Source organism: Rhinopithecus roxellana, chromosome 4 (assembly GCF_007565055.1).
Source record: "Rhinopithecus roxellana isolate Shanxi Qingling chromosome 4, ASM756505v1, whole genome shotgun sequence".
Lineage (NCBI taxonomy): Eukaryota > Metazoa > Chordata > Mammalia > Primates > Cercopithecidae > Rhinopithecus > Rhinopithecus roxellana.
This window is the reverse complement of record NC_044552.1, coordinates 8768856-9011349: the sequence shown is the minus strand read 5'-3', so window position 1 is coordinate 9011349 and position 242494 is coordinate 8768856. Positions and strand designations below refer to the sequence as shown.

The 242494-nt window shown below is 41.0% G+C and overlaps 3 protein-coding genes and 1 non-coding gene across 4 annotated transcripts; 2 read left to right on the top strand and 2 right to left on the bottom strand.

The window, feature by feature from the left end:
• Positions 1-37208: 37208 nt before the first annotated feature.
• On the bottom strand, positions 37209-45602 carry GCM2 (glial cells missing transcription factor 2). The gene is made up of 5 exons (XM_010357153.2): positions 45447-45602; positions 40965-41217; positions 40404-40516; positions 39841-39966; positions 37209-38885 (listed from the first exon to the last, which is right to left on the bottom strand). The coding sequence occupies exons 1-5, from the start codon at positions 45534-45536 to the stop codon at positions 37947-37949; spliced, it is 1521 nt and encodes a 506-aa protein (XP_010355455.2). The 5' UTR covers positions 45537-45602; the 3' UTR covers positions 37209-37946.
• Positions 45603-51024: 5422 nt separating this feature from the next.
• On the top strand, positions 51025-132720 carry SYCP2L (synaptonemal complex protein 2 like). Its single transcript, XM_010357163.2, has 29 exons — positions 51025-51033; positions 55434-55502; positions 57757-57894; positions 57975-58098; positions 62900-63000; positions 63709-63733; positions 67546-67631; positions 67744-67832; positions 70840-70874; positions 72384-72526; positions 75061-75113; positions 75733-75778; positions 77728-77820; positions 77922-77982; positions 87566-87711; positions 89427-89520; positions 90641-90738; positions 92681-92822; positions 93732-93781; positions 97381-97510; positions 103492-103565; positions 103721-103790; positions 116304-116405; positions 117322-117428; positions 120003-120094; positions 122496-122595; positions 122691-122749; positions 124992-125053; positions 132603-132720. Exons 1-28 carry the CDS (start codon positions 51025-51027, stop codon positions 125014-125016), a joined length of 2361 nt encoding a protein of 786 aa, XP_010355465.1. The 3' UTR covers positions 125017-125053; positions 132603-132720.
• A 7249-nt stretch (positions 132721-139969) lies between these two features.
• On the bottom strand, positions 139970-201104 carry ELOVL2 (ELOVL fatty acid elongase 2). The gene is made up of 8 exons (XM_030929547.1): positions 200917-201104; positions 167300-167363; positions 161691-161878; positions 156014-156091; positions 150944-151115; positions 146270-146394; positions 145651-145785; positions 139970-143048 (listed from the first exon to the last, which is right to left on the bottom strand). Exons 1-8 carry the CDS (start codon positions 200917-200919, stop codon positions 142923-142925), a joined length of 891 nt encoding a protein of 296 aa, XP_030785407.1. The 5' UTR covers positions 200920-201104; the 3' UTR covers positions 139970-142922.
• A 35470-nt stretch (positions 201105-236574) lies between these two features.
• Positions 236575-236678, top strand: LOC115897197. Its single transcript, XR_004057126.1, has one exon. It is a non-coding gene; the product is annotated as a small nucleolar RNA U13 (small nucleolar RNA).
• The last annotated feature ends 5816 nt before the right edge of the window (positions 236679-242494 follow it).

The following is a 242494-nucleotide window of genomic DNA, read 5'->3' as shown; positions in this document are numbered from 1 at the left end:
TGGTTTTGTTACGATTCATTCTACAAAGTCTTAATTAATTAAAATGTTTCCCAGACCGGGCAGAGCAAGAGAAGGACGTCTGTCTGCCTCTTACTTGCACTTGTTTATGCCTGGGGAAAAACTGTTCTCGTATGCAGTTCCTTATATTGGTCAATTCCTCGGGTATGTATTATCGCTTGGGCTGCACTTCTAAGTTTGTTTCCATTCATTCATTCAGAGAACCTGCCTAGTATCAGCCACAGGGTTAGATAGTGGTAATTCGAAGAAAAATGAATAAATGTGTGAATAAATGGATAAATTTATTTATAGAATTTAGAGAGGAGGAGACACTTGCGTTACTGCAAATAGTTCAGATTGGCTGGCAAAAAGGGTCTATGAAACAGAAACATAAGCGATGAAGCAGTGGTGCAGCCAGTTAGTAATTATTAGGTGTCAGGCTGTGGGCTTGGGACCAAGAATAGTGCCAAGGTAGACACGATAGACATGCTTGTGGCCCTCACAGCTTAAAGTGAAGTAGGCTTTCTCGAGTATGTTTATGGCAGCACAATTCACAATTGCAATGATGTGGAACCAACCTAAGTGCCCATTGACTAATGAGTGGATAAAGAAAATGTGGTGTATATACACCATGGGATGCTACTCAGCCACAAAAAAAGAATGAAATAATGTCTTCTACAACAACTTGGAAGAGTGGGAGGTCATTATTCTATGCGAAGTTATACAGGAGTGGAAAACCAAAAACTATATGTTCTCACTTGTAAGCAAAAGCTAAGCTATGAGTATGCAAAGACGTACAGAGTGAAATAACAGACTTTGGAGACTCAGAAAGGGGAGGATGGGAGAGGAGATAGGGATAAAAAAAACTATGCACTAGGTACAATATACACTACTCGGATGATGGGTGCATGAAAATCTCAGAATTCACCACTATATAATTCATCTATGTAACAAAAAACTACTTGTACCCCAAGAGCTATTGAAATAAAAATTTAAAAACAGGCTGGGCTCAGTGGCTCATGTCTGTAATTCCAGCATTTTGGGAGGCTGAGGTGGGTGGATTACCTGAGGTCAGGAGTTCAAGAACAGCCTGGCCAACATGGTGAAACCCCATCTCTACTAAAAGTACAAAAAACATCTGGGTGTGGTGGCACGTGCCTGTAATCCCAGCTACTCAGGAGGCTGAGGCAGGAGAATCACTTGAACCCAGGAGACAGAGATTGCAGTGAGCTGAGATCATACCACTGCACTCCAGCCTGGGTGACTGAGCAAGACTCTATCTCAAAATAATAATGATAATAATAAATGGCCGGCGCGGTGGCTCATGCCAGCACTTTGGGAGGCTGAGGCAGGCGGATCACCTGAGGTCGGGAGTTTGAGACCAGTCTGACCAACGTGGAGAAACCCCATCTCTACTGAAAATACAAAAAATTAGCCAGGTGTGGTGGCGCATGCCTGTAATCCCAGCTACTCAGGAGGTTGAGGTAGGAGAATAACTTGAACCCAGGAGGCAGAGGTTGCAGTGAGCTGAGATCACACCATTGCACTCCAGCCTGGGCAGCAAGAGTGAAACTCCATCTCAAAAATAATAATAATAAATAAAAGATTCATTGCTCTCCAATAAATGAGTGAAGTAGGCAGGCAAAGTAAAAAGCATAAGTTTGATAGGTCCTAGCGGCTTTATACACCCAGTTATGAAGCCTAAGCTTTAACATGTGTCAATGAGGAAAACCGGTGAAGAATCTCTCACAGAAGAGTGACATGCTCACATTTGCATTTTAGGAAGATCCCAAGAGCAGCAGTGGGTAGGGTGGATTTGAGCTGCGAGTCTGGAGGCAAGAGAAAGATTGGGAGTCTACTGCAACTGATTGGGAAGAAATGATGAGGTTCCAACTCTAGTAGTGATGATGGAAATAGGACAGAGAAAGAATTCAAGGGATGTTTAGGAGTTAAAATTGGCAGGACCATCAGCCTTGGATGAATGGTGGATAGTGGCATCCATGACCAAGGTGTAGAATAATGGAGGAGGAGCTGATTTAGGGATGGAGGATGTGAAAGATAACAAGCCTGGTTTTGAAATTTTCAAATTGAGGAAAATCCTAATGCAGATTACAAGAAGGGAGTTTGAAATATAGATTTGTGACTTAGGGTTCTTTTAGAGCTAGAAATGCAGATATGTTGGGATACTGTGGATGAAATCACGGATATAGATGAAATAAACTGTAAGAAGAGAAAAGGGATGGGATTCTGGAAAACTCCATCCTCTAAAGAGTGGAGGAAGAAAGAGTAGAGGTGAGGAAGAGACAGACTGAAAAAAGAAAAGTCAGGGAAGTAGTAGGAGATCGCTCAGAAAAATGGTATTTCAGAATGAGGAAAGGTAGGTTTCCCAAAAGAAAGATAAAGAGAAAGGAAAGAAGGAAAGAGGGAGAAAAACAAGAACAGAACAAATGGCATTTATTCCGTCTGAAGAGCTCTTCTGTTTCAAAACAAGTAGAGCATGCACAAAACATATTTTTTCATCACGTTTCACAACAGGAAGAATGGAAATTCTCTAAGCACTCCTAACCCCTTCTAAAAGGTACCTAATATCTGAGCAGAGCAGTGAACGTATCTGAAAGGCAAAGGTGGCCCAAAGGCAAATCCCATTTCAGCATTTCAAGCAGCTGATGAAGCCTTGGACCCGTCGCAATAGGGCTGAGCTGGACCCGGCACTAGAAAATCAACCAGGGGAGCTTAGAAGGGGTCGAAGTGGTCCCAGATCAGGAGCACCATCTGGATCCCAAAGGAAACAAACACAGTCATCTCTGAAGAAGGCATCCTCAGCTTAGGCCTCTAGGTTTTTCAAAAAATATGAGCTCATGAATACAGAGGAATGAACACCGTCAAATGAGAATCTAGAAAAAGCAACAGTTATTCAGACTTTCCAGGATTTCTGAAATTGGAAAAATCAGCTTGAATGCAAAATAGCTATATATGAAATATATAGAGAAATGGAAGAAGGAATAGCAAAAATGAACAGAAATCAGTCAGGAATATTAGAAAAGGAATTAAATAAACTGTTAGAAAGAAACATAACTATTGAAACTTTAAAAATGAGTTACATGTTGTATTAGAAGAAAAGAAAGAATTAGGGGATTGACATAAAATCTGCAGAAAGTACCTAGAATATAGCATATAAAAGATAAGAAGATGAGAAATACTAATGAGAAATTAAGAGATATGATGGATAAAATAAGAAAGTCTAACATGACATGGGTCTAAATAAATTCTAAGAAGTAGATTTGTTGTTGATAATGCATTGCTACAGCAGTTGTTGTTGTTGTTTGTTTGTTTGTTTGTTTGTTTGTTTGTTTTGAGACGGAGCATTGCTCTGTCGCCCAGGCTGGAGTGCAGTGGAGCGATTTCGGCTCACTGCAACCTTCACCTCCTGGGTTCAACTGATTATCCTGCCTCAACCTTCCCGAGTAGCTGGGACTACAGGCGCACGCCATCATGCCCCACTAATTTTGTATTTTTAGTAGAGACGGGGTTTCACCATATCAGTCAGGTTGGTCTTGAACTCCTGACCTCAGGTGATCCACCCGCCTCAGCCTCCCAAAGTGCTGGCATTAAAGGGGTGAGTCACTGTGCCAGACCAGCTGCAGTAGTTCTAATAAAATTTATCTATATGGTAGAATCAAGCAAATATTGATACTGTTGAAAATCAGAGTTCTTATTTGGGAAAAGAGAGATAAAGATATACAATGGAGAAAGAAGAGGAAGAATCTGTGGTGTCAGTTTTGACTTGGAGGTAGCAAGATGAACACATGACTTACTGAAAAATACTTCCTAGCTCTGTTCACTGAAAGGATCTAGAAACAATGACAGTACAGTGACATGAACAGATTAACACCCAAGTCCTGGTTTTATAATACTATTATTTACTTAAAGGAAACAGGACTCCTTGGAGAAGTGGCTGATTCCATGCCTGGGCAAGGAAAGTCCAAGGTAGTCTTAAAATGTATCATGCCCACCTAACAAAGGTTAAAGATTCTATTTTACCAAGCCACCGAACACTACAAGGACTTTATAGTTCTTTAATTCAGATTACCCATTCAATGTATGTGTTAATGTCATCTAATATTTTAGTTTATATTTATAACCCTATGGATTGGTCTGTTATTTTACATTCAAATTATTTTTACATTGATACATATGATGATTTCTTTGCTCATCTTATCTTTTTGTTCCTCAGACCTTCCTTCTGAGAGATTACCTTCCTTCATCCTAAAGTATAGCTTTTAGAAGTTCCTTTACAGTAGGTCTGTTGGTGGTAAAATGCTGCAGTTGCTTTTTGTTTTTATTTTTTATTTTTTTGATGGAGTCTCAGACTGTCATCCAATCTGGAGTGCAGTGGCGTGATCTTGGCTCACTGCAAGCTCTGCCTCCCGGGTTCACGCCATTCTCCTGCCTCAGCCTGCCGAGTAGCTGGGACTACAGGCACCTGCCACCACGCCTGGCTAATTTTTTGTATTTTTAGTAGAGACGAGGTTTCACCATGTTGGCCAGGATGGTCTCAATCTCCTGACCTCGTGATCCGCCCACCTCGGCCTCCCAAAGTGCTGGGATTACAGGCATGAGCCACTGCGCCCGGCTTTGTTTTTATTTTTTAAAAATCTCTCTTTGTCCTTGCTCTTGCAGCATGGTTTTCTTAGGTACAATTCTAGTAGTTTGAGACTTATTACTTCTCAGTACCATGAGGGGAAATTTTCGTGTGAACAGAAATGTTCATTTCATCTTCCAGTATCCATTTTTACTGTTAAGAAGTCTGCTGTCAGTTTAATTGCCACTCCTTTGTATGTCATCTCTCTTTTCTCTCTGGTACTTTTAAGTCTGCTTTGTTCCAGCACTCTACAGTTTTACTACTTTGTGTCTAGATGTGAATATCTTTTTACTTGCCCTGCTTGGTATTATCTGTGCTTCTTATATCTGTGGATTTATGTCTTTAACCTGTTGTAGAAAATAGCCATGATTTTGCAAAAATTGTCTCCCCTTTATTCTTTCTACAGCTTAGAATTTCTTTAGACCTATGTTAGGCTTTCTCATTTTATCCTAAATTCAAGATTTCTTTTCAGTTTAATTTGTCCTTAGATTATATGCCACTGAGGGTGTACTGTCAGAATATTGTTTTCAGGCTGGGTGCGGTGGCTCATGCCTGTAATCCCAGCACTTTGGGAGGCCGAGACTGGTGGATCACCTGAGGTCAGGAGTTTGAGACCAGCCTGGCCAACATGGTGAAATCCTGTCTCTACTAAAAATCCAAAAATTAGCCAGGTGCGGTGGCAGGTGCCTGTAATCCCAGCTACTTGGGAGGCTGAGGCAGGAGAATCTCTTGAACCTCGGAGGTAGAGATTGCAGTGAGCCAAGAACATGCCATTGTACTCCAGCTTAGGGGACAAGAGCAAAACTCCATCTCCAGGAAGAAAATAAAAAAAGAAAAATATTGTTTTCTAACACTACTTCAAATTTTGCACTGGGAAAAATACTGACTATTTGACAAATGGCATAATGAGTAACCATATGAAAAAATTAAAATTTGACCTTTTTTTCCTTCTAAGTTTAAAGATGTATCTACTAGCTCAATTTGGAATAAATTGAACATCAAAAAGAATAATGATGGTAATAAATTATACTACATTTAGATTTCTAAAAATTTTTTTCAAAAAAGTAAAAAACAAATAAATATAAAAAAGAAGTAAAAAACAAAGAAAATAATTTTTAAAATTGATAAGTAAAAATTGTATATGTTTGTGTTATACCATATAATATTTTGATACATGTATACATTGTATAACGGTTAAATCAAGTTACTTAACATAAGCATTACTTCACATACTTACCATTTTTGTGTGTGTGCTGAGAACAAAAAAATCTACTGTTTCAGTACTTTTCAGGTATATAGTATACTGTTATCAATTATAGTCACCATGATGAACAATAAATCTCTTCAATTTATTCTCCTATCTAACTGAAATTTTGTGTCCTTTGACCAACATTTCCCCAGTCTTCCATTGCATCCCCCAGCCTCTGGTAACCACTATTTTACTATCTATTTCTATGAGTTTAACTTTTTCACACTCCACATATAAATGAGATGATGTGGTGATTGTCTTTTTTTTTTTTTTTTTGAGATGGAGCCTCGCTTTGTTGCTCAGGCTGGAGTGCAGTGGCACGATCTTGGTTCACTGCAAGCCCCACCTCCCAGGTTCAAGTGATTCTCAAACCTCAGCCTCCTGAGTAGCTGGGATTACAGGCTCTCATCACCACGCCCTGATGATTTTTGTATTTTTAGTAGAGATGGGGTTTCACCATGTTGGCCAAGTTGGTCTTGAACTCCTGACCTCAAGTGATCCGCCCCCCCGGGCCTCGCAAAGTGCTGGGATTACAGGTCTGAGCCACTGCGCCTGGCCTGATATTTGTCTTTCTATATCTGGTTTATTATCGCTTAACATAATGCCCTCCAGGTTCATACATTTTGCAAATGACAAGATATACATAATACATAATGGAACACAATTCAGCCTTAAATGATACCACATTGAACAAAAAATTGTTGCACTCAACATGTAGCTCAATTCTTCACTTCCTTTTGGTCTTTATTCAAAACATCACTTTCTCAGTGAAGCCTTTTCTAACCACCTTCTACTACTCCACTGTTGACACTTCACGCATGCCCCTTGGCTTAATTTTCTTCTTAATATATACTACATTTTACCAATTTCTGTTTATTTTCTGCTTCCCCCACTGGAATGTAAGCTCCCTGAAGGCAGAGATTTATGTCTGTCTTGGTCGCTGATATATCTATCCCTGAAACAGTGCCCAGCATATACCAGGTGCTCAATAAATATTTATTGAATGAATAAATGTCTGTTTCCTCCATCTGCTCTCTGGAGAATGAATTGTAGAGAGGCAAGTGGGAGGCAGGCAGTGAGACAAGTTAGGGGGCATGTCCAGTTGCACAGTTAAGCTGTGATGGTGAATTGGAGAAGTGGACAGCAGTGGAGACAGAGAAAAGCATTGTGGTGTCCAATCACAAACCAATCCTTAGACTCCATCGGCAGTTTCAATTCTTAGAAACTTTAGAAGTGCGAGTGTTTGCCTGGAACCTCCTATGACAGAACTTACTACCTCCTCCAATCCCAGCTTGAGATGGGTCTGATTGTTTAAATTGCCCTCCTTCTATTGAATGGTAATATGTCACTTTGCAGTTCCTGAATTTTACCGACTGTGATCTGTAGTGGACCTCTTATTTTTGCCTGACCAGCGTCTACCTGCCCTATCAGGTATTTCCCCAGTTTTCCGTTTGTTTGTTTGTTTTTGAGAGGGAGTCTCTGTCACTCAGGCTGGAGTGCAGTGGCACGATATCGGCCCACTGCAGCCACCGTCTCCCTGGTTCAAATGATTCTTCTGCCTCAGCCTCCCAAGCAGCTGGGATCACAGGTGTGCACCACTATGCCCGGCAAATTTTTGTGTTTTTAGTAGAGATGAGGTCTCACCATATTGGCCAGACTGGTTTCAAACTCCTGATCTCAAATGATCTGCCTGCCTCTTGGCCTCCCATAGTGCTGGGATTACAACGTGAGCCACCATGCCTGGCCCTTGCCCCCAGTTTTCTTTGGGCAGACACCCCTGACCCACTTGGCCATGTGGTTCAGTTTCAGACATGGGCATGTGAGCCACTCAGAGTCTCAGTGTGGCTTACTTACACAGATGGCGACATGATTCCAAGCTACTGGGAAAGACAAACTACCCTTCTGCTGGGGACACTTAGCAGTACTATGAAGGCCCAGAGTGGCTGGGGGCCAGCTTTGCTGCACAAGGACAGCCTTCCTGAGAAGGAACAAGGAAGAACACAGAGCTGGGAGGGACTGACATCGCTTCCAGATGTCAGCATTGGAACATCTGGACAGAGCCACGCAGATATCTATTCGCAGTCTCTTCAATGACAAGGGTTAGAAAATTCCTCTTTTTTCTTAGTCCTTTGATTTTCATTTCAACTTGCAATTGAAAGTGTTTCTGGCCAGGTGCAGAGGCTCACACCTATAATCCCAGCACTTTGGGAGGCTGAGGCAGGCGGATCATCTGAGGTCAGGAGTTCGAGACCAGCCTGGCCAACATGGTGAAACCCCCGTCTCTACTAAAACTACAATAATTAGCTGGGCATGGTGGCAACACACCTATAATCCCAGCTGCTCAGGAGGCTGAGTCAGGAGGATTGCTTGAGCCCAGGAGATGGAGGTTGCAGTGAACCGAGATTGTGCCACTGCACTCCATTCTGGCTGACAGAGCAAGACTCTGTCTCAAAACAAACAAGCAAACAAACAAACCAACAAACAAAAAAGGCCTTTCTGACTTCTATAGGGCCGTAGAGAAGATTCACTTTTTCCTCCCACATGTTAACCCTTCCAGTATTTGAAGTCAGCTGTCCCATCTCGCCACTTAAGGACTGATTTGTGATTGGATACCATCCCAGAACTGCAGGGTGAAGGGTCATTCCTTAGCCAGTCCAGCCTTCCATCTCATGCTTGAATTCCTCCCCGAGCCTCAATGTCAAGTGTGTGGACCTGACACTCAGTCAGTGACTGAAGGACCAGAACATTCATGGTTCAATCCATTTTCTAGTATGCTATATTCTCTTGCTTTTTCCTCAGCTCCCAACTCCGATCCAACTACCATCAAATGATGTGTTGGTGGGTTAAATTAGTTTCTAAAGAAACGTATCAACTATTATATAAGCTCATGTTCAAATTTTCCTCCTAAATTCAAAACACATTTATTCTAAGAATAAACCTCCGCATACTCATATAATAGTTTACCTGGGTGAGAACTCTCATCTCCTTTGCAGTGAATTCTGTAGAGTAGCCAGTCATTGGTGTTTTTTGTTTTTTTAAACTAATGTTGGTTCAGGCTAAATACATTTGTCACAATTATTACTTAGAAGATATAGTAATAATCTTTTTTCTTATATCAGTATAAGAAAAATCCTTTTGAAAAAGTAAAAAAAAAAAAAAAAAGAATCTGAGCATGATTTATCTGCTATACCATGAATCATCACAAGGTAGCAGTGTTCTATGATAATGCCATTCTGAAAACAATTTACAATAGCCTGTCTTCTTAAGAAAGTCAGTGTTTGGACAATTTATGGTTTCCTTGATTAGGAAATTAGGAATTTGAATTCCACTTGACCGTTTGTTTTGTTTTGTTTTGTTTTGTTTTGTTTTGTTTTGTTTTGTTTTTTGAACCGGAGTCTCACTTTTTTGCCCAAGCTGGAGTGCAGTGGCACTCTCTCGGCTCACTGCAACCTCCACCTCCCAGGTTCAAGCAATTCTCCTGCCTCAGCCTCTTGAGTAGCTGGGATCACAGGAACCCACCACCATGACCGACTGATTTTTGTATTTTTAGTAGAGACGAAGTTTCACCATGTTGACCAGGCTGTTCTTGAACTCCTGACCTCAGGTGATCAGCCTGCCTCGGCCTCCCAAAGTGCTGGGATTACAGGTGTGAGCCACTGAGCCTGGTCTTTTTTTATTTTTCTTGAGGTGGAGTCTCGCTCTGTTGCCCAGGTTGGAGTGCAGTGGCACCGTCTCGGCTCACTGCAACCTCCACCTCCCAGGTTCAAGCGATTCTCCTGCCTCAGCCTCCTGAATAGCTGGGATTACAAGCACCTGCCACCACGCCTGGCTAATTTTTAGTTGTATTTTTAGTTGTGACGAGATTTCACCATGTTGGCCAGGCTGGTCTCGAGCTCCTGACCTCAAGTTATCCACCCACCTAGGCCTCCCAAAGTGCTGGGATTACAGGCGTCAGCGACTGCACCCAGCCATTGAGCTCTTATTAATACCTAATCACTTGTGAGCAATGTTAACAATGAACAGCTAAGTAAATACTAAAGAAAATATTAAAGCATATCAGGTAATGTTTTCTTTACTGATCCACTTTATCATTTCATTTTATAAGTAATACATAACAACATAATATTAGAAGTCATAATAAAAATCACATATTTCACCACTGCTAACATTTTAGTGTATGCCATTTAAAAATTTGAAATAAACTTGTTAATTTTAGAATAGTTTTAGATTTACAGAAAAATTGCAAAGATAGTACAGAGAATTGCCCTGTATCCTGCAGCCAGTTTCCCCATTGTCAAGCATTTTACATTCCTATGCTACACTGGTCCCAACAAATGAAGCAATATCAATACATTATCATTAACTAAAATCCATACTTTATTCAGATTTCCTTAGTATTTGCCTTATGTCCAATTTCTTTTCCAGTATCTCACTTAGAATATTACATCATGTTTAGTTGTCTGTATGGAGGTTTCTTAAAAAAATTACACTGGGCACGGTGGCTCACACCTGTAATCCCAGCACTTTGGGAGGCTGAGGTGGGTGGATCACCTGAGGTCAGGAGTTCAAGAACAGCCTGGTCAACATGGTGAAACCTCATCACAACTAAAAATACAACTAAAAAGTAGCCAGACGTGGTGGCAGGTGCCTGTAATCCCAGCTACTCAGGAGGCTGAAGCAGGAGAATCGCTTGAACCCAGGAGGCGGAGGTTGCAGTGAGCCGAGATCGTGCCATTGCACTCCAGCCTGGGCCACAGAGTGAGACACCATCTCAAAGGAAAAAAAATTAAAAACAGAACTACTATATGATCTGGCAATCCCACTTCTGGGCACATATCCAAAAGAATTGAAATCAGGATGTTGAAGCGATACCTGTGCTCCCATGCTCACTGCATCATTATTCACAATATCCAAGATATGGAAACAACCTAAATGTCCATTAACGGATACATGGATAAATAAAATGTGGTATATACGTAAATGGAATCAGCCATAAAAAGAAGGAAATCCTGCCATATGCCACATAGGAATGAACCTGGAGAACATTATGCTAACTGAAATGAGCCAGTCACAGAAGGACAAATACTGCATAATTCCATTTACATGAGGTAACTACAATACGGGGTGGCTGAGGGTGGCTCACATATGTTATCCCAGCACTTTGAGAGGCTGAAGGGGGAGGATCACTTGAGCCCAGGAGTTCAAGACCAGTCTAAGCAACATAGTGAGACCCCCGTCTCTACAAAAAATTTTTAAAAATTAGCCTGGTATGGTTGTGCATGTGTACAGTCCCAGCTACTTGGGAGGCTGAGACTGGAGGATCACTTGAGCCCAGGAGGTTGAGACTGCAGTGAACCTCGATTGTGCCAATGCACTCCAGCCTAGGTGACAGAGTGAGACCTTGTCTCTAAAAATAAAAAAATAGTTGAACTCATAGAAGCAGAGAGTAGAATGGTGGTTGTCAGGGATTTCAGGGTAGGATAAGTGGGGAGTTTGTTATTCAGTGGGCATAAAGTTTCAAAAAAATATGCAGAGCTTTTCTAAACAGCCCACTCTAAGCAAAAGAAATTGCTTCTTATCACTCTGCCAATAGCTTTTCAACTAAAGCAAGAATATGTGTGGATGTGTTGGTTTTTACCTGTGTTCATAGTGTGTTGCTTTTTTTTTTTTTTTTTGGAGATGGAGTCTGGCTCTTGTTGCCCAGGCTGCAGTGCAGTGGTGTGATCTCGCCTCACTGCAATCTCCAGCTCCCGGGTTCAAGTGATTCTCCTGCCTCAGCCTCCCAAGTAACTGGGATTACAGGCACGCTCCTCCACATCCAGATAATTTTGTATTTTTAGTAGAGACGGGGTTTCTCCATGTTGGTCAGGCTAGTCTTGAACTCCCAGCCTCAGGTGATCTGCCCGCCTTGGCCTCCCAAAGTGCTGGGATTATAGGCGTGAGCCACCGCGCCTGACCAGTTTGTTGCTTTTTACAAGAATGAGAATGTTGATGCTATACAATGATATGACAACATCTTGGCTAGGTGGCATCGCAGTACTGGGACCGTCTGCATCTAACCCATGGAGGTCCCAGAGGTGTAGGCAGAAGTTAGGGAGGCCCATATCTAAGGCATCAAGACAGTGAACCCAAAACACTGCATTGGAACTTCAGGCACAAACATCCTTATGGATGACCGTAACAGTCTGGGAGGGCCATAGGGCAGGCCTGGACACCTGAGACCCGGGTTGTCTGTCAGTAAGCAGCTTCTTCACCATATTATGCTTAAACAGCCTGCCTAGTTCACTTCATTCCTTTCACCAGCATGTCTTGAAGTTGTCCTGCTTAGGAGGAAGTAATAAATTATATCACCTCAAGTATGTTTGCTTCTGTCAAAATGACTTTGTGGAACTGATCTTTATCAATATGTTTCTACTAGCTCCAGCAACTTTGTTTATGTGTTTTATTCACTGACTTAGAAGATTTTATGGTAATATGATATATTATCAAGTTCCTGCCCAAAATAAAGTTCAAGAACTCTGAAACAACATTTTAAAAATATTAGAGGGTCAAAATAAAGACCAATGAAATTCCGATTTTTATTCCAATTAAAAAATACATTATAATGCATAATTTTTCATTTTGGTCACAGTGGGACATCTGGGGAAGGCTGTCTTAAAAAAACTCAGGAAATACATGCATTTCTTTTCAGCACAGAAAGTAAATATAAGCTTCACATTTTTAAAATGCTACATAAGCCTTTGGTAAGTGTGGATTTTAAACAGTTTCATACTGAGATTTGGAGGTATTTATTATTATATCTATTTTTATTTAAATGTCAAGATTTATAACTTTTCTAATAGAGGAAAATTTTCTCTTTACCAGAAAATTCAGATTACCAGTTATACATATTAAAAATTAGACTCAGTTCAATCCAGTATGTTATTTTGTTTTGTTTTTTTTTAGACGGAGTCTTGCTCTGTCGCCAGGCTGGACAGGCTGGAATGCAGTGGTGCGATCTCGGGTCACTACAACCTCCGCCACCTGGGTTCTGGTGATTTTCCTGCCTCAGCCTCCCGAGTAGCTGGGATTACAGGTGCTTGTCACCACACCCAGATAATTTTTTTTATTTTTAGTAGACACGGAGTTTCACCATGTTGGCGAGGATGATCTCCATCTCTTGACCTCGTGATCCACCCGCCTTGGCCTTCCGGAGTGCTGGGATTATAGGCGTGAGCCACGGCACCTGGCCCAGATTGGATAATTTCTGAAAACACTGTTTGCGAGTGCATGGACACTTTCTTCTACCATTTCCAATCTGCTGGTAAGCCTATTCCATTGTGTTTTATTTTATTTTAAATACTTCAATTTTCAGTTCTAGACTTTTAAACTTGAATCATTTAAATAGTTTCCATATTCTGTTGAAATTCTCTATATCTTTATTTATGATGACAATATTTTCCTCAAGTCTTTGAATATTTATAATAGCTGTTTTAAAGTTCTTGTCAGCTATTTCCAACATCTGAGCCATCTCACATGTTTTTCTATTGACTGCTTCTCCTCTTAATCTCATGGTACTAGTTTTACTTACTTAAATAGCTACTATTTTGTCTTTATATTGTACATTATGAATAATATATTGAAGAGCTTTTGGATTTTATCTTTCTTAATTGAGTGTTGCTTTCTGTTTTAAGTAATCAATTGCTTTTTAGACAAATCACCTTAAATTTGTGGATGCTTAGTATTACACTTTCTAAAGATGCATTTATTTTAGCTTTGCCACTAGTTTTCGGGCGAATTTCTTAGATGTAGAACATACTCTTTACTCTTAGAGCATGACCTTATGATATGCAAACTCCAAATTCCATCTCCCTTGCAGTGCGCAGATGATAAGGTAGTTGCTCTGTTTTTGGCACTTTCCAGCTGTTGCTTTACGTTGACATCTTTAGAGTCTCATCTCCTTAAGCCCTGTTCAGGGATCAGCCAAGAATTTAAAGTGAGTTTAAACACAGATTTTGGGGCTTCCTCTTTCTGATTCCCTCTTTTCTAAGTTTCCTCCCCTCGATTTCCAGGTCTTTTGGCAGCCCCAGACTCCATCCTCTGACAAGTCAAAAGCACTGTGATTTCTGCTCAGTCCTAGCCACTCCATGCAGTGTGCACTGGGGAGTGCCCTCAGGGAGCAGCTGTATAAACGTGAATCTCATTCAGTGTGGGTGGTTTTCTTATTTCAAGTGTCAAATGCCCTCCTTCTCTTCTTTTTTTTTGAAATGAAGTCTCGCTGTGTTGCCTAGGCTGGAGTGCAGTGGCGTGGAGTGCAGTGGCCTCCGGGTTCATGCAGTTCTCCTTCCTCAGCCTCCCTAGTAACTGGGATTATAGACATGTGCCAGTACACCCAACTAATTTTTTGTATTTTTAGTAAAGACAAGGTTTCGCCATGTTGGCCAGGCTTGTCTCTAACTCCTGACCTCAGATGATCCACCCGCCTCAGCCTCCCAAAGTGTTGGGATTACAGGTATAAGCCACCGCGCCCAGCCTTCCCTCCACTTTCTACCTAACTTTGGTGATTTTTTTTTCCAGGGCCTTCAAATAATTAAATTTTATATTTGTCTAGAGTTTTATAATAACTACCTGAAGAAGAGTTAGTCCAACACAAGCCACTCCACCATTTCTAGAACTAGAAATTTAAGAATTTATTTTTAAGTACTGATACCCCAAATATTTCCAAAGATTCCATTTTATGACCCCAAATATTTCTATTTGTGTATTTATGACTTGACATGTAGAAATGTAACAGCAAAACAGATACTCTGATCTTTGCCATAACTTCAAGATTTTCAGTAGCTTCATATTAATTGTTGCAGGAAGTCAGGGATGCCAAATAGAGGGACTGGCTGGAGTCGTGGCAGAGGAACATGAATTGTGAAGATTTCATGGACATTTCCCAAATAATACTTTTATAATTTCTTATGTCTGTCTTTAATCTCTTAATCTTGTTATCTTTGTAAGCTGAGGATGTATGTCACCTCAGGACCACTGTGATAATTGTGTTAACTGTATAAATTGATTGTAAAACATGTGTGTTTGAACAATATGAAATGAGTGCACCTTGAAAAAGAACAGAATAACAGCGATTTTTAGGGAACAAGGGAAGACAACCATAAGGTCTGACTGCCTGCGGGGTCGGGCAAAAAGAGTCATATTTTTCTTCTTGCAGAGAGCCTATAAATGGATGTGCAAGTAGGGAAGTTCTTTTCCTAGCAAGGAATATTAATATTAATACCCTGGGGAAGGAATTCATTCCTGGGGGGAGGTCTATAAATGGCTTCTCTGGGAGTGTCTGTCTTATGCAGTTGAGATAAGGACTGAGATACGCCCTGGTATCCTGCAGTACCCTCAGGCTTACTGGGGTGGGGAAAAACTCTGCCCTGGTAAATTTGTGGTCAGACCAGTTCTCTGCTCTTGAACCCTGTTTTCTGTTGTTTAAGATATTTATCAAGACAATCAAGACAATACATGCACCGCTGAACATAGACCCTTATCAGTAGTTCTGCTTTTGCCCTTTGCCTTGTGATCTTTGTTGGACCCTTATCAGTAGTTCTGCTTTTGCCTTTTGTCCCATTCTCTCAGAAGCATGTGATTTTTGTTCTGCTTTTTGCCCTTTGAAACATGTGATCTTTGTACCTACTCTCTGTTCTTACACCACTGCCCCTTTTGAAACCCTTAATAAAAAACTTGCTGGTTTGAGGCTCAGGTCGGCATCACAGTCCTGCCAATATGTGATGTCACAACAGCTGTAAAATTCCTCTGCTTGTACTCTTTCTCTTTATTTATCAGCCAGCTGACACTTACGGAAAATAGAAAGAACCCACGTTGATATATCGGGGGCAGGTTCCCCCAATAATTAATCTTGGGATTTCCCCCATGCCTTCATCTTTTGTTTTTCATTGTTTCATCCTCAGATAATCAGTTTTTCAGTAGTTCAATCTTACTGGTGATTTCTTCCAATTCTCCTTCCAAGGTGGAGTGTTTGTGTGTATATTTTAAGACTACCAGCATGTTTCTTGTCAAAGACTGGCAGAATATCCTTTGGTAAACGATTATTATCAGGACAGGGCTGACCTAGCAGCTGCATGCTTCTTTAAGACTGTGCATTTCACATTTGAGCTTTTCAGTTTCTGGGAAGATAAGCATTCTCAAAGAAGATATAATTACATGGCCTTCTTAGAATTTCCAATTGATAGTATTTCATAAGCCTATAATAAATTAAGAATTTCAGAACTTTGTTATATTTAAAGTCAGCAATAAAATAAGAAGTACAACAGGAAAAACGTAAAAGACCTGCATATCCCATGCTTTTCTGAAAAACAAAAAAGTGTTCTGCTAAAAGTATCTTTCAAAAAGGATCTTTAGTGTACTAATCAGAGAATTTAAGTGGGCCAATGTTTGCTATTGTGTTATATTCATGAGCAATTGCTAGGTGATGAAGCTTTGTATTTGAATAGCATTTGACAATCTAAAAATGCCAGGTATTATTATGTGTTAATGAATCTTGACTTTTCATCTCCAAGTCTGTGCCTCTGTCCTGAACTGTAAACTTACATATCCAACTGCCTACTCAACACTTCACATAGAAATCTTACAGTTTGAACTTATCCTGTTCAAAACTGAGCTCCCAATATTTTTTCTTCTTCCTTCAGTTTCCCCAAGCTGCTCCTTCCTTAACTTTCACCATTTTAGTTAATAGCAACTCCTGGGTGGGGCTACAGCCTCCCAAACTGCAGCTGTGGATCAGAACCTCCCTATGCTCTTGGAGGAGGGCAGGGAGCAGGCAGTATCCACCTTCCCTGTGCAGCTAAAGCCGCCCTCCTAGGTGCAGGACCCAGGAGTATCTGCAGCCTGCACCCTCAGGGGCCCCAAGAAAGACTCCCCCTGCCCCCCAGCACCACCCTCAACCTCCCTCCCAACCCCCCACCTCCCCACCCCCACTCTCAACCTCCCTCCCTCCTCTCCAAACCTTCCTCCCACCCCCCACCCCTACCCTCACCCTCAACCTCCCTCCCACACCCCCATCCTCAACCTCCCTCCCACGCCCCCACCCTCACCCTCAACCTCCCTCCCGCAACCCCCCCCAACCTCCCTTCCACACCCCCACCTCCACTACCTAGGAAAGACTCCCTCACCCACTCCCCCACCCCACTGTAGAGCAGTGGGACACCATGGAAATATCTCCAAATACAGAATCATAAATCTTGCACTTGATTGTTGTCTTTGAAATTGACTATGTGTGGCCGGGCATGGTGGCTCACACCTGTAATCCCAGCACTGTGAGAGGTTGAGGTGAGTGGATCACATGAGGTCATGAGTTTGAGACCAGCCTGGTCAATACAGCGAAACCCTGTCTCATCCAAAAATACAAAAACTGGCTAGGCACAGTGGCTCACGCCTGTAACCCCAGCACTTTGGGAGGCCGAGGTGGGTGGATCACAAGGTCAGGAGTTCAAGACCAACCTGGCCAAGATGGTGAAACCCCGTCTCTACTAAAAATACAAAAATTAGCCGGGCATGGTGGCGGGTGCCTGTAATCCCAGCTACTAGGGAGGCTGAGGCAGAGAATTGCTTGAACCCGGGAGGCGGAGCTTGTAGTGAGCTGAGATCACATTACAGCACTCCGGTCTGGGCGACAGAGCAAGACTCAGTCTCAAAAAAAAAAAAAAAAAAATTAGCTGGGCATGGTGGTGGGGGCCTGTAATCCCAGCTATTTGGGAGGCTGAGGCAGAAGGATTGCTTGAACCTGGGAGGCGGAGGTTGCAGTGAGCCAAGATTGCGCCATTGCACTCCAGCCTGATTAGTGAGACCCTGTCTCAACAAACAAACAAAAATAAAAAACTAATAGAATTTTGCTGTTCAGGACTTGGAAGTGGTAGGCTGGCTTCTTGCACTGGTGACAACACACCCCAAATTTTGTGTTTCCCTCTGGCAGGCTCATTTTGAGAGAGAGTTTTCAACTGGGTACAAACAAGGTAGAGTAGATCTTGGAAACCATAATATAGAGGAATTGAAGGCACTTGGCCATGAGAAGAAAGGAGTCATTGCAGGCAAGAGCACTGTGTTCCAATGCTTAGGGATATAGAATGAAGAACAGAATTATTTCATGTGGTCCAGAAGACAAATCAAGGACAAATAGTTGACTTTTCATATAGGGATGATTTCAGCTTAGAATAAGGAAAAACAATGTCTTCAATTTCTCATCATTTGAGCTAGTTAGCAATAGAATGAGGCACCTGCCTCATTGGGCTTATTAATTAATTCTGCAAATATGTATTGAATGCCTACTATATGCCAAGCCCTGTTCTGGACATGAGCAAGTGATCAGTGAGATAGTCATGGATTTGCCGTAATAGAATTTACATTCTAGTGGGGCAGATAATCAATAAGCAAAAAAAAAAAAAATTAATTTCCATGAAGAAAATGAGATTATCATGAAGAAAACAAAGCAGGGTGCATGATAGAGAGAACGGGGTGGGTGGGAAGGGAGCTGAGTAAGAGATAGGGTGGTCAGGGAAAGCCCTGTGAAGACAGCATTTGAGTTCAGACATAAATATTTAACCGAAATAATCAGCTCTGCAAATATCTGAGGGAAAGGTATTCCAGGAAGGAGGTACATGAGTAGGGGGCTCTCAGCCGATGACCCTGTGATGGCTAAAATTATATGTCCACTTGGCTAGGCTATGGCACCCGCTTGTTTGGTCAAACACGAATCTATATGCTGCTATGAAGGAGTTTTATGGATATGATGAACATTTACAATCAGTTCACTTAAGTATGTTACCCTCCATAACGCAGGTGGGCCACATCCAATTCAGTGGACGGTCTTAAGAGCAAAAACTGAGGTTCCTCAGACAAGAAGGAAATGTTTTAAGACTTTAGTATCAGATCCTGCCTGAGTTTCTAGCCTGCTGGCCTGCTCTATGAATTTCACACTTGCCAGCCCTCACAATCACATGAATAAATTCCTTAAAATAAATCTTGTGTGTGTGTATACATATATATCCTATTGGTTCTATTTCTCTGAAGAATCCTGACTATTTTGGACCCCTTCCTGAGGGGCTCTCACACTCCTTGGCATGAAATGTCTGTGATACTACAGCCAATTAAGTGGGTATGGAGAATAGATTTTAACGGGTTAGGATGCTAGAATTATTTAGATAAAAATGCTGACAATGAGGTTTTCAGAAGGCATTTCTACTTCACAAATATTTCTGCTGATTACTGAATCCTAGAGTGTAGTGGGGTTTCCTACCACTCTGAATGTCCAATCCAAAGTGGAAAATTCAGCGGGGGAAGGTGGCTAACGCCTGTAATCCCTCAAGATGGGCGGATCACGAGGTCAGGAGATCGAGACTATCCTGGCCAACACAGTGAAACCCCACCTCCACTAAAAATACAAAAATTAGCTGGGTGTGGCAGCACGTGCCTGTAATCCGAGCTACTCAGGAGGCTGAGGCAGGAGAATCGCTTGAACCCAGGAGGTGGAGGTTGCAGTGAGCCGAGATCGTGCCATTGCATGCCAGCCTGGTGATAGAGCTAGACTCCATCTCAAAAAGAAAAGAAAAGAAAAGAAAGAAAAATGGAAAATTCGATTGGGCACGGTGGCTCACACCTGTAATCCCAGCACTTTGGGAGGCCGAGGAGGGTGGATCATCTGAGGTCAGGAATTCCAGACCAGCCCGACCAACATGGAGAAACCCCATCGCTACTAAAAATACAAAATTAGCCGAGTATGGTGGCGCATGCTTGTAATCCCAGCTATTCGGGAGGCTGAGCCAGGAGAATCGCTTGAACCTAGGAGGTGGAGGTTGTGGTGAGCCGAGATCGTGCCATTGTGTTCCAGCCTGGGCAACAATAACGAAACTCCTTCTCAAAAAAAAAAAAAAAAAAAAAAAAAAAAACAAGGAAAATTCATCCTTGACTCCATTTCTACATTTTAGAATGGATTTCTTACGAAATTTAGACTTTCTCTTGGATAACATTTAAAAAGTAAGAAGTAACTGTGGGAATTCAAATTTTTTGTCCGGTCTTTGCTGGATTATTTAAAATAGACATATTTATATTTTTGAGAAAAACTTTTAACTTATATTTATAATCCAAGGAATACTCTAGATAGTCAAGTTGGAGTGAAAGGTGTTATCAGTGAGCAACCATTTTTGATTTATGATCTATTACAAATACCTGAGAAATCACCTTGAAATGATTTTCCTGGCAATTGCACAACTGATACAGCTCAGTGATAATATTTATTACTCTGTCACTGCTTACTGCTCCCTTCAAGTTCAGCAAATGCCTGGTATAACATTTCACAGACTCAGGGCAAGCTGACCTCATCAGGGAATTGAATCTCCAGGGTCTTATGGCCACAGCTGGCAATTATGGGTGTTTTCCATCAGCAGTACAGAGTGTAGAAAAATGTTGTCAGCCACTGAATAACTGGTGATAGATTAAGAGTTACAGATTACTATGGTTAATTTATCATATTGAGGAGTAGATATAACGTCTTACGTATATTGTCCTTGGATACGATTAGTCTTCTTCTCCATGTAGAATGTGTTTGGCTTTTTATATACATAACCTTGTCTAATCTTAAATTATGCTATTTAAATTTTGTTGATTCTCAGTAAAGCAAATTATCCTCCATAACTTGGATGGGGCTTGCCCACCCACTCAGTTGAAGACCTTAAGTGTCAAGACTGAGGCTTCCCAGAGAAGGAGGAATTCTCAGTCAGTAACATAGAAACCTTGCCCGTGTTTCCAGCCTACTGCCCTCCAAAATTTGGATTCTCAGTCAGTAACATAGAAACCTTGCCCGTGTTTCCAGCCTACTGCCCTCCAAAATTTGGACTCAAGACTGAAACCATGACTGGCTGCCCTGCATATTTCTGACTTGCCAGTTCCAACGACTGTGTAAGCCAATTCCTTAAACTAAATGTCTCTCTATATCTGCATCTACGTCTATGTCTATCTCTATCTCACCTGTATATCCCCTATATATCTGTTTCTCTGGAGAACTCTAATACATCAAGCAACACTATTTTTTTTTTCATTTTCTCATCCTCCTCCTTATTGTTTTTTGAGTATGTTCCAGTTTACTAACATCTAATATACTCAAGGCATGGTGAGTGCAGGGTAGAGCCATACTGTTACCATCTTATCCTCACCCCAGTATAACTTAGCTCTTAAGGACAAGGGTCTGGGATACAGAGAGAAGATTTAAGCCCCCATCCCACAATTTTATGACTTGAGCAAGTTACTTAACTTCTTTCCACTTTGGTTTCTCTAAGTCTGGTTGGAGATGATAGTAACCACATGACAGTATTCTGTGATGTGAGAGTAAAAGGTACTCTACTCAAAGGAAAAAAAAAAAAATCACTTATTCTTTGGCTTTGGCAACAAGCAATTACCAGATCTAGGTTTAAACCCATGTGTTTTTGTTGTTGTTGTTGTTGTCATTGTTGTTGTTGTTGTCATTGTTGTTGTTGTTGTTGCCATTGTTGTTGTTGTTGCCATTGTTGTTGTTGTTGTTGTCATTGTTGTTGTTGTTGTCATTGTTGTTGTTGTTGTTGTCATTGTTGTTGTTGTTGTTGTCATTGTTGTTGTCATTGTTGTCATTGTTGTTGTTGTCATTGTTGTTGTTGTTGTTGCCATTGTTGTTGTTGTTGTTGTCATTGTTGTTGTTGTTGTTGCCATTGTTGTTGTTGTTGTTGCCATTGTTGTTGTTGTTTTGTTTGTTTTTTTTTAGACAGAGTCTCGCTCTGTCACCCAGGCTGAAGTGCAGTGGTATGATCTCAGCTCACCGCAAGCTCCACCTCCTGGGTTCAAGCACTTCTCCTGTCTCAGCCTCCAGAGTAGCTGGGATTACAGGCACGTGCTGCCAAGCTCAGCTAATTTTTGTATTTTTATTCAAGACAGGGTCTCACCACGTTGGCCAAGCTTGTCTTGAACTCCTGACCACAAATGATCTACCCGCCTCTGCCTCCCAGAGTGCTGGGATTACAGGCGTGAGCTACCGCACCCAGTCGGGTTTAAACCCACACTAATGGAGCAGTGACAACTTACTACTGTAACTAGGAAGACAGTTAGTGACAGCCCACATTTCCTAAAAATAGGCCACTAACAATAGTCTCATGGAATGACAATATTTCTTAAGGTCAGCCAACAAACAACTGCTTCACTTAAATAACTACACTCCCAGAGCTAAATATCAACTCACCCCAACACGTCAATTTCTGAAAATGTACCAGTCCCTGAACTCAAGGCTTATATAAATGCAGCTGTCTGCTTTGCTCAGAGACCCTGTGACTCATAAGTACTGCTCTTATTTAGCAATAATTTCAGCTTTTGATTTCAGGCATTGAAACATCATTTGACAGAGGATAAAATTAGATCATATATGGAAGTATTTAGCATAGTGCCTGGCATAGAATAAGAACTCAGTAATGTTAGCTATTCTCTTGAATATAAAATTATATCAGCGTCCTTTAGTTTGACAGCAAAGGCTGTCAGTCTGGGAAGACTGTTGAGGTGAGCACCCATACACAAAATGGGCATTATTGGGGCATAAAGTAGAGTAGCAGCAAACCAGGGAGGATGATCAAGACCAGAGTGGTGGCTCAGCATGCTGGCTCATGCCTGTAATTCCACCACTTTGGGAGGCCTGAGGTGGAAGGATCATTTGAGGCCGGGAGTTCAAGGCTGCAGTGCGCTATGATCACTGCACTCCAGGCTAGGTGATAGAGTGAGATGAGATCCTGACTCAAAACAACAACCACCACCCCCCCACAGAAAAACCCAGAGTGGCTCACTGGGAGTGCCTGTGACCAGGGCCACATCTTGTCTGGCCGTGCTTCTGTCTGCTCCATGAGCTGCTACCCGAGAGTGACCTCCTTACACTGTTGCATCTCAATGTCAGGTAAACCCCAGAGTTTTTTCCACAAGGGCTGTGGATTACTCATCTAGCTCCAGTTGTAGTTGCTGGACTCTAAAATATCAGTGTAGGATCTTTGAACCATCAAATTTCTTGTGGCTAGATTTGGATCAATGTACCAGTTTGGTCAATATCCTTTATAAGAAAATGCCTATAAACATATGTTGAAGCAGGACATAGCAGGCTTTAGATGTGGAGAGGAGGACATTTTTGCCTTTCTAATGAAAGCCTCTGCTCTATAATTTCTTTGTTCATGAGATTCTGCAGACAAAGATAAGACCTAGGAATGTGAAATATGTTTTTCACTTTAAACTTAATTAAAATTTTATTATTATGGGTACAGAATAGGTGCATAGGTTTACATGTGATTTTTTGATACAGGCATACACTGTGTAATGATTCAATCAGGGAAATTGGGGTATCTGTCACCTCCAGCATTTATCATTTCTTTGTGTTAGGAACATTCCAATTCCTAACTCCAATTCTAACAGTAAATTATTATTGATATGGTAGTCACCTTCTTGTGCTATCAAATACTAGATCTATTCATTCTAACTATATTTTTGTACCCATTATCCATCCCCACTTCACCCCTGCCTATTTGCTTTGCTTTCCAACCTCTGGTAACCATCATTCTATCCTATATCTCCATGAGTCCGATTGTTTTAATTTTTAGCTCCCACAAATGAGTGACAGCACAAGAAATGTGTCTTTCTGTGTCTGGCTTATTTCGCTTCACGTAATGTCCTCCTCTTCCACCTATGTTGTCGCAAATAACAGAATTTCCTTCTTTTTTAATCACTAAATAGTGTTGTTTAAATGTTTTATTTATTTATTTACGAGCTGGAGTTTCGCTCTTATTGCCCAGACTGGAGTTCAGTGGCACGGTCTCGGTTCACTGCAACCTCCGCCTTCCGGGTTCAAGCGATTCTCCTGTCTCAGCCTCCCAAGTAGCTGGGATTACAGGTGCCCACCACCACGCCCAGCTAATTTTTTGTATTTTTAGTAGAGACGGGGTTTCACCATATTGGCCAAGATGGTCGCGAACTCCTGACCTCAGGAAATCCATCCACCTCAGCCTCCCACAGTGCTGGGATTACAAGTGTGAGCCACTGTGCCCGACCTAAATGTTATTTTTTGGAACAGTTTTAGATTTACAAAAAATTAGGATGACAATACAGAGTTCACAAAAGCCTAGCACCCGGTTTCTTTTATTATTATTATTTATTATTTATTTATTTTTTTGAGGTGGAGTCTCGCTCTGTCCCCCAGGCTGGAGTGCAGTAGCGCGATCTTGGCTCACTGCGAGCTCTGCCTCCTGGGTTCACACCATTCTCCTGCCTCAGCCTCCCGAGTAGCTGGGACTACAGGCGCTGGCCACCACGCCCGGCTAATTTTTTTGTATTTTTATTAGAGATGGGGTTTCACCATATTAGCCAGGATGGTCTCGATCTCCCTCATGATCCGCCCACCTTGGCCTCCCAAAGTGCTGGGATTACTTAGACTGGGATTCTGTGTTTTTTGGGGAGGAAGATCACAGAGGTAAAGTGTGCGCCACCACACCCAGCGTTTTCCTTTATTATTAACTGTGTTAGGCCTTTCTTGCATTGTTATTTACACCTGGGGCTGGGTAATTTATAAAGAAAACAGGTTTAATTGGCTCACAGTTCTGCAGGCTTTACAAAGAAGCTTAGTGCTGGCATCTGCTCAGCTTCTGGGAAGGCCTCAGAAAGGTTACAATCACGGTGGAAGGTGAAGTGGAAGCAGGAGTCTCATATGGCCAGAGCGGGAGAGAGAGTTGCGGGAGGTGCCAAACACTTTTAAACAACCAGATCTCATGAGAACTCACTCACGAACATGAGGACAGCATCAAGGCATGAGGGATCTGTCCCCATGACCAAATCACCTCTCAGCTGGCCCCATCTCCAACACTGGATTACATTTCACCATGAGATGTGGTGGGCACACAGATCCAAACCATGTCATTAACATCTTACCTTAGCATGATACATTTGTTACAACTAATGCACCAATATTGATGCCTCATTATTAACCAAAGTCCCTGCTTTATTCAGATGTCCTTAGTTTTTACCTAATTTCCTTTTCTTTTCCAGTATCCTATCCAGGATATATGACATTTAGTCATCGTGTCTCTTTAGGTTCCTCTAGACTGTGAGTTTCTCAGACTTTCCTTGTTTTGACAGCTCTGACAATTTTGAGGTATACTGCTCAGGCATTTTGTACAATGCCCCTCAATTAGGATTCATCTGATGTTTTTCTCATGATTAGACTGGGATTCTGTGTTTTTTGGGGAGGAAGATCCCAGAGGTAAAGTGCCATTTTCATCACATCATATCAAGGGCACGTGCTAGCAGCATGACATCACTGTTGATGTTGACCTTGGTCACCTGGTCATCTGGTAGTGTTTGTCTAGTTTCCCCACTGGGAAGTTCCTCCCTCCACTCCCCACTTTCCACACTATGCTCTTTAGAAGGAAGTCACCATACATAGGCCATACTTAAGAAGTGAGGACTTAGCTTCTTGAGGGTAGAGTGGCTACATAGATTAGTTATAATTATTCTGCACAGGAGATTTTTCTATATTCCCCCATGATTGATATTTATTCAATTATGTACTTATATTGTGATGGACTCCTTCGTTTTTTAAATACTTTGGGTTGTACTCGAATACTAGGTTATCATTGTTTTTAAATAGTTCCCACTTTGGCCATAGGAGCTCTTTCCATTGGCTCTCATATCCTTTTGCTGTGACTCTGCAGTAGGAGGCGGAACTCAGTTCCAGAGGCAGGGCTTGGATACTGGACCAAACTGAGGACTAGCTAAAACAGAGATGGGGCAGAAGCACCTTTCTATAAGACATACCCACCAGTGTGCCATGGCAACATACAGAAGTTATCACCCCTTTCTATGGCTACAACTTGACAACCTGGAAGTTACCACCCCTTTTAAAGAATTGTCTGCATAATCTGCCCCTTAATTTGCATATAATTTAAAGTAGGCATAGATATAACTGCAGAACTGCCTCTGAGCTGTTACTCTGAGCACATTCGCTATGGGGTAGCCCTGCTCCACAAAGAGCAGTACCTCTGCTGCTGCTTATACATGCTGCTTCAACAAAAGTTACTGTCTAGGCCAGGTGCGGTGGCTCACACCTGTAATCCCAGCACATTGGGAGACCGAGGTGGGCGGATCATTTGAGGTCAGGGGTTCGAGACCAGCTTGACCAACACAGTGAACCGCCCCCCATCTCTACTAAATACAAAAATTAGCCGGGCATGGTAGCAGGCGCCTATAATCCCAGCTACTTGGGAGGCTGAGGCAGGAGAATCGCTTGAACCCAGGAGGTGGAGGTTGCAGTGAGCCGAGATCACACCATTGCACTATAGCCTGGGCGACAGAGCAACACTCACTGTCAAAAAAAAAAAAAAAAAAAAAAAAAAGTTGCTGTCTAACACCACTGGTTTGCCCTTGAATTCTTTTCTGAGCAGAGCCAAGAACTCTCCCAGGCTAAGCCTCAATTTTGAGACACACCTGCCCCGCATCAGCTCCGCTGTTTTTTTGTTGTTGTTGCTTGAAGCCCTTACTTTTTTGCACTACAAGGGGCTCCAGTCTCTCCTTGTTCACCTGGAAAGGATAGTAGAGGACAGCCACTTACTAAGACACTGGCGCACAAGCGGCCCTGCTGAGATTCCTCCTAGGTGAGTGTAGCACAAGCTGGTGGAGGGCCCTCCTCTGCTTCCACATTCTTTAGTGTTCTCTCACTCTTTACTCCCCTTCTCTTTTTTGCACCGTAAAGTCTCAAGTATCTCAGCTGACATGTGGTGCCCACTGGATGTCAGTGCCTGAGAGCAGAATGGTGGAGAACAATTTTTTTATGAAGGATATTCACTGGAAGCCATTTCCCAATACAGGTCTCTAAATTTTTTAATAAAAACAATTTATAAAGTTTACAGCAATTGCTATTAGCTAGGATGGGATGATGGGTACAAGTTTGTTTTCTCTTGTTTTAAGTTTTGAGGATTTCTGCAAAACTTTGATAGGCCGCTTTTCATTTTATGTTCATAATAGCATCTCAAGAATATTTGATTAACCTCTGCCTTGAATTTCTGCTACTGTGATACAGTCAATTGGGTAGAAATAAGACTTTTTGCTGGGGGAAAGATGGGGAACATTGAGTGGCAGAGACAGAAGGCACGTGAGTACATTCTTCACTAATACTCTTAGTTATAGGAATATACACAACACTTTTCCCTTGATTGAAAACATATCCTGGGCCAGGTGCCATGGCTCATGCCTGTAATCCCAGCACTTTGGGAGGCTGAGGTAGGCGGATCATCTGAGGTCAGGAGTTCGAGACCAGCCTGGCCAACACGGCAAAACCCTGTCTCTACTAAAAATACACAAATTAGCCGGGTGTGGTGGTGGGTGCCTGTAATCTTAGCTACTCAGGAGGCTGAGGCATGAGAAGAATCGTTTGAACCCAGGAGGTGGAGGTTGCAGTGAGCTGAGATTGTGCCACTGCACTCCAGCCTGGGGACAGAGTGAGACTCTGTCTCAAAAAAAAAAAAAAAAAAAAAAAAAAATTCCTCACAAAGAAGGTAAGCCCTATGAGGTCAAGAACTATGCCTACATTGTCCATCCCTTTATTGTCAGGTTTTAGAACATTGTAGGTGTTCAGAAAATTTGTTTGAATGTGGGCTCGATATGTTTATTATGTGCATGAACATATTCAACATCTATTGCTTCAAAAATAGATTCTTTACAAATAGAAACAGTGCTCTATTCATTCAAGTATATTATTCTTACAAATGTATTAAAGTATTCATAATCAAGAAGAATATATTCATAAAGATAGTTGTTGAATATTCATAAGGATGTTTCGTAAATAATATTTTACGAACAAATTTCATGAAGATTTTATGAACAAATTAAGAAGTAATTTGAGGAATGTGTACACGAAAAGTTTTTGAAGAACATCTGGAGAAGAAAGTACTAATAAGGAAAATATTTTAGTAAGAAAAGCTTCAAGATGAAGAAAATATTCATGATGAGTGTTCCTCACCTTCCCCTCTGCCTCTGCAGCTGGGCTGTTTTGCCTTCCCCGTTTCATTCTTTCCCTGAAGAAGTTTCCTCTGCCCAGTTCTTCTAGCTGCAGGGACAAGTTCAGCTGTCACAGTTTTAATGTTTCCAACAACCATAAAATTAGCAAGTAAAAATTCTTGAAATATCATTATATTTTCCTATGTATAAAATATAATGCATGCAATAATGTACTGCCTTGCCCTGCTATTTAACCTGTTATTTGGCATGTCTTATTTCTCTTGTTTACTACAAATTTCTTTTGAAATATTTTTTAGAGGCTGGGTATTGCTATGTCTCCAAGGCTGGAGGGCAGTGACTATTTACAGGTGCACACTCATGACCACACTGCAGCCTCGAATCATCCTTCTGCCTCAGCCTCCTGAGTAGCTAGGACTACAGATGTGCATCACTATGCCCGGCCTATTTGTTTTCATACCACACATTTCTTAAAAGCAGAGGCCTCATTTTATGCTTCTCTGTAATTCTCATAGTGAGCATTTAGCATCTAACAGGTGAATGCATACATACTGTTGATTACGTCATGAGTTTGTGTTTTTTTTTTTTTCAAATCATCTTTGCAGATATATTCTCTGAGGTAAACTTAAATTTTTTTTTGAATCACAAAACCAGATCATAAAGTTGTACCTTTATTCTAAAAGCTCTTTTTTAGCATTCCATGAGGACAGCGGCATTCTTGCAGAGGACAGTAGCACTCAAAGCAGAAATGGATGGGCATCTGTTTGGAAGCCCACAGGGCACTCAGTCCTGATAACAGAAGAGTGGCATAGATGACATCCATTCTGGTGTCACAATTCTGGGCATGTTTGAATTAAGGGGTTTTATTGCTGCATCTTGGCAATAGCCGGAAAGGATCTTTAAACGCGTAGTGCTTAAAGTGGTTAAGAGAAGGAATTCAGGTGGTTTATGGAAACCCGGAGCAGTACTGCCGTCCAATATATAGGCCCTCTTGAAGCAGAACACTTTTTCAACTGGGGTTTTTCAAACCTTGCCCTTAAGAAGCATTGGAAGAGAGAACGTTTATTTTCTGCAGGCGGAGGCCTCCAAAGGCAGGTGGTTGGCATTTTTACTCAGTAGTGTCCTTCTGCTGCAGCTGTCTGAGGAGCCACAGGTGGCTGCAGTTGGAGAGGGCTTCTCCTTCTTCCTCTTCTCCCCCATGCCCACAACCCTGACATGCCTCATGCTTGTCATTCAAATTTATCATTCAGACCATAACACAGTGCTATGTGGGTAGCTCAGCTGTCTGAGAAAGGATCAGAAAACCCAACTCTAATGGGCTGATGAATGGAAAATACATTACTGATGTAGCAGTCAAAGGACGCTCTTGCTTTATTTCACCCGAGTGGAATGGAAATGTGAGTAAATAGGATGATGAGCAGCTGATAGTGTCGTTTGTAAATGAAAATGTCAAAGGGTGATTTTTTTGCTTTTTAAAATCTTGTACTGTTTATCTTTGACGTGTATACTTTTAAAGGATAATAAAATATTTTTCTCCCACTAGAGTACACAGTTAAAATAAATATTATTTTTTTTGGCCGGGCGCGGTGGCTCAAGGCCTGTAATCCCAGCACTTTGGGAGGCCGAGACGGGCGGATCACGAGGTCAGGAGATTGAGACCATCCTGGCTAACACGGTGAAACCCCGTCTCTACTAAAAAAATACAAAAAAACTAGCCGGGCGATGTGGTGGGTGCCTGTAGTCCCAGTTACTCGGGAGGCTGAGGCAGGAGAATGGCGTGAACCCGGGAGGCGGAGCTTGCAGTGAGCCGAGATCGTGCCACTGCACTCCAGCCTGGGCGACAGAGTGAGACTCAGTCTCAAAAAATAAATAAATAAATAAAATAAATAAATATTATTTTTTCATAAGTGTTCAGTACCTGAATTGTTTTTATATAAATGTACTTTTAGTTTTTTAGTTTATTCAAATGTCATTTAGTACATTTTGGACAAGAATGAAATTAAATTATAATGTTCACATTAAGTAGAGTACCAGACAAAATGCAGGACACCTGACTTTGAATTTAAGAAAAATGATGAATAATTTTTGTTATGTCCATGCACTATTTGGGATATAAACTCAGGCACTACATAATGACATTTCAGTCAACTATCAACCGCATATATGATGGCGGTCCCGTAAGATTACAAGAGAGCTGAAAAATTCCTATTGCCTAGTGACATCATAGCCATCATAGTGTCATAGCGAAATGCATTCCTTATGTGTTTACGGTGATACTGGTGTAAATCAACCTACTGCATTGCAGTCATATAAAAGTCTAGCATATATAGTTATGTACAATATATAATACTTGATAATGATAATAAGCAACTATGTTACTGGTTTATGTATTTACTATACTTTACCTTTTATCCTTATTTTACAGTGTGCTCCTTCTATTTATAAATAAAAGTTAGCTGTAAAATAGCCTCAGGTGGGTCCTTCAGGAGGGATTCCAGAAGAATGCACTTGGTACCATAGGAGATGACAGCTCTGTGTATGTTATTGCTCCTGCAGACCTTCCAAAGAGACAAGTTGTGGAGGTGGAAGGCAGTGATATTGAGGATGCTGACCTCATGTACGCCTAGGCTAACGTGCGTGTTTGTGTCTTAGTTCTTAACAACAAAAAAGTTTAAAAAGCAAAAAATAAAATAAAAAATTAACAATAGAAAAAACGTATAGAAGGAAAGAAATATAAATAAGAAAATATTTTTGTGCAACTGTACAATGTGTTTGTGTTTTAAGCTGTTATTACAAGAGTCAAAAAGTTTTTAAAAATTCATTCTACTATAAAGATACATGCACACATATGTTTATTGCAGCACTATGCACAATAACAAAGACTTGGAACCAACCCCAATGTCCATCAATGATAGGTTGGATAAAGAAAATGTGGTACATATACACCGTGGAATACTATGCAGCCATAAAAGAGAATGAGATCATGTCCTTTGCAGGGACACTGGATGAAGCTGGAAGCCATCATCCTCAGCAAACTAACACAGGAACAGAAAACCAAACACTGCATGTTCTCACTCATAAGTGGGAGTTGAACAATGAGAACACATGGACACAGGGAGGAGGGAGGGGAACAACACACACTGGGGGCTGTCCGGAGGTGGGGGGCAAGGGGAGGGAGAGTATTAGGACAAATACCTAATGCATGTGGGGCTTAAAACCTAGATGAAGGGTTGATAGGTACAGCAAACCACCATGGCACGTGTATACCTATGTAACAAAGCCTGCACATTCTGCACATGTATCCCAGAACTTAAAGTAAAATTAATCTATCTATATATAAAATATTTTTAAATTAAAAAGTTTTATAAAGTAAAAATGTTATAGTAAGCTAAGGTTAATTTATTATTAAAGAAAGAATATTAAAAAATTTTAAAATAAATTTAATAAATCCTAAGTATGCATTGTTTATAGAGTCTATACTAGTATACAGTAAGGTCCTAGGCCTTCACATTCACTCATGACCCACTCACTGACTCAACCAGAGCAACTTCCAGTCCTGCAAGCTCTGTTCATGGTCAGTGTCCCACACAGATGGTACCATTTTTTATCTCTTTTTTTTTTTTTTTCTTTTTTAGCCAGAGTTTCACTCTTGTTGCCCAGGCTGGAGTGCAACAGCATGATCTCGGCTCACTGCATCCTCTGCCTCCCAGGTTCAAGCGATTCTCCTGTCTTAGCCTCCTGAGTAGCTGGGATTACAGGAGCATGCCACCACGCCTGGCCAATTTTTGTATTTTTAGAAGAGACAGGGTTTCATCATATTGGTCAGGCTGGTCTCGAACTACTGACCTCAGGTGATCCACCTGCCTCGACCTCCCAAAGTGCTGGGATTACAGGCATGAGCCACTGCACCCGGCCCATTTTTTATATTTTATACTATACGCTCACTGTACCTTTTCTATGTTTAGATACACAAATACTTATTATGTTATAATTGCATACAATATTCAGTACACTACTATGATGTCCAGGTTTGTGGCCTAGGAGCCATAGGTTCTACCATATTAGCGTAAGTGTATAGTGGGCTCTACCATCTAGGTTTGTGTAAATACAACCTGATTTCTCCACAAGGATGAAGTCACCTAAGGACACATTTCTTAGAACATATTCCCATTGCTAAGTGATGAATGGCTGTGCTTATACTCAAAAATTACTCATTGTTTATCCAAAATTCATAACTGGGTGGCCTGTATTTTTGTTTGCTAACTGTGGCAACCCTATCACCAAGGCAAATTTCACTGGAAGAAATTTGAAGCTGTCAATACAGTTTTTAATCAAGCACATAGACTTTTATTCACACTTGAAAATCAACCTTACATCATCCAGAGAGTACATATGCGGTCTCCAGCTCCTTGTTTCCCATTGGCCCTCAGCCCATTCCAATCGGCCTCACAGAGCCCCATCACCCCATGGAAACAGGTGTCTTCATGGTCACCAGCACGTTCTTTGTTGCCACACCCAATGGACACTTTTCTGTACTCATGTTAACATCTCAGCCGCATTCTGCAGTGTTGACCTTCTCTCTTTTGAAAGAATTAGGCTCTGGCTTCTGTGACCCCTTCTCTGTCCTGGTTTTCTACTTATCTAGCCACTAATTCTCATCTCCTCTATCAGATCCTTCTCCTCTAACTCCAAATTGGGAACTCCTCATGGCTTCATACAAGGTTTCCTCCATCCTCCTCTGTATCAACACTGTCCAATAGAACTCTCTGTGACGATGGACATGTCCTCTTTCTTTTTTTTTTTTTTTTTTTTTTTTTTGAGACAGAGTCTCGCTCTGTCACCCAGGCTGGAGTGCAGTGGCCGGACCTCAGCTCACTGCAAGCTCCGCCTCCTGGGTTTACGCCATTCTCCTGCCTCAGCCTCCGAAGTAGCTGGGACTACAGGCGCCCGCCACCTCGCCCGGCTAGTTTTTTGTATTTTTAGTAGAGACGGGGTTTCACCATGTTAGCCAGGATGGTCTCGATCTCCTGACCTCGTGATCCACCCGTCTCGGCCTCCCAAAGTGCTGGGATTACAGGCTTGAGCCACCGCGCCTGGCCGACATGTCCTCTTTCTGCACCATCCAATGCAGTAGCCACTAGCTACATATGGCGACTAGGCACTTGAAATGTGACTAGTGTGACTGAGGGATGGAATTTTAAATTTTATTTAATTTTTTAATTTTTTTATTGAGAGTTCCACTCTGTCACCCAGGCTGGAGTACAGTGGCACAATCTTGGCTCACTACAACCTCCACCTCCTGGGTTCAAGCGATCCTCTTGCCTCAGCCTCTGGAGTAGCTGGGATTACAGGCGTGTGCTATCACGCCTGGCTAATTTTTGTATTTTTTGTAGAGACTCGGTTTCACCATGTTGGCCAGGCAGGTCTTGAACTCCTGACCTCAAGTGAACCGCCCACCTTGGCTTCCCAAAGTGCTGGGATTACAGACATGAGCCACTGTGCCCAGCTAACTTTTATTTAATTTTGATTAATTTATATTACCACATATGGTGAGTGGCTACCATGTTAGACAGTACAGCTCTAGATTATCTTAGTAGGTAAGGTACTATTGGCTTTAAAAAGCAGCTTTATTCTTATGATCTCCTGATATTTATCCACATCTGTAACCCTCCACAGAGCTCCAGGATTGTGTCCATCTGATAGCTTCAACAACTCACAAGCATTAAGGGACCATAACTGTTCTTTTCTTAGCTGTCAATACTTCAGGAATGGTACCACCAGTTACTCAGTTTGTTGAAGCCAGAAAATGAGAGTAGTTCTTTATTTTTCCTTATTCCTTACTATCCACACCTAAATCATAAGTAAGTTCCACGGATGTTACCTCCAACTTACTTTTTTTTTTTTATAGGCACCCTATTTACTTTTATTACCTGGCAGGATTTGCAGGATAATTGCCCAGAACTGGCATATTGATCCAGATTTTTACATTACCCATGACTTTTTGTCTCTTCCAAGCTGCAGGAGATCACTACTTGATTCAGGGAAATAAGCAGGGTTAGTCACAGGTTAGGAAATCTGCATGGGGACTGTGTAGACAAAGTAGGAGGCCAGTCATCCCCAAGGGGCTTTTATTGGCTCTGCAAGTCAAGCTTGATTCCTTAAAGGGAAGCACACTTCTAGTCAAAGCTTGGGTAAGACAATCAAGTTTCTCCAATTGTGTCTTCAGACTTCTATTGGTGTAGTGCATGCAGTTAACTCCTGTTTGACATTCATGAACATTTCAGCTTTTCATGAGTCCTGCACGTTTTTTCTCTATTCCAATGTTGCACCCCTCAAAGCTATTAGAAACGATCCCAGATGGGGCCCTAAAATGAAGCAGCGTCATTATCTGGGGTAAATATCCGAGTTTCGTCGTCTCACACCTGAGGAAATTGAAGACGCGTACACACAAGAAGTGAGTTTAAGAGCTCAGGTTTAATAGGCGAAAGAGAGAAAGGAGAATAGTTCTCTCTCCTGCAGAGACAGAGGCGCTCCCGAGTGGGTCTTCCCCAATTACATTTTGAGTCTGTCTACTTCCTTCCATCTCCACCGCTACTACCATCTAGTCCAAGCCACCATTTCTTGCCTGGACTACTTGCAGTCATCTTCCTGCTTCCTAAACCCAGCTTTAATCCAGTATCCATACAGCGTCGGGATGATTCCTCTCAAAACATAAATTGGATCATGCCACTTTTCTGCTAAAAATTCTTCAGTGGTAGGCGGGCTCGGTGGCTCATGCCTGTAATCCCAGCACCTTGGGAGGCCAAGACAGGTGGATCACGAGGTCAGGAGTTCGAGACCAGCCTGGCCAAGATGGTGAAACCTCATCTACTAAAAATACAAAACTTAGCCGGGTGTGGTGGCATGCGCCTGTAATCCTAGCTACTCGGGAGGCTGAGGTAGGAGAACCGCTTGAACCTGGGAGGCGGAGGTTGCAGTGAGCCGAGATCGCGCCACTGCACTCCAGCCTGGACAACAAGAGTGAAACTCCGTCTTAAAAAAAAAATTCTTCAGTGGTTTGCCATGGTTCTTGGAATAAAATCTAGATGCCCTGTATTGGACTTCAAGGCTCTGAGGCCTGCTTTCCATTTCAACCCAATTCATGCCATACTTCTCCTATCAGTGATAAGTTGATCGCTTGTTAACTTGACACCCATATGCATCTCCTTAAACCATACTAAATTTCCAAATAAAGACATGGTAGCTCAGCCTAACATGATGCAAATAACACAATGTAACTATCTGCATGCAACTGAAAATGCATTAATCTCTTTTCCAGAATTCAGATTCCAGGATTTCAACATTTGGAATTTTAATCTTTTGGGATTGTAGTTTTTGAGATTTTAGACATTACGGATTTTGATCTTTCTGGATTTCAACATTTGGGATTATGGCATTCAGTATTGTGTCTTTTGGGATTATGATGGGCACCACCTAAAATCATGGGTTTGATGTGTTATTTATATCTTTCTCTATTATACATTAAAATAAGTCAGTAACTATTAAATATTTGTGGACTGTCTAGACTCGCTCTGTACCCCATGGGACCCTTTTACCACACATTGGGAAACGATTGTGTCAGGGCCTCCAGTATGTCTGCTTACTCCCATCCCCGGCCCTTCCTCCCCATCCTGCCGGGATTCCTCAAGTCCCACATTGGAACACTTAGAAGCAACAAAGCTTGCTCTGTGCCAAGAGCAATGCTTAAGTATAAATGCAATTTTATTGATAAAAGAGTAAAATCAAAGCCGATATAGTGTATTGGCTAAGAACAGGGAGATGACCTGGATTCAAATCTTGGTCTCCCACTCGCTCTATAACTAATTTCACCTCCTCGGGTAGCTCAGGGGACAGCTGTGAGGATTAAATCAATTACATCAATTAATGTATGTCCAGGGCTTACAATGTCTGACACGTGGTAAATGCTGATCTATATATTAGCATTTCTTAAATGTTCTTTATGTTTTGAGACAGGGTCTAGCTCTGTTGCTCAGGCTGGAGTGCAGTGGTGCTATTTCAGCTCACTGCAACCTCTACCTCCCGGGCTCAAGCCATCCTCCCACCTTAATCTTCTGAGTAGCTGGGACTACAAGCGTGCGCCATCACACCCGGCTAATCTTTGTATTTTTTTTGGTAGAGATACAGTTTTGCCATGTTGCCCACCCTGGGCTCAAGTGATCCACCTGCCTCAGCCCCGCAAAGTGCTAGGATTACAGGTGTGAGCCACCATGTTTGGCCAGTAAGTACTATATAAATGTTAGATATTATAACTTGTGAGTTTTGGCAATGGAAGTTCAAAGAAAAAAGTAACCAATGAGTGTACTAAGCATCTTTCCCTTTGAAAAAAATTGGTTGGTTAGAAACTCACAGGAGTGTACTCATACCTACTTAATCTTTTGGTAATACTGCATGCATTTGTGATGTTTGAGTATTAAGCTTTTATGAATTAGTTGGATAATATAGAATGCTCAATGATTTAAAATGGCATCTGACTTACTGCAATTTAGCTATACAAATTGATTATTCTATGCAAATTTGAGGATGATACTTCTAGGCACCCCCCCCTCAAAAATATATTGCTCATGTAGTTTATCTTTATTTGAAAACAGAATATTTTCACTAAACATTAGTGAATATTGGGAGCAGTGCAAAAGTGTCTGTATGTGCACACGCCAAATGTTTTAAAAAGCCTTTCTGTTATGACAGAATACAACAACAGGTATTTCGCAAATAAACTACAAAACAGTCAAACTAATACTTTTTTTTTTTTTTTTTTGAGACAGGGTCTTGCTCTGTTGCCCAAGCTGGAGTGCAGTAGCACAAAGATGGCTGACTGCAGCCTTGCAGCCTTGACCTCCTGGGTTCAAATTATACTCCCACCTTAGCTTCCCAAGTAGCTAGGACTACAGGCATAGTGCCATGCCCCGGGGTCTCTCTCTGTTGCCCAGAGATGAGGCCTCTCTCTACTGCCCAGGCTGGTCTCAAACTCCTGGGCTCAAGCAATCCTCCTGCCTTGGTCTCCCAAAGTGTTGGGATTACAGACATGAGTCACCTCTCTCGGCCTATTTAATATGTTTTCATGTTTCATAACAACTGTTTCCCAGATCATAATATGAACAATTTTTTTCCTATTTCTGTTTTGAAGTAAGTCAAGAGTTGGCTTCATTACTTTAAAATGTCCTTGTTACATTTAATTGAACATTATCAATTACCTTTATGAAGAATAACAGAGGAACCATAAAGCTATATTTTAGCAAAACATTTTAATTCTGATTCTGAAATCTAATCAGAAAAAAATGTATTTAGTACAATGATAATCCATTAAATACAAATCACTGTTAGGCTGTCTCTGTTATGGAAACTATCATGTTATGAAAAGGTATTCAGCTAATATGAATCTTTTAAAAACAACTGAACTTTACCATTGCTAGAGATTTTTTGAAAAGCTGCAGATATGTATGTTGGAGATAAACAATCAAAATTACTTCCTGAAGCTAGTTTAACAGGTTCTAAATGCTAAACAAAAATTTCATGAAATGACTCAGGAGATAAGACTCTAAAAATTTCTTCCTGAAGCTATTTTGGCAGCCTCTGGGGATGTGAAATTCCCTAAGGTGCTCTAATGGGAAAAACCCTAGAATAAGAACCAGAATCCTTGACTTCTACTCCCACTAGTAAGCTAAGTGAATTTAGGTCAGTATTTAACCTCCTCCAGTTTGGTTATTTGTTCGTTTGACAGACTCACACTTTCCTGAGTTACTTCTATGTTTTGTAGCCAGTTTCAAAATGCTGTGTGAAATTTCCCATATTATCTAAACATTTCCAACTGATTATTCTCTCAGCCACTCAGCCTTTTTACTACGATCTGTGTTTCTTTGCACATAAGGTGAATCTCCCCACTCAATAAGAGATCATTGCCATTTCACATTTCCCTGCCTCCTGCCTGCATGCACACTGCTATTATGTTGTCCCCTGGATTGTCTTTCAAAAATCCTCATTGTTATAGGTAAAGAAGGGACCCACTCTATCTGAGTAACTGATTGCACAGCCCAGCCCAGACAGACAAACATCCCAAGTCTCTGCTTCATCTGTCCTAGAGGAAACTGGCTCATGGGGAATAGCCACAGTGGGTCTGATGGCCCGGCAATCTCCTGCACTTTTCATAGGAAGTGGCCCTGAAGGAGAGGTAGCCCTGGTGACTGTCACTGAAGGACCCCAGGCTTCTGGATAGACAGACATCCCAGTATCTTCAGGAGCATAGTTACAGCTCGAAAGGCTCTTCAATTCTCGCACACTGTCACTGTATTTCATAGCAGGGGGCTGGTAGGCCTGGTAGGACACTTTAGTGGTGGTGGTAATCACAGTTTGTAGGGCAGGGGCACCTGGTTGCGGAGTCGTGAGGTACCTGCAGGGAAGCTCTGGGTTATAATAAGGGCGAGTGGCCATGGCCTGAAACTGCCCATGGTCAGTCCTCTCCACAAGGCTGGGTTTTCCAAGGGCTGGTTTCCAGCCATGCTGTTTGTTGGTGAAATCAAAGCTTCTCTCACAGCTGCTGTATGAATTGACATTATATTGTAGTGTGTTCAGATGAACCCAGTCTGTGTCATTAGGGATACTGGTGGAATCCTTACAAAGGGTGGGATATGGGCTCGAATTTGTATAACCAGGGTTTGCCAATTCATAGCTGCAAGGTGGCCTAGGCAAATAGATTCTTGGGCTTGAGTGTTTCTGAAAGGGTGGCATTTTGTCTCCTTGAAAGATGGCTAGGTCACAGGTAGCTTTGTAAGAAACAGAGTTTGGGAAGGAAGGGCAAGGCTGCCCTGGAATAGGGAAGCTGGTTTCAGTAGCTATATCAAAGTCTTCTGGATTTTCCAAGGGAGGTATGTTGCTGAAATGACCACTGCTGTCTTGATTTTCTTCCGCCTAGAAAAATGATACAAACACAGACACATGCTATGCAAATCGTGTGGACACCTTCACCTGTAACAATAGCCAACAAGTAAGTAAAAACAGACATCCATGTGCTGGGCTCTGTGTTGTGAACATGGCACTGCCCAGGTACGTGATTTAAGCACATGGTCCAAGGGTTGCTAAGCTCGAGCTCTCTCAGACATAAATACCAACAACTGAATGAGGAAGGTCCGTGGTAGCCAGGTAGGATGCTTCTGAGTGGCAGATGGTCCAGTTCTCACCCATACTGTGTTCCTAATAATGGAGACTTAGGAGCAACACAGGCCTGGGTTCAATTCCTGACTCTGTCCCTCACGAATTGTACAAGCCACTTAACCTCTCTGAGCCTCAGATTCTTCATGTTAAAAATGGAACTTAATAATAGTAACCTCTTTATAGGGTTTCTGCAACCATTAAATGTGTGAAACTCTTAGACCAGTGCCTGGCACATAGGAAGTGCTGGAAAATGTCAGTTTCTGTTATCCTTACACTAACACTCTGCCTGCTTGGCAAGCTTTGGTTGAAAAGGAAAACTGAATTAAATTGCACAGACAAATTTTATCCATTCTTATGGATGAAATAATGGAAAGGAGCCTCTCAAGGGTGCACTGATAACTTCCTGTTGGTAGGCACATATTTCTGTCTTTATTACTGTTGCATAATCGCCCTTATATTAGGATGTCAGCACACTGACATATAAGGACTGTATCATTGCTTGTAGAGATTGTTGCTTTTTCTTTTAAGGAGAAGAAGGGATTAGAAACCCTATCCAAATGTTGACTTAATGATATTTTGTTACAGACTTATAATTTTCATATGAAATCAAACCCTTGTAATTAATGTATGACCTTCATATTTTGCATAATGATCAGCGTATCTTGGGATGAAAATGAGCTGAGACCGCTGTGCACTGTCAGCTCCCTGTTACCTTGGATTCTCGAATTCTCTTTTTCTGGGGTTGGTAGAAAGAGGCCATTTGTCTCTTGATGGCGCTTCTTCTAGCTTCCGTCTCCGATTTGCTTTCTGGTCTTGGGTGATCATGAACTCCCTTGGCCTGCAATAAGGAGAAAATGAATCATACATTTGTGCCTCGAAAGGAAGCTGACAATGTTACCCAAAAATTGATCATGCCTTTCCCAAGATCTCAGGTGTTTACTTTTGTTTCTTTCAAAATGACAGAAAAAAAAAATTCTTGAACAAATAAAACAGCCTCAAGAATTGACATCTTAAAAGATCACCTGCAATCCCTTTACTCTGTTGAAAGAATTATAACTATAACTTGGTTTACCATCTGTGGACCTTAAAGAGCACAAAGTAGTGAGCAAATTTCTAGGCTCCCGCTAGGTCCCTGGGGAGCTCTAGCACCTATTTCTGGCCACTGGGGCTGTATTTTGTTTGGCCCAGGGTTCCCAAGGCACATGACAGGGTAGTTTGGCCTTTTTTGGTCTGATGAAAAGTATCCATCACAACTTGTGTTCTCACCTGACCTACCTGAAAAAAGATCGCATTGCCATCAAGCCGCCAAAAGTTGGTTACGGGGTATCCGCTGTGCCCTCGACAAGGAATCAACTCCAAAGCAGAATGACAGTTAGGGCATGCCTTCTCTGCAAAGTCCGGAAGGGAGAAATATTAACCCTGACCCCAGACCCTTCTGAAGAAAGAAAGGGCAAATGAGTTGGGAACAAAGAACTCATGCTTGGGCACAGTGGCTCACGCCTGTAATCCCAGCACTTTGGGAGGCCGAGGTGGGCAGATCACCTGAGGTCAGGAGTTCAAGACCAGCCTGACCAACATGGAGAAACCCTGTCTCCACCAAAAATGCAAAATTAGCTGGGCATGGTGGCGCATGCCTGTAATCCCAGCTACTTGGGAGGCTCAGGCAGGAGGATTGCTTGAACCCAGGAGGTGGCGGTTGCAGTGAGCTGAGATCACGCCATTGCACTCCAGCCTGAGCATCAGAGGGAGACTCCATCTCAAACAAACAAACAAAAACAACAACAACAGAAAGCTCATGGCTCCAAGGTCACCCTCTCCCTGGCCCCGCATCCTCACTCTGCTGTTTCAGCCGTGCCTTGTCGCAGATGGCTGGCCGCAGCTGCAGGCGGGAACCGTCGGGCAGGGCACAGGCCTGTGCACACACCACCACACCCAGGCACGACTTCTTGAGGATGCGGCCATTGTGGTTGTTGGTGTTGCGCATGGCCCAGCCGCTCAGGTGACGCTGAGCCTTCTTCTCATCACTGCTGTAGACGAAGCGCACGTAGCCATCAGGCCACTCTCGGAACTGGTCGAAGAGGGCCAGCTCCTAGAAGAGTGCAGAAGTAAGGGTGGTCAGTTCATCCAGTCCAAACTGCACACATTATGCTCTAAAATTTCTCCAAGCACATTAGGATAAAAACGTGTTCCTTTTAAATCCGGTAATGTCAAATCCCAAAATGCCACTCTTTCTATATAAGACTTCCTGACAACCAGGTAATAAGTAATGTTTATATAGTGCTTATCTGTTAAATGCTATACATGTATTAATTCATCTAGACTTCAAGTTACAGGCAAACAATTATTTCCAATTTACCAACGAGGACATGGAGGTCCGAGAGGTTAATCAACTTGCCCAAGGTCACGTCACACAGCTAGCAAGATCTGGCTCTAGGATTTACACCCTGGCAGTCCCATTCCAGAGCCTGTACTTCTTACCACTATATTATATCACTTCTTGATGTGTTTAAATGTTGAAAACATTTTTAAGTTAAGTATCAAAGTACCAGGGGAAAAAGTGATTGGAATGTTCTATCCCTGAAATGTAATTTAACTGGTAAATATCTTTAAGTCAGTGCATTTTCTTCAAAAGCTCTTGGCTCTCTATGCCAAACCTGTCAGTCACATTAGCACCCAGAGTAATGTCAGAGAGGAAAGAACAGCTTCTCTCCCTACTCTCAACTTGGCTCTCCAAGTTTAAAAGGGTACTGCAATGAAGGACTTAAGCCATGAGCTTTGGGGTGTGGGTGAGCTTGCCTGGCACTGGACTGCTCCCCAGAACAATATGGGATTGTCATTCTCCTCAAAAGAGCCACATGACTGAAATAATAAGTTATATCTAAAATACTGAGCATTGCTTTAGTAGTCACATTTGGTAGTCTTTGTCAATTTAATGCATTATTTATACTGCAATAAATGTCTCTTTTGCATGTAAGTTTCATTACATAATCACCCTTTACTGAGCACTTCCTTTTTTCTTTTTTGTGAGATGGAATCTCACTCTGTCACCCAGGCTGGAGTATAGTAGCATGATCTCAGCTCACTGCAACCTCCGCCTCTCAGGTTCAAGTGATTCTCCTGCCTCAGCCTCCCGAGTAGCTGGGACTACAGGCGCATGACACCACGCCTGGCTATTTTTGTATTTTTAGTAGAGATGGGGTTTCACCATATTGGCCAGGATGGTCTCGATCTCCTGACCTCATGATCCACCCACCTTGGCCTCCCAAAGTGCTGGGATTACAGGCATAAGCCACCGTGCCCGGCCACTGAGCACTTTCTTTTATGTAATGTTTAGGGCTGCTTTCACACTACAATGCAGAATTGTATTGCAAAGCCATATTATGCAATATATATAATTCTCACAACATCTTTGCGAGATGGACATCTTTACTCTTGTTTACTAAATAAGGAAATGAAGGTTCAATAGATAACCTTTCACAGTGGCATAGCTGGAGTATAAACAGAAGATGGGTAGCAGCCAGACCCAGCAGCCTTGCTGGTGTGATAAAAGCTCAGAAGAGTGTGTCACAGTAGTAAGCCATTTGCATCTCCTCCCCACTCCTGCCACTCAGGAAAATTAGATCAAACATTTGCAAAGCCAAAGTATTCACAGTTGGAAAATTCAGACTTGTATACATCACGAATACTGCACATTCTAACAGTAATAAGGTAAATGAGTGATTTTATTTCCAAAATTACAAAGATATTGTTGAAATCATTATTACTACCATTAGGTATTATTTATCTTTTCTCTGAAATATTACAATTGACATAAATTAGTACATCAATGTAAGGTAAGACACAAGTGAAATATATAATGATGTACTATCAACTCCAAGCTTACGCTAAATGCCAATATCTTTGTTTTAAAAGTGAATATTTTAACTTAAGGATCTTAGTAATGAATTGACAATTTTCCAGAAAATAGCCTTTCTTTGGTTCTCCCTTAAGGATGTAGACTAGGCCCCCATTGCCTCACACGAGCTACTGAGGTAGTGACCCCGGCAGTGAAGCCGCAGAGACTGTATTTTAAAAATCAGAATAGAGGATGTCCAGGATTGGGTTTCATTTGTTCTAAAGTGTTGGCATGTTGTGTGTGTACACTCCACCTGAACCTGATCATAGACCTGGAGGAGAGTTTGAGATGGTTATCTCACTCTACCACTTGATGACAAGTCGGTAAGTAGCCTGAGACTAAGGCAAATTCAAGGACTCTCTCAAGGTCATACAGGTAGTTTAACTCGCTCACTCGGTTAGCCAGAGCAGGGCGATGCTAAGCTTCTTCACTTCACTATGTCCCAGTGTGCCTGGCCCTTACACATACTTCCGCTTAACAACCAGTCTCCTAAAACAAAGTTCGTATTTACATAGGAAGTCTACCAAATGCTTGAGAGATGAACCATAATTACATTATTTGGATGTGATTTTCTAAAATGCAAGATATGATTGTTTCCTGTGAAGATGTACATGGACAGAAACAGAATGAGATGCACTTGCTGTACTGTGGTCCACTTTCATGAAAGTGGTACCATGTGACTCTAAAGTAGGCAGACTTTAAAACAAAGGAGTGGGCTGGGCACGGTGGCTCACGCCTGTAATCCCAGCACTTTGAGAGGCTGAGGCAGGTGGATCAGCTGAGGTCAGGAGTTTGAAACCAGCTTGACCAACATGGAGAAACCCGATCTCTACTAAAAATACAAAATTAGCCAGGTGTGGTGGCACATGCCTGTAGTCCCAGCTACTTGGGAAGCTGAGGCAAGAGAATCCCTTGAACCTGGGGGATGGAGGTTGCAGTGAGCGGAGATCACGCGATTGCACCCAGCCTAGGCAACAAGAGCTAAACTCCGTCTCAAAAAACAAACAACAAAAAAACCCCAAACAAACAAACAAACAAACAAAAACAAAGGAGTAAAACACACCTAATCTACAAATGTGTGGATCCAAAAAAGTGCTGACCTCTTTGAGAGGCGACACAATGTTGCAATGAATTACTATTCATCTGAACACCTATCAGGCACATTTTAGTTGCTGAAAAAATGACACATCTCTTTTATTCCTGTGCCACAATATTGCTGGAAGCCCACATTTGTAGATGGTTGGGAAGCAACTCTCATTCTACACCCTCCATCCCCCACTGCCCGGACTTCAGAGTCACTCAGTTTTGGCCCAAACCAATATGACCAAGCATAATTGGTCATTCTCTGGAACTGGCTTCAAACCACTTCATTCACCACTTCATCCATCCCAGTTCATACTTTGGACTTGGCTCCAAACCATTTTTGCTTTATTGAAATAAAGCAAAATACAACGAATTCACTCTAAAAGAACGATGATTTGCTTGTCATTAAAGAAGAAGTAAGTTTTGGGGACAGATGGCCTTGTTGGTATGACTATGGTGCCTCCTTCCTCTGGGCAGTCAGGAAGGTCTGAACAAATTGCTGAAGTCGGGCTATTTGTTTTAAATTTAGGGCATTAGATTCACTTTACAGTTGTACCTCATAGTTTTGCTGTATGAGAAGCAGTGGTATTTACACCTGTTTAGATTTTCTCGTTAGCTTTCTCATGGATTTAAAGTAAATGAATAAGGAGAGGCACCTGATTTCTACCTTGGTTAATGGGAAGTGAAAGGACAGGCGTCTCGCTCTCCCCAAGACTGGGAATGTGGAGCCTGATCAACATTTCCTGCTGCTTTCCGTGTAATTTCAGGCAAGCACAAGGAAATTGCTGGGAGAAGACACATTTCTTCTTCTTTCTTTCTTTCTTTTTTTTTTTTTTTGAGACGGAGTTTTGCTCTTGTTGCCTAGGCTGGAGTGCAATGGGTCGATCTTGGCTCACAGCAACCTCCGTCTCCTGGGTTCAAGCGATTCTCCCGCCTCAGCCTCCCGAGTAGCTGGGACTATAGGCATGCTCCACCACGCCCAGATAATTTTGCATTTTTAGTAGAGACGGGGTTTCTCCATGTTGGTCAGGCTGGTCTTGAACTCCTGATCTCAGGTGATCCGACCGCCTCGACCTCCCAAAGTGCTGGGATTACAGGCGTGAGCCACCGCGCCCCGCCGAGAAGATACATTTCTAAACCCAATTCAGCCTTTTGTGGAGTCCAGTTCTCTTTCTACATTTGAGGGGGTCTCAGAAACCCAGAAATTGTGTGTGTGTGTGTGTGTGTGTGTGTGTGTGTGTGTGTGTGTGTATATGGTCCGTCCGCAGACTCTTCAAGAACTGGAATGCCATTCTCCCTCCCTCCTTCGGATGGACAGCGCCCCGCGTGCCCGCACACACCTGAGGCATCTGCGGATCGTTGATGTCCCAGCTGAGCTGCATCCCGTAGGAGCACACGCCGACCATATCCTGCACCGCGGCTGCCGGCATCTGCCCAACTCGCTCGCGCTTTCCGCCCAAGGTTCTGAAAAATAGAAGACAAAAAGAGAGGTGCGCCAGGTGATTTTTTTTTTCTCCTCTTTAAAGAAGAAAGTGGGGTATGTGTGTGAAGGGGAGGGGCAGAGAGAGAGAGAGAGAGAGCGAGAGAGAGAGAGAGAGAGAGAGGTTGTTTAGAAATCTGGAAGTTGGGGACAATGGTTATCGACCCGGGCGGGGCCCTGTCCTCGGCCACGGTGCTGAACGGTCTCCACCCGAACGGTAGCATCGACGTCTGGCAGCTGACCCCTCCTTTATAAAGATGCATCTCCGGGGGGCTCCGCCCTGTTTCGCCTACCTGGCTAGCGCCCACGCTCCAGGGGCCGGTCACCCCCTCCACCACAGACCCAGGAACGGAGGGGGAGGTTAAACTCAGCCCTGGAAGCAAAGGGAAACTGCAGCCAGGGGGTGGGGGTGGAGAGGGTAAGTTGGAATGTATCCTTTAAGTTTAAAACCTTTTTCTTTTCTTTTCTTTTCTTTTCTTTTCTTTTCTTTTCTTTTCTTTTCTTTTCTTCTTTTTTGTCTCACTCCGTTGCCCAGGCTGGAGTGCAGTGGCGCCATCTCGCCTCACTGCAACCTCCGCCTCCCAGGTTCGAGCGATTCTCCTGTCTCAGCCTCCCCAGTAGATTACAGGTCCGTGCCACCACGCCTGGATAATTTTTGTATTTTTAGTAGAGACAGGTTTTCGCCATGCGAAACCCTTACCAAGCTGGTCTTGAACTCCTGACCTCGGGTGATCCGCCCGCCTGGGCCTCCCAAAGTGCTGGGATAACAGGCATGAGCAACCGCACCCGGCCTTTTTTTTTTTTTTCTAAACGCATCCAGCTTCCCTGATTTCGGAAAGGGGCTTAGATGGAGGCTTTGGAAGCAGAGGCTTTCCAGCAAAGTCCCCTGAGAGTCAACACTCAATTCCAGTAGAGCATGGGAACCGTGCGTGGGCCCCTCTGCCGTCCGCGCCTTCCCTACCCTGAATAACCGTGCCCACGCCTCCTAGTTACGTGTCAGCCCATTTTGGGCCTCCACTGCCGGCTCTTCCCCTAACTATTGTGCGTGTCTCGGAGTCTTCGCTCGGCTGTTTGGGATGTGTGAACGGGCGCCACGCCTCCGCGTATGCTCGCTAGCCCAGGAGCCTTCACGCTCCCGGGAACTTCGGAGGGACCTGGCCCTGCAGGAACGGAGTCCTACAAAGTGAACCCGGAGGAGGTGGGGGGAAATGAGCCCGGGGTAGGTGGGAGCCTGGGGAAGGAGGGAAAGGGGAGAGAGGAAAAGTCCCGAAGAACTCCTAGCTTTCTCCACTGCTTTGGCTCCCTCTGGGTCTCAGCTTCCTTATCTGTTAAATAAGGGGTTGTGGTTCGGCGAGCTCTCAGTTGCCACCCACCTGAACACAACTCTTTTTGAGACGGAGTCTCACTCTGTCGCCCAGTCTGGAGTGCAGTGGTGCAATCTCAGCTCACTGCAACCTCCGCCTCCCAGGTTCAAACGATTCTCCTGCCTCAACCTCCCGAGTAGCTGGGACTACAGGCACGCGCCACCGCGACCAGCTAATTTTGTATATTTAGCAGAGACGGGTTTTCACCAAGTTGGCCAGTATTGTCTCGATCTATTGACCTCGTGATCCGCCCGCCTCGGCCTGTCAGAGTGCTGGGATTATAGGCACCGCGCCCGGCTCACAACTCTTTTAAAACTCTTAAAAAACAAACAAACAAACAAACAAAAAAACTTGACTGATATAGTCGTGGAAACATCACGATGAAATTGCATTTACTCCATTACAGTCTTGGGAGGCTTTGGGGGATTAGAGAATCGTGGTGGCGCGGGGGTGCGCAGGACAATGTGGGTTTTCAGGGGCTGGGACGAAACCTTCCTCATCTGAGCAGCCGTCTCGCCCAGGGCTACTACGGCACTTGGAGACCCTCAGTTAAAAAAAAAAATTGATTGAAGTGACTAAAGTCACTCTGACTACGCCAGGGCCGGATTCTGGGCGGCCAGGGAAAAGGGCTTCTGGAATTTATTCCCCGAGCCCTTGTTTTGCAGCTGCACGCTTCCATTCCCAGCCCTAGCCAGAGAAGAGGAGCCAACTCCTCACGGCGGATTCCCTTGATAGAGGAGGATGAACCGAACCCATGACCCTCCAGACCTGGGGAGCGACGCGCCCTAGACCTAGGCACCGCAAAGCCCGCGCTCGGCACACGGACGGGTGCTGCGCGGGACTCGGCCGGGAGGGCGCCCATGCCTACGCCTCTTGCAGGATTAGTACCTTCGGTTGGCAAAAGGTGGATAAAGGAAGAGCGAAACAACCTCAGGAAGCTCAGGGTGGTCCACACTCCCTGTCCTTTTACTTCCCCAGCCAAAGGCACAGTGAAGCTTGCTTAGAAAAGTCGATCCCGCGGCTGGGCGCTGTGGCTCATGCCTGTAATCCCAGCACTTTGGGAGGCCGAGAAGGGAGTATAGCTTGAGCCCAGGAGTGCAAGACCAGCCTGGGCAACATGGAGAAACCCTGTCTCTTCCAAAATAATAATAATAATAATAATAATAATAATAATAAAGCCGGGCATGGTGGCGTGTGCCTGTAGTCCCACATACTAGGGAGGTTGAGGCGGGAGGATCGCTTGAATCCAGGAGGCAGAGGTTGCAGTGACCTGAGATACCGCCGATGCACTCCCGCCTGGGCGACAGAACGAAGTCCTGTCTCAAAAAAAAGAAAAGTGAAAGAAAGAAAGAAAGAGAGAGAGAGAGCGAGAGAGGAGGGAGAGAGGGAGGCGGGGGGAGGGAGGGAGGCAGGGAGGGAAGGAAGGAAGGAAGGAGGGAAGGAAGAAAGGAAGGAAGGGAGGGAGGAAGGAAGGAAGGAAAAATAAAAGAAAAAAGAAAAAAAAAAAAAAGAAAAGAAAAGGAAAGAAAAAAGAAAAAGTATCCCGGTCTGTTACAGAAGCTGGCCAATGGCAGCGGACCAGGGAACTCTGTTGGGGAGAAAGGACAACTTTGAGCAGTTCCTCGCGATTTTTTCCTCCCTTATCTTCAAGCTTGGGTCCTCCTCCCAAGCAAAGCTGAAGCGTCCTAGCAGAAGAAAGCGATGTGTTCATTCCCAGCCTCCTTTCTCCCGAAGTTCTCCCCTCCTGAAAGGTCCTGTCAGTAGTCAGGGTTTCTGATTAAAATCACTCTCAAATGGTCGCCACCAAGGTCTAGTTGGGAACGAAGAGATGTGTCTACTCTTCACCCACTAGTTTCATTTACAGATTTTCATCTTATTAACTGACTGCCAAAGGTCCCCGAAACTCCTGTTGATTCAGTTGCTTTTCGTGTTGCTTTGTCTTCCAAAATTGAATGAACATTTATTGATCATCCATTTTAAAATATATTATTTCATTAAATGTTGTAGTTTAAGGTAACTTATCCTTTCAAATGTTCTAAAAATAACTTTAAAATGGTGATTGAAAGTTACCTCTGAGAATGCATAGAAATTAATTTTTGGTCTTATTGCAGTGCTAGAATAGTTCCTGTCTCTGTGCTTTTGGAATGTTCCTAGAGAGACCTGATCCGTCAAAATGTAAATAAATAAAACTTTTTTTATGTTAAAAGCAAATCAATTAATTTCTAAAGGGATTCTGGTATCCAAAGAAATGTCATAGAGCCTCTACCATATTTACTTTGAGAAGAATTAAAATATGCATTTCAAGTTCCCACAAATTATATTTGGGCAAAACATGTTAGTAAAAGAAGCTAATCAAAGTAAAAAAAAAAAAATAAACAGGTAAAAGGTATTTTGCCTATTTTGTTATTTTTAATTTCTCTTAAAGATTTGAATGCATTGCACCATAGACTTTGGAAGGATATGTTTTTCCCCAAAAGCCTGAAAATAACAGATGATGAAGTTTGCTATCTAATATTATGAAAACTCTGATTTTTTAAATATTCTATTAAATAAAATTCATTTAAACTGTAGCATTTTGTTTATTGCTTCTTATTATTCTTTCTTTCTTTCTTGCCCTGGTGTTATATTTGTATTGACTCACAATAGTTTATACTCACAGCTGTTCCTGTCTTGATTGCTCGTTTAATATTACAAAACTCCATTAATTGAAAAGGAAGAAAACCTGCGTTTGAATTTCCTTGGTTTAGATTAAAATAGGTAAACTAATGTAAGAATATTTACATTATACTTGCCAGAAAATGGATACGACAGGCTTTGATACAAACATTGTTTTGAACAGACTAGAAGTGTGTGCAAGTCCTGGGCTAACAGGGGTTCTGGTTATGTTATGTTTTGCTTTGGTGTAGACAAATATCTTCTGTACATATTATGACATGAAATACTCACAGGTCTAGTTATAATACAAGTTGATTTTTACACAAAGAATGTTTGGATTGGAGGGGTCTTTTTTTGTTTTTGTGGAAAACTCCAATCCAATTTAGTTTTGCCACTGTGTTCATACAACTGGCCACCTACCCACATCAGCCCAGCCATTGGTACGCATACTTGTCAGGTTAAAGGAAATAGGCAAAAAACCAAACCAAAACCAAAACAAAAAACAACAACAAAAAAGAACTATTTGCTTTGATAAAAAAAAAAAATTCCCTTCCTCCGCACCACGGTACTTAAAAAACAAGCAAACACACTTTTTATGTGTGTGAAATCAGGAATGTATTAATAATATCGGGTACAAGTCTGGTTACCATTGCAAACGGTTCGGCTTCTGTCTACATACATCAATGGACCAAAAACTGCTCCTCTGGTTTATTTATTTATTTATTTACTTACTTAGACAGGGTCTTATTCTGTCTCAGAGGTTGGAGTGCAGTGGTGTGATCTCGGCTCACTGCAACCTCCGCCTTCCGGGTTCAAGTGATTCTCCTACCTCAGCCTCCCCATCAGCTAGGATTACAGGCACATGCTACCGCGCCCGGCTAATTTTATTTTTAGTAGAGACAAGGTTTCACCATGTTGACCAGACTGGTCTCGAACTCCTGACCTCAAGTGATCCACCCGCCTCGGCCACCCAAAGTGCTGGAATTAAGGCGTGAGCCACCGCGCCCCGCCGCTCCTCTGGGTTTTTAAAGCGGGGCGAAAACTTGGAACAGCTACCGCAAAGCGAACGACTATCTCTCTGGAATTTCGCAAATAAGGGACGTTTAAACGACATAGTTCACATCCTTTGAGTGCTGGCTTTCTCTTAAAGGGTGTGTGCGTGCGCCCAGGTGGTTTGGCCTGTGTGCGCTAGTTCCTTGCATGCTTTTCTTGAGTCTCAAACACGGAGCTCTAGTCAACTGCAGGGGCGGATTCATCAATTACAGTTGCGGAAGAAGACTCGACTCAAAAAGCGGTCCGCCACCAGGGCTCTCGCAGTAGCGCCCCCAGCGGGCGGGTGTCTTGGGCAGGCAAACCGCAGAGGGCTGACCTAGCGCAGCAAAGCTGAGCGGCGCGCCGCTTCAGGACCGAAGCCTCGGTATGCAAGCGGTGAGTGACCCCCGGAAGGCCCGGACCTTTTGTCCACAGTCCGAGGGCGCGCGAGAGCGCGCGAGGGATCAGGGTCCCTAGGGCTCAGGCTTTGCCGCCCTGAGGTGTTCTCTCAGAGATCGGGCGCTGAGCACAGTCCCCCGCCACCTCCTTGGATTTGCTCGGAGTGTATTGGCAGCTTGCGGTGAGACTAGGCAGAATAGAAACCTCGGATCCCTGGCTAAATAGCGCTCAGGGAAAGGGGAACCGAATAATTCGTGTTCGGAAAGCAATGAGATAGTTCTTTTCTAGTTGCTTTGCGTAGTGTCCTAGCCGGTTTTCCAGCCCTCTTTCCACCTTGCTGCGTAGAAAGTGCAGTAGCGTTAAGCAGCCCGAAGTGTTGGGATTTCGTTTAACGGAGTGACAAAGAGCAGCCCCTAAGATAAAGCTACAATTATTACTTATCAATAAAAAATAAAAAATAAAAACACGTGGAGTGTGAGCCCACCCAGGGACGCCAAAAACAACAAACAAAAACCACTTGGGGCGTGTTTCTAACATTCTTCTGCCTGGGTTCCTGGTGTTAGAAATTCTGATTTAATTGGTCTACGGTGGGCCGGTAGTTTGTTAGTTTGTTAGTGAGGACCCCAGGTGATTCTGATAGCCAGGGATAACTGCTTGCCTAGATTCAGGAACTCACTCTTGTTCTCCATAAAGTCCATCTGTCATCTGGCGCCATCTTCCCAGCCATGGGGAAACAGATTTGGGACACAAACCTTTCTAACATCAAGCTACGCTTAAATTCAGAGCACTTAAGCATAACCTCCTCACCATCCCTCTTACATTGAAAGCTGCCATTCACTGAACCATTTTTGTGTGCCAGGCGCTATGCTAAGAACATTACATTCTGTCAGTCCTCACTCCAATCCTTCCGTATAGGTGTTGTCATCTTTTTTTTTTTTTTTTTTTTTTTTGAGACGGAATGTCATTCTGTCACTCAGGCTGGAGTGCAGTGGCGTGATCTCGGCTCACTGCAACCTCCGCCTCCGGGGTTCCAGCGATTCTCCTACCTCAGCCTCCCGAGTAGCTGAGACCACAGGCGCCTGCCATCACGCCCGGCTAATTTTTGTATTTTTAGTAGACACGGGGTTTCACCATGTTGGCCAGGATGGTCTTGATCTCTTAACCTCATGATCTGCCCACCTCGGCCTCCCAAAGTGCTGGGATTACAGGTGTGAGCCACCGCGCCCGGCTATCATCATGTTTTTTAAATGAGGAGACAAGCTCAGAGAATCTAATGACCTTTTCTGCCTAAACCATCCCACTTTCTGATTTTCCTGTCAAGTTCCTACCCACAAAAGTTGCCATATGATCTTCACAGAAGTGGGATACCTTTCTGTGCACTAGAGTGGCTCCAGAAATTTCAGAAACAGTAAGCATTTCTTTGAAATTTGCAGAGTACTGACCACCAAGGCCAGAGATGGTTGAAAGGAGGTAGAAATAAAAATACACAGAGCATCTCTGCATATGAGTTGAACTGAAGGAGAGATAGGGCAGTGTCTATAGAGAAAAGAGGTAAAGGAGTGCAACATAAAGACTCCTGGGAATATTTTCTTTGGGATGGGAAGTATTTCCCATTAATTCAGAATTTGTTGACAAAACTTAGAAATTCTTTATAGATCCATAGCATAGTGTTTATTTGATGTCAGTTTGTGTTATGAATTAACACCCCCCCCCCTTTTTTTTTCTGATATGGAGTCTCACTTTGTCACCCAGGCTGGAGCACGGTGGCTTGATCTCGGCTCACTGCAACCTCCACCTCCCGGGTTCAAGTGGTTGGTTCTCCTGCCTCAGCCTCCTGAGTAGCTGGGACTACAGGGGCCCACCACCACACCCGGCTAATTTTTGTGTGTTTAGTAGAGACGGGGTTTCACCATATTGGACAGGCTGGTCTCGAACTCCTGACCTCGTGATCCACCTGCCTCGGCCTCCCAAAGTGCTGGGCTTACAGGCATGAGTCACTGTGCCTGGCCTAATACCCAATTTTAATTGTAGCTTTAGCTGTTCCTTCTATCTCACTTTTGCCTCTACTCAGTTATCTACTAACACAATGGTTCTTTTTCTTTGCCTTTATCATTTATTCATTTATTTTTAATTGACACATCTATTAATTGACACATAATAATTGTACATGTTAATAGGTGTAGTGTGATATTTCCATATGTGTATACAATGTGTAATGATCAAATCAGAGTAATTATGCATATCCATCACCTCAAACATTTATTTCTTTGTGTTGGGAATGTTCAAAGTCTACTTGTCTAGCTATTTGAAAATATACAGTGAGTTGTTCATTATAATCACCCTACAGTGCTATCATACTCTAGAACTTACTCCTTCTTCCAGGTAGCTGCAATTTTGTGTCCATTAACTAACCTCTGCCGATCTCACCCTTCCCCTTTTCTAGTGACCACTATTCTATTCTCTACTTCTATGAGATCAGCTTTTTTTTTTCTTTTTTTTTTTTTGAGATGGAGTTTTGCTCTTGCTTCCTCAACTGGAGCGCAATCGTGCGACCTCAGCTCATTGCAACCTCTGCCTCCTGGGTTCAAACGATTCTCTTGCCTCAGCCTCCCCAGTAGCTGGGATTACAGGCATGTGCCACCACGCCCGGATAATTTTGTATTTTTAGTATAGACGGGGTTTCGTCATGTTGGTCAGGCTGGTCTCAAACTCCTGATCTCAGGTGATCCACCTACCTCGACCACCCAAAGTGCTGGGATTACAGGCATGAGCCACCACACCTGGCCGAGATCAGTTTTTTAGCCTCTACATGTGATCAAGAACATGCAGTGTGTCTGTCTGTGCCCTGCTTATTTCACTTAGCATAATGTCCTCCAGGCTCATGCATGTTACCATGAATGACAGGATTTTGTTCTTTTTTTCTGGCTGAAAAGTATTCCACTGCGTGAATATATCACATTTTCTGTATCCATTCATCCGCTGATGGACACTTAGGTTGATTCCATATCTTGGCTATTATGAATAGTGCTGCAATAAACATGGGAGTGCAGATATGCCTTTGACATACTGATTTCTTTTCTTTTGGATATATCTCCAGGAGTGGGATTGCTGGATTTATGATAGTTCTGGCTTTAGTTTTTTGAGGAACCTCCATGCCGTTTTCCATATTGTCTATACTAATTTATATTCCTACCAACAGTGTACAAGAGTTCCTCTTTTTCCATATCCTTGCCAGCATTTGTTGTTTTTTCTCTTGATAATGGCCATTCTAACTGGGGTAAAATAATATCTCATTTTGGTTTTGATTTGCATTTTCCAATGATTAGTGATGTTGAGTATTTTTTCATATACCTGTTGGTCATTTGTATGTCTTCTTTGGAGAGATGTCTATTTAGCTTATTTACCCATTTTTAATTGGATTGGTTATTTTGCTGTTGAGGTGTTTGAGTTCCCTGTATATTCTGGATATTAATGGCTTGTTGGATGCATAGTTTGCAAATACGTTCTCCCATTCTGCTGGTTGTCTCTTCACTCTATTATTTCCCTTTCTGTAAGAAGCTTTTTGGTCTGTATAATTTCATTTGTCTATTTTTGCTTTCATTGCCTGTGATTTTGAGGTCTTCTCCATAAAATCTTTGCCCAGACCAATGTCCTAAAGTGTTTCCCCTATATTTTCTTCTGGTAGTTTCATAGTTTGGGATTTTAAGTGTAAGTTTTTAGTTTATTTTGAGTTGATTTTTGTATATGGTGAGACATGGCATCTGGTTTCATTCTTCCACATATAAATATCCAGTTTTCCCAGCACCAGTTATTGAAGAGACTATCTTTTCCCCATGAATGTTCTTGACACCTTTGTCAAAAATCAGTTGGCTATAAAGAAGTAGATTTATTTTGGGTTTATCTATTCTGTTCCGTTGGTCTATGTATGTGTCTGTTTTTATGCCAGTACCATGCTGTTTTGTTCCTATAACTTTGTAGTATATTTTGAAGTCAGGTACTATGATGCCTCCAAGACAGTTTTATTTAACTTTATTTTACAAGCTCTCATTCTGAAAATGGTTTATTAGTTCAAAGCCTTTACTTCTACTTTATAATCATCATTATAGAGTTTGTTTTATATGATTATTTATTCAAATGATGTTTGCTTTGCTTCTTCTGATAGTTTGTATTGTATTTGTCATAGACCATGCTAAAGAAGGTTGGATAAAGTTTTTTTTTTTTTTCTAAGTACTATTTTACTTAGACCGATAATATGAGCAAACAAAAATTTCTGTTCGGGAAAACAATACAAACCTTATTTATTTATTTATTTATTTATTTTTGCTTTATGTTTAAAACTTGAAATGCATTTCTTTGAAATAAAAATTGTTTTAAAAACATATTTTTATTCCACACAGAAAAACAAAGATCCTTTGCAGCCTATTAAGGAAGATAGGACTGGGAAGGCTGAGGATGATGCTTTCTGGGTAAAGATCAAGTTTCTTTTATAATGTGTGTGTGTGTGTGTGTGTCTGTGTCTGTGTGTGTATGTGTGTATGTGTGTATGAGTGTATGTATTCTTTCTAGTTCTGTGTTCCCTGGGTCATTAGCAAGACTGTTCCTCCAGTTGCTCAAATCACAAGCAGAGAAATCTTTATTTTTCTCCTTCCCTAATCTCTCACATCCTATTTATTACTACATCTAGTCAATTTACCGTTAGCTATCCTACCAATATCCTAGTCTAAACTATCTTGTATCCTGTGCTATTCTAGATGTAGATAGATAGTACTGAACAAACTAGATACAACTTCTGCCTTTATGGAGCTTATTGACTGGCAGAGAGCCAAAGAAAGCAGGAAGAAAAACAACAGGGTATTGAGATGGGGAATAATTGGGAGTGTTGAGGAGACACCTGGTCTATTTAAGGTGATCCTGGAAGATCTACCTGAAAAACTTATGCTTAAGCTGTGGTCTGAGTGGAGCCAGCCATGTGGAAAGTGGTGGTGTGAAGTAGCTCAGGCCTCGAACAGCCAGTTCAAAGGCCCCAAGGCAAGAGCTTGACTTATCCTAGGACTCATTAGCAGGGTAGTGTCAGACTGTCAGAGATCAGATCATGCCACGTTCTGTGGACTAAAGCAAAGGACTTGGATTTGTTCTGAATGTAGAGGAAGCCATGGCAAAGTTTTGTTTTGTTTTAACAGGATCTCACTCTGTCACCCCGGGTGGAGTGCAGTGGTACAATCATGGCTCACTGCAGCCTTGACCTCCTGGGCTCAAGTGATCCTCCTGCCTCGCCTTCTGAGTAGCTGTGACTACAGGCATGAACCTCCACACCTGACTAGTTTTTCATTTTTTGTAGAGATTGAGTCTCAATATATTGCCCAGACTGATGTCAAACTTCTGGGCTTAAGCGATCCTCTTGCCTTGGTCTCCTAAAGTGCTGAGATTGTAGGCGTGAGCCCCGCGCCTGGCAATGGCAGAGTTTTAAGCAGGTAAAAGGGAGTAAATTTCAGCTGAGTGATCTCACATAAGCTTTAACCTTTCTTATCCTTGCTACTTCTATCCTGAGATAAAGAACCTAACCTTTCAGGACCGAGGCGAGGATTAAATAATAACATCTGCAGAACACTTAACACACTTGGCACAAAAAAACTCACTATGTGTTGACTGAAAAAAGAAAACATTCCATTTACATGGAATAATTTTAAATGCTGTTTTCCCTTTTAATTCAGTACTAAGAATAAGTGGAATTTTGGGCTGTAGATAGTAAATTGCTTCCTTTTTAAAATAGTATTGTATAGTTTAACCTGTAGGTTTTTTTAAAGATCAAAAATCTTTTATAGTTTAAATGTTTAAGGAAACGTCTGTTATTCAAGTATATGCACTTTTTTATTTTTTGAGATGGAGTTTCCCTCTTGTTGCACAGGCTGGAGTGCAATGGCGCGATCTCGACTCACTGCAACCTCCATCCCAGGTTCAAGCATTCTCCTGCCTCAGCCTCCCAAGTAGCTGGGATTACAGGCATGCGCCGCCACATCTGGCTAATTTTGTATTTTTAGTAGAGACGGAGTTGCTCCTTGTTGGTCAGGCTGGTCTCGAACTCCTGACCTCAGGTGATCCGCCTGCCTTGGCCTCCCAAAGTGCTGGGATTACAGGTGTATGCCACTGCACCCAGCCCTTCAAGTATATGTACTTAGAAGCATGTCTTAGCTAATGTGCAGGTGGAAAAGATGAATTTCATTCATTATGGTCAATTTGCATACTTATCTATAATTATTAGTATTATTTTTCTTCCTTCTATTATGATCATTTATGTCACTTAGTGAGTGATCATAGGCTTGAATTTTTAGTGTTTTAGAATTCCCAAGATTGCAGAGGATCTTCATCCCATGATACCTGAAACTCAAATGTTGTTTTCCTTGGGTCAGTGGTTCCCAGACTTCAGCATGCATGAGAATCATGAAGGGCTCTGCCCTGTGTCTGAGTGCTAAGAATTCCCCAGGTGATGCCAACGCTGCTGGTGGTCTAGGAACCATATTTTGGTAACTCTTGTCTTAAGCCAACAGAAACATCAATCATTTGTGAAGTGATTGTTTACTATTCAAGATAGAGATCTCCATTCTATATTTACCCTATATTATTTCATACTGAATTCTTATTGATAATGATATCAGTTAGAAATATTACTATAAAATAAATGTTCTTAGGGAAAAAGTAATTTGCAAACTATCATCTTTCCAGCTTCAATCACTTATTATGGATGCATTCCATGATAAAGGATTTCAGAAAATAAAAGAATACTTTCAACAGAAAGAGAGCCACTCTCCTCAAAAATATAATCATCTTCTATTACACCGTCTTAACAGATTAATAAATAAGGCAAGTTGGTTTGCTTTGTGACCAAAATATGAACGTATAATTATTTATAAGTGTTTTAATTGAGTGTGGTTTATACCTAGGAACTAGATAAAAATGAATTTCAGTCTGTGTCACTGTTGCTGAAATGTATTCAGCGATTCTTCATAGATGGCCCGAAAGAAGATGAACCTTTGCTAATTCAGCAGGGACTGATCCCAAAGATAAGTGTCCTATTTTAATTTTATATGGCTTTGGGTAACTTAAAGAACTTATATGGATTTAGTTGTCTAGTTAAGTTTGGTATTTTCTGTTCCTTTGAAATCCAATTTGAAAAGAAATTGATATCCATTCTAATTGCTTATATCTAATCAAAAATTAAATTCAACATGCATTTCCTGATGTACCTGCTATGCAAGGCACTTTGGGAGTGCACCGGATCGAGTCAGACACAACCACTCCTCTTGATGAGCCTATGCAGTGATTATTATTTTAAATTATTTTAGTGAATTAGGGGAAAAATGAGTAGGAGTAGGCTCTAGAACTATTTTTTTTTTTTTTTTTTTTTTGAGACGGAGTCTGGCTCTGCACCGAGGCTAGAGTGCAGTGGCCGGATCTCAGCTCACTACAAGCTCCTCCTCTCGGGTTTACGCCATTCTCCTGCCTCAGCCTCCGGAGTAGCTGGGACTACAGGCGCCCACCACCTCGCCCGGCTAGTTTTTAATAGACTTTATTAACAAAATTAGACCTAGAAAAATGATCATCAAAAACTTTTCTTTGCTCTTGTAACACGTCACTTTTCCTGTTTTCTAAACCTTGGATGAATCTGAAAAAACAAATAGCAAAAACATTTTTGCTTATTCAAAGTTACCCAGATTATCAAATTTTATTCTTTTAAAACTATTAACCAGGAGATAACACAGTGAGTGCCTTTATAATGGCATCTGGAAGCAAAGCAGAATCTGCAACATCTCTTGCTGTAGCTCCTCTCTTTTAATGGTGAGGTTTTTGCAACCCAGAGACAAGTTTGTTTACTGGTGAGGAGATGTGGGGAAGAAGTAAGGTAGAAGGATGATCTGACTGCTAATAATGTCTTTGATTTACCCCTTGAGCTCTAGTACCTGAAGTTTATTAAGGGCCAGATTGGGCCAAGATCTGTCTTTGCCCTTTGTTACTCTAAAATGCATCTGATTCTGAAGCTACCCCTTCAGGAGAGAAAGCAAACTCCAGGCTTTCCCAAACTCCTCTCAGGGACTTTAAAAGTGTTTGCAGGGGGAATTAAAGACTGCTTATGCAGACCCTATATATTTCATTTTGCATGTAACCCCACTTGACCTGCTCATACACTAACTTATGCAGATAACAGGAAGCAGGGGAAAGGAGATAAAAATCTCAAAGGAAATGAAGCAGAGATGTTCTAAGTGTACCTTGGAACCCTAAGCTGACCTTTTGGGATATGAATAGGAATATGCCCCAGTCTAACTTTTCTATTTAGGTTTAAGAATTCCCGCCCAAGGTTTAAAAAAGTGTCAGATCAAATCCCCACTAGAGTTCTGAAATCAGGTAGGAATTTCTTTATTCCATTGGCATCCTAGTTGGTGGTGGAAATTTCATAACCATAATTTAGATACGTTATTTCATATAGGTTTTGGCAAGAATAGATCAACATTAGCAAAGAGAATGGGATACTAGACTCTATACCTCTTTTTTTTTTCTTTCTTTCTGTTTTCTTTTTCTTTTTCTTTTTTTAAATTTTGTCACCCAGGCTGGAGTGTAGTGGTACGATCTCAGCTCACTTCAACCTCTGCCTCCTGGGCTCAAGTGATTCTCCTGTCTCAGCCTCCTGAGTAGCTGGGATTACAGGCACACACCACCATGCCCAGCTAATTTTTGTATTTTTAGTAGAGACAGGGTTTTACCATGTTGGCCAGGCTGGTCTCGAACTCTTGACCTCAAGTGATCTACCCACCTTGGCCTCCCAAAGTGCTAGGATTACCGGCATGAGCTCCCACGCCCAGCTTAGACTCTATACTTGTTTCTTTCTTTTCTTTCTTTCTTTTTTTTTTTTTTTTTTTTGAGATGGAGTCTTGCTCTGTCATCCAGGCTGGAGTGCAGGGGCGATATTGACTCACTGCAACCTCCGTCTCCCAGGTTCAAGCAATTCTTCTGCCTCAGCCTCCCAAGTAGCTGCGATTACAGGTGTGTGCCACCACACCCGGCTAATTTTTTTGTATTTTTAGTAGAGATGGAGTTTCACCACATTGGTCAGACTTGTCTCTGTTGGGAGTGACGCTCAAAATCCTAAGGAAATTGAACACTCGAACAAAGGATTCTTAGCAAAGCCATTTGACTTCTGCGCAGTGGGGTGCCTCCTTGGCCAGTTGCTATGAGAGCACACCTGAACACAGGGGCATGAGAGCCTTTATTGCTGACGCAAGTCCTGCCCGTGTACCTTTTCCCCATTGGCCGGGGTCGGGTCGTACAATCTAAACTAATCCCGGTTGGCTAAACATTTGATTTTTTTTTTTTTTTTTTTTTTGGATAGGGTGGGCATGTAAAAGAAAGTGGAGAGGAAGGGGAAGGGGTGTCTGTAATGAGCTAGAAAGTTAGTCCTCTTTTCAAATAAGGAAAGGAATGTGAGCTGGTACTGATAACGCCTGGTACTGTGGTGTGCCTGGGCATCTAACAAAGGCAAAAAGGAGAAAGAAGGAGAAAAAAAGGGGGGTGGGTGCTATGAATTAAATAATAAAAGATTGATCAGATTATTTGAAGAGAAACCTCATCATATTCCACATCTCGAACTCCTGACCTCAGATGATTCGCCTGCCTCGGCCTCCCAAAGTGCTGGGATTATAGGTGTGAGCCACCACGCCCGGCCAACTCTATACTTCTAAAGACAATTGTGTTTGCAAACTCAACACAAAGTGTGCTTGGAAGTTCTTCTACTCCATAGAATAAGAATTCATGGCACGGTGACTCCCGCCTGTAATCCCAACACTTTGGGAGGTTGAGGCAGGCGGATCACCTGAGGTCAGGGGTTCGAGACCAGCCTTGCCAACATGGTGACACCCTGTCTCTATTGAAAATACAGAAATTAGCTGGGCAGTGGTGGCTCATGCCTGTAATCCCAGCTACTTAGGAAGCTGAGGCAGGGGAATTGCTTAAGCTGGAAGTTGTGGTGAGCCAAGATGGTGCTACTGCACTCCAGTCTGGGTGACAGAGTGAGACCCTGTCTCAAAAAAAAAAAAAAAAAAAAGCCCTACAGAAAGGAACATCTTTAGTCCTGCACCGTAAAATCCAGGAAGATTAAGCAACTTGTCTGATACCATATTCCTAAGAAGTCATGGCTATTGTGTCTGGCTTCTGGTAGTGATACAACTGTGGGGAGAGCTGGCATGTCTGTTAGGCAATGTGTGACCAGGGTGCATAAATGGATTCAGTGAGAACTTCCTGTTTCCAGGTATTGATCAGAGAGTGCAGCCTTTCTGCCACTTCTGTATCTACTCAACCAGTATATTTGGGAGGATGCTGGGAGTGCGATAGGCTTTGGAGGGATGGAATGGTGGCAAAAATGTATTTGAAAAGCATAGAATTCTAAGTATGAACATAGGGAGGGAGAAAATATAGCCTTACCAGTGAGTTCTGCTGCGTAGAGAGACATTTCTTCTCTTGTGCTATTGGAGAAAAGCTTTCTTCAGCAGGTGGATGATTCAATCTAGTGCAAGTATTTGTCTGATTTGAGACAAAAGAAACTTTACTTGGAACATAGTAATGGCTTTCAAACCTTGCTGGACATGACAGTCATCTGGAGAGCTCTCACAAACATTCTTAAACCTAAAATAGAAAACTCAGGTGGGGGTGTATCACCAGTGATTCTGATTACTGGGTCTGGGGGATGTTTCCTGACTCCCCAGGTTTTCCTAATGTACAGCCAAGGTTGAAAACTGGTTTATTTATCTTCAGCTGGAATGTCTCAGGTTCTTGGCCCAAAGTGTACAGAGTTTTGAAGGCCTGACTTCTGCAAGTTCATCAGAAACTCATGTGACTGATGTCATGTTCAGCTGATGATTTCTAACTATGCAGGCGGGGTTTTTCTTATTTATTTATTTTTTTTTCTAAGAGTGATGAGTCTCAGCAAAACTCATGGGAAAAATAAGATGGCTTTTGCTTTATGGAGGAAATACCGTATATTCTGGGGTGGGGGAGGAAAGCTTACAGAAGTTTATTTTAAATCATACCAATTCCAGCAGTTTAATATGAAATTGGATATATATTCCTATAGGAAAAATTCTCTAATTAGCTGGAAGCTTTTTAACAAAAGAAAGATGCCTAGGCCTGAGGCATATTTACTATAACCAAAATACTTCTGAGAACTTTCCAAATTCTATATATTCTTTGATAGTTTGTTTTCAGCAGATTCTCAGATCACAAGATTTTTTTTTTTGGAGGTGGGGTCTCGCTCTGTTGCCCAGGCTGGAGTGTAGTGGTGTGATCACAGTGCTTGCTACAGTGTTGACCTTCTGGACTCAAGTGATCCTCACACCTCAGTCTCCCAAGTAGCTGGGACTAGAGGTGTGCACCACCACACCCAGCTAATTTTTATATTTTTTGTAGAGATAAAGTTTAACCATCTTTCCCAGGCTGGTCTTGAACTCCTGGCCTCAAGTGATCCACCTGCCTCGGCCTCCCAAAGTGTTGGGATTACAGGCATTAGCCACTGCGCCTGGCCTCATTTATATCTTAAATGCTCCTCACTAGTCCCTTTATATGGCTTTCTGACACAGATCCTGGCTGGGACTCTATTTTGTGCGATCTCAGAGGCTTACTTATGACAGCTCTGTAGTAGTATGGCACCATCCTGAAGTGTTCCGGTGGGAGGTCTCAGAGCCAGGCCTCACTGAAATGGAATGGAATGGGAAAAGATCTTTAAGATTATTTTGTTGTAATGAGAAAATTGTCCTGTGAACTTTTATTGAATAGGCAGCATTTAGTCATATGTAGTTACATTAGTGTCCTCCTGTGTACCTAGTTTCCTGGTTTGAAAGAACGACAGGAATTCTGACCTTGGAAGGCCTCGCCTCAGACACATCGCTGATTAGTGTTACAGAAGACTTCTTTGACACTGCATTGGTAAGGATGGGATGGATGCGTCACTGAGCAGATGCCATTGGTAATTGGCAGGAATCTTGAAGTTATTTATAAAACATGGTTTTCTAAATATGTAAGTTTTGTTAAAAGACTGACGTGGCTGGGCGCGATGGCTCACGCCTGTAATCCCAACACTTTGGGAGGCCGAGGTGAGTGGATCACCTGAAGTCAGGAGGTCGAGACCAGCCTGGCCAACATGGTGAAACCTGTCTCTACTAAAATACAGAAATGTGCCGGGTGTGGTGGTAGGCGCCTGTAATTTCAGCTATTTGGGAGGCTGAGGCAGGAGAATCACTTGAACCTGGGAGGCAGAGGTTATAGTGAGCCGAGACCATGGGATTGTACTTCAGCCTGGGAAACAAGAGTGAAACTCTGTCTTAAAACAAAAGACTCTCATGTTTTATTATTAGAATATTATCAGTATGTGACATAGTAAGAAACTATATAACCAATGTTAAAAATGAGAGGTGATTTATTATCATATATACAAATATATTAGTCACCTGATTGAGAGTGATATGCACATTTTAAGGATATGATTAAGGCTCAAATAGGCTTTCTCTAAAATTCTTTCCTTCTGTAAAGTCAATGCCTGCCTGTTAGAGACAATTAACACTAATACATTTGTGTTATAGTTTATCATGCTGTTTTAAAATAATATGAGCTTTACTTTTTCTTTCTTTTTGTTAGATTATTTCCAGGAGTAGTAGTGAAGGTAAGTATGTTATTGGCTACTAATTGGCTGTTAATTTTTCATTAATAGAATATTCTGGCACAGAGAAAGGAATATTTAAATGATATGTAAAAGTAAAGTAAGTTTAAACATTTTATTTGGATTTATTGACCACCTTATGGTCATCATGGTGTCATTTGGAAATGCATTTCATCGTAGAAAAAAGTCTTGTATTTGTCTGAGAAACATTTTTGTTTAGCTGCTCCTAACGTATGGCTAGCTCTGTTCAGGTAATAGAAAGCTACTTTTGTCATTCAAATATGCAAAAATTTAGCTACTACTGATTTAGCCTGAAGCTGATTCAGATGCCTTTCTCTGTCTTTCAAGAGCGTAAAAGGTAAAATTTTAGAAACTTTGGAGGATAGCTTGATTTTGTTCCATTTAACTCAAGTTAAAGGTAGTTATGCTGGGTGTGGTGGCTCATGCCTGTAATCCCAGCACTTTCAGAGGCTGAGGAGGCAGACCTGATTGCATCCAGAAGTTCGACACCAGCCTGGGCAACATAGTGAGACTCCCATCTCTACAAGAAATAAAAAATTATCAGGGTGTGGTGGCGTGCACCAGTAGTCCCAGCTACTTGGGAGGGTGAGGTGGGAGGATCTCTGGAGCCCCAGAGTTTGAGGCTGCAGTGAGTCATGATTGTGCCACTCCACTCCAGCCTGGGTGACAGTGAGATCCTGTCTCAAAAAAAAAGTAATTTGACATTTGAATTATGATACCATGGATTCAAAGATGCACTTAAATATTTAAACATTTTGGAAACTGGAGCCATCTTGATATGTCATTTTCCTGTGTTACATGTTTTTAGTTTTCTTCGGAAAGGCTATCAATTGACACTATATTCTGCAATGGATGGTATCTGGTAGCTGAGGAAATGCAGTACCAGAAGCTGAAGCATGCACTGGACTTGGCTGACTTTAAAACTTGGTTGACTTGGTTGGTCCCCATAATTCAAGTCAGTGGTTCCAAACATTTTCAAGTCAAAGTTTTATGATCATCACAATGATAGTTACTATCTTTAAAACTGGTTGATAAAATGCACAGTGGTAAAAAACTACTTTGATTTTTGTAACATTTTAAAATAAACTTGCTTTGTATTAATCCCAACAGTATGTATATACTGCATATTTGGAAAACAATGCATATGTGAGCTATATGTTCACTCTATGGTCATCGCTTGGGGCATTTATGGATTCACATAATGCTATAATGACTTTCATTGCCCCTGGTAGAGGAAACATTGTTCTAGATGACTGTGTTAGTCCAATTAGGCCGCCATAACAAAATGCCATCAATTGGGAGGCTAAACCGACAGACATTTATCTCTGGAGGCTGGGAGTAACAGATTAGGGTACCAGCATGGTTGAGTTCTGGTGATGGCCTCTTTCTGGCTTCTTGCTGTGTGCCTACATGGTGGGCAGAGACCTGGCTTCTGGCTGTGTGCTTACAAGGTGGACAGAGAGCCAGAGCTCTTTCTTTTTGTTTTCTTTTTCTTTTTTTTTTTTTTTTGAGACAGAGTCACGCACCATTGCTCAGACTGGAGTGCAGTAGCACGTTCTCAGCTCACTGCAACCTCTGCCTCCCGGTTTCAAGCAATTCTCCTGCCTCAGCCTCCTGAGTAGCTGGCATTACAAGCATGTGCCACCACACCTGGCTAATTTTGTATTTTTAGTAGAGATGGGGTTTCACTATTTTGGCCAGGCTGGTCTTGAACTCCTGATCCCATGTGATCCACCCACCTCGGCCTCCCAAAGGGCTAGGATTACAGGCATGAGCCACCGCAGCTGGACCGAGCTCTTATAAGGGCACTCATCCCATCATGAGGATCCCACACTCGGGACCTCATCTGAACTTCCCTTACCAAAGGCTGCATCTCAAATACCATCACATTGAGGGTTAAGGCTCCAACATATGAATTTTGCAGGGGACACAGTCCCATCTATAGCAATGGCAATTCGTGCTTGGAGCCCACTCTGGTCACCTTAGCAGGACTGGCCTCTCTGCAAGTGACAGGTTTTCATGTGTGGCCTTTGACAGTTGTCTTGTGTGAGTTTTATGCCCAGGCTCTGCAGAACTAATGTCTAATCCTTCTCTCCAAAGCAGAAAGATGTTTTCACTGAATTTCTTCCCACCTCCTTCTGCAGTTGACAAAATTAATCACTCCTTCCTTTTTGTTCTGAAACTTATGTCTTCTTATTTATTTTTATGATTCTTTTGTTTGTGTTCCGCTATATGGATTATGACTTTCTTTCACAGTTTATCCTTCTCTACCGATTTGAATGACTTATGTCCTACTTTTATTTTACTGGTAGTTATCCTTAATTTAATTACTAACATCAAAATGGTGGTACCTTATTTCTTCTTCTTTGTATGTGACAATAAATTTAATGTGTTAAAGAAATGTAAGACTATTAGGCTGTGGGAGGGACGTGGTCAGAGCTTTTCATCGTTTGAAGATGTCTTTCTGGCTTTTCTACAATCTTACTCTCACTTTGCATGCTGTGCCTCTTACAATCCTGTTGAATTATCTTCTGATATTAAGGGTTGAAAGCATGTTTATTTTACATGGTTCTTGGTGACTTATTTTGAATCCAAATGTTACTTTAGCTCAGGAAAATTTGTTCTTTGATAATTTTATTACAGCAGAGTTTCTCAATTTTGGCAATATAGATATTTTGAACTGGGTAATCCTTTGTCCTGGGTGCTATCCTGCACATCAAAGGGTGTTTGGTGGCATCCCTGTCCTCTACCCTCTAGATGTCAACAGCATCCATCCCCAAGTCATGACAACCAAAAACATCTCCACACATCCCCTGTGGGGCAAAATCATCTGTAGTCAACAACTACTGAGGTAGAGTGCTCTGGGTGTATTTAACAGAATATCTAGCTCGAATAGGCTTAAATGATAAAGACAACTTACTGGCTGAAGGGACTGAAGAGTCCAGAGGTGGGCAGTTTGGAAATAGAGTGGCTCCGCTCCATTTCTCTATAGCCCTGTCGGTTCTGCCTTTCTCAGAGTCTAGTCTTCGCTCTCAAGGTGGTTTCCCTTGTTGGTTGCAACCAGAACTTTGTGCTTCCTGGTTCACATCTGGGGGAGAAAGTTTCGCTTTCCTTAACCAGCAAACAAAAGCCCTAGCTTTGCTCTGATTGGGTGCCCTGCCCTCCAGATGAACCAGTCACTATGAAAAGATAAATGGGCCACCTCTGCCTAGTTTAAGCCAGTCCGGATTTACCCCTGGAACTGATCGGTCTCACCCAAATAGCACAACTGCTCCATAACAGAGGAGTGGGGAAGGATGGTGGAGAGGCCACCAAAAAGTCCGTTACATTTACTTTCTGTTCCCTCTTTGTAAGATTATCTGTCACATCTTTGTTTTTATCTTCATGTGCATCTTTTCCTCACTCATTTTCCCCCCTGCATTTTGACAGCAGTTCTCAAGTTCTTCTTAGAAGAAGAATTACCTGGCTTGAAATATCAATATTGCCAAAGTTGAGAAAGTCTACTGTAATAAAAGTATCAAAGAATTAATTTTCCTGAGCTAAAGTAAGATTTGGTTTCAAAATAAGTCACCAAGAACCATGTAAAATAAACGCATATATGAACGTGTGCACATGCTCACAACCCTTAATACCAGAAGACAGTGCAACAGGATTGTGAGGGGCACAGGCTGCAAAGTGAGTTATATCGTAGAAAAGCCAGAAAGACACCCTCAGTGAAAGGCTCTGACCGTGTGTAGGAGTCGTTTTCTTACTCTTTCAAACATAAAATTGAGTCTTTGAAATTATACTTTCAGGGAAAATTCAGATGTTGGATTCCTTCCTACTTAGCTTAGGATCCCTGGTGACAGAAAAGACTGTAGATCATTTGATTCAACAGGAGGTAAGTTGCAAATAACAAAATAGATACCAGCGGCTCCAGAAACCTTAGAGAAGATCGTACATAGGTCTCTGTTTTGTTTCTTCTCCATGAATGTCTTCTCAATTCCCAAAAGGGCTTGAAGACTTTTAACTGCATTTTGGATGCTGTCCCTCGGGAAGAAAGAAAAAAATTCCCTTTGTCAGAACGCATGTGTCATCTTATGTAAGTGACTTTGTATAAGTTACGTGCTGTAGTAAGGGTAAAACCTCTCACGATTGTACGACTTCAGTCTGTGTTCTGCTTAGACCTGATTATGTCGTTTCTCTCTTCGGTAAATGCTTTGTGCACCTATTATGAGTCAGGCACTATGCTAGGTGATAAAGAGAGGCTGAGGTAAAAAGAAGACATTGCAGCCGGGCGCGGTAGCTCATGCCTGTAATCCCAGCACTTTGGGAGACCAAGGCAGGCAGATCACAAGGTCAAGAGATCCAGACCATCCTGGCTAACATGGTGAAACCCCATCTCGGCCAGGCACGGTGGCTCAGGCCTGTAATCCCAGCACTTTGGGAGACTGAGGCAGGTGGATCACGAGGTCAGAAGATCGAGACCATCCTGGCTAACATGGTGAAATCCTGTCTCCACTAAAGATAGAAAAAATTAGTCGGGTGTGGTGGCAGGCGCCTGTAGTTCCAGCTACTTGGCAGGCTGAGGCAGGAGAATGGCGTGAACCTGGGAGGTGGAGCTTGCCATGAGCCGAGATCATGCCACTGCGCTCCAGCCTGAGGGCGACAGAGCGAGACTCCGTCTCAAAATAATAATTAAAAAAAAAAGAAACCCCATTTCCACCAAAAATACAAAAAATTAGCTGGGCGTGGTGGCACGCACCTATAGTCCCAGCTATTCAGGAGGCTGAGGTAGGAGAATCACTTGAACCCGGGAGGCGGAGGTTGCAGTGAGCCGAAATTGCAGCACTGCACTCCAGCCTGGGCCACAGAGCGAGACTCTGTCTCAAAAAAAAAAAAAAAAAAAAAAAAAAAAATTGCTAGATTTTTCCTTTTTAATAATTACGAAGTATTTTATTTTTTCTTTTTGCATCAACATTGAGGCAAAATGCTTTCTCAGGCTCGATTTTTTTCATTGTAAATGTGAACTAAATTCGTGATTCAGGGGAGAATGTTAAGAGTATAGACCGTAGAGCCTGCTTGGCTTCAAATCCGAGTTTTGCCACTTTTGCCCGTTGTCTTTGAGCACAGCCCTGACTTCATCATACCTCAGTTTGTTTCCCTGTAAAATGGAGTCAAAGTAATACCTACTTGATAGAATTATTGTAAAGGTTAAATCAAGCAATCCATGTAAAGTGATTAGCACATTATCTGCTAAAGAGGAAGTGCCCCAAGGTAGCTACACTAATGTGAGATGGAATTTTGATTGCTTTTCATGTGATGGATTTTTTGTTTTTTGGTGACCCAAAGCCACTGTTGCATAGTTCTTGGGATGTGAGATTTAGAGGTAAGGTTGTAATGTGTGACCATAGAAACAACAAAACCAGCACCCTGTTTTGAAGTTGGAACCGGAACCTGTGACTGTGCTAACCACCAGCCAGCATGGAGGACATCATTGTGGCACATTATTTACTTGGTGTGTGGCCACAGTGTAGGGCTTGAAATAGGTGATTTGTGAGCATGAAACTCACTGTCATAGTGTTTGTCCATTTAGTCTTTGCAGGATATAGTTTTTACACTGAATTTTTCCTAAACACATTTTTATTTAATACATTAGTGAAATCACTACTCTTAGTGGTGTATTTAGATTTGGAGAGCAGCTGATCTCATATTTTCTCCTAAGTTTTCAAACTAATCTTTGAACACACTACCTTATTGTCTGTGTGTTCTAGAAAGTCTGGAATGTTCTGGACTTCAAAGGTAAAAACTGCAATATAAAATTAAGCGGAATTAATTTTGCTCAGTGGTACTGTTTCCTGGTTTCTATTTAATAGTAACAAGTCAATCTACTTCTTACAAAGTTTCTCAACAAATCTATTCTTTAAAATGGGAGTTATTTCAGGCGTTAAAAGATAGACTTGGCCGGGCATGGTGGCTCACACCTGTAATTCCAGCACTTTGGGAGGCTGAGGTGGGTGGATCACTTGAGGTCAGGAGTTCAAGACCAGCCTGACCAACATGGTGAAGCCCCGTCTCTATTAAAAATAGAAAACATTAGCTGGGTGTGGCGGGCACCTGTAATGCCAACTACTTGGAAGGCTGAGGCAGAATTACTTGACCCTGGGAGGCAGAGGTTGCAGTGAGTCAAGATCGTGCTGCTGGGTGACAGCCTGGGTGACAAAGCCAGACTCAGTCTCAAAAAAAAAAAGATCGACTCACACTTGTTAGCATTTATTTGAAATTCTGAGTGAATAATGTACAATTCGAGAGTCTGCATTAGTTACAATAATGTAATAGCTTAATCCTATTACATCTCTAAATTAATTTGTTTTTTATTTTGTTTTGTTTTGTTTTTTGAGATGGAATTTCACTCTTATTGCCCAGGCTGGAGTGCAATGGCACGCTCTCAGCTCATACAACCGCCGCCTCCGGGGTTCAAGCGATTCTCCTGCCTCAGCCTCCCGAGTAACTGGGAATACAGGCATGTGCCACCATACCCGGCTAGTTTTGTGTTTTTAGTACAGATGGAGTTTCTCCATGTTGGTCAGGTTGGTCTTGAACTCCCAACCTCAGGTGATCTGTGCGTCTAGGCCTCCCAAAGTTCTGGGATTACAGGCATGAGCCACCGTACTCAGCCTAAATTAGTTTTTAAAATCAGATCAAGCAGCTCATAGGAAAGAATCACTGTCTGTATCATTTCCTGCAGGTATCAAACTGTGTAAAAGGACATATGCCCTCACAGGTTGATGCGGTGATTATAAAACTCCGCAATTAATTTGATGAACCCTTAGAGATCATCAAATGGAATTCACTTTACAAGAGGGAAAATAGAACCTCAGAGTGTATATAGTAGTTCTAGCTTCTTAAAAAATAACATCTAGGTCCTTAATATATAAACTTGAGAAGGTTTTTCCATAAATATGTATTATTGACATTAAGGAAATTCTGATGCTGAATTTGAAATAGTTTCAGAAACATATTTTGGTTTTAAAGTTTAATGCCAGTATAGTAAAGTTTTACCTCTTGATGTTCGCTTCAGTTAAATGTGATTTATCTAAATGTTTCAGGAAAGACCTTGCAAGGACACTCTTGACTGTGGGTGGTAAGAAATTTTAGAATTTTCAGTATTAGAATATTAAATATTGGACACTGGGGGTTTTATGAGCATCTTGGGACCATGGGGAATAAATTATGGTTAAATTGAAGGTAGGAATTAGGGTTTTATTTTAAATTTATTTTGAGAGATTTTAGCATGCTGAAAATGGTAAAGAATAATTCGTGAATACTCGTTTACTGCCAGCCAGCTTTGTCAAAATTTAGCATTTTACCACATTAGCTTCAAGTCTGTTTTTAAAGAAAACAAAAAGGTGTCATGGATAAAGTCCCCTGTGTCCATGTTCCTCATCCCATTTCCTTCTCCTTGACTCAGATTTGTTTTTCGTTCCCAAGCATATTTTTCTGTTTTTACTCTGTAGATCCCTAAATAACATGCATTATCATTTTGTAGATTTTAAAAGCATCCTATAAATGCCATTCCTTGGGCTACAACTCCCTTTTTGCCCTTAGAATTGTTTGTAATTTAAACATGTTACTACATGTAGTTTTAGTTTATTTGCTGTGAAATACTACAAGTTATTTTGGGATTTTATTTTGTAGTAGAAACTTTTTTTTTTTTTAAATGGAGTTTTGCTCTTATTGCCCAGGCTGGAGTACAATGGCATGATCTCGGCTCACTGCAACCTCAGCCTCCTGGGTTCAAGCGATTCTCCTGCCTCAGCCTCCTGAGTAGCTGGGATTACAGGCATGTACCACCATGCCCGGTTAGTTTTTGTATTTTTAGTAGAGATGGGGTTTCACCATGTTGGCCAGGCTAGTCTCAAACTCCTGACCTCAGGTGATCTGCCTGCCTTGGCCTCCCAAAGTGCTGGGATTCCAGGCATGAGACACCACGCCTGGCCAGTAGAAACATTTTTAAGGCTGTTTGATGATTTGGTTTGGATGAGTATTTTAATATATCTAAAATATAATACCCATAAATATTATTTATTTAAAAATTGTTATATACCAACCTCTTATTTAGATTTTTATTTTATTTCTTAAATACTGAATTTATATGATTTTGGCAAGGCGTGGTGGCTCATGCCTACAATCCTGGCACTTTGGGAGGCCGAGGTGGGCAGATCGCTTGAACCCAGAAGTTCAAGACCAGCCTGGCCAACATGGCAAAACCTTATCTCTACTAAAAATATAAAGATTAGCAAGGCATGGTGACACATGGCTGTAATCCCAGCTTCTTGGGAGACTGAGGCAGGAGAATCACTTGAACCCAGGAGGCGAAGATTGCAGTGAGTCGAGATCGGGTCACTGTACTCCAGCCACCACTGCACTCCAGGGTGACAAAGTGAGACTATCTCAAAAAAAAAAAAAAAAAAAAAAAAAAGAATTTAAATGATTCTTATTACTCCAGGATGCATCTTGCCATGGTAACTCTAAGACATAATGCTAGGCTTCTCAGATGGAGTTTCTTAGAGCAAGTGCTAGCTCTGGAACTCATTTTTTCTTTTGCTTTGTGCCCAGAATTATCTGTGTCTACCATGTTTTTAATCTCTAGATTATGACCAGCAGGTTGCTATTTCTGAAGCGCTGTGTAGACTGACGATTAGAAATTCAAGGGAGGAACTTGTCCATAAATGGTTTGATGATGAAGTCATTGCCGAAGGTTTCAAAGAAATTAAGGATCGAGAATTTGAGACGGTGAGATTCCTGGTCATGCGAATTTCTGTTTAGCCAATATTTATTAAGCTTCCTCTGAGAACTTTCCTGTGTGTTGGGCTTACGGGAGGATTTTTTTTTTTTTTTTTTTTTTTTTGCTTAAGTGTGATTACACTGCCATTCTTAAACTTGTTTCCCACTTAGGAGAAACAATTTGAAGGCAATATGAACAGAATATTGTGAGCTAGATATAGGGATACAGATAGGACTTTTTCTTTTCTTTTTCTTTCTTTCTTTTTTTTTTTTTTTTTTTTTTTTGAGACAGAATCTCATGCTATTGCCCAGGCTGAAGTATAGTGGTGCAATCTCAGCTCACTGCAACCTCTGCCTCCTGGGTTCAAGTGATTCTCCTGCCTCAGCTTCCCAAGTAGCTGGGATTACAGGTGCCTGCCACCACGCCTGGCTAATTTTTTATTTTTAGTAGAGACCAGGTTTAGCCATGTTGGCCAGTCTTATCTTGAAATCCTGACCTCAGGTGATCTGCCCACCTTGGCCTTCCAGAGTGCTGGAATTACAGGTGTGAGCCACCGTGTCTGTCCAAGACTTCTTTATAGGATACAGAACTAGGTGAATTTGATGGATTCAGTTAAAAAAATTGTCTTGGAAGGGTGAGCAATTTTCAATGGACCTTGAACGGTAGGGAGAATTGAAGAAGAAATCAGAGCATTTTTGCCTTGCAGAAGGCAGCTGCTGTGATGGCAGGAGGCTGAAATGGACATGGCCTGGCAGAGGAGTATTATGGGGTGGCTGTGTTCTGAGCCATCCGACCTGTATAATTTGGAGAAACAATACTTTTTAGAGTCTTCTCTGCAACCTGGGCTTCCTGTGATTGTGTTCACAAAAGCCACACAAAAATAGCTTATGACTTTGTTGTGTATTCACCTTCATCTTAAAATAGCTAAAACATTTTCCCTCTTCTTCTAAAAAGTTTTTAAAATGAGGGTTAGACTCCTGTAGGAAAAGGTAAAATTCTTAATAACAGTACTCATGTTGACAAAACCTTTCTGGTCAAAATTCCCATGTAATCAGGATTTTTATTAAACATGGACCTTTATATTTCCTCAGACTCTGAACCTACTGTCATATACTGCATATAGTAATTATTTAGCCAGGATTCAGTATAATCTCAGTGGAAAGACCATGAGCTTTGGGTCTATCCCAAACTGGGTTGAACCTAGAGTTTGAGCCCCACCTCTCCAATTTATGGGATGTGTGCATTTTGGCAAGGTAGTTGACTTGTGAAGCCTGAGTGACTTCATCTGTAAAATGGGACTAAATTCTCAAAGTCTTGAGAATTCAATAAGAGAAACTGAAAGATCCAGGGCTATTGTAGGCACTCATGTGTTAATTTCCTTTCTGCTCTTTGTCATTTCTCATTTGCAGGAAAATTTGATGAAAATAGAGAAATGTAATTATCTTGTTTCCAAAATCATTTCCTTCCCCAGAGCTATCAGTTTCTCAATTGAATTGAGTGTGTGTGTGTGTGTGTGTTTTTTTTTTTTTTTTTGAGGCAGAGTTTTGCTCTTGTTGCCCAGGCTGGAGTGCAAAGGCGCCATCTCGGCTCACCGCAACCTCCGTCTCCTGGGTTCAAGCGATTCTCCTGCCTCAGCCTCCCGAGTAGCTGGGATTACAGGCATGTGCCACCACTCCCGGCTAATTTTGTATTTTTAGTAGAGACGGGGTTTCTCCATGTTGGTCAGGCTGGTCTCCAACTCCCAACCTCAGGTGATCTGCCTGTCTCAGCCTCCCGAAGTGCTGGGATTACAGATGAGAGCCACCGCACCCAGCCCGAATTGCTTTTTTACATGAAAGGCTTACACTGCTGATGTCTAATTACTGCTGAATGGTAGATCAGGAGCATAAGGAGTGTTGACTACAATAGCCAATCCTTGCTAACAAAAGGGAACAGAATCTTGGATCTGTGTCTCTTTGTTTTTAGAATGTGGGGCAACAAATTTCTTCCTGAGAGCTGTTGGTTAGGTAAACTCTAATAATAGTCTTTGTTCTTAGAACATATGCTAGGAGAAGAGAGTGAGATAGAGAACTCCCAAAAAGGAAAATTGGCCGTAGATAATACACCCAGATCAACCCAAAGTTGATAAATTTTATAGGTTTGTGGTTGGTTTGTGCTGTGCAGGTGTTAGGGAGGTGGATGCCCAATGGGTTGGTCAAATATTGTAACCTAGGTCATCAGTAAGATGTATTTCTCTTGCTTACACTTCTGACCCAGTGAAACATAACCAGGCATTTAACTTTTGGAGACCTAAGTATTCCTCAGCTGAAAATCTAATGGCTGTAGGGAGCAAAGGTTCCTTCTAGAAACATGATCCCGGAGCCTCCTCTTTGTGGCATGAAGTATTGTTAACATATAATAACAAATGCTTATAAAGCCTCATTGATGTTACTGCATCCTGGTCATTTAGAAGCAAACACTGGCCTCTATATGCTAAGGTAGTATTGACCAAGACATCTTGATTTTTTTTTTAATAAAAGAGTTTATATCATTTGCTTTGAAGGACAGTAGACGTTTTCTCAATCACCTAAACGACAGACTCGGTGACCAAAGAAGGTAAGTTGTGTCTCTGAGCATTATTGACTAGTTGTATTCTGAAAATATCTAATGTTTTAAAAGAACAGTTTAGGATCCGTTTCATTTTGGGAGAGAATATTGGGTACATCTTTACAGAGCATATTGAGTTGTCCATTGAGTAGAAACCTGAGAAGATCAGACCCTTTCTGCCTAGTGGCTTGTTGGAGTGTGTTTAAAAATTATCTCTATCAGTTTTATTATATGTGTGACTTGGGGTATTTTAAAATAATACATTCTTTAAAGAGTTCATAAATTGTATTAAAAACAATTTCCTGACTTGAAGTTGCTGGAGTTAGTTGTATCATGAACAATTAAGTCCTTGGTCAGGCAATATTGGCTAAATTCACTCCTTTTGTTTGGGAATCTGGCTGAGTAACTGGGTTGAGATACAGTACTAGTAAACCTGGTTTACTGACTGCCAGATGGAGATTTGAAATCTACCCATAGTAGGTCTCCATTTGCAGACTTAAACCCCCTATCATACTCTGTACGAGGAGACTTAATGCATACTCTAGTTATAAGTGCTTGTTGCGGAACGTCTGTAGATGTGTTTAAGGTTCATTCATATTTTATTTTTTAATTGTGAGGTGTTTTGCAGGGTGTATTCATTTCCATGTGTTGCTGCTTTTGCTGATGAGCATGAGGTATGTTCATCTCTCTTGCAGGTCTGAGGGTGGTGTGCAGTGAAACCACGAGTTAGGTTTATATGGTTAGGTCAAACTTTTGCTCTCATGACTCAAAAGGGCTTTTTAAAAAAGGATGCCAACTTCTTCTCCTAATGACCTAAATTCTCCAACTGATCATACCATACCCTAACCAGAATGCATTACCAGTAAGTTTAAGGGCTCTACTATTACTACTGGAAAAAGGAATTTTAGGGTCTGTACTATGTACATGAGGACAGTTACAGGAAGCTTGCCTCATTTTACCCTATTCATGAGTAACATAATTCATGCCTAGACTGGGGTAAAAAGAATGATTTCCTTGCTTCTCTCCTTCCATCTTATGCCCCACCCTCTTATTCTCAACCATTGGGGCCACTGTCCTTTCTCTCTGTCTCATTCTACCTTGCAGTTTATAGTCCAAGGTTGACCAGTTTCTTCCCCACCCCCCATTTGGTTTCTAGAGGAACAAGGTCCTTCATATAAAAGGGCCGCAACCTACAGCATCTCAGTTTCAGGCTAAAATATTTAGAGGTCTTGGAACCTTGACTTTGTTTGAGTGTCCTGGACCCTGTCTTCAGAATGTCCTCATTCATCATTTCTTTGTTTTGGGTTCAGAGTCCCCTTCTTGGCCTCTCTGAGCTAAACTTTCAACTCATGGCTACACTACACATTCCTCTTCTCTAGAACTGAGTCTGGTAGGCTCATTCTGTTTATTTTCCCTCTGATTGTCTGACAATTCTGCTCTGTTTGGTTTTTCTTCTTTCTATGACATCCAAATTTTCATTCCCTTCCATCAGGGCCCTTACCCTGACCCTTACACTGGCTTCCAGGAACATGTATTGTGGGTGAAAGCCCTCATTCACCTCTGTAGCTATTAAAAGGTAGACATGTATTATAGAAAGGAAAGAGGTCCAAGAAATACAACGTATTGGAAAATTGGATTGTAGAATAGTAAGTCTGGTGTTTTATCTATTGTTGGGGAATAAAATCTTTCTATATACTTTTTTTTTTTTTTTTGAGACGGAGTCTCGCTCTGTCGCCCAGGCTGGAGTGCTGTCACGTGATCTCGGATCACTGCAAGCTCCGCCTCACTATTCTCCTGCCTCAGCCTCCTGAGTAGCTGGGACTACAGGCGCCTGCCACCATGCCTGGCTAATTTTTTGTATTTTTAGTAGAGACGGGGTTTCACTGTGTTAGCCAGGATGGTCTCAATCTCCTGACCTTGTGATCTGCCCGCCTCAGCCTCCCAAAGTGCTGGGATTACAGGCGAGAGCCACTGTGCCTGGCCTATACTTGTTGATGTATGTCTAGAAAACATCTGGGAGGAAACAAAGGCATTGTTAATGGTGCCTATGGAAAGGTACTTACGAAAAGCTGAGGGGCAGAGAAGATGTTTACTGTTTCTATAAACACCATACTGTTAGAATCTTTCTTCCCCTGTTTTAACTATAAGCATCTATTTATTTTAGAATAATTAAAATGAAGGAAATTTGAAGTCTTCAAGTTTTAGCTCTACTCTAATGGAAGACAGATGGCACATCACTCATGTTTGGTTACAGTATCTCCTTCTCTGGAAGTTTCCATCCATATGCAGTGTGGATTGTTACTGATTCAACATAGAACTGTTTTCTCTGTGATTTTCATTAGAAAAAAATTGTGTAGATAGAATCATGTGACATATTTAAATATCTATTAAATATGCTAAGGATAGTGGGATTTTTGGAGGGGTGAGGAGAAATGGCTGAGTTCTATAAAACTGAGATCCTTCTGTTTTGCACAAAAGAGTCATTCAATAAAGAGAGGCTCTATTATGCCAGGAGAATGCTGTTCCAGGAAAGCAGAAATTCTGTTTTCAAGGGAATAATGTTTATCTGACCCTATAGCATGATTTTTATGTGTATAATTCATGCTGAAATGATCTCTTACAGATGAGAAAACCAGCGGATGAAAAATTAGAGAAATTTTGGATCGACTTCAACCTGGGAAGTCAGAGTGTCACTTTTTATATAGACAATGCTGAGGTAATGATGTTCGATTCTTGGTTAGAACTAAGCCTTTAGAGATCATTTTTATGTAAGTATATGTTTTGCGCTCATGAATTTCACTTATTTATTTTCCCAAGAATACTCTATGGGACTCAGTGACACTTCCGAAGGAAGCAGTGATGAATTTCGACGTAATAGGTAATATGATACATTTAAACAACCTACGTCCAGTTCCAAGTATTATTTCTGTTGTATTTGAAGTGTATATTTATTTATACATACTGTATGTTTATTTTTATTATATTCTAGGGCATATTTTGATCATGCCTTGAGGTAGGAAGGCTGTATGGTATGATGGAAGGTGTGCTGTCACAGGTTTGTGACTTCTGTGCTTTGTGACCTTGGGATTAAATTATTTGTCTAGTTTTTTCATTTTAAAAATGTTTGTAGATCCTCACAAAATTAAAAGTAGAACTACCATATGATCCAGCAATCAATTAACAATGCTTTTCCCCAAAGTGTTGCTTTGGTTTGAAAGAGTCTGATGGGGAGAGGAGAACATGTCATCCTAGGTTCCTCTCTTGATAAACCTAGAAGATCAGGTAGTAAACTGTGGATAGTAAGGAAGACATCTAGCAAGAAGGAACATGGCTGTCATGTTCCATGGCTGGAAATGTAGGTGCCTGCCCCCTCTATGGAGATGGATCATCAGGCTGTTTTGTAATTAGTGGTTAGGATCAAGGGCTTTGCAGATCAGAGATTTTGATTTGCATTCCCCCGATCATTAGTGATGTTGAACATTTTTTCATGTTTGTTGGCCATTTGTATATCTTCTTTTGAGACTTGTCTATTCATGTCCTTAGCCCACTTTTTGGTGGGATTTTTTTTTTTTTCTTGCTGAATTGAGTTCGTTGTAAATTCTGGATATTAGTCCTTTGTCGGATGTATAGATTGTTAAGGTTTTCTCCCACTCTGTGGGATGTCTGTTTACTCTGCTGACTGTTCCTTTTGCCATGCAAAAGATCTTCAGTTTAATTAAGTCCCAGCTATTTATCTTTGTTTTTATTGCATTTGTTTTTGGGTTTTTGGTCATGAAATCCTTGCCTACGCCAATGTCTAGAAGGGTTTTTCCAATGTTATCTTCTAGAGTTTTTTTTTTTTTTTTTTGAAGTGGAGTTTTGCTGTTGTTGCCCAGGCTGGAGTGCAATGGCGCGATCTCGGCTCACCACAAACTCCACCTCTTGGGTTCTGCCTTGGCCTCCTGAGTTGCTGGGATTATAGGCATGCACCACCATGCCTGGCTAATTTTTTGTATTTTTAATAGAGATGGGGTTTCTCCCTCTAGTTTAGGCTGGTCTTGAACTCCTGATCTCAGGTGATCTGTCCACCTTGGCCTCCCAAAGTGCTGGGATTACAGGTGTGAGCCACTGTGCCCGGCCTATCTTCTAGAATTTTTATAGTTTCAGGTCTTAGATTTAAGTCCTTCATCCGTCTTGAGTTGATTTTTGTATCAGGTGAGGGATGAGGATCCAGTTTCATTCTCCTACATGTGGCTTGCCAATTATCCCAGCACCATTTTGTTGAAAAGGGTGTCCTTTTCCTACTTTATGTTTTTGTTTGCTTTGTCAAAGATCAGTTGGCTGTATGTATTTGGGTTTATTTCTTGGTTCTGTATTCTGTTCCATTCATCTATGTGCCTATTTTTATACCAGTACCATACTGTTTTTGTGACTATGGCCTTATAATATCGTTTGAAATCAGGTAATGTGATGCCTCCAGATTTGTTATTTTTGCTTAGTCTTGCTTTGGCTATGTGGGCTTTTTTTTGGTTCCATATGAATTTTGGAATTGTTTTTTCTAATTCTGTGAAGAATGATGGTGATATTTTACTGGGAATTGAATTGAATTTGTAGATTCCTTTTGGGAGTATGGTCATTTTCACAATATTGATTTTATCCATCCATGAGCATGGGATGTGTTTCCATTTGTTTGTGTTGTCTATGATTTCTTTCAGCAGTGTTTTGTAGTTTTTCTTGTAGAGATCTTTCCCCTCCTTGGTTAGGTATATACCTAAGTTTTATTTATTTATTTATTTATTTATTTATTATTTATTTATTTATTTATTTATTTTGGAGATGGAGTCTCACTCTGTCACCCAGGCTGGAGTGATTTCAGTGGTGTGATCTCAGCTCACTGCAACCTCTGCCTCCTGGGTTCAAGCGATTCTCCTGTTTCAGCCTCCTGAGTAGCTGGAATTACAGGCGCTCACCACCACACCCAGCTAATTTTGTATTTTTAGTCAAGACGGGATTTCACCATGTTAGCCACGCTGATCTCAAACTCCTGACCTCAGGTGATCCACCCACCTCAGCCTCCCAAAGTGCTGGGATTACAGGCGTGAGCCACTGCACCCGGCCCATCCCTAAGTTATTTTATTTTATTTTTGCATCTATGATAAAAGGGTTTGAGTTCTCGATTTGATTCTCAGTTTGGTTGCTGTTGGTGTATAGAAGAGCAACTGATTTGTGTACATTAATTTTTTATCTGGAAACTTTACTGAATTATTTGATGAGTTCAAGGAGCTTTCTGGAGGAATCTTTAGAGTTTTCTGGGTATACAATCATTATCATCAGCAAACAGAGACAGTTTGACTTCCTCTTTACCAATTTATTTCTGTCTCTTGTCTGATTGCTCTGGCTAGCACTTCCAGTACTATGTTGAAGAGGAGTGGTGAGAATGAGCATCCTTGTTTTGTTCTGGTTCTCAGAGGGAATGCTTTCAACTTTTCCCCGTTCAGTATTATGCTGGCTGTGGGTTTGTCATAGATGGCTTTTATTCCACTGAGGTATGTCCCTTGTATGCCGATTTTGCTGAGAGTTTTAATCATAAAGGATGCTGGATTTTGTCAAACACTTTTTCTGCATCTATTGAGATGATCATGTGATTTTTGTTTTTAATTCTGTTTTTGTGGTGTATCACATTTATTGACTTGTGCATATTAAACCATTCCTGCATCCCTGGTATGAAACCCACCTGATGATGGTGGATTATCTTTTTGATATGTTGTTGGATTCAGTTAGCTAGTATTTGTTAAGAATTTTAGCATCTATGTTCATCAGGGATTTTGGTCTGTAGTTTTCTTTTTTGGTCATGTCCCTTCCTGCTTTTGGTATTAGGGTGATACTGGCTTCATAGAATGATTTAGGGAGGGTTCCCTCTTTATCTATCTTGTAGAATAATGTCAGTAGGATTGGTACCAATTCTTCTTTGAATGTCTGGTAGAATTCTGCTGTGAATCCGTCTGGTCCTGGACTTTTTGGTGGTGATAATTTTTAAATTACAATTTCAATCTCACTGCTTGTTATTGGTCTATTCAGGGTATCTGATTCTTCCTGATTTAAGCTAGGAGGGTTGTATCTTTCCAGAAATTTATCCATCTCTTGTAGGTTTTCTAGTTTATATGTGTAATGGTGTTCATAGAAGCCTTAAATGATCTTTCATATTTCAGTGATGTCAGTTGTAGTATCTCCTGTTTCATTTCTTACTGAGCTTATTTGGATTTTCTCTCTGTTCTTGATTAGTCTTACTCATGGTCTATCAATTTTATTTACTTTTCAAAGAACCAGCTTTTTGTTTCATTTATCTTTTGTATTGTTTTGTTTCAGTTTCATCTAGTTCTGCTCTGATGTTGGTTATTTCTTTTCTTCTGCTGGATTTGAGTTTGGTTTGTTCTTATTTCTCTAATTCCTTGAGGTGTGACCTTAGATTGTCTGTCTGTGCTCTTTCAGACTTTTTGATGTAGGTGTTTAGGGCTATGAACTTTCCTCTTAGCATTGCCTTTGCTGTATCCCAGAGGTTTTGATAGGTTGTGTCACTGTTGTCACTCAGTTCAAAAAATTTTTAAATTTCCATCTTGATTTCATTTTTGACCCAATGATCATTCAGTAGCAGGTTATTTAATTTCCATACATTTGCATGGTTTTGAAGGTTCCTTTTAGAGTTGATTTCCAGTTTTATTCTACTGTGGTCTGAGAGAGTACTTGATAAAATTTCAACTTTCTAGGCCAGGCGTGGTGGCTCACACCTGTAATCCCAGCACTTTGGGAGGCCAAGGTGGGCAGATCACCTGAGGTTTGGAGTTCAAGACCAGCCTGGCTAACATGGTGAAACCCTGTCTCTACTAAAAATACAAAAAAATTAGCTGGGCATGGTGGTGCATGCCTGTAATCCCAGCTACTTGGGAGACTGAGGCAGGAGAATCACTTGAACCTGGGAGGTGGAGGCTGCAGTGAACCAAGATCATGCTACTGCACTCCAGCCTGGGTGACAGAGCAAGATTCCATTTCAAAAAATAAAATAATCATAATAATAATTTCAGTTTTCTTAAATTTATTGAGGCTCGTTTTGTGGTCTTCTCTTATGGTCTATCTTGGAGAAAGTTTCAGGCGCCTGTTGAATAGAATGTATGTTCTGCGGTTGTTGGATGGAATGTTCTGTATATATCTGTTAAGTTCATGTGTTCCAGGGTATACTTTAAATCCATTGTTTCTTTGTTGATTTTCTGTCTTGAAGATCTGTTTAGTGCTGTCAGTGGAGTATTGAAGTCTCCCACTGTTATTGCGTTGCTGTTTGTCTTATTTCTTAGGTCTATTAGTAATTGTTTTATAAATTTGGGAGCTCCAGTGTTAGGTGCATATGTGTTTAGGACTGTGATTTTTTTTGTTGGACAAGGCCTTTTGTCATTATATAATGTCCCTCTTTGTCTTTTTTAACTGCTGTTTTTTTAAAGGTTGTTTTGTCTGATACGAGAATAACTACTCCTGCTCGCTTTTGGTGCCCATTTGCATGAAATGTCTTTTCCCACTCCTTTACCTTGAGTTTATGTGAGTCCTTATGTGTTAGGTGAGTCTCTTGAAGGCAGCAGATGGTTGGTGAATTCTTCTTCATTCTGCAGTTCTGTATCTCTTAAGTGGAGCATTTAGGCCATTTACATTCAGTGTTAGTATTGAGATGTGAGGTACCATTCCATTCATCATGCTATTTGTTGCTTATATACCTCGGTTTTTGTAATATTGTATTTTTGTTTTATAGGTCCTGTGTGATTTATGCCTTAAAGAAGTTCTGTTTTGATGTGTTTCCAGGATTCAAGATTTAGAGCTCCTTTTAGCAGTTCTTGTAGTGGTGGCTTGATAGTGGCAAATTCTCTCAGCATTTATTTGTCTGAAAAAGACTGTATCTTTCCTTTATATGTCAAGCTTATTTTCACTGGATACTAAATTCTTGGCTGATAATTGTTTTGTTTGAGGAGGCTGAAGATAGGGCCCCAATCCCTTCTAGCTTGTAGGGTTTCTGCTGAGAAATCTGCTGTTAATCTGATAGGTTTTTTGTATAGGTTACCTGGTGCTTTTGTCTCACCGCTTTCAAGATTCTTTCCTTCGTTGGGAGGCTGAGGCTGGAAAGTGGTGTGAACCCAGGAGGCGGAGCTTGCAGTGAGCCAAGATCGCGCCACTGCGCTCCAGCCTGGGTGACAGAGCGAGACTCCATCTCAAAAAAAAAAAAAAGAAAAGAAAAGAAAACCTGATGACAATGTGCCTAGCCGATGATCTTTTTGTGATGAATTTCCTGAGTGTTCTTTATGCTGCTTGTATTTGGATGTCTTGGTCTCTAGCAAAGTCGGGGAAGTTTTACTTGATTATTCCCCCAGATATATTTTCCAAACTTTCCAATTTCTCTTCTTTCTCAGGAGCGCCGATTATTCTCAGGTTTGGTCGTTTAACATCATCCCAGACTTCTTGGAGGCTTTGTTCATATTTTCTTACTCTTTTTTCTTTGTCTTTGTTGTATTGGATGAATTCAAAGACCTTGTCTTCGAGCTCTGACTTTGTTTGTTTGTTTGTTTGTTTGTTTGTTTGTTTGTTTTGAGACACAGTCTTGCTCTGTCACTGGGCTGGAGTACAGTGGTGTGATCTCAGCTCACTGCAACCTCTACCTCCTGGGTTCAAGAGATTCTCGTGCCTTAGCCTTCTGAGTAGCTGGGATTACAGGCACGTGCCACTATACCCAGCTAATTTTTGTATTTTTACAAAAATTAAGACAGGATTTCACCATGTTGGCCAGGATGGTCTCGATCTCCTGACCTCATGATCCACCCACTTTGGCCTCCCAAAGTGCTGGGATTACAGGCGTGAGCTACCATGCCTGGGTGACTTTCTTTCGTTCTACTTGTTCGATTCTATTGTTGAGACTTTCCAGAACATTTTGCGTTTCTGTAAGTTGTCTATTGTTTCCTGAAATGTTGATTGTTTTTTATTTATGCTATCTATTTCATTGAATAGTTCTCCTTTCACTTCTTGTATGATTTTTTTTTCCCCCTTACATTGGGCTTCACCTTTCTCTGATGCCTCCCTGATTAGCTTAATAACTAACCTCCTGAATTCTTTTTCAGGTAACTCAGGGATTTCTTCTAGGTTTGGATCCATTGCTGGTGAGCTAGTATGATTTTTGGGGGGTGTTAAAGAACCTTGTTTTATCATGGTACTAGAGTTGGTTTTCTGGTTCTTTCTTCTTTGGGTAGGCTCTGTCAGAGGGAGGGTCTAGGGCTGAAGGCTGTTGTTCAGATTCTTTTGTCCCATGGGGTGTACCCTTGATGTAGTACTCTCCCCCTTTTCCTATGGATGTGGCTTCCTGAGAGCCCAGTCGTAGAGATTATTATCTCTCTTCAGGATCTAGCCACCCAGCAAGTCTACTAGGCTCCAGGCTGGTACTTCGGGGGTGTCTGCAGATTCCTGTGATGTGAACTGTCTATGGGTCTGTCAGCCTTGGATACCAGCACCTGTTCTGATGGAAGTGGCAGGGAGGTGAAATGAACTCTGTGATGGTTCTTAGCTTTGGTGGTTTAATGCTTTATTTTTGTGCTGGTTGGTCTTCTGCCGGGAGGTGGCGCTTTCCAGGAGAGCATCAGCTATGGTAGTGTGGGGAGGAATAGGTGGTGGGTGGGGCCACTATTCCCTTAGTCTTCAGTTACCAGGATAGGTAGGGAAGGACCACTGCGTGGGTGCAGGATTAGGAGTGTCTGAACTCAGACTCTCCTTGGGTGGGTCTTGCTGCCACTGTGAGGGGTGAGGTTCCCAGGTCAATGGAGTTATGTTCATAGGAGGATTATGGCTGTCTCTGCTGAGTCATGCAGGTTGTCAGGGAAGTGGGGAAAAGTCAACAGTCACAGGCCTCACTCAGCTCCCGTGCAATCCAAAGGTCAGTCTCACTCCCACTGTACCCCCACCCACAACAGCACCAGGTCTGTTTCCAGGCAGTGGGTGAGCAAGAAAGCCGGGGCTTTTAAAGAGGACTTGGCATGAATGGTATATAAGGGAGAGAGTGAGGAAGTGTGGGGTCTCCATGACTTGCTTATCCATCAGGTGGTCTGGCTGATGCCATTGTGGGCAGAACTCGGTTGTACATTGACTGTTGTCTCAGGGCAATCTCCTGGTGGGGAGAATCTCAGGGGGTGCCTGGTTTGGTTCAACATTTGTTCCTTAAAATTTCTTTTTGTTTTGTTTTGTTTTGTTTTGAGACAGAGTATCACTGTCACCTAGGCTGGAGTGCAGTGGCGTGATCTTGGCTCACTGCAAGCTCCACCTCCTGGGTTCACGCCATTCTCCTGCCTCAGTCTCCTGAGTAGCTGGGACCACAGGCTTCTGCCACTATGCTGGGCTAACAATTAGCTAGTTACTTTTTAAGATATTTAAACTTACTTTTGTTGCATGGTTTTATAGACTTTCCCTGCAGTGATGAGTAAAATGTCCAGTAAGATTAGTATTTTGGGGAGATCATGGAGCCTTACTCTAGACCAATACTGTCCTATAGAAATATAAGGTGAGCCAGATACTTAATTTAAAATTTTCTAGTAGTCACATTAAAGAAAAAAGTAGATTAATTTTGGTAGATTAAAAAAGTAAGATTAAGTAGATTAATTTTAATAATATATTTTATTTAACCCAGAATATTATATCCAGGAATAATATCCAGAATATTATTTTAACATGTAATCAATATTTTAAAATTATTAATGATACATTTTACGTTCTTCTTTTGTGTACTGAGTCTTCATAATCTGATGTGTATTTTATGCTTACAGAGCATCTCAGTTGGTACTAGGCATGCTTTAAGTACTCTGATGAGTTGGACCTCACAGATTTAGACTCATGTATGTTTCACTTTTTTTTCCCCCTTCTTTCCCTTCTCATTAATTTGTGGCCATTAGCTTTGCCTGTTCTTTCCTGGACTTTGCTGCCTTTTCTATTCTGCTTCTTCCAACTTACCTTGTACTTAACATGGCTTATTCTTGGGCTCTTTGTGAATTTGGTCTAAGTTATTTTCTCTTCTAAGCCTGATTACAATTTGTCAGGAAAGGGCTGGTGACCAGGTAGGAGCCTGCAAGGAGGCTGTTGTCTGAGACACAGACTTTTCTTTTTTTTTTTTGAGATGGAGACTCACTCTGCTGCCCAGGCTGGAGTGCAGTGGCACAATCTCGGCTCATTGCAACCTCCGCTTACTGGGTTCAAGCGGTTCTCCTGCCTCAACCTCCTGAGTAGCTGGGATTACAGGGGTGCACCACCACGCCTAGCTAATTTTTGTATTTTTAGTAAAGACAGGGTTTCAGCGTGTTGGTCAGGCTGGTTTCGAACTCCTGATTTCGTGATATGCCCGCCTCAGCCTCCCAAAGTGCTGGGAGACACAGACTTTATTTCTTTCTTTTCTTTTCTTTTCTTTTTTCTTTTCTTTCTTTTTTTCTTTCTTTCTTTCTTTCTTTCTTTCTTTCTTTCTTTCTTTCTTTCTTTCTTTCTTTCTTTCTTTCTTTCTTCTCTCTCTCTCTCTCTCTCTCTCTTTCCTTCTGTCTTCCTTTCTCTCTCTCTCTCTCTCTCTCTCTCTCTTTCTTTCTTTCTTTCTTTTTCTGGCTTTCTTTTTCTTTCTTTCTGTCTGTCGTTCTTTTTTGACAGAGTCTTACTCTGTCCCCCAGGCTGGAGTGCAGTGGCACGATCTCGGCTCACTGCAAGCTCCACCTCCTGGGTTCATGCCTATTCTCCTGCCTCAGTCTCCTGAATAGCTGGGACTAGAAGCGCCCGCCACCGTGCCCGGCTATTTTTTTGTATTTTTAGCAGAGACAGGGTTTCACCGTGTTAGCCAGGATGGTCTCGATCTCCTGACCTCGTGATCAGCCCGCCTTGGCCTCCCAAACTGCTAGGATTACTGGCGTGAGCCACCGCCACTGGCCTACAGACTTCTTTCTAAGGTGTTTCTGCCTCTTCTTCAAGTGGAGTCCATTGAAATGGTGGTAGATTATTCCATTTTGCACATTGGGGACAGTGAGTTTTATTTTCAATTTTAGAAATAAGTATAATTTCAGAGAGAGAGAGTGAGTGTTGTGCTTAGTATATTTGGGAATGAAATACCTATTGCAGATGATAGCCTTGTATTAAACAAAATGCTCTTAAAAATGAATTGCAGAAGGCAAAACTGTCTTCATTTCTTTGCTGCTAAGGTAAGTTACTTCCAATGTGTGCAAGATCAACCACTTCATTGTATAGTCTATGTATATGCGTAAATGCGCATGTGCATCTAAAGGACAATTTCAAAGTAATGTTATTTAATATGATTTCTTTTCAACTTCTTACCACAGAAAAATCTGAACAGACATCCTAGTGTAGTTATTTACAATTATAAAATTTTAAAATAAAACATTGAAGTATGTTGTTGTGCATTGATATTCCATATTTTCTCTTAGAAACTGAGAAGATAAAGATATTTATCATTTACCTCAAGAAGCCCATGATTATCAGCTCCAAAGAAGTCATGAAAATAGAAATCCATTTTGATTTGCAGTTCAACATATCACAAGCTTCCATTCAAGCTTTAGGAAAAGATAAACAGGTGGCAGGTTTCATTCTTTTGGATTATTTAAAAATGTTGTAGTATGTTTCATGTCTATTAAATGTCCTCGTTGGGTTTTGATGCGAATATTTGATCAAGCAGAAAACCTGGTCTTTCGAGTGCCATGTAAAAAGAGTTGAGAGTTCTGGATTTGAATCCCAGTTTTCCCTTTTCATGGGTCATTGTCTTGACGGGGTAGGACAGACAGCCTCTTTGTTCCTTGAAATGCTTTATTCTACTTACTGTGAACAGATGAACGGTTTTCTAGGATAATATCACCCTCTTACCACCTTCTTCCTGGAGTCCTGAGGACACTGGCATTTCCATCTCTCTCAGCTCCCCCTGGACCTATGGGGAGTGTATTAGTCTGTTCTCACCCTGCTAATAAAGACATACACGAGACTGGATAATTTATAAAGGAAAGAGGTTTAATGGACTCACAGTTCAACATGGCTGGGGAGGCTTCACAATCATGGTAGAAGGCAAAGGAGGAGCAAAGTCACATCTTACATGGTGGCAGGCAAGAGAGCTTTGCGTAGGGGAACTCCCCTTTATAAAACCATCAGATCTTGTGAGACTTACTATTACGAGAACAGCATGGGAAAGACCCGTCCCCATGATTCAATTACCTCCCATGGGGTCCCTCCCATGACACGTGGGAATTATGGGAGCTACGTTTCAGGATGAGATTTGGGTGGGGACACGGCCAAACCGTATCAGGGAGTCATTAGGAATAAAGTTTCTGAGGGACTTTTTCCACAGTTTTACCTGTTGGTCTTACCTTGTGGAAATGGTCTGTACCTCTCTAGATTGCTGTGGTCTCCAACTCTCTGACTGTAATGTTTCCTGTTTGTTGACAGGAACAGGAAACCTTTCTATATCACAGACGGTAGACGGGGCAAAGAAATTTGTGACAAAAGGCAAAAAATACTGTGGTAACGGCCCACAGAGAGTTGAATGAAGAGCTCAGAGACCTGAGGGAGAAGTCTTGGGCCAGCTTCCTTTTGGTTTGAGTTGTATATGAAAAGTGTTTATATGTAGCAAAGTGCTCTTAGAATAGTTTCCAAAAACTCACCCTATTTTAATGACATGGTCTTTTTACAAAAACTCCATTTCATGGTTGAGGATGAGGATGAGAAATAAAGGGGAAATCAGTCACTTGATTAAAAAAACTCTTCCTCCATCAAATTACGTATGTTCTGACAAGAAGTTTGCCTTTACTCACAAAAACATCACAACCATATGTATTTCCATATTTCACAAAATGAATAATACGTTTTGAGGGGAGAATGAGGATTTTCCTGTGATAAAGCTGCAGTTGCTAGAATAGGAGGCCCCTACCCTAGGGAAGGGGGTTGGCCTGAGGACCCTACAGTTGGGAACTCACTACAGACTCATCCTGAGAGAGACTCAGTGCCTGCGAGAAGCAGGGATTAGCCGTTACCCAACGGGGTGAGACCTGGGCCAGAGACGGGAGAGGCTGGGAAGACACCAGGAAAGAGTGCTTAGAGCAGGGGAATGGCTACCCTAGCTGGTCCTGGAGGGAGATGGCACCTGGAGAAGGCAGAAACAGTGGAATGATCCTTCAGGAGAGGACAAACTGGTAAACTTGACTAACTTCTGATTGATCATGTTTTGTTCTAAGCTTTAGGTTTTCCTCAATTTTTTTTTTTAAATGACTACATTTCAAAGTTGACTTTTGTCTTGCATTTCAGATGTTGCCTGACCAGATGAAAATCTCCTCAGAACTTTTTAGTAAGTCTGATAAAGAAGACAGGGAGAGTCCCAGTGGCCACGAAAGAGAAACAGGTATATTGGGAAATAAGGAAATTCTGACCCTGAGTTTCCTGTAAAAGCAATGAAACCTTAGTTGGAAGAGGTCACTGGAAACCTGTGGTCATATGAGTGATGCATGTTTCATGGCACCTCTGGAGGAAGAAGAACTGCTGATAGCCTTGAATTGTTTTCTATTTTTTTTTTTTTTTGAGACGGAGCCTCGCTCTGTCGCCCAGGCTGGAGCGCAGTGGCCGGATCTCAGCTCACTGCAAGCTCCGCCTCCCAGGGTTAAGCCATTCTCCTGCCTCAGCCTCCCAAGTAGCTGGGACTACAGGTGCCCGCCACCTCGCCCGGCTAGATTTTTGTATTTTTTTTAGTAGAGACGGGGTTTCACCGTATTAGCCAGGATGGTCTCGATCTCGTGACCTTGTGATCCGCCTGTCTCGGCCTCCCAAAGTGCTGGGATTACAGTCTTGAGCCGCCGTGCCCGGCCACCTTGAATTGTTTTCTACACCTGATAAGGTCTCTCTTGTCGGTCAACTGGAAATGACAAAGGAGAAGAAATGATGGGGTTTGGAGGAGGCAGGACATGGGGAGTAGGGAGGGTCTTGTCTACCCACAAAGCCGGCCCTGCACTGGACCATGTTTCTCTTTTGAGTTACACCCCAAGGCTGTTTTCCCAAGTGCCCATAGATTTCTTGTTTTTTTGAGATGGAGTCTTGCTGTGTTGCCCAGGCTGGAGTGCAGTGATGTGATCTTGGCTCACTGCAACCTCTGCCTCCCAGGTTCAAGCGACTCTCCTGCCTCAGATTCCCAAGTAGCTGGTACTACAGGCGTGTGCCACCATGCCCAGCTAATTTTTTCTATTTTTAGTGGAGACGGGGTTTTGCCACATTGGCCAGGCTGGTCTCAAACTCCTGGATTCAAGTGATCCGCCCACCTTGGCCTCCCAAAGTCCTGGGATTTCAAGCATGAGCCAACATGCCAGCCAGTGCCCATAGATTTCTGATTGGAGGTTTGAGGCAGGACCTAATTACCAGCTCTTACCAAAGGATGGAGAGGTACCAGAGGGGGCATCCCATGGAGAGCACTGGTGAGTATGTCAGCGTGTGTATGGTTATTATAGTAAATGTCTTTCTCTTAATTTGTATAGAGCAGGCAGAAGAATCCACCAACGTGGTAGAGTTTATGAGTGCTGAAGATGACCGTTGCCTAATAACTCTCCGCTTAAATGACCAACCTAAGCCACCCGTGAGTACAGGGAGTGGGGCTCCAGGTTCTTACCTGTCTCTACTAGGGTAGTGACAGGCGGAAGCCACCTTTCCTGGTTCATAGACCATTTTCTCCTGGCCAACCATCTGTCAATTAAAAGAAATTTTTTTAAGACAAGGCCTTGTTCTGTTGTCGTAGTTCACTGCGGCCTCAGCCTCCCAAGCTCATGTGATCATCCTGCCTCAGCTTCCTGAGTAGCAAGAACTACAGGTGGTGCCACCATGCCTGGCTCATTTTAACATTTTTTATAGAGATGGAGTCTTGCTCCATTGCCCGGGCTGGTCTCAAACTCCTGGCCTTAAGAGATTCTCCCATCTTGGCTTCCCAAACCTCTGGGATTACAGGCATGAGCCACCATGCCTCATCAGCTGTCTGTCAGTTTTTTTCACCATCCCCTCCTTGAGATTGTTTTTGCCTCCATGTTTGTGTATTCTCTTTTCTTTTTTTTTTTTTTTTTGAGACTGAGTTTCGCTCTTGTCGCCCAGGCTGGAGTGCAATGGCATGATCTTGGCTCACTGCCACCTCCACCTTCTGGGTTCAAGTGATTCTCCTGTTTCAACCTCCTGAGTAGCTAGGATTATAGGCATATGCCACCATGCCTGGCTAATTTTTGTATCTTTAGTAGAGACTGGGTTTCGCCATGTTAGCCAGGCTGGTCTCAAACTCCTGATCTCAGGTGATCACCCGCCTTGGCCTCCCAAAGTGCTGGGATTATAGGCATGAGTCACTGCACCTGGCCGCACTTGGCTGTGTGTTCTCTTTTCATTCAACTTGGCTTTCCCTTGGAATACATGACTTGTTTGGCCTCTGTCTCATTTCTTCATTTGGGATCTAGAGACTGAAGGAGCCTAATGTTTGGGAGTGACACTTAGCTCCTCCCTGGCCTGAAATGAGAATGAACTATTAGTAGCTGAATGCTGCAGCCCTTGAGAGGCAAGAGGGCTTGAGGACTGGGCCCTGAAGATACCCAACAAACAGAACTCAAAAAAACTCCATATTAAAATCAAGCATAAACATGTATTCATCACAGCATTTATGACAATGTAAAAACAGAAAAAGATTTTAAAAATATAAATATCCAAGTACAGTTGAATAATCCACCAGAAAGATTAAACTTGCCCTAAATCTCTAATCTTTTGTAATCCAGGCTTAATTTCAAAATGCTTTATGTTTTAAACAAATTACCCTCCTGGGCTGGGTGTGGTGTCTCACACCCGTAATCCCAGCACTTTGGGAGGCCGAGGCAGGTGGATCATGTAAGGTCAGGAGTTTGAGACCAGCCTGGCCAACATAGTGAAACCCCATCTCTACTAAAAATACAAAAAAAAAAAAAAAAAAAAATTAACTGGGTGGTGGCACGCGCCTGTAATCCCAGCTACTCTGGAGGCTGAGGCAGGAGAATCACTTGAACCCAGGAGGCAGAGGTTGCGGTGAGCCAGATTGTGCCACTGCACTCCAGCCTGGGCGACAGGGTGAGACTCCATCTCAAAAAAAAAAAAAAAAAAAGAAAAGAAATGACCCTCCTGTTTGGTTTTAGTTCTTCTAAAATGTAGAGAGGCTTGTCTTTGCAAAAAATGTTCCCATACTTTCTTTTGCCATCTGACTTAGTATTTTGAAGTAGTATTAGGCACTATATTGAGATTGGTCAGCTTTTGAACAGTCATCCAGCATCTCTTCTGTTGCAAATGTTTTATTAGAAAGGATTTTGTCATCCTGTACAACAGCAACTTGGTTGAGAATTGACTGATGGAATAATCCTTTGCTTCCTTTCCATACTTCTTTGCCTTTATATTATATAAGAAAGCCCAGTCTCCTAGAAGGGTACTTCTCTTATCTCTAGCTTTGTAGAATATGTTTAGTTATACGTAAGAGGCACTAACACCCCTCTAAAATTCTCATTTATGATCTGTGCTTGTAAAAGTCTGATTACAGAAAACATCTCTTCTCTGAGAGTGATCAAGATTCAAGTACCAGTGAACTATCTTGGATCAGTAACCAAAAAAGGAAATCCCTGAAATCATATTCTGGTAGAAAGAAGACAAGAACCAGAAGTAGTATGAGCAGTAAGTCTGGCATGTCTTCTTTTGAATCACTTTTCAAATAGTGATTTTCAAATCAGATATTTATTTTTTGGTATGTAATGGGAGTGGGTCCAAAGAAATATATGATCATGGGGCCAGCTTTCCCTGCTACAGTTACACCAGAAAGGCAAAATGTACTGTGTACATGAGACGGAAGAACATGAAATTAACCAACAATTGTTACAGATGAGTTTTGTATAAATGGAGTAGAAATTCAGATAAGAGGAATCTGTCATGAGCTGGAATCATCAGGAAAATCTTCAAGGAAGAGGTGGGTGGGGCTTGATTTAACCCTTGGAAAAAAGAATAGGATTGTGAAGAGGAGAAAGGGAAGCATTATTAGGCAGGTAAAACCACAAGGGCATGCATGGTGGCTCACGCCTCTAATCCCGGCCCTTTGGGAGGCCGAGGTGGGAGGGTTGTTTGAGACCAGCCTGGTCAATATGGTGAGACCACACCTCTACAAAATTAAAACATTAGCTGGGCATGATGGTGTGTGTCTATGGTCCCAGCTACTTGGGAGGCTGAGGCAGGAGGATTGCCTGAGCCCAGGAGGTCAAGGCTGCAGTGAGCAGTGATCACGTCACTGCACTGCAGCTCAGGTGAAAGAGTGAGACCCTGTCTCAAACAAAACAAACTACAAGGACACAACAAGGATGCGAGGGTGACATTCTGGGACAAAGTCTGGAGCAGAGAATTCATGCTGAGTGGTGAGGAACTGAGTGGTGAGGAGCAAGGTTGAATATAGAAAGGATCTTAAGAGTAGACATTTCAGGAAGCTGTAGGAAGTGGGAATTGCTTTTAGCCTTAGCATATTGGGAGAGGGAGTAGTGAATTTTTATGCCTCATGAGTTAATGTATATGTTGTGTACTTGTTTTCTTTCAATTTAGTCTTGACGGTTTTCCCTCCCAGTAGTGGCAGTGACCATGAGAAAGACCAAGTAAGTACACTTTATCTGGGTTGCTGTGTGCCCTACGAGTTAAACGGCATTTATTTCCCCAAAAACAACTTTCAGAAGTATGAAAATAACAAAATATTGGTTTACTGATATGTGAATCACTGTCAATGGAAATTGCAAGGACTTCTAAACGTTTAATATGACTCTTGAGTAAGTATTTAGGGTCTTCTATGCTGGGCGTGCTGGCTCACGCCTGTAATCCCAGCACTTTGGGATGCCAAGGTGGGTGCATCACTTGAGCTTGGGAGTTCGAGACCAGCCTGGGCAACCTGATGAAACCCCGTCTTTACAAAAAATACAAAAATTAGCCAGGTGTGGCAGCATGTGCTTATAGTCCCAGCTACGCAGGAGGCCGAGGTGGGAGGATGGCTTGAGCCTGGGAGGTAGGGTTTGCAGTGAGCCAAGATTATGCCACTGCACTCCAGCCTGGGTGACAGAATGAGACCCTGTCTCAGAAAAAAAAAAAAAAAAAAAAAAAAAAAAATTTAGGGTCTTTCTTTTTTTCTTTTTTCTTTTTTTTTTTTAAAAACTGTTCCCAAATGTTGCTGGAGGATGTTTATTATGAATGATGCTAAAATTCTGGGCTATTCCCATTTCCTGCAAATGTATACTCTTTTGAATGTATGTTTTGAGGTAAACTTGTTGGTTCAGTTCTTCCCTTAGTTTTTTCTAATGCTTTTAATGATTTAATTATTTAGACATTTATTTTGCAAGTGCTTAGGATACCTTCAGGTTTATATAAATATTGAATAAACCCTCAAAGTTTCTTCATTTCCCTTCATTTATCCTTGTTTTATATCAAAGGTGTTAAGAGTAGAGACAGCAGTGTCTGCACCAATTCAAAGCCAATTTTTGCCTTTTATTCACTGAATTACCTCTATCAGCAGTTGGTTTTTGTTTTGTGTCGTATGAGCTATACGTACAGTACAGAGTATATAATCTAGTTCTGAGTGTTTTGTAAGGAGCAGGTGCTGTGATTCTGAGAGTATCGACAGTGCCCTGCCTGCTCATGCAGAAAGAGTTTGATTAGGGTTTTAATCACACCTTCATCTTTCTTCCACCAACCTGGGATGTGTTGCCCTCTGTCAACCTGAAGGGCTGTCATGCTCTGTAAGGACAGGGGTAGGTTAAACCTATGAGTCATAGTAAGTATTTATTCAGTGAATAGTTCAACCTGAAATAATGAGTTATCAGTTAGAAATGGACCCAAAGAACAGTTTCTAGTAAATACAGCTTTTATTTGAAATAAACACCAAAGAAATACCACAGCTTCAAAAATCTTTTTTTTTTTTTTTTTTTTTTTTTTTTGAAATAGAGTCTTGCCCTGTCGTCCAAGTTGAAGTGCAACAGTGTGATCTCAGTTCATTGCAACCACCACCTCTCAGGTTCAAGTGATTCTCCTGCCTCAGCCTCCTGAATAGCTGGGATTACAGGCACCTGCCACCATGCCCAGCTAATATTTGTATTTTTAGTAGAGACAGGGTTTTGCCATGTTGGCCAGGCTGGTTTCGAACTCCTGACCTCAAGTGATGCACCTGCCTTGGCCTCCCAAAGTGTTGGGATTATAGGCATGAGCCACCGCGCCTGGCCACAGTTTCAAAAATCTATAAATTTAAGCTGTGCCTCTGGCCAGAAATCTATGTTGATTTTCAGTGAGGGCATTGCTGATTTTCTACAAATACTGGTATTCAAAATTATACTTCTCTCTTGTATAAGAATAATTTACAGCACAGGTCAGCAAATTTTTTCTGTAAAGGGCCAGGTAGTAAATACTTTAGGCTTTCTGAACCATGCAATCTCTGTGGCAACTACTCACCTTAGCCTTTGTAGCCAGAAAACAGCCAGAGACAGAATGGAAACACATGGGTATGCTGTGTTCTAATAAAACTTTGTTTTCAAGAACAGCAACAGACTAGAGTTTGCCAACCCCTGATGTACAGCAGTGGTTCTCAAACACTAGTGGCCATCACAGTGACCAGGATGGCTTGCTAAAACATAGATTGCTGGGTCCTGTCCCTAGAGTTTTGAATTGAATAGATGGCACTTGAGAATTTGCGTTTCCATCAAGTTTCCAGATACTGCTCATGCCCCAATGTAGACCACACTTTGAGACCACACTTAGAGTTATCTACTGAAATATGAGTTCATGTTCTTCCAATTCAGGGATCTTATGATCTTAGCATTTTTTTTGTGGCTATTGTTTATTAGATGTGTCTTTGAAAAATTAAAAAGAGAAGCTCAATAGCATTTATACCAAACTTTGAATGGAAGCAAAAGGAGAAATTTCCTATTCAGCAAAAATGCAGTCAGAATTTTATTTACTGCAGTAAAATCTCAATTAACCAGAGTACCTCAAGAAGGAAGGATTTAGTTAATGTAATTTTCCTGCTAATTAAAATTTAAATCTAGTGTCCCCCTACACTAATTCTAATTGTTAGATATTTTATTTGTTAGTAAGCTGAGTAAAGGAAATATAATTGAATCATTGATCATTTAGGATTTTCACTAGGTTCATTAGGCAGATCAGTTCTCATGCTGTAATACAATAGAGGCAGGTAGAGCAGGCATGTTTCAATGAGTAGTCACTTGACTTTGACCCTAGGACTTTAGACAGGCACATTCCCTCTGTTTCTGTCTCGTGCACTCTGTCTCTCTCTTAACTAAATCTCTGAAATAAGCTTGCTTTATTCTCCTTCCCCTTTGGTTTTTATTAATGTATTTAATAAAAGTATTATTTGAAAATGTCTTTAAGGTAATTTTAAATTAATAAAAAGAGTAATGTAGTTCCTAAGGAAAACATTTCTGTCTCAATGTATACATTGAAAATAGTTTAAAGAGTCAGGGTTTGAATCTATTGTCCATTTGAGTGGAGCAGTACTTTAATGCAGAGCAATTAGAAGATAACTGGAAATTGGCTGGGTGCGGTGGCACATGCCTGTAATCCCATCACTTTGGGAGGCAGAGGCAGGCAGATCACCAGAGGTCAGGAGTTTGAGGCCAGTCTGGCCAACATGGCGAAACCCCATCTCTAATAAAAATACAAAAAAATTAGCTGGGCGTGGTGGCGCATGCTTAATTCCAGCTACTCACAAGGCTGAGGCACGAGAATTGCTTGAACTCAGTAGGTGGAGGTTGCAGTGAGTTGGGATCATGCTACCGCACTCCAGCCCGGGTGGCAGAGTGACTCCATCTTAAACAAAAAAAGATAACTGGAAATTGGAAATTTAAGAATCTATAAGATCCTTTTCAACTGTGAAAACCAGAGTCTAGGATCAGATGCCAGCCTCTCTCTTTTTACCTAACAGAATTTATGATTTCCAAGGATTAATGAGATTTTCATTTCTGTATCTCCTGAAAGAATAAATGATCTAGTTCAGATTCAGTACCATGTCATTAAGCTAATATCCACCCCTCAACTAAAAACACACAGAAATTCTGAATAGAATTAGCATTTATTTTCAAATGGAGTAAATCTAATACTTAAGCTTCTTAAAGTAATATTGAAAATGTCTTAGAGTATTTTGATAACTTGTTTTGAATTGTTATGAATGTTAACACTTAAAAAAGATACTACATTTTAGGCTAAGCTTCTGTCACTATCACAGAAAGACGTACCCAATCAAAATAACACCGTATCTCCAAAGACTTCTGAAAAAAACTTCCAAGATAGTTTTGCTTTTTTGACTCCTGAAGATTCTGCCCAGAAAACAGGTACATGATTTTCTGTTGACTTATATAGAAAAAAATTTGTATTCGGGAAAGGAAGTTTGAAGTAAACAAAACATTTTCATTTTAATATATATTAAAGAAAATATGAAGATAACATTGTTCTTTACCTTAATGTCTCTTATTAGAAAATAACAGAGGATATGATGTTTTAATTTTGCTTTGCCATTTGAGATGAGCTTGTGCCCAAGAATTGCTGGTCTCTTCTTTTTTTAAAGAAGCAAGACATCTCAAATTATGACCTGTAGCAGGGGTTGGTAAACATTTTTTGTAAGGTTCTAATAGTAATTATTTTTTGCTTTTTGATCCATATGGTTTATTTTTCTTGTCTTTTTTTTTTTGACATGGAGTCTTGCTCTGTCGCCCAGGCTGGAGTGCAATGGTGTGATCCCAGCTCACTGCAACGTCTGCCTCCCAGGTTCAAGCAATTCTCCTGCCTCAGCCTCCCATACCCGGCTAACTTTTGTATTTTTAGTTGAGATGGAGTTTTGCCACGTTGGCCAGTCCGTTCTGGAACTCCTGACCTCAAGTGATCTGCCCACCTTGCCCTCCCAAAGTGCTGGGATTACAGGCATGAGCCACCACAGCTGGCCTTGATCCATATGGTTTCTGTTGTAACTATTCAACCGTGCAGTTGTTGCACAAAATTGGCCGTGGATAAGATGTAAGCCAATGGGCTAGCTGTCTTTCCATAAAACTTTATTTATAAAATGAGGTAGCAGACTGGATTTGGCTTGGGGGCCAGAGTTTGCCCACCCTTAACCTATAGGCTTTTTCTTAACCCTCAATGTATTTTATTTTAGCTGTCTCCTTTTTTAAGTTTGTTAAGAATATGATTTTGTTTGTTAATAACAATATTAGTATTGTTTATCATTCTGCAGTTCAGTACATTGCCAGGCATACAATGATATTTAGTAAGTACTTCAATAACAATCTGTTAGTGTAGCTGCCACTGGAAGAAAATAAGTAGGGAAAATAAAAAAGTAGAGAGGAAAATGTAACATTAAAGAATAAAAGGGGTCAGGTGCAGTGGCTCCCTCCTGTAATCCCAACACTTTGGGAGGCTGAGGCAGGCAGATCACCCAAGGTCAGGAGTTCGAGACCAGCCTGACCAATACGGTGAAATCTCATCTCTACTAAAAATACAAAAATTAACCAGGTGTGGTGGCAGGCGCCTGTAGTCCTAGCTGCTTGGGAGGCTGAGAGGAGAATTGCTTGAACTGGGTGGTGGAGGTTGCAGTGAGCTGAGATTGTGCCACTGCACTCCAGCCTGGGTGACAGAGTGAGACTCTATCTCACAAAGAAAAAAAATAAATAAATAAATAAAAGGAAGGAAGAGAGCAAGAGAGGGAAGAAAGGAATAAAGTTACCACCAAAAAGTAACAGTCAACAAAATGGCAATACTAAGTTCTTACCTACCAATAATTACTTTAAATGGAGTAAATTCTCCAATCGAAAGACACAGAGTGGTTGAATGGATAGAAAAAAATGAGATTCAGCAATATGCTGTTTATAGGGGACTCACTTTAACTTAAGGACAGGTATAAACTGAAAGTAAAGGGTTGGAAAAAGATATTCCATGCAAATGGCAATCAAAAGTGAGCAGGGATGTGGCTACACCTACATCAGGCAAAGTAGACTTTCTGTCAAAATTTGTCATGAGACAAAGACTAGATGATGATAAAAGGGTTAATTCATCAACAGGAAATAGCAATTGTAAATATATATATGCACCCAACATTACAGCACCTAAATATATAAAGCAAATATTAACAGAACTGAAGAGGGAAATAGCAATACAATAACAGAGGTCTTTAATTTCCCCACCTTCAACAGTCCATAGATTATCCAGATAGAAAATCAATAAGAAAACAGTGGACTTGAATAATACAGTAGACCAGATGAATCTAACTAACATATACAGAACATTCCATCTCACAGTGGAACACATACTCTTCTGCAGTGCACAGTGCACATGGGACATTCTCCAGAACTGATCGTATGTTGGGCCACAAAATACATCTTAACAAATTTGGAAAGACTGAAATAATCTTAGAGGTCTTTTCTGATCACAGCAGTATGAAACTAGAAATAATAACAGCAGGAAGATTGGAAAATTCACAAATACATGGAAATTAAACAACACACTCCTGAATAACCAATGGATCAAAAAAATGAAAAGGGAAATTTAAAAATCTTGAGATAAATGAAAATGGAAACATACCAAAATTTACAGGATGCAGCAAGAGCAGTGTTAAAAGGTAAGTTTATAGCAATAAATACCTACATTAAGAAAAAAGAAAAATCTCAAATAACTTCACCCCTTAAGAAACTGAAAAAAGAAGAAACTAAACTGAAAGTCAGCTTAACGAAGAAAATAACAAATATTAAGGCATAAATAAATGAAATAGATACTAGAAAGACAATAGAAATGGTCAATGAAACTAAGAATTTGTATTTGGAAAGAGTGAAATTGACAGACATTTAGCTAGACTAACCAAGAGAAAAAGAGAGAGGACTCAAAAGAAAAAAACATTATGTATGAAAAAGGAGACATTACAACAGATACTGCAGAACTACAAAGGATCATAAGCAATTACAACAAACAAATTATACACCAACAGATTGGATAACCTAAAAGAAATGGATGAATTTCTAGAAACATGACCTACCAAGACTGAATACGAAGAAATAGAAAAGCTGAAGAGACCCATAATGAGTAAAGGGATCAAATCAGTAATCAAACCTCCCAACAGAGAGTAGCCTAGGGCCAGACGGTTTCATTGGTGAACTCTACCAAGTGTTTAAAGAAAAATGAACACCAGTGCTTTTTAAACTTTTCTGAAAAACTGAGGTGGAGAGAACACTTCCAAACCCATTTTATGAGGCCAACTTTACCCTCTTGTCAAAGCCAGGTAAGAATGCTACAAGAAAAGAAAATTACAGACCAATGTTCCTGATGAACATATATGTAAAAACCCTCAAAAATACTAACAAAACTTACTAAATAGCACATTAAAAGGACTATATACCATGATAAAGTAGGATTTATCCCTGAGATTCAAGGAAGGCTCCACATACACAAATCAATAAATATGATAAACCACATTAACAGAATGAAGGTTAAATTCCTAAAATCATCTCAATAGATGCAAAAAAGCATTTGACAAAATTTAACATCCTTTTGTAATAACTCTCAACAAATTAGGTACATATGGAATGTACCTCAATATATGACAAGCCTATAGCCAGCATTCCACTCACTGGTGAAAAGCTGAAAGCTTTTCCTCTAAGATCAGGAATAAGACAAAGGTGCCTACTCTTGCCACTTCTGTTTAACATAGTACTGGAAGTCCTACCCAGTTCTATCCAGGCAAGAAAAAGAAATAAAAGACATCAAAATTGGAAGATGTTAAATTGTTTTTGTTTAAAGATGACACGATTTTACATATATCAAACCCTAAAGGCTTCACCAAAAAACTGTTAGAACTAATAAATGAATTCAGTAAAATTGCAGGATACAAAATAAACATACAAAAATCAGTTGTGGAGTTTGCTTCCGGGTTTCAACAAAACGACAACAAAACAAAAATGAGTTGCATTTCTAGACACTAACAATAAACTAAAAAAGAAATCAAGAAAATCTCGGCCAGGTATGGTGGCTCATGCCTGTAATCCCAGCACTTTGGGACGCTGAGGCAGGCGGATCATGAGGTCAGGAGATCAAGACCATCCCAGCTGACACAGTGAAACCCCATCTCTACTAAAAATACAAAAAATTAGCCGAGCGTGGTGGCACATCCTTGTAGTCCCAGCTACTCGGGAGGCTGAGGCAGGAGAATCACTTGAACCCAGGAGGCACAGGTTGCAGTGAGCTGAGATCATGCCACTGCACTTCAGCCTGGGTGACACAGTGAGACTCCATCTCAAAAAAAAGAAAAAAGAAAAAATCTCACTTATAATAGCTTACAAAACACAAAAATAACCAAGGAGATGAAAGATCATAATCTGAAAACTATAAGACATTGATGAAATTAATTGAAGACATAAATGGAAGAATATCCTATGTACATGGATTGGAAGAATTAATATTGTTAAAATGTCCTCATTATCCAAAGCAATATACAGATTCAATTCAATTGCTATCAAATTTCTACTGGCATTTTTCACAGAAATAGAAAAAACTATCCTAAAATTTATATGGAACCACAAAAGACCCTAAATAGCCAAAGCAATGTTGAGAAAGAGGAATACAGCTGGAGGCATCACACTTTCTGATTTCAAAGTGTATTTAAAAACTATAGTAATCAAAACAGTATAGTACTGCCATAGAGACAGGCACATAAGGCCAAGGTAACATTATGAGCCCAGACATAAGCCTACACATATATATGGCCACTTAATCTTTGAAAAGGGCACCAAGAATACACAATGTGGAAAGGAAAGCCTCTTCAATAAATGTGTTGGGAAAACTGGTTATCCACATACTAAACAATGAAATTGGACCTCTTTCTTTCACCATATACAAAAATCAACTCAAAATAGATTAAGACTTTAAAACTGTACAACTACTAGACAAAAATAGGGAAACAGCTCTTTGACATTGGTCTTAGCAATGATTTTTTGCATACAACCCTAATAGCACAATAAACTTTTGGGACTATGTCATACTAAAAATCTTGTGCACAACAAAGCAATCAATCAAATGGAAAGACAACCTAAAGAATGGGAGAAAATATTTGCAAATCATATATCTGATAATAGGTTAGGGGTTAATATTCAAAATAACTTCCACAACTCAAAAGCAAGAAAACACATAACCTAATTAAAAATGGGTAAAGAAGCTGGATAGACATTTTTCCAAAAAAGATGCACAAGTAGCTAATGTGGGTATATATACTCAACATCATTGATCACTAGAGAAATGCAAATCAAAACCGTAATGTGATATCTCACACCTGTCCAGATAGCTATTGTCAAAAAGACAAGAGATAACAAGTGTTGGCAAGGGTATGGAGAGAAGGGAACAATTGTACATTGTTGGTGGGAATGTAAATTGATGCAACCATTGTGGAAAACAGTATGGAGTTTTCTCAAAAAAATTAGAATTGTATAGAATCCATCAATCCCACTTCCATGTATATATCCAAAGGAGATAAAATCAGCATCTTGAAGAGATATCCGCACTTCCATGTTTATTGCAGCATTATTCACAATAGCCAGGATGTGTAATCAGCCTAAAAATCAGTCAGTGGATGAATGAATATAGAAAATGTGGTATATATAAACAATGGAATACTATTCAGCCTTAAGAAGGAAATCAGGCCATATGCAACAATATGGATAAACCTGGAGGTCATTATGTTAAGTGAAATAAGCTAGTCACTAAAGGACAAATACTATATAATCTCACATATACACGGAATGTAAAAAAGTCAAACCCATAGAAACAGAGTAGAACAGTGGTTGCCAGGTGCTAGGAGGTGGGGGGAAAGAGGAGATGGTCCTCGAAGGATATAAACTTTCAGGCATAACATGAACAAGTTCTGGGATCTACAGCACAGGCAGTGATGGATGTGTTCATTGATTTAAAAGTGATCATCATTACACCATGTATATGTATATCAAATCATCAAAAAAGAGTAAGAGGCAATAAGGGAGGGGATTCTAAGGGAGAGAAGAATCACAAGATAGAGGTGGAAGAATCCCTGCCCATGTTATTTGAGGCCAGATGGGCAGCTCTTTAAGGTGCCGATCTAGTTGAAGTAACTGGCTGTTAATCTTACCTACAGATGTACAAACCTAATAAGAATTCATGTCCCGAAAGATACAGTCAGTAGATTTTTGTTTCACTTAGAACTGTGTCCCTTTTTTTGATGATGAGATTTAATATCTAGAATGATAGTGAATTCTTATTGCTTTGTTACTTGGCATGTATTCACTTGAAACTTCTCTCTAATGCCCAGAGCTTCAAGGTCCTCACTCGCTGAGCAAGCTTTCTTCCTTGGAGCACCCAGGAGATGAAGAAAATATATCTAAGGTACTATTTAATTGTTGGTTATTCATCTGATTTTCCAGAATTAATGTCATATTTGCATAACACATTGGCTATTCCTTTTGACGGGGTAATATAACACCACCTGTTTCCTGCTTTGCCATAAAGGACATATATTTGTGGTCTGTTTTGTTTTTAAGATTGTGAATCAAGAATCGCTAATGGAAAGTACTAGCTTGAAACATAAGCTGCAAAATTTGGAAGACAGAGGTGAGAGAATTGTCCTTTTTTTTTTTTGTTTTTTGGCAGAATAAAATGAAATTAATCTGATTTTGGCAGACTGGGCTGTTACTCAGATTGCAGATCAAGTCACTTTGCACAGTGACTTTTGCCAGGCCGTGGAGGGAGGAGTGTGAGCTGCTTACTAGTTCTAAATGTTCATAAAGGTTAGGAGGAAAAATGGGGGGCTCCATTCAGGAACCAGGACCTCTTGTGCCAAGGAAGGTATAGCCTGGGACCTGAATCCCGCCAGCCAGTCACACCTTCTCTCCAGCCTCAGAGGAGGGCACAGTGGGGTTGCTTTCCTAAGGATCTCATCCAGAGCTTATTTCATTCTCAAGCATGTAGTTGCAGTTTATAAGAAATGTTCTAAAACATTGTGTGGTCAAATTATTAAAACTTCTGAGTTCATTTCCTCATGTTAACAGTGGTATAAAGATTCCCAGCCTGGTTCACAATGTTGTGTATAATATAATGTAATGATGTAATACTTTTCTACTGTTTATGATGTTTCTTGACTGCATTTTTTCTCTACTTTTAAAAATTACATATCGAAAGGATTCAACTGGTTATAAATATGTGTAGGCTATTTAGAAAATTAATGCAACAAATATCTGCAAGCCATCATCCAGTTTTAGAAATATAACATTACTATTGCTTTCAAAATCCTGGTATGCTTTACCTGAAACCCCTCCCACCCCCTCCCTTTAATTTTATGTCTGAATCTCTGCTTTTTTGTTCATTTGTGCGTTGTGAGAAATACCATACATTCAGAAGAGATAGTCAGATGTGTACAGTTTAAAGAATGACTATAAAGAGAACATCTGTGTAACCACAGCTCAGATTGGGAACTAGAAAATTGCCATTGGCTTATAATCCTTCCATACGTGATTGTTACTTATTAATTTCTTTCATCCCTCATAGAGGTAATGACTTAGGACTTTTGTAAAAACCCTTCAGTTACTTCTTTTTATACTTTTGCTTTCTCTGTATGTATCCCTAAATAATATACAGTTTAGTTTTATCTGATTTTAAATGTAAACAAATGACATTATACTGTATATATTATATATGGCTTCTTTTGCTCAATCATTTGTGAGATCCATCCATGCTAATATGTGTAAGTGAAGTATATTTCTTTAGCATTCAGTTACATGAAAATACCACATTTAAAAATCCATTCCAGTACTGTGGGATATTTGGATTTTTGCAGTTTGGATTGTTAGAAATAATGCCACTATGAAGAATCATGCACATTTCTCCTGATACACATGTTAAAAATCTTGTCTAGGTACATTTTTAGGAGTATAATTGCTGGGTTACAGAATATGCATACCTTTAACAATTTTACATATGCCAAACTTTCTCAAAGTGACTGTATCTCTTACTTTCCCACTAGCTGTGTATGAGAGCCCTGTTGCTTTACATCCTCACCAACACTTGGTATTTCAAATTTCTGATGTGTGTGTGTGTGGACACTGAAGTTTTAATTCAAATATCCCTGATTGAAGTTTAGCATAATTTTATGTGTTTATTAGCCATTTCAATTTCCTCTTTTGTGTAGTGTCTATCATGTCTTGCCTAGTTGTATATAGAATTATCTTCTTATATTGATTCCTAGGAATTCTTCGTAATACATTCTGGACATTCGTCCTTGATTATGTGGCTTGTAAATATCTTCTTCCACTGTGTGGTCTGTACTTCTCTCTCTGTATAATGTGTTTAAGATTGCTTTTTTGATAAACCAAAGCTTTTAATTTTAGTAAATTCTATTTCATCAATCTTTTCTCTGTGGTTAGTCATATGAAATTCTTACCAAAAACATATGATCATATATTATTTCCTATATTACTACATTTAATGCTATTCATTTCTCTCTAAGTACTGCTTTAGGTGAATCTCACACATTATAATATATAATATTTGTCATTATTTACTTTAAAATATTATTTTTAATTTTTTAATTTTTAATTTTATTTTATTTTGAGACAGAGTCTCACTCTGTCACCCAGGCTGGAGTGCAGTGGCGTGATCTTGGCTCATTGCAGCCTCCGTCTCCCGGGTTCAAGCAATTCTCCTGCTTCAGCCTCCCGAGTATCTGGGATTACAGGCATGTGCTACCATGCCTGACTAATTTTGTATTTTTAATAGAGGCGGGGTTTCGCCATGTTGGCCGGGCTGGTCTTGAACTCCTGACCTCAGGTGATCTGCCTGCCTTGGACTCCCAAAGTGCTGAGATTATAGGCATGAGCCACCATGCCCGGCCTAAAATATTATTATTTTTTATTTCTTTATTGACCCAGATGTTGGTTAGAAATATATTTGTTAATTCTTAGTGGTATAGGAGTTCTTAGCTGTCTTTTGGTTATTGTTTTCTAGTTTGATTGCATTGTGACTAGAGAACATAGTCTGTATGATTATGCCTTTTGAAATTTTGAGATGTACTTTATGGCTTAGTATATGCCAATTCTTAAAAATATTAATTTGTGGTTAAAAGAGTATATTTCACAATCATTGGGTACAGTGTCTCTCTATATATGTATATTCATTAGGTTACTTTTCTTAACTATGTTCCTCAAATCTTATATTCTTACTATTTTTTAATCAGTCTACTTATTATATCAAGTGCTGAGAGAAGTGTATTAAAACCTTTCATTATGATTGCAGATTTGCCAGTTTTTTCTTCTGGTTCTGTTCAATTTTTGTTTCCTACAAATCTTTTTTCTAAAGAATAAGTCTGTAGGCCAGGCGTGGTGGCTCACACCTGTAATCCCAGCACTTTGGGAGGCTGAGGCAGGTGGATCACTTGAGGTCAAGAGTTCAAGACCAGCCTGACCAACATGGTGAAACCCTGTCTCTACTAAAAATACAAAAATTAGCTAGGTGTGGTGGCGCATGCCTGTAATCCCAGCTACTCGTGAGGCTGAGGCAAGAGAATCACTTGAACCCAGGAGGCAGAGGTTGTGGTCAGCCAAGGTCATGACCATGGCACTCCAGTCTGGGCAACAGAGACTCCATCTCAAAAAAAAAAACAAACAAAAAAAGAATAAGTCTTTAGATAAAAGTAAAATAGTTACCTTATTGTGTATTTACCTTATGGCATATTAAAACTCTTATCATTATGAAGTGATGACCCCTATATCTGGTCATGTTTTTGTCTTAAAGTCTGTTTATTTTGTTTAGAATTTGCATGGTATAATTTCTAAAAGTCTTCTTATGACTGACATATGCATATGTGTTTCCTAATGTTATATATTGTTATATATATAACTTGTAAACAGCCTGTAGTTGGACTTCCTTGCCCCTCATTTCATAGTATGTCTTTTAACTGGAGTATTTAGTCCATTTACATTTCATGCACTTCCCCCCATATTTGGATTATATCTACTAATTTGTTTAGTACTTTCTGTGTGCCCCAACCCTTTTGTTTTCTTTCTCTCATTCTTTTCATTTTGAGTAAGTATTTTTATTGTATTTTTACCTCTACTCATTTGTAGTTATATACTCTCTTTTTTCATTTACTGATTAACTTAGAAACCATAATGTGTAAAATTCTAAGTCTAAATTTAATTTAGTATTAATCTAGTGTGACTTTTACATAATGTGTAAATTTCTAAGCCTAAATTTAATTTACTGTTACTTTTCCTCCAGATTATATAGATCTAAGATCCTTGAATTCCATTGGCCTACCCCAACCACATAATGTGTTGGTGTTCTTTATTTTAAAACTTGAGGTTAAATTTTTGCTTTATGAAAATGCCCATTCAACCCTTATTCTTGAATTTTGCTGGGTGAAGAATACCATGTTGGCAAACCTTTTTCTATCATACATCAAGTAAATTATTCAGTTGTTTTTTGTTTTCTATTCTTTCTGATGAAAATTTAGCTGTCAATCTACCAGTCACTCTTCAAAGGTAATTTGTCCTTTTTTTCCTCCTTCTGAATATATATAAGATTTTTCCCATTTATCCTTGGTAATGTTCCACTTATTAAAATTTGTCTAAGTAAGTCTAAATACATCTAGGTAAGAAAAACCTTTTTGTTTATGTTCCTTGGCATTTGTAGGGAATCTGGAATATCACATGTTTTTCATCAGTTCTGGAAAATTCTCAGTCATTATCTCCTCAAGTATTGCTTTTGGCTCATTCTTCTTTCTCCTGCTTGAACTCCAACTAGATTCTACATCTTTTAGCCACTCCTACATATTTTCTATTCCTTCACTTTATTCGCATGCTAGATAATTTCATCTGTTTTTCACAACTACCTATTCACCAGTATCTAATACTGGACCTATCATTGAATGTTTATTATATTTTTTTATTTCTAGAAGTTGTTTGGTCCTTTCTAGAGCTGCTAGGTCCTTTTGTGTAGTTCCTATTCCCTGAAGACTTTTTTTTTTTTTTTTTTTTTTGAGATGGAGTCTCGCTCTGTCACCCAGGCTGGAGTGCAGTGGCGCCATCTCAGCTCACTGCAAGCTCCGCCTCCTGGGTTCACACCATTCTCCTGCCTCAGCCTCCCGAGTAGCTGGGACTACAGGCATCCACCACCACACCTGCCCAGCTAAATGTTTGTATTTTTAGTAGAGACGAGGCTTCACCGTGTTAGCCAGGATGGTCTCGATCTCCTGACCTTGTGATCCGCCCGCCTCAGCCTCCCAAAGTGCTGGGATTACAGGTGTGAGCCACCGCGCCCAGCCTCCCTGAAGATATTTTTAAGCTTGTTTTTCTTTGTTTAAATAGAATAGTTAATCTTCTTCCCTCTTTTTCAAAGTTGACTTTAGTTGTTCAAGGGACTTTTTATTTTTTTCATATAAATTTAGACTGAGTTGATCAAGTTACTTAAGTTCACTGGAATTTTGATAGAAATTGCATTACATATATAAGTTAACTTGAAGAGAAGTGACATCTTTAAAATATTAAACCATCCCACACAAAAGTATGAAATGTCTCTCTATTGGTCTGTGTCATTGTCTGCGTCCTTTATTGAGTTTTAAAGTTTTCTCTATGAAGGGCTAATGTATTTTGGGGTAATTCTTAGATATTTATGTTGTTTTACTATTGTTCTAATATTTGTTGTTGCTAAAGTAGAGCGATACTGTTGATTTTTATAAAATAACCCTGTATCTGGCAACCTTGCTGAACTCTTATTAAGTCAAATAATTTATCTGTTGATTCTCGTAGTTGTCCTGAGTAGATGATTCTATTACTTGCAAAAAATGATAGATTCTTTCTCCTCTTCTGATACTTACATCTCTTATTTTTCGTTCTTCATAGCATTGGCTAATATCTTTAGTATGTTTTAAACATAGCAGTGAAAATCTGCATCCTTGTCTTTTTTCTAATCTTATAGCAAATGCATCTAAAGTTTCTCTGTTAAGTAAAATGTTTGTGGTAGATTTTTGGTATCGAATTTTTACCAGATTAAAGAAGTTCCTTTCTACTCATAATTTGCTGAGTTTTTAAAAAATCATAAATAAGTATTGAACTTTATGAAATGCATTTTTCTGTATCAACTAAGATAATCAAATGAATTTTCTCCTTTGGTTTCTTTTTTCCCTCCAGCTTTATTGAGGAATAATTGGCAAATAAAAATTGTATATATTTACAGTATGTAATGTGATATTTTGTTATGCATATGCATTGTGAAATGATTACCATAATCAAGCTAATTTACATATCACTCACATAGTTATCTTTGTGTGTGTGTATATATGTGTGTGTTAATAATAAAGATCTACTCTCTCGGCTGGTTTCAAGTACATATACATTATTATTAGCTGTAGTCACCATTGTATATCTCAGGTCTCTAGAACTTATTCATTTAATAACTGAAAGTTTATGCCCTTTGACCAACATCTCCCCATTTTCCCAACCCCTTGATTCCTGAAGGTAACCATCCTTCTATGCTAAGTGAAAGAAGCCAAACACAGACCAGGGCTGCATAATTTTACTTATATGTGGAATTTTAAAAAGTACAACTCATAGTAACAGACAATAGAAGGGTATGGTGGTCCTTTTGCTTATTAATATGACAAATTATATCAATAGGTATTATGTTGCTCAGCCATACTTGTGTTCCTGGGATAAACCTCATTTGTTCGTGGTATGTTTTAAAAAAGATACATTGTTGGACTTATTTAGTGAATACCTTATTAATAAACTTTACATCTATGTTCATGAGTGGAACAAACCTGTACTTTTCTCCTACTGCTATTATCTGGCATTGGAATCAGTGTCACACTAGCCTGTGGATGGAGGCTAGGCAGCTCTCTCTCTTGCTGGAAAAGTTTATATAAGATAAAAACTAACTATTTTTTAAAAGTTTATAAAACCACCTGGGAATTTGGGGGATGGGAAAATGTTATTTCAATTTCCTTAGTAGTCACTGATATACTCAAGTTCTCTATTTCTTCTTGGGTCAGTTTTGGAATTATGTATTTTTCTAGGAATGTCTCAGCATCATATTTTTTAGTGTGCTTCTTAATGTTTAATTTAATTTTAATCATTGTAGTTGTTTCCTTTATATTGTGTACATGCTTATTTGTATCTTTTACTCTTGATAAGTTTTACTAGAGGTCCATCTTTTAAAGAATTGGTCTTTTGGTTTGTTACTCTTCTCTGTTTTTATTTCTATTGTTTTATCTTCTGTTGTTATCTGCTTTTTAAAAATTTTTACTTCTTATATCTTTGCATTTATTCTGATGTTCTTTTTCCAGCTTTTGAGTTAAATACTCATTTGTTTTTAACCTTTCTGTTTTCTTGATAAATGCATTTAAGTTTTCTTAGGAATGCTTTGGCTCTATCACATTTTGATATTAGTGCTTTTGTTACCATCAGTGCTTAGTAGTTCTTCCTTTTTATGTATTTTTAAAAACCCAGTTATTTAGTAAAATTTAATGTAGTTTCCAAGCATATGGGATACTTCTGTTACTTATTGCTAACTGTTTGCAACATGGTCAGAGAAACACAGTCTGTACAGTATCTTTCCCTTATAATTTACTGGGGCTTATGTTAAGGCCTAACTGGACTTGCCTTATGGCTGAAAACGGTATCCAAATTTCATGAGTGTTCTGTATGTACTTATCTGTTTCCCTTTGTTGTATATTATATGTTTTGAGGCAGTGCTACTAGGTGCATCAGGAAGTGACTCTTCATCTTCAATCTTTTTTTCACCCTTGTGAATTGCTATCACATAAAGAGCTTTTACCTGGATTTTAAAAAGTCTGATCTGACCATCTCTTTTAATAGGAACAATTAATCCGTTGTGCTTCCATTGATATATTTGGATTGAGTTTTCTTGTCTTTGTCCGACATTCTCATTCTTTCTGTCCTTGTCTTCATCTAGAGTTATAATTTTTAATCAATTTCCCCTTTTTCCTAGTTTGGAAGTTTTCATCCCCTATTTCTAAAGTTAACCCTAGAAATTTTAACACACACACTTTTAAAAGCTTCAAGTTAATATTTTTACCATATTCCAAATAGAAGCAGGACCTTCAAACACTAACTTCAATCACATTTTTGAACATTTAGTTTCCAAACATACGAGTTATTTTAAAGGTATTTCATTACCTTTTGCTAACTTTTTGCAAGACAGTCAGAGAAACACAGTCTGTGCAATATTGTTTAGAATTTATTGGGGCTTATATTAAGGCCCAGTTGGACTTGCCTTATGGTTGAAAACTGTATCCAAATTTCATGAGCATTCTGTGTTGTATTTATTCTTCTGACAATTTAGCTCCTTCTCTAGTTTTTCTAATTCATAAAATGTTTTCTGTTGGTATTACTTCACTCAGTGTTTTATTAGATTTACACTCAGATTTAATCATTTTGCTCACAATTCCTTTTTGCATCTTTCCTCCTGGTATCACTGTCCTTTTGTTCTTTTTGCCTGAATTACTCTAAAAAATATTTTCAGCATTTTCATTACAGGATTGATGTTTCCTTTGGAAAATAGAGTCTAAGGTCCAACTGGTCTTTCCTTTTTATAGTACGATCAGCAGGAGCCCTTCCCTTAACTCCCTCTCCTCCAGCACTCCAACAGAAGCTGGGAGAGAAGAAGAGATGTGTGTCAGAGGGACCCTCAGACAGGCTGGAGTGCAGTGGCACAGTTTTGAGTCACTGCAGCCTTTGATCTCCCAGGTTCAAGCAATCCTCCCACCTCAGCCTCCCTAGTAGGTGGGACTACAGGTGCATGCCACCACGCCCAATGAATTTTTGTAATTTTTGTAGAGACAGGGATTTGACATGTTGGCCAGGCTGGTTTTGAACTCTTGGACTCAAGCAATCTGTCACCTCAGCCTCCCAAAGTGCTGGGATTACAGGCATGAGCCACACGCCCAGCCAGAGGATAATTTTTTTTTTAAGATTCTGAATTTTGCCATCACCTACCTTCTTGGAGAGGTCTCCAGAATCAGGAAGGAGTCAAGAAGATAGCCCCTTCCTAGCTCAGTGCCTGGCATATAGATACACTCCATAAGTATTTGTCAAGGGAACGGAGTAAGAAAGTTAGAAAACCCAACATTTAAGGCTGGGCATGGTGGCTTATGCCTGTAATCCCAGAACTTTGGGAGGCCAAGGCAGGAAGATTGCTTGAGCCCAGGAGTTCAAGAGCAGCCTGGGCGACATAGAGCCTGTCTCTACAAAAATTACAAAAATATTAGCTAGGCATGGTGGCATGTCCCTGTGTTCCCATCTACTCTAGAGGCTCACATGGGGGTGGTTGAGCTTGGGAGGATGAGGCTGCAGGGAGCCGTGATTGTGCTACTCTATTCCAGCCTGGGTGACAAAGCAAGATCCTGTCTCAAATGAAACAAAAAACCCAACATTTAATAATGAAACTCTGCTTGATTCCATATTTAAGCATGTATATGTAGTCACAAATATTTATTATCAATTGAGTTATCCATTTTTAATTGTATTAGTCTATACAAAAGATATTTAGTAGTCCCCATCAGACTGAGTATTCAACAGTAAAAATAGTCTTTAAATTGTCATACTCTTAGCACTTAATAAACATCGGTAAACAAAGCACTTGCATTGGGAAAGCGTTGTAAAAACTACATGGAGGATCTTTCAGTAGATTCTGTTCTTGCTCAGTAAAGACTGTTGGCCTTTATCATTGTTTACCACAGGATGTCACTTCAGAGCAGGGTTTCAAAAAATGCCTTAACTTAGGGGAACTTGGCTGGTTAACCACAGGATTGGTTCTGGTCTGGCATTAAACATTGCTTTTAACAGAAGTTTTGCAAGTTGAAAAATACAACACAGATGCCAAACATACATTCACTGAAACTTGTGCCCAGTTGGCCACCCAGGAGAAGTTCAGAAGCTCCTCAGATCGTACCTGTCTTCACTTTTCTTGGAAATGAAGAAAGCCGGGTTCTTGTGAGAGCAGGAGAACACCCTCCTTATAGCCACCAACACATACACACAGATTTCACGTTCTTTTAAGATGACTACGTTTGTGTTTATTTTTGAGGTGTTTTCTGTATGTAGTTTTAACTCTGTTATGAAAACATTGACACATGACAGTGAAAAGCAGCATACGGTTACTGTGGAAACAAAACTGAGCCAAGGACATCACTTAGGACTTGCAGCCTCTCCTGATGAAGTGCTGGTTCTTGTGCAGGAGCCTGTGCTCCCTGGAGAGCCATGCCTTTGGTACAGATAAAGAACTTCACCAGCACTGCCACTTTGAAGAAGGTTTCTGGAAGTCTAGTGATTTCTGTGTCTCTGAAGCCATCTATCTGGATGATCCCTTGTTAGTAGGTTCACGGATTCTGCGTAATTCATTCAAGGGGTGACCAGGTTATTTACATGATGTTCCTGGACTTCTGTCTTTGGTGGATGTAACTAGCGTCTGTGCTGACAGATGCCTTGCTTTGCCCCAGGTACGCTCGGTGGGCGGGGAAGGGGGGAGGATTGAAATTCAAGGCCAAGCTTTGGGTTATTGCTATAAATGTGCCACCAAGGAAAAAAAAAAGAAGTTCCAGAAGGGGTAGAACAGGCAGTAAGGACAAGAAACATGGTGATTGTTGATCAGTGCCTAATTGAGGCCAGGTGGAATCCTTTTTAAGTGGTTTCTTTTGGCCCTGACTGGGGTATAGACACCACAGAAGATGCAAGCATGAATGTTGTTTGCCTTGAGGCTAAAAGAAAAGGATAGAGTTGTAATTCGTTCTTTTTTTGATTTTTAAAAATCTTTGCCCTTGAAATGATGGGATCCCCCCAGAAAATATCCATCCAAACCTTTCCAACAAATGGACACACCTAAGTCTAAGTGCAATGGGAAGAAAAGAGGTCCTAGCTCCTCTATAAGATGCCTCTCACAAATAAGAGTATTTCTTAATGTGTGTCTTTTCTTTTTTTTATTACAGAGAGGCTAGATACTGGCTCTTTCTTTTCTAAGTTCTGCAGAATGGAAATGTGATCTCTAATGAATGTTTCAGTTTATGAAAGTACTATTATAGAATACTAATTAGGGTGTCCCATGAGGTCTGTCCTGAATAGTTATTACTAGTTACTATTATTACCGGTTTAGTCCTTTTTGCTTTGCGATAATCCTTTTTCTCTCTCAATTGGTATTACCTCTCTTGTTCACCATTTTCTTTTTTTCCAAATTCATATATTTATAGCTTCCTCCAAAAGATAGTTTTATCAGATCTTGAAGTGCTAAATGTATTAATTGCTATTTGTCTTAAAGTGTTAAATGTATTCATAGCTATTTGTCTATTAATACAGGCAGTTTCTTTTCCTTACTGCCTGTTCTGCCGCTTCTGGAACTTTTATTTGCTTGGTGGCAAATTTGTAGCAATAGCCCAAAGCCTGGCACTATAGCAAATATATAGTGGCTATTTAGGTCTCTAAAGCTCGTGCTGTTTCTCTACCTCTACCCTCACCACTAGGAGAATTAGAATAACAGAATTGAAATAAACTCTTATCTGTTGTATTGAGATCTCCATTGGGCATATCAGGTGTTTTATTTGTAGGAGCTTGGGTATTCTGCAGCATTCATCTATTCATTTATTGAACAAATATTTATTGAGTGTCTACTATGTGCCAGACACTTCTGTCGGTGTCAGGGATATGGTAGTGAAGAAAACAAAATGCCTGCCCTCGTTGGGCTTTACCCTCTAGTGTGGGAGACAGATGATGGACAAGTAAAACATGTAGTATGTTGTATGTGATAAAGGCTGATAAGAAAATTAAGCTGGGAAGAGAGTGTGAAGAGTTGGGAGGTTACATTGAAAGTTAAGGTTAGATGGATGGAGAAATCCTTGGTGCAGATCTATGGGGAAGTACTCTGGTCAGAAGAAGTCTCAAGTGCAAAGGCCTTGAGGTAAGACTGTGCCAGGGATGTCCGAGGAACTACAAGGAGACCGGGAGATCAGGAGCAGAGTGGAGGAAAGGTCACTTGCCTCTTTACCTCTCGCTATCTGCTAGCCGCATTGCCCTGCCTCTCGCACATAGTAATGTCCACATATTCATGGAATGAATTAGTGAAATTGAATTCCAGAACTTTCAGAGAGAAAAATCAACAGCAACTAGACAGGCGTGTGACAAAAGAGAAGTCAGATGATGTCACAACTAAAGGTATGGTGGGGGAGAGAGAGTGGTTCAGGTGGGGAGGGATAGACTTGAGTGGGGTTTGAAATAAAGATGTCGAATACTTGGAGACACAAGTTGGCCGCTTGAGAGAGCTCAGGCAAGAGAGAGATTTGGAAGTGACAATTGAAGGTGAAGGATTTAGGATTTCCTCCAGGGAGATGGCCTTGGGCAGGAACTCAGAAAGGGAGGGATTCATTCCATAGGCAGAACCTTGAGGATGGAGGAGAAGCGGGCAACAAAGAAAAGGAGGAGTTGAGCATAACGCCAGGGCTCTGTGAACCATGGTGGTGCCATTGATAAGACTGGGAGGGCCCAGGTGAGGACCAGACATGTCTGGGATAAAAGTGAACATCAGCATAGAAAATATTTAGTGTTATGCTGAATTGAAATGGGAATCTGCGTTCGGGTCTCTCAAAATCACTTGAGCTGTGAGGAGGGAAGATGGCCTCGTTTATGATGTAGCCTTCAGCATACCGCAGATGTGCCAGTGTCACCAGCAGATGGCGCGCTCCAGGATGTGAGCTGAAGCACTTCCAAAGGCCCATCTGCCTGGTAACCTTGCTGTCTTGCTGTTTAGCTCAGAACCCTGGAAACGTTGCTTTTGATGTCTACCATTACTGCTTCACTTAGGAACGCTCTGCTTAGTGAGTGGTCTGCGCTAAGCAGAGGGTTCCTAAACGTAACTGAGCTCATCAAACGGATGCCTGTTTCCATGTTCAGGTATCAGTGGACATCGTGCTTTGATACTTGGGCTGTGCCTAGTTAATGCACCGAGTAACTCATTAGCAACAGGCAGAGGACAAGTTTCAGATGCTACTCGTCAAAGTTAGATATTAACTGCCAAAAAATGAACAAGATAATTTTGAGTCAAAAGGAAATTTGCTCTGTTTGCCTTTAGACATACCAGAAGGTAGTTTTGCTAAGTCAAAACAATCAAGATTGGAAGAAGAGGTTGCTCCAGGATCCCCTTTCTCAATAACAGAAGAAAGAGAGTTGCCAGGTAACATCATGCACCCAGCCAGTGGTTCAAGTAGGAGTGGGATAAGTGGGTCAGCACAGGATGTACCAACATGAATTACAAGGGAGGTATAGTTTTAAGATCATAGTAGCTACAAAATCCTAAAATCTAAGCTTTGTGTGCTTTCGGAGACAAGTAAATTGTTGCACAAATTATAGATAAAAGCAAGTGCCATTATCCCCTAGCATTTTTATTTCTTCCTCTTAACTCTTCCTTCTGGCAATTTTCAGGGCCCAAGCATTCCTAAAGTTGCAGGTCTCTGATACAGTTGATAGTTATTAACCAAATTTTTGTGTGTGAAATATCTATACCGATTAAGAAGAATGATCTGGAATGTCTGCATGTTTGAGGATGGCCTTCTGGACAAACAGTACCATACATTTTGAAACAAAGGGCTCCCACACAACAGATTTGAAAGCATTGATTCCAGACAGCCTGAATTTGAATCCAGGAGCTGCTGGCATGAGCACGCAAAATTTATGTGAGCTCCGTTAAACGGAAATCCTGACAGTACCTACTTCACACAATTTTTGTGAGACTTAAAAGAATTGATGCTTGCAAATCCCTCAGAACAGCACCAGACCCCTTGCAAGCAAGGGGCACCCAGGAGTGGTTACACCAGAGAAATACCCTAGCCATATGTCCTCCTTAGAACCTCTTACAACACCTTGGCCTGCTTCTTAGACAGAAGGCCAGATGCCCTGATTTCAAGTGCTGGGAAGGTCTGGAAGAAATGAGCACTTGCCAGGGAACGAGGTCATGTCCGGGCAGTCAGCAGGGCTTCCATGGTTCGCATCTGTGCTTCCAAATAACTCATCCTCTGGGCAACTGATGAATTGAGCAAGTCTAGTTTGAACACTTTGTTAGTTTTATTCAATGTTTTATTTTTGTTTTCCAGAAGGAATTTCCACTTCATCCCTAGAAGTTGTGCCGGAGAACTTGAACAGTTCTGCCATTCTCCCAACCTTTGAAAACTTCTCTGGAAAACTGGAAAGAAAATTCGAGGTAATAGTCCACAAAGCGTAAAAAACGAGAGTGTTATGAATCTGGAGGACATTATGCTAAGTGAAATAAGCCAGAGAGTACTGCATGGTCTCACTTATATTGAAATCTAAAAAAAGTTGAACTCAGAAACAGGGAGTAGAATGGTGGTTACCCCCAGGGTCAGGGTAGGGGAAATGGGAGATATTGGATGGAGCATACAAACTTTCAGTTACAAGTTAGTAAGTTCTGGAGACCTAACATACAGCATAGGAGACCTAACCTATAACATAACATCACTATAGTTAGTGATAATGTACTGTATACTTGAAATTTGCTGAGAGAGTGTATCTTAAGTATTCCTACCACCATCACCCCCAAGAAGGTAACTATGTGAAGTGATGGATATGTTAATTTGCTTGATTGTGGTAATCATTTAAAAAAAAAATTTTTTTTTAAAGTAGAGACAAGGTCTCACTATGTTGCCTAGGCTGGTCTCAAACACCTGGGCTCAAGTGATCCACCTGCCTCGGCTTCCCAAAGTGCTGCGATTACAGGTGTAAGCCACCAAGCTTGGCCTGTGGTAATCATTTCATAACGTATATGTATATCGATCATGTGTATACTTTCAATACATAAAACTTTTGTTTTTCGTTTTTTAGACAGGATCTTGTTCTGTTGCCAAGGCTGGAGTGCAGCAGTGAAATCATAGTTCATTCTAACCTTGAACTCCTGGGCTCAAGTGATCCTCTCTCCTAAGCCTCCCATGTAGCTGGGACTACAGGTGCATGCCAACACACCTGGCTAACTTTTAAAAATTTTTTATAGAGATAGGGTCTTGCTATGTTGCCCAGTATGGTCTTACACTTCTGGCCTAAGGTGATCCTCCTGCTTCAGCCTCCCAAACTGCTGAGATTACAGGTGTGAGCCACCGTACCTGGCCTGATTTTTATTTGTCAATTATACTTCAACAAAGCTGAAAAAGAGGAAAGAAGGAGACGCTAGTTCATTATGAATTTAAAGTAACAACTTCATATTATTTATCAATGCTGTTGTTAGGCTTCATATGTGAAGGTGCTTCTAAGTGTTTGGGGAGGGTTATTTGTCTTAGCTGTGGTCACTGATTTCAGTCTTTCTGAATTGTGGTTTGTATTTTTCAGACAGCTATTCCATGTCCATTTGCCCCAATAAGACCAAGTGGACCTATGTGTAAATCAGACTGATAGTTTGGTTTCATTGGTAGCATTTTCAGACAACTGAACTACCGGAAAGCAATGATTTGGTCACAGTGATAGACAAGGAGGAGGGGAAGGAGGGAACCAGGTGGACTAGAGGGGAGTCTGGGGCCAGGCACGGTGATTCATGCCTATGGATCCCAGCACTTTGGGAGGCCAAGAGGAGAGAATTGCTGGAGGCCAGAGTTCAAGATCAACCCATTCAACATAGTGAGACCCTGTTTCTACAAAAATGTTTTTAAAAATTAGCCAGGCATGGTGACATACACCTGTAGTCCCAGTTACTCAGGAGGCTGAGGTAAGAGAATCCGTTGAGTCCAGCAGTTCAAGGTTACAGTGAGCTATGATCATGCCGCTGTGCTCCAGCCTGGGTCACAGAGCAAGACCCTGTCTCTATTTTTTTAAAAAAGAGAGAGGAATCTGAGACAGATGGAGGTAGACTGTGGGTTGGTGGTCGGCTGAGTGGTGGCAGACCTTTGAGATACTGCATACAGCCCATCCCCAAATCTTGTCTATAAGATGAATATTGGAACCACATCAGTCTTTTCCTTTTTTGTCCTGTTACTTATAAATCCCAAATGACTTATTTATTAGTACATTTGAGAAAAGTATGTTACTCTAACCAACTTTCATTTAACTAACTTAGATCTCCAGAGTCTTATTTTCTGTGATACCAGTGTAAGCCAATTAGTAATAGAAATTTATTCATAGTATTCATTATGTGTATTGGTAGACTATTAGGCCATTCTTGAATTGCTATAAATAAATACCCGATACTGGATAATTTATGTTTTTTAAAAAAGAGGTTTAATTAGCTCAAGGTTCTGCAGGCCATACAGGAAGCATGGCACTGGCATCTGCTTGTCTTCTGGGGAGGCCTCAGGAGCTTTTACTCATGGTGGAAGGCCAAGGGGGAGTGGGTGTGTCACGTAGGGAGAGCAGGAGCAAGGGGTGGGGAGGTGCCACACTTTCAAATAACCAGGTGTCATGATTCACTGTTGTGAGGATGGCACCAAGCCATGAGGAATCCATCCCTGTGACCCAAACACCTCCCACCAGGCCTCACTTCCGATATCGGGGATTACATTTCAACATGAGATTTGGGTGGGGACAAATATGCAGACTACATCAGGTAGCATGAGTGTAAATTTTTCTATTTCAGCTTGTTCTGTATTGGTACTGAACCTGGGGTAATACCTGACAGGTGTATAGGATGATGCCTGATCACACTTGTTTAGCATTCATGTTTGCTATGAATATCGTTGCATGCTGGCAGCATCTTTTTAACACAAAACATTCACTCAACTTATGTAATTATATTAAACCCAAATGTGATCATTTTGTTATTGTTGTTATGATTTAGCTTAGGTACGGAAAGCGTCCACTTAATTCAGAAAATGCAAAGAAAGCACCAGATTGCCTAATAGAACTTTTAAACCAGATGCAACTGTACAGGTAAGTGTTAGATTTTAGAACAAAGTCATGGAAGTATGATCACTCACCAGCAATATTTGTCTCATGACCACTGTGCTAGGGCCCTGAGGAGTTGGGGCCTGAGCAGATATGAGAATTGATACGTCATTTAACCCTTCTGGGTTTCTGGTTCCTCACTCATATGATAAGGGTTTGAACTAAATGTCCTTCTTACGCCTCATGGTCTACCACGATACTAAAATGCTGTTCCTAAAAAAATTATTATCCAATTATGAAGATAAGGCAAGCATGGATATATATGTTAAAAATGCGGCTAAATGAAATATGCTATATCCATACAATGGTCTATTATTCAGCCTTAAAAAAGAATTAAGTTCTGACACACGCTATACCACGGATGAACCTTGAAATCATTATGCTAAAGGAAAGAAACCAGATAACAGGGAACAAACATTATATGACTCCACTTATATGAGGTGTACCTAGAATAGTCAAATTTATAGAGGCAGAGAGTGCAAAAGAGGTTGCCAAAAGTTGGGGGAAGGAGGAGCTGTTGTTTAATGGGTGCAGATTTCTGTTTGGGATGATGGAAGAGTTCTGGAAATGGATAGTGATGATGGTTACAAAACATCGTGAATATACTTAATGCCATTGAACTTTATACTTAAAAATGTTTAAAAGGGTAAATATTATGTTATGTGTATTTTACCACAGTAAGGAAACACCAGCTGGGCATGGTGGCTCACGCCTGTAATCCCAGCACTTTGGGAGGCCGAGGTAGGTGGATCCCCTGAGGTTGGGAGTTCGAGAGCAGCCTGACCAACATGGAGAGACCCTGTCTCTACTCAAAATACAAAATTAGCCGGGCGTGGTGGCGCATGCCTGTAATCCCAGCTACTTGGGAGGCTGAGGCGGGAGAATCACTTGAACCCGGGAGGCGGAGGTTGCGGTGAGCCGAGATCATGCCCTTGCACTCCAGCCTGGGTGACAAGAGCAAAACTCTGTCTCAAAGAAAAAAAAAAAAAAAACACCATACATACACAATACACACATTTGTACGTGCACATACACACACACACTCTTATGACCATGTAACAAGAAATACAAAGGTGCCAGGATTTCAGAGGGGTGAGGAAGGCGAGTGGAGGGATGGGTTTCTGTAGTGGTTTGAGTTAATTCAGAGTGATTACAATGGAAGTGCTTCCTGAGTGAGGTTTTAGAAACAGAGTCGAATGGCACAGGGAAGGTGAGAGTAGAAATTGTTCCTTGTTGGAGAGAATGGCCTGTAAATGAAGGAAGGGAAGAAAGGAATGGCCAGTTGATTTGCTTAACTGAAACAGAAAGTTTCTGAGGATGGAATACATTGTTTGAATAGAAATTTTTACTATTTTTCAAAGTCTGGTATGCATGCAGTGTCCTTTGAATGTGAAAGCAAGCCCACGAAGGACTTTGCATTTGTGGAATTCCCGTGCTCTTTCAAGGGCACACAATTATCTGTGCATTCACTCAGCAAATGCACACTGAACAACGTCAGTTACCAGGCCCTGTGCTTGGTATGAGAGTGAGGTGAGGACGAGTTTTAGGTGCTCTTCATGGAAACATTTGACCTAATAGAGAAGACAAACTATAAGCAAGCAAATAAGAAAATTAACAAATAAGCAAATATGACGATTAGACAAAGAATAGCGACTCTTAGAAATGTTAGAGCTAAAATGTAGATGTGGGAAAAGAGTGTATTAGCTCATTCCTGACCACAGCTTTCAGGGCCAGCTTAATGCAAGAGAAAGGGGAGCAAGTAGAAGGTAGGAAGGGATGGGGAGCCTCAGTCTCATCTTCCCTGGAGTCATCTGTCCTGTTCTCTACTAAAAAAAAATCAGCTTCCTCTGTGCTGCTGTTGAACGCTGACCTGAGACCAGGTGCGGTGGCTCACGCCTATAATCCCAGCATTTTGGGAGGCCGAGGCAGGCAGATCACCTGAGGTCAGGAGCTCGAGATCAGCCTGGCCAACATGGTGAAACTCCGTCTCTACTAAAAATACAAAAAAAATGAGCTGGGTCTGGTGGTGCACACCTGTAGTCCCAGCTAATCTGGAGGCTGAGGCAGGAGAATCACTTGAACCCCGGAGGTGGAGGTTGCAATGAGCTGAGATTGCGCCATTGCACTGCAGCCTGGGCAACAAGAGTGAAACTCCATCTCAAAAAAAAAAGAAAAAGATGACCTGAGAGTTTGCATAGTGAGGTTTCCAGGTTGGGGATGAGCAGGCAGGTAGGGAAGGAAAGAGAAGGGAGACACCACGTGTTCCCATGACAAGAAATGTCTGGAGAAGAATCTGAAGTAGCCTTGTAATCAGATGACTTACTAAGAAAGTCTGCTGCCACATCCAAGCCACCCCAATGACATTTACTGCTTTTACGTTTATTAGACTCAATAAACTAGAGCGCTTTCAAAATTTGGTTCTTCAAGAGTTGAGCAGTCTTAAGAAGGATATTCAGGCCCTGGAACACCTTGAGAAGGAGGTTCTGGTAAGTTTTTTTTGTTTGGAACATTTTCTGACTTCAGATCTTTCCCAGGGAAAAATAACGCTAACTACTTAAACAAAACTTTTGTTCAATCTTAGGAATTCTGGGGGAAACAGTCTGCTGATCTGCAATCTTTCTGTGATCTGCAAGTGCTAAGGTACTTTGAAAGGTGTTCTTTCTAGCAGAATCTTGGTTGAAGTATGAAGTAACGCTTTAGCTAGAGAATGGGCAGTTGGTGACGGTGAAACTCCCGTAACTAGCGAAATAGCTGCATCTTTTTGAACCGGCCGCTTCTGTGGCACCTCCCTGAGGACAGAGTGCAGCTAATGATACCAGTTGAGAAGCGTAAATCTCGAAAAGCCTAACATCCACATTTCTGTGTTTTTTTAAAATGCCGATTGTTTTATTTTCAAGCAGTATTTTTAAAAATTAAAATGACTAGATTTTGAGAAAAATGTTTAGGCTTCTAAGTAAACAGTTTGCAGTTTCATACAAATGTTCAGTTATATACAAATTGTGCTTTTGATAGACTATATTCTATTTTACTCATTTACACATTTTTTTAAACAACAAATGGGTTGATCCTGCTACGGCTCCCTGGACTGTAATTTGTCAGCGCATCCTCTGGGGCTTCTCTTTCTATCCATTTGGGATATCGTCCCATGTTCCGGAGTCCAAAGAAGGGGAAAGTTGAGTCTGGACTCCTACTTCTCTACTTCTGCCCTCCGGGAAAATTCTAGTGTTCTCTTCCCGTTAGAATAATCAAAAGGAATCCCCATATAAATTTATAATAGTTAAAGCTTTATCTTCCAATTGAGAATCAGCTGCTTTCACAGAAATTTAAGGCACGTGGTTTTAGGAAGGATATTCTTCTGGTCATGCATATATTTCAAAGCAAAAAAAAAAAAAAATCTTTTAAAATTTGAGTTATCTATCCTGCCTTTTACTCCAGTTAACACAGTTAATGATAACACAGTTAATGATAATGACTTTATGAACCATTCCCACAATCCCTCACACACCGTCTCCCTCCATGTTGCATTATGTATAGTTAAAGGTGATGACACCTTTTAAACCATCTTCTCTTAATACCCATGTTTGGTAGTGAGTGGTTCTCCAAGGTTGTGGAATCAGGACCTCTTTACATATTTAACATTTACTGAGGATTCCCAAAGAGCTTTTGCTTATGTGGTTCTATCTGTGAATAGTTTTCAAGTTAAAAATTGAGACAGATTTTTAAAAATACACTTATTTTAAGATAACAATAAACCTTTTCGTGTTGATATAAATAACAGATTTTTATGAAAAATAACTAGACTTTTCAGAACAGGAAGCATGTGGGAAGAATAGCATTGCTTCATGTTTTTGCAAATCTCTTTAATGTCTGGCTTAATAGAAGCCGGCTGAATTCTCGTATCTGTTTCTGAGTTTAATCAGTTGTGAGTCATGTAGCCTTTGGGAAATTCCCCTGAACATTTTTGAGGGAGTAAGAATTTAAAAAACAAAAAATGTCTCAATATTATTATTATTACTAAAATAATTTTGACTTCACAGAACCTTTGGTTTCTTAGGGGTTCCCCCAGACACAATTTGAGAACAGCTGATAAAAAGCTACACTGTGTTAAGCACTAGAGAAGATTGTATCCCCTAGTCTTCTGAAACCTGGGGGATTCGTTTATTTTGACTAAATCCCCCATTTTAGGCAACTTTCTCTTCAAATATTGTAAGATATTAATTACCATTTGCATTCATCTCCCTTTGATAACAGGTCCCTGTGTGAACTTAAATGCCTTAAAAACAACCATCTCCTAAACAGACCTCCGTTGGGGTTTTGCGTTTGTTCTTTTCTCTTCCAAACACCTAAGAAAACTTTCCTCTGGCTTGCCAGTGAGGGATGATAGTGATTCTCTTAGCTCACACTGAGTGCTTATGGGTGCCTGGCCCTGGGCTGAGTGGTTGATGTGCAAGGGCCTTATAAGAAGTTAGTCAGCCTCATTCAAGGTCAAACAGGTATCCCTTGTCTGTCCTTGTCTTATGTTTTCATGTCAGTGATGGCCTATGTGTTTTGTTAAAGAAATGAAAAGAATATCCCTTAGACTGGATTATTTCGACCCCTAGCTTAGAACTCCAAGGCGTTCTTAGGGATTCAGTGCTTTGATGGTGCCCATGAAATACCTCTGTGTATGTTGTGGGCCAGTGGTGCCGACAGAGAGAATGCATAAAATGGAATCAAATGAATGTGTTAATCTCTATGTTAATATCCTTGTTTGTTGGTCTCTATAATTAACTAATATAATGGTCTGTGAAATAACTCTGATATGCGGATGTATCTAGATGTATGTTCTTGTTTTTACATTGCCTAATGTGAATGTAATAAGAGATGGACCAATTTCTTCCAGGTTCAAATCAACTCAGACTTCATAAGAAAGCCAAAGCCTGGTTTTGTGATTGCAGCCCTCAGGTAGGTGCAAAGATTTGCATTGTTCAGTGGATGTGAATTGGGGTTAGGGCAGGGGGCAAGCTCTAAAAGATACTGTAATGCTTTGTTCATAGGGCATCTCTGCAGCAGAGCTTCTCCTTTACAGCAATTTCTCCAATCTTAGAAGCTATCCTTTTGGGTCTGGGTCATTCCTTCAGTAAGTGTTTATAACTGAATGCTTACTCTGCATCAATTACTATGATGGACATAGAGATACAGGTTGAGCATCCCTCATCCAAAATGCGTGAGACCAGAAGTGTTTTGAATTTCACATGTTTTTGGGTTCTGGAATATTTGCAGAATATGTACTGGTTGAGCATCCTCAATCCAAACATCTGAAATTCACAGTGCTCCAGTGAACATTTCTTTGACATTGACATTTTAAAAACTTTGGATTATGGAGCATTTTGGATATCAGATTTTCAGGTTAGGTATGTTCAGCCTGTTCAGTGGTTAACACACAAACGTGTTTAATGGAGGCAACCCATTAAAAGATACATTTTTTGAAGGAAGATAGAAAAATGGCAAGTAAACAAAATGATGACAACAAGTGCTTTGAGGGATATTAACAAGGTGCTTTGGCAGAGAGCCGTGGTATGAAGTGTCAACTTAAGATAGGTTGCTCATCAAAGGTCTCTCTGAGGACATAACATTTAAGATGAGGTTTCAAGAGTAAGAAGAAACTAGACTTGTGGTTTAAAGTAACAGGGTCAGGTGGGGTCATCTTTGAGAAACAGTGAGTAAGGGAGGCAGTTATTTGAAGTGAAGTTGGGAGCATGGTAAACTCTCAATGAGGTAAGGCTTCATTGTCCATGTTGAGGAGTTTGAATTTTATACTAAGGATTAGAGAAAATATATGTGATTTTTGGTGAAGGTATTGATGATCCTAACCTGGGAATAAATTAGGATAATATAATCTGATTTATACTTTAAGAAAATTACTCTAGATGCTATGTTAAGAATTGATGGGAGGAATGAAGACTGGAAGAGGAGAGTCCAACCAGAAGTCTTTTTGTGTCCAAGATGGTGGTTCTAAGCAGGAGGATAGCAGTGGAAGTGGTGAGAAATAGAGAGATTTCAGATATATTTTGGAGCTAGAGTTAATAAATTGCTGAGAGCTGGAAGTAGTAGGTAAAGGAAGAAGAATGAAGTCAGTCTTCTAGGTTTTTGTCTTTTGCAATGAGATGGATGGTGTTGCCAATTAGAGAGATAAGGAAGACTCAGGGTGGGAGGAATATGTGGGTCAAGCAGGAACTACAGTTTATTTAACATTTTAACTTGCAGATGTCTGCGCACATCCAAGTCTTGATGGGAATCCGGTGTAACTGGGCAATTTTTCAGGAAAATACAGTTTAACAAAATGGACTTCTAAATAGATGGGACACCTTAGCAGACAAATCTTCATAGAAGAGAGAGACAAAGTTGTCAAGAAAGTACCCTACAAATATGTGTAGGATCCAGATTATATCACAGAGGAATTTTACTAGTTTTTTAAAAGAAGGATAATGTTAGTGCTGCTCAAACCATTCTAGCACATAGGAGATTAAAAATTTCCTAATTTTAACATAAATCTTGCATTACAATGTCAAAATGCAACAAAAATTGCAAAGAGAGGTACAGAACAATCTCACTTAAAATAACCACTCTAGGCTGGGCATGTTGTCTCATGCCTATTAATCCCAGCACTTTGGGAGGATGAGGCGGGTGGATCACCTACCTAAGATCAGGAGTTTGAGACCAGCCTGGCCAACATGGTGAAACCTCATCTCTACTAAAAATACAAAAATTAGCTGGGCATGGTGATGGGAATCTGTTATCCCAGCTACTTGGGAGGCTGAGGTAGGAGAATTGCTTGAACCAGTGAGGGAGAGGTTGCAGTGAGCTGAAATCATGCCACTGCACTCCAGCCTGGGCAACAGAGCAATACTTCGTCTCAATAATAATAATAACAACAACAATAATGACAACAACAACAACCACACCAAAATTCTAAGTAAAGTGTTGGCAAACAGAATTTAGCAGCATATTGTCATGAACAAGTGAGATTTATTCCAGGAACGCAAAGATGGTTTGATATTAGGGAATATGCTAATATATTGATTACCAATAGATCTAGGGAGAAAAATCATTATGATTATCTTTATTTCCAAAAGCATTTGAAAATTCTACATCTGTTTTTGAATTTGCATAAAACCTAATAAAATAGTAGTGACTAGTTACTCTGTAGTATGATAAATCTCAGCCCAAAAGCCAGTATTCTGCTTAATCGTGAAATTCTAAATGCATTATCACTAACATCAGGACCAATGAATGGGAGATGGAATGACATAAAGGTGTCCATTCTGCCTACATTAGTAAAGGAATTAAATCTACCACTCTCAAAGCCCCAGCAGGGTTATTTTTTGAAACTTGACCAGCTGATTCTAATGTATAAGGACAAGGAGAGGGGAAAAAGTAGATAGAACATGATTGAAAAACAAATTAGAAAAAAGAGTACTGGTACAAGTCCAAAGCAATTAGAAGGGAGTTAATAATGAGTTTCAAATCCGAAATAAACAAAATGGAAACCATAGGAGGAGTAAAACCAAACCTGGTTATTTAGAAAGACTAGATGCATTGAACAAACTTCCACTTCAGACTGACCAAGAAAATAAAATGATAGAGAAGGCACAATTGAAATTTTGAATGAAATGTAGAAATAACCAGTTCATAGAGGCCTTAAAAAGCATAGGAATATATTAGAAACAGCAATATGTCAATAAACTTGAAAACTTAGATGAAATGAATAATTTCCTAGATGAGTATGAATGAAATGTAGAAATAACCAACTATTCTGTTCTTGGATGCAGTCTCTTTAAGGATAGCAACCCTCCCACCTAGCTGGATTCTTTGAATATTATTTTGTTCATTCTCACAGCTTTTAATAATATGGCTTTTTATACAGATATCCACTTGGGGATTTTCTGTAATTTAGAGGTCTAAAGTAGATTTTGTAAGCAGACCATATCCAAGTACATTTTTATAAGGATGTAATTCTATTTAACTTGAAAGTATAGTAATTACTTTTGGAAAACTTGTATTTAGTTTAATTTTAACTTGAGAGTAAATAGAGTAGGTGATTTTTAAAAAAAAAAAAACTGTTTTCATGTCCAAGACTGTGCTTTATTATTTTTGACCTGATAATTCCACTTCTAGGAAATTATCTTAAAGATGAAATTGGACAAATGCAAAGATACATGCGATAATATATATTACAAACTTGATCGTAATAGGGAGATAATGGAAAGTGCCTAGATGCCCAGCTAAATACAGTCGTATGATATGCCATGTAGCCATTACAAAGAAAGATTTAGATGATATTAATTGACGTGAGAAGATGTTTAACAGTAAGTGAAAAGTCGCAAAGTAGCATATATAACAAGATCCCACTTGTATGAAATGTTATATGAGCATGTGCCTGCTCATTACTCAATAAACAACTAAGTCTTTTAGGTGCCAGGGACTGTCTTAGATGCTGGGGTAGAATGATATCCACAGGATCCCTGACCTCATAGTGTACGTTCTATAGGATTGAGTGGTGGTAATAAAGGAAACAGATGAGGATTCATACCTGTGCTAAGAAGGAAAATAGTGGATAAGAGAGAGACTCACAGCGTGGAAGGAGGAAAGGCCAAGTGAAACCTCTCTAAGGATGTGACATTTGAACTGAAATCTGAAGGTTGAGATGGAGCCAGCAGCTTCTGAGGAAGTCCATTTCAGAGGGAATGGCCCAGGCAGAGGTTCTGAGATTAAGTATATTAATATACTAATATACTTAGTATATTCTAAGAATTTAGGGAGGGCCCCAATAGAAGGAGCAAGGGCAGAGTACATAAGATGAAGTTAGGAATGGTGTGGGTGGGGATGGTGGGGGTGGCCCAGGACCTTACAGGCCATGGTAAGGAGTTTGGATTTTATTCCAATTGCAATGAATGGGTAGTGGTCAAAGGACTATTTTCGAAGGCATGTATGTTTCGGGGTGGGGAATTGGATGATATGGGCAGTAGAGAAGAATCTGGAAGGATTGCTGATGGCTTGGATGTGATAGGTGGGAAAAGGCAGGATCAAGGGCAGCTTCTAGGTTTGGGGCTTAAGCAGCTGGGTGGAGACCAGTGTCACTTAAGGAGATGGGGAAGATTGGGAAAGGACCAGTTGATTGGCCGGGGGAGGATAAGGATGGATATGCATCTCACATTCAGGACATGCATTCCATATGTGATTTCAGCATCTGAATGGCATTGTCATGTGGGTAACTGGATATCTGAGACTGAAGCTCATGGCTGGGGGCTGAACGTAGACTGGATGAGTTGACCGAGGGACTCAGTATAGAGAGACAGCCCAGGACAACATTCTTGGGCTACTCCAATGTATTGAAGTCAGGTAGGGGAGATGAAGCCAGCAAGAGGATGAGAAGGAGTGACGAATGAGATAATCAGACTATCACCCCCCTAGACTTTTTGGCTGAGATCAAGTGTGGAGATAACCTGACAGGGGGAGGGCGGTTATGGAGGATGAGAGTTTGCATGTATTTATGTACTTGGATGCGAAGTGAGAGGTCTAGATTCTAAATGGATGTTGTAGAAATGTCAACTGGGTTTATTTCTGTGTGGTGATATTTAAAGTAAATTTAATTTCTATCTTAGGTCATTCTGTGTTTTTACAACTTACTGAAAGATAGGGGGTCGGGCGGGGTGGCTCATGCCTGTAATCCCAGCACTTTGGGAGGCCGAGGAGGGCAGATCACGAGGTCAGGAGATGGAGACCATCCTGGCTAAAATGATGAAACCCCATCTCTACTAAAAATACAAAAAATTAGCCGAGTGTGGTGGCACAAGGCTGTAGTCCAAGCTACTCGGGAGGCTGAGGCAGGAGAATCGTTTGAACTGAAGAGGCGGAGGTTGCAGTGAGCCGAGATTGTGCCACTGCATTCCAGCCTGGGCAACACAGTTAGACTCTGTCTCAAAAAAAAAAAAAAAAAAAAAAAAAAAAAAAAAAAGAAAAAGACAGATCGGAGTTACTTTTGTGTAATAAACAACATAGAAGTTTATAAAGAGTTACATTTTCTTGCTCTCTCCAGCCTTTCCTCTTATCTGTGATCCAGAGATAAACACCTCTTGATAGTTGGAAGTATATTCTTCCAAAGATTTATTCTGATCCTTACACCAGAATATATACAAATATTTACACATGCATACGTATATATGTTTTTGTTTTTGTTTTGAGATGGAGTTTCGCTCTTGTTGCCGAGGTTGGAGTACAGCGGCAGGATCTCAGCTCACAGCAACCTCGTCCTCTGAGGTTCAAGCGATTCTCCTGCCTCAGCCTCCTGAGTGGCTGGGATTACAGGTGCTTCCCACCACACCCAGCTAATTTTTAAAAATATTTTTAGTAGAGACAATGTTTCGCCATGTTGGCCAGGCTGGTCTCGAACTCCTGACCTCAGGTGATCCACCCACCTTGGCCTCCCAAAGTGTTGGGATTACAGGCGTGTGCCACTGCGTCCAGCCTGTAAATATATTTTAATGATATACTAAACATATATTATTCGTTCATTCAGCAATAAAAATAGGACTCGCCTCTTAGGCAGCAATATAGATCTTATTTTTTAATAACTGCAAAATAGTTTATAAACATGCTATAACTTACATATCCTTTTCCCTATAATGGATATCCAGGTTATTTTTAATTATGATTAAAAAAATTTGTAGTGAGTATCTTTGTACATGTATCTTGAATTACATTATTGAGAGGAAAAAAATACTGTTTTCTTTTGAGGACATAGCAATAGCAACAAATCTCCCAATCAAAATAGGACTAAAAGAGGATATTAAAAAAGACGAATCTGGGCTAAGAATATTGGAATAATTCCCAGCTCCAACAGAGACTTGGATTAAATGTGAACTAAATGTGCGTGTTACATTTGGTCACAAGTAACAGAAATTGGACTCTGGCAGCTAAACCAAACAGGGCTTTTATTTTTTCCCCTGTGAAGAGCAGCAGCGTAGTCCAGGGCCAGTGGTACAGGAGCTTTAAATAGTCATTAGGGACCTGGGCTCTTTGAGCTTTCTGCTTTACTGTTCTTTACGTGACTTGGGAATTTTGTAATCACGGCGTGGCTGTTGAGCCTCTAGGTACCTTTTCTACACCCCAGGCAGGAAGAAGGAATTGAGTAAAACTAAAAGGTACAAGATGTGTGCCAACACCGTCCCCTCTTTCGTTTTTTATTCATTTGGTCTATTTTGAGATGAGGCCTTGCTGTGTTGCCCAGGCTGGTCTTGAACTCCTGGGCTCAACTTATCCTCCTGTCTCAGCCTCCCAAAATGCTGGGATTATAAGCATCTGCCACCATGCCCAGCTTCCTCCCTACTTTTTAAAATCAGGGAAGCAGTTTTCCTGGAAGCCCAAGCTGATAGATTTTTGTCTGCATCATAGTGACCAGGACTAGGTCACAGGGCTCACTCTAGTTGCAGGGGAATCTGGACAGGTGAAAATTTGACTGAGTGTGTCACAGCAGTCCCCAAAAGTGAGGGCCTCTGTTAATAAGGAAATGGGGGAGAATAGGTGTTGGATAGGTAACTAGTCATGTCTGTTATACCTGAATTAAATCACACATGCCGCACACAGAAAAAAATGGAGAAATAACTTATGTCGCACAGGTGATTCTGCCATTCTTCTCAATAGGCGTGTGCCCTGGAGTTTGGGTGGGATGGGAGAATCCATTCCCTCAGTTGATACCAGCTCCTACCAGCCTCTTACTTATGAGTATCTAATTGGGCTAATAGGCAGGGCATGGTGGCTCATGCCTGTAATCCCAGCACTTTGGGAGGCCGAGGTGGACGGATCACCTGAGGTAAGGAGTTTGAGACCAGCCTGGCCAACATGGTGAAACCCCGTCTCTACTAAAAATACAAAAATTAGCTGGGTGTGATGGTGTGTGCCTGTAATCCCAGCTACTCAGGAGGCTGAGGCAGGAGAATCGCTTGAACCAGGAGGCAGAGGTTTCATTCAGTAAGCCAAGATCGTGCCACTGCACTCCAGCCTTGCGACAGAGTGAGACTCCATCTCAAAATAATGATAATAATAATAACAATAGGGCTGATTGCCAATCTGTTTATTAACGACATATAGTTTTCCTAGTGTGGCCCTTAAAGTCAGGCCACCCACTTCGTCTGATGCTATAACAGAGAAAGAGCCGTCTTATCTCCAATATCCAACAAAATCACCTGTTATGTTAAACCGTCGAGAGATGGCATGTACATCTTCAGAGTGGCATGTATTGAAGAGGTTTCCGAGGATAACCAGGCAGTTTCTGCCAAGGACACTGACATGAGCTTTTGACGAACATGTAAGATGCTTCACTGAATACCTGAGTTAGTGAGATGTAGCGGATAAAAAGGAGTGATGCTCATATTGGCTCACAGGGTTCTTAGGGACTAAGAGGAGGACACTTTGGCCTTGACTAATTACTGCTCTCCTTTTCCTTTTCTGCCAGCCTGGGCTGCCTGAAGACGAAGATAAAGAGCAGGGTTACTGCTGGCTCAGGCCACGTTAGCCAGACTTCCATGCTCTGTATGCATTCAGTTTCCTCCCCTCCAAACAGCATCCCTGGGAACTGCTGACTTCAGATAGAATATATGTTGGTAGTTTGCAATTGAGTTACCTATTTGTTCATAAAAATTAACCTTATTAAAATTTGGTCAGATAGTATTAACAGAAAGTTCAGGATGTTAAACAACTTGGAGTGGTGTTGCTTTTTTTTTATAATTTTACAAGTAAAATGGACTTTTTTTGTTTGAGAAATGTCTTCAAGTTTTGTGTAAATAAAACACTTTAGCAGCATCTGTATAAATACAATTTAATGTATCTCTTGGAAGGAGAGATTTGAGTTGAAGATGATGAAGATAGCTCAGGTAAAAATGGCTTTACATTTTTTTAATTGATTAATTAATATTTTTTGAGACAGTCTCACTCTGTGGCCCAGGCTGGAGTGCAGTGGCGTGGTCTCGGCTCAGTGCAACCTCTGCCTCCCAGGTTCAAGCGACTCTCTGCCTCAGCCTCCCAAGTAGCTGGGATTACAGATGCGTGCCACCACGCCCAGCTAATTTTTGTATTTTTAGTAGAGATGGGGTTTCACCATCTCGGCCTGGCTGGTCTTGAACTCCGGACCTTGTGATCCACCCACCTCGGCCTCCTGAAGTGCTGGGATTACTGGCATGAGCCATCGTGCCCAGCCTGTGATATGTTTTGAAAATAAACTTATTAGGAGGTCTCATTTGATCTGCAAATATTCTCATTTCTCCAGCACTTCAACAAAGTGTCACCTTTAGCGGGGGAGAAATATTCATCATGTCGTTATTAATTACTAAATGCTCTAGTGAAGTCTGAGTGGATGAAGTTGCACATACAGTTAAGCATTTGAATTTATTTTGGAAAAATGAAGCCTACATAATTTAAGGCCATCTACAAAGTAACTTTGTTCATGACTGGATAAGTGAAGTGAAAGACTACAGACTGAATACTTTATTCATTATATAATAAAACTTAGTTGCATTATGGAGGTTATTAATTTACAGTTTAATTTGTCTAAAATAATGTTTATCAGTCCAGTTTTGCCATCTTTTCTTCTAATATTTTTTTTTTTGAGATGGAATTTCGCTTGTGTTGTCCAGGCTGGAGTGCAACTGCCTGATCTCAGCTCACTGCAACCTCCCTCTCCCAGGTTCAAGTGATTCTCCTGCCTCAGCCTCCTGTGTAGCTGGGATTACAGGCGCACAGCACTACTCCTGGCTAATTTTTGTATTTTTAGTAGAGACGAGGTTTCACCATGTTGGCCAAGCTGGTCTCAAACTCCTGACCTCAGGTTATCTGCCTGCATTGGCTTCCCAAAGTGCTGGATTACAGGCATGAGCCACCGTGCCCAGCCAAGAGCACTTATTTTTTATGTCCAAAAACATGAATGAGGTTAACTAACTTCATTTCATTTAGGTATATCCAGTTCAGGGCTCACAGTTTCTCATGACCTGAGAGTGTATGGATTTCAGTGCCATTACATGGACTGTCTTCACTGAAGTACATCTGAAGAATTTATATGACTTCCAGTACCTAGTGAGCATATTTTTGAGCACTGTTCTCTACAAACCCTTGAGTTAGCTGACGTGGAGGATGTTAGGATGGATACGACACTATCTTAGCTGCAAGGAACTTAGTCTAGAGAGGACAGTAAGACACCCAGGTCACTGTAAATCAAGGCTCTGTGTGACAAGTGCCAAAATGAAGTGTAAACTGAGCACCATCAGGATTATGAGGAGGTAGAAGTCATTTTTGTTGGGGTGAGCAGGATGGCTTCCTGGAGGAGAGGTATCACTTGAAATAGATCTTGAAGGATGAAGGAGTTTTTTTCTAGGATTAGGAAAGGGATGCCTCCATGAACATAAGAACAGAGATGAAAATGCAGAATTTGAGGCCGTAATACTATGGAATATTAGTGGGAATTAAATTTGGCTAGGCCCAAACTAAAGTGTCTTTACCAGCTTGATTGGGAGGACTTTATTCTGTAGGTAAGAAGAAGCCACTGAAGACGTCAGGAACACAGTGGTTTTGGAAGATTAATCTGGTAGCAGTATGAAGGCTGCATTCAATACACTGGGAGAGGTTACTGTTGCAATAAAGGCCTCAACTAAAACAGGACTGGGAATGAAAAAGAGGGGACAGAGATGAGAGGCTATGGTAGGTGTAAGATTTAAAGAGCTGATTTTGAGGATGAGTTGATGGAAGTTGCAAAAACCATGAGCTTGGGATATTGGGGACATCTCTTTGAAAATACTCACCAGAGAGGCTGTATTCCACATTGTCTTCTTCAGGGAATCCTTATAGCACTTCCTGTGTGCCATGTGCTGTGCTCGGTGCCATGGATTCAATGTGATTTTGCCCCTGTCTGCAAGGAGTGGCAGTCTAATGGGGAGACAGACCTCAGTCCAACACTTCCACAGAGAAACAGGAAAACAGCCTGGGGAGTGCTGTGCCAGGTGGTGTGTGAGCTGCTCAGGCCTGGAAAGGCAGGGCGGGGTGGCAGGATGCAGGAATTGATGTGCTTTTCCAGGCAACACGGAGAGAAGGCTGGACCAGGAGGCATTCTGGAGATGCTGACATCCAGCCCTCAGGGAAAAAGAGCAGTGTCAGCTTCCTCACCTTGACCCTGGGGACTGAGCCAACCTTTGGGCCCATTCCCAGCTCTGCACTCAGGCTCCCTTCCTTTTTGACTCACTTGTAGCAGGGAACAGCCCTGTAGCTACCCCAGCAGACTCTGTTGCCATCTGTGGCCTCAGCCTCATTTGTCATTTTGGGTGTTCCTCTGTGCTCTGACCTTCCGTCCTCCGAGCAGCTCTCCTGAGGATTTGCTTTGCCCTCAGGCAGCAGATGAACTCCTGGCTTTTGTATTTGGAACCTCAGCTGACCAGGCCTGCATGAACCACCCTCCCCTCTTGACTCCTTCCCCATCCTTCTTCCTGTGACAAAGACCGAGGCCTATTTTTTGCAGGGTTCAGGGCTCTAGTAGACTGCTTTCAGGGGGATTTGCTAGAGACCATAGATGACTATAGGGAAGTGTCTTATTTCCTGTATTGTCATTAAGTTTTTATTGAAATCTATGGTTTAAAAACTTTTTAAATTTTAGATTCAGGGGTATATGTGTAGGTTTGTTAAAGGGCATACTGTGTGATGCTGAGGTTTAGGCTTATGTTGACCCTGTCACCCAGATAGTGAGCATAGTACCCAATAGGAAGGTTTTCAATCCCCCCACCGCTGTCTTTTGGAGCCCCCGGTGTCAGTTGTTCCCATCTTTATGTCCATGTGTACTCAAGGTTTAGCTCCCACATGTAAGTGAGAACATGTGGGATTTGGTTTTCTGCCCCTGCATTAATTTGCTTAGGATAATGGCCTCCAGCTGCTTCCGTGTTGCTGCAAAGGACATGATTTCATTCTTTTTTATGGCTGTGTATATATACCACATTTTCTTTAGCCAATCCACTGTTGATGGGCACATGGGTTGATCCCGTGTCTCTGCTATTGTGGATAATGCTGGATAAACATACGAATGCAGGTATCTTTTTGGTAGAACAATTTATTTTCCTTTGGGTAGATACGCAGTGGTGGGATTGCTGGGTTGAATGGTAATCCAGGCTTCTGTTCTTTGAGAAATCTCCAAACTGCTTTCCACAGGGGCTGAACTAATGGACATTCCCACCAACAGGGGATAAGCATTCCCTTTTCTCTGCAGTCTCGCCAGCATGTTGTTGTGGGCATTTTTCCCTGTGGTGACAAAGGCACCTGAAGCATCCCCTGCCCCTGCCCCATGAGCTGAGCAAGGGGCCAGCTTCTTTCTTACTGCTTCCTCCTCCCCCATCTCAGCTGCAGTCACTCAGATGCTCCTGGAAGTATTCAACACATACACCCCTTAGCTCTTCCTCCCTCTCAGCAACTACTGTAACTGCTCCTTCACATCCCTAGTTCATAGGAAGGATTTTCATGTGGCTTGCTTGATCATTGTTTTTCTTTGACTTCCCATTCATTCTAAAGGCCCCTGCAATTTGCCAACTGCCTCTCAAGGACCAAATTCAGTGCCTTTTTTTTTTTTTCCTTCACTAGTTGCTCACCTTGCTGCCTTGCAGCATTTTACCGTTTAAATATTCTCTTTTTCCTTGGCTTCCAGGACACCACTTTCTTTGAAGTCTATTTGAATTCTTCACCCATCTAAACTGACCTCTGGCATTACTTCCTTTAGGGATGTTTCTCTGGCAAGGTTTTTTTTTTTTTTTTGAGCGGGAATCTCACTCTGTCACCCTGGCTGGAGTGCAGTGGTGTGATCTCGGCTCACTGCAACCTCTGCCTCCCGGGTTCAAGTAATTCTCCTGCCTCAGCCTGCCAAGTAACTGGGATTACAGGCATACACCACCACGCTTGGCTAATTTTTGTAGTTTTGGTAGAGATAAGAGTTCACCATGTTGGCTAGGCTGGTCTCGAACTCTTGACCTCGTGATCTGCCTGCCTTGGTCTCCCAAAATGCTGGGATTACAGGCATGAGCCACTGTGCCCAGCCTCAATACTTATTTTATAACTAAATGTTTATCTACTTTCCTAGACTGTGAACTCTGAGAACAGATATTTCATCTGGATCATTCTGTATCACTACCACGATACGTAGTGCTGGACAAGATTTGATCAATTTTTCAACTGAATATAACTATTTCCAGAGTTTATCAAACTCCGTAAGTCTAAACTAGCTTTAAAAGAATAGAAGCTCGTAGCTGGGTGCGGTGGCTCACACCTGTAATCCCAGTACTTTGGGAGGCAGAGGCGGGCAGATCACGAGGTCCGGAGATTGAGACCATCCTGGCGAACACGGTGAAACCCCGTCTCTACTAAAAATACAAAAAGATTAGCGGGCATGGTGGCAGGTGCCTGTGGTCCCAGCTACTCAGGAGGCTGAGGCAGAATGGCGTGAACCTGAGAGGCGGAGCTTGCAGTGAGCCGAGATTGCGCCACTGCACTCCAGCCTGGGGGACAGAGCAAGACTCCGTCTCAAAAATAAAAAAAAAAAATAGAAGCTGGTTCTACATGAACTGCCTTACGTACAGTGCTTCCATCTTTCAGAGAAGTCTGCAACATCTATCATTTGTTTCTAAGGCCACTGCCGATAAGTCTGTGTTTCATCTCCCTCTAAGTGTATCATATGGGCCCAGGCAAAACCGTATAGACTTTCTCCTTTTGTTGTTCAGTGTGTAGGCATCACAAATTCAAATGCCTTCAGGGGCCAGCCAGGTTAATAGGCTGAATAAAAAGGATGAGTGGGCCAGGTTCGGTGGCTCACACCTGTAATCCTAGCACTTTGGGAGGCTGAGGCGGGCAGATCACCTGAGGTCAGGAGTTCGAGACCAGCCTGGCCAACATGGCAAAACCCTGTCTTTACTGAAAAAAAAAAAAAAAAATTAGCTGGGAGTGGTGGCACATGCCTATAATCCCAGCTACTCGGGAGGCTGAGGCAGAGGTTGCAGTGAGCTGAGATCACGCCATTACACTCCAGCCTGGCCAACAGAGTGAGACTCTGTTTCAAGAAAAAAAAGAAAAAGGATGAGTGATGGTGACTGTGGCAAATATAAGAGAAAATGCCCATCTCAAGGCATACAGGTAGCTATACACTATGGCACACGCAACATCAAGGGATGTGTGACAAGCTTCCCCTTCCTCAGCCTACCAAATGTGATTTGGTCACAAACACTTTCAGAACAGGCTCCCGGTGGGCTGCTCGTAAGATCCACAATGACTGCATTTACCAATTGGTCAATGAGGGTACAGATTACAGATTTCCTTGTCCCCTCAGTGTTATTCCAGTGTTCTGCAGTGCCATTTAAGATGGAAAAATGACCCACAAATCAATAGCTTTGTCTTTTTCCCCCCTACGACTGAAAGCTATGTTTTACTGAAGGTCAAGGAATCCTGAGGTGACTGTAGTTAGTCTCCTAGGAGTGATTATTTCCTTGCATACCCTGGAGAGAAACTCTTCCTTAAATATGGAAATGTAATTTGTCTTGGAAGAAAGCCTGCTATAACAAAAACACATGCTGAGAATCTTTTCTTTACATAAAGAAATTAAGAGGCTTATTTATGTGAACGCTTGTTGTATATGCAGTTCTTTTAGTTTGTGACAAGTTATTAGGCTTGCCATAGAGACATAGGATTTATCTTTTATTTTTAAACACAAAAGTTTTATTAAGTTCCACCCACCATTTAAAATAACAAAGGGAAGGCTCCTTTTTAAAATGTTAACCTCCCACCCCAAACTCTAGCTCCCATTCAGATAGTTAAAATGAAGACTTCTCCCATTCCCTGTTCCCCCCCTGCCCTTCCTTAAAATCTACCGTCCCATCTGTCACTATCCAGGAATTTAAGCAATTTTGTAATCAGACTTTAAGCACATCTTTTGTAGTTTTCTTTTCTTTTTTTTTTTTTTGAGACGGAGTCTCGCGCTGTCGCCCAGGCTGGAGTGCAGTGGCCGGATCTCAGCTCACTGCAAGCTCCGCCTCTCGGGTTTACACCATTCTCCTGCCTCAGCCTCCCAAGTAGCTGGGACTACAGGCGCCCGCCAACTCGCCCGGCTAGTTTTTTGTATTTTTTAGTAGAGACGGGGTTTCGCCGTGTTAGCTAGGTTGGTCTCGATCTCCTGACCTCGCGATCCACCCGTCTCGGCCTCCCAAAGTGCTGGGATTACAGGCTTGAGCCACCGCGCCCGGCCTCTTTTGTAGTTTTCTTTAGGACCTGTCTCTCATTATACTATCACATTCAAAACTCTACTCTCTACACTGACAAAACGCCAACCTGTGGTCCTGCCCCTGGCCTCTGCTCTCCCAGGCAGCCTCACAGTCAGGCCTCACTCACCTCCTGAGCTGAGCTGACCACGATCTCTCCCGGGCAGGCACTCTCCGAAGGGCATCCTGGGTTTCAGCGCATTGCACGACGTCGCTCCAGCCTATCATTTTCTCTTCAAACAAATGCAGTGCTCCTCCCCAGGTGGTTTTATATAGCAATTTGTTTGTTTATTATTGCCTTTATATCCTCTGCTAACCTTAAATTTTTCTTGTGAATGGCCTTTTTTTGAAATAGCTTAACTTGGTATGTGAATAGAATGTAAAGGTAATAATATAACCCATTGCTCACTGAAACAAGAGAAGAATTAATGTCTGAAATTCATTGCTAAAATAATGCCTTGTTGTAAAAATAACCCCCAAGTGACAGGTCATTTCGAGTACCATGCAGGCATACATTTTAACTGCTTTGAACCAAATAAAACTCGCAACATGCATTTAGTGTAAAAATCAATTTATTATACAACAATCATAGAGAATGCTTTTTATCTACAAAGAAAAATGGCTTCTCCAGCCTCCCTGTCCACTCCATTCATGATACTATGTTCTTAAGATATAATTACTTTCAAGTGAAAACAAAATGATATCCATATTTTCCAAATAAGGAAGTCCCCAGAAACAGTCACAAAACGATATGGAAATATGGAAAGAACTAAAATGGACTCTTAGATACAAAAGGCTGTTCTGCCCATCACAGTAAATACTGTTTTGCCTTAAAATAAAAATAAAAATAAAATTTCTCAAATGCAGGGGTGAGGACTTTACCCCGTAACATGCCTAAATAGTTCAATATGTGATTTTAATGGCTTGACAACTGCTATGTTTAATTCCATTCAGTTAACATTCTATTTTGTTAGTTTAAAAAACTGGGGGAATTATTAATAGATATGCTTTACAGTATTTAACTATTTTCATTCCCATGGGTAAGAAGAAATTTGAGAGAAAACATTTTCCATTTTCTTCTTATAATAGATTGTAGAAATATTAATTTTTCAATAGTTTTAGAAAAATCACATTAAGCATTTTGGTTTTTTGAAGTTACAACACTTAACAACAGGTGAAAATGTTTACCTGGTTTATTTTTTGTGGTTAAGATTTTATAACTCTGTATTTTTTAAATTAGCCCTTGAATGGTTTAAGGCTATACGTGTTTTATGAAGCTTCTCTTGAATTAAAGACCAAATTGGAAATGCACATCGTGAATGAAACCTCTCTCTAGTCTCTGGAATTAGTTTGCAAGTATAAACTACCCACATTTTTCACTTTCATCGGAGAGGTTTCAAGCTGCCTTGTAGTTCAAGCTGCTTGACTCTCTGCTGGAGGACAGCTCCCTCCTTGCCATACAGATACGAAGTCCTGGAAAACATCCAAAGTGGCAGGTATGCTGTGCCCTGAGACCCCAGGGCCTCACTGGCAAGTAAGAATAAGCGGAATGTGATGACCACTGAGTATATTAGACCAGTCTGTCTTCCAAGTCTCATTTTCACCTGGAATGCACTTTGGTCAGAGATTTTAGCCTGTATTTGAGACCTAAACTGAACTAAGGTCCAATTTTTCCAAAGGGCTTTCTCCTTGGTCCAACTTGTGTTTTGTCACAGAGGAGCCCTAACAGTCATGCTTGAAGCTAGCCCTTGTTTTAAAATGAATTGCTGGGAGAGAACAAGACAGTACAGTTAGAAGGTGATGCAAGATGGAAGTGGTGATGAAGCACCCTAGAGCAAGTCAGTTTCAGAAAATGATTTAGAAAGATAAATGGAAGAGTCAGGGGCATCAGACAGGAGACATCTGTTCAACAGAAATGGGTTGGCCGCACTGAAGGGAAGGAAGCAGGTGCAGTGCATCACCCTCGAGACTAAGCATTAGGCACCTTCCAAAAAATACGCCCAGATCCTAAATGCCCAAAGTTTAAAACTAGCGCTCAAAGGGGAAAAAAAGCCAAGAGAGAAAGGCACTCTGGACGGTAATGAGTGGGGACGGTGGTGGAAATGCCTTTCTGGTGTGCGTGTATTTGATGTCAGTGTCAGGACCTAAAAACTTATTTAAAAAAATAAGGTAGGAGAGAAGATGAAGTGTCTTCACCGAAGTTGGCAAGTTTTATTTTATAGGGTATAAATTAATCTTCAAAAAAATCTTCAGAAAATATTCTTTGTTTCCGTTCTTGGTAGAGTTTAGCAGTAAGTAACAGCCCTGCACTTATGGAGAAAGGAAATACTCAATATTTTTGTCTGCTTTTGTGCTTGCTTCTCAGTAGAGATCGCATATACCTGAGCGGGGAACGGGAGTGCTGAGTTTGCCAAACTGACATTTTTTATCGTGGCTCATTACCAGCCCACGGCTCAGTGCTGGAATCTTTCAAGCTACTCCATGTTTTTCCTCCCAGCTTCAAAAACTTAACCTGCAAAGTGACAACAGGTATCTGAGGTAATATTCAAAAGTAGGCTCACAAAAAAGAGTTGACGGATTCAGTGCCTATTTTGCTCCCATCACTCTGCTAATTCTGATTTATACATATTCGAGCAGCATGTGTGTTCAAAGAAAGAGGTCGGAGTGGACTCCAGTCCTTGCTCAGAATGGAAATGGGCAGCCAGATTTGTACACTACTTGTGATGTGGAGCATGGCATCTTTAGTAACCTAGGTTGACTGGTACAGGAGGGAGACATGAACAGATGAATGATTAGGGAAACAGATGAACAATCCTATCCAAAGCCCCTGAATTATGAAAATCTTGCAGAAGCATTTTTTTCTCCTTAAAATAACTAATATTTAAAATAAAAGAAATACCAATTGCATTACCATATCACTAAATTTAGAATCAGGAGTGGTTGTGGGAATTTGATAGACAAGACTCTGGCTTAGAGAAGTTTTGCTAGATTTTTCTGTCTTCTGTGTATGATCCCATTTTAATATTTTCCAGGGTTGATTGCTAAAGGAACAAATGGAATGATTATGCACTGGTAATTATTGCTTAATATAGATTAGAACATACCCTGTATTTAGAATATAATTAACATTTTGTTGTAAACATTTTAATCTGCACAAAACTCTTTTTATTTGGAGACTTTCTGTGAGAAACCATGCTCCACGTTTCCTGGCTGTGTATGCGTATAAGGCGTTATAAGGACAGCTTCTGGCGAAAGGTTCAGTCTGTGGGAGGGAGGGAGGGAGAAGCTGCACCAGTTGAGGTCCTCAGAGGTCAGCATCACCTCAATGCTGATCAAAGCATTCAGGGAACAGATTCACCTAATCGCAATATATTAATACATTCTGGGTACAAATGATTTATAAACTCAAAAGAAATTAGTTTATCCTAAAACATGTAACTTTCAATTCAGTCTTTGCTTTAAAACAAGCGAATCTGTTAGGCTAGTATATGTGCTTTTTCTGTTACTCATTTTTATTGTGCTTTCTTGTTCATCACTCCATTTGCTGCAGAGAAGTAGGCTTTAGAAAAACCATTCTTCACTTCTTTCCCTGCAGGTGGCTCCTGCATATCTTTCTTCATTGGCTTTTTTCGGTATGTCTGTTGGATGTGTATATTTTGAAGAGAAAAATAAAGAGATTATTTAATAAGACCTTGTCTTTAACATTGCATATAGTTAAAACAGTACGTGATTTTGTTGGATGCTGGATTTTCTGTTTTTGTTTTTGTTTTTTTGAGACAGAGTTTTGATCTGTCGCCCAGGCTGGACTGCAATGGCGCGATCCCCATGCACTGCAACTTCTGCCTCCCAGGTTCAAGTGATTCTCCTGCCTCAGCCTCCCGAGTAGCTGGGACTACAGGCGCACACCACCATGCCCGGCAAATTTTTGTATTTTTAGTAGAGATGGGGTTTCATTATGTTGCCCAGGCTTGTCTTAAACTCCTGACCTCAGATGATCCATCCGCCTCGGCCTCCCAAAGTACTGAGATTACAGGCATGAGCCACTATGCCCAGTTGGGTGCTGGATTTTCTAATACGATTTCATGTTTGTAATATTAATTTTAAACTTCTGGTTAAAGATTAAAAATAGGGTAAAGACCAAAACAAATGCATGTATTTCAATGAATATTAGAGGTCAGGATTTGTATATTCTGGGGTTAGCATCCAAAGTATTCTGCGTTAGTTGCTCACTTGGAAAGATAAAACTTTAAAAAATAATTCAAGTGAAAAAGTGCTGTTATTTTAAAAGTACCAATACCTGGGGTTCTGGCTTGGTCTAGTTTTTGGCATATCCTTCCTATTCTGACAAAATACCTGATCTCTCATCTCATTTTTACTTTTTTTTTTTTTATTTTTTAAAAAGCAATAGTATTAACAAGGGTCCAGACTTCAATTATATGCTTGACTTCAGAACTAAGATTCAGTTTGAACCAGCATGTAGGGCTAAGGCTTTGAATGCCATTACCTACTTTTGCTGGGCTATGCGATTCTCTTCAGTCTTCAACACCATGCACCAAATCACTCCCTTAGCTTCCCTTTAACACTCAGCTTGTTTTGGGAAGGTGGGGGCGGGGGTTTGCGCACCTGCACATAGCTTTGTTTGGTCTCGTCGTTGATTACTTCTTTGGAAATCTTCAAAGGAAACCTTTATCTCTTATAAAAGACAACGCCTAGTCCAATTTCAGAAATACAAGACCTGAAAAGCTGTCAAAATTCCGTTCCCACTGTTCTGCACTGTATAAAACCACTATGGGGATGTGCACAGTGGCTCACACCTGTAATCCCAGCACTCTGGGAGGCCAAGGTGGGCGGATCACCTGAGATCAGGAGTTCAAGACCAGCCTGACCAACATGGAGAAACCCTGTCTCTACTAATAATACAAATTAGCCAGGCATGGTGGTCCACGCCTGTAATCCCAGCTACTTGGGAGGCTGAGGCAGGAGAATCACTTGAACCCAGGAGGCAGAGGTTGTGTTGAGCCGAGATCGCGCCATTGCACTCCAGCCTGGGCAACAAGAACAAAACTCCATTTCAAATAAATAAATAAATAAAAATAAAAACCACTATGGGTTAACTTTCAGCAAATGCAAGCTAAAAAATAAAGCACTTTCTTATTTGTCTGAAAAAAATACACAGTTGAATACAATTTCAAAAGTACAGTTTTGAATATAAATGTACTTTTTTTTTTTAAACGAAGCTTTCCATTTCCCCAGCCCACAAAAGAGAGCAATTTAAAATCTACATCCACCTGAGGCCTCTTCTCTGTTAGAGCTTTCATCTGTTCTTGTACAATAGCGTGGCTTTTAAATTGCATTTGGAAGCTGTCTTCCATTTAAATTGTTAATTAAAAAGAAAATGACACTTGATAAAGAAAAAGTCAGTGTGACCTTTCCACTCTGGTTTGCCTTAAAGGAATTTTTTTTCCAAAGGAACAGTGAGCCTGCAACATCAGGGTAGCTGAGAAGGAAACAATTTTTAAATATGAAATTCAATACATTAAAAACATTGAAGAAGCCCCTGCTTTGCTCCATTCACATTTCCTGGATCTGTCTTACTATACACAGTTTTAACTTTCAGATGTCAGACTTTGGTAGCATGGTACAAATACATACTGCAAATTGAGAAATGTATACATAATCCAATGATATTTTTGATAAAATGTTATGTGCATGCATTGAAAAATGTTTTTTTAAACACCCACTAGACTATTAACTGTAATTACACTTCGAGGAGGAGGGTGTGGACAGAGAAGTTAGGAATACAAATTTCACTTTGTGTATCTGCTACCTGAATTTATCTACAAGCATGTCTACTATAATATTTAATCAGTAAAATTAAATATATAATGTAAAAGTGCATGATCTAGGCCGGGCACGGTGGCTCACGCCTGTAATCCCAGCACTTTGGGAGGCCGAGGTGGGCGGATCACCTGAGGTCAGGAGTTTGAGACCAGCCTGGCCAACATGGCGAAACCCCATCCCTACTAAAACTGCAAAAATTAGCCAGGCCTCTAATCCCAGCTACTCGGGAGGCTGAGGCAGCAGACTCGCTTGAACCCGGAAGATGAAGGTTGTAGTGAGCCGAGATCACGGCACCGCACTCCAGCCTGGGCAATGAGAGTGAAACTCTGTCTCAAAAAAAAAAAAAAAAAAGTGCACAATCTGTTATATTTTACTGCTGAACATTTACATTCCACATACCTGAACGTAAAAATTTAGGAAGAGGATGACTAATGTCAGCATATAAGATGACTGGAAGATGAGACAGCCGAAGGGGAAGCCGCACGGTTTCAGAACGGCGCTCATGGTGTGCGTGATGGTGAGCACGAACTGCACCTGGGGACGGCAGAGAGGGCATCTCTGTGAGCGAGCCAGGCTGTGCCACACAGACACTGCGGCCAAGCTTGATCAATTCAGAAATGAACTCCTAGGACTCTCAGAATTATGTAGGAACAAAACAAAGATGCTGAAGCAGCCCCCTCATCCAGAAATCTTATTTGAAATTAGTATGTAAAATTGCCCATTATTTCCACATGGAAAAGTCACAGTTAAAATTATTTAGACAAAAAGGATTTAACTTACACATTAATTTGAAAAGTATTCATCTACGTGTCAAAGCAAGGAACTTTCCATTATAAGCTAATTGCATACACAAAGGGCATTTTAACACAAAAAGTTTAATTCTTAAAAGGCCAATTTTGGAAAAAACATAGGCAGCCTCATCACACATCAAAAGCCCTCTGACTTCTAAGACAGATTTCTATTTCCTTTCCTCATCCATGAGCCACACAGAGAAAAGCTAAAAGAGGGGACAACATACCAGCTGAGCCTGTGTGAGGTATTTCTTCCACCAAAGATACTTGTGCATAGATGGAAACACAGAAAGTCCATAGTAGGAGTACATAAGAATGTGGATAAAACTGTTCAGTGTTGGTCCGAAGAAACCTATAAAAGTACAGTATAAAAATCACTATTCTTCCAGAAAGGATTGCTCACTCTTCTTTGTCAAGTGAGAGTCTTTTTCTGCATCATAATTGAAAATGAATCGCACATATGACATGATCATATAACAAAATCCACACTAATCCCCCAATGACTGTGTGAGTTCCAAGATTCAGCAAAAACTCCACGATAGAAGGACTAGCCTGGCATGGTTTTTCAGAATGCCCCACACACAGGGAATGCCTTATCTACAAGGTTTTACTGTCTCTTTAACTGTCACTGTCAGCTACTTAGGGAGGAAAAGAAATACTAGCTTAAAGCTGTTGGCAGAATTCCTCTAAAATAGAATTGTCTTTGCTTTAGCTAAACCTTTGATAAGACATATTGACTGTAGAAAGAGCCTTTTGTACATGGCTGAACAGGGTGCTAGAGAGACAAAATATATTGCTTTCATAATTAAGTAAATAAATTCTATCTGAAAGACACTTACGGACCAGGAGGTGCTGGAGAAAGAATGAGAGACAGAGAAGGCTGGGGCGGAGGAGAAACTGGCCAGCGAGACCTTCCCAGTGACTGGCCATCGCAGGGACTTTTAGGATGTAAAATCCAGGCCCCTGCCATCAACCTCATGAAACATCTCTGTAACTGCCTCCACCATGGGTGAATAAGGCTTCAGGAAACCATGAAGAAAGGGTGATGTTCCCTGCTGGGTCAGCTAAGCATTGAAAGGATTCAGCTGCAAGAGGTGAGATGCCACAGATGCATCACTTGTTGGAAATAAGGAAACTCAGTGTTGTGAGGATTTCATCAGTACATGAAAGTGCTTAGAACAATGCTTGGCACAAAGTGAATGCTCTTCAGCTGTTAGCCTGGGATCCAGATGGCTGTTCTGTGAGCTATCCTGTGGTGGGAGAGACTGTGGCATTAGAGGGCCATTCATTGGCTATGTCCCCTTGGAGACATTGCTTTGACTGTAAATTTTTATTTTCTTACCTGGAAAATAGGTATAATAATAACTAGCTCTTAATTGGGATGAAATTAACGGAGATAATATATGAATTAAAAAGCACCGCACATATGCTGGCTAATAAATCAATTTAAATTCTCTAGCCTGGTTCTTTAATCCTAGATTAGTGATCTGGATAGCTAAATGTAAATTAATAAATAAGAAACAAAAGGTACAATAGCATGCATAGAATAAATTCTCAACCAATACTGGCTGAAATAAACTGTTATGGCACTTGAATTTATATGAAAACACCGAGTTTCAGACTACCAAGCAGCATAGTATTAGTGGTATTTCTTTACCCACATGACTTTTCATTTCCATCAATTAATGAACCATGAGTAGTTGTTGCTTATAATGTTTGACTCCTGTGGAAATTCAGCACCTTCCACAGTCACCATTTCACTGTGATACAGATTAAGGCATTTCAAAAAATTGAAAGTCTGCTCTGGTAGGTCACATCAAGTATCATTTTTCTAATATTCTTAGGCAGAAATTGTCACAGTATTCATGGAACTACGTCTTTACACAGTGATGATTTGGGTTTTAGATGCTTAGTGACTTGTAATGAAACTTGACAATCATAAAAATACTTAACCTTGGTAATTCTCCTCTAAGATTGATTATAGTTGTCCTTCCTTAATAACTAAACTCAAGAAATGGATCTCTATCCATCTAGGACAGCGATCAATTGTTTCTTTCTTCCCCCTGCACTCCCAGCAGTTTCCTCCCTCACACTCCAGTTGTCATTTGTACCTTCACAGTCACTGACACTCCAAATATCCCCGGGCACTTTTTCCCCTAATATCATCTCTACAAGATCCTCAATCCTAGAACAAAGTCATTCTGACTTAAGTTTTACATGTTCTGATTTTTCATATAGTATTTTTAAATTATTGAGTACAAGACAGTATAAAACAGAAAGTACTGGCCAGGCGCGGTGGCTCAAGCCTGTAATCCCAGCACTTTGGGAGGCCGAGACGGGCGGATCACGAGGTCAGGAGGTCGAGACCATCCTGGCTAACACGGTGAAACCCCGTCTCTACTAAAAATACAAAAAAAAAAACTAGCCGGGCGAGGTGGCGGGCGCCTGTAGTCCCAGCTACTCGGGAGGCTGAGGCAGGAGAATGGCGTAAACCCGGGAGGCGGGGCGGAGCTTGCAGTGAGCTGAGATCTGGCCACTGCACTCCAGCCTGGGCGACAGAGCGAGACTCCGTCTCAACAACAACAACAACAAAAAAACAAAAAACAAAGTACTGTTCCCTATAGCTCAGTGCATCTCAAACTGTAGGTCGTAACTGACCCATTAGTGAATGGTGAAGTCAATGCAGTGAGAATGGTCATCAAGTCTTTGTAAAAGTGAAACAAGATTTAACAAATATACACTGTGCATCATACAGAGCCAGGGTAAATAGTGTTTCATCAAATATCACACAAAACATAGAAACATGAATGAGGGCCAGGCATAGTAGCTCACACCTGTAATCACAGCACTTTGGGAGGCTGAGTGGGGAGGATTGCTTGAGCCCAGGAGTTCAAGACCAGTCTGGGCAACACAGACCCTGTGTCTACACTTTTTTTTTTTTTTAAATAAAAGTGTGCTTTATTATAAGGAAAATTTAAATATAACCAACAATACTGACAATAATGTAATCGGCATTTATAGCCTTGGTCAAAGTTCTTTATTAAACAGGCATTTGTTTGCTGTTCCATGAATAGTTAACAATTAGTTTGTGCAACAAAATAGGTGACTTGAAAAAGTGAGTAAGAATATAGAATTATGAACCAGGAATCAGGGGTTCTTTTGTGTTTTTTCTTGTTTAACAAACACGGCTTTTAAAATAAAATCTGAAATATAAAACAAGTCATCTTCATGTAAAGAGCTCTCTTTTCCTACAAGAAGGTTTTGCAAAAATGTTAAACAGTGTTCTAAAATGTGGCTGAAGTTATACTTTACATACTTTAACTTCTTATATATACATTGTCCAGTTAACATAACCACGTTTTCATATATAAGTGGGACCATAAACATTCTTTAATAAGACAACACTAGCACAGAGTAATTTTACCCATGTATATATATTCATTTGAAACCTGTTTCCCAAAATGAAATCAATCATTTAAAAGAAAACAACTGCTTGGAATTAATGCCTCTAGACATTGGGTTGTGGGGCCTAGAAATCATGTAAGAGTATATTGCTTTGGTTGAATATAATTAAATTGATCTTATGTCTACACTTTTTTTTTTTTTGAGACAGAGTCTGGCTGTGTCTCCCAGGCTGGAGTGCAGTGGCGTGATCTCAGCTTACTGCAACCTCTGCCTCCCAGGCTCAAGCCCATCCTCCCACCTTGGCCTCTTCAGGAGCTGGTGGTATTACAGGTGTATGTCACCACGCCCATCTATTTTTGTATTTTTTTTTTTTTGGTAGAGATGGGATTTTGCCATGTTGCTCAGGCTGGTCTTTAACTCCTAAGCTCAAGCAACTGGCCCACCTTGGCCTCCTAAAGTGCTAGGATTACAGGCGTGAGCCACTATGCCCAGCCCTACCAAAAAAAAAAAAAAAAAAAAAAAAAATTAGCTGGGCTTGGTGGTATATGCATGTGTTCAGCTAATTAGGAAGCCCAGGAGGTCGAGGCTGCAGTGAGCTATGACTACACCACTGCATTCTGGCCTGTGCAGAAGAGTGAGACCCTGTTTCTCTTAAAAAAAAAAAAAAAAAAAAAAAAAAAAAAATGGGTGGCCCACACCTGTAATCCCAGCACTTTGAGAGGCTGAGGCAGGTGGATAGCCTGAGGTCAGAAGTTCGAGACCAGACTGGCCAACATAGTGAAACCCTGTCTCTACTAAAAATACAAAAAATTAGCTGGGCGTGGTGGCGGGCACCTGTAATCCCAGCTATTCAGGAGGCTGAGGCAGGAAAATCGCTTGAACCCAGGAGGCAGAGGTTGCAGTGAGCTGAGATTGTGCCACTGCACTCCAGCATGGGCAAGAAGAGTGAAATTCCATCTCAAAAAAAAAAAGAAGAAGAAGAAGAAAATGAACAAATATGGATGATTGCACTGGGTTGTGATATAAAATATATTTCTTATTGTGATTCTCAGTTTTAAAAAAAAGGAAAATCTGGTAGGTCACTCAGAGATGTAACCTTAATTTTCCAGAATGCGAAAACAAGCAATCCTAAAAGTTGAAATGCCTCAATCTGTTTCACGGGAAAGTGGTGACTGTGGAAGGTGATATATTTCCACAGGAGTAGAACAGCAGCTGGGATTAGAGTGAAGCAGCTCCCATATCTGACCATGGGACATATGATGCGTGGAAAAGAAAACAGTTTTAAATTTAAGGTTCGGCCCAGATTTTGCCTGTATCAAAGACCAGACACTAGAATACACGGCCCCTGGCAGACACGGGCATCCTGCTGGGGCGAGGCCGGTGCTCTAGGCCTCCCTTCATGCTCTCCTGATCTGCATGCGATGCTCAATACAAGACAGCACCAGTGGTCTCTAAGAGCTATTCCTCAAAACAGAAGAATTAACAAAATAACTTACTTTGTCCACAAGGTATCCAGTTCAAGACACACCACCAGATGTTAAACATAGAAGCATGATGATATACATGAAGAAAAGTAATCTGACTCGTTTTTTTCCGCAAAACAAAGAAAATCGTGTCCAGGAACTCTACTGACTTGGAGAAGTAGTACCACCAAAGCACCTTGGCTACCTACAGAAATTGGTAAAGGGGAGAAAAGGGTGAGAAATGGCAGTGTTCCTGGTGCCGCCCCACTGCTCGGCCTTCTGCGTGCTGCCTGCGCTTTCCTGCTGTTTCTTTCTCACTGCTGAAAAGGCAGCTCACTGGGTGTCCTCGTCTCCAGTTTCTCCTTATTTCAAGCAATCCACCCCACTCTAGCAAGAGATGAGTTATTTCTCCAGAACACACGTGTGATCAGGTTACTCCTCTACACCTGCAGAACCAAGTCCACGACTCCTGGCTTGAACCCAGGATCTCCCATGGGCTTGGGTGGCTGCTGTTCCCACCAGCCTCCTACAGGCTCCCCACCACGGTGTCCTGTGTGCTGGAACAGTGGCCTGCTTACTCCTCCTGCAGCAATGAAAACTCTTCTCTCTGCTCCCAGCACTCCTTTCCTACTTCAGGTCTGGCATGTTCCAGTCATCCTTTACTATATTCCTCTTAAATGCCACCTTTTCTCTGGAACTTCACCCAGCCCTTTCCTTTCTCAGGCTGAATTGCTGCTTCATTTGCATTCAAATTACTTTAACTATGGCTCCATAATCAATAGCCATAATAGAGTGTAGCTAGTGTTATGAATCTATCAATAGATAGCAAATCACTCAAGGGCAGAAACTGTCACTCACATTTGCTCAGTGCCTAGCACTCAACAGGAGGTCATTATTGTTTGTTACATTCAATTATAACTTTCCTCTGCTCTTCTAAAGTATTATGTTTTTTGGCTCTTAGATTATCCAAGGGCAGTCTATGACTACATCTTTTGTGTCTTTTCCTCAGATGACTAGATTAAAAATCAAGGCGTTATTCATCCTTGCTAACGGTGGGAGGTCATGATAACACATCCTTTCCTTCTTAAGGCCTTCAGTCAGTCTCATCTATAGGAAGACATTTCTTTAGTTAAAGGCACTGTGTTTTTACCACTAACATTAAACATATTTTTAAAGACATTACATAATAGGAATCTTGAAATTAAAATATCATGCTGTACTGTCTACTTCCCAAGAAGGCCATCATAAGGTGTGGCAGCAACCATCTTAATGTCTGATGGGATAATTAACCTTCAGACGTATTAAACTCCAAATAAATATAAAACAACCTTTAGAGAACTGTATGGTATCCCAAAATGCACCGGTTTGTGGTAATGCATTAGAAATAAAATGTATGCAGAGAAATATCTTACTTTATTTGTATTGCAGTTTTGAAGATGTTTTAAAAATGTCCCACTTTGGGAGGCCAAGGCGGGTGGATCACGAGGTCAGGAGACTGAGACCACCCTGGCTAACACGGTGAAACCTCATCTCTACTAAAAATACAAAAAAATTAGCCGGGTGTGGTGGCGGGCACCTGTAGTCCCAGCTACTTGGGAGGCTGAGGCAGGAGAATGGCATGAACCCAGGAGGCAGAGCTTGCAGTGAGCCGAGATCGTGCCACTGCACTCTGGCCTGGGCGACAGAGTGAGACTCTGCCTCAAAAAAAAAAAAAAAAAAAAAAAAAAAAAAATCCATCTTGGCTTGGCATGGTAGCTCACGCCTGTAATCCCAGCAGTCTGGGAGGCTGAGGCAGGTGGATCATTTGAGGTCAGGAGTTCGACACCAGCCTGGCTAACATGGTGAAACCCCGTCTCTATTAAAAATACAAAAATTAGCCGGGTGTGGTTGTGGGCACCTGTAATCCTAGCTACTCGGGAGGCTGAGGCAGGAGAATCGCTTGAACCCAGGAGGCAGAGGTTGCAGTGAGCTGAGATCATACCACTGCACTCCAGCCTGGGTGACAAGAGTGAAACTCTGTCTCAAAAAAAAAAAAGGTCCATCTTGATATTAAAGATTTTAGTTAAATGGTTTCTAATATCTGTCTTAATAATATGTCATGTTTAGTTATAGAAAATTTCAAACATTCACTAATGCAGGGAGAATAAGTCAAATGAATACTCAGCATCCAATGCCAAGCTTCAGAATTTTCAATATGATTCCAATCTAGTTTTTATCAATTCCACTTTCTACCATTTTGGGGAGCAGGGGAGTGGGAAGTATAGAATATTATAAGCAAATCTAAGGTATCATTTTATTTATAAATACTTCCGATAGGGAGACTTTTTAACATAACCATGAAGTCATTATGTTGTCTAACAACATTAACGATTCCTTAGTATCTTCTAATGGCCCAATCCATGTTCAAATTTCTCGGTCTCAAATATGTCATTTTTTTCCTAGCCCCCAGAACGTCTTTTTACAATTAAATCACGATCCAAACAAGATCCATCTTCATTAGTTTGAAACGGTTTTTAGGTGTCTTCTAACCAATAACAGTTCTCTCTCTTTGCTCTGCCCATTCTTTCATGTCTTTTATTTCTTAGAAAAACTAGATGCTTTATAAAGAATTTCTAATATTATAGATTTGTAAGATTGTTTCTTAGTATCATTTCACTTGTTTCTCTACACATGCGTTTTCTGTTACCGGCAATTAGAGTTACAGGCTTGATTAGACTCAGGTGTAATGTTTTTGGTAAGAATATTGCAGAGGGTTCTGTCTACTTCTTACTGCCTCACATCAGGAGGTACATAATTTCTAGCTGTTCCACTGATATTCAGACTGAACAGTGAGTTCAGGTATTGAGTCCAGTCATTATGAAGTTTCTATTCAATTTTCACCGAATAGTTTTACCATTCACAGGTGACTGCTGTCAGATCCATGATATAGTTTGGATGTTTGTCCCCTCCAAACCGCATGTTGAAATGTCATCCCCATTGTCGGAGGTGGGGCCTGGTGGGAGGTGTTTGTTTGGGTCATCGTGGCAGATCCCTCATGAATGGCTTGGTGCCCTTCCTGTGGTGAGTTACTGCAAGATCTGATTGTTTGAAAGAGTCTGGGACCTCCCTGTGCCTTGCTCCCTCTCTTGCCATGTGACATGCCTGCTCCCCCTTCACCTTCCACCATGATTATAGACTTCTTGAGGGCCTCATCAGATGTAGATACCGGCACCATGCTTTCTGTACAGCCTGCAGAACCATGAGCCAAACTGAAACTCTTTATAAATTACCCAGCCTCAGGTATTCCTTTATAGCAATGCGAAACAGACTAATATGATCCATTATTTCACTAGGAGTTGCAAAATGGTGATTTTTCTAATTCTATTGTTACCTAAGAACTTTTCTTTTCTATAGAGAAGAACTTTCCCTTTTCATCTATTTGGAAATTCACATATGAAAGGCAAAATAAATGCTTAATTCTTTCCGTTTTTTTCTTTCCTAAAATGAATTGGTGTTCTAACAACCTTCAAAAGGTAACAGTAAGAGTTTTTTAAATGAGTATCATTTTAAACTCATGGCTTTTTACATACTTAATGCTTCAGTTCATTCCAGTCAGTATTCTTTTTGATGTTCAACCCGCCCCATTTTTAGGCAGTGGGGTCCCTTCCAGGCAACTCCTCTTTTTGTGACGATCCTCATAGTCCTGGGTAGCTGCTTCGCCTTCTCTCATAGATATCCTGGGTTCATCTTATAAACATTTCCTGCCCCAAACCGGAAGAGGCCCATTATCTAAGAAACCTAATCTTTTCTGGAGAAAATTCTGTTTAGACAGCATGATCTGGGTAATCACTGCTCGTTGTACTGGGCTGTCACAGACTAAGCCTTTTCTATAGACAGAGCTGAAAAATTTTTTTAAAAAAGAATAAAGTTAATTCTGATATTTTCAATTTGAATCTATTATTAATGAGTTTTAGTTTAACTTTTTTATTGCTATCTCTTTTTTCCATGTTTCAAATCGAAGTGCCTACTGATATTAACATTATTATATACTTAATTAATCCCATAGTGTACTATCACAGTGTCAAAAAAGCAATACCAATGTTATTAACAATAACAAAAGAATTACTGGATACTGTTAAGATATATCTCACTAGGGGCGTTCAGTCAAAAAACTGTTTTAAAGTCACTTGAAATAGTTCCTTGGGTGGTTATGTCACCAACTTAATATGTAGGTATATTCATTTATTTAAGTTTGTTTCCAACTTTTAGGGGCTAGCTGCCTTGCTTTCTTTTTAAATTTAATTTTGTTTTATAATTATGTAAAGCACTTAGTGGTTCCAAAATCAAATATAGCACAAGGTACATTCAGAGAATTCTGGCTTCCCCTGTATCCCCTCTGCCCTGTTCCCTCCCCTCAAAGGAAACACTTTTTTTTTTTTTTGAGATGGAGTCTTGCTGTGTTGCCCAGGCTGGAGTGCAGTGGCACAGTCTCAGCTCACCATAACCTCTGCCTCCTGGGTTCAAGTGATTCTCCTGGCTCAGCCTCCTGAGTGGCTGGGACTACAGGTGCCCAACACTATGCCTGGCTAATTTTTTATTTTTAGTAGAGATGGGGTTTCACTATGTTGGTGAGGCTGGTCTCGAACTCCTGACCTCTTGATCCACCCGCCTTGGCCTCCCAAAGTGCTGGGATTACAGGCATGAGCCACCATGCCTAGTGGAAACACTTTTTTTTAGCTTTTAGTTTATCCTGTCATTGTTTCTTTTTAAAAATACAAGCAAATACACATACGCATTCATATCATTTATTGCACAAAGGGTGCTATCCTATAAACACAGTCTTCAAGTTACTTTTGTTCACGTTAACTATATCCTGGAGACAATTCTGTAGCAGTATAGAGCTCTTCCTCACTTCACTTTGTAGAGGCATCTGCTATGTGGATGTGCTGTGGTTTATTCAGCTGGTCCCCTATAGAGGGACAGCTGGAAATCAGCATTTCTATTAGAACAGGAACCCCTTTCTTATCTAATTCTAGCCTCAGCCCCCTATCTGGAAGGAGAAAACCTCCTCTCCTTGTCAACGAGAACTGGTTATGGTTGGTTGATTTGCTTCTAGTGGCTCACCCGGATGTCAGCTTCCCCTGCGCTGGTAAGATCTTGACACTGTAAGTTGTAGCCTCCTTCCCAAGTGGAGAGAATGAGCTGCCAAAGAACCAAGAAAGAAAGAAAAATAAACATCAGCACAAGAATTTGGATGCAGATTGAATTTCCCATTCATGTCTCTGGCATCTATTCAAGGTTTGAGTAGGATTTTCCCAGAATTTGAGTTTGTCTCAATCCTGTCCTCAAACACCTATTATCAGGGGACTTATTTTCTGCTGTTGCACTGAAATCAACGGCTATTTCCTTAATTAATATACGTTACCTCTAACTATTTACATTGGCCAAAATAACAGATTTTAACTATCATTTGAGTCACAAAATTTTATGTAAGGAATTATCTAGTCATGTTTCTAGAAGTGAAATGTAGAATTAGCTGAAAACAACTGCGAGAAAACTCAGTAAAAATTTAATATTTTGTATTGGTTTAGATATATTTAATCATCTCAATAATTTAAAAAATATATATACTGCCATATATATATTGCCATATCGAAAACAGTGTTCAGTAAGGTTCTTAAACCATTTTCTTCATTGTATTTATGCTACTCGGTAATCAAACAATTTGTTGGTTAATTAATGTCTGTCTTCCCCATTACTCTCAAAAACCAAAAAGCTCCAAAAAATGGATGCATCTGTTTTTGCTCATCTTTGTATCTATGGTTCCTTGCCCAGTACCTGCTACATGGTAAGTGTTCAGTAAACATTTGATAAGTATCTGATTTGCTCAAGATTACATGACTAGAAAGTGGGAGAAGGATGATTAGAATTCAGAATTCCTAATTCATTGTTTGGTGTACTTTCCACCTCATGAGAAAATGAGCTTTTTTATTCTTGGTTGAAAATTCTATGAAATAAGTTTTCTCCCTGTAAAAAGTTAAAATTCTAGAATATAAGGCATTTGTGATTTGGATCAGGTATTACAGGCGAAAGGCCTACGATTTAGTATTTTCTGCTGCCTTAGAGATGCATAAAATTCATATACAGTATCCATTAAAATACATACACACAGCTGAGAGGGTCTGGATGCTGATGAAATGGTAGAGAGAGATTACTGAATAACATTTAGAATGTTTTAGAACCTTTGTGAGAGTTCTTCACTGTCCTGATATACCTCTTTCCTTCTAACAAAACTCCTTCTGTTAACATCATGCCAGTTGGAGATTATCGACATAAATAAGTCCAGCGAAAGAAGAAAACTTTGGATTTTCCTGATGGGATCTATTACAAATCAGGTCATTTCCCAGTATCTCCCAGGGGATTTATGCTGTTAGTCCTCAACTGGGAATCAGTGCAACTGGCTAGAGGGGACCCAGAAAGACCTTAAACTACATATTAATTTTGGCGTGTTGGTGCATTTTTCAAACTAAGAAAGCTGTTTAACTTCGTGTACAAGGATTAAATGAAAGCCTCTATGGTCAGGCTGTGGTTCTGTAGTCAGGGTCTCTAATCCCTACTCTGCACATTAACAGTGCAGTTATAGGCCGGGCGTGGTGGCTCAAGCCTGTAATCCCAGCACTTTGGGAGGCTGAGATGGGGGGATCACGAGGTCAGGAGATCGAGACCATCCTGGCTAACCTGGTGAAACCCCATCTCTACTAAAAAATACAAAAACTAGCCGGGCGAGGTGGCGGGCGTCTGTAGTCCCAGCTACTCGGGAGGCTGAGGCAGGAGAATGGCATAAACCCGGGAGGCGGAGCTTGCAGTGAGCTGAGATCCGGCCACTGCACTCCAGCCTGGGCAACAGAGCGAGACTCCGTCTCAAAAAAAAAAAAAAACGAAAAACAAAAACAGTGTAGTTATAGAGTAACTCCTGAGTGTGGAGAGAGCAGGGCATATTCTGTTTCCCCATGATGTTTCCTGTTTTAGTCAGATTTATCCGGGTTGTCCCCATTCCTGTGGCATCTGTGCAGAACTACCTGACAATTTAATAACTGAATAGACAGTCAAGCTAGAGAGGCTCTATCTGTCTCTCCCCGGACCATTCTTAATCCCCTTACTGGTGCAGGAGTCATCCAACCTATGTGCTAGAAAAGGAAGGAAGGCTGTCAAATAGGGTTAGTTGTAAGGAGGTGTGGACTAAATTACTCCAAAATATACTTAGAATCCACCAGCTTCTTCCCATCTTCACCACCTTAATCCAAGATGCTAGCATCTGTTGCCTTAGTACTGCAATGATCTCCTAACTGGACTCTTTGCTAACATTCTTGTCAAGTCACCCTCATAGTCCATTTTCTATGTAGGAGCTAGAGTGATCTATTTTAAAAGGGAGATAATAGCGCTCCCATCATTAAAATCCTCCAATAGCTTTCCATGACACTTAGACTGCAAGCCAAATTCCTTCCAAGGCCCCAATGTCATCTGCCATCTCTCCACCTCATCTTGAACCACTGATCCTCTCTGTCCACTGTGTCGTTCAGTCTCAACTCCAATGTCACCTTCTCAGAGGCTGCCCCATCACCAGCCTCTCATTCTTTCCCACAGGGCAAAGGTTGTGTTCTAGAATCTACAGTTGAATCTGACAGTGTGGGAACTCAATACATCTTTGTCGAAAGACTGTTAATAATTATTGCGGTGACTTTCTGGCTTAAGCAGACATCTGCTGACCCCTAACAAGTTAGCAAGGTTAAATCAGTCTGTCACCTGACTAGTGTCTATTGAACATACCCCCAGAGTGTCAAAGAAAGACCTTCTGCCTGCTCTGAAAGACGTCACAATCAAAGAGAGGAGACTGGGCGGCAATCAATGGTAGGGATTTTGAACTGAACTAAGTGATTTTACACTTACACATAGTGAAAGAGAAAGAGTGGGTAAGCAGTAGGTAAAATTAGTGGTAGGCAATGGGCTCAGTGCAGATATGTTCTTCCTAGAAAGAAGACATTTACCTCGTTGTTCAAAAACTAAGTGGTTGTTCTTACTCCTGTTGATGGTGACTACTGTTCAACTAGCACTTTGTAATTCACAAAGCATTTTCACATTTACCAACTCCTACTCTGTACTAGTCCATAGGCTCTTCAAGTGTAGAAGCTGTGTCTTATCCAAATACTTCAGGGCTTCATATTCAGTGCCTAGTAAAAGCTCACTACATGCTGATTGAACAGAAGTCATTAATCGTTACAAATCACTCAAGAGTTATGTAGTATAAATATTGTATCTCTGCTTTATAGATAAGTTGCCTAAGGTTTGGAAAGCCTAAGTAACTGCTCTAAAATTACACAGAAAGTGACAAAACTAAAACAAACTTGTGTCTTCTGACTCCATTATACCAAAGCTCCGTCCAAACAGGTACTAGAACTGCTGGTGTGGTTGGACATGCAGGCTGGCCCTTCTGCTGCAGCTGTCACTTCTTTTTTATTATTATTTTTTACATTTTTTATTTTACTTTAAGTTCTGGGATACATGTGCAGAATGTGCATGTATGTTACATAGGTATACATGTGCCTTGGTGGTTTGCTGCACCTGTCAACCTTTCATCTAGGTTTTAAGCCCCACACGCATTAGGTATTTATCCTAATGCTCTCCCTACCCTTGCCCCCCACCCACCAACAGGCCCGGGTGTGTGATGTTCCCCTCCTTGTGTCCATATGTTCTCATTGTTCAACTCCCACTTATACGTGAGAACATGTGGTGTCTGGTTTTCTGTTCCTGTGTTAGTTTGCTGTGGATGATGGCTTCCAGCTTCATCCATGTCCCTGCAAAGGACATGATCTCATTCTTTTTTATGACTGCATAGTATTCTGTGGTGTTTATGTGCCACATTTTCTTTATCCAGTCTACCACTGATGGGCATTTGGGTTGGTTCCAAGTCTTTGCTATTGTAAATAGTGTGCAGCTGTCACTTATGGAAAACAATCCAAGAGTATCTTTCCTTCTGCTATATAGAGAAACGAATCCCATAAATTACTATCTTGCTAACTCTTCTAGTGAGCTAAACTTCAGCTGGTAGAGAACCTAAAATAAAAATGGTCCTTTCAGTGTCAAGTAGATTAGTGAGCACCTATGTGATATAATTTTAAGAGTTGTCGGCTGTGGGTGGTGGCTCAGGTCTGTAATCCCAGCACTCTGGGAGGCCGAGGCGGATGGATCACCTGAGGTCAGGAGTTCAAGACCAGCCTAACCAACATGGTGAATCCCCATCTCTACAAAATATGTATATATATATATATTAGCCAGGAATGGTGGTGGGCAGCTGTAATCCCAGCTACTCGGGAGGCTGAGGCAGAAGAATGGCTTGAACTTAGGAGGCGGAGGTTACAGTGAGCTGAGAGTGCGCCACTGCACTCCAGCCTGGGTGACACAGCAAGACTCCGCCTTAAAAAAAAAAAAAAAAAAAAGTTGTTAGCATGGCTTTTTTACCCCAAAATTCCATCTCCTATACTGACTGATGCCTAAAATTCCATGAGAGCTTCATTCCAGTCATTTTTAGTAAATTAATAGTTATTAAGAATGGTACATATTAGAATAATGCACAGAATAAACTCTCAAGAGAACCTTCATTTCTAAGGCAAGGATTTATTTTCTTTTAGAGTTCAAGATCATCAGAAAGGCAGCTATATTTGTGCCATTATCTCCCACTTATAGCTGGTATGAATGATTTTTATACAAGCTATAAAATCCCTAAAACATTTTGTTTTCATTCTCTTTGCCCCTGTTTTTCTTTCTTTCTTTCTTTTTTTTTTTTGCTACAGCAAGTTTTTTAACACTTTTAGATTTCCTCTTCTATTACATTAAAATAACTTTTGGTTATACAGACGGGGCACTCATCCTTGTTCCTTCTCCTGTAAAATGACCTTGTTTGGTGCTTCCCAGCGGAATCTGGAGCACAGGATGTAACAAGGGCCACCAGAGCTGAACTGAAATGTCAGTGTTCCAAAGACATACGGACTATTCTTTAAGGGAATATATATACTGGCATTTCAGTAAAACTAACTGCATATGATGTTTAAGTTAATTTTTAAAATACTCTGTTAATCACTGTCTATTCTCGGGAAAATTATGAAACTTTTCTAAAGCCTCAGTATCCTCATCTGTAAAAGGAGAAACCTGTAACATGATCTGTAAAAGCCCATTTGATCTACGTTGTGATTCTAAATTAGACTAGAGACTAAAGAAATAGGTCTAGGCCAGGCATGGTGGCTCACACCTGTAATCCCAGCACTTTGGGAGGCCGAGGCAGGAGGATCACCTGAGATCAGGAGTTCAAGACCAGCCTGGGCAACATGGTGAAACCCCGTCTGTACTAAAATTACAAAAATTAGCTGGGCATGGTGGTGAGTACCTGTAATCCCAGCTATTCAGGAGGCTGAGCCATGAGAATCGCCTAAACCCGGGAGGCAGAGGTTGCAGTGAGCTGAGATTGTGCCATTGCCCTCCAGCCTGAATGACAGAGCAAGACTCTGTCTCAAAAAAAATAATAATAATAAAATAAAAAATAAATAGGTCTAAATTGGGATACGAAAGATTCAAGTTATAAACAAGGACTTCCAGGATTTTCAGAAAGAATAATATCAAATGCTGGAATAAGTTCCTTAGGACTTAAAGTATTGATAGCAACTTTGTGTAGTTCTGCCAGGCTAGATGTAATTGTTTCTATCAATAAAAACTGCTAGTTACTGGACTTCAGCTTTGGCTAAACACTTACCTCTGCCAGCATGTATGCGGAGAGAAGTGTGATTCCGAGATTATACAAGGTGAGGATACCCCTGAGAGAAAGAGCAGGTCTGTTCTTCATATACTTGTTACCCAGCCATATTGAGAGCAGATACATGACAGTAAGAAAAAAGGTAGGAAGGTAAGAGTCCAACATGAACCACCCTCTGACTCGAGAATCTGAAAAGAAACACATACAGTGAGGATCCTGAGGAATGACGCTCCTGTTCAGTCATCAGTATTGTCACATACATTGCATTTGTACACACCAGCACAACAGGGAACAACCCCATACAGCATTAGGTAGGCTGGCCTGGAGTTAGAGTTCAGGGGAAGAGGAAGCCCGTGGGGGCTGAATCCGTAAAGGTTTCATGGAACAAACAGGGCTTAGGCTGAATGCTGAATGAAAGGGACAAGAAGTGAAGGTGTGAAGTGACAGTTCTTGAATGCCTATTTTGGAACAGTTACTGCATTTGTTTACTCTAAATAGGAAGTACTATTATGCAATTTTATGGATAGAAAAAACAGCTCAGAAAACTTTAGTAACTTTCAAAAGGCTACGTCATAGTCAGCAGCAGTCAGAATTTGAACCAGTCACATCTGCCTCCCAGCCCATGATACCTTGCAGCTGTCCTCCCACGGAGATCAGAGCAGTCAGAGGAAAGAAGGCATATTGATACTGTATCCTAATTCCTAAAGCCCACACAGCTCCGAATTTGCCTAGGATCAGTAATGGAATGGGTTTAGAGTTCAGCTGATTCAGAGACAGCAATAGGATGACAGTGCAGCAAGTCTGGAGGCTGCAGACAGCAGAGGCAAAGCCTGGGAGCTGTGATTCAGAACTGAGGACCCAGATCTGGCCACGGGACTGGACGTTTACACAGCAGGGAGGCAAGCAGCTGAATACATCAGGGCCCCTTACACTGGAGAGTGAATATTTAAAAGCCTAAATGAAACCCACATGCTAGAGCTATAATATAATTAGTAACACCTGAAAATCACTGTAGACACAAAATGATTTTTGTTCTCTATTCTGCTCTTTTTATTTGTTTACATAAAGAAAATGATTTGGCTGAGAATTATAAAAATTGCATGCTGCTTTTAACCTCTACAAATGGAGTTGTAGTGAGCTGGTTTCACCAACAGGCAATGGCCTTTTCTTGAATTTTTTGTTTTCTAAGTCCCTCTTTCTGGTATATCCTACCCTGTATACCCCAGCCTCTTGTTAAACCACCCACCCTACAGACAGTACCATTTCTACAAGGAAAGTGCCTTCTCAAGCTCCGACTGCCCCATCACTTATTTTATAAATATCTCCCACTGGTGACAGAGATAAAAAGGAAGCTCTTCTCAGCATTCAGTGACTAACAGATACCACCTTTCATACGGCAGGCTTGCAATTGCCTGCCGTAAGTCTGTACTGTGCATCACTTCCTAATGTCCATCTCCATATCTGAGTCCTACTCATCTTTTAATGCCCAGATGAAGGTCCTGACTTCTGAAGGGAGACATTTCCTACTGTGTTTTCATATCTACAGCTCCTCATATGCATAGCAAGATACTTATTTTCTAATTCACAAATTATGGCTATGATACTGTTACCATAACATTTACTGAGCACTTATGCTGTGCCAGGCACTATTCTGAAGCTTTTTACATGTATTAACTTATGTGATTCTCAAAGCAGTCCTATTATATAGGTGATAATATCATCCCAGTTTACCCTTAAGAAAAATTGAGCTGTAGAGGCCTAAAAAAGTGAAATTACTTGCACTAAACTGCTACGCTACTTCTTGTTATGGTGTTGGATTGAATCGTGTCTCCCACAAAGATGCCTTCAAGTCCTAACTCCTGGTATCTGTGAATGTGACATTATTTGAAACTAGAGACTTTGCAGATCTAATCTAGCTAAGATGAGGTTATACTGGATTAGGCTGGGCCCTAGGCCAATGACTAGTGTAAGGAGAGGTCTGGATACAAGGACAAAAGAGGAGAAGGCCATGTGAAGATGGAGGCAGAGATTGGAGTGATGCATCTACAAGCTAAGAACATCAGAGATTGCCACCAACAACCAGAAACTAGGGGGAGTCATGGTGCAGACTCTTCCCTAGAACTTCAGAGGGAACAAGGCTCTGCTGACACCTTGATTTCAGATTGCTGGCCTCCAGAACTGTGAAAGAATACATTTCTGCTATTTAAGCCACCCAGTTTGTGGTACTTTTTATAGCAGCCTAGGAAACAAACACACATGGTTTAGTATTTGATTTCCAGTAGTTTCAGATGTGCTGGCTTTACCTCCCCAACTACAGTATATGCTCCAGGAGACAGCTACTAGGTCTTGTATCTCTACTCTGTCTGACTCATACCCATTTAGTGCTGAGTTAAGAGGAAACATTCATTAAATGCACATCCACTGGCACATTGAGTCAAGCACATACTGCAAACTAATACAGCACCTGATGTTTTTGTTTTCTTTTGTCACAGTGCTGTAAATGTTTGCTACAGTTGTTAAGGATAATCACAGTTGTTTTAGCCAAAAATGGGAACAAATGCTTGTAATAAACTTCCTTTTCTTTGGGACTTGAGAAATGTTAGCTCTTCCTGAGTCAGTATTCGCGCAAAACAGTACCCTTTGACGGTACTAACATGGTGTGGGCAAAATCAGAAGAGGCTAGGAGACACCGAGAGGTTTATTAGGTGATGTGCCAGTCAGCATCAGCGTATGAGACTTTTAGGAAGAAAAAAGGATTCTTGATGGCTTACATGCTAGACACCTTGTCACTGTGGAGTTCATCTGATTCCACTGTCAACTGTCAATTTTACAATCTCCTTGTTACAAAGGAAAATTCCATAAAATGACCAGTGCAGAGTAAACAACTGTAATCCTTTCCTCAATTGATCCCACATCCACCTAATTCCAGATCATGCCAATCTTGCAGCAAAGCTCAGTGAACTTGGCACGGACAGGTCATTGTTTTAACTGTCTAGTCGAAGTGTCAAATAGAAAACCACTGTCACCAACAAATCATAGTTCCTCCTGGATCTTGCATGCCTAAGAGAGAGGGCCCTGGGTCCTGCATGCCTAAGCGAGAGTGCCCCCGGGTCCTGCATGTCTAAGCGAGAGTGCCCCCGGGTCCTGCATGCCTAAGCGAGAGTGCCCCTGGGTCCTGCATGCCTAAGCGAGAGTGCCCCTGGGTCCTGCATGCCTAAGGGAGAGCGCCCAGGGTCTTGCATGCCTAAGGGAGAGTGCCCAGGGTCTTGCATGCCTAATGGAGGGGGGCCCCGGGTCCTGCATGCCTAACTAAGGGAGAGGGTCCCGGGTCCTGCATGCCTAAGGGAGAGGGTCCCGGGTCCTGCATGCCTAAGGGAGGGGGCCCCGGGTCCTGCATGCCTAAGGGAGAGGGTCCCAGGTCTTGCATGCCTAAAGGAGAGGGTCCCGGGTCCTGCCTGCCTAAGGGAGGGGGTCATGCCCTCTACACTGAGCTGTTCTCCTTTCTACCCACTAGACCTGTAAGGGAGAGAACATAGTAAAAATGGGTTAGAATATAAAGATATTCTGCCCTGCCTACCCCACAGAGTCATCAGGAGGATAAAATGGAAAAAGCAAAAAAAACTATGTGAAAGGATTTTTTTCAAAGCTGTATAGAATCAGTATCATTATATTAAAACTATATAGTCATTCATTTAAAAAGTTAATAGAGCCCATGGAGAAAATGGAGAATGGCCTAAATACTCTCCAAGTGATTGTTTATAGATCTTGAGAAACAGAAAACCTCTTCATTCCCTGCTCTCTAATCCAATAGGGCTGAGGAAATAACTTGTAGAGAACTAAGGACTTTCCACAGTTCTGTGAGCCAGTAAGGCTCAAGTAAAATGAAACCTTCCGTCTAGAATTCATTCATCTGGAAAATATACAGTGCTGAATATGTTCCCAGAACTGTAATTAATAAACCCTGGAGATAAATGGTGAGTAAAACGGCCAGGGTTCCTGCCCTCATGGGAGAAATCGCTGTTGGTAACCATGAAGTATCTGAAGGTAGTAAACAAGGGTTGAAACAGAGAATGATGAGGGACCACAGCAGACCTCTGTGGGTGCCGGAGACTGCAGATACTACCAAACCCTGTGTGTACCATGCTTTTCCCTGTATATATATACCTATGGAAAAGCTGATAAATTAGGCATAGTAAGAGAATAATTATAACAATATACTATAATAAAAGTTATATGAATATGGTCATCTGTCCATCTGAAAATATCTTACTGGATTGTGCTCACCTATTTTCAGACCATGGTTGACCACGGGTAACTGGAACTGCAGAAAGCAAAACTGCTGCTAAGGGCGGACTGCTATACCTTAGAGAGCCAAAGCCCAACTGAAAAGGCAATGTTTAAGCTGACACCTCAAGTGCAACAGGAACTGACTCATCTGGAGGGAGAGGTAGGAGATCCTAGGGAGGAATTCCAGGCTCAAGGAATAGCATGTAAAAGAATTTTACGTATTTGCAGAATTAAAAGATGGCTTGAGCAGCTGTATGAAAGCCAGTGAGGACGACGGATACTGACTGAGTTGGAGAGACTGCTGGGGTTAGACAGCCCAAGGGTGCGCAGTCCATGATAAGAAGTTTGGTTTTTACCTGAGAGCAGTGGGATGACATTGATGAGTCTTAAGCTACAGTACCATGCAATATGACTTAGGTCTTTAGAATATCATTCCAGCTGACACTGAATAAATGACTGGAAGGGGGCAAGAGTGGAAGAGGGGAGACCTGTTAGGAGGCCACTGCAGTAGAGTAAGTGACTGGTGATGAAGGAAGGATGGAGAGATGTCTAAGCTCATCCTACCTGCAGGCCCTAGGCAGAGAAAGTGTACACATCTTTTTTTTTTTTTTTTTTTTGAGACAGAGTCTCGCTCTGTTGCCCAGGCTGGAGTATAGTGGCGTGATCTTGGCTCACTGCAACCTCTACCTCCCGGGTTCAAGCGATTCTCCTGCCTCAGCCTCCTAAGTAGCTAGGATTACAGGCACAAGCCACTATGCCTGGCTAATTTTTGTATTTTTAGTAGAGATGGGGTTTCACCATGTTGGTCAGGCTGGTCTTGAACTCCTGACCTCATGATCTACCCACCTCAGCCTCCCAAAGTGCTGGGATTACAGGCGTGAGCCTCCACACCCAGCCAGCGCACACATCTTTAAAGGGAATTTATCAAGGCATCTAAGGGCAGAAATGTCACGTGTAACTATGCATGTGAGGAAGGTAGAAGATGAATGGGTGGTGGAGAGGGAACAAGAAAGCAGCATAGTTTAGAAGGAAAGTTACAACCCGGCTTTGTAGCCAGACAGACACTGGAGGAAAGCATTGCATTTCATTCTGTCTCTGCTTCCTGCTCCCAGAACTTCTTTAATCCCAGGAGAGGTTGAGCAGGAGGAGAAATGGGATCTTCTGGACGTTCTGGAAGGATATCAAAGTTAAGGAAGTTAAGTTTCCAAATATTAAGTACCTTACTATTTCCAAGACCCCAGAAATAACATAATCCCTTTCTATAAGTAAATGGTGTTCTTGCTGTGTTCCTTCCACATTAAGTTCTCAAGTAGTTCACTGACCTCGCGGTCCAAACATATTGTCCAAAAAAGCATTGATTTCATCATCAAAGGCCTTTAGATGCTCCTAAAAAGAGAAAGAAAAATGATTTAAGTGGTTTTTTCTTTTCTTTTTTTTTTGAAACTGTCAAAACAAGTCACTACCAACAACATGTAACTGCCAGACTCTCCAAGGGTCCCAGCTTCAAGGACTTTTGACTGTAAAGACGTAAGGAAAGAGGACCAGTAAATGCATCCTCGCCTTTCACAAGCCTGTAAAGATTTGGAAAGAAACAATTCCTCTTATTTCCTTAGGCAAGAGGAGTCCTGGAGAACAGGCTTGGTGCATTTAAACACTGAAGGGTTGGCTGGGCGCCATGGCTCACACTTGTAATCCCGGCACTTTGGGAGGCCGAGGCGGGTGGATCGCGAGTTCAGGAGATCGAGGCCACCCTGGCTAACATGGTGAAATCCCGTCTCTACTAAAAATACAAAAAAAAATTATCTGGGCGAGGTGGCGGGCGCCTGTAGTCCCAGCTACTCAGGAGGCTGAGGCAGGAGAATGGCGTGAACCCGGGAGGCGGAGCTGCAGTGAGCCGAGATCGCACCACTGCACTCCAGCCTGGGCAACAGAGCGAGACTCTGTCTCAAAAAAAAAAAAAAAAAAAAAAAAAGGAAGGGTTATTGACCTAAATTCCATTTACCTCTAAAATGCTTATAGGCAAAGCTGTTCCATAAGCAACTTCCCTTGTTATAATTAACAGTTGTGGGTAGGCAATAGAGAACGTCTATTTCCACAAAATATATTAATAAATCCAGTTTTTAAATGAAAATTCAGGCTGAATTCTATTTCGAAAAACTGAATCGAAAACTTTAAATAGGACTTGCTTTTCAAGTAAGGAAACTGAGCATTACAGCTATTTTTTCTATTTATGTTTTGGTTGTTTTCAAACTGTTTCTTACACATTAACATCTCCTTTATATTACTGTAAATAGTGCCACTTGAGTACACCAGATTAATTATTGTCACTTTCACTGGATTCAGGTGGGAGCTGGAATACTGCCAGCTTGGTCTGCTCTCACACTGCTCAAATCCCCATTCAGGTGTTTCCCAGCCCCGCCACAAAGGTCTACAGCACCTCCTCAAGCAACCAGAGAAGTCAGAACATTACCAGTGTTTCCAGGAAAGGGATCTCTGCTGGGGATGTGGACCAGCGGGTTGGTCCCTGACTGTGTGTGAGCTGAGCATGACAGCCGCGGGAAGTTGATATGGGGCACACATTAGATTCGGCTCACTCTCCAAAAAAGGTGTAAGTGCCAAAACAGATGATTAATTTGCTGGCATCTGAAAAGAGGAGCTGCATGTTTGGTGCCCGGCACATATCATTTGGACCAATTCCTTATTTGTGACTCTGATCCTGAGAGAAATTTCAAGGAAACGTATGTCTTCGGGAACTTCAGAAAGCTTGGGAAAGAGGATGAAGATTAAAGACTAACATTTACTGGCACCTAATATTGCTGGCCAGCATATTAGGAACATTATTTTCATTATTTCAGAATAGCTTTATAAAAAATATCTGGGCTAAACCAAGGCTGAAAATTTTTAAACAGTATGTTCATCTTTGTTTCCATGCAGGGCATCTCAGGAGGCCCCCAGATGTGACAAAGGTCAGTTATCTGAGATCTCAGTGTGACAGAATATGATCTGTGTTGCTGTAGAATGGGGGCAGATCTAACCAGAGGCCTCTCAGTCTTGAGCAAAGAATGTGAACCTCACAAATGTACTCACCATCAGAAATGCCAATGAAATCTTTCTTCCATTGCTGCACCCACAAACAAATGTTTAAACTGTTTCAGCTTGTTTGCTAAGGTTCAAAATCCATTTTCCAACATTTGTAGAGCTAAGAAAACTCTAAAGGTCACAAAGCCCCTATTATTTCTATATTGCAAAAATTTAGTCACAGTGGAAGAAGGGCAGAAACAAAAGTAAAACAAGAGAAGACATGGAGAACAGAAAAGGAAAGAGATGAATCAAAAGAGGCATTCCATTCCTTCATTCATTAATTATTGATTCATTAACCAATTATTTGAGGATTTTATATACTAGTACTGTTAAATGCTGAAAAATAAAGTCAAATGAGATGTGGTCCTTATCTTCACAGAGTTTTTAGTTGAGAGAGAGTAATACACAAATAAACAAAAAATTACAGTACCAGTGTCTTCAATATTACAAGAGATATTACAAGAGATTATAATTCAATAAGAGATAGCTATAATGGCTAGAGAAACATACTTTAATTTAGATCTCTTAAAAAGTAAAAGCTTCTTGGAAGAGATAAGGCTGTGGCTGCATTTTGAAAGACTGGAGACATTTTCCAGATGGAGAAGGAAAGAAAGAACACATCAGAAAGAAAGATTAACATAGATAAAACACATTGAGGCCTGACTCCCTTGGGAAATATTTTTATGGCCAGGGTCTCTAGTGACGTCTCTGACAGGCAGAACCACATCCAATGCTGGGAAAATCGGAAACCTGATAAAAATTCTCTATTTCTGGGTTACTTAATATAGTTAGTAAGGAAGTAGTCTAAAAAGGCAATGATGAGATGAGGTGATGTCAGGGGAACAAACCAAGGTTTACACTGGAATAGTAACACATAGCATAAGTGCAGAGAGGTTTGCAGTGTTAGTCAACTGGGGTGAAATTAGGAAGGCTAACCAGGCAGAGCTTGGGCCAGGAAGTCCTAGCTGCACACTAGATTCTGTGTGTAAATGTCAAGTATGCTGGACAATGTCTGAATATTAACACCAACTTAGGAGCAGAGAAAAAGCAGCAAACTCCATGCATTTCACTGACACATTTTTGAAGAGCATTCGTGTACATAACACTCTGTCATACATATGAAGGGAAAGGAGACAGTAGTTGACTGAAAAGTTTATGCACAAATTGGGAAAGTGAGACATAGAAAGTAAAACAGCAAAAGCCGAGAGGAGGGGGACACAGAACTGCCACATGAGAGAAGATACAGGCATGAGGACACAGGATGGGTTTTTCAAGACGGTTAGAATTGGGTGGATTAGAAGAAGGGAACAGTATAGCCCTTAGACTTGAGCGAGAGGCACTGGCTTGAGCTCTATGCTTTCAAGGCCCCCTTCTGGTCATCCTTTGGCCACATCCCTCCACAAAGCAAAAAAAAAAAAAAAAAAAATCCTTCAAGTCAAGAGATCATGCCTCGCTATGGCCACAACTTCCCCTCTCCAGATGACATTCCAAGTTCCCCAGGCCACAGAATTCTCTGCCAAATAACCCTGGATCCACTTCCAGAACAGCTCCGTGCCCTTACAAGAAAGGTTGTGTTCAATGACTTGGAATTCAATTTGTGGCTGTGTACAGCAAATATAAGAAGAATGGAAAGACTGGTAGCAAGGAGAGCCTCATTTAATTGTGGACCCCTGATTACTTACCATAGTTGGTAGGAATGTAAAATGGTACAACCACTTTGCAAAACAGTTCAACATAAATACACACCTACCATATGATCCAGTTTTCCACCCCCAGGTAGTCACCCAAAAGAAAAGAAAGCATATTCCCATGCAAAGACTTGAATGCAAATATTCATAGCAATTTTATTTGTAATTGCTAAAATGGAGAAACTCCCAAATGTCTATAAACAGGTGACAAATTGTGTATAGCCATACAGTAAATACTACTCAGCAATATAAAGGAATGAACAATTGATGTACACACAACATGGATGGATCTTAAAATTATTCTGCATGAAAAAAGTTACATAAAGATTACATACTATATGTTTCCATTTAAATGAAATTCTAGAAAATATAACTTATAGTGACAGAGAGCAGATCAGTGGTTGCCTGGGGACTGCAGAAGAAGAGACCAGAATAGCCTTCAAAATGAGGGCTAAATAAGGACATACTCATATATGCCTAAGTGAGAGAATCTGGAACCAGCAGGACTGCACTACATAGTATGCTAAAGATGCTCTTCATGCCAAAGGGAAATGACTCCATATGGAAAGTAGAATTTGCAGAAAAGACTCAAGAGCACCAAAAATTGATCTATATATTTGAAGAGCCACATTCTGAGCACCCTACAGCAAACTGGCCTCCCCCACCTCATCACACCACTGTTACTGCCAGCAGCACCAGCAGCACCTCTAATGCCACATCCGTCGCCACCACCAGGAATCAGTGTGGCCTAATACCCAGGGATGCCCTGGACCTGTCCCTTCTATTGGCAATAAATACACCGCTTGGAGGTAGTAGGGATCCATGTAAGGCAGTCTCACTGGACTGACTTCTCTTTTTTGTTTGTTTGTTTTTTGTTTTTTTGAGATGGAGTCTTGCTGTGTCGCCCAGGCTGGAGCAGTGGCGCTATCTTGGCTCACTGCAAGCTCCGCCTCCCGGGTTCACACCATTCTCCTGCCTCAGCCTCCTGAGTAGCTGGGACCACAGGTGTCTGCCACCCCGCCCGGCTAAATTTTTGTATTTTTAGTAGAGACGGGGTTTCACCATGTTAGCCAGGATGGTCTCGATCTTCTGACCTGGTGATCTGCCCACCTCAGCCTCCCAAAGTGCTGGGATTACAGGAGTGAGCCACCGCGCCTGGCCTGGACTGACTTCTTATAGAAATTTGAGAGGGTCTTCCTGGCTGTGGAATGTGCAGCTCCTAGTGCTGGTAGACTGGCTCACCATACATGCCTGCCTTCTGTGGGTAGTTGGGAAACAGGAGAGCCAAGAAGGGTACACTTCTTGGGCACACTTCTTTGCTACCCTGATGTTGACTGGGATGTCCACCCACCCCTAACTCTATCGGTTGGAGGTCAGCGCAAACCAGGGCATCTCAAATGGGAGGGCATTTCCCAGTTGGCTCTGGAAGGTTTAAAAGTCTGTGATCACTGCTTTATCCTCAAAACCCTGATGGCCTAGATTTTCTTCAGCAAAGGCTGCCTTGCAATCAGAATCACTGCCACCATGATTAAAGGCCATTCTACAGAAGCTGAGGCAGGAAGCAAGGCAGAAATGAACCCTACCATAAAATTCTACCTGTGCTTTCTCTGGTCTCTAAAGGATAGGACTCTTGATTCCATTTTATTCTTTCCTTTCTTTCTTCTCTTCCTTTGATTTCCTTTTCCCCTCTATTTCCTTCTTCCTTCTTCCCCTTCTCCCTTCCTTTTTTACTCATTCCTTCTCCTTTACCTTCCTTTTCAAAATTTACGTTTTAGGCATTTTCTGGGTTTTGGCATTTGTCTACCATGGGCATTGGGTTGTATAAAAACCCAGTGATTCAAGATCTTGATGTTTGCCCTGTTTTGTTGATACAGTTTTATAGAACATTTAAAAGACACATTCAATGAGAACAGCTATTTTTTACCCCCAACTCAATGAGAACAGCTATTTTCTACACCAACTCACTGCTTTTTAAAATTAGCAAAAACCATTAAGATCACAAAACACACTGTTTGATATATAGCATCCAAAAAGATTTCGTCTTTTCTTTTTTTAATGTACATTTCAGAGTAAACTAAATGTGAAGTATTCAATGACAAAAAGTCAGGAAACGGGATCTGATCAGCTTAGGAATGAATAGATTTCGTACTAACCTGACACAATTCTAACAACTTCCCAGGAACCTCAAGGTCAAGGCTGAGCTGTACAGAACTGAGAGAAGAAGAGGTGATATCTGCTCTCAGGGGCCAGGGAGACAGACTAGAGTCACACAGTGAGTCCTCTCCATTGTTCCCATGGCTCGGGGTGGCCTTCAAATGTTGAAACCTCTCTTGGCAACTCCTGGGGGGATTATTCACGGCCAGTCTCTCATGTATTCGAAGAAACTAAATGTGTTTACCTTTGTGAATGAAACTAGGTTTAGAGGATGGATAAGAGTGGATATATAAAAATGCATAAAATTATTTGGCTGTCATGCAGCTGACTTCACACAATATGTATCTGTGCACATTTTACACTGACACCCCTAAACTTCCTTTTCAGGGCCTATCCACTCATCATCCCTACCTCCCGACTACTATTCTCTGGAGGGAGTAATGAGCTAAGTTGGAGGGTGAGGGTAGGCAATGGGTAGAAAAATCTTTCATGTATGGGAACTCTAAATTGTTATTATGTATTTTAGTAACATCATAAGGCTGAAACTGTCTACCTTAGGTTCTAAAGAATCTGACGATCATTTCTAACATCTTAGAAATGAGATGTTAATAAGCTAACCCTCATGGGGAGTAATACTGGCTACTGTTTATTAAACATTTAGTATGTGTCAGGCACCTGATACATACTCTCTATGGTTGTCACAATAACCTTGCAAGTTGGGTATCTTTCCCAATCTACAGATGTGGAAATTGAGACTGCAGACTCAAGAGTGGTGCTGTCAGGTGAAACTTGAACTACAATGAATCAGTGTTTTTCAACCTTCAGACTGAAGGGTTTCAGAGCTTGGATAGTGGAGAACAATATCTGCGGATCTCACGCTCCTTTCTTGTGCTGTGGTATCTCAGGATACCACAAAGCCAATAGTGTGTGATTTTATTTGCATCCTAGGTAGCCCTGAGGTTACAGGACAGTCCCATTCAGTTAAGGTGATAAAAGGACTTTAAGAACAGAATTGTTGCTACAGTTTGGTTATGCTCCACTTCCCGCACATGACTCTGTGTTTTATTCAGAGTCTGGCCAAATGGTAACTCCTTACATATCTCCCCATCATCTCAAGGGCCTAATTACCAAAGAAGAGGGAGGCATCTGCTTGTGGCATCCTGGCCTGTGGTGCAGTCATTTACCATTCCCTGATCTGCTCTATTTCTTCTTTACAGCACGTATTACCCAGACTTTCGCTGGCCTGTTAATTTGTGTATTGTCTGGGTCCTCCACTAAAATCTAAGCTCCAGTTAGCCCCAATTCCAAGAACAATGTCTGGCACATAATGGGCACTTAATATTTATTGAATGAATTAATCAAATATTCATTCTTCTGAACCTTTACAATACTCACATGATATCCATTCCATATATTTTGCATTCTTAGTTATACTTTCATACACATGATCTGGTTTTCAGTGTGTTTTGAAAGAGCCTTAACATTCTTAACTCCCAGTTAATTCTCAGGGTCAGCTGGATCCAATTTTATTTTTTAAATTTCTTTTTGGAAGTTTTCTTCCAAAGAACACAGAAAAAAATTGCCTATATATTTTTAGAGTAGAGTCAAATTTATTCTCTCTTGCAATTAATGTGAATAGAATGAACACTTTTATAAGTCTATGATACATTATGGGATCTTAGTGATCTTATTTTTTTCTATAGCTTAAAACATTTTTCTATTTAGTCATCCTAGGAATTATCACTGCTTATCAATAATTCCAACCTATACTAAAAAATGTGAAAAGGTAAGAATAATGGTATTGCCTAGAAGGACAATGCAAGAGTCAAATAAGCCACCACGATTGCCTCATCTTTCACTTTTCTCATTTCTTCAACAAACTATTGCATCATGCTTCAAGAAGATACACAAGAAGTTTGGAGACACCATCTTTATGGACTTTTTAAAGCTTTCATTGAACACAGTCGAGAGTTCAGAATTTTTCAGGTTCTTAAACTTTAATGTTCCTAAGTCACCTGGGGATCTTGTTAATGTACAGGTTCTCATTCAATTGGTCTAGATGGGCTTTGAGTTTGCATTTCTAACAAGCTGCCAGGTGATACTGAAGCTGCTGGGCTAAAGGTCACATTTTGAGTGGCAACAATTAGACTACGCACAGGCTCATGAAATTGGTTTAGATTACAATTAAAGGATTGATTTTTTGACGTGTTTCTATTACAAAAATACCAAGTCCTTGCTTACTTTCTAAAAATCAACCAAGTATTTCATTATTATCTAGTCGATGAAATTCAAACTTGTTTATACTTATTATATAACCAGTAATTTCAAAGCATTTAGTAATTAGTGGGCTATACAAACCCACTTAGATAGTATCCATATTGCTCCAAACAGAAATAAAATCTCTGGGCTACTTGTATTTTACCTTATATTTGCTGTACCTGAATACACTATTCTGAAAGTGGCCTGCTTAAGGAGGGATACAAAGAGGCTTGTGCCTTCTTGATCGGGATATTATACTTCTATTACAGTTATTACAACATTGCATTCAGACACTGCATCAGCTAGTCCTTGCCAACAAACATCACCAGGTTATTTTCATGTTAACTACTGTTGAAATCAAGTCTTACATCCTACACTTCTATAACACATTTTTAAAATAAGCTAAATAAACTAGGTAAAAGAAACAAAAAGCTTCAAAGAATTCCTATAGTTCTGTAAGCCCTAAAGAATACTTTCCTGTAAGAAAGAAAATCAGAGTGAAATCAGATAACATAAAGCACAAGCTTCGCTTTCTGGGATTTGATTTAGAGAAATAAATTGTTTACAAACCCCAATCTACTTGCCTATGCATGTATGTACAAGTACATATAGTATACACATAAGACAAACGTCAAAGAGCACACATCAAACTTAACAGTGACTACTGCTGGGGAGGCAAGGAGAATGGTGGGCATGGGGGAGAAGGAAAAGAGAGGGACTAACTCTTTACTCTGTATATGTCTCTATTGTTTCTTTTTTTTTTTTTTTTTGACAGAGTCTTGCTTCTTTGCCCAGGCTGGAGTGCAGTGGTGTGATCTCAGCTCACGGCAACCTCCGCCTCCTGGGTTCAAGTGATTCTCCCGCCTCAGCCTCCTGAGCAGCTGGGATTACAGGTGCGCGCCACCACGCCCCGCTAGTTTTTGTATATTTAGTAGAGACAGGGTTTCACCATGTTGGCCGAGCTGGTTTCAAACTCCTGACCTCAGGTGATCCACCTGCCTTGGCCTCCCAAAGTGCTGAGACTACAGGCGTGAGCCACTGGGCCCGGCTTGTATCATTTTACTTTTTAACAATAAATCATTATCAATATATTAATTGTATAATTAAAATACTAAAACTAAAAACTAAGGAAAAAACTGTTAGCAAAATGACTTATAGAGGAAAGTTGCACATGTTCCTCCTTAAGTCTTAAAAAAAAAATCAGTTTCCAATGGGTTGGTTTCTTCCTATCTACTTGAAATAAAAGGTGAGAGAAATGAGATGATATCATGATATAAAATGACTAAAAAGTATGATCCTATTTGAGAAATTCTTGACTAAGTGAAAAGTAACTTAAATTTTCATCAAATATGTACTATTTTATATTGGTACAAACAGATTAGTGATAATAGTAATCAACCCAACTTTCTATAGTAATTGGCAATAAATGTTTGGATCAGTCTTGAAGTTCACATTACATATGCTAAGCTACCACAATCCAACTATCTTTAAAACATCAGTAAAGCCAGTCACTGTCTAGTATTTCCATATGGGTCTTTCCCAGATGATCAGTGAAGGGGCACAAGAGGGTCCTTTAGCTCTTTAGTTACTCCATTCTGTTTTATCTGCCAACATACCTCAGAGGAATAATACGATTCCAACCCCACAGTAAGAGAAGGATTTTATTCAACCCAAACAAACCCCTGAGGGGCTTCCCTCAGTGGATGTGCAGTAGTCTGTCCTGAGTGTTGGTCAGATTGCCATGTGTTAACAGTAAAACAGCATTTTTCTCCCAGTAGGTAAAATTCATACAAAAACCAAAACTCTAAAGCAAGCATGGTCCAGTGACAAACTCATTATTTTTATCATTACAAGTGTGGTTACTGTCACTATTATCGATGTTTAAATATGATGGAACTAACACAGTGCAGAGCTCAGTGGAAGGAAAAGTCCATCTCAGTGAACTGTGCTATAGTAGTTTGGATGTATGCACTATGCATCTCAACCTCAATTCCTTGGTAACCAGCTCCATGTTACAAGAGGAACTAGCATTCTTATCTGACATAAAATCTGAAGAACTTTAAAAAATTAAACAATTGCTATTAACTCCTTTTGCGGACTGGCCAGAATGTGATGACCTCCACCCACTTTGCAAGTCTCTGCTCCTTCCAAATCCTCGGATGTCCTCTTTGTTCCAGGCATATCTAATTACTTGGAGTTCCTCCAATGCATCCTGTTCTCTCTGCGTGTGCCACTGCACGTATTCTTCCCTCTGCCTGGACATGCCTCCTAACTCTGTGTTGATTTTCCCTGGCCCCTCTTGTTCTCCCAAACTAGTCAAGATCTTTGCCTGGCACACACCAAGCTCTCAATAAGCATTTGTGAAAAGCATCTTTTAATGAACAAGTTCCAGAATCACACCAGGAATGGGGCTAGAAGACTTCAAGGGTCCACTTCTGACCTCTTTTTCCTTTGACAACACTCTTCTTCAGGTTCAGAGGGGTGTCGGAATTGTATGTGTATTAATATATATTTGGCAAATAAAGAGTGTAGGAGAGTAGGAAGAGAGAACAGAGACATGGAGAAAGCTTTGGGAAAGTATCACTATTTTAAAGCAGAGAGACACTGAGACAGCAATAATATGAAAAATATACACACCATGACTCCGTAGAAACCAACTACTAAAACCCAAAACAAACCTTTTTTAGATTTTTAAGAGGTGAATACCGAGGTTTAAACAATTATTAATATCATTAATATATTTTAAACAGCAGTTTTCTAGTATGTTACAGGGCATGTGTGCATTCATTCATCTGTTTCATCTGCACATGGTGGCTGGTGCTGCTGGCTCAACTTTTGGCTTCAGAATCCTCAGCAAACTGGCAGGACAGTCCCCTTTGCATGAGAACCTGAGCTACCCTTGAGAGGGAGCTCATCCTAAGGAGGTGCATTGGTGGAGTGTCAGATGCTGACGGGGCTGTCTCAGTAACAAAGCACTAACTGAATGTGAGAGGAGTAATGTTAAGTGTAGTAGGGAGTCTGTCACTTGGGATTCTTCATGGCTGCATTCCCCCAGGGTCCCAGGGAGAGAGCGGCCGTGATGAAAAAGAATGGGATGTACTCACATAAGACACTGGGGTTGCACCTGGAGTGCTTTGTGATCTCTCTACCAGAACAGGAAAGAGGAGAAAGGTATTCTCCTCAACTTTTCCACAGAATGTTGCATGGAGTGTGTTACCTGCAAGCCTCCTGTGTCAGAAGTTGTGTCCAGCTAAACCAGAATTGGTGTCCAACAGAGTCTGGGACACCTGGTATGAACAGCAGGGAGCACTGCCAAGCACTGCGCTCAGCAGGCAGCCGGCACTCCACATGCAGGGCTGGGTGGTCCGTGGATATGGGGGTCTTACCCAGCAGAGAGGGACCTGAGCAAGAGAAGAGGACTACCTCACAGACGGCATGAAAAGACAGACCAGAATCACTCACAATCAATCCCGGGAGAACTCTTGGAAGAACTCTCTGGGTATGGGTACGTGTGTACGTCAACGGTGAAGAACGGGGCAGGGAATTTGTGAGGAGCTGGAGAAAGAACTGGTGAAACATAAATTATATACACACAAAAAACTGTGAGTTTGCCACTCAGGTGTGTATCTCTGGTGCACAGAATGGTGCTTCGGGATCAGATATAACTATATCTTATTGGTTACGCTTCTGAAATAGATTTTAAACATTTAAAATATATTCACAAAGCTTAAATGACTTGTGACTTAATTCACTGGTTACACAGAAATGTGCCAAGTTTAAGGAAACTCACTTTACTAAATAATGACTATAATAAATAGTCTCATCTTAATAATGACTACAATAGTTTCTTTCCAGTTATCTTTCAAGTTATGGCCTTCTCTCCAAGAGTATAGAAATAAAATCCAAACACATACTTGTAATATTCTGATCTCATTAGAATATATAAAATAACTTGCTTTAATTTCAAGTGAATAAAATGAAATCTGCTATACAGAAAAACAAAAAGCTTCAATTTCACTATTAGAAATAAAGTTATTCAGTGATTCAATGCTGAATATGTCTGAAACAGAAAAGCGAACAATGCTGCTAAGTTTGCAGTTCAAAATATTTGTAACGATTATTACAACTTCTTCTTCCACAGGAAGTGGTGAATGAATATAAAACTCCTTGGAGATTTCATCCAAAGCCAGATATCTGTATTCAGGACACCTTGGAACTGTACCAGTTTCTGGATTTGGGAACATGAGGAAGAATAAAACTCTTTCACAATTAAGAGCAGCAATGAAAGGAGATTCTGTCTGTGTGTGCTCTGGTTATCAAGTACTGACCAGAGGGGAAGCAGGTTGGCTATTCTGCATGTACAAGTGGTATCCTTTTGAATATGAAAACAAAGGAAAGCTTTTAATGATTTCTTAGAAAAAATATGGGCCAAATTTTATTCTACTTTTTTAGGCAACAATCACATCTGAATTATTTCTACGTATTTATATATGTTCTGAAAATATCTACAGTATTTTGATATATTTACGGTCATCGAAAGGATTAGTATTTTACTGCTAATACTGAGCAAGAGACAATCTGTGAGTCATCTGAACAGACTATTTTATATTCTCCTTCTTTTAAGCTATAAAACCAACCAATATGGGGATTTATTGAACAATTCAGATTCCATCCCTGTTGAATGAAATCTTCAGCACACGCTTTTTTGTTTGGCAGTGCATTACCATCAAAGTGACGGTGATCTGCCCTTCACTGCATCCTCTTTTCTAGGAGGTAAAGGAAAATAATACCTCTCCCCTAGCATTTTAATCTGAATAATGTCAAATCAAATTGAGTACCATTATGAGGAAAATAAATCACTAAAAAGAAAAATGCAGCCTGAGCTGTGTGAGCAAAAAAATTGGAAAAACACTATACTTGGCCTCTATGATGGTTAGAGTATTACAAACTAATTTTAGATAATTGAATTTCATGTTAGTTTCAGCATCTTCTAGGATATCCTTGTAATTCACCTTAATTCATTCATCACTCTTCAATCATCAGCCCAACACAGTCTCCAAATACAGAGCTGATGAATAAAGACAGACAACTCTATGGAGGGAGGGAAGAAAGAGGTGAAGAGTATTATCTATTTTACAGATGATGAGAAGCAAAAAATAAAGTTATTTATTACAAGCTATACACCATGTGTGGCTAAGCCAATGCCTTTGCCAAGATGTTGAGTCAAAATAAAGAAAATTATGTAAATGTAAGCCTCTGGCCCCCGTTTTAAAACTGGCATCGTGTCACACACAATCTTCTCTCCAGGTTCTTCTTGGATATTGTTTTGAATCCTGCTAAATGAACACTTTTATGAAATACTATCCTTTTTCTTATTGATAAATCATTTCTATCCAATGGTCAATAGTACCTTGTAATATGAAATGTTCCTTAAGTAAATATAATCATTTTAATATTCCTATTACTAGGTCTCTAGACACCACTATTTTTTATATTACAGGACAAAAATATGTACATATATTCCCTAAGTACTTAGTATTACTGAATACAATGATCTCCAAGGCCCCTTCTGGCTCTCAGTTTTCAAGAGACAAAGATAGTGAGTCTCTTTATTCTCCCATCATTCCTATTCTTTCCTCTCCTGCTTTCTTCTACAGTCTCGAAGGCAGTAGGCAGAGTGCCAGATTCATACAAAAAAAAAAAAAGAACTGGCTCTACAATATTGTTGACCAAATATCAGCAATCAGCAAACATGAAATTGTCACAGATTCTGAAACAAAAAGTACAAATTTCTCAAAAGTAACCTTAACCTAAATTGGCTTTTATGGAAAGCGGGGTGGTTAATTGGAGGAAAGGTATGGTGAGTTTGTTCCTAACCTCAACAGACAAATTTGTTTGGATTTCCCACCTATACTTTTGAGAGAAACTGTTTCTTTCTGAAACTTTTTTCTGTATCTGTATTTCAGGAAACTCAGAGAGAAGGGATAGATTACCACTCAACACACAACCTTGGAAACTAAAGATTTCAGCGGACTTGTTAAACTTAGCGGAATTTGCAGTGTGCAATGGTAGCACAAAGCCATGTTTCTGTAGGGACAACAGCGTAATCCCATAAATTCTAGCAGCCACTGACCTCTACCACCATTCCTTGGAGAGAAAAATTCATATTTCCTCAGTTTTCTTTAAAGTGCTAAGTAATAGCAAATTCAAGCCCTCCCCCGGGGTTCCCACTGTCCATCCCTGCTGCCAACCGACAGGCAGCCCATTCTTTGCCTGTACAAGAATTTTGAAACCACTACTAAAAATAAGAATATAAAACAAAATAAACAAGTACGCTAATTTTTTTTAGCTTCATATATGGTGCCAATGTCTAAAGTATGTAAAACTGATACATAATTTGGAAATGAACTGGGCAGACAGAACTGAAATCAGTAAAACTGAAATCTGCAGCCCTTTAATACTGAGTGATTTGTGTTTGGTAAGTTGAGTTACTTCAGGCATTTCACTCATTCAACAATTTTTCTGTTCTGAAGTCTTCTTTTGAATGCTTTTCTTCGTGTTTAACTTCTAGTAGAAGTTTTAAAATGAACAAATGCCTATTTGAAACAATTATATGTGTAACATAAAAATTAAAACAAAGTTAGAAAAGCACACCCATTCAGAGCCATACAAATACTTTAAGAGATTACCAAATTTTCTTTAAAAAGTTTATGGATCAATCTCTTCTCTTGTCTATCAGAAACTACTTGACTTCTATAAAATAAACACAAAAGTACAGTACTTGTTATTTTCGTGGTTTTATGATTTTAAAAATATTTTCTCTGCAGAAGTCTTCACCCAGTTTTTGCCTCTCAGCTCTCAACAATAATTTTTTTTTATATAAGGCTTTTTAGAACTGTATCATTATAGAGAATGTTAACTGTTGTACTGAATGCAGCTGTAAAAGATGTATAGTCTTTTTGCTTCCAACCTATAAAAGAGAAAGGGTCAGTTCAGTAACACTAAAGGGTAGCGAAGTGGGGTGGTGAGAAACATTCCTGAGTTTTCTAAGCAGATAAGCCATCAAGTTTTCAGGACAGTGAAGTGGAAGTAGCGACTGCAAGAGCCAGTTATGACAGCGTGGCTTCCCTTTTGCTAGTGCTAGCAGCCTGATGAGTGGTTCTAACTGTTCCTCAAAGGGCAGGCAAAATTAATCTCCAGAGAAGACTTAAAGAAAGTATCCTGGTCTGATTCCATAAAAATAAGTGTGTATTGGGTTTAGAAATATGAGAAAAGTTAAAGGAGGAGATGTTAGACTATGAATTTTGTGTCATTGTCTTTTAAAGGAGAAAGTCCCGCCAACTCATTTGCATAACCTTAAAATAGCCACGGTTGAAAATGCAAATGGCTCCTGTAACCAGCAAGTGGCAGTGCCTTTTGGGTCGGGCTGTGCCAGGCTGCCAAGATACAGGTGGGCAGCATGTGGCAGGAAATCCTTTTGTGATCCTTCTGGGCTATAACAGGAGAGGCAAGCAGACTCTTGCACGTCAATCCTGGACCTGGGGGTGAAGTGTTGTACTACAGACATCCAGGACAGCCACCAAGAAACTGATTCTTAGAGAGCCTCCTTTGTTTCACTCGACTAACTAGGAGTTGTAGGGAAACTGAGGCTGTTCATTAGCACTTTTGTCATTTGTCTTTTTCCATCTGTCTCTGTCCACACTCTTACCTCATACTAAAAGGCCTCTAGCTTTATTTGTATGCAGCATATGGAATAGAATAACAGGATTTATTGCCGTCTGTGGATCACAGCCTGATTTCTTCATGTAAACTTTACATAGCTATATGGAGTATTATTATTTATATCTAATAGATTAACTATGCTTACACACAGATTTCTATCTTTTAAAATATTTGACAAAAATTATATTTATGGTGCACATGATGTGAAATATGAATACAGTGTGGAATGGTGAAATTAAGCTAACTAACACATCCATTACCTCACAACCTTATCATTTTTTTGTGGTAAGAACACTTAACTATAATCGCCATGTTGTTCGATGTATCTCTTGAACTTATTCTTCCTGTCTGATGGAAATTTTGTATCCTTTGACCAACAAGAGATTTATATCTTTAGATAAAATAATATTTTTAAAGTTTTGGTATAAATACTTCTCACTTCTTAAACTTAACCTTCTATGTTTTATGAAAAATAACCTTAAAAGTATAGGATAAATCCACATCAATTTTTACTATAGAAATTCACTTCCCATCACACAGCATTGTAAAGGTTCAAGAATGAGCTCTGCATGGTCCACAGTCTTTGTTACGAACAGAAATGAGTTCAGAAACGAGTGATTTTTTTTAAACCTCGGATGAGTGGGAGCAGCTTATTGGCTCTTGTCATATGGGAGAATCATGGACTTTTTAACTTTCCACCCAAAGCTGGAAATAATTGGTTTCTACAATAATTCTGATAGAAATTTACCCACCTTACTGGAAAGACTTCTTACTACTCTGTAAGGTAGCACATTCCATTTTTAAAATGTTTCTTGTTTTTAGAAAGTCCTACTTTATTTTGTGTTAAAAACCTTTCCCCATTCAACTGTTAGTCATAAATCCTAATTCTTTCCTCTGGAGTTATACAAAACTAGTACCATTTTTCTTCCACACGAGAGCCCTTCAGATATATGATTAGAGGCATTAATTCACCCCCTGCTTTCACCTTTCCTAGGCAAGCAGCCTCAGGAAATTCAACTTCTCCCATTCTCCTCTTCCTCCCTCACTGCCTTTCTCTGCTTTACTATGTGGACTGAGCTTTCCTACTTTCCATAAGCACTAACTGAGTATCTACTAGGTATTAGGCACTAGACACATGCCTATATAAATGACACGAGCTCCAGACTCTCACCTTCTTCAGCGTTCTTTCTAAATTGATTCCAGTTTGTCAACATTTCTCTTTCAATAGAGCCCTCAGAAGTGAACATTTTCAGAATGTGACAGAACTATTATCTTTCTTACTCTGAACATCGTATTTCTCTTGGTATACCTAATTCCTTTTGCCTGAGCCTTGCTGTTTTCCCCAATGCCATTCCTCCAAATGGGTCTAATGTGGACTTTTTTGGGGGAAAAAGGTCTACACACATGGGTTCCTTTTCTTTTCCATCAAGCAATTGATGACAATAGAGTTCCTCCGCAACTATGTATAAGCTGCTTTGGTTATAGGATGTCTTTTCCTCTTTGGAGATTTGGTTTCTAGCTTTAGATCTGGATATAGCATTTTAACACCATAATAGATTAAGTCATCCTAGAACACTGTATGCCTCATTTGCTGTGGCTGGGAAGGTAAGCCATTGCCTGACTTACATCCTGTTTATCTGACTTTTTAGTTTGGCCACTTTATAGAGATTGTACCGTTGACTAGAAACAGGTGTGGACAAACAGGCTGATCTGTGGTTGGATGGCTTCCGTCCACAGAAACTGTCTCCATCAGAAGAGGATATTGCCTCCACATTGGAAGAATGGTTATGGGCTTTCTTTTTTACCTATTGATTGGTTTATAAAGACAAAAATTAAATTCTCCCACATAGCTACCCCACAGCAGCCATGAAAGCTTGCTTTTTATGATTTTTTTAAATTTTAAAATAATGTATCAAGAAGTTCCTAATTGCCAGTTTAGAGTTGCCCCCTCTGTCACTGATTTCTTCATTATAGAAACTATAGATGATAGTAATAGTAATGTATTTATTATAAATAGCTAGAATGTGTTTATTAGATACCAGCCATTGTACTGGGCACATTATATCCTATTATCTCACTATTACTTCGTTTAGTTCTCGCAACTACTGGTATGTTCACCCCCCTTGACACATCAGGAAAATGAGACTCAGAGAGGTAAAGCAACTTGCCTGATTTCGCAGCGCTAGTAAATGAGACTGCAGCATCTTCTTGTCACTCATTCATGGGGTGATTATTTTAAATCAGTACTGAGTATGGTTCTGGGTGGGGCATCACCTAAGGCTATAGTTAAAAGAGGTAGCATGAGCCTGGGCAACATAACAAAACTTCATCTCTAAACAAACAAACAAACAAAAACAAAACAAAACAAAACCGCTGGGAGTGGTGGCACATGCCTGTAGTCCCAGCTACCCAGAAGGCTGAGGCACAAGAATTACTTGAACCTGGGAGGCGGAAGCTGTAGTGAGACAAGATCACGCCATTGCACTTCAGCCTGGGCGACAGAGGGAGATCTCAAAAAATAAAAATAAAAAAAAAAGGTAGCCTGGCATTCAGTGTGGTTCACTGCAAAGAACAGGAGTTTTACGCAGGTTCTAGTCTTGGCTCTGACACTAGGTAGCTGCATAACTTTGGGCCAAAGGTCATCTTTGAACAATATCTTCATTCTCTATAAAATGAGAATAATTATCCTAATTTCCTAGTGTGGTTGTGAAGACTCATTATTTCATACTTGTAAAAGCATCTATGACAGGCTGTAAACAGAGTAGAAGTTGAATCGATAGTCACTGATTCAGTGTTCTGCATTTTCAAATCCCAATGCAGGGCATACTGTCATAGCCTCACAACTCCCACTGCATCAGACTTGGAGAACCTAAGGGGAGTGACATTGTATAGCAGAAACGTCCCTTCATTAAGCACTCAGTGCTTGTCTCATGAGTGGTCTTTGTAAAGAAAAGTCAGAAGAGAAAGTGCAGTGGTATAAAAGGGAGAATAACAAAATTCCAGTTTGGGGTTTACCATTGTTGACTGGTTGATAGTCAACATAACTATTCTCAAAGGTCAATTCGTTTTTGTGGGAAAAGAGAGACACTGAGAGGACACTGCCTGCAGTGGGTTTGAACCCTTTCACAACTGACTTACAAGTAGGAAACAAATATTTATGGTGTGCAATTTGTTTGAATAAAAATGCTCTCCTTATTCCTTTATGCTCACTGCCCAGCTTGCCTCAGTTTCCCTATTTGTAAAGAGGGAATGGCAGTACCAACTCCCAGGGTTGCTGTTGGGCTGTGGGAATACAGTAAAGGTTCTTATGACAATGCTGGGACATAGTAAGAATTTAATAAATGTAATTGGCTGCAGCTATTGTTGGTATTTGGCTATTCTCTCTCTTTCCACACATGAGAAAATATGCTTATCTCTTTCACTGATGCTAAGAATGACAAACACAAACTTATTTTAACACAACTTGTCCTTTAGTTCTCTAAAACTGCATGGATGTGGAGTCTGACCTGGTGAGGCCTTTCAGATGCCAATTCGGTCAGCCAGGAAGGAAGGATTAGGGTCTAAGAAAACAATAGAAGGCCCTCCTGCCCTGTAGCTCATCTGTCCTAGATGTGCTATTCTTAACAGATCTCTGATCTGGGACTCTAATGCAGATCCCAGATCCTTATTTTTAACTTGGGGGAAAAGTGTAAAGGTATGAAAAAGTAGAGAATGGTAAAACAGACATATCACTTATGAATGTTAAAACTGAGTCATAATTTGCTTCAAATCTTTTTTGTTGTTGTTGTTGTTGTTGTTGTTGTTATTGTTGAGACGGAGTCTCGCTCTGTCGCCCAGGCTGGAGTGCAGTGGCTTGATCTCGGATCATGGCAAGCTCTGCCCCCCAGGTTCACGCCATTCTCCTGCCTCAGCCTCCCAAGTAGCTGGGACTACAGGCGCCCGCCACCTCGCCCGGCTAATTTTTTTGTATTTTTAGTAGAGACGGGGTTTCACCGTGTTAGCCAGGATGGTCTTGATCTCCTGACCTCGTGATCCGCCTGTCTCGGCCTCCCAAAGTGCTGGGATTACAGGCGTGAGCCACTGTGCCCGGCCATTCAAATCTTTTTAAACTAATTAAATAAACGTACTGGGCACTGAGAAATGAAACACAACTGATAAAGTTCTCACTCCCTTTGTCTATCTCCCCAATCCTGTGTCCCCTGTTCCTTCCTCAGATATAACTGCTGTAATCAACTTGATGGCAAGACTTCCAGTCCATGGTTTTATATATTTACATGCAGATATTCACAAGCAAAAATAGTTTTGTACGTTTTAAGGATTTATATGCACTATAACATAGCATACTTATCCTTCTGCAGCTTGTTCTGTCATTCAACATTTTTCTTTTTTTTTGAGATCTATTCATGTTTACACGGCAGCTCTGGTTCATTCACTGTAACTTTGTACGGTATTCCATCTTATGAATATTCCATATTGTCATTTATCCACTTCCTCACTAATAGATATATTTGGTTATTTCCAATTTTTCTGCTATTGCAAAAAAAATGCTGCTTTATACATATCTCCTTATGTTTATTAATAAGAATTTCTTTGGGAATAAATCTCTATGGAATTGCTACATGGGGGAATACATTTTTATTTGAAAACTACCACAAAGCTCTAAAAATGTATGGAACTTGCTGCTGTCAGAATTGTTAAATGTTGCCAAATTCATGAGTCTGACATGGTTTTAATTTGCAATTCCTTATTACTACTGAAGTTGTGTATGTCTTTAAATATTTATCGGCTATGCAGGTTTTCTCTTCAGTGAGCTGCCATTAAATAACCTTTACCCATGTCTCTAATGGATGGCTTGTCTTCTGTTTATTGATTTATAAGGGTCATGTGCACATTCCTGGTGCTAATCTTTTGTTACATACACTGCAAATAACTTCTCTTCCTTTAAAAAGAAAAAATCTGTCTATGGTGTCTTCTGTCATCTCAAAATTTTCAAACTTTGATGTGGTCAAATGTCACCTTTTATGGTTTGTGTTTAATCTTGCTTAAGAAATTACTCCTGCCATAACCTCTATTTTCTAACAGTTTCAAAGCTTAACTTTTCTCTAGGTTTTTAAATGATCTGAATTTATTTTTGCATATTGTTATCCGGTAGAGATCTAATTTTCTTTTGTCCCATATGAAAGGCCATTTGTCCCAACATCATTGCTCAAACAGTCCTTTCCACACTCATTTGTAATGCTACTTCTCTTTTATGGCAAGTTCCCATATCTGCACCAGACTTTCTCCTTTGGCCTTACTAATCTGGTCGTCTATTCCAAACTTTCTGCATCACTACAGCAAAGCACAGATGTTTTCCTCTTGTACATATCAATGAACTAAAAGTCAAAGACTTGGGCTCAGGTTTCTAGTCTGCCACAGACATGTAGAGAAGTTACTTTTTCTGTGCTTCAGTTTTGTCATCCATATCATGTAGAGTTTATTCTATTTTCCCACTTGGCTCCTGCACAAGGTTAAGGTCTTACCTATAAAAGAAATTCAAGGCCATAAGAAAAGTTTTCCATCACCTTATTAAATAGCAGAACATATTCTCCTAATGGCTGCCAAAATTAATTTTCACATCTTTTTACACAATTTGGATAAATGTTTCCCATACAAAAAAACAAACAAACAAAAAAAAAAAAATAGAGGAGACTAGGATAGGGCCTCTATAGGGTCACAAAAATTTAGGTTTAAACCTTAGCTTTTTCTACTCTGTGTACGAAACCATGGACAAATCCTGGAAATTCAGTTGCACATGCCACACATTTTCCAATGGAAAAAGGATAATCAAATATTCCTCAAAAAATCACAAAATACGGTCACTCTCTGTATGTATGAATTCTGCATCCGTGGATTCAACCAATCACTTACTAGTTTATGACTGAATAAAACAATCTCTCTCAGTCTCACTTTCTTCAAACATGGGAAAGTGACTTTACATGCCTGTTTTTTTATCAGACAAGTATTATTTGAGCATCTAACTGTCTGCAGATACCTTTCTAGTGCTGAAGTTACAGCGATAAAGAAGTTCTTGCCCTTAAAGAGTTTATATTGCAGTAAGGGAGACAGATAAAACACAAGTAAACAATGATAAACAAGCAACTAATAACATGCAACTGAGATGACACCTTGAAAGTGTTCTATAAATGGAAACATACAAACATATGGTATTCTAAGTTACTATCATTAGGAATGTGGTAGAAAGTTCCTCTGAAGTTGATCACAAATTAGAGGTGTAATTACTTTATCTTATTTGAAATAAGCTGGTAGGGAATCAAGCCATACCAGAGACCCAGAAACTTCATTCCATTTGGTTCCAAGTACTCCTCTAGCCTTTTCTTTGACCAGTCCCTTACACAGTAAACTTCACTCCAGCCAGGCTGGTCTATTTACTGCCCCTAAATGTCTACCTATCTTAGCCTCTTCTAACATTCTCCCCTCCTAGATGACATAAAGTCTATTCTCCACTTATTTAGTTTTTACTCATATACTGTTTAAGTGTATTAAGTCTAGGCAATTTTCACTATTTCCAAACTGACAAAGTTAAAAAAGAAGTTACATGCATATATGCATTCTTTTCCTCATTATTTCCAATACAATACACAAATCCAATACACTTAGGATTTTCTGATGTATTTAGGATTTTCGTAACTGAAATAATGAGAATCCAGTGTGCAAGGCAGAGGATGAATGATATATTTTCTTGAGGGTAAATTTTTAGGGGTTAAGGCATTAGATTAAGCACTGTTAAGGAGCTCAGGACATAGGCAATTTGATGTAGGTGGTTGGGCAAATAGCTAAGGTTTAATCTGATTATGCAGAGCTCTTAAGATTTTCTAAAGTTGTGTTTCAAATCCATGAAACAATTTTCAAAAATCATTCAGCTTTATGAGTGCATAAGTGAGAACTATTCAATAAGAAAAATTGTTTTGAAACAAGCATATAGTTAAGATTTTCAATTTTCACTGATTATGCTAATAAAACTCACGTAACCCGAAGAGGAAGAAACAAAAATCAGAGAATAAAATCGTTATCACTTTTTTTATCCTCCCCAGAAGAAAAATCCTTAATGTCAAAACTGAAATCCATCATGACAGGAATATGAGAATTTTTAAAAATGTAAATACATGTGGATTAATCAAGATCATTTTATAAAAATCTCTATTCCAGCCACAGAGAAAAAAGTTAGGATTGTAAATAAACATGATTAAGTTTCTGTGGGTATCAGCCACCAGTTTTGAGTGTTTACTATCAGGGAATCTTCACTATGTATGAGTATACATATTTTAGCGACGAGAACACTGATATTCAAATGACTAAACAATTAGTAAGAAGTGCAGTAGGGAACTGAATCCAGGAGTATGTGGTTAAAGAGAGAATTTTTCAGAAGCTGGCAATATGAAAATTAGTAGAAAGAAGTGACATATTAGTTCAGCCCCTTTATAACCTCCCTATCCAGTCTCTCCCAGTCCTGTATATTATGAAAATAAGATTAATCTTCCTAAATGATATTTTTGTCATTTGACTCCCTATTTCAAAAGCCTAATTGTTCTCAATCTAGAAGAAACTTCTTAGCCTCAAATTCAAGACTCTTCAAAATTTGACTTCTCTCTCCTAGCATAAATCTCATTATCCTGTTGGTCCACAAACTTCACACATTTAAAAAGCACTTATTGCTGGGCGTGGTGGCTCATGCCTGTAATCCCAGCACTTTGGGAGGCCGAGGCGGGTGGATCACCCGAGGTCTGGATTCGAGACCAGCCTGGCCAACAGGGTAAAACCCCATCTCTACTAAAAATACAAAAATTAGCCAGGCGTGGTGGCACACACCTGTAGTCACAGCTACTAGGGAGGCTGAGGCAGGAGAATCACTCGAATTCAGGAGGCAGAGGTTGCAGTGAGCCGAGACTGCACCACTGTACTCCAGCCTGGGTGACAGAGTGAGACACCGTCTAAATAAATAAATAAATAACAAAAAGCACTTATTATGGCTAAACGTGGTGGCTCAGGCCTGTAATCCCAGCACTTTGGGAGGCTGAGGCGGGTGGGATCACTTGAGGTCTGAAGTTCAAAACCAACCTGCCCAACATGGTGAAACCCAGTCTCTACCAAAAATACAAAAATTAGCTGAGCATGGTGGCACATGCCTGTAATCCCAGCTACTCTAGAGGCTGAGGCAGGAGAATCACTTGAATCTGGGAGGTGGAGGTTGCAGTGAGCCGAAATCACACCAGTGCACTCTAGCCTGGGTGACAAAGCGAGACTCTGTCTCTAAATAAATAAAATAATAATTAAAAGCACTTATTGAACACCTAATCTGTGTTGGACTCTGTGAAAACACAGACTTGTCCATAAATTGCTCAAAGTATAGTGTTCCGTAATTATATTTGTGTTACTACCTTCTGAGGCCTTCACCCAGTTATTTCTCCTAAATGGACTGTTCTGTTCTACCTATATTCCTTCCTTCCCCATATACCAAAATCCAACCCCTTCATGAAGCATACACAAAACGATTTTGATAGAAATTGTTCCCATTCATTTGGACCCCTAGAGCATTAGATTTCAAATTTGTGTGCACTTGATTGTTGGTATACAGATTCCTAGGGCCCTCCTCAGAGATTCTCATTCTGTAGGTCTGACTTCACCTAGCCTAAGAATGTGCATTTAAATATATCTGTCGGATTCCTAGGTCCATGCTCTTTCTATCCATCCTTTCACACAATCGGTTTCATCATTTTCTCCTCTCACTGAATTGACTGCTGAGTACTGTGGTATCATACAGACACAGTCTTGATCTCAACTTTATTCATCCCAGTGATGTTAGCTCTTTGGTTACCAGCCATCTCTTGGTCCTGAACACATTCTTGACATGATAAAGAATAAAAGTTACCTATGCTGTAGGGTCTAGATTTTTTTGTCATAATATTACTAGTCGCATTATTAGACTAAGTCTTTCTATTGGATGGAATGGCACATGGACACGGAGGCACATTTACTGGACTGAGTGGTCCAAACGCTGCTGACTTGTGATGTATGCTTGCACTGGAAGAGACAAAGAAATCTCTTTTTGTACTACAGATTTCGTGAAGCAGGGGCTGTCTTTTATATTTAAATTGATAGTGCTTACACACTGCCTCTAATTGAGCGGTACTGAGCACGTGCTGAATGAATGAACAATGAGTGTATCTAATCAAAAAACGACTGAGGCAATGTATTTGCATGTCTCCTTGAGAGCAATTTTAAATAATATGTATTCAATGTAGAGAGCACATTTGTTTCCTTCAAAAGGAGAACAAATGTGAAATATTAATTCCAAAGTTTACACTAAGGACTTAAGACTGTTACATACGTTCTGTCTTACAGGCAGCAAGTACTGATGAGATTAGTGTTACGAAATGTATTAAAATCGGGTGTTTCTGCTTACTTTTAAAATTGTAAACAGAAAATGATACTTTTAAAATTGTAAACAGAAAATGATTTCTGAGATAGTAAACCTAATTTACAAAAGGAACGTGGTAGCATTTTAGTAGCAGTGGCAGGACTTCAAAGGGTTTGATGTCATAACCCTGCTATTTTTTAACAGAGAAACATGGCTTCCAAAAAATAGTGAAGCCAGTGTGGTTGCTTTGTATTTATGAGTTTGATGCAGACTTCAAGCAGTACATCTCAAAATGACTTGTGATATATGCCATTTTTTTTTAGGAGTCTGAACACAGAAAAGGCCAAAGGAAAGGTGGCATTCTCTTCCTTACAAAGGAATAACAATGTCCCGGTCTCTGGAGACTGAGATGTGAAATAGCCCACACGTACCATTTCGACTGTTACCCCAGAGGAAAGCACAGCCAAATGAGTCTTTTTCTGACATCCCAAAGCACACTCTTCAGCATAAATTCACCACTGACATTAGAACAGTCATGAAATCTGCATTTCCAAAAAAAAGTCAAGGAAGCTACAGATCCAAGAGAATATCTTCCCTGTAACAATTTCAGGAAAGCTTCTAGAATGGGAGCGGAAAGGACCTAGGTACTGGCTTCCTCTTTATCCCAGCGTGCCTTGGAGAACACTCTGCATAGACCTTCCAGAGACAAAATAGAACATCAGTTGTTCAGAACTGAATTTTCAGGAAAATTGAAAATAGCCTAATTTTACTTTTGCCTTATGGACATATCCTGGTTCCTTCTTTCAAGACATGAGTTAATTATTATTATTATTTTTTTTTTTGAGGAGGGAGAGAGATGAAGAGAAGGGGAGAGAGAAAGAGAGGTGGAGAGAGGGGAGAGAGATGGGGAGAGAGAGACAGAGGAGGCAGGGAGGGAGAGAGAGACAGAGGAAGAGAGGCAGAGAGGGAGAGAGGCAGAGAGGGAAAGAGACAGGCAGAGAAGGAGAGAGGCAGAGAGGGAGAGAGGGAGAGACGGAGAGAGACAGAGGAGGCAGAGAGGGAGAGAGAGACGGCATGAGTTAATTTTTAATCTAACTCCTCAGTGTAATGGTCAATAAGCTCTTTGACCCTGCCAAAGAAAAAAAAGGCCCCTCCACATTGTCATAATGTCTGTTAAACTCCAAGATCTCATTAACCAAATTCTGCTTAGTCACGTGGAAAATTCAACAGATTTAAATCTTTCAAGTATTGGAAATAAAACCAAATAGTAAATACTCACATATGATATCAAAATTTTTGTGTAAAGCTACTGTTGTTCTGATTAATGTTTGAATACTACATTCGTTCTACTAAAAAGAAAAAAAGTGATGGCCTTACTTCTCCTGCAAATTACTATATTACTACTATAAGGGAGCACGGGACCAGCCACGTGCTCAGTACTGCTCATTTACAGGCAGTGAGCCCTCAAGTCACTCAGGCCAGTCAGTGTTCTTCCATGTCTGTGTACCATTTTATCCAAAAGAAAGATCTGTTCCCCTTAAATTATATTAGTCAGTGGATTAACTTTGATAAGTACATATTGATGTTGTTCACAATCACCTCCATTTCAAATTAATACTTTCCTTTGCATGTTCCATTTTCTGTATATATGAAACTTAAGACTTTATATATTTAATATGTTTAAGTGTATATATGCAATATATGTATATATCCATATCTATCCATCCATCCCTGTAATTTATGGAAAGGAAATTACATGGGGAAGTCACTCTGATTTTTCCATTTTCATCTATAATAATGGGGAAAAGTACTACTGCCTTTCTCAAAGGCTAAGGCTATATGGAATAGCAGAAGAGGTGCTTATTTGGAATGAGAAGATTTAGAGCTGGTTTTGCCACCTCTAGTATGTGACCTTGAGCAAATCATTTAGCTTCTCTGAAACTGTAAAGTAGATATACTGCTCCAGGACTTGCCTCTCACCAAAGTTTTTTTGTGAGGCTTCAGAAAGAGTTAATGTGGATTAAAATGCATTGAAAAACATTCAACTGATTAATAAATGTAAAATATTATTATACAGTACTTGAAACATATTTAAGTTATGCTAACTAAAGGCCACACATATATGTAAAGTAAAAATAATTATTCAGCATGGTGCGTGCCTGTAGTCGCAGCTACTCGGGAGACTGAGGCAGGAGAATCACTTGAACCCTGGAGGCAGAGGTTGCAGTGAGCCAAGATTGTGCTACTGCACTCCAGTCTGGCGACGGGGCAAGACTCCAGCTCAAAAATAAATAAATAAATAAATAAATAATAAAATTATTCAGCAAATCCATATATCATAGCTTTGTTTATATTACTATTAAGATAATCATTTTCAATTTCAGCAAGAAATTAATGCTATATAGATTTATGTAAGAAGAACATAATCTATAAATTATGTAAAATATAATTATAGAAATACATATGCATTTTAATTTCATTAAAAACATGATGAAATATGGATTTCATTATTTAAAAATGACATAACCTGGCCCTTTCCACAAATATGACTACGAAGTATAAATATGCTGTAGGAATACATATTATCATTTACTAAAAGGTCACACAGGCAGATGTGTATTGATGAAGCAGCTATATTACTGAAACATGCCCAAACTGAATTGTGATAATTAAATAATTTTAAATGTATCAAGAGAGATTAATGATTAAATGGTTCCAAGTGCTATGTAAATTACCAAACTGCTAGGTTTAAGTGCTGTGGAAAAAAAATAAAGCAGTGTAAGAGGATCAGGTGTGGTACATATCTAACTGTGTGTATGGATATGGTGCGTGATATATGGTAAGGCAGGTTCCAGTTTTAGTAGAGTGGTTAGGGTAGGTCTAATTATGAAAGTATTAAGCAGACAGACATAAAGCTCTCTGGGGGAAAGATGTACACAGCCAAAGGACAGCCAATGTAAAGGTGCTGAGGCCCCATTTGATTTTAACAAAACAATTTTGTGAAAGAGATAATATACCATTTAGCAGGTGAGTAAACAATGTCTCAAGGCAACTTAAGCAAGGGAATGGAGCTAGTAAATAATAAAGCTAGAGCTAGAACCCAGGTTTCCTGACTCTTGGTCCAGTGCATTTCTTTTGTTTTCTCCCACTGTTCACCAGGCACAGAGGAAGGTGCCCCATTTCTTAGAAAGCACCGTATAAACATCAAGTTTCATTGCTATTGTGGTGGTGGTGGTGATTGTGATTATTAATCACTTCCATGATATTTGTATTTTTTAATTTATGCATCATAGTTGTACATATTTCCAGGGTACATGCGACGTTTTGGTCCATGTATAAAATGTACTAATCAAGTCAGGGTAACTGGAATATCTATCACTTCAAACATTTATGTTTTCTTATGTTAGAAATATTACAATTCTCATCTAGCTATTTTGAAACACACAACAAATTGTCATATAATTTCTCTACTGTGCTACAGACTACTAGAATCTATTCCTTCTGATATTTCTTGAAAGGAAAATAAAACTCAAAGAATGATTTCATCTTCCCTTCCCATAGCTTATTTTTCTCCTTTATCTGTGCTTCTTTTCTTGAATGGATCATTTTACTATCAGACTATCAGTGAAAGTAATTATACTTCTCTGGATATTTGACAAAGGAAAGGGACTAAGAGTAGAAATAACCCATAAAATAGAAACCATTTCTGACAACATGAAAAAGCGCTGAGGAGGCCGGGCGCGGTGGCTCAAGCCTGTAATCCCAGCACTTTGGGAGGCCGAGACGGGCGGATCACGAGGTCAGGAGATCGAGACCATCCTGACTAACACAGTGAAACCCCGTCTCTACTAAAAATACAAAAAAAAAAAAAAACTAGCCGGGCGAGGTGGCGGGCGCCTGTAGTCCCAGCTACTCGGGAGGCTGAGGCGGGAGAATGGCGCAAACCCGGGAGGCGGAGCTTGCAGTGAGCTGAGATCCGGCCACTGCACTCCAGTCCGGGCGACAGAGCGAGACTTCGCCTCAAAAAAAAAAAAAAAAGAAAAAGAAAAAGCGCTGAGGAAAGAATGAACAGAATGTGGAGCCCAGTGATTCAGCAAGAGATACACATTTTCCAAGAGACAGGAAGTAAGAAAGTTAAAACAAAAGAGTCTACAAAAGAGGAAATCTGTAGAAAAGGCAAAAATGGTGGAAAGGGGGCTCAAGGGATGGAGGAAAGAGATTTTGAAATATTTTCAAGTAAAAATATGAGAATATTAGACAACAAACAATATAAAAAAAAGAGAATAAGAATCAGATTTCAGACACATTAGACTGAAGAGCTGGTGGAATTACTAACAGCAACAGGGAACAGAGAAGAGAGTCTGAAAGACGAGTAGCTTTCTTTTTGTAATGCTGGGTTTAAGGTGGCAGTGAGGTTCTCGCTAGTGGAAAGAGTGTTAAGAGCTTTAAGAGGTAAACTTGGAAGTTGTGTACAATCTAGAGCTGTTTGTCCAATACGGTAGCCTCTAACCACAGGTGAACACTGAGCAACTGAAATATGGCTAGCCTGAACTGAGATGTGCTCTAAGCATAAAATACACATTAGATTTTGAAAATTTTCTTTTTTTTTTTTTTTTTTTTTTTTTTTGAGACGGAGTCTTGCTCTGCCGCCCAGGCTGGAGTGCAGTGGCCAGATCTCAGCTCACTGCAAGCTCCGCCTCCAGGGTTCACGCCATTCTCCTGCCTCAGCCTTCCGAGTAGCTGGGACTACAGGCGCCCGCCACGTCGCCCGGCTAGTTTTTCGTATTTTTAGTAGAGACGGGGTTTCACCATGTTAGCCAGGATGGTCTCGATCTCCTGACCTCGTGATCCGCCCGTCTCGGCCTCCCAAAGTGCTGGGATTACAGGCTTGAGCCACCGCGCCCGGCCAGATTTTGAAAATTTTCTATGAAAGAAAAAAGAATGTAAGAATATTGTTCTGCATTGATTACATGTTGAAATATTTGCATGGATTGGGTTAAATAACATTAATAAAACTAATTTCACTTGTCTCTGTACTTTTTAAATGTGATTAGTAGAAAATTGAAAATTATATATGCAGTTTATGTTATATTTCTATTGGACAGCAATATTAGTTACATATTAACATCACAAAAGGGGCAGAGACATCATTCTCAAGTGTCTCAACTAAACATAGAAATGGGAGAAAAAAGAACACACATCATTATAATAGTTAATATTTACTAAGCACCCCAAGCACTATGCTAGACACATAAAGAGCACCGTCTTACTTGTTCCTCCCAAAAACCTTATTAAATATGATCATCTTTTACAGGATAAAATACTGAGGCCCAAGGTCATACAGTTAAATGCAGGTGTCAGGATTCAAGTCCATCAATGACGCCAGATCTCAGGTTCTAAACTGTCACATAAATTTCAGAACAAGTTATGCTCTCCAATCATTAAATGGTTAGATTTTAAATGTCATATTTAAATTAACTATTTATTAGAATGGTTTATTGTCAAAGTCAGTTATGTCCCAATTCAATTAAGAAGAAAAGGTACAAATCTGTAACTTTAGAATTATGATGAGCTACTGATGCTGGCACATTTTCACCACATTGGACCATTAAAGAAGCTTTTGGTGCAACTTCTTTCCGTTTATCAATGTCTGCTCCCAGAAATGCAAACCTGTCAAGTTAGATGGTACATATCCAACTGTCCAACTGAGATGATCATCCACCTAACCCTGAATAGCAGGGCCCTGTGTTCTGAACATAACTAGATACATAATATCTACTTGACACATTTTCAACATTCTCTTTCAGACCACGAAGGCACCTGAATCTCCCAAACTGACTAAAACGTTTTGAAGGAAGCTAGATTAAATGGAACCCTTGTTGAAGAACCAAAAATTAGGCTTACCCAACTGGATACTTTAAAAATGGATTTTGTACTCCTTGAAAATGCTATACGTTTGATGAAGAGAAAGAGAAAAAAGCTGGATACTTTGGAATCCTAACAGTAAACTCTCCTACAAATATAAACTGAAGTCAACAAGGTATCTTTCATTTATCTTTGGTTGGTTCATTGGTTTTAATTTCAAAGACAAACTTATCTTTCTTTCCTTTTTACCTTTAATTTCTACTACCTACCTGGGAAAGATGGTAACCACAGAACTGCTGAACTTGTATAGTCATAGCTATAATTACATAATTTTCAAAAACTTACTCATGTAAATGTTATTAAACAATTTATTTCCAATTAATAGCTCCAGACTAATTTTTTAAAAACCACTGCCATAAATCCACATTATAGAAATAGAAAAACAAAAGGAAATTTGAAAGAAAATATTTATTTTGGAATAATAAGACTAACTGGCAGAGATAACTTACAAGACAGTTCATATTGGACATGTATTCAAAAGGGAAGTGACCCACTAATTTCCTTATAAATTCAACCCCCTAACTTTACTACTCCCTGCCCATTTTTTTTTTTAAAGTAATATGATTGCAGCCCAGCACAGTGGCTCGCGCCTTGTAATTCCAGCGCTTTGGGAAACCGAGGTGGGTACTGATCACTTGAGATCAGGAGTTCAAGACCAGCCTGGACAACATGGTGAAACTCTGTCTCTACCAAAAATACACAGATTGGTCTGGTGTGGTGACCTGCGCCTGTAATCCCAGCTACTCAGGAGGCTGAGGCACGAGAATCACTTGAGCCCAGGAGGTGGTGGTTGCAGTGAGCCGAGATTGCACCACTGCACACCAGCCTGGGTGACAGAGTGAGACCCTGTCACAAAAAAAAGAAAGAAAGAAAAAAAAGTAATACAATTTGGATTTGGGTGTTAAAAAAAAATTCCTCTGAAGACACAAAGTTTCTGAGAAATACTTATCTAAACAGGAAGCATCACACTTGGGCAGGATAGAGCTTTTAAGAGCTTGCCCTTGATTTTAGCTCTTTTGGGTTAATGTTCCCATGACTTTTCCATTCAGCTAAAGAGATTTCCTTGCACTTGTTCCCTTACTCACCACAATTCCTACCTATACTTTAGGACAAAGCTTCAGAGCCCAAAGGAAAGAGCCAGTTGTCCCTAAAAATGCTTTGTCCACTCTGATGCCAAGGTGCCAAGAGCATGAAGCGACAGACCAGGCATAAGAGACAGCCACCTAGACTCGTCATTGAAGGTTGCCAAAATCGGGTCCCTCCTGTAGGGGAGTATCTCCCTCCTCCCAAACTTCACTTGAGACTCTCATCATTACAAATGTCAACTGTATAATCTTTACAGTTGCTCCCCACTTGTGCATTAGCATAAAGCAGCTGCTTTATTGGGTTAATTCAAAAGAGTTATCAAGTACCTACTGTGCACCAGGCACTGCTGTAGGTACTAAAAATATAAAAGTGAACAAAATGACAAAAATCTCTGTCTTCCTGAAACTTATATTCTGGTAGAGGACACGTTCAAGAAACAAGCTAAAAAAACAAAATATGCAGTACGCTAACTAATACATGCTTAAGAGACGACAAATGAAGCAGGCGAGGGGAATATACACGGTGGTGGGCGGGGTAGGAAAGGTTGGAATTTTAAGATTAAGTGGTCACACATAATCAGGCAGATGATATGTGGCTAAAAGGGTAGCCAGAGCAAAATCAGATGGAGTGGGGAAGAGAAAGGAAGTGAGCTTATTTTAACAAGCCCTGAAGTGGAGAGAAAACCCTACGGGGAAGGGGGAGAGGCAAAGACTGAATATGGACCACTGAAGACAAACGCGGATTTCACATTTTGCCTAAAGACCAGTCCTTTGAGGATGGCACAACAGATGTTCTCCCTTTATAACCAAAGAACCAGGCTCTGCTGCTAAAACTGTCAGGCAGCTCATCGGACACGGGTGAACACACACACACACAGCTTACTGCCGAGGAGAAAGAAGCGTTACTAATCCAGAGTGGAGGACTGGCCTGGGAAACCGGGCAGGGAGAGGAGTTGTCGGAAATAACACACCAGAAGCCCCTCCAAGCCCAAACACTGATAGAAACCCAGCCCCCTCCCAAGCCAATCTGCAAACCCAGGAGGAACCCACGAGCGCACAGACACACCCCCGGGGTGCAGGCGCGGTGCAGGGAGGAGAGGGGCAGGAGCTTGACCGTTAGGGCCCAAACCCCAGAACTCCCGAGGCAGGGTGGGTGCCGCGCGCGGGAAACGCCGTTCTCCGCTCCAGGCGCCGGCGGGCGGCGGCGAGAGCAGGTTCGGGGGGCCGGAGGGTGGGCTGCGCGCGGGAATGGCCGCCGCGAAGGAGGAGCGGCTTCTTCGGACATCCCAGCACCCGGCCCCGTGCATGCAACAGGGGGCTGGGCGCGAGAGGGCGCCTCGAGGTGCCGGGGCGGGACCGGGGAGCCGGGACCGAGGCAAAGTTCCCGAGACCCGCGGGCCTCGGGCCGACCCGCGCGCCCCCGGCCCAAACGCTCAGCGCCCGCTCCCCAGGCCGGCGCGGACCCGGCCCCTCCGAGGGCAGTGGGTTCCAGCGGCGAACCCGCAGCGCCCGCGCCGCCGCCCGCTTGGCCCTTTCCCGCCCGGTGCGTGGGTCCAGGAGAGAAAGAAAGAGCGGCGGTGGCGGTAGCGGCGCGCGGCCCCACTCACCATGATCCGCAGCGGCTGCGGCGCGGCGACCCGGGCGAGAGGCGATGCGCTGTCCAGGGTAGCCGGGTCCCTCTGCCCGGCGCTATCTCGGCGCCCGCGCCGGTTACCCCCACGCACACCCACGCCCGGCGCGCGCACGCCCGCCCGCGCCTCCCCGCCCCCTCGGGCTCGCGCCACCGCCGCGCGGCGCTCCGAGCCTCGGGGCCGTTTCGTCCCCGCCCCCTCTCCGGCAGGGGCCTCGCCTGCCGCCGCGCCACGAGGGCGCGCGGGGGAGGGGCGCAGGGCAAGCGAGGCGGCCCCCCACTCCCGTGCGGCCTCGCGGGCCCCCTCCTGGGAGACCGATCTCGCCCTCGCGTCGGCGGCGTCCCCTGCCGGCCGGGCGGCGATTTGCAGGCCCAGCCGGCGCCGGTTTCACGCGGCAGCTCAGCGTTCGCGGAGCCCCACGAGTACCCACCCGCTGGTCAGACCGGCGGCCGCTGCCGCGGGGAGAAGCAGTAGCGTGTAGGGCGGGCACGCTGGTCCTGCTTCCAGTTGGGCTTCGGTGGGTTTGAAGCACACATTAGGGGGAAATGGCTCTGTTCGTGCAGGTTTGCGGAGTCAGAGTTTCTTAGGTTTAGGGGGTGGGGTGGGTTTCTCTGGGGGTGCGGTGGGAAGCGGATCAGTTCGGATAACGGCCCTGAGCAGGAGGCTCTTTCCGCCTCCCGACCGGACGCGGGGCTTCCAGCAGACACCACCGATGGTGAGCGCACCCTCTTCACTGTGAACAGAACGGTGGCCTCCTAGAGCCTGCGCTTCTAGTTACTTTATTTTTGTGTGTGGCCCAAGTGAAAGACGTCGGAAAAATTGGACTTGCTTGAGTATTACATGAACTTTCCTCCATTTCACCCTTAAGCATGGGAAGTTGGCGGGCGTGGTGGCTCCCTCCTGTAATCCCAGCATTTTGGGAGGCTGAGGCAGGCGGATCACTTGAGGTCGGGAGTTCGGGACTAGCCTGGGAAACATGGCGAAACCTCACCTCTTAAATAAAAAATACAAAAATTAACTGGGTGTGGTGGCCCACGCCTGTGATCCTAGCCACTCGGGAGGCTAAGGTGGAGGATCGCTTGAGCCCACGAGGTCGAGGCTGCAGTGAGCCGAGATCGTGCCACTGCATTCCAGCCTGGGCGACAGAATGACACCCTGTCTCAAAAAAAAAAAAAAAAAAAAAAAGAACTTGTGAGGCTCATGTGGTAAACATGTTTATTGGGGTTGAGAACAGCCCGTGTGGCTGTGCACGGAGGTACCTGTACCATACACTTAGCATCCCACACCTGGGACGGGCGCCCTTGCAGAGTTTTGTGCAGTAGCAGAGTGAGTACCAGGGCTAAATCTTAATTGTCTTACAATCACCTAATATGTAGTTTCCTAATAGAGAGTTTTTCTTCCTAATATAGAATTTCCGTAGCTGAAGTGGTAAAATTAGGCACATACTTGTTTATAAAAGGCGGATGATTTTATGACCATAAACAGGTAGGTTAACCTAGTCTGATAAAAATCTCAGGAGTCAGCTCTGCCACATACTGGGTGTGTGGTATTGGGTTGGTTACCTAAACTCTCTGTGCTCCAGTTTCCTGATCTACAAATTTGGGATAAAATAGCACTTAACATTATATGTAGCTGTTAGGGTTAAATTAATACGGGTAAAACTCTAGAAAAATATCTGGTACAAAAAGTACTAGTTATTGATTTGTTATCAATTTGATACATTTGAGAATCAGAAAGTGATATTCTATTTAATGCTGGCAAATTTTTATAAAAAGTGTGGCCCAAATCAAAGATACAATTTGATTTCAGCTTCACTTACTTTTTTCACTCAGCAAAGATTTCAGTGCCTACTATGTGCTAGGCATTTTGGTAACAGCTAGGTTTACAGTGATGAAGAAAAACAGTCCCTGCTGTTAGGAGGTTTTGGAACCTGTGATGATCTATATTATGGATATTGAGAGACTTGAAGGAAATTCACACAAGTAGTCTCCAAATATTGTTTTTCCTTGGAATGATTTTCTTCTTTCTGTTTTACATGTGTTCTTTTTTCTATTTTACACGTGTTATGTTTAAAAGCTTTAAAAGTAGCTTCCACGTCTTGTGGATATTGAACGATAAAAACTCTGTACCTAAATTTCACTGTATCACTAATCTGATGCAGTAGAATGTGAATTCTTAATCTAGATAGTGATTTTTAGACATTATTGTATAAGTAGCACCAGAGGGTTTAATACAATACAGGGATGCCTGAGATCCATCAAGATGACCTCAGGTGAAGACCAAGAATATGAATTTTTTTTGTTTGTTTTGCTTTGCGTTTAATATTTGCTATGAGTTTCTCATTGCGGGAGTATCTGCTTCATTCTAGAGGCATCTCTGACCCTGCATAAAGTATAATGGAGTCTCTATGGGTCTTGAAGTGGTGAAACCTCCATTTCCAAGGAATATGAATTTTGAACAAGCACCACAAATGATACTGGTGCAGCCAGGCAGTCCGTGGATGATATTTTGAGAAACTAATACCATTATCCATTCAGGGAAAGTTTTAGTCTATTTTTCTAACAACAAGAAGGGAAAAAAAAATTTTAAGTGACAACGGACATCCGAGAACCCTGCTGCTGTTGCTTGCAAAAATTGTATCATCGATATCATCTAAACCTTGCAAAGCACACCAGGTAAACATGGGGAAGGAATTCTTAAACTTTGAATTATCCCTACACTTCCACATTACCATTTAGCTTGATAATCACTATTTTACCTTTATTCTCTAAAAACATGTCAACTCATAAGGCCAGAAGGAGATCTAAAAAGTCATCTATATCTTATCTGTTTCTTAAAATATTATTTTATGGCTTTCCCTATCACTACAACAAAGGAACAAATGAGACAGCAAATGCCAGAGGGTCTTTTTCCCCACCAATATTTTATTAAATAGAAAAAGGAAGTGGTGGCCAGGTGCGGTGGCTCACGCCTGTAATCCCAGCACTTTGGGAGGCCGAGGCAGGTGGATCACAAGGTGAGGAGTTTGAGACCAGCCTGGCCAACATGGTGAAACCCCATCTCTACTAAAAATACAAAAATTAGCCAGGCGTGGTGGCACACACCTGTAATCCCAGCTACTCGGAAGGCTGAGGCAAGAGAATTGTTTGAACCCAAGAGGCAGAGGTTGCAGTGAGCCAAGATAGTGCCATTGCACTCCAGCCTAGGAAACAGGGCAAGACTCCATCTCAAAAAAAATTAATTAATTACTTTTTAAAAAAGGAAGTGATTCTACCTGTATAAACACAGGACTGAAAACGTACCTTAACCAGATATAACTGGGAAAGGGTCTTAACTGGGTATAACATAAATTCCCATTTATTTATCAATGAAAAATTTAACATGCCATCACTTATATGATTTTATAATATTTACTTTCGTTGTTCTCTTGTATGGATTACACAAAAGCTGGAATCTGTTTCTTAGCTGTATGGCAAGCCCATATTGAGCATGTGTACAATAACATAGACTAATTGTGTGTTAGGTACTTACATGGATGTGGTGCTATATAAAGTGATGATTAGCATAATCTAAGAATCTTAAACCTAAAAATAGAGATCTGAGTGATACTCTTTCTCTCCCTCTGTCACATATCTTAGATTTTACAGATGAAGAAAGTGTGTCTCAGAGGAGTTAGAGAAGACCAATTAATAGACAGTGCTAAAACCTGGATCTCCTGAATCCTGGGTGAGTGTTCTCATTGTCTCTACTGCCTCTCCAATGCTAGCCTGCCAGCCCTCATCAAAATTCTGAAGTAGGCAAGCGTTGTTTTGGGGGGAGTTTAATCTCCTTTTAGTGTGGTTCTCTTCTGAACCATCCCTTCTTTTGATATACCTAGCATCTTTGTATTTTATCTTGAGAAAAATACAATGTATTGTGACTTTAAATCAATCTACTACATTTCTTCAAAGTATTTGTACTTTTAGGGTAGTAGTAGAAACAGACTCTGGAAATCATGTCCTTTCCTTGGCCATGTGCTCTGCTTTGTGTAAAGAAAGCTCTGCACCTATATGAGTTTAGAAATGAAAAATAATAAGATAAAGAGTAAAGAGTAAGCCCAAGTGAAGGCACATTGACAAAACTGAGTTCCCTCCATCAGATTTAGTGCAGCTTTCACTCGATATGTTAGGATTAAGGGTTTATGCCAAAGCAATATATGTGTATATTGGTCATTTGATTGGATGTACTAACAAGGAGACAATCATGACCTTGTATCAATCCAGATTTAAAATAAAGTTTATGTTAATTCGTTTGAAAATATTATGTTGAGTACTATATTCTAGTATAACGTTCTAGAGCAGAGGTTGGCAAACTACAGCTGCAGGACAAATCCAGTCAGTTGCCTGCTTTTCTAAATAAAGTTTGTATTAGAATACTGCCATGCCCATACGTTTATGTGTTGTCTGTGGGTGCTCTCATGTTAGGACAGCAGAGTTGTGATACAACCGTATGGTCTGCAAGTCCCCAGATATCTACTATTTGACCCTTTACAAAAAAAAAGTGCCAATTTCTGTAGGACTTGGATGATATTAATATGACCTGGAACAATATAGATAACTTCCCATGTTTTATGAAGCTCATATTTCAATGAGAGGAAGAAGACAATAAACAAGTCTAGATAGAGAAGTGTCATGAAGAGACAGTATGATGATAGAGTGACTTGGGGGTAGCACTTTATTTTTCTAAGTTTTTGCTTTTTAAATTTTTTATGTATTTTAATTTGTATATATTTAATGCATACAAGTGCAGATTTCTTTTTTTAATTATTATTATTTTTATTTTACTTTAAGTTCTGGGATACATGTGCAGAATGTGCAGGTTTGTTAATAGGCATACGTGTGCCATGGTGATTTGCTGCCCCTTCAACCCATCATCTAGGTTTTAAGCCCCGTATGCATTAGGTATTTGTTCTAATGTTCTCCCTCCCATCACCCCCCAACCCCGACAGATTTCAGTGTGTGATTTCTTATATGCATATATTGCATATTGGTGAAGTCTGGGCTTTTAGTGTACCCATCACTAACTAGTGAGTATACTACCCAATAGGTAATTTTTCAACCCTCCTACCCCTTCTACCCTCCTACCATCCCACCCTCTGACCTGTTAAAGTCTCCAGTGCCATCCACGTTGCTGCAAATCACATGGTTTCATTCTCTATGACTGACTGGTATTCCAGGGTGTGTGTATGTATGTGTGCGTATGTGTATACATTTTCTTAATCTAGTCCTCCATTGATAGACACTTAGGTTGATCCCATATCTTTGCTATTATGAATAGTGCTGTGATGAACATACAAGTGCAGGTATCTTTTTGATATAATTATTTCTTTCCCTTTGGGTATATACCCAATAGTGGGATCGAGGGATCAAATAGTAGTTCTATTTTTAGTCCTTTGGGAAGTCTCTATACTGTTTTCCATAAAGGCTGTACTAATTTACATTCCCACCAACAATGTATAAGCATTTCCTTTTCTCTACATCTTTGCCAATCTGTTGTTTTTTGACTTTTTAGTAATGGCCATTCTGACTGGTGTAAGATGATATCTCATTGTGGTTTGAAAATGCATTTATCTGATGATGAGTGATGTTGGGCATTTTTTCATGTTCGGTGGCCACTCATATGTCTTCCTTTGAAAAATGTTGGCTGGGCGCGGTGGCTCATGCCTGTGATCCCAGTACTTTGGGAGGCTGAGGCAGGCGGATCACGAGGTCAGGAGATCGAGACCAGTCTGGCCAATATAGTGAAACCCTGTCTCTACTGAAAATACAAAAAATTAGCCGGGTGTGGTGGTGTGAGCCTGTAATCCCAGCTACTCGGGAGGCTGAGGCAAGAAAATCGCATGAAACTGGGAGGCAGAAGTTGCAGTGAGCCAAGATCGCACCATTGCACTCCAGCCCGGGTGACAGTGTGACAAAGTAAAAAGTCTGTTCATATTTTCTGTCCATTTTAAAATGGGATTATTTGGTTTTTTTCTTGAGCTATTTGAGTTCCTTGTAGATTCTAGATATTTGCCCTTTGTCAGATGCATCGTTTGCAAATATTTTTTCCTATTCTGTAGGTTGTCTGTTTAATCTGTTGGTTATTTCTTTTGCTGTGCAGAAGTCTTTTAGTTTAATTAAGTCCCATTTGTCTATTTTTTGTTTTTGTTGTATTTGCTTTTGAAGACTTGGTCATAAATTGTTTGCCTAGGCCAGTGTCTTTTAAAAGAGTTTTTTTTTTTCCAGGTTTTCTTGTAGGATTTTTGTAGTTTCAGGTCTTACACTTAGGTCTTTAATCCATCTTGAGTTAATTTTTGTACATGGTGAGAGGTAGGAGTCCAGTTTCATTCTCTGGCATATGGTTATCCAGTTTCTCCACCGTTTATTGAAGTAGGGTGTCCTTTCCTTGGGAAGAACACTCTAAATAGGATGGTCAGGAAAGACCCCTAAGCACATAATATCTAAATTGAAATACCAGTGATGAAAACAAGCCAGCCATGAAGCCATGAGAAGATGTACGGGAAATCCTTCCTGGAGGAGAAGATAGCAAATGGAAACACTTTGAGACAGGAAAATCAGGCTTCTTTGAGGAACAGGAAGGTAGCCAGTGTGTCTGGAAAGTGTGAATCATCAGGGATTGTAGTGAGGATGCAGGTCCATCATCCTCCTGACCAAATCCTATAGATAGAGATCCATGTGTTTGTTCACACCATGGCCACTGGTCCCTGCTCTGTTGCTATGCCTTTGAGGACCTCAGTCCTGAGGAATCCAGGTCCTGGCAGAATATTTTTACGTGACGTTTACTGGTCAGCTGCAGTTATCCTCATTTAAAAAATTTAATGGGGGCCATTACTTTGTACCTTTGTAGCCACTTGACTTTATCGTTCATCTTTTTGTGATGCTCACTTAACTGATCTTATTTACGCATTCTTGCACTGTACCGTTTTGTCTTTCATAGAAGCTATTTTACTTAAATTGTCTTTGTTAATTTCTTTTTAAAATTTTTTTTAAATGTATTCATGGCAACTAGCACAGGCATAGAGTGGGATAGTGTACTTCACAAGGAAGGCAGTCCCTTGGCATGGCCTGCGATAGCCATTCCAATCCATACCACAGAGTGGCTGTTCCTTTCCCAGGTGTACCCCTCTAAGATTAACCCCACACAGTAGTCCTCTAGCCTATTTTTGTTGAAAACCTACTCTACAGCAAACTTGAAGCCTAGAATTCAACTGAGGAAGGAGAGAAAATGCTGATAAAAATCCAACCATTTAGGTCTCAAGGAGGGCACACTGCAGGGACTCCCCCTTTCTGTTCCCCATTGTAAGTGTGATTGTGTGAGTGTGTGTGTGGGGGGGTGGCAGTGTGAAGCCACACATCCTCTTCTGCTGGAGTGAGAATAATGTAAATAAGAGACTAGACTAGCAACTCATAATAAATCATTTTGAAGTCTATGATTTTTTGGCCTGTAGTTGGGCTGATCTGTAACGAATGATTTTTACAACATTATTTTAAAGTTGGGTTTTTTTTAGAGATGGGATCTCCTTTTTTTTTTTCTTTTTCTTTTTTTTTTTTTTTTTTGAGCTGGAGTCTTGCTGTGTCGCCCAGGCTGGAGTGCAGTGGTGGGATCTCAGCTCACTGCAACCTCGGCCTCCCAGGTTCAAGTGATTCTCCTGCCTCAGCCTCCCAAATAGCTAGGATTACAGGCACATGCCACCATGCCTGGCTAATTTTTGTATTTTAGTAGAGATGGGGTTTCACCGTATTGGCCAGGCTGGTCTCAAACTCCTGACCTCAAGGGATCTCCCTGCCTTGGCCTCCCAAAGTGCTGGTATTACAGGCGTGAGCCGCCACACCTGGCCAAGATGGGATATCCTTATGTTGCCCAGGTGGGGTCCCGAACTCCTGGGCTCAAGGAATCCTCCTGACTTAGCCTCCTGAGGAGCCAGGATTACAAGTTCATGCTACCACAAATTATTTTCATTACTGTAAATTATTGAAGATGTTATTGTGAATGTAGTTGGTGATAAAATTTACATGGATGCACAAAATTTAATAGACTCTTCCCTTGACTTTGCTTCACCTTAGACTGATTGGTCCTGCATTTTCTTTCTATTGTCATCAAGAACAAAAGCTTTCAATATGAAAACCCTATATGCCAACAAATAATCTACTCAAAAATTTTGTCAACTTCACCCTAAAGCAAGGAATTTAAATGTACTAAGAAGTCATCTGGTGGCCAGGCGCAGTAGCTCACGCCTGTAATCCCAGCACTTTGGGAGGCTGAGGTGGGTGGGTCACCTGAGATCAAGAGTTTAAGACCAGCCTGGCCAACATGGTGAAACATTCTCTACTAAAAATACAAAGAAATTAGCTGAGCATGGTGGTGGGCACCTGTAATCCCAGCTACTCGGGAGGCTGAGGCACGAGAATTGCTTGAATCTGGGAGGTGGAGGTTGCAGTGAGCTGAGATCACACCATTGCACTCCAGTCTGGGCGACAAGAGCAAAATTCCATCTCGAAAAAAAAAAAAAAGTCATCAGGCTAATAAAAATAGCTAGAAAATATAGTCTTATTTAAACATAGCTAATGCATTATTATATTTGTCCTAATTGGTGTTAAACGAGAATACAAAATAAGAACAGTCTCAACGTAGTTAACATTTTACCTTTCCAGTAAATTGATCCATTAACCTTGTAGAAGAAACAGAGATGACGAGTCTCAGTGATACTCAAAAGTGCAGGTCTCAGTTATGTGCCTTGTTATAACCTGAGCAAGTTCTTCAGTGTCTAGGAAACAGAGACTAAAGCAGGGTGTCCAATCTTTTGACTTCCCTGGACCACATTGGTCTTGGGCCATACATAAAATATACTAACACTAATGATAGCTGATGAGCTGAAAAACAAAATATCACAAAATAATCCCATAATGTTTTAGAAAAGTTTACATTCAAAACCATCCTGGGCTGCATGCAGCCCATGGGCCATGGGTTGAACAAGCTTTGACTAAAGGCATCCTATAATTAGTGCAGAAGTCATAGCAGGCAGCCTCAGCTTATAACTTCATCATTCTGTAAGCTCAAATGTGACATTTACAGGTAGCTATTGGGTATCCAATAGAAGCCCAAAATTATGCTAGGTAACTTACAACAGTAACTCATTTAATCTTCACAATAGTCCTGTGACTAGCCCCGTTGTAGAGGTGAGGGACCTGAGGTTCAGAGACATTCAGTAATGTACACAGGGTCACATGGTTAGGCAGTTGGAAAGTAGGAGAGCCAGGATTCAACCTGAGGCCTGTTGGACTGTTTCCAGGACACCATGCTGTTTTGAATAATCCTATCTTTAAGAATCCTTATAGACTTATCAGAGAAATTCACTTTCTTCAGGTCATTTTCTCACTTTTTGAGGGTCAGTCATTTCTATGACATGGGTCCACCGTGACTCTAGGAGAGCCTCACAGCATTGGTAGAAGAGTAGGGTTGAAGCAAAATGTTATGCTCATTAAGGTTGTCATAGTGGCTTAAAGAAAGCCTTCAGAGATCTGTAGGTTAATTTTGCAGTTACAGTGAAAGGGAAATTCTTCTGCATTGTTTGCTGAAGGAGTGAAAATACAAGTGTATGTCGCTGGTCTTCCTTCAGCTATTTGTATTAATGTCTAAAAGAGCAGATAAGGTGTGAGCCTTCCAGTGATTTTATTTATTTTTCTTAATTATAGAACATTTCAAACATATACAAAAGAAGACAGAATAATAATGAATAATGAATCCCAATGCATTTATCATCTATCTTCTTTTCTTTTCTTTTTTTTTTTTTGAGATGGAGTCTTGCTCAGTCGCCCAGGCTGGAGTGCAGTGGCGAAATCTCGGCTCACTGCAAGCTCCGCCTCCCGGGTTCACGCCATTCTCCTGCCTCAGCCTCCCAAGTAGCTGGGACTACAGGCACCCGCCGCCACGCTCAGCTAATTTTTTTGCATTTTTAGTAGAGACGGGGTTTCACTGTGTTAGCCAGGATAGTCTCGATCTCCTGACCTCGTGATCTGCCTGCCTCGGCCTCCCAAAGTGCTGGGATTACAGGCCTAAGCCACTGTGCCCAGCCCATCATCTATCTTAAAACACTCATGACCCATCTTGCTTTATCTATATCCTACCTATTTTCCCTCCATCTATTACTTTGAAGCAAACATCAGATATAATAATTTATCTGTAAATAATTTAGTATGTATCTCTAAAGAAGGATTTTTTTAAAAAACACAATCATAATACCGTTATAATACCTTAAAAATCAGATTTCTGATAAGGAGTTCGAGACCAGCCTAACATGGGGAAATCCTGTCTCTACTATAAATACAAAAATTAAACGGGTGTGGTAGCAGGCACCTGTAATCCCAGCTACTCAGGAAGCTGAGACAGGAGAATTGCTTGAACCCAGGAGGCAGAGGTTACAGTGAGCCAAGATGGCACCACTGCACTCCAACCTGGGCGACAGAGCAAGACTCCATCTCAAAACAAAAATAAAATAAAATAAGTATACAACTCTCCAACTAGGTTTATGTCTTTCTTTTTAACATTGCAGTTGCCTGATGTGTCTTTTAAGTCTCCTTTAATATATACATCTGTTCATCTCTTTTCCTTGTAATTTGTTTGCCCATAGAATTTCCAATAGTCTGGATTTTGTTGATGGCATCCCTGCAATGGGAATTCCATAGCTTAACAAGTGCTGTGCATTCTGCATGTTTGTAAATCGGTAACTGGCTCTAGAGGTTCGATCAGATTCAGGTGAGAATTTTTTTGGCAAAAATACTTCATTCATGTGTGGTGTGCTTTTGTATCAGGAAGCACAAAACATCTGATTATCCACTCTTTCTGTGATGTGTAGGCATGCTCAATACTACATTCAGTGATTCATTAGGGGCTGAAAAACTGGTATTCTAGCTCTACATTCCTTTTTCATTCATTAGCTAGAATACTTTAAAGCAAAATATCCCTCATATACTCTTTGGTTACCTAAGGGGTATAGTTTGTGTAGGAAAGACAGGATAAATGCCAATTATAAAATAAAGAGCTGGTTCATTAAACAATCTAAAAATGCAGAGAATGAGTTCAAAATTTAGATATGAGATAGGCGAAGAATAAACAGCATTTAGAAATACTTGTGCTAACTGCCAAGATCAATAATGCCACGTTAACTGTTGTTGCCCAACTTGTTTTTTCATCACTGATGTGCTACCTGAAAATAGAGTGGCTCTTTCAAAGAATTCGTTTTATTTATATAAGCTCTGAAAAGGAAAAAATTAACAGAAGGCTTTAACATGATTGATCCTTTTCAAGGGGATAGGTCAGAGTTCAGGAGAGGGAGTCATGAAGAATTTGTCTAAAATCTTGTTTGGTGACCTCATTGAACTAATTGGATGGAAAACTACATGTTTCAGTGATCTTGGGAGAAAATATAGTCTATGTCCAATCTCTAACTAATTCTGTTACAGGTAAATTTATAATTAATTCTATCAGTACTTCAGCTTAGTTCAGTATTTTACTTATAATGTTAATTTTGACTGTCTTTTTAGTTTCTGTCACACAGTAGATATTTGGTAAATATTTGAGACAAACTGGCCTTTTGTTATTTACCCCATGCCACCTGGGGTTTCTATGACATTCTAAAGAGAATTTTATCTGATTCAAAGCTCTTTGAAAAGTATATTATTTTATTAGATAATAGAAATACAGTCCCTGATTAAATGCCAATTTAATAATATATTTTTATAAACAATATTGTGAAACAAATGTGGTCATTACCATTTTGAGACCTGCACCATGCAAGTATTATAAGATGTTTGCAGGCTGGGCGCGGTGACTCATGTCTGTAATCCCAGCACTTTGGGAGGCCAAGCAGGCAGATCACCTGAGGTCAGGAGTTTGAGATTAGCCTGGCCAACATGATGAAACCCCATCTCTACTAAAAATACAAAAATTGGTGGGCGTGGTGGCATGCACCTGTAATCCCAGCTGCTTGGAAGGCTGAGGTACAAGAATCGCTTGAACCCAGGAGGCGGAGGTTGTGGTAAGTCAAGATCTCACCATTGTACTCGAGCCTGGGTGACAGAGTAAGACTCCATCTCAAAAAAAAAAAAAGATGTTTGCAAGAAACTTTGGACACACAGTTTTAGCTATCACAGAGATACAACACATATATAAAACACATTTAAATAACACAAAAATAAAAACAACAATAACATTTGTTAAGCACAGTGGCTGCTTTGGACCTTGTATTTTGTAGGTCCTAATATTTTCTCCATGTTTCTGATAGTGACACTGAACATGGTACTAGCAGTGAAGAAACTGCTGCCTGACCAGTACCCACAGGGTCTGTTGAATTCCAGTAATAGCGACAATTCAGTGAGCTGGGAATTAGTGTCCAGGAAACTTACATATGTTGGAGTCTAAGATAAAGTTAGCTAGTAAGAGTGGGGCCAAGTATTACCAATGAAAGCAGATTTAGCTTATTTGCATTTTCTCTATTTTTTGTCCCTAAAAGGACACACACTTCAATTCATATGTACCTATCCTGATCATTCTTCCTATGGTGAAATTGAATAAAGCTTGGTGATACTTCCAATTGAGTTTGTGCTCACCTGCTCTTTTATGTTAATATCTGCAGCTTTAAAAGGCAGTGTACCAAGCTGGATGCAGTGGCTCATGCCTGTAATCCCAGCTATTCAGGAGGGTGCCTGTAATCCCAGCTATTCAGGAGGGTGTGAGGCAGTGGGGGACCAGGGGGTGGCTTGAGCCCAGGATTTCGAGGCTGTTGTGAGGTGTGATTGTACCACTGCCCTCCAGCCTGGGCACTAGAACAAGGCCCTGACTCTAAAAATGAATCAATTAATTATAGTAAAATAAAAGGCAACGCACCAACAGCTAGACATCATGGTGCAACAATTTATAGTCCATCATTTCCAGTGAGCTGAAGTCACTAAATTCCTGAATTTGGATGCATAGACCTGATTAAAGACCTCACATTTGGAGGATGGCCTCTTTTACCATACAACTTTGGACTCACCCTGCTCCCGCAACTCTCATCCTGCCTTCAGCCTCTAGCAAGTATTGCATAGCTTTGGACCTTGCTAAGTGAACTTCTGCTGGTGGTTACACATAGTTTTCTCATCCATACAAATAGACTATCAACCAGACTATATCTTGGAACTTTAGCATGCTCTCTCATAACAGTACTCAGAACGTGCTTATAAATGAAAAGATCTGACCACTTCTGAATTTCTTAAACACTTTATTTTTTATTTATTTATTTGAGACACAGTCTCGCCCTGTTGCCCAGGCTGGAGTGCAATGGCGAGATCTCAGCTCACTGCAACCTCCCTCTCCCAGGTTCAAGCAATTTTTCTGCCTCAGCCTCCCAAGTAGCTGAAATTACAGGTGCCCACCACCACGCCCAGCTAATTTTTAGTATTTATTTATTTATTTTTGAGATGGAGTCTTGCTCTGTCACCCAGGCTGGAGTGCAGTGGCCTGATCTCAACTCACTGCAAGCTCCGCCTCCTGGATTCACGCCATTCTCCTGCCTCAGCCTCCCAAGTAGCTGGGACTACAGGCACCTGCCACCATGCCCAGCTGATTTTTTTGTGTTTGTAGTAGAAACGGGGTTTCCCTGTGTTAGCCAAAATGGTCTCAATCTCCTGACCTCATGATCCGCCCACCTCGGCCTCCCAAAGTGCTGGGATTACGGGCGTGAGCCACCGCGCCCGGCCTTTTAGTATTTTTAGTAGAGATGGGGTTTCACCATGTTGGCCAGGATGTTCTTGAACTTCTGACCTCAGGTGATCCACCCATCTTGACCTCCCAAAGTGCTGGGATTACAGGTGTGAGTCACTGTGCCCAGCCAACAAACACTTTAAAGCAAACTGATAGCCTTTGGAACTGGCTGGGGAACAGGTCAATACCCTTTATTACACTTTAGGAAAAAGAAGAAATAAATAAATGGAAAGAAAATCCAGTCCATGTTCTAATGAGACTGTTCAAGATTCTTACTCCGCCAGAAGATAGGCTGAAAATTAAAATTTAAAATATGACACAATGGAGGCCAAGAACATAATCTCAAAGGGCTCTAAATATCATCAGTCTTCAAGAAAAATAAATGTAAGAGCAAGTTTTGTTTTTTGTTTTTTTTTTTTTTTTTTGAGACAGAGTTTCGCTCTGTCGCCCGGGCTGGAGTGCAGTGGCGCCATGTCGGCTCACTGCGAGCTCCGCCTCCCGGGTTCACGCCATTCTCCTGCCTCAGCCTCCGGAATAGCAGGGACTGCAGGTGCCCGCCATCACGCCCAGCTAATTTTTTTGTATTTTTAGTACAGATGGGGTTTCACTGTGTTAGCCAGGATGGTCTTGATCTCCTGACTCGTGATCCATCCGCCTTGGCCTCCCAAAGTGCTGGGATTACAAACGTGAGCCACCACGTCCGGCTAAGAGCAACTTTTAACACTTAACTTTCTACAAACTCAATGCTTCCTCCTGAATAGCTGGAATTACGGGCATGAGCCACTGCACCCAACTTAGTGCTGACAAAGAGAACCAAGGAAATTAACTCTTAGCCTTGAAACAAAGTACAAACTCATTCTGTAGCCAAGATACAGTATTTGAGTAATAATCTCTGACACATTTCCTTATTAAGGTCATTAATAGATATCCATCTATACTCTATTTGTCTCTTAGTATTATGTTGAACTAACTGATACTGAGTATCCACCAAAAGTCTGAGAGAGGAATTTTTTAATGGGGACTTGGCGTTTTTGTAATCTTACCTACATAGGCTAAATCCATCCCTGCGTTAAGCCAGGTCTTCAGAAAACTTAAGGGACCACATCAAACTGACCCTTACTGAATTGTTCGACTAAACTTTGCACTATACTATTATTTTGTATTAAGAAATACCGTAAGAGGCCGGGCGCGGAGGCTCACGCCTGTCATCCCGGCACTTTAGGAGGCCGAGGAGGGCGGATCACAAGGTCAGGAGATCGAGACCATCCTGGACAACATGGTGAAACCCCGTTTCTACTAAAAATACAAAAATTAGCCGGACGTGGTGGCACGTGCCTGTAGTCCCAGCTACTCGGGAGGCTGAGGCAGGAGACTTGCTTGAACCCAGGAGGCAGAGCTTGCAGTGAGTCGAGATCACGCGACTGCACTCCAGCCTGGGCGACAGAGCGAGACTTTGTCTTAAAACAAACAAACAAAAAACCGTAAGAAGCCCTGTGGCATATTTTCTTGTGTTTATCTTTTTTTTTTTTTTTTTTTTTGAGATGGAGCTTCGTTCTGTCGCCCACGCTGGAGTGCAGTGGCAAGATCTAACTTGCTCACTGCAAGCTCTGCTTCCCGGATTCACACCATTCTCCTGCCTCAGCCTCCCGAGCAGCTGGGACTACAGGCGCCCGCCACCACGCCTGGCTAATTTCGTTTTTGTATTTTTAGTAGAGACGGGGTTTCACCATATTAGCCAGGATGGTCTCGATCTCCTGACCTCCTGATCCGCCCACCTCGGCCTCCCAAAGTGCTGGGATTACAGGTGTGAGTCACCCGCCCGGCCTTGTTGTGTTTATCTTAATGTAGATAACTTTTAAAAAATTACTTGGCCTTGGGACGGGCGCAGTGGCTCACGCCTGTAATCCCAGCACTTTGGGAGGCCAAGGCAGGCAGATCACGAGGTCCGGAGATCGAGACCATCCTTGCTAACACGGTGAAACCCCGTCTCTATTAAAAATACAAAAAATTAGCTGGGTGCGGTGGCGGGCACCTGTAATTTCAGCTACTTGGGAGGCTGAGGCAGGAGAATGGCGTGAACGCGGGAGGCAGAGCTTGCAGTGAGCTGAGATCGCGCCACTGCACTCCAGCCTGGGTGACACAGCAAGCTTCCATCTCAAAAAAAAAAAAAAAAAAAATTACTTGCTCTACTAGAAGGAACCTAAGGTAGAAGTCCATATAACTTATTTTTTATCTGACTTTACTGTGTATGTTTGTAATGGAATAATTTTCACTTGCTCTAATTACTAGAGTAATCATCAAAATGAATTCTAAAGAGTTAATCAAGTAGTGGGGTACCTTTGGCAAGACCAAAACTCATTCATTAATTCATTTATTCAGCAGGTATTTTTGAGCTCGTTTCATGTGTGTAGTATTTGCCACTAGTGTGTGTATTCTTCAGCAAAGAATCTCTTCAAATTTTTGGCCCATTTGTTATTATTTTTTTCTTATTGAGGTTTGAGAGTTCTTCATATATTCTGCATACAAGTCCTTTATCAGATATGCATGTCACAAGTATTTTCTTCTAGTCTATGGCCTGTTTTTTTTCTTTCTCTTAACAAAGGCTTTCAAAGAAAAATTCTTAGTTTTGATATAGTTCAAGCTGGTTTTTTTAAAAAATGAATTGTGCTTTCTGTGTTGTATACAAGAAATATTTGCTTCCCAAGGTCACAAAGATTTTCTTCCTGTATTTTCTTCTAGAAATTTTGTAGCATTAGGTATTACATTTATGTCTGTATAATTCATTTTCAGTTAATTTGTGTGTATGGTGTAAGGGATGGGTCAAAGTTCTTTTTTTTCTTCTTTCTTTTGTATACAAGTGTTCAATTGTTATAGTACCATTTGTTGAAAAAAACTATCTTTTTCTCTTTTCTTTTTTTTTAAGATAGAGTCTTGCTTTGTTGCTCAGGATGGAGTGCAATGGCGCAATCTCAGCTCACTACAACCTCTGCCTCCTGCGTTCAAGTGATTCTCCTGCCTCAGCCTCCCGAGTGGCTGGGATTACAGGCATGCACCACCATGCTGGGCTAATTTTTGTATTTTCAGTAGAGATGGGGTTTTGCCATTTTGGCCAGGCTGATCTTGAACACCTGATCTCAGGTGATCCACCTGCCTCAGTAAGTCTATTATTTTTTAATTGCCTTTGTACCTTTGTCAAAAATTAGTTGATCATATATATATGGGTCTATCTCTAGACTTTCTATTCTGTTCCATTGATCTATGGGTCTACCTTTTCACCAATGCCACACTGTCTTGATTACTGTTTCTTTATGGTAAGTCTTAAAATCAAGTTGTGTAAATTTTCCACTTTTTCAAAACTGTTTTGGGGTATTCCAACTTCTTTGCTTTCCCATATAAATTTTAGAATCAACTTGTCAACATTCCACAAAAAATCCTAGAGAAAGTGTGGCTGAGATTGTGTTAAATCTGTAGGACAATTTAGGAAGAAGTGACATCTTCATAATATTGAGTTTTCCAATCTACATGCTGGTATATTTATCCATTGTTTAGATCTTCTTTGACTTCTTTCAGCACTGTTTTATAATTCTAGGCATATCTTCCATAGACTTTGTTAAATTTTTGCCTATTTCATGTTTTTTGATGCTATTGTAAATGGTATTTTAAAATTTTCAATGTGCAGTTGTTGCTAGTATTTAGAATTACAATGAATTTTTATATATTAACATTCTACCTTGTGATATTGCTAAACTTACTTATTCATTCCGGAAGCTTTTTGGTAGATACTTGGAGATTTTCTACATAAACAATCAGGTCATCTGTGAATAGAGACGGCTGTTTTTCCTTTCCCATATGTATGCCTTTTTTTCCTTTTCCTAACTCATTCAGCTGACTTGGGCCTCCAATACGATGTTGAATAGGAATAGTGAGAGCAGACATCCAATGCTTGTTCCTCATCTTAGGCAGAAAGCTTTGCCTTTCACCAGTCATTATGATGATGGTTGTAGGGTTGTGTTTGTTTTGTAGATGTCCTTTAGCAGGTCAAAGAAGTTCCCTTCTTTGGCCAGGCATGGTGGCTCACGTCTGTAATCCCAGCACTTTGGGAGCCTGAGGTGGGTGGATCACCTGAGGTCAGGAGTTTGAGACCAGCCTGGCCAACATGATGAAACCTCATCTCTACTAAAAATACAAAAAATTAGCTGGGCTTGGTGGTGGGTGCCTGTAATCTCAGCTACTTGGGAGACTGAGGCAGGAGAGTCATTTTGAACTCAGGAGGCGGAGGTTGCAGTGAGCTGAGATTGCGCCATTGCACTCCAGCCTGGGTAATAAGAGCAAAACTCCGTCTCGGGGGGGGAAAAAAAAGAAAGAAAGAAATTCTCTTCTTTTTCTAGTTTGCCGAAAATTTTTTTTATTGTTATAAATGGATGTTAAATTTGCTCGAATGCCTTGATTGTGGTCTAGTAAGATAATCATACACTTTTTAAGTGTATGATTCTTATTTAGTTTGTGGATTTGGTAAATTTCATTTATTAAATTTTCCTCTAAGCATTGTTTTAGCCACATTTCACACATTTTGACATGTTTTTGTTTCATTTTTATTCAATTCAGGATATTTTCTATTTTCTCTGTGATTTCCTCTTTGACCCATGTGTTATTTAGAAGTGTTTCTTTTCATTTCTAAGGATTTGGAAGTTTCCCAGTTATCTCTTTGTGCAGTAAAATATTGTGTGTCTGTATTAAAAATGAAAGAAAGGACATTACCTGAGATGCTACAGACACTTAAAGGACAATAAGGGAATAGGATGAACAAATTTATGCCAACAAATTTGACAATAAAATGGACAAACTATTTGAAAGACACAAATTACCAAAGCTCACTCAAAAAGAAATAAATGACCTGAATGGCCCTATGTCTATTAAAGAAGTTGAATTCATATTTTACATTTTTCTAAGAAAGAAACTTCTGGCTCATATGATTTCAAATATATGTACTGCTAAATCTTTTTTAAAGAAGAAATAACACGAATTCTACATAAACTCCTCCAGAAAATAGAAGAGGAGGGAGGACTGTCCAACTCGTTACTGAGACCGGCTTTATCTCGATACCAAAATCAGACAAAGACATTATCAGAAAACAACAGAACAATGTTCTGTGTGTGCTTGAAAAGAATGTGTATTCTGCTGTTGTTGGGTGGAATGTTGGTTTCACCCAGTGTCAGCTAACTCACGCTTGTTTGTGATATTTGGTCTTCTATATACTTAAGCTGCCTTCATCTTTAATCTCAGTCTACCTTCAAATAGTGTTGCTTCTCATATGGCATAAGAAATTTACCACAGTATATTCCCAATTCTCCAGTTCCACCTTTTATGCTATTGTTGGCATGCATTTTACTTTTTATGTGCCATAATACTGTATAATTCATTACTCTTATTTTTGCTTCAGATAATCGATTATCTTTAGAACAACTTAAAACATTTTTTTTTTAAGATTTTACTTTCAGCTTAGACATTTCTAGAGATCTGCATTTCTTTGTGCAGATCCAACTCTCTGCCTAGCATCATATTCCTCAGTAGAATTTCCCTGACTATTTTTTGTAGCACAGGTCTCAGGTAACGAATTATCTGTTTTTTTTTTTTTTTTTTTTTTTTTTTTTTTTGGCTCATGTTTACATGAGATTTCAAGTATTTTCCCTGAGATAAATAAATCTCTGGAGATGAATGCCGTTAATTCCCTTTCTCCCTGCAAGCACATCAAGAGGTAAAATCTACTTTCATTCCCCTTAAACTTGGGCTGATCTTGTGACTTGCTGTGACCATTGATTGTGGTAGAAGTAACTACATGCAAGTTAAGTTCTGAGTCTAGCCTTTAAGAGTCCTAGCAGCTTCTGCTTTTTCTTGAGGAGGCCAGCCACCTTAATGTAAAGAAGCTCAAGCATACTACTGAGTTGTAAGATACGCTACAGAGAGAAACGCTACATGAAGGAACACCAGATGCGAGACATGAGGGAAACCTTCTTGGACCTTCCATCCCAGTCCAGCTACCCTCTAAATTCAGTTGCAGGAATGACCTTAGCTGATTTCACACAAAGCAGAAGAACCACTCAGCTGATTGCTGCCCAGATTCCCGACCTATTAACATAGTGGTAAGAAAAGCCAGACAAATGTTTAGTGCAGTTAAAAAATATTGTTTATATTCTTAATGAACAAGGAACCCCCTTGGCCTGCACCCAAGTTGAACTGCTCCCCCATCTTTCAATAGGACGTTGGGTAAGAGTGAGAAACTTGGAATTACACAGGGCTAGCTCTTGTACTCACTGGTAAATCAAGATTCTTAGGTCTCTGGCCAGGCACGGTGGCTCACACCTATAATCCCAATGCTTTGGGAGGTCAAGGCAGGCCGATCACTTGAGGTCAGGAGTTTGAGACCAGCCTGGCCAGCACGGTGAAACGTCATCTCTACTAAACATACAAAAATTAGCCAGGCATGGTGGCGTGTGCCTGTAATCCCAGCTACTTGGCAGGCTGAGATAGGAGAATTGCTTAAATCCAGGAGGAAGAGGTTGCAGTGAGCCAGGACTGCGCCTTTGCACTCTAACCTGGGCAACAGCGTGGAGACCCTGGCAAAAAAAAAAAAAAAAAAGGAGTGGGCGCTGGGTGTGGTGGCTCACACCTGTAATCCCAGCACTTTGGGAAGCCAAGGTGGGTGGATTACCTGAGGTCAGGAGTTCAAGACCGACCTGGCCAATATGGTGAAACCCCTCTACTAAAACTACAAAAATTAGCTGGGAATGGTGGCCTATGCCTATAATCCCAGTTACTTGGGAGGCTGAGGTGGGAAAATTGATTGAACCTGGGAGATGGAGGTTGCAGTGAGCTGAGATCGCACCATTGCACTCCAGCCTGGGCAACAGAGCGAGATTCTGTCTCTTTAAAAAAAAAAAAAAAAAAAAAAAGAGAGATTCATAAGTCTCTACCAGCTGATGGTATGGACTAGCAATAATAATTTTTCTATGTACATTCAACTGGCAGAGTTTCGTGAAATATAACTTACAATTTCTCTTCAGGTAATCTCAGCAAGACTTCAGATATTCAGGATTTAGTAGCATTTTTTATTCAGAGAAAACAAAATCTTTCCTTCTTCCTTTTTTTTCTTTTTTAAGTATTTGTTCTTCATTCAAATTTCAAACTGTATTGTAGATTGTGGCAAAAGAGAGTAAATGCTACTTCATCCTCAGTGGAAACTAAATCACTACTCTTTGGCTGCAAGCCTTTAGCTGGTGATGCACACAGATGGCCCGGCATTGTTTCTGGGATTAGCAAGATGAGACTCCCTTGTGAGATGGAATCAGAAGTCTGCCAGTCAGCCTTAGGAGAAAACAAAACTGGCTGAGATAATGTGTTCATTAAGGTGGCTATCCAGGAATTTTCAATGTTTTTATTTACTTCCTCTAGCTTTTTCTCAAAGAAGGTTTCAAGAGAAAGCTGTTTATCAACCTAAGGAAGCATGGCTCAGTCACTTGCACTTGTTTTGTAGAATGATATGTTTTCCCTCAAGCTAGTAACTGAGATAGAGTAATGAAAAGAAAGATGACTTCCTGAAATACATCCAAAAATAAAATATCTGCTATCAGGCAATCTTTATTAAGGATGTTTAAAATGTAATTATTGTACTTCAGGTGGAAAAAGTCTTTTGCTACTAATATTCATCATTTTTCAGCTACTTATTGTGCCAGTTGCTGCAGTCTTGACTTCAGATTAGCTAAGTGTGTTTCTTCCCTTGTCCTAGGCCAAAGGAGAGTCTTGCTGCCTTGATGGAAGTTATACCACCTCTTTGTTCTGGTTATGCTCTTATCTGGTGACTGGTCATGTGAGGATAGAAGGGCCCAGCTCCTTATGCCACTTCTGGAGCACCCCATAGGACGGAATGAGTCCCCCCCATCACTGGCCAGTCCTGCTTCCTCACTCTCACAGACATTGATCCCAAGAGCACTCCCCAGTAAATGTTATCCATGTCAGGGACTGCTTCCCATAGGCAAACTGACCCACAACAATACAGTCAGGAAGGTATTCCCCCACAATTCAAATGCTGAAATTCTAAATGCCGTGGTGATGGTATTAGGAGGGTGGAGCCTTTGGGAGGTGATTAGATAATAAGGGCTCTGCCCTCATGATTGGGATTCATGTCCTTATAAAGAGACCCAATAGAGCTAAGCTCACTCCTTTTGCCATATGAGAACTCAGCTAAAAGGTGTCATCTGTGAACTCGGAAATGGGCTCTCACCAGACACAGAATCTGAAGATGCTTGATCTTGGACTTCCCAGTCTCCAGGACTATGAGAAGTAAATTTCTGTTGTTTGTAACCCACTCAATTTGTGGTATTTTGTTATAGCAGCCTGAACCGACTAAGACACCAACTCAACAACTAACTTTGATTTATCTAAACACCACCCCCAGTTATTTCCTGTATTATTTAAAAATAGGAAATACTGTATTTCCTATATTATTCCAAAGCAAATCCCATATGCCATATTTTTATCTGTAAACATATCAGGATGTGCCGTATCTTTCAAAAAGTAAGGACTCCTCCTTTTAAAAACCATAACTGCAATACCATTATTACACCTTTAAAGTTAACAGTAATTCCCAATAACATCAGATAAAGTCAGTGTTTACTTAGTTTGAAATAGGATCTATATAAGGGCCTATAATTGTAATTGATTGATATGTCTCTTAATTTTCTTTTGATCTGTAACTTCCTTTTTTCTCATCAGATAGTTTTTAATCCATATAATTTTCAACTTTGGTGATTACTGTGCTTGGATATACAGTCCCTTTTTGTATGGACGTAAGCTCAGTCTCAAGAGTTTATGGTAATACTTGTGACACTAATAGTAGCTGCCTTTTGAGGCCTTTTTATGCACCAGGCACTCATAGTGCTTTGCGTATATTATCCCAGTTAATCTGTGTAACAACCCTCAGCCCCATTTTACAGATAGAAAAACTCTCCCATTTGAGACTTCAGAGGTGAAGTAATAAGAAACAGAGCTGAACCACGTCATTCTGACTCCAGAGTTCACGTTTTCAACCTCTAGGCTATGCTGCCTGAGTAAACGTATTAGAAGTTGATGCCATGCTGAGTGAGTGCTATGTTATTCTCAGTACTTTTATGGGTGTTTGAAATTTTTCTTAGGTTAACGAAAAAAAATTAAATGCTGTCATGAAATGGCCACGTAGTCAATCTAAATCAACAAACCATCTGTGTACATGGAACTGGGTAGGAGCTGAGCAAAATCCACAGATAAATGACATTTGATCTCTGCCCTCCAGCTGCTCACAGGCCGAAGGCGGGTGGCGGGAGACAAACAGATACAAAAGCAGGCTGAATAAAAAGCGGGCTGTTGGGAGTCTGTAGCAGAGCTGTAGACAGAAAGTGATGGAGGCAGAAAGAGCTTTCTGATTTGGGGGTTAGGGAAGGCATTTTGGAGAATGTGGGATCTGCAAGGCCCTTGAATGATGAGAAGGATATTAGCAAAGTGTAGGCAGATGAGGATTGAAGATGATGAGTATTAAAGTGTGATACCACATTCTAATGAAGTTCCTTTGGGGCTTCTCTTTCTCCCAGTTGACTGTGTGGAAATGCACAAAGCATTCCTTGAAGTTTTCTCCCCAACTCAGCAACTTGCGACATAGGCAGATAGGACCTAACTCTGACCCTGTCTTCACTGCCTTTCCAGGCAGGATCCAGGTTGGGGTGCTGATGTTAAGGTCATGTTGTCCACCTGTTATCTGTTTAGGTCAGGCAACTTGCCAGGTCTACCTTGGCAGGAAAGCCTCGGTTCCCAAGATAACCTGTTTTGTGCCTCTCTGATTACAACCTGACTGCAGCCCTGCATTGTTCTCGGTGAGCAGTGAGCAGCTATCACTGCACGAGGTGGCCAGACTCTGTGCTTAGTGGCAGATCCATCTGAGATTCCTTTTGGGTGCGCTAAGAAATAAAGCTCTCCTTTCTAGTACTGGGAGGGACTACTTACTTCATTTTACATCTTTGTTAGACATACCTGCTTCTCTGGCTCCACGAGGCTAAGCAAAAAGGATGTGCTAAGCAGCAAAGTTTTCATTTCTGTTTTGTCACCTGTCAGCAGCAGAAGCTCAGGCTCTGGCTGCCTGACTTTATACCAAGCCTAGTGTCTCCTTTCTTGCCTCCTCACACATCTTGCAGTTATGTTCTCAGGAAAGTCAAGTAGGTTTAATGCTAATCAAAGACAAACCTAAGTAGAGGAGTAAATCGACTACCCACTCCTCCTCTCCAAACCGTATGTAGTAATGAATTCAAAAGCAAAATATTTTCACTATCCATGCTAGCAATTCTTGTCACTAAGGACGAAAGTTGAGTTAATAATAAGCCTACAGGCCCTTACTTCGAAGATACAAGGATAACGTAAAAATCAATATTGCTATATTATTTCTAATGAAATATTTTTTTAATTTTTACACTTATATGTTTTATTTTCTTCTTATCACATTTATAACATGTAATAGGTCTTAGTGCTGTCCATTAAATATTTCTGGTTTTCCTCCAAGATTCACAATAGTAGTATATTTCCTGAACTCTAGAAGTTAGGTGTGGGCATGTGATTTGCTGTATAGTTAGGACAGTGTGAGTGAAGGAAATGGATGCCACCTCCAGACAAACTTTGGGAGCCAACGCGTGATTGCCTGTGCTTTGCTTTCCCTTTGCCACAGTGACTGGTGACTTTCTGGGTGACAGCTGCTTCTTCGGTCTGATTCACCTGGTAGATCCCCCAGCCAACTCTGTGATAGATATGCAGCACGAGGTGGAAATCAACCCTGGATGTTTTAAGTGACTGAAACGTTGAGGTGGAATGTTATTGCAGCATTACCTAGCCTCATTTGACTGAAATATAGGGTTTTTAAATAGGCTTCTGAGGGGCCGGGCGCAGTGGCTCACGCCTGTAATCCCAACACTTTGGGAGGCTGAGGTGGGCAGATTATAAGGTCAGGAGATCGAGACCATCCTGGCTAGCACAGTGAAACCCCGTCTCTATTAAAAATACAAAAAATTAGCCAGGTGTGGTGGTGGGCGCCTGTAGTCCCAGCTACTAAGGAGGCTGAGGCAGGAGAATGGCGTGAACCCGGGAGGTGGAGCTTGCAGTGAGCTGAGATCGCGCCACTGCACTCCAGCCTGGGCGACAGCGAGACTGTCTCCAAAACAAAACAAAACAAAAAAGGCTTCTGAGGATTAAAATGAGCCTCTGCATAACCTTTAAGATAACTTCAGATTTTGGCTTGGTGAGTGTGATAAAACACTCACCCTCTACAAATTGGAGGGACTAATGATAATTTTGCCCATCTTTCTAAAAAGGCTTGTTTTCCAGTCCTTTGATGACTTACATTATATAGCATAATATATAGATATTATGTATATAACATATAATATAGCCCCTTATAACAGGTTTTTTCCCCAACAAACATTAACTAAAAGTTTTGCAAAGTATCATAGCAAGCTAACATGGAGGAAATTGCTCTTGTATTTAAAATTTAATATTAAAAATTTCACATTTGTAAAACTTTGGTTCTAAGACCTCCCATGCTCATAATCTACAAGACTGGCCCTTTTTGGTTAGATTTGCTGCAAGAACCTGACAATAAAGACTGAGTTGACAAATCTGTTGAATAAATTTATGCTTGGCTTCACTGTGTCAAATTTATGTTTTAGCACCCTCTGCTGGAGATACTATATACACTTCTGATAAATATGGGTGATTTATGCCAAAGTGATCATTCTGACTTGTGTCTTAAATATAGGATTTGGAGAATGTTATTTAAAATCTGTACTAAAAGAAGCCTCTCCTTTAAGCTTTTAAGGCCTTTTAAGGCCTCTCCTTTTAAGGCCAACTGGCCTTCTCACACACTGTCCATGCACCAGTGGTGTTTGTCTCCTGCAGATCCCCTAGACAGACATACACATGTTCACATAGTTATCAATGTGTGTGTTATTTACACATGGAAAAAGTAGACATGTGCTTAATGAAAATGAGAAATTTGTAGGCCGGGCGCGGTGGTTCACACCTGTAATCCCAGCACTTTGGGAGGCCAAAGCGGGCGGATCATGAGGTCAGGAGATCGAGACCAACCTGGCTAACACGGTGAAACCCTGTCTCTACTAAAAATACAAAAATTAGCCAGACATGGTGGCAGGCGCCTGTAGTCCCAGCTACGCAGGAGGCTGAGGCAGGAGGATGGCGTGAACCCAGGTGGCGGAGCTTGCAGTGAGCTGAGATTGCACCACTGCACTCCAGCCTGGGCGACAGAGCAAGACTCCATCTCTTTAAAAAAAAAAAAAAGGGAAATTAGAAATTTGTAGTATTATACCTTTCTTCAAAACAGCCTCCCCACCATATATTCTTGTGGGCAAGCACACTTACAGCCTCCGGTCTCTCTACAGTATCTTCTGATTCATCTGCCAAATCTCAGTCCACATTATGTCATTCCTACTCATTCATTCAGCAAACCATGTGACAAAGTGTTAAGTGGTGGGAATCCCATTTTAAGCTAAACCCATTATCTCCTATCTTAGTCTGTTTTATGCTCGTATAACTGAATACCACAGTTTGGGTCATTTATAAGGAAAAGAAATGTATTTTTTATGGCTCTGGAGGCTAGGGAGTTTAAGGTCGAGGGGCTGATCATCTGATAAGGGCTTTCTTGCTGTGTCACCCACAGTGGAAGCTGGAAGGGTAAGAGACCGTGAGAGAGCAGCGGAAAGGGAGTCGAGCTCATTTTATCAGGAACTCACTCCTAACCCACTCCCAAGGGAATGGCATTAATCTATTTATGAGGGCAGAGCCTCTATCACCTCTTAGAGGTCCCACCTCTTAATGCTGTTACAGTGGCAACTAAATTTCAATGTGACTTTTGGAGGAGACATCCAAACCATACAATATCTCTGTCTTTAGGGAGTTTATGGTCTTATTGGAGAACAGACTTTCACCAAATGAAGAGGTTAGTAAGTATTTAATTATGAACTGTAGGCCGGGCACAGTGGCTTACGCTCTGTAATCCCAGCACTTTGGGAGGCTGGGAGGCGGGTGTGGATCACTTGAGGTCAGGAGTTTGAGACCAACGTGACCAACATGGTGAAAACCGTCTCTTCTAAAAATACAAAAATTAGCTGAGCGTGATGGCATATACCTGTAATTCCAGCTACTCCGGAGGCTGAGGGACAAGAATTGCTTGAACTCGGGAGGCGGAGGTTGCAGTGAGCCGAGATTACGACTCTGCACTCCAGCTTGGGCAAAAGAGGGAGACCCTGTCAGAAAAAAAAAAAAAAAAAAAATTAAAAAAATAAATAATTATGAACTGTGATATGTATTTTGAAAGGGTACTCTATGTGACTATCTTAATTATATGACTGTTAACCTAATTTAGCCGACTAAGTTAGAAAGCAATATTTGGGCTGAGATGATGTGAACTCAGTGGACAGTGCTAACCAGCTGAAGAGAGGGGTGGGCTGGTGGAGGAGAAACATTGCACACACGGAAAGCAGCAGGTGCACCACTCTGCATCCAGAAAGGATGAGTGAAAGATAAACAAGATTCCATAGTAAGGAGATCGGGGGTGTGGTGCTCTGTTACTTTAGAATAGTGGGAGCTGGTAAAAAGAGGCCAGTGGAAGCAGGGTAGATGGGATAGGCGGTACACCCTCAGCTCTGCATTTCAAAACAAAATTGCTCTTGCTGTGTTTGGGAGAAGAAATAATTGGTTGGATATAATGAGATTGGATTCCCTTTACTCTAGAATTAAACGTAGTGCCCAAGCATGATATGTAAGTTTCTCTAAGTGGGCTCTGTCTGTTTTTTCAATTTCATCCTTACACGCTCTGTGATACTGATTGTTTCCTGAGAATATGTATCATGCTCACTTGAAAGGCCTTTTCTTTTTCTCACTTCTCCTTTCTCCATCTATGGAAATGCCATTTATTTGTTTATTTTTTTTTTTTGATACAGAGTCTTACTCTGTTGCCCAGACGAGTGCAGTGGCATGGTCTCAGTTCACTGCAACCTCCACCTCCCAGGCTCACGCGATTCTCCTGCCTCAGCCTCCCAAGTAGCTGGGATTACAGGCACCCGCCACCATTCCCGGCTAATTTTTGTATTTTTATTAGAGACAAGGTTTCACCATGTTGGCCAGGCTGGTCTCGAACTCCTGACCTCAGGTGATCCGCCAGCCTCGGCCTCCCAAAGTGCTGGGATTACAGGCGTGGGCCACTGCACCCAGCCGGAAATGCCATTTATTCTTAAAATACCAATGCAAGACCACATCCTTTGGGAAGCTTTCTCTTTTTTCATCCCCACTCAACATGAATTCTGCTGCTACTTCCTCTACACTTCCATAACATAGCATCTGCATTTCTACAAAAGACATCTCACGCTTCTTTTCACCATGAGATTGTAAAAAATATAAAAGGGATAATATCTTCTTTCCTTCCTCCGGCCTCCTCCGACCCCCGGTATTTCCTAGATCATTGCTTTGAACCCAGTAGGGCACTTTGAAGTGAAATTCATCATTACATTTCATTATACTATAAATTTCATTAGATCTCTCATAGATCCAAATTAGTAAGGTTACATTCGTACATGCAAATACATGTAGAGGCACACTTCTAAGAGCAGAATGGCCAGGAAGTTAATGCTTTGCTTGGGTTGAGAAAGAACACCCTAAAAAGTAGACAGAGAAAGGGAAGGGAGGTGGGAAGGAATAGGGAGGTGAGTTGGAGTGGGTAGGCAAATAGGTGAAAAGTGTGAGTAGTAAGTGAGGTGACCAGAGGATGACCATATAAATAACCATGCTGATACGGTTTGGCTGTGTTCCCACCCAAATCTCATCTTGAATTGTAGCTTCCGCAACTCCCACGTGTTGTAGGAAGGACCTGGTGGGAGGTAATTGAATCATGGGGGTGGGTCTTTCCCATACTATTCTCATGATAGTGAATAAGTCTCACAAGATCTGAGGGTTGTTTTGTTTTGTTTTGTTTTTGAGATGGAGCTTGGCTCTTGTTGCCCAAGCTGGAGTACAGTGGCATGATCTCGGCTCACTGCAACCTCTACCTCCCAGGTTCAAGCAATTCTCCTGCCTTAGCCTCCTGAGTAGCTGGGATTACAGGTGCATGCCACCATGCCTGGCTAGTTTTTTGTATTTTTAGTAGAAATAGGGTTTCACCATGTTAGTCAGGCTGGTCTCGAACTCCTGACCTCAGATGATTCTCGCGCCTCAGCCTCCCAAAGTGCTGGGATTACAAGCGTGAGCCATCATGCCCAGTCAAGATCTGATGGTTTTATAAAGGCGAGTTTCCCTGCACAAGCCCTCTTCCTTGTCTTCCACCATGTGAGATGAGCCTTTCACCTTCCATGATTGTGAGGCCTCCCCAGCCACATGGAACTGTGAGTCCATTAAACCTCTTTCTTTTGTGACTTGCCCAGTCTCAGGTATGTCTTTATCAGCTGCATGAAAACGAACTAACATACATGTTGATCTAAAGTTGAAGGCTTGCTTCAGACAACTTCTGTTTTTCTCACACATTTACACTAAGGGCTGGAAAAACAGATGTGAAATAGTCATGAACAAATAAACTAGTTGGTGTGTGTGTATACATATGTGTATGTCTTCATATAGAGAGATAGCTACACTCATATGTATATCTCTCAAAATGTAAGACAAGATATAATGTGTACTTACTATTCTCTTTTGCCATTTTCTAGTTTGGGGGAAAGTTCTATTAAATCTAAGTTGATGAACATTATTCCCCCTGCTAATACCACAAGTCCTGACTTGTAAGGAGGACAAAGCTGAGGTCAGTGCATAAGTATGAGCTGCGGATCTTGTGAAAATACAGATTCTGATTGAGTAGGCTTGGCGTGCAACCTGAGTTTCTGCTTCAGGTGATGCTGATTCTGCTAGTCTGTGGCCCACACTTTGAATAGCAAGGGACTAGGTGATTTCTGGTAATCCTTTCTAATTCTGTTGCAGTTGTTTTGCTTGAAAAACTTTCTACCTTTTGGAAGTATTCACTTATAAATCACTTATAGTTTAATCTATATAGTTTCAGGTGATAACAAAATAGGACATTTCAAGGCAATGAATTAAAAAGGTAAGTAACAATATTAAATATAACCCAGAATTTTCTCTAAGGCAATAAACATTTTCAAAGTAAGTGACAAGCGTGAGGCTTGAATTTTTAAGCATGCACTTAAAATCTAGTGGACAAGCCATTGTTGAGTGAAGATTCAGGCCTCGTCTCTCTTATTGGAAGGTGAATGTGAGCTAGATCAGTAGATATCAAAGTTTTTGTTTGTGACCCACAGTGAGAAACATATTTGAGATTATGATCTTGCACATAAATAAAAGTTCCACAAATAAAACAATATTAATATGTACTCAGATAACATTCATTCTATAGCAATCTTTTTTTTTTTTTTTTTTTTTTTTGAGATGGAGTTTCACTTTTATTGCCCAGGCTGGAGTGCAATTGTGCGATCTCGGCTCACTGCAACCTCTGCCTTCCAGGTTCAAGCAATTCTCCTGCCTCAGTCCTCTGAGTAGCTGGGATTACAGGCATGCGCCACCACGCCTGGCTTACTTTGTATTTTTAGTAGAGATGGGGTGTCTCCATGTTGGTCAGGCTGGTCTCGAACTTCTGATCTCAGATGATTTGCCCGCCTCGGCCTCCCTCTCAAAGTGCTGGGATTATAGGCATGAGCCACCGCACCTAGTCTGCAATCTATTTTTTAAAATGCTTTTCACAAGCGCATGGTGGCCTGCAGCTCGCAAAATTGGAACTGGATGACCTTTTCAGCCTTCGTCTTTAAAAAAAAAAAAAAATCACTGTTCATTGGCAAAATGTGATAAAATTGTATTGCATTTAGGTTCCTAAAGCATTCATTTGTCTTTTTTTTTTTTTTTTTTTCGGAGATGGAGTCTTGCTCTGTTGCCCAGGCTGGAGTGCATTGGCACGATCTCAGCTCACTGTAAGCTCTGCCTCCTGGGTTCAAGCAATTCTCCTGCCTCAGCCTCCCAAGTAGCTGGGACCACAGGTGCATGATGCCATGCTAGGCTAATTTTTTGTATTTTAGTAGAGACGGGGTTTCACCATGTTGCCCAGGCTGATCTCAAACTCCTGAGCTCAGGAAAACCACCCACCTCGGCCTCTCAAAATGCTAGGATTACAGGTGTTTCTATTGTGTGAAATGGAATATTGGAAAGTGGGATTCCAGGGTAGGCTGGATGGCAGAAAAGACCTGCTTGCTATGTCTTCCAGGAGCACTTTTTATTATAGCTACCACTTGTTTTCCCCCTAATCTACAATATAACTACATGTTTGACTTCTGGAATTTTATAAAGGCAGGCTGGAGTATTTTTCCCTCAAAACTACTTAACCCTCACTTAAGCAGGCAGTAGAGCAGCATGGGTAAGAGCATGAACTGATGGCAGGCTGTCTGGTCAGCATCCTGGCCATCCCACATACTAGGTGTAGGATTTTAGTCTACTTACTTAACCTTACGTGCCTCACTTCCCTCATCTGTGAAATGGGAACAGTAATACTAGTTGAGTATCCCTTTTCCAAAATGCTTGGGAGCAGAAGTATTTAGAATTTCAGATTTTTTTTTTTTTTTTTGATTTTGGAATATTTGCATAGACATAATGAGATATCTTGGGGATGGGACCCAGGTCTAAACATAAAATTATGATTCATATATACCTCGTACACATAGCTTGAAGGTCATTTTATACAACATTTTAAATAATTTCGTACATTAAACAAAGTTTGTGTACACAAGGTCAAGGGTGAAATTTTCTACTTGTGGTGTTGTACCAGTGCTCAAAACTTTTGGATTTTTGAATTAGGGATGGTCAGCCTATAGTTCCTACCTAACAGAACTGACGTGAAGATTGAATGAGTTAACATCGTACACAAGCACAATAGGAATGTTATTAGCTACTGTTAGCTAGGCTTAAATTACAATGTAAAGTTTGAGCCTAACTCCGATTTCATGACAAAGTAGAAGAGTAGCAATATAATACATATTACTTATTAATATAATAATAAGTACTTCTAAACCAGTGTCTTGATATTGAACTATAGTAAATATTAAGTCCAATAAAAGTGCTTTTGGTAATCCCAAATGCAATTTTCCCTCAGTCCTGATTCAAACAGGCCTGCAATAACTTAGTTATCCAACTGATTAGCATTCTAAAACCATACTGAGGGAAAAACAGTCTACCAGAAATTTACATCTTGTACTAGAAAATGAAGATCCAGTAATGTCACATTTCTGTGGGAATGTAACAATCAGGGCTTTTGTGGTTTAAATGGAAGGATGCAGGCTCCATTCTGTGTAACACCAAAGAAAGTATGACATGTTTGAGAAATTTGTATTTTTTTGCATGATGGTCTTCCTTTCTTTGTTGTTACTCATGTTGGGGGTGGAGGGAGGTCAGTGGAAAGTGCTTATAGAAGTTTAGAAAAAGATAGATTCAGCTGCTAAAGGAAGGAAATATGATATCCATTTTTTCAAATGTTCTACCTATTAAATTGTGAAAATAATAGTATAGATACCCTTTCAAAGTTCTAAATTGGTTAACTTTCCCCCAAAACACTAACAAGTGAACCTAAACAGCTACAATCTAAACTTTTATAAGTATGGTCTAGAACCAAATATTCTACCTGTCATGGGAGTGATTACACCACAGAAGGAAGTGAGAATCAGTCATACTTGCCTTCTTGCTTATGACATGTTGTTGCTGTCTGTGTAGGTAAAAATCTATTACTATAGTTAGTCATCTAAATTGCCATAGGGAACTGGTGTGTGTTCAGTGCCTAACTGCAGCTTAACCACTTCTAAAACTTGAACCATAAAGGCTTCATATGCATGTGGATTTTCATAACGTCAGAATGGGAGTAAGGCACAGAGTATTTAAAATAAAGGTATTTTTCCAAATAAGGTCTAAAAGGAAAACATGAACTCCCTCCTCTCCCTGGTTCCCTACTCCTATTAGTCATAAAGCTTGCCCAAACGCATCCTCTCTTTCCCACCCCTCTGCCCTCCCTGTGTCCTTGCCCAGGACTTCGTTAGCCCACATTTGCATCTCTACAGCCTCCTGCAGGCTGCCTTGAGATCTGAGGCCTTTCCAGCATATCCTTAATACTACTGCTAGACCTAATCTGTTAAAAACATTACTTTGGGCTTGTCATCTTCTCTCTTTATACTCTCATCATTTCCTTGCTTTAACTTTCCCAAGCTTGCAGATGGCCACTTGAGTCCTGGCAGCTCTCCTGATTGCCCCTCATGCATACATACACTGGAACCTTCCCACTGAACTCCTGTATCCAGATGTTCCACCATCACGCTCCAAATCCTGCATGGCAAATGCCATCTTGCTCCTCTCCCCAAGTCAAAGATTTCAGGGCACTGACTTTCATTCAGTCACTCGAGCTAGCAATCTAGAAGTTATCTTTGGCTCTTCCCATGTCCTCAGCAGCACAGACAGTTCATAAGTTCTGGCCCCACTGGGTTGTGCCCATCTGCCTTCCTTACATTCACTTCCTGTGGCTTTTTGCCCACATGAGTAGACTTTGCAATTTAATGCTGTATTTTAAGGACATAGAAAATATAAGAAAGTATATGTATTTATGTTAAAAGATAAGAAATTAAGCTTTCTTAATATTTGCTATAAAGATAGACACTGGGTCCTCAATTTGTCTCTTATGTTTGATGATCACGTGTCAAATGGAATACTAGGAAGGATCCTGAGGGCATGGTAGGAGTCCCACTGTCAGTGTATCACTCTGTATTGCTGTTTCCTTGCTATGAGTTGTTTTCAATGGGCCTGATTTTGTAAAAGCAAGATTTTAAAATAACAGGCCATGGCCTGGCGCAGTGGCTCACACCTGTAATCCCAGCACTTTGGAAGTCCGAGGCGGGTGGATCACGAGGTCAGGAGATTGAGACCATCCTGGCTAACACGGTGAAACCCCGTCTCTACTAAAAATAAATAAATAAATAAATAGCCGGGCATGGTGGCGGGTGCCTGTAGTCCCAGCTACTCCAGAGGCTGAGGCAGGAGAATGGCATGAACCCAGGAGGCGGAGCTTGCAGTGAGTCAAGATTCCGCCACTGCGCTCCAGCCTGGGCGACAGCGGGAGACTCCATCTCAAAAAATAATAATAATAAAATAATAATAAATAAATAAAATAAATTAACAGGCCATCACTAAAATGGCCAGGCAAACCTTTTCTTACCACCAGGAGTTTTCTGACTTTTTTCTTGGCAAAGTACTTAAAGATAAGTTACACATATTTTTTATTTCTTTTAGATGAAAGTGTCCCGTGGCAGGCGCCTATAGTCCCAGCTACTCGGGAGGCTGAGGCAGGAGAATGGCGGGAACCCAGGAGGCGGAGCTTGCAGTGAGCCGAGATAGCGCCACCGCACTCCAGCCTGGTGGACAGAGCGAGACTCCATCTCAAAAAAAAAAAAAAAAAAAAAAAAAAAAGAAAGTGTCATAAGTTAGATTCCTGGGAAGAAAATTCTGAGACACATTCTGCAGAAGGATTATTAGGGCTCATCCTTGGTTTCAACACCCATAGAAGGAAGGGGGAAGAAGGAATCGAACAGAGGAGAGACAGAAGTCGAGATGTATTTCAGGCCAGGACTCTTGACTGAACCCACAGGAGCTTTGGAGCTAGAATGGCCCTTCAGAGTAGTCCTGAGTTGGGCTGAGATGGCCAGTTCTTTATATTCCTGCATGGGATAGTCACTGGATGTCCACCCCAGGAAGCAGTGTGGCCAAGACAGTCCCTGAAATGCCTGCCAGCACTCCCTATACCTGGAGCAACAAGACCAACATCACAGGGGGATATACTGGGTGATGGATCACAGCATTCATCCCAGAAGATGAGGATACAGAATTGGCTGACTGCTACATTCTAAATGTCAGTGTTCCCCAAAATTCATATGTTGAAACTTAATTCCCCAATGTGATGGCATTAGGAAAGGGGGCCTTTGGGAGGGGCTATAGGTCATGAGTGGGATTAGTGTCCAGAGAGCTGCCTTGCCCTTCCACCATGTGAGGACATAGTGAGAAAGTACCATCTATGAACGAGGAAGTGGGCAGACACCCACTCTTCTGGCAACTTAATCTTGAATTTCCCAGCATCCAGAACTCTGAGAAATCAGTTTCTGTTGATTATAAGCTACCCAGTCTATAGCATTTTGTTAAAGCAGCTGAAACTAAACTAAGACAGTGACGTTTTCTGCAACAAAAAGATAGAATGAGTCTCTATAGCATACCATGTAACAAATGTTTTTGGAAAAATAACCTCATTTCATATGTTTCCTCAAGCTAAAAAGAATATCATAACAACAAATGAGAAAATAGTTGGTTTAGAAATATTGCACCCTATGGAGAGAGTATTTTGGATTTGGTTTGTTTTGTTTTTAACTTTTGTTTTAGGTTTGGGGGCACATATGCAGGCTGGTTATATAGGTAAACTCATGTCACAGGGATTTGTTGTACAGATAATTTCATCACCCAGGTACTAAGCCTAGTACCCAAGAGTTGCTCTTTTTCCTCCTCTCCCTCCTCCCACCCTCCACCCTCAAATAGGCCCCAGTTTGTGTTGTTCCCTTCATTATGTTCATGAAGTTGAGAGAGTGTTTTGAAAAAGAATGTTGGAAAGCATTTCCACTGTTAGATGATTTTAAGTCAAAAAGTTATATAACAGTGTCACCTATCTGCATACAAGCATGGGCACAGAATTGTTTCATATGTTTAAAACTTTTCTAGATCCTTTTGTGGTTCATAAGCTTGATGATTGAGTTTTCACGTCCACATGTGAGATGTGCCTCCCTCGAGCCTTGTTACAACATTGGCACATTCCCTGCCTGATGTGAACAATAAAAACAAAAAATAAAAATTTGCTAAACAGAGTTTCTGTGGATTTCTAACTTATTTATAAAAACAATAAAAATGTAACATATTCCATTTAGTGTTCAAGAACAACTAAGTAACAGTAAAGATGGAAATTTGCTAGCTGAATTTCAAGAAAAATATTTGTATAGTAAGTAGATGAGATAGAAAAAAATGTGTGTCATAATTCAAAAGTCAGTCAGAAGCCTGGGTAACATAGTGAGACTCTGTCTCCACAAAAATTAAAAATTAAAAAAATTAGCCAGGACTACAGACGTGGGAGGTTGAGGCGGGAGGATAGCCTGAGTCCAGGAGTTTGGGGCCACAGTGAGCCATGATCACACCACTGCACTCCAGTCTGGGCAACAGAGTGAGACCCTGTCTAAAAAAAGAAAAAAAAAAAGTCAGTCAGAGGGGCAGTGTTTTCATTTGGAATTCTTCATTTTTTTGAGGTATTAAAGAAAAATGATTTCTTACCACACTGCTGACACAAATGTGGGTGTGTGTGTCACAAGAACCAATTCTCTAACCCTCTATACAACAACTGAGTGTCCTACAATTCATTTCCTTTTGTTTTTTTTCCTTTTGAGATGGAGTCTCAATCTGTGGCCCAGGCTGGAGTGCAGTGGCACGATCTTAGTTCACTGCAACCTCTGCCTCCCAGGTTCAGGTGATTCCCCTGCCTCAGCCTCCCGAGTAGCTGGGATTACAGGCGCCCACCACCATGCCCACCATGCCCAGTTAATTTTGTGTTTTTAGTAGAGACGGGGTTTTTCTACGTTGGCCAGGCTGGTCTCGAATTCCTGACCTCAGGTGATTCTCCTGCCTTGGCCTCCCAAAGTGCTGGGATTACAGGTGTGAGCCACCACGCCCAGCCCTGCAATTCATTTCTGACACTAACTACCCAGAGTTAGTGCAGCCCTCACGGGTTATGGGTCCATTCCACAAGACTGCCCCACTTTGGATTCCAGTGCCAGATCTGGGCCTACTGTATGTGTGAGCAATCAGCTATAAATCTGTACAGCAGGGCTGTCCACCATCCTCTCCTCACACTCCATAAGTTGTTAGAACTGCTCACAAAACTCAGGGAAACATGTTACCTTCATTGACTGGTTTATTATAAAGAATATGATAGAGGATACAAATGAACAGCCAGATGAAGAGGTACATAGAGCGAGGTCCCCAGCACAGGAGCTTCTGTCCCCATGAAGTTGAGATGTGCCAACCTCCCAGCACGTGGTTGTACTCACCAACCCAGAAGCTTTCTGAACCTAGTAGTTTAGGGATTTAGTGGAGGCTTCTTCATGGAAGCATGACTGATTATTAACTCAGTCGCTAGTCCCTCCCTCTTCCCCAGAGGATGCCGGGTGGAGCTGAAAGTTCCAAGCTTCTAACCATGGCTTGGTCTTTCTGGTGACCAGCTCCATTCAGAAGCCCACCAAGAGTTGCCTGGCTAGGACAAAATACATTCCCATCGCCTTTTGGACATCCCAATAATTTCCAAAGGATGTGGGATCTCTGTCTCAGGAACCAGAGCATATTAGTCCATTTTCACATTGCTATAAAGAAATACCTGAGACTGGGTAATTTAGAAAGGAGGTTTAGTTGGCTCACAGTTCTGCAGGCTGTACAGGAAGTATAGTGGCTTCTGCTCTTGGGGAGGCCTCAGGAAGCTTCCAATTATTGCGCAAGACAAAGGGGTAGTAAGACATCTCACATGCCTGGAGCAGGAGCAAGAGAGCGGGGAGATGCCACACACTTTTAAACAACCAGATCTTGAGAGGACTTACTATTGTGAGAACAGGACTAAGAGGATGGTGCTAAACCATTCATGAGAAATCTACCCCCATGATCCAGTCACCTCCCACCAGGCCCCACCCCAAACACTAGGGATTACAATTCCCCATGAGATTTGGGTGGGGACACATCCAAACCATATCACAGAGTTGAAGACCAAATATTAAAATAAAAGATGCTCCTAGTACTCCTATTGCTTGGGAAACTACAAGAGTTTTAGGGGCTCTGTGTCAAGAACTAGAGACAGAGACCAAATATATATTTCTTATTATGTCATAGATTTTTTAAAATTATGACAAATATCAAAATTAAGTATTATAAAGTGAATATAGGTCATTGAACTGCTAAACCTCAAAGTATTAATCATTTTCAAAAGATTTTTTTAAGTAATGAAGACTATTTGGTGATTGTTACTGATTGAATTATGTCTCACAAAAAGTTAAGTTGAAATCCTTATCCTCAGTTCCTATTTGGAAATAGGGTCATTGCAGATATAATTAGTTAAATTAAGATGAAGTCATAAGGGTTTTTTTTTTTTTCTTTTTTGAGACAGAGTTTTGCTCCTGTTTCCCAGGGTGGAGTGCAATGGCGTGATCTCAGCTCACTGCACCCTCCGCCTCCCCGATTCAAGCAATACTCCTGCCTCAGCCTCCCAAGTAGCTGGAATTACAAGCAGCCACCAACACGCCCGGCTAATTTTTGTATTTTTGGCAGAGACGGCGTTTCACCACGTTGGCCAGGCTGGTCTTGAACTCCTGACCTCAGGTGATCCATTCCCCTCGGCCTCCCAAAGTGCTGGGACTACAGGTGTGAGGTACTGTGCCCGGCTGGTAGGCCCTTATATGGCTGGTGTCCCTACAACAAGAGGAGAGAGCAGTTACACATAGAGGAGAGGACCAGGTAAGGAGGAGCCAAAGATTACATTTATGTTGCCACTAGCCAGGGAACACGTGGGGCTACCCAGTGTTGGTGGAGGCAAGGAAGGATCCTCTCCTAGAGCCTTCAGAGGATCCATGGCCCTCCTAGAAGCTTGATTTTGGACTTCTAGCCTCCACAAGAGTGACAGAAAAACTCCTGTTGTTTTAAGCTACCCAGTTTGTGGTTCTTTGTACTTTGTGGTTCCAGCAAACTAACACAGTGATATTAAAAATTTTCTCTACTATTAAAAATAAAGTTTTAGGTGGGGGAGATATCTCCTTCACCAAATGCAGCGCATTTGTGTGTTTTTAACGTTCAGAGAATTCTACCTTTTGAGGTTCTTGAGATGACTTGCAAATTAACTGAAGTTTTAAAGTAAACTGTTTTTTCCATTGTAAATATTTCTAAAAATACTACCCATTGGAAATTAGAAAAGTAGAGTACTTTTCTGAATCCAGTCCTACTTTTATTTTACACAGTATTTCACAGCTGTGATCTCTGGAGCAAAAGCCAACAGGAAAAAATAGTTTGTACGAGTATCATGAAGTATGTCTTTGGGCTTTCGTAAATAATTTTAACTCAAAACTGCTTCTTGCAATACAAAAATAAAATTTAAAAAACTTAAATATTTTATTCATATTCATCTCATCCTCTAGCATTTCTTTTTCTGTACATTCCATAATATAAAGTAACAAGTGTGATAATTTGTAAACAAATGTGTATTAAACGTGTGTGCTCAAAATTTTTGTTTAAACTTAAGAATGGCATACAATAAAAAAATACTTGAGTATGTGCTGGAAATTGTGATTGAAAAGGTGTTTGCAGAAATCATTTGAGGTCTGGGACGATGAGCTTCTTTCTTTGTTTCTGCCAGGTCTTAAGGCTATACTAATCCAGGATTCCCCTAATCCAATTTCAGAAATTGAACTTTTCTGGGTCAGCCCGATCAGTCAAAGCCAACCAGGCTTCAGGTTTATTTTCAGTTGCCCCTTTATTCCTGTGGTGAGGCCGTTTGGGGTCTGAGCCCTCTGTGCCTGGGATTATCTAGAGCCCCAGTCCCACAACTCCAGCTGTGCCCTTGTCAACCCAGAGTTGTGGAAAGCACTGCTCAGCCTTCTCTTAGGACCTTTGAATGCCCTCCCTGGGTAAAAGAACCTCCAAATGCCTGGTTCTTGTTAAAGATTTTCTATTTCTATCTTCTCCCCAACCTTGGCCCACTTATTTCTCATTGTCTCATTAGCTATTTGATTTTTTTTTTTTTTTTTTTTTTTGAGATGGAGTTTCACTCTTGTTGCCCAGGCTGGAGTGCAATGATACGATCTCGCCTCACTACAAACTCCGCCTCCCGGGTTCAAGCAATTCTCCAGCCTCAGCCTCCTGAGTAGCTGGGATTACAGGCACCTGCCACCACGCCTGGCTAATTTTTTGTATTTTTAGTAGAGATGGTGTTTCTCCATGTTTGCTAGGCTGGTCTGAAACTCCCGGCCTCAGGTGATCCACCTGCATCAGCCTCCCAAAATGCTGGGATTACAGGCGTGAGCCACCACGCCCAGCCGATGTTTGTAAAAAGACTTTTGTTTTAATTCCGACTTTTTAGTTAGATTCAGCTAGAGGATTGGCCCAATTTATTTAGTCTATGATTACCAAAAGCATAACCAAAAACACTTAGAGACCACTGTCTCAGACTATGTCAGCAATCTCTTAATGAATCTGCAATCTTTTCTTACCCCTGATCTCTCCTCCACTTTGCTGCCAGATCAGTATTTTTAAAACAACGTTCCCATCAAGTCTTTTTGACTTGAGAGTCATCAGTGACTCTCACTGTGTAGTGACCATGTATTATAACAATTTGGTGAAACTGGAATTTCCCAGTATTTACTTTCCTTTATGTTTCTGGATCAGCGTTGGCCAATGAAGACATATTGGATGATATTTGAGAGGTTGAAATGAAGCAGCTGCCATTTTTTTTAATGCTTTAGTGACTGGTGAAGGACAGGCATATTGTCACTGCTCTGCAGCTAGCTCACCTCATAGGCATGAGAAAGCACCCCAAACCACAGTTCCCCTATGTACTGTGCTGAGCAGTGTTGTCCTGTCAAAATTCACATTGACCAGTAATGTCAGAATGTGACCTTATTTGGTAATAGGGTCTTTGCAACTGCAATGAGTTTTATTAAGATTAGGTCCTATTGGATTACGGTAGGCCCTAAATCCCATACTAGTGTCCTTATAAGAAGGCCATGTGAAGACACAGCAACACAGACACGCAGGGAAGAATGCTGTGTGATGGTAGAGGCAGAGATTGGAGTGATGCAGCTTGGCCAAGGAAGGCCAAGGATTGCCACAGCCAAGAGAAGCTGGAAAGGACTCTCCCTTAGAGCCCTCAGAGGGAGCATGGCCCGGCCAATACCTTGCTTTTGGAGTCCCAGCCTTATGAACCGTGAGAGACTAACTTTCTGTGGTCGAAGCCACCGCATTTCTCTGGTACTTTGCTATGGCAGCCCTAGGAAACGAATAGACTCCAGCTCCTGCCAGACCTCTCCCATCAGTTTCTTCAACTCCTGGACTGAGTGCGTGCTCAGTTCCATAGTGAAGGGCACAAGCTTCCTCTACACAATATCTACGGCATCAAGGTTGGAAGTGGGGAGAGGAGGGTGTTGGTTCCAGTTAGTCTTTGCAGGGTCTGATTGTCTTCGTTGGTCCTAGTTTGCCCTTGCAGTTTCTAGTTCACCCTTGCCCTTGCTGACATCCAACTTTCCTTCCCAACTGCTGTTTTAGCAACTGTAGGCTCAACGGTAGACATGGAAACAACAGCCTGTTTGGGCTGTCCTGTCAGCTCCCACAAATGCCTGAGACTTAACTCCTACAATAAATCCTGTATTCCATGCCCCTTTCAGTGGTTCTGGCTTTCTGATCAAATTCTGACAGACTCTTTTCCAAATCAAGTAAAAATGAATTTAATGAAACCAGTCCTGCTACCCAGTTCCTTCCCTTATATTAAAATAAATTAGGGCCCGGTGTGGTGACTCACACCTGTAATCCCAGCACTTTGGGAAGCTGAGGCGGACGGGTCACTTGAGGT

Coding starts and splice junctions, on each gene's coding strand:
- GCM2 (XM_010357153.2), bottom strand. CDS start 45,536: ATGCCGGCAGCCGCGGTGCAGGATATGGTCGGCGTGTGCTCCTACGGG. Junction 41,218..45,446: donor ACGATCCGCAGATGCCTCAG/GTGTGTGCGGGC, acceptor GCACTCTTCTAG/GAGCTGGCCCTCTTCGACCA. Junction 38,886..39,840: donor AGAGAATTCGAGAATCCAAG/GTAACAGGGAGC, acceptor TCATTTTTCTAG/GCGGAAGAAAATCAAGACAG.
- SYCP2L (XM_010357163.2), top strand. Junction 75,114..75,732: donor AGACTCGGTGACCAAAGAAG/GTAAGTTGTGTC, acceptor GGTGTTTTGCAG/GGTGTATTCATTTCCATGTG. Junction 87,712..89,426: donor CTTTAGGAAAAGATAAACAG/GTGGCAGGTTTC, acceptor CTTGCATTTCAG/ATGTTGCCTGACCAGATGAA.
- ELOVL2 (XM_030929547.1), bottom strand. Junction 161,879..167,299: donor CAATATGTTTGGACCGCGAG/GTCAGTGAACTA, acceptor GTTTCTTTTCAG/ATTCTCGAGTCAGAGGGTGG. Junction 145,786..146,269: donor ACCTCACACAGGCTCAGCTG/GTATGTTGTCCC, acceptor TGCCGTCCCCAG/GTGCAGTTCGTGCTCACCAT.